Source organism: Acartia tonsa, chromosome 8 (genome assembly GCF_053477335.1).
Source record: "Acartia tonsa isolate MP-2025a chromosome 8, ASM5347733v1, whole genome shotgun sequence".
NCBI lineage: Eukaryota > Metazoa > Arthropoda > Copepoda > Calanoida > Acartiidae > Acartia > Acartia tonsa.
Window position 1 is genome coordinate 12,074,736 of NC_137267.1, and position 288,358 is coordinate 12,363,093.

At 31.2% G+C, this 288,358-nt stretch overlaps 1 protein-coding gene and 1 long non-coding RNA gene across 3 annotated transcripts; both read left to right on the top strand.

Moving 5' to 3' along the window:
• The first annotated feature begins 74,938 nt into the window (after nucleotides 1–74,938).
• Nucleotides 74,939–196,115, top strand: LOC145326009 (uncharacterized). Of its 2 annotated transcripts, none has more exons than XM_080169086.1 (35): nucleotides 74,939–75,017; nucleotides 76,972–77,015; nucleotides 98,102–98,140; nucleotides 105,194–105,265; nucleotides 105,468–105,590; nucleotides 113,690–113,787; nucleotides 114,238–114,356; nucleotides 114,869–114,948; nucleotides 119,005–119,085; nucleotides 122,013–122,119; nucleotides 122,439–122,505; nucleotides 122,791–122,843; nucleotides 124,730–124,780; nucleotides 128,864–129,353; nucleotides 129,930–129,982; nucleotides 139,360–139,431; nucleotides 147,359–147,408; nucleotides 148,167–148,229; nucleotides 149,029–149,140; nucleotides 149,785–149,864; nucleotides 150,871–150,935; nucleotides 152,991–153,067; nucleotides 157,012–157,089; nucleotides 157,561–157,608; nucleotides 161,403–161,486; nucleotides 169,865–169,919; nucleotides 170,189–170,253; nucleotides 175,295–175,384; nucleotides 176,226–176,291; nucleotides 179,476–179,536; nucleotides 179,999–180,069; nucleotides 180,816–180,887; nucleotides 183,924–183,968; nucleotides 193,192–193,238; nucleotides 195,440–196,115. In XM_080169086.1, the coding sequence occupies exons 3-35, from the start codon at nucleotides 98,104–98,106 to the stop codon at nucleotides 195,801–195,803; spliced, it is 3,096 nt and encodes a 1,031-aa protein (XP_080025212.1). In that variant the 5' UTR covers nucleotides 74,939–75,017; nucleotides 76,972–77,015; nucleotides 98,102–98,103; the 3' UTR covers nucleotides 195,804–196,115. The 2 variants fall into 2 exon arrangements, with proteins under 2 accessions (XP_080025212.1, XP_080025213.1); XM_080169087.1 differs by having other exon boundaries at nucleotides 74,960–75,012.
• Nucleotides 196,116–223,318: 27,203 nt separating this feature from the next.
• Nucleotides 223,319–223,900, top strand: LOC145325414 (uncharacterized). The gene is made up of 2 exons (XR_013881474.1): nucleotides 223,319–223,475; nucleotides 223,866–223,900. It is a non-coding gene; the product is annotated as an uncharacterized LOC145325414 (long non-coding RNA).
• Nucleotides 223,901–288,358: the final 64,458 nt, after the last annotated feature.

Genomic DNA, 288,358 nt, shown 5'->3' on the forward strand with positions numbered 1-288,358 from the left:
TACATCAATTTATCGTTTGTTCCGTTTTCTTATCCTTATACATCATGCTATTGAATGTTGAAGGTTGTTTAATATAATTTTGTTATTTTTTAGAGTCATCATAGCCAAAATAATTAAGTCAAAATAACAATAGTCGTGCAAAACTATATTAATTATATTCAATATAATTTTTAGAAACTCTATTACTTCTATGGTTTATATCGATGAGTTTTTTTATGAGCAAATTTGTCCGATATTGACATCAACATTATGACCCAAACATTCTATATTGATATAAAAGCACTGTACGATATAGAAATTTATAATGACAATCTTCTTTTTAAAGCATATATAATCATATGCTTTATAATAATACTAGCGAAAGAGCCCCTAGCATCTCGGGCCTCTGTATTTAAAGGGGTAGAGAAAAAAGGGAGTAAAATAGCATAAAACCATCCTTCGCCTTAAATCTAAAAATTGAAATAGCCTAAAACCATTCAAAGACCTATATGAAGCATCTCTGAAATGGAGAACCCAATCAGTTAAGTAGATTTTGAGATCTTCAGCTTCAGACAAAAAAAAAACCTTACTACTTTATATAATAGGATGAAGGATTTTCAATTGGGAGAAGTATATTTTTTCCTTGGGCTACTTTGTTTTGGGTTGGTCAATGAAATGTAGAGGTTGTCTTTAAGAAGGACGAGAGGGGGATATTGACCTCAATACCAAACCAATTTTTGGTATGTGTCCATCTAGTATGAACTTATAGTAATAAAAAGACTATTCCTTTCCCCAACAAAGAAGCAAAAAATCAAAACATGTCATCAATATATTTCATTTATTAGCAAATACTTCATCAGGGTATGGTTGTTTATATAAATTATTTAATAAAAAATAAAATGATATGGTAAAAGGATAGAAAACATTTAATTTTGAGAGGTTGCAGCTTTGCCAACTTCCATTGCTGCGGTTCAATACAAGACTGAGAAAATCACAGTGACCGTTACGGGTTGACTGAAATTTATTTTTATTGAATAGCTGCACTACAAAAAATCTTTATTCGAAATAAAGACAAAACATCTAAGATATATATGAGAGACAGTATATAGTTACTTTTTTTGTCCAATTGAAAGACAAGTAATTTCATAGATGACTAAACAGAGAGCAAGCATCAATAAGTCCCAGATTTAACAGGAATAAAGAGCTGGTCATGTAATATAACTAATGGATAAAATAAATATTTATAAATCTTAATATTTTGTATAAAAGTAACATGATGTGTGTATGGTTCTTCTGAGAGGGGTCTCGCTAACAAGTGAACTGATTTGGTTTTCCTTTACAGTGGTTTTCGTAAGTCCATAGTAGGTTGTTAGCTATTTTTGTTAAGTGTACGTCAACCTTCCCAAGAAAAATTGGCACTCGAAAAATCCCCTACTTTAAAAATTACTTTCAAACAAAATAACAATGAATTAAGTGTCGAATTTCTCCCTACTCTCAAAAGCCTCTAGGAGCGTAGCCTCCTGTAGTTACGAAACTTTATTTTTTAAATTCTGGTTTTTTTTCGTTAAGAGAAAGATTAAAGTTAACCATCTTGAGGTCAAATGGAAGTTAACAATTCATCTATAAGCTACACGATTGATAATTCTTTTATATTTTCTACTTATATATTCCTTTATCCCAGTCACTTATCCATAAATAAACAAAAAAGCTTTACTATTTTATCTTTGATAGCCTGTCTCGAACCCATTGACTGCGGGCCAAATTAATATGAGCGTTGATCCTTTCTCAGGGTGCCAAAATAATCTTGAAAAATAAACAGTAATAGTGCTAAAAAATGTATAAGTATAGATGTATGATCCAGATAACTATCTGGCCCAAGTGACGGATACCTTTTTCATCTGCTAGCAAATTGCTTTTTGTTCTTTTGTAAGGACTTGGCTGTGTTTATATATCCTATATTATACTTATTAAAAAGACTTTTAAAAAATCAGGAAAAGGTTTCCATCCTGAATGTAGTTATGTGAAGCTCGTACCCCCTCTATTGTTTTACTTTAGTACAGTGCATACTTATGCTTATGTAACAAAGATTTTATCCTCCAATTTAAATGTAAAAATATTCTAAATCTTGTTTTATTAATATTGTAACCAAAACTAGATTCCAACCACAACTTTCATCCAAAAGGAAACCCTTGAGGATTTTCAAAATCTTGAGGTAACCCAACCACTGCGTGGGGCTAACCTAACCAAAATTAAATAACTTGCCAATTTTATTTTTAACATAGGTGCAATTCATATGGCGAATAAGTTGGTTAAAAATAGACTAAAAAACGAACATGTTTCAAACGAATTTTCTAGAAGAGTTAATATTGAACTGTAAATTACACTGGTACCCAAAGTTTTGTAACTCCTACTTGTTGGATCCAAAATTTTGATTGTTCCAAACTAGCAGTCTCCAAACTTTTAAACCATCAAATTTAGTCTCAGAATTTGTAATTTTGTTTATCGTCATTGGGGATGATAACAATTTATCCTCAAATGTCTAACAAACTTTCCATGTGGTTCATAAATATAGAAAAATCTCGTAAATTGAAATTGTAAAAATGTTCTAAAATGTATATTCTGCCTTTTTAAGTAATATTACCATTTCCGATTTCACATTTCACAAGGGTTTCACGTACTCAGGTTTTATTTGCTTAGGTGTGTGTATTAGTGTGCCAGGGTCGTGTATGTGTGTGTGTGTGTGTGTATCAGGGGCGTTCGAAGGTGGATGATACATCATACAATAGTAAAGCATAGAATAAACTAATTAAAAATTAAATTCCAGCTATGTTAAAAGCTTAGCAAGCCTTTTTGATGAGATACTTTTCTTTCTCATTTTAAATTGGCTGTTGCTTTATGTTGATACTAGAGGCCTCTAGTGGCACTTTAAATGTTTTTTATTAATTTCGAATTTTTTTGTAATTTTTCTTGGGAGGGTGGTGGTACCCTCTCCGAAAATAATTATAAACCTTACCGGGACCTATGAGAAGCTACCCTGTTAAGGAGAACCCGATCGGTTCAGCGGTTAGCGAGATCCTTCGGTACAGACACACAGACAAACATCCTGTTACTTCATTATAAGGATTATAATAGCATAAGGTTTTCAGTGATAAAATTTACATGTATGGAGCAATTTTTGTATAGGAAGGTTTCGCCTTTTTCCTTAAAAGTGCCTTGACTGCATTTAACTGCCTCCAATATTTCGAAACAAAATTGAAAATATGGTAGAAGTAGGTTTTTCATTTGTTTGTACATTACTTTAGGTTAGGTTAGGATATATTGAGTACAGGGTAGCCTCGCAGGGTTAGAGCCCCCCTCAGGTATAATAAACATAAAGGACACAAACTACAACTCAAGTTTTCAGTTTATTTCAAAAATAAAGAGGGAGGCACTCGATTAGCACTTTGTGGGAAATCGCTAGTTTATTTTTTTGTGGGTTAGAAAAAAAATCTTCAATAACTACCCTTGTTTACTTGCCTGTGCGTGTGTGTGTGTGAGTGTGTAGGTGTATATGTGTGAGGTGTTTGCAAATGGTTGAAGAGTAAATACAAATACCATTTCTTTTATTGGTTACAGTTTATACCTAAAAGGAAATTACATTTTATATTTTTTTCGGAATGATAACTTATACAGCCAGCGGATTACCATCATCCATTTGTTTGTTTTTATAAATAAAACAAAAATGACAACATCCATAAAAGCGAAGCACTGAAACAGTATGACAAACGGACACTAACACTTGTATTGTGTCAGAACTGAATAATCAGAATATAAATGTATAAATGTCGAAGCAAAATTTAAGTAAAATTGTTGAAAAACTGCTTGATACAGAATAATGTTTATGGACATACTTACATTTTTAGGACTTGATTATAGAGTTGCTTCGCTTATAATATTGTACTTTGTTGTCCCAGGAATCAGTATACCAAAAATCAGATCATTCGGATTATTAGATCACATAAAAATTTGTTGTTAAAAAAGTAAAAAAAATCAACATGTTTAAAATGGACGTACGGACATTCAGGTAATGATTATAGAGTTGCTACGCTTTCTAAATCGTACCTAACTACGACAGGAATCAATGCAAAGTTTGAGACCAACAGGACAATTCTAACATGCCTAAATTAGCGAAAAAAGCTATCCGTTACGGACGGACGGACGTACGGACGGACCGACCCTAATTATAGAAAAGCTTCGCTTTTAAAAAAAAACATTTTAGCTATTGACACAAAATTCAAATATTTTATCGAATTGTCATCAAGAAAGACCCAATTTTCGTAATATTTTTGGACTAGATTTAGGTCAATAATATAATTATGTCTCTCCAAATATGCTTGTCATTGACTGTCTTTTATGACCAAATCACAAATAATTGACCCCCCCTCCCAGAAAAAAATTAATAAGAGGGGTGGGGAAGTTCTGTGTGGTATAGTTGGTTTACTGGCAAAGACAGCGACTTTTTTCAACTTTTCTTCGGGTTTTATACTTACAATACAATACATCAATAAATATATCAGTTCAAAAGTAAAAAATAGGCTTTTTATTATTTAAAGTAATGGATGTTGGTTTGTCTGTCTGTCTGCTATTTGAGAAAGAGAGATAAATAAACAAAATGGATACATATGCAAGCTTTAGGATACTAATTTTGAAATTGATAACTGGAACATTGATATTATAGTAATTAATCTTTAATATATACATAATTAAGATATTCGTAGGGCTTAGGGTTAGGGCTTTGGGGTTCAGTATAATGGCTTAAAACCACCCCAAAACCTTTATGGACATCCTTTAAAAGTACAGACAATTAGGATGAATATTTCCCGAGATATTTAGCTTGAGACAAACAAACCTTCTTTACTTTGTTAGATTTTGTACCTTTACCTACACAATACACATATTGACAGAGCAAAATCTATAAACATTTACAAATATTAGATATATTTTTATATAATAATTGGATCTATTGTGTCAACAAGAAAAAAACAAACATAAAAGCGCAACTCAAATGATTAAATTAATTAAAAATTAAACTTTTACTGTACACAATGAAGGAAAGTCGCTTTGAATAATGGTCTTAACATATTATTCTTTTTTTAATAAAAACACATCATTATTCAGATTGACTTTCCGCCATTACTTTTTAAAATACAGGTATAAGTATCAGATGAATTAACCTAATAATAGAAAAGTTTTGCTTTTAAAATCAGAGATATTTATTTGACATTGTTTACCTATACTATGCCAGACATTCATATTAGTTGGAGATATGAGTTATACAGGGAATAGTATGGGAAAGAGTATTCACAAACTCCACCCCCCAGAAATTCTGAGTTTTGAAACTAAACTAACAAGGAATGAATCAGCATGAAGCACTGGAAAGTGTCATGTGTGGCGTCATAAGAATACATCTAAAAAGAAGAGATGAGAGAAGAAGTGGGAAAGGAAACCTATAAAATAGGAATGGATATTTTTATGATCTCACACATGACACTTTCCAGCAATTCATCAAAAATGACAAATAATATAAAATCCTTGATTTCTTTCTCTTACGCTTATTATAGTTTTTAATTTAATAAGCCAGATATATACAAATGGAGAATAAGCTAAGGTCAAAATAGTCCTGCACTTAATTCTTTAACCTTTATTTTTCTTTGTCAAGTGATAATAATCTAACAGTAATCTTTAATAAGCATTTTTGCATTGAATTATCTTTAGATTAAATGGATCCATTGGATTTAGCTTTTTAGGGAAATGATTGTATTTCTTTGACTAGCTTTAGATAAAAATATAACACCCCATGGCAACCCATAATAATTAAATGATGCTAAAGTTTTGTAAATAGAAAAATTAGAAATGTAGAAACTAGAAACAGAAGCATTAGAAGTTTTAATAAACCTAAAGTTATGAATCACATTTTTTCCCCAAACATTATAAACAAATACTTATGACGTATTTCTATGTTTACATATTTATTTATTTATTGTATAAATACAAGAATAACAACATAAGCATAATATCCATATAGGAAAATATGTAATCTGGTTTCCTAGTGTTTGTTTTGTCTGTTTGTCTTTCTTTTCCAAGAATATCTTTGAATATTTTTTCTTTTCAATATTTTACACAATTCAACTTGATTTTAATAAGTGTTTACTACTGCACATCCTAAAATAGAAAAGTCATCTGTTAGTATTTCTTATTTACATGATGCTTTACTACTACTGGACATAATTGTCCTTAATTTAGTTCTTAGTTTTAAGAGGCAGAGTATTTTCCAATAATCTTAAATTTCTGTTCCTTACTTTTTGTCCAAGTTTTACCTGCTAATAGGTTTGAAACTTAATTAATTTAGATTCCTTACATACATAGTCCACATTGTTTCACACTGATCCAATATATTGATGATATCAGAAAGAAATGAAACTTAATTTTAAAGATATTCATAGTAAAAATTACACTTTACTTTTAAAACATTTAATAATGTAAGATGAATAAAACAGTTTTGGTTTAGAAAAGAAATAGAAAATCATATAACCATGAGTTTTGATAAAGAATAAAGAATTAGTTTGATTAGATAATTGTTGGACCAAAAAGTTAGGTTTCTGTTGCCAAAAAGTAAAATTTATCCAGCACAAACCTTTTTACATCAAGCCTTTGTTTCTTTCTTCTAATTTACTAACTTTTACAGACATCAAATAAAAGCAGAATGCTCTAGGTGTTAAAGACTTTGTCTGAACTTTTTGTTTGTTTGTTTAACAATGGTAAAACTGTTACTATTTTTAGTTATATCAGTTGGGAGGATAAATAGCTAATAGCTAAAAATCAATAACCGCTCAAAGATTGACAAAAATGGTATAAAAGTATTTTGCTTCATTGTGGCATATTTGTAAAAATTATATTATATTAAAATAATTTTTGACTAACTATTATTTAGGTTTATTTATAAATGAAATAATATATATATCCTGCAAATATTAATTCAGATTCTACCCCAAAACTGTTTTGGCTTATTTTCCTTATAAATGCTGAAATTCTAGGTTTCTAGAGAATTCAATTAAGATTTTAATCTAAGGCATAAAGAATAAATTATTATACCTACAAGTTCATTGAGATAGGGACATTCAGATTCAACAGTAAATGCCATTTGAATCCATTAAAGGGTGCATTAATGGCGACCTCAGTTCAAGGTTTAAGATCAGGTGCAGCTTTAGGATTATTATTAATTATCTATGGAGAAGAATACAATATTGGATGTACTTTGTGATATGATTTGAATCTATTTGATATATTCTGTAGTAATGGTGTATATGTTTGTGGACAATGAGCTTTATGGTATAATAACTTGTTTAAATGAAAGTTAATATCAGCTTTAGGTAAGCGATAAGTATTATCAAGTAATAAAACTTATGGCTGTGGGTGGCTTAGGTTGAGTGAGACTTTGGGTGGTTTAGACTGAAGGTGACTAGGGCTTTCTGTGTTGTCTATGAAACTGCTGGTCAGGCTTATTGGGTGCATTAGGTGAAGGTCTGTAATAATTTAATTGATTAATATAAAATCAAATAAATCATAATAATTATATCTTATAATACTTTAAAGCTAATGTTTGTGTGTAACCTTGTATTATTGCATCCAAAGTGTAATTCCACCTGGTTTCCCCCATTCTATAGAAATAAATTATGTGTTTACTACTAGAGTATATAAAACAAGGACAATAACATGTAACAACTTCAATATCTTAAAAATAATAATAACAATACATATATTTCCTACAAGCCGCGAAACTTTAAAACTAAAATTAAAATAATAAAGACTACCCCCTCCCCAAAAAAATATTTCCCCCCCCCCCAAGAAAATTTTTTTCTTCAATTTTTTTTTTAAAATCTTAAATACAAAAATTTGTTGGATCAAACCTCTTGGGGCAAAGCCCCTAGAGGCTAGGGGCGAAGCTGCTAGTACATTATAAAATCAAAGGCATTCAAACTAAGGTAGGGCTGCAGCCATTCAAGGATACACACCAAAACCAAGAGACAAAGCCAATACATCAAAAATTTAAGCCAAACAAGAGACATATACATCAATTTAGAAAGAGAATTACACTATTTTAAAATGATCATCTGCACATATTTCTTTAATTAAGGTAAAATAGAAGTTAATTAGAGATATGAGAAATTGATTCAGAATTGTGAAATCAAAAATCTAAATCTTAAAAGAAAACTTACTTATAACAGACAGGTTGACTTTTACATTTGCTTTGCTTCTATGAAATATATTATCCTCCACAACCTTTACACCAGATATACCAAATTCTTTTAATCTAATCCTGTTTAAATGTATTGTGTGAGTGTGTGTGTATGGTACACAACTGCACTTTTTTTGCAGTTAATAAAAGAAACTTTTTTTGCCTGAAATTTCTTTTTTACTAAATTTTTAGAAAAAATACAATAAAAAAATAGAACATTTATTAAACTGATTTTTGTACTTTGTTCAATCGCATGTCTTTTGTTATAAAGGAGGAAATGTAATCTTGTTAGCTCCTTTGTGTTTGGAATTATTTGTACCCTGTTCAATATACATCAATTATATAACTGACTTAGATAACTATAAGAATATATTATAGTGATCAGAAAAAGTTAAATGGTTGATATACAGTAATGCCCCCTTCAGATATTAAAGTGATTGCGAATTAATTTTTTCAAAATGCATTTTCGTGTATCTTTTTTTTTTTTTTTAGTAACTTTCATAGAGTAATGCCTTAAAAGTTCAACTAAGTTAGAAAAAAATCAGTTTAAAATGCCGATATCAATTCCGCATGAAATCAATGTTAAAATTTGAGCAACAATTAAACTATAAGAAATTAAGCTATTTCTTCGCTTACAGATAAAAACAAAAAAATCAATACTTAGGAAATATTTTAATAATAAACCTCTAATAATATTTGTCTTCAAACTTTCTTTAAAACTTAATGCCAAAATTCCTTACATTTTATAAAATGATTAACTAAATTCCGATACGTAAGCGTTGTGATGAAGACAAAAGAAAAGTTGTTTAAATCTGTAGAAAGAATGATATTTAAGAATTGAAATGTTTAAATAGAATAAACAATTATTATTTGCTGCACATATTCAGCATAAAATATAAGAGTCTTTCAATAGTATTTACATAAAAAAAAGCATTTTATCATCGTAAAATAACCATTGTAATGTGTTGAATTTAATTAAATACCTGTCATTATACGCACACACACGCCTGCAGCCTAACTCACACCCACACACACACACACACACTCACTCACTTACATTGGCCATTCATGTTTCCCTCTTCCATTCTCCGTCCCCCCTCCTTATCTTTCGTTGGTACAAATTGTACCAACGGATTTTGTTAAGTTGAAGTATAGAAACCAAACATTACTGAATATTGTAAAAGTCGCAGTCCCTTCAGTGTATTTAAAGTTGTAAGTTTGGACCAGTACGGGAAAATTTCAATAGCTATAAAAAGTAAATAATTTTATTCCCATAACTGAAAAAACATGTTATTTTATTTCAATTTTTGTATAGGTTTATTGCTAACTGACTTGATTTATTACCTCAGGAACCATCTTTACATTGTGTTTAGGATTAAGATAAAAGCCTTGCTTTAATTAATGTACATCCATAAATAACAGATTAATATTAAAAGAATATAATTTGTGTGCTCTTTATCTCATTCCATGTTTTGAAGTATTAAACAATCAAGTTCTGTGGAGTCCATATGTATGTTTGTGTGTGTGTGTATTTGATTCAACCTGGCTGTACTCAGAAAACGCTTATAGCAAAAACCTTTAATTAATTCATGTTTTAAAGATTGTTTCTTTTAAATATCTTTTATAGATTTTAGTTAATTAATCAAATATAATCTAAGCAAGAATTTTGCCCCAAAATAAAAAAAACCATAATATCTAAAAACTTTCTCAATCTATAGTAAAAACTTTAAAATCCCCCAATTATGTGGGGGCCTAATCGTATTTTTAGCTCTGCAGTATGATGAAGCTTTTTTAGCAAGTAGTAAATATTGAGATAGGATGAGGGTGCTATGTTCACAATCGACAACTATAATGAAGCTTTTTTAGCAAGTAGTAAATATTGAGATAGGATGAGGGTGCTATGTTCACAATCGAAAACTATAAATCAGCTGACCTTATACCCATATTTGGTAATATCTTTTCGATTATCGGTAGAAATTGTTTAATCTCCCCGTAAAAAGAAATTATAAACTTTTTTGGTTAGTTTAATATGTATGTAACAAAAGAATTTATTCTACTCTAAATTTGCAAGTAAACTTCAACAAAAAGATTGTTATTTGTCAATTTTGATAGGTTTTAAGATATGTATAATAAAACACAAAATACAACGATGTTTTCAAGGGAATAAATTCGTTTTTTTAAAGTTTGATTTATTTTTAAATGGGAAGTATTTAAGACTTAATTCTCAAAAAAGGACTCTTAAAAAACATTAATCAGTGACATATATCAACTTTTTCCCAGCTTCATGAACACTTTAAGATGATACTGTTTAATTATAAAAACATGTTAATAAAAGATGAATACATTTAAGATTGCTTTTTTTATGTTTGAATATTTCCTAAATATAGGGATGTAAATTCCCTGCCCACTTTTTACTTATTTAACACAAGTCTACAACTTTAAATTCCAAATATTGTGATTTTGAAATCTGTCTGTTTGTTTCTGTTGGAAGTTGATCTATGATTGTTTATTGCGTGGCGTAATACCTTCGTCATAAGGAGGCTCAACACCGCGTCACAACTATAGATGTTAAAGTTGTGTCTTGCAGCTGCTGTGTCAGATGTACTACATTAATAGTTGGCCCATAACAGGCAAAACTCATTGCCAGGCACAGTTAGGACTTCAAGACAAAGGTCATGCAATCAAAGCATTGGTTGTTTATCGGGTGCTACTTCACCTAATAGAACTCCTTTGTTATCCTTCTTTATTGGACCTGACGTCAAGGACAGTAGCTTTTGTTAGAGCTGCTGACCCTGATATGTTTTCTATTATTTTTGTTGATACGAAAGCTTTGTGACTATTTCATTTGTTATTGCTGATCCATGTATTTGTTTATATGTCAGAAAATGAAATGATGTTTGTTTCAATCTCTATATTAAATAAAGAGTTTATACAAAGCATCCAATAATTTTAACCATTTTTGTTATTCTTTTGCTACTATTAAGGATAATCATTTCAAAATGAGTAAAATAAAAAAAATATGTTATATTTGGTTTAATATTTCATTTTCTAATTACAAAACCTTAATTTTTAGCTAACTAAAATAATTGCTAATCCAATTGTTTTGCTGCTGAGTTTAAACATAAACTAGAATGCATTTACAACAAACTATATACATAGATGGATATATTAATATCTAATATATATTTATCTATACAATTTCTAATATAGAAGAATATATGAACATCTACAGGGTGTAGACGATATTCTTGCCTATACTCATGGACATCCTATGAGTTTTTCAATTAAGCAGTTACAACCTGATATGACTTAATATTTTGCCTTATATACAATTCTGTGCTGGAGGACTGTTTGGACGGATGTCAACACATACCTCATGGAAGATATTAGGTTAGGTTGGACTGCGTCTCCATTCCTTCTTTACATCCACAAAAGATAAACCTCCCCTAATAAATCGCTGTGCACGCCACTGCTTATATGTATAATAAAAGTCTTCACTAACCACCCCCTATAGAGGAGAACTCTTATAGTAGAGCAGTTATAGATGTCTTTCTAAGGAGATATAAGATTGACATCCTATTGAATAAGAATTTACTATTAATGTGTTCAAATCAAACATCATAAAAAAATGTAGGGTGTCGGAAAATCTTCTAAAAAGCTAGCACCCTGTGTATACAATTAAATTATTCGTATTGTGCAATATTTAGACTTGTAGAGTAACGTAGCTTATATAAATCTAGTTGTTTCTTTATACAGATAATTCTAAATTACAGCATGCTCTTTATCCTATTATTTAAAAAATGTTTTTTGCTTGTTTGAGGCTAAAGATTTCAATAACTAATAGACTGATCGAGTTCCTCTTTGTAGAAAAGCTTTACATAGATCCCGGGATTGTTTTATGCAATTTAATTTTTAGATTAAAGTTTTGGGACGGTTGGTTTTAGGCTTTTTTTCAATCTTTGGATACAGGCCCTCTAGTATTAAATAAAGCATTAATCTAAATAATATGATAACTTTATCATTAATGAATAAAGTCTTAAGTTAATAACAGGACAACAAAGCAATGATTCTTGGCCACTACCCTACTTTGTAAGTGTAACATCCTTGTTTAATAGTTTGTTACATAATATTTGCATCTTACTGCCACATTTTCCATGTAATTCACAGGGTTTGGGTGATAGGGCAATGGATTATAAACTAATCATCCCCCTAATTAATAAAACCCGCGATCGTGGCTCAACACGTAGCGCATTCGCTCGTCGTCGGGAAAGTGATAGGTTCGAATCTTGATCCGACACCGCGTCAATCTTTAGTAGCAAAAATACTAGAAGGGAAATCTTTTTTATATCCATTACCAACTTCCTCCCTGGTGTAATTTAATGAAAATTGAGTCATTGTGATTTTTATGATTCTGGCTTAACCCATTTTATTGTTTGGGAAAAATTTAGAAAATTCCAATATCAAATTAGTTTTGTCTGTATCTCAAAATCTTGTGTCTTTCCTAAAATTAGGTTAGACTTGTACGTTCGTTCATAACTGGTTTTAGCGTTTAGACGTATTATTAATCATGATGTAATACAAACTATGCATGGTGATTCCTAAAACGTTTAGATAACACATAAATTCTATAATCTTTCGTATGTTCATTTAGACAAATAAATTATGTAACATCAATGTTCGTTTGTCTATCTGATTTGTGGAGCTTGTCATTTCTGGACAATGTCATTCTTGTGTCACAAGTGAATTGTCTTATTACTAGACTATCTTCATATTTAAGTGCATTTGGTTTATGGTTCAGCTTAACCCATTTTGCTTATTTGATTTATTGGAAAAAGAAGGATGACAACATCCATAAAAGCGAATCACTGAAACGGTAGGATAAACGGACATTAACACTTGGATAGTGTCATAACTGAATAATCAGAATATAAATTGTAAGTAAATTTGTTGAAAAACTGCTTGATACATGATAATGTTTATGGACATACTTTTAAGGACTTGATTATAGAGTTGCTTTGCTTATAATATTGTACTTTGTTGTCCCAGAAATCAAAATACCAAAAATCAGATCAATCGGATTATAATATAATGTAAAAATTGTTGTTAAAAAAGTAAAAAAAATGAACATGTTTAAAATGAACGTACGTTTATTCTGGTAATATATTGATATTGATACAACGTCTTGATTTTTAGTTTCGCATCAACACAATATTGTATTAAATATGACTAAATATGAATGTACTAGAATTCAATTTGTAAAATTTGTTTTTAAAAGCGAAGCTTTTCTATAATTAGGGTCGGTGCGTCCGTACGTCCGTAACGGATAGCTTTTTTCGTTAATTTAGGCATGTTAGAATTGTCCTATCGATTTCAAATTTTGCATGGTGATTCCTTTAGTAGTTAGGTACGATTTATAAAGCGTAGCAACTATATAATCATCACTAAAATGTCCTCACGTCCATTTTAAACATGTTGATTTTCTTTACTTTTTTAACAACAAATTTTTATGTGATCTAATCATCCGATTGATCTGATTTTTGGTATATTGATTCCTGGGAAAACAAAGTATAATGTAATAAGCGAAGCAACTCTATAATCAAGTCCTAAAAATGTAAGTATGTCCATAAACATTGTCCTGTTTTTCAACAAATTCACTTACAATTTTGCTTTGACTTTTATACATTAATATTATAATTATTCAGTTCTAACACTATACAAGTGTTAATGTCCGTTTGTCCTAACGTTTCAGTGCTTCGCTTTTATGGATGTTGTCATCCTTGTTTTTTACAGCAAAGCTTTTCTACAATTAGGGTCGGTACGCCCGTCTGTATCGGTTACATCTTACGTTGATTTTACGTTATTAAAATTGTCACATAGTTTTCATAATTTACATTAAATTTACATTTAAAAATTAGTTACAAAAGCTTAATCGTTCCCAGAAAGTCCGTACGTCATTTTAACCCATTAGTGCCGAGCGCCACTTTTATGGGCCGATCGAGCTGAAAGTTTCAGGGAAGCTTTATAATGGTCAAAACGGAATTCCAATTTTTTTGTTTTGCTCTAGTGGCGTGCACAGGAAAGTTGCAATAAAACCCGGTTCGGCGTGAGTAAAAAAACCTTGCGGCATTAATAACCGTTTTTGGCCCTTTTTGGTGCTTTCCCCCGGCATTAAAGCCCGTTTGCGACCTAAATACCCGGTTTTTTGGCCCAAAAAGTTAAAAATGTAATTTTTGAACGCCCAAAGTGAGATGAACACTTTTTAGAACTTTGATACGATCCGTAATTGAAAACTACATAACCTCATGTAATTGATAGAGCTACAACTAACATACAAAACAATTTATATCACATTTAAGATTTTGGCTATAGGTGCCGCCGTTTTCGGTTAAAAAAGCCCATTTCGAAGAAGTTTTAAAACTTTTGCTAATATTTGTATTGATAATAATGGGAGGGATATTGATAATGTAATTTTTGAACGTCCAAAGTGAATTATAGAGTAGCAACTATTCTAGTAGTATCAGTAATTGACAAATATATAAAAAAATATAATTTTTATTGATAAAGGAAAGACTAGAAAAGACTTATCACATATCTTTGGCCTAAAGTATTTAAAAAATATCACAAACAAAAGAATAGAATAATACAGTAATATCAAGATAACAAAAATGGCCTAAAACCATCAAATTTGCATAGAATACTGGTTAGTTACGCCCCCATCCTGTGGGGAAATGTCAAGATAAGCAAAATGGTCTGAAACCATCAAATTTACATAGAATACTGGTTAGTTACGCCCCCATCCTGAAGGCGATGACAAGATAATGAAAATGGCCTAAAACCATAATATTTACAAGTAATAATAATTGAATTTTCGTGTGTTATGCACCCATCCTGTAGGGCTATGACAAGATAATCAAAATTTAAAATAGTATTGTTTTTTTTTGAGAGAAAAAAACATATCCCCCCCCCCCCCACCCCTTAAAAATATTTATGTAATAAAGTCTAAACCAAGATATATCTATCTATCTGTCCATCCATCTTTTTATTTATCTATCTAACAATTGTTGATTATCATTGGGAATCTACATAAATTTATTGGCCATTGTCTTATCCCTATATATCAGTCTATCTATCTATCCATCCATCCTTTTATTTATCTATCTAACAATTGTTGATTATCATTGGGAATCTACATAAATTTATTGGCCATTGTCTTATTCCTATATATCAGTCTATCTATCTATCCATCCATCCTTTTATTTATCTATCTAACAATTGTTGATTATCATTGGGAATCTACATAAATTTATCGGCCATTGTCTTATCCCTATATATCAGTCTATCTATCTATCCATCCATCCTTTTATTTATCTATCTAACAATTGTTGATTATCATTGGGAATCTACATAAATTTATCGGCCATTGTCTTATCCCTATATATCAGTCTATCTATCTATCCATCCATCCTTTTATTTATCTATCTAACAATTGTTGATTATCATTGGGAATCTACATAAATTTATCGGCCATTGTCTTATCCCTATATATCAGTCTATCTATCTATCTATTGATCCTTTTATTTATCTATCTATCAATTATATTTATCATTGGGAAATAAAGAAATTTTTACATTTGAAGAGAATAATAAATGATAAAAAATATCTAATATATCTAATGGTTGAAAAGTTAACCCATTAGTGCCGAACCGGGCAATAAAACTTTCGGGTATTTTTACTCACGCCGAACCGGGCCTATATAGAACGTAAAAAAACGATAAAAAAATCATATAAAAAATAATAATTTGAATAAAACGATTTCACAAATGAATGTAGTTGCCAATAAACTTTAAATTTCACGAAAAAAATCACTAACTTTACTTCATAAACAAAAAAGTTAGGAGGGGTATTTTAAATCACCTTGTTTTTTTTGGTTCACCCATTTTCGATGAAAGATTGTGGCCGACCTAATAGATAGAAACGCTTCTCTCTGGGGGGAATTGAAAAACAGCGCAGTAAAGGGTAGGCTCATGCGAGCATGATTCAATCCTGAAACTGAAAACCAGTTTTTTTTGGCATTTTCTGGAACCGGGCGTTAAAAGCCGGTTCGTCACTAATGGGTTAAACATACTATTTTTTTTACTTTTTTGACAATAACTTTTTTATTATATGATTATGCTAATAAAGTTCTAACACTCTGCCAGAGTTATTGTTTTTTTGTTCTGATTTGTAAGCTTTGCTTTTATGATGTTGTTTTGTTTAAAAAAAGGTGCGGCATCTCCAAAATTAGAGTACTTAAGTAAGTATGTTTCTTTGACGGTAACAAGTGGTAGAATCATTTCATTTGCGCCTTTTTATTGCAAAATTACACAATAATTTAATAAAATTGCTGTTATATATAAATTACGTATTTGATTTTTAATTGTAGTAGGCTAAAGGCCAATTAATAAGCATTCGATTGATAGAATGTGGATAAAAATTTTGTTTTTATCACATGCTTTGTTGAGTTCACGATAACACTAATATTAGATAGATATCAACATAAGCATAAAAAATGATAATATTATTATTACACACATTCACATGATCTTATGCATAGTTTGGTACTTTCTTAGCCTGGGTTGGCCGTTGCAAAAGCTAGAAGTACCAATTTAAGACAAACATATTCAAATCAATCTTAAAAGGTTTCTAGCTACATCGAATTTTAATTAGATAATTATATTGGATATATATACATATAACATATAAATAGTTTTAAACAGAATAAATAAATAAAATCAAAGTACTCAACATTAAGTATTTTGTATTAAAGTGTAAAAACTCAGCATATGTTAAGGCTCTTTAAAAATACACCATATTTTGACAAACTTTTCATGGCCAATGATAAAAGCATTTGTCCATTGTTTATAGATCCGTTGTTGAGGTATATAAAGCCAATAATAGGTGGGTACAGGAGCCAGGCATTGAAATATAAACTTTGAACTAAGTATGGATGGGGATGAAAGGCGCCCTAATTGGTATCATCATACAGATAACACACACAATGGTGTGCAGGCAATTCCGCATATTTTTGTTAACCTCTGCAGATCAATTCATAAATTCAAATTAATAAGAAAAGGTAATTTTTGCTGCTGTGATAATATGCGGTTCTGATGATTTGATTTTGTGATTCATATTCAGAAGGGAATGAACGCCAGCTTCCAGTACAATTAAACCTGCAAAGAGATATAGATAGAGAGTGAGAGAGAGAGAGAGAGAGAGAGAGAGAGAGAGAGAGAGAGAGAGAGAGAGAGAGAGAGAGAGAGAGAGAGATAGAGAGAGAGAGAGAGAGAGAGAGAGAGAGAGAAAGAGAGAGGAAGGGGGAGAGGTAGAGAGTAAGAGAATAGTTAAAAGAGCCTTTCAAATCAAAATACAATGCCAATTAGGGTTAGTGCGATTTTTTATGTATTCAATTGTTTGTGTTTGAGGTTTATGTCAATACTAGCGGCTACGCCCCTAGAAGCCTCTGTGGGCACTAGAGGCAAGGAGGGAAGGGGTAAGTCCACCACCCATTTTCAAATTTAGTTTTATAAATCCTCTTCAAAATAGTAATAAACCTTCTCAGAACCTATAAGAGGCTACACTATAAACGAGAATAATATTATTCAAGCGGCTAGCGAGATCTTCACGCTACACACACACAAACAGACTTCTTGCTTCTTTTTATGTCAATATTTAATTCCCTTTTATGATACACAAGCCACTCACATTTTTTTGTAAAACAATTTTGTTTGGTAATACTAAAAGTTATAGAAATCTAAACGATACAGTTAGAACTTCCAGAAAAAGGTCTTTCAAGAAAATATTTGATTGTCTAGTAATTATTACTAAATTTAATACCATTGGTATTTAAATTTAGGTTAACCCTAATTTCAAATTGTTGTAAACATTCTTGTTCCTTATAAATCTATGAACATATATTTTTAATAGATTTATTGCGATAGACCAATCAAAACTATTATCTGCTTCTTTTTTGTTGTTGTTGTAAAATTGACGCTTTAAATCTTATAGAAATTCTATATTGTTACTAACAACACAAATCTATCATGCATAAATTTACCATTAGAGCTATCCGTTAAGTACAGAAGAAAATTATGAAATTAAAAAAATCTCTAAAAATAGCTCTATTACATTGATCAGGAATTAAGGGATAGGACAATTGACAGTAAATTAATCTGTTATTAAACCTACATAAGGGTACTGGTATCCAGTGATTTTGTTGAGAAAGAAGGGGTTGTAAATTAATGCAACCAGCATTATCATCTCCCTCCTCCCTGGACAAACTTGAATATTTGGCTAAAGATCTTTGAAACGCAAAGTCAAATAGGAACTCATTACAATTGTGTTCTGATAGCTTTTAACTTTGATTTTGACCAAAGGTCAAGGCACCGATCATCACAGAGGAAGGGAGTGAGATTTGACTGTGAATTTTCCTAGTACCCAGATATTTTTGTGCTTTTTCTTTTAAAATTTAAGAAGAATATTTTTCATCAGGTTCCATTTTTATTTTTTTCTGGGTTTTTGCTTGATTTTTTTTATATATTAACTACAAAAAAATCTCCCAACCTTTCATTGATTTTTTAAAATTAAAAAAGTAAAAAAACAAACATAGGAGTAAAGTAAAAATGTAATTAAAAGTATACAAAACTTGTATAGTTCAACAAAGTTTCATATTTCTTTATAGGAAAATTTAGTTTTCTTTGAAATTGTTTGTCTACTTGGTGGTTTCCCTAAAAGTGCTTATCAAAGCACAGAACCCCTCCTTTACTTTGGAAATAATAAGAGGGGCCGGGGGGGAGGGGATAGTTTTTCGTTTATTTCTTATTACTTTAGATCAGGTAAGTTTATGTTATAACAGACACAGAATAACCATACAGGGTTAGGGCACTACAGGTTTTATCTCCTGCAGGGGTTAGGCAAGGGAATAAAATCCTTTACCCCTAAGTACTTTTTTTTTCAAATATAAGGGCGAGGAAGGTATCAGTGTTAATAGGCACTCTGATGTAAAGAAAAGAATACTTTGCTTGTGTAGAATAAACATAGAAGATGAGAGAAAATAGATGTAAAATTTGGGAATTAATAAATTCATCTACATTGATTATAGGCTTCCAAAGGCAAAAGTAACAATAATATAATTGTTGGTAATATTGATGTATTCGTGAGCACGAAAACGATTATTAAAACAAGGATGACAACATCTATGAAAGCGAAATGAAATCTATTAAATCAATAAGACAATTCTAGCATGCCTAAATCAAAGAGAAAAGCTATACGTTCCAGACGGACGTACTATACAGACAGCCGGACGGAGGTACTAAACGAACCTAATTATAGCAAAGCTTCGCTATAAAAAGTTCAAAATCAACTTGTTTTACAAGGACTAAAGGATATTCTGTTAACCATTATAGGATTGCTATGCTTTCAATCACCATGCATAGTTTAAACTCTGTATAACGATAAAAGCTATCGTACAGACGGGCGGACAAATACAGGGACCAACCCTAACTATGTAAAAGCTTTGCTTTGAAAAAATATAAAATAAAGTTGGACCTGCATAACCTAATACACGTCCGCTAAATGACAAAGATATTTTTGGGTTTGAATACATTTCGTAAAGCTGTATATCACTTTCGATCAGCCAAAGTTTTTGTATAGCTATAAAATAAGATAGCTACTCTACTTTTTATCTAAAGTTAAATATAAGCTAAGCATATTTGTAATGTCTGAAAATGCGACAAAATTATGCTTATTTCTTTCTAAACTCCTTAAGGGTTGCCATACATATTAACAAAATTATGCTTAGTTCTTTCTAAACTCCATAATTGTTGCCATATGTATTAACAAAATTATGCTTATTTCTTTCTAAACTCCATAGGTGTTGCCATACGTATTAACAAAATTATGCTTAGTTCTTTCTAAACTCCATAATTGTTGCCATATGTATTAACAAAATTATGCTTATTTCTTTCTAAACTCCATAAGTGTTGCCATATGTATTTACAAAATTATGCTTATTTCTTTCTAAACTCCATAGGTGTTGCCATACGTTTGCTTCTATAATAATACATTCGAATTTTATCTTGCTGTGTTGGTTACTTAGAAACAATCTAGATATTATTGAGTGTAAAAGACTAAAACGTTTTCTATAATCAAGTCCTAAAAATATGTAGATCCTTAAACTGTATCCTGTATTTAAGCAACTATTCAACAAAATTACTTACAAATTAGTTTAGACTTAAACATTTATATTCTGCCTTTTCAGTTCTAAGACTCTACAAGTGTTAAGGTTCGTTTGTCCTATTGTTTTAGAGCTTCACTTTCACTTTTAGCCCCAAGATGCCTAAGGCACGGGCAAAAAAAAACTGGTTTTAATCTTATGATTGTACATTTTTATATTCGTAGAAAACTGGATTATTTTTTTTGTATGAATGAGAACCTGTTCTAATCCACCGGATATTAATCGGTTTCGAATGAAGAGGAGAAGTAAAACTATGTACAAATAACATTTGCTGTAATACAATCACACTGCAGCCTATATGTTACATAATTTGAATATCTTATTAATGTCAAGTTATAACAGAAAACACCGGTGGTTAGATAAATCTACGTCCTTTTCTTCCTCAGAAAATGTACATAATTTTACAAATAAGAATGAAGAATTATAAACTTTTCTATTAGCCGATGAGGAGAGTGGAAGAAAAGAAACAAAACAATCAAGATCTTTTAAAATTATTATTAGCTTTAGAACAAGGAAATAAACTTGGAACAAAGGGAGAAGAAGCTTGTGCAATATTGAGTAAAATTGTGAGTAAGCTTCCAATCAAAAGCGATTATTAAGTCCTAACTCTTATTAAATATGAGTTTAATTATACTACGAGTTTTGTCAATATTAAGCACTGTTAGACTTAAAAATCGCTTTTGATTGGAAGCCTACTTATAATTTTACGCAATATTGTACAAGATACTTCTCTCTTTTTGATATTGCTTGGCTATTAGATGCTTTGTTAAAGTTAAAAATTATATTTGCTCCTTTTCTTAATAACCTTGCCAGGTTTGCTGAAAGAGGGGAAGTTTACCACACCCCCCCCCCCCCCCCCCCTACGAATAGGATTAAATGACAACCAACTACTTTTTCTTTACTATATACTATACATACAAGTATGTATGTTAAGTATATTTTGGTAAGACTGGTTCATTAAGTTCACACCTCTATTCTAGATTAGCACCATTACAAACAGACAAAAAAATAGTAAATAGATTCTTTACTACCGTACAAATAAAAAAATCTTTCGCTGCGCATCCTGCCTCTAGTGTCATATTCTATTAAAAACTGGTCTTTTAAGATCTTATATTTGAAAATGAAAAGTAAAATTTGAGTTGTAGAATTTAAAAAAAAAAGTAATGGGAATCTATCTATCCGTGTGTAGATTTTAACTCACTATTCGCTGGACGTTATGATTGTTCTTTACAGTGAAGCTTCTAATTGATTTAGGGAAGGGTTATAACTATTTTGAAGGAGGGTACCTCCTCTTGCAAGATAAATCGCCCATGTAAAAAATACATCTTCACAAAGAACTTTCTTGTTCTTTTTAAAAAATAAATGGAGGGGTTAATTTCACCCCTTCTCTTAAGGGCCCCAGAAGCCTCTAGTGCCGCAGCCGCTAGAAATATAAAAAAGAAGTATATACTGGTAAGTAACCAATGGATCATGGCATAATCCAATTATAGATGAGCTTATTGTGTAAAATAGAACCACAAAATAATCACAAATATAAAGGATAGTAGTTATCCGTAAAAATATCAAAACATTCCACCCCAGGAGGGTAAAATGGCAAAATCATTTTTAATCCCCCTCCCCCCTCCTAAAAAAGTACAATCTGGGGGTTGATTATCCCCACTTATTTAAATCCCATATTCTGGTTGTAAAATGTTTTTAAAATTAAGGGCATGTAAGGGTGGAAGGGGGGGGGGTGTAATACCAGTTAAATTCTTATCAAAACATATGTACATATGGATATTCTGTTATTATTAAATACTATATAGTGTTGCTATTTGATTGGTGATTTTTTTTCCAAAAACAGCATATCCCTATAATACCTGACGGTGGCTAATTACATTATTGTAAATCAATCTACACATGGTTTTCTTGGCCAGTGTGCATTCACATCCACATATTATCAAATCCCCTGTTTTTCACATTTACAAAATGAGCTGATAGCAAAAAGTAACATGATGTCTGTTTGTCTGAAGCTTAATATATTGTTGTCCTGACATAGTAATTCTTTGCAGTGAAGCTTTTTAAAGTCAAGGAAAGCTACAAAACTATTTCAGGGGAGGGTACTTCCACCTTCCCATATCATTACTGGAATAATCAAAATAAGAATCCCACCCACAATACCTGAGAGCTCCTAGAGGCCTATAGGAGGTAGCGGCTGAAAAATAAAAAAGCTAATGATTTATAATAATAGTAAAGGGTATAGGGCATTTTTTGTTGTTGTATTAACTTGCTAATATTATAATATGTTATGTTTTTACGTGGGGAATTAAAGGCACACCATTTATCTTATATCTTATAGGCAAGGGGAAATATTATTAAAACAATAAATATGCATTGTTGCACAGGTCAAATCAGTTTGAACATAAAGCTCTGTGACGCAGAAAGGGAGGAACATTGGTCTCCAAAGTTTTTCTTATTCGTTAAATCAAACACTTTATTAAACCTTTATTGGGTTGTTCAAACTAGTAGTTTAATAACTTTCCACCAATATCTACAGAAGGGGTAATATTGTTTCAACAAGGATGACAACATCCATAAAAGCGAAGCTCTGAAACTGTAGGACAAACGGACATCAACACTTGTTTAGTGTCAGAACTGAATAATCAGAATATAAATGTACATATAAGAGTCGAAGCCAAATTGTAAGTAAATTTGTTGAAAAATTGCTTGATTCAGGATAATCATTAAGGACATACTTACAATTTTAGGACGTTAAAAAAGTGAAAAAATCAATATGTTGAAAATGGACGTACGGACATTCTTGTAACGATTATAGAGTTGCTACGCTTTCTAAATTATACCTAATTACTACAGGGATCACCATGCAAAATTTGAAATCTATAGGACAATTCTAACGTGCCTAAATTAACGAAAAAAGCTATCCGTCACAGACGGACGGACGGACGTACGGACCGACCCTAATTATAGAAAAGATTCGCCTTTCAAAAATAGTTTACCACTTTGCACAAAAACAGTTATCAAATGTAATATAAACAATATTGTACCTGTTTGTCGATACAAAGCTTCGATGTCTTACGACATATTTGTTTTCATTACGGTTTTCATCCAAGGTGTAATTTCAATAATTGAAAATTCTTTGCTAAATCAAAATGGTTGGATTAAACATTTAATAATATATAAAAAGCTTTTGTTCTGTTGTTTTATGATTTTCTTATTTGTCATCGTAAAATATCTCAAATAGACATATAACAGCCCAAATTGACACATATAATATTTCCCTTTTATTCAATAAGAGAATAGTTATATATCGCACCGTATTATAGACATTTTCTGCGGATAATAAAATGAGAAGTAATAAGAATAATTCCAGTATAGCTGGTCTCGAGGTTCCAAAGGCCCTTGTGAACATAACTTGTATTCATTTATTTTCATTTTTATTTTATTATTCGTGGAACATTGTCTAAATTCCGATTCGTGACTTTTCAGTATGGCTCAGAACCTGTTCTAATCCAGCGGATAATAATCGGTTTGAAAGCCATACAGGAAATACATTTCCTTATTTGATTTGGGTATATAGTTGACCTTGTGGGTATAAGGAACAGAGCAAAAAATCCAAAGATGCGGAGCTAGCACAAATATTGATAAAAACAAATGTAATAAAACAAAAAAAAATATTTTTCTTATTTCCTTATTTGGTGCCAAAGAACGTTGACTATATTCGAAAGGGGTCAATCATGTAGAATTGCTGCAAATATTTAAAATACTGTCTATTGTTTAAGGACATCTATACATACATTTTAGGACTTGATCAGAGAGACGCTTATTACATGTACATAGTTGTCCTAGGAATCATTATCTCGAAAATTAGAAGAATACAATCAATATATAATAAAACAAATTTTTGCCAATAAGGTTTTTCAAATTCAATATTTCTACTGACTTTCTGTTACAGGAATCATCATAATAAGTTTAAAATCAGTTGGACAATTCTTACATTCCTAAAGCAACTGTAAGAGCTATCCGTTATGGACGTAAGGACCAAGTAAGAGGAAATCTCTTCTAATAAGGTTAAACTTTCAGTGGGGAATATTGACACATAAAGAGGTGCTACGCATGTATAAATGGAAGTGAACCCAAATTGGTAGAGATTTATGTCATTTTTATTACTGATGCACCACAGCATGGGGTCTCTCTCATATTATGTTTATATTGTTTTTTTTTTGTAGCAAGTCTACTATATAATATATAATCCGTCAGTCTGTCCGTAAAGCTATGGGGGAAATGTGCCTGCTATCTATAATACAAAGTAGAACGATGTCTGTCTGTGTGTTTGTCTGTCTGTGTGTCTGTTTGTTTGTAGCGAAGGATCTCGATAACTGCTGAATCGATCGGGTTCTCCTGTACAAGGTAGCTTCTCATAGGTCCCGGGAAGGTTTATAACTATTTTCTCGGGGGTGTGGGACACCCCCAACCCCCCCCAAAAAATTAAAAATACCCCCCCCAAATTTTTTTTTTCTTTTTCAAACTAAAATTAAAATAGTGGGGTCGACTGCACCCCCCCCCCAAAAAAAAAAATTCTCTCCCCCCCCAAATTTTTCCTTTAAATCTAAAATACGAAAAATTGGTTTGATCAAACCTCTTGTCCAAATAAAAGGCAATCTACAGCCGCAACCATCATTACTTAAATGACCACTTGATTCCCACACAATTGCTAATAGTCAATTTTTACTTTGCTAACAAGTTGATTGAGCACAAGACTGGTTAGTCCTACTTAATATAATGTTAATATGATATTTTGACCAATATTTAGCTTTAAGGAAAATGAGAGCTAAAGAATATATCACTTATTATTTGTTTTTATACATTATTTATTCTAATACAATATAGACACAGAGAAATATACAATTCTTTCAAATACTAAATTCGTATAGAAACAAAAGTAGGATGTCTCTATATGTGTCCTTTAAGATCTTACAAACTGCCCAAACAAAAGTGTCACTTTGATTATAGAAACGCCAAGAGTAACCTATATAGTTAAACAGAGCCACCTGTCTACCCATCTCTTATCAAAGAATATATAATATAACTAAACTATTATAACTATACAAAACTAGCTACCTGTCTATCAATCTATATTTATCTATGAATATAGAATATATAAAATTTATTATAGCTATACAGAACCAACTACCTGTCTATCAATCTAAATTTATCTATGAATATAAAATATAAATAACCTATTAAAGCTAAAAAAAAACTAACTATCTGTCTATCAATCTATATTTATCTATAAATATAGAATATAACTAAACAATTATAGCTATACAGAACCAACTACCTGTCTATCCATCTATATTTATCTATGGATATAGAGTATAAATAAACTTTTATAACTATACAGAACCAACAACCTGTCTATCCATATATATTTATCTGTGAATATAGAAAATATATAAACTATTAAAGCTAAAGAGAACAAACTACCTGTCTATACATCTATATTTATTTATGAATATAGAAAATATATAAACTATTAAAGCTAAAGAGAACCAACTACCTGTCTATCAATCTATATTTATCTATGAATATAGAATATAACTAAACAATTTTAGCTATACAGAACCAACTACCTGTCTATCAATCTATATTTATCTATGAATATTGAATATAACTAAACAATTATAGCTATACAGAACCAACTACCTGTCTTTTAATCTATGTATATCTATGCATATAGAATATAAATAAAGTTTTATAACCAACTATCTGTCTATACATCTATATTTATCTATGAATATAAATAAACTATCATAGCTAAAGCAGCCGATATACGATTTTTTACTCTTTTCCGACAATAATGGTAGAAATTATTTATTGTTTTTCTTCTACAAGCCAATGTATATTCCATGACCTTTGGATTGGGTCATATTTAAATACAAAAACCGTACCATTAATAGAGAAAGCAAAAATATGACCCGTTCAAATCTAATCTGTAACCAATAAGCACAAAGTGGAGGAATAATCCAGCCAAAACAATGGTTAGGACTTGTACAACTTGGTACGAAAGGGTAGTTTTTTTTTGTTTTATTTTAATTACGGGACTTTTAAAAATAGATATAATATTGTATAGCCATGTTTTTTTACTTGACATAAGCCAATCCTAAGGTCCTCTTGCATTGTATATACTTAGAAAAAACTCATTATACTTTCACCAATGGAGTTAACAGTTCTACTAATAGAGTTAACAGTTCTACCAATAGAGTTAACAGTCCTACCAAAAGAGGTAACAGTCATAAAACAATGAGGAAAATTTTGTCCTTGGGTAGCAAAGTATAAGCTATCTATAAAAGTACAGTATACTCTTATACAGTAAAGCAAGTAAATTATAAAATGAAAGGCTTAATATTATAGCTGTGATCAGCCAATATATTTGGATGTCTTAAATGGTTGGTTTGTTGACAGCTGCCCATTCATATGCAGTTGGCGGATGGCTGTAGTTGCGGCTTTTTAATCAACCAGCAGTTGCCAATAACTCTTTTTTTCTCCACTTAACCACTTTCTTTTTCTTTTTGTTGTTGTTGAAAGATTTATCTTTGGAACTACTAGAGCTAAGGAAAATAAATCAGTTAAAATAATTAGTCTCACAAAAAAATGATCTTTTGTCTGTCAGCAGAGTAACTACTCTACAATTAATCAGAGTGAGAGAGAGAGAGAGAGAGAGAGAGAGAGAGAGAGAGAGAGAGAGAGAGAGAGAGAGGGGGGTCAGTGGTCTGTTTATTACACAGGTATCCAAAGTTTTACAACAACGTTATCTTATTCGTTGGCTTAACAACTTTGGGGACTTTTTCTGAATTTTGATTGGTTTGTTTATTAAGTTGAGTGTTCAAACGAGAGAGAGAGAGAGAGAAAGAGAGAGAAAGAGCGAGAGAGAGAGAGAGATATGGAACAAATGAATGTAAATGATACTGTGATTGGATTTTACAAAGTAAGAGTGTTTAAACTCTTCCACCAATTGTTCCCCCAAATTTAGACGTGTAAAATTCTGCCTTTTCTAGCTGTATACAGATTAAAGAGAATTGAGAAAATAAAACGCTAGTACATACGCATAAGTTTATAAGTTGTAGAGATCTATAAATTATAATAATTATTTTTCAGACCATTGATTCAAGAACTAATATAATTATCATATATCAGGCAGGGAGAGGTCATTGGGCTGTTGATACCCAATGTTTTTAACCACGGTATCTTATTTCGCAGACTCAAAAACTTTGGTTACCTTTACTTAATTAAAAATTATTAGAGTCCAAACGTTACAACTAATAATTTTATCTCCAGAAGAGGTAATCGGGATTACCCTCATTGAAGATAAATATCAATTTATCGTCGATTGTAATATCAAGGGGCGTCCAAGCTTTTTTATTTGAGGGGGGGGGGATACAATTTTGAAAATCCAAAATTTTGGAGGTGCCTACGGCACCCCCAAATTCATTTGGGGGGTGGGTAATCACCCCTTTCCCCCCCCCTTGGACGTCTATGGTAATATCCCTTTATATCCCTGATCATTACATACAGCTATATATTTTTTAGTAGCGAAGCTACTCTATAATTCGAAATATCCGTCCGTCCGTCTGTCCGTCCGTCTGACCGTCTGAGATAGAAAGGGGGAAACGTGATTTTCTCGGCTCCTATATAAGATATTTTCAGGGATTAATTATGTTAACAGTCTTCATATTTTCACCAAGTTTCATTAAGATTAGTCAGTTGGTTGGGGTGCTAGCTCGATTCCTACATTTTTAAGTTTTCATGATTTTCTCAACTCCTATTCAACATAGACGGCTGAAATTTGCAGGGATTGAATACTTTCATATTCTGCATACTTTTAAGTTCACAATTTACTTATCCCCACAAAGTTTCATTAAGATTTGCTAATTTGTTAAGGTGCTAGATCAATACCTAGATTTTCACGTTATAAATCGTACAAGGTTTCTTGATTTTTTAGTTTAATGTTTTTTTTATGAAACTGCGATACAGTTCATTTTTTCCGGATATCCATCCATAATTTTTTAGCTTCTCTACTTATGGATGATGTCATCCTTGTTTTGTCTATAAATCAATATAAAACAAGAACAATTATGTCCATAAGTAGCGCAGATTTTTAGTGAAGAAATTAGAACGGTAAACTATACAACAGTTTAAATTAATAAACAAAACAACTGTAAAAACACAATATAGTCTGGTTGAGTTTAAAAACATAAATCGACCAAAATCCATAAATAAATAATTGAGAAATCTTTCTAACATCCATTATTTTGATATTGATCATCATTTGAAAATTGAAATTGATAACGCAGCTAAAAAGACTGTATTTTTATTAAACTAGCCGCTACATCTTTAGAGGCCTCTAGGGACACTTAAAAGGGGGGGGGGGAGAAGTCGACATCCTTCCACTTTCAATTTAATTTTTAAAAAGGAAAAGAAAAACAAATTTGGGGGGGTTTAATTTTTTTGCAGGGGTGATTACTCTTGGAAAGGTGCTGGTATGAGAAGCTATATTGTAAATTTGTAAATGAAAACCATATAGGTTCAGCGGCTAACAAAATCCTTAGGTATAAACAGACAGACACATAGACATTCTGTTACTTTAGTAAATACAGATATCCCTAAATCCTGTGACGCTAGTGTATATTTGCTTTTCTGTTTATGTATTCCATATTGATGTAACTTTTACACTTACAAACAGCTTACACACAACTAGATGCTGAATATATTTATTTTAAACATTTTAAATTTAGTGTTTTTTTTTCATTTTTAAAATTAATTTTTTCACCATCGGGATTAACAGTGCAAACAGGCATTTTTGTGAAATCAGAGAGTGTTTGTTAGACAAACGAACATCAACACTTGTAGAGTGTTAGAATACTAAATTATATTTTTTGAAAAATTACCTAATTGCAGGCCTCTGTCGAAGGAAGTACCTATATCTTAGGGCTTAAATATAGAGATGCTTTGCTTATATTATTGTACTATGAGTCCATGTTGTTCTATGAATTATTACTCCTGAAATAAGAATGTTTTAGATAGAAGTAAGGGCTTTCTGGTAACGATAATAAAGTTGCTCTACTTTCAAAATTGTTCCTAACTATTACATGAATCATTATTCAAAGTTTGAAATCAATATGATAATTCTAAGATGTCTTGACTAACGATAAGAGCTATCCATTACGGACGGCTACGCTTTTGTTTTTAGTCGTTTTTTGCTTTCTACGTCTTCACATAGCTGTAGTTTTTAAGAGATTTTTAAGAAGTATTTTATTTGCAATTTTTGTATTTACGATTATTTTTATGTAATAAATACAAGTTTCAAGTTCAATTTGTATCCTTCAAATATATAAAGTAAAGTCATACAGTTCGACAAATGTTTAGTAGCACAGAAACCTTATGATTAGGAGACGTCCCTACGGTGATTATACATACCTTGCCTTAACCAGGAAGGCTACCTCATATAGCCTAAACTAACCTAACCTAAAATAAAAACAAACAAACGAAAAGCCAACCACACCTTCTTATTTATTATCTTTAAAAACAAGGATGACAACATCCATAAAAGCGAAGCTCTGAAATGGAAGGAAAAACGAACATTAACACTTGTAGATTGTCAGAACTGAAAGAGCAGAATATTAAATGCATCAGGACATACTTACATTTTTGGGATTTGTTTATAGAGATGCTTCGCTTATAACATTGTACGGACGGACCGACCCTAATTATAGAAAAGCTTCGCTTTTAAAAACAGTGGGTTGAAGGATAATTAGTTCTCAACCGGTAACTTTGTGTAAAAAGGTCATAAAAATAGGGAGTAGGGGGAGGGGGTGCAAATTGAAAAGAATAAAGTTGGAGCTTTTTGTGCTATGTTGTAATAATATGGGGAAGTAAATACACACCGCGAAATAGAGTGAAAAGAAAATATTTTGACGTGAGAGTCAATTTTGTTTATTTATGTTAAATAACATTGTTTTAAAAGCGTAACAGATTTTGACATGCCAGAAAAGTGGATATACACGCGCGTAGTGACAAGTTTTCTGCTATTTTATTCATCAAATGATTGTGTAAGCTCTCCAAAAATTTATATCCTATTATTTAAAGTAGTAAGCGTTTTTTGTGTATCTGTCCCGAAGGACATCGCTAACCGCTGAACCGATCGGGTTCTCCTTTTCTCATAGGTCCCAGGAAGGTTTATAACTATTTTCTTGGTGGGTGGGACACCCCTAACCCCCCCCACAAAAAAAAAATCCCCCCTGAAAATTTCTTTTAAATCTAAAATACGAAAAATTGGGTTGATCAAACCTTTTGGGGCATAGCCCTTAGAGGCTAGGGGCGAAGCCGCTAGTATATTTATATAGGATTATATTATGTTACTTTTAAATAAGGATGTTTTATATCACAAACAAATAACCAAATTCTAAAAATAACTGAAAATTGTCTGTGTGGCTTTGAGTGGATAATATTTTTAAAAGGCGTATTTTTAAGGCAGAAAAGTGGATTGACGGAAACTATTTATTAAAATAATAATAGAAGCACTATATATTTGTAGAAAAAAAACAAATAAAATATTTAAAACTTCTTTCTGATAGATTACAAAAAAGGTTAAAATAAGTTAACAAAAAATAAATTTGACGGAAGGTTTAAACTGTTTTTGATAATAAAATTTACTTTGCTTTATTTTATCCTTATTAGCAGCCAAGCTACTCTATAATTTGCTTTGTCTCTTCCGTTCAACAGTCAACCAGCTATCGGGAAAATGTGGATTTCTTGCTGCAATTTAGGATAGGCAGCTGAAATTTTCAGTGAAGATTCCCATGAACTGTGGGCATCTAGTCTATACATCGTTTTTTCTTCTGTCTGTTATTCGTGATTCAAAAAGAAAAAAGTTTAAAGGTTTTGTGAATTGTTACATAATTCGGTAACATTACAAAGTGTCACAAAAATCATTTATGTGAAGTCATAAAAATGAGGTATTATTAAAATACATCTCTATTTTTGGGGTTTTCTTTCTCACTTCTCCTAACATCTCCCTCATTCTAATGACGTCACATGGTTGATTTTTTTCTTTTTCAAGACAACTCGCAAACTGGTAAATAACTCACTTTGTCCGTTATTGAAGTTGTCATCCTTGTTTTTTTCTTTTAAGAATATTATCATTTGTACTGGGAATTTTGAATGTATAAGCAATATTTACAAATAAGATATTCCGAGAAAATAATATTAAATATTCATTCCAGCTAACGCTCGATCATTTAATACCTTGGGATATAAATATCCATTTATGCTAAATTTTGTTTGCTTAAATAACTCACTGAAGCAAGGCTTTTATAGGATTGGAAAATGTTCGTCAAAATTTGTATTTATATTTTTATTCACTAATACCACCTTTTTAATGCAAATAAAAACGTTGAAAAACAATTATTTGGATTTTCATCAGTATAGTATTATGTGTTTAAACCATAATAGGAACAGTAGGAAGATTCACTGAAAAGTAAAACCTAATTGGCACAGGAATGGCTGAATCATTTTCCACAACCAGACTATATTATATCTAAATTGTACTTAAACGTAGTCAAGAAAAGTGAAATTGTTTTGAAAAAGAAATAAATAAAGTTTGTATTTAACATGGAAACTTTAACCTCATATTTGTCAACAAAAGATTTACATTTATTGTCCTTTTACTAGTGGCTGCGCCCTAGCCTCTAAGATCTTCCCTAATGGACTGAAGATATACCAATTTATAAGGTATATGGTATTTTTATTGGGTTTAATTAACTGATAATCCTTTCAGAATAGATTAAATACGTCCCTTAGTAAAACAGAGGTCCAAGAAGCCTCTGATTGTAAGTTTTCAAGGAGAATACGAAGATTCACTTTAAAAGGCAACATACTACTGCAAAACCTCATTTAAACAATAAAATCCCTTAAAATGTGACAATTATCATAAAATTAAGGATTAGCCGTTGAAAGGGCTGGCAACGTACCTTTAATTTATTATGAAGCATCCCTGAAGCCCAACCTACTTGTATAAAAAATATTTAAAAGGGTTAGGTAAGGTTTAAGACTACATCGTGTCTAAACATATTAGGATTAGAACATTTCAGTGAGTAAAATCAAGTCTTTGGGGCTTCCCACACCCCTTATTTGCTTTCATTCTCCATAAGAGAAAATAATATTTTTGGGGGGTATTTTTATTGTTTGGGGTGTCCCATCCTCCAAAAAATAGCTTAAAACTACCGAAGGGTCTATAGCTACATTCTCAAAGTCAATGGGTTCAGAGGTTACCGAGATCTTAAGCTTCAGACGGACAGACATTGTTCTACTTATTGTATTATAGATATTCCAAATGAATAGATGAAAAGAGGGGTGTGGGGTTATGTGTTATAAACTCGGCCATTAATGGGATCTTTCCTAAAGACCTGAATGACTTAAAGTATTGGCACTTGAAACATGCTAAAATATTCACCCTAGAGATTTCTTACATGTCGGAGGAAAAATTAGATAGCGTTTTCCTTTTTCATTTTCTTTTTGTTTCTTTAACAATTAGAAATAATTTGTAAAAATGTTATCCTTTTTTCGCTATTTTTTATGTATTTGTTAACATCAAAAAAATAGACAACATAACATATATTAAGAATTTAAGAATGTGCAAAAAAACTAATTCTTATTTTTCAAATTGTATTAAAATATGGGTCAATAATATTGCATTTTTTGTTGTATCAGTAATCTTAGTGAGGATGCCCTGGCCAAAATACAGGCACAAATCATATGAAACCTTATTACATACAATGAAAGGTTTAGTTGTTTTTAGGACGATTGACTGCCCACAATAAGAATTACCAGCTAATCAAGAAACATATTTGCTACAAATTTAGGTCTAAACAGTTATAGCCATTACATTTATAGAGTAGTTTCACACATAAAAAAAGTTTTTTTTTGTTAATTTATAAAAACACTTTAAACTCTTAACACTTAACCCTGTATTGAAGTGATTGAAATTGAAAAGACTAAAGTGTCTCTTAGACTTAGTAATCCCCTCAATTTCCTACATTTTATACAGAATAGCAGGGATCTACAGGGATAAGACAATGGTTAATAGATTGATTTACATCCCTTATGGTAATACACAAAATTTACCCTTCTGTAGATTACAGATAGTGGTTGAACCGTGTGGACACTTAACTATATGGACCAACCAAATAAATCCTTTAAGAGTCCCTAAAGTTGTTTAGCTAACGAATAAAAAAACATTATTATAAATCTTTGGGGACTAGTGTTATTAACAGCCCGATGTCCCCTCCCTGAGCAAATAGCCATTTTCTTTTATTTCGTAAGGGGACAACAGCGTAAAGTGCACAAAAAATAATACGTCATGCAATAAAATTTACCAATGAGAGGCCAGTGTTCACTGTAATTAAACAATAGTAAAATTTATACTGGCCTCTCATTGGTTATTTTTATCGTATGACGTCATTTTTTGAAAGCACTCTACGCTGCACTTCAATATACAAAGCTTTGTTCATTCTCTGCAGTGATCAACATTTTGCCTAATATCATAAAAATAGTATAACTATATCATGATGAGAATAATTGTAGTTAAAATAGCTAATACATTATTATGTTCATTATGATATACATTCAAAATTTAATAAACAGGTTTTTAACCCTTTTTCATAGAAAAAAAACACATTTCATTTTATACTATAATGGAAAATAATAAAGACAGGTAATTTTAGAAAATCCAAAGAATACTAATGTCTTTGTATATATAATTGTGAACACAGGGGCTTGGAATTTAAATGACCTGTTACTAAACATCCCATGTAATAAAGGAATCAGGAATTAAGGGAATGGCATTTCAGTGTAATAATACCTGCACATTAAAGTTAGGGGTAACGCCTCGGTTTGCAGTCCGTGAGGTGTCCACTTTGAGTCTTGACTTCACTGAGTCATACTAGAGACGCTAAAACGAAGACATTGTAATGGTTATGCCATGGTAAAAATATCTGCTGCACTGACATGTCTATATTTTTAAAAGACCTGAAATCTTGGCCATCGTGCTCTTTTATTCTATACGTTCTAACAATTCTTTTAAACAGCCGAGCATTTAATATTCCAATTTCATGATATTTAAAAAGTATTTTTTTAAAAAGTTAATTTATTGCTAATCCCTCTATATTTGAAGATGAACAAGGTAACATGAATTTAGAGAACATATTCAAATTCCTATTATTGAATGCGAAGCTTTACTATAGTAAGAGTATGTTGTCTGTTTTATTGATATTGTTTATATAGGTTTTACTAGATGTTCTAGACCAAGCAATGAGCGCTTTATAACTTACTAACTGCTACGCGCCTAGAGGACTCTAGATGCACTAATGTAAGAGAAGAGGGGGGGGAGGTGGAAGTTTACACCAGCCCCGCAAAAGAAAAAGGAAAAAATGTGGCGAGTCATATTTTATGAGTCAATTCTCTTTGGAGGATGTAGATACCCTCCCGAAAAATAATTAAAAGTTTAAAACCTTCCCTGGACATTAAGCGGCTTTACTGTAAAGGAGGTCCATATCTGTTGAGCAGTTAGCGAGATCCTTCACTACAGACAAAAAATCGTACTACTTTATATAATAGGATAATCTCCTCCCTTTTAGTAGGGGGGGGGGGGGAGGAGGGTCACTTTAGCCAACATCTCATTTGATAAATATGACTAATAATACAGTGTGTTTTTTTTTATGAGAACTTTTTTGAAAGAAATTTTACCCCACTTATAGTTATCAGAATTTAATGATTAATGGCTTATTTTCTTCGTTTTTTAAAGGAAATTATGAAACAACCAAAAAAAATTACAGTTTTTGTTGAAAAAGTACAGTAAAGTTGAAAATTAAAAACTTAGGTGACAACATCTAAAAATTGGATTTTCAGTAGTCGACTTTGGGGGGCCAGTACTTTCTCCCTGATTGAGATATGGCCTTCAAACTTTGACCTATTCTAGTACATGTCCCCAATAGTATCTGTATAAATTTATAGCTCTATATCTCAACTTTGAAGCGTTTTGCAGCCATTCTTGCAAAAGGTAGAATATTTGAACATAATAAAAATCCGCTAAAACCATTTTTAGATGTTGACATCCAAGTTTTTAATTTTCAACTTTACTGTACTTTTTCAACAAAAACTGTAATTTTTTTGGTTGTTTCATAATTTCCCTTAAAAAACGAAGAAAATAAGCCATTAATCATTAAATTCTCATAACTATAAGTGGGGTAAAATTGCTTTCAAAAAAGTTCTCATAAAAAAACACACTGTATTTTCATTGTACCTGCTTCTTATATATGTAAATCATCGCTCTTGTCTGAATGTATTTGAAATATCTATAGAATTATCTTTGGGCTAATATGCAAGTAATCAAATTCCTGTACAAATTATAATATTTCTTCAAGAATAAACATAAACTTGTATATCCATAATCAACGCAACATAACTAATGTATATATTTTTAAAAAAATACAAAGCAGTAAGACTTGTTTTTTTTTGTAAAGATATCACTTTCCATTGTTCAAATTAAATTTAGGAAGTCTCACATAGTTCCTGGATGGGTGTAGGCTATTTTTCGAACAGGGAGCCTCTAAATGCTAAAGGCTCAGCTGCTAGTAACAATCCAATCATATAAATTATTATTTTTTTCCGTTCAGGTGTCGCTTATCACTGAGTTTTACAATTCAGAGAAGCTTCACAATGGTCCCGGGATTACCATTCTATTACAAAATTTAAATCTAAGGGTAGTTTTAAACTATTTTTCCAACTACCTCTACAAAAAAGCCTCTAGTTGCAATAGTTTCATATTAAAATGAAAGTGCATAATGTTATAAAATCTTTACATAACTTAACCATATTACGCATATTATTATACAATATACATATATGTTACATGTATATTTTCCTATTTGCAGTATAATGCATAATAAATCAAACGCTATGCTGATATCAAACTAACATTAATTATTCTGCAGTCTTATTCATATTACATCGACACATACTGACAGGGTCACAGTTCTGTCTGTTTTTACATGTTTGTCTATTCAATATAATCCTATAATATAAAGTAATAAGGGTTTTTGGTTTGAAGCTTAAGATCTTAATAACTACTAAACCAATTGAGTTCTCCTTTTAACGCTAGCTTCATATATGTCCCAGGATGGTTTTATGCTTTTTTTCTGCCCATATCTTTCCCACAAAAACGAAGCTTCTAGACGCCAAGTGGCAGGGTAGCCTAACAAATTTCTTAGAATAGTTTTAGGTATTTTTTCTCCCTACCCTCCCCCTAGAATCTAGGGATGAGGCAAATAGTAGTATAAAAGCAGTAGGGTGTCTTTTTTTCTGGCCTTCTGAAGCTAGAGATCTCAATAACCGCTGAACCGACAATTTTGTTCCTCTTGGAGATTATAGATACTTACCTTTTGAGCCATTTTCTTAAACTCAAAATCAACCCCCCTCAAAGAAGGAAAAATGAAAAAAGAAATTTTCTCCAGAGGGAAAGGTGGGAGGGGGGTTGCATATTAAACCATGTGCTCGCCATTGTATAATATACTACTCATTGATTTTAAGTTCTATACATGTTTTTGCGAATATTTTGTTTTCATATCTATCAACTTGAAAAAAAATATAAAAGAGTTTAAAAATTAACTGAAGTCAATCATTTTAACTGGAAAGTACCGCCTCCTTTCACAGCTACGGGGACAATTATTAAGTTTTTTTGTTGGTAGCTTTAAAGAATATAAACTTAAATATGATTTAAATAATTTTTGAAATAAAGCATGTCAATAATATGTGTAGTTTTTCAACAAGAAAAAGATTTTACAACAAGAAGACGAAGAAAGTCGTTCAAAGAAAAATTCTGACGTCATAAAAATGAGGGATGAGGAGAGGAGAAAAAGGAAAAAAAACCGTAAAAAAAGATGGTTAATCTCTCATTTTTATGACGTCTCATGCTGATTTTTTGAGTGACTTTCTTCGTCTTCCTACAATAATATTTCAGTTTATATATCAAAATGTTTATTTACAATTGTCCGGATTTGATTTCCACTTTAGGGATGCTTCACATATCTCCTGCCATAGTTTTAGGCTATATTATTTATATTTCTGACCCCTCCTTCGAACAATATTAGAGGCGAAGCCACAATTTATATATAACGTACCTAAATTAAACAAACGCTTTGAAATTTTGTAGATTTCTTTTTTTGTTTCTCATAATATTTCTCTTTTACTGGTGGCTAAATATTTCGGTCTATTGAAAATTGACTTCCTAGATAATCTGTGTTATGGATGACCATTACAATGGCCCACATAATTTGTACATTTTAAAAGCATAGATTTTCTATAACTAGGGCCTGTCCGCCCGTCAGTACGCACCGTACTGTTTATTTAGACATGTTAGAGTTGTACTTTCGATTTAAAACTTTGCATGATGATTTCTATAATAGTTTGGATGTCATTTAATAATTAAGCAATTTTGCAACAATTTTGTTTAGTCTTTTAAATGAATATGTGCTTATAATTTTTTAAGATTTCTGTTGATGTTGTCATTTTTCAGCATAACAGCCAGATTTGTAAAACTGAAAATTGGATACAATATGTATATAACTTTAAACTTAATATTGATCCTAAAAAGTTATGTTGTGTTTAACGAGACGTTTTTGTGTAATTATCTGTTGATAAGCAAATTTATTATTTACATTTTTCTTTTTAAAATATAATAACATTATGAAATATAAACATTATGAACATTATCAAGAATAGCAACTTTACTAAATTAAATATTATGGATGGCAATATCCATAAGTTGCGAAGCGAAACATGGTTTCCATAAACAGAAAATGTAAGTTATAGCAGCTGACTGAAGCCGTTACAGACTGTCTGAAGAACGGACCAGTTAACTAATAAAAATTATAAACAATTAGAAAAACAAACTGTTTTAAATGTACAAGTGACAAGTAAAGAAGGGTAATTAAATTACGTACGGAAGGACAGACCCAAAGAGAAGAAAGTATGGATTTAAAATATATAATTATTGCACAATTGTTCAACTGTTCAATTTTTCAAAGCATTTATTATTGTTCCTTGTCAGGTTTCAGTCTATTTTTCAAGGGGTTTTTAATCATCCACAAAATAGATGGCTCTATGAAAACACACTATTCACCCCTAAAACCTTTTGTTTGTAAAACAAAGGTATTGAAGGTCTAAAGCTATAGAGTAGCTTCTCATCTAAAGTTACAATACAATATATCTTACTTAAAAGTTGAAATAAGTTGATATCTCTAAGTTCTAAACCATTATTTGATAAAAATGGAAAAGACAAACAAAATTTTCGTAGTAAAAGGTTTAAAATTTGTTCAACAACTATTGTTTACTAAGTTTACTGACAAGTGGTTCTAAAACGATTTATTTCATAACTGACAGTACAATTTTAGACTTGTTTTATACTGGAACTCTACTGTGACCAATTAAAAATAAATTTAATGGAAATTAAATAAAGTTTATTGGTCAAGACTCAAGAATAAGATAGAAATACAGGGAGGGAGGGGACAATGAAAGGTAAATTTAATGTTGATTTTATAAACAAAATCTCTTATTAGGTGGCCTCATATAATGTATTAAATCTTAATTGTTTTGTATAAAGCAATGGATCATTTTACATAAGGAATAATTTATCATAATTGGGGTGTACAACAATTAATAATTTATTGTCTTATCCATTAAGATTCGTGGAGAAATGGAACAAAATTGATTTAAAAACATAGTAAACATCAGAAAGAGAATCAGGTAGTTACTCTGTCTTTTATTTGGCTAAAATATTTCTCGGAAAATTTGTAAGAGGTCTGTTAGCTTGTCGATTTGTTGATATCATACATGTAATTTTTTTTATATAGATTCCTGTAAAAATTAGGTATAGGTAAGAAAATGTTTCAATTAAAAAGTCGTTAACCGTTAGTCTGATTTAAATATATTTCTATATTATTTGGGATGCCATATCTTTGTGTGACATTTCTTTAAAAAACGTTAAAAAAATTAGGTATTCTTTTTGTAGTTTAAGTTATAGGTTGTAAAGTTTGAACATTGCTAGTTTGAAACCAAACAATCAAATTTAAGAAAACTAACCAGAAAATTACTGTCCAACGTCCCGTCCCTTTCTATGTAACTTGCTAAATGAAAGACTTGTAAAGCAGCCACGCTGCTAACTGTTGAAATTTTGTAAATAAATGAAGCCATTAAAACTGGCACAAATTTCCAGTGGACCAAAATCACTCAACTTCAAATAAATTAGACAAACTTTTCAAATTTTAAATAATATATCCATCTATGTATATTATAAATACTTTATATGTATTATCATTTAACCGGAGATGGAGATGACATTGGTCTGAATATTACACTGGTACCCACAGTTTTATACCCACGTTATCATTATTCGTAGGCTTTTGTTGAATTTTGTGATTGTTGTTTAAAACTAAAGGAAAGTACGGATCATTGAACTGTAAATTACACTGGTACCCAAAGTTTTATACCCCCGTTGTCATTATTCATAGGCTCAAAACTTTTTTTGAATTTTGATGGGTTGTTTTAAAACTAACAGTGTTTTTTTAAATTTATGACTTTTTTATAAATATTTTTAGACCATTTTTTCCATTTAAAAACATTTAAATTTTAGTAAGTATACTGGATGCTCTTTGGTAATGGCTATCTTCACAAAAAAGCAACATTGGACTATCTCAGATAGCAGCCGATAAAATCACATTCTTCCCATAACATAAAAAAAGTGATTTTTGGACAAGAAGACAAAATAAAATATAGAGAAGATTTGCTACTACAAAGAAGTTACTATTGTAAAATTCCCCTTGTTTAAATGGTATGTACTCTAGACAAGACTTACATTAGAATTAAGTTGTGCTATCAATTCTACATATTATCAAACACAAAAAATGTTTAGGCTAGATCGAACTTGAATAACCACGATTTCACCAATATCCACACTTTTTTTCTCAATCGTAGGTCAATATCAACAATAGTCTATTGTTAATTTTAGAGCAATTTTTTTCTTGCAAGTGCAACTACTATTCAAATAGACCTTGTCCGTTCGTCTAAGTTACTTGTAAATTCACTTTGTTTAACGCTTAAAAAAAACAAAAACAATTAAAACACTTAATAATTTAAAATTTACTGATTTATTAAAAATGTAGAATATAGTAATTTATTTACATTACCTGCCAACTTTTACATAAGCACACAACAGTAAATAAATTATACAGAAATAAATAATGTACTGTAATGATAATTGTCGTATCTAAAGAAAAGATTTAATAATATGAAACTTAGTGGAAGAGATAGGACACCTAGAATTAAGGTTGTAAATAAGGCTTAACTTTTACACACTCTATACTATGGGTACAATTTACAATTTTTACATTCAGACCAAACCAGAAAATATTTAAAATAAGGATTATAACATCCGTAAGTAGCGAAAAATGAAAAAATAAAAAAATGAATAATAAGAGCAGTTTCATAAAAAAAACATTAAATTAAAAAACCACGAAACCTTGTAAAATTTACAACATGAAAATCTAGGAATGGATCTAGCACCTTAACCAATAAGCAAATCTTAATCAAACTTGATAAAAGTATGCAGAATATTAAAGTATTCAATCCCTAAAAATCTCAGCTGTCTATCTTAAATAGGAGTTGAGAAAATCATGAAAACTTAAAGCTGCAGGAATCGATCTAGCACCCCAATTAATTCACGAATCTTAATGAAACTTGGTGAAAATATGAAGAATGTTAACATATTTAATCTCTGAAAATTTCAGGTGTCTATCTTAAAAAAACAGCCGAGAAAATCACATTTCCCAAACAACATCGATAAGTAGTAAAGCCCAGACAAAAATCATAGAACGGGAAAAGTGAGTTAAAGAGCAGGTGTTCAGTTGTTATACAAAAAGAGATAATTTTAAAAAAATCTCAGAAAATCACGAAAACTTTAAATAATATGTGGTTATTTCTTTTGAATCATGATCGAAAGACAGAACTTCAGAATAAAATAATGTGTAGACTAGATGCGCATATGTCATAGGAATCTTTAATGAATATATATGCAAATATAAATTTAATGAAGAGTAAATTTGGATCTTGGACAAAGTAGCTTCGGACAAAGTAGCTTCAGACAAAGTAGCTTCGGACAAAGTAGCTTCAGGACAAAGTAGCTTCCGGACAAAGTAGCCTCCTAAGGAAAGTAGCCTCCACTATTAATAAAGGTCATGGCCGCAGCGCTCGTCCCCCTGGCCGGCCTACCCGCGGGCGCTTGGCCCCCTAGCCTGTAACCTAACCTAACCTAACCAAAAAAATTGTAAAAAAAATATTAAAAATTGCAAAAATCTATCAACCACTTTTTGCAAAATCCACGAAATTCTAAACCATCTATGTACTATCAGTTGATGATATTTTTCTTAAATAAATGTTCTGAGGCTAACACAGGTTAGGTTAGGTTATAGGCTAGGAGCCGAGCGCCCGCGGCTAGGCAGGCAAGGGGGCCGAGCGCTGCGTCCATGACCTTTATTACTACTTTTCTTAAGTAAATGTTCTGAAGCTACTTTGTCCTGAAGCTACTTTGTCCGAAGCTACTTGTCCAAGATCCGTAAATTTTATAGCCTGAATTGTCTCTAAAGCTATCGGTTTACGGGGGTCAAAAAACGAAAATTACCATTGTTTAAAAATAAACATTCTACAGGGTGATTATTATTACTTTTTATTGCTTTATTCAACCCATTTACCCTTGACATACATATTATTTAATACCTTCATATTTTGTTTAATTTTCAGATAATTTTTTACAACATGCAGTTAGCTGACAAACGGCTGGCTGTTCAGTTCAGAACCGGAATCAAAAGTTCTAAAAAACGCGGCAAATTTATATTAATAATGATAATTATGAATAATAAATAATACATAAAGATAATACATCAGTTGATCGATCTAAGTATAGAAAAACTATGATTAATAATTTGTATTAAAAAACTAATATTCTTTGACAGAACATCGTACGACACAGATACAGTTGTCATGTTCGGGCATATACGAGAAATATTTCATCACCTTACAAATACATAGATACATATATGACGTACTTACAAACTTATAGAAGGGATGAAGTACGGAGGGGGGGGGGCCGGGGGAGCTAAGTGATCTTGAAAAAGATAAAGAAAGGAGGAAGAGAAAGTGAGAGAAACGGGCGGAGAAAATGAGTTTTGAACCGATGCTGATAAATACATTTTTCAGGCAGCTACTTTCTCTCCCTCTCTCTATATCTCTCTCTCTCAATAATGTTAAAGGGGCCGGGAAAGAAAAAAATCCGATAGGATAACTAATAGAGGAGATAAAAGAGAGAGAGAGAGAAAGGGAGAGAGAGAAAGAGATATTCTGTGCGTCCGACAGAGAGTGTGAGAGAAAGAGATTCAGATATCTGCCTTTTCAGTTTCACATTGCATCTCTTGCAAGCCGTTTCCCAATATATCCACAAATTTACTTTTTTTTATTTTAATTACATGTTTTGTATTAAAGCAGAATTGTTTACTATAAGGAATAGCATTTGTGGATTATTTTTCCATTAGATTATCTACAAATTGAAGTATTTTTGATTGACAGTGATTTATTTAGTTTTTATCGACGTTTTTTGTAATATTTGTGAGGCATGGTAAGTAAAGTTTGGGTTATACCCTGGTTAGCAACACACTATATACAATTCTGTAGTGTGGGTAACACAAGATGTTAAGGTATAGCAAGTATAGTTTGGGTTATACCCTGGTTAGCAACAAACTATATACAATTCTGTAGTATGGGTAACACAAGATGTTAAGGTATAGCAAGTAAAGTTTGGGTTATACCCTGTAGTGTGGGTAACACAGGATATGGAGGTAAAGTTTGGGTTATACCCAGGTTAGCAACACACTATAGTGTGGGTAGTGTGGGTAACACAAGATATTAAGGTATAGCAAGTAAAATTTTGTTTATACCCTGAAGTGTGGGTAACACAGGATATGGAGGTAAATTTTGGGTTATTTCCTGGTTGGCAACAAACTATATACAATTCTGTAGTATGGTTAACACAAAATATTAAGGTATAGCAAGTAAATTTTTGTTTATACCCTGTAGTATGGGTAACACAAGATATGGAGGTAAAGTTAGGGTTATACCCTGGTTAGCAACAAACTATATACAATTCTGTAGTATGGGTAACACAAGATATGTAGGTATAGCAAGTAAATTTTTGTATATACCCTGTAGTATGGGTAACACAAGATGTCAAGGTATAGCAAGTATAGTTTGGGCTATACCCTAGTTAGCAACACACTATATACAATTCTGTAGTATGGGTAACACAAGATATTAAGGTATAGCAAGTAAATTTTTGTTTATACCCTGTAGTGTGGGTAAAACAGGATATGGAGGTAAATTTTGGGTTATACCCTGGTTAGCAACAAACTATATACAATTCTGTAGTATGGGTAACACAAGATGTTAAGGTATAGCAAGTAAATTTTTGTTTATACCCTGTAGTATGGGTAACACAGGATATGGAGGTAAAGTTAGGGTTATACCCTGGTTAGCAACAAACAATATACAATTCTGTAGTATGGGTAACACAAGATATGTAGGTATAGCAAGTAAATTTTTGTATATACCCTGTAGTATAGGTAACACAAGATGTCAAGGTATAGCAAGTATAGTTTGGGTTATACCCTAGTTAGCAACACACTATATACAATTCTGTAGTATGGGTAACACAAGATGTTAAGGTATAGCAAGTATAGTTTGGGTTATACCCTAGTTAGCAACACACTATATACAGTTCCTGTAGTATGGGTAACACCAGATATTAAGGTATAGCAAGTAAAGTTTGGGCTATACCCTAGTTAGCAATAAACTATTTACAGTTATTTTATTGTGGGTAACACCAGATATTGAGTTATAATGAGTAAAAAATATTGAAGATTTAAGTTATAAGTAAAATATGAAAGATTCAAGAAATAAGTTAATATTTTCTCTCATCTAAAAGTTTGACCATGTAAAATATGGCAGTATAAGAATAATCTAGGTTTGGTTGAAACTTAAATTATCTGCATTTATGTTTCTTTGAAAAAAAGACAACCATTGTTACTAGTTAGAATTAGGAGAAAAAAGAAGTATTGTATACATATTGAAATTATTTTTATTTGCTTTAAATTTGGCATAATGCTTGTTGCCCTTATTATAAGATGTTAAAGATACATCAGGTTACAATGTATTTAAAATCTTCCAAAGCATTTTGTAATAACTTAAATCAATATTTTAGAGAAATGGAATAGTATTAAACGTCAAAACATGATTTTAATCTTTTCAATTCTGATACATATGACAGATGTTAAAGAGAATCAATTGGCATTAAACTAGTTTTGCCTCTCTTTACTTATGTTGCCCTCACTGAGTTAGCTGTTAAAAAGATTGGTTTTAATACAGGACTAGGTTTAGAATTCATTTGCTTTGTATTTCTTAAATATCCTTTGTATCCGTAAATATGCTTAATATTAGAGAGAAAAATGTTTTAATAGTTTTAAATATTAAAGCTTGATTTTTCTCTCTTCACTACTGATTACTGATGTGTCTTGTGTTACCCCAACTAAGTAAGATGTCAAAAAGAAAAACTACTGAAATTAGAATAATAAATTTTCATCTTATTCTACTGATGTATCTTCTGTTACCCTAACTAAAATAATTTAATGATATGTGGGTAAAAATATCACTTTGTAATACCTAAACATCTTGTATTACCCTCACTAAGTTGATGTTAGAGAGATGTTAACTTATTCAAATGCATGCCTTCCTTTACTCTTTCTCTCTCTCTCTCTCATACTCACAATCTTTCTCAATATCTCTCTCTCTCTATTATAACTGCATATGAATATGAAAACTGTCGAGAACGTTTAGTAATTTTTACCCCTAGTTTCCTTTAAAACTTAAAAATTGTTTTTTGCTATCTGAAACTGTGCTATTCCGGAGGGCTCGGCAGGTGCAAGTTAAAAACCGATAAGCCACAGGAAAAAACCTTTTCCTAACATGACAATCCGTCTGATTTGTAATTTTCTAACACATCTAAAAAGGTTAAAATTATCATCCTATGCGCGCCTGCCGAGCCCTAGCACTCCATAAAGCGTTAAGTTTCATAAATTAACATAATGTCTGGTAGTTTTAAGCAAGTTTGCTGGATTAATTGGTGTATTTCTCTTTTCTTATTGGTATGGAAATGCACACCTTGATTTCTTTTCATAGAAATAGCTAGGTGTCATTAAAGATAAAAAAAGACATTTTTCAATGGTTTCAAATTTTTAATCTGTCTATGTAAAGTATCTAAGCTATATGTTATGGATGGAAAGAAATACATTTACTATAAAAATGTTTGCTTTTATTACATTTGTAGGTAGACATGAACTTTATGCTCTCAATAATTGAAAAGTAAAAACAAATAATTTCTTTGAGTTTTCTAGAGTGCCAACGGTTTAAAGTTTGGTTTCAATACTTTGTTAGTTGTAGTACTATTGAGACGTAATATCATTTTCACACAGACATAATTATTAATAGCGACATTAAAAAAAACACTACATATGATTACATTGTCAAATTGATATTTCATAGAAAAATACTATTCTAATATTATATTCCAGTATAGCCCCTAACAAATTAATATCTGCTTTGGCTTACAAAACTAGAATTAATCATATGATTTTTTATTTTGCTATCTGTGGAACGCTGTCGATAATATGATGCGATAAATAACAAATAACTAACACAAGCAACTTATTTAAAATATTAAATTTTTATAAATTCATTAAAAATTAACCAAATAAAAATTGCACATCATCTATGACGAAAAATAAATTTTCCATTTCTATTGATTATCAATATTAAATGAATATTTTGGACTATTTATCTACTAAATCATCTAAAAATAAAAAGTTAGCGAATGAGATAACGCGTTTGTAATCTTTAACATTTTGATGTCTGGCTATTATAATTTTGTTGTTTGTATCGCACTCTACATATAACATTGTAGTATGTGAAATGAAAGGGAAGGAATTGGTTTACAAAAAGGATAAAAAGAAATAAAAATTGGCTGGAAATTATTCATGTTTATGGTATTATTTGATTTACTTTCTTGATAAGTATACCTAGTTTGATATGTTTCTAATCAAATGTATTTAATGTTTCTCAAATAATGAAAGCTTTTAATACAACTTTTTGGTACCTATCATTTAAAATACTGCCTTTTCCTGTGTAAACTACAGGATGACAGACACCTAGCAGCTCGGAAATGTACACACGTTTTAAAGTACAAGTTTAAATAATTAAAATACAACTTCTAAACGTAATGTTAGTATCTTTTTGTTTCATACTTTTTAGTAAATGAATAGATATCTTTAAAAGTAATTTACAAAACTCCAGAAAATCCCTAAGATTATACAGTACAAAATTGGACACTCATTATCACTCCATCGCCCCTTTCATTTTTTCATTTACCTGTCTCTTGGTGTAATATTGCAGTTGCAACCATTTCATAAACTCATCACATAACAAACTTTTATACACTAAAATCTACACAGTACTTACATATAATCACAGATAAATATAGATAGATAGTCAGGAAGATTTCTGACATAACATAGACCATAGAAAGGTGGCAAGGTAGATAATTATGCAACCATTTGATATATTCTTCAAATAACTAACTTTTATACACTAAAACCTACACAGTACTTACATATAATTATAGATAAATATAGATAGATAGTCAGGAAGATTTCTGACATAACATAGACTTTGGAAAGGTGGCATGGTAGATGATTATGCAACCATTTGATATATTCTTTAAATAACAAACTTCTATACACTAAATTCATATCATAAATAACTATAGATAGATAGTCAGGTAGCTTTATTAATTTTTTATTTTATCCTTTAAAAAAAAACTTTTTTTGACATCGTGGCACTTCTTATAAACAATATCAACCTTGTTATAAAATGAAAGAAAAATTCTTGTAAATATGTATTTTGTACTGCCTTAGTTATTATCATATTAAACTCCTTCAAACATACTTTTAGATAGTAAGTTCAAAGGCTCAAGTTTTCTCAAAAATATTTTCGTCCTCTTTGTTTCACAGTTAAATTGCTGGGTCCTAAGTATTTTTTTGCTTTGTATTACACTTCGTTTAGTAAATATATTAGATTAGAATAGTACTGTTTATTAATACAGATATTAGGTTGTTAAGTACATATTGTTTTAAGATGTTAGTTTACTTTATTCGAGTTAAAAAAATTTCTTTTGATTATATGTTTAATGAAATAGTCTTAAGTATTAAAACATTGTTAATTTGATTTGCCTATTGCCTTCTTAGGAAAGATATATGTGGTTTCAGGCTATTTTCAACCCTCTCCTCTTCTAAAGAATAGCTACTCTTGTAATATAGCTGTAATTTAAAATAGTCAAATCAAAATACTTTTGTATTTGATTAGCCTCATAATTTTAAAATAGTCAAACGATTTTATTACACATTATACGTTTATTTATTTAGAAATTTTATAAAATCATCAATTGTAAAAGATTAAAAGAAATTAAGTTTAGCTTTTAGAAACAATTATTTAACTTGACATTTGGGTATTTGTGGCATTTTATTATTTCTTTCAGCTAATTAGCGCTTTATTAGCTAGAACATTTTTTACAAATTTCTACAAGAACGATAAAACTACTAAACCCTAATTATAAATTCATGAAATTTTGACATTTTAAGGTTCAATTATATTTGCTGTAAGAGTTATCAACAAAGAAAATAATGGTTATATTTTGATTAAAGTTTATTTCGTCAGAATATCTCTCACTATTTAAAAACTAGTAAATAATAAATATAATCGTCCCAGACGAACATATTTCCAGTAAAATGTGTAAAAGCTTTGCTTTTAAATGAATTCTAATACTCTTCTCCAAATAGTTTAGTGTAAATTTAAAATCTATAGAGTTTTTCAAATTTATGGTTGGCTCGTCCGTCTGTATGCCATAATAATTCTATTTTTGACGGCGATTCCTGGATCTATTAATTACAATGTAAGATAAAGAATCATCTATAGAATAAATATTTTTTATGATGTAACCATATCCAAATCAATTAAGCATCCTGTGTTTAAGCAATTAAATAATATTCCATTCTAAAATATTAAAAGCAGTGTCTCTCTACTTTTTAAATTTTATTTGCCCAAATGATTGGTATGAATGGATGTTGCCATCCTTGTTTTGAATTTATGAAAATGTACACGCGGCAAATTTACGGCAATTTTTTTCAACACCTAACTTTTCAAACAAATAATACATCATTCCAAACTTTGCTTAGTTTTTAGAATTTTAAAAGTAAAAAAATGCAAGCTAGGTATGATATTTTTTAAAATTAAAGTATCATAAAACGTTTCTCTTTTAAAACACATCGAAATACTTTTTTGAATAAAACTTGTATACAGCATTGAAAAAAAGCCTCTTCCCATAAAATGGCTTTAGGTAGCTCATTACTAGACTAAGATGTAACTTACAGAAAAAGGTCATGTAAGCAAAGAAAGACTACTGACAACCTGTTACTATTATAAAAGAACTAAATATAATTCCTGGAGATACTACGCTTAATAAGCACTATAAGAAAATCAGAATGACCACCTTACTATATACTCTAATATACTTTTGTATTAAAGGTATTTGCATTTTCATCCGTGATTTTCTCGGCTCCTATAAAAGATAGAGAGCTGAAATTTTTTGACAACATTCCTATCATTAAGGAGCGCAATTAACTATAAAACATTAATGGCGGTCGGACCGCTTTTTAGCAGGTTTTAGGCTATTTTTATATTTTTTCTAATTTTCCTCATAACTTGGGTGTTTGTGGTCCGATTTTCAAAATTTTTTCAGTTAAAGATATCAAAATTAAATTTCCCGTCATTTGAAGAAAACAACAATGACGGTCAGACTTCCTTTTTGCAGGTTTTTGGCTATTTTTACATTTTTTACATTTTCCCCCATATCTTTGGTGTTTATGGTCTAATTTTCGAAATTTTTGTACTTATAGATATCAAAATTAAATTTCCTGTCATTTGAAGAAAACAACAATGACAGTCAGACTTCCTTTTTGCAGGTTTTTGGCTATGTTTATATTTTTCACATTTTTCCCCATATCTTTGGTGTTTATGGTCTAATTTTCAAAAAAATTTCAGTTAAGTATTTTTTCCCATTGTTATGTGCATCTAGTATGTAATTTACCTTAACCGTTTTCATCATGCAAAATAAAACAAGGTTTTGTGTTTATTTTCTCCAATAAATCTATTCTTGATTTTAATAAATATACTTTAAATCTACTCCTACGTATTCCCATCCACAATTTTTTGTGCTTCGCTACTTATGGATGTTGTCATCCTTGTTCTTTACACAAATTTAAGGATTGGCTTTACAAAGAAAACTACCAAAGCCTTTGTGTTATACAAAAATATAGTAGATTTTTGTCAATTTACTGATAATTAATCTAAACTAAAAAATTTAGTATGTTTTTAAAAGTTTTATTTTGATTTATTTCGTGTGAATCGATATTTTCCTATCATAGAACTTTTGGTATTATTTCAGACAAATCTGTTGTGTTATTATTAACTTACAAAAGGTAAAGTTAAATGCTGGTCATAATGTTTTGCATAAATATCAGACAATGTAGCTTTAAACAGCTTTTTTTAGGCGAATCCAGAATTGAAAATTACTCTGGGCGTAAATTTTGGACAAGAAAAAATGTCCCATACTTTGATTCCTGTAGTTTTTCCTGTTGGGACTTTTTATCCAACTGATGTCATTCATTTTGGCAATGCCGAAGTCTTCCTTCATCAGTACTAAAAGTACATTTAAAAGTAGAAATACATTTAAAGTGACTAAAAAGCAGTCATCATATTATATGACTGAAAAACTAAAAGCCATATAAAAATTAGAAGTCTATCTTACATAGCAGAAGACTAAATCCATATTTGGTAATGTATAAGACAGATTTGCGGATTTTTAAAGTAGCTGCATTCTAAAAAGCTTCAAACACAGATAATAAAATCTTACTATTTTTGTGTTTTGAATATTGCCTAATGTAAAGAAAGCTTATTATTGCCCTCAAAAATGTTTTGCCATAACTATAAAAAAGCGTATCATTTATGCATGTATAATATTGTATTGTTATTTACCAACATACAATAGAGATACATTTGAGTGATATACTGGTACCCAAAGTTTTAAGATCACGTAAACAAAAAGTTTGGGTACTTTTAATGAATTTTGATTGGGTAGTTCAAGCGGTCCAACCAATAATTTTAATATGCAGAAGATATCATCTTTATTATCATAATTGTGATTAAATATCATTTTTTTTTTCTTCCTCTTTAAATAAATCATTACTATTTGACTTTTTACTATGTTTAATGTTTATAAACTAACAGTAACAGCAGACTAGCTTTTTTTAATAACTGGCTTATTGTTTTTGTAAAGTTGTTACTCAAAAAAAGTTTTGAAATCGACATACTGATATTTGGATAAGACCTAAACTATTACAAAGACCTAAATTGACCTAACTATTACAGGAATCATCCGGCATTTATTTCACATTCATGATATAATTGTGACATGCTTTAATTATAGAAAAGTTATTCCTTCTGTAATTATTCCATGATTTATTGAAGCTTATAACTTATTTGTCTGTTATATTATCCAAACTGTTGCATTGTGTATTCTATGTAAAACTATGAGATTTATATAACTATAGAGGGATAGACGGGTAGATTATTCGGCATTTTAATTGAGTCTTGTCTATGATATATATGGTAGCATTTCTAACACTATATTTTCTATGGGCTTAATTATCGACTGCCATTTGAGAATTACTAATAAAATGTTTTTATAATACTCTTTTGTCCAATGATTGTGTACTTTATAGCTAGCTATCAATGTTTTGATTTTTGTGCTTTGCTTCTTAAGGATGTTGCCATCCTTGTTAAATATTTCTAGAATTAATCCTTTCTTTTTGCAGGCAGGTAATGTCAAAACTGCTAAAAGTAACTTTTTGTTAATCTTTTTAATCGACTGGTTATCATTACCATGGCGATGACTTATAATTTTTGGGATTAATTTAGCAAAAAAGGATGTGCTTTAATCCGTTTAGTCGCTAGCCTTACTACATCTAATTTTTTGTATGGTAAGAACTAAGATTGTATGTATACAATATAATACAATGCAGGATTCTTAAGGGATAAGACAAATTAATAGACATGAAAAGTTACCCCTTTTGTTGATTAAAATTATTGGTTAAAAAGTTTCGAAACCACAATCTAAAATTGAATAAAATTACCCAAAATATTTTAGCAAAAAATAAGATTATGTCCATAAAACTTTGGGTACCAATGTAATTAATGAGTCCAATGTCCCCTTCCCTCCCTGAATATAATGTGTGCGTGTGAGTAACTTCATCAAACATTTTGTTGATGTCAAGCTGACATTAATTATGCTGCAGTCATATGCATATATAATATCATATTATACAGATTTTTTCATGGTCAACAAAGCATCATATTCCATCACAAAACGGCCGACAAAATAAAATTTCTAAAGTGATACAGGCTTTAACAACTAAATGAATGGCTGCAAATTTAATATTTACAAAATCGCCTTCAAAATATCATAATTATATCTCTTTTTTATGCAGAAATCATATAAAAAATTCTGAAATTTAAAATTTTAAATACCCCCCCCCCTTAAAAAAAACTTATTGCCGCGCCACTTATGGACAACATTATTCTAGCTAAATAGAGAAAGATGAAATAATAAAACTGCACGCATTATGATACACCAACCAAGTGACTATTTCACATCATTTCATATCTGCATTTAAACATGAATAATACGTAGGAGAATATTTCATCATGTCAGCATTTATTACAAATACTGGTTTTGCCCCAAAAGGAGACTTGGAGAGAATACCCCCCCCCCCCCACACAAAGAAGAAGATTTGTTGGATTTAATCATAATAATAATTATTTTATAACAAGGATGACAACATCCATAAGTAGCGAAGCACAAAATCTATAATAAAATAGACAAACAGACAAAGTAATTTATAGAGCTGATTAACTGTTATCATAGCAAAGAAAAGAAAGCAGTCCGACCGCTATTGATGTTTCATACTTAATTATGCTCCATATTGATAGAAATGTTGACAATAAGTTTCAGCCTTAAATATTTTACAGGAGCCGAGCAAATCAGTTTTGACAAATAAAAGCGGCCAAAAAGCTGCTCAAAAGCAGTCCAACTGATATTGATGTTTATACATAATTATGCTTCATATTGAAGGAAATGTTGACAAGAAGTTTCAGCCTTCTCTTGCTTACAGGAGCCGAGCAAATCAGTTTTGAAAAATAAAAGCGGCTAAAAAGCAACTTAAAAGCAGTCTGACCGCTAACGATGTTTTATACTTAATTATGCTTCATATTGATGGGAATGTTGAAAAAAAATTTCAGCCTTCTATCCTTTGTACGAGCTGAGAAAATCACGTTTCCTCCAAAATGTTTCAGACATACATACAGACTGACATTTCAAATTATAGAGTAGCGGCGCTACTAAAAATATGGGTTAGTTAGCAAACCCTTTTAAGCCTCACCCAGGTAGCCTTAAACATGCCCGTCCATGTCCAATAGAATTATGAAACTATTTGTCAAGCCTTTTTCAGGATCTTTCTGTACTAAATACTTCAAAAAATAAGTGTTGACAAACGTAGTTAACATGATTTTATAATAACGAAGTTTAACACTAAAACATATGCCTACTATACACAACAGAATCATAGGGTAGCCTTGCCACTAAAAATGCTAAATCCCCAAATGGTAAATGTATTTGGGAATGTAGTACTTCTAATCCTGCAAATTACCCTTAATCCGTGTTTTGGCTGCTGTCAATTAATTATTTCCCAGCGCAACTTTTATGCTTTCCGATTTCTATTAATTTTTCATTTCTATTACAAAAATACCTACAAAAACTTTTACATTAATAAAGTTTTCAATTTATGCTTGTCTTAGTAGCGGCATCGTCCTAAGATTCTGAATGCTTTGTTTCTTAAAAATAGCCTCAAACTGCCCAATGACAAATATAAAGCTTTTCTTTTTAAAACACAGCAGGCCGCAACTTCTGATATCTTTTTAAAAAGTTATACTTATCAAATTTAAATGATTTTATATGTATAAAAACTTCCTTCTAAGAAAATTTGAAAAAAAAGTTTAATAATAAACTAGTATACACCTATGTGTCTTTATCTCATATTTTTCTCCGTCTTTCTTACTAACAGAGACAGGGGACCAGGATTCTGGTAAACATATAATTTGGGCTGATTTCAATCAATCAATCACACCCCTATCTTCTTTTTTCCCGCCAATTATACCCACTTTCCCCTAGTTGCATCCTGAAACCAAGTTTAACTCGACTTTACACTGTTAAATATTCAAAATTTGGGGCAATATCAACTTGAATAAGATAGTTGAATGTCAGCCCCCGCTTACTTGTGGCGAGATGCAAAAATTTCCGCGACATTACACTTTATTGTAAAGCATTTGTTTTTATTTTGTCACACACACACACACACGAACGCTCACACACACACATACACCATGCTTACTAATATGTAATGAACCAACGCTATTTTGAAACCAGCCACTGTTTAATATACATGTTTCTATTTAGAGAGAAAAATACAATTTTTTTGCAATCTGGTTTTAATATGCAAACATTTATAGGTGGCTAAATACTTATTTATCGCATCGTATTACAGACAGCTTTCCGCGGATATTCAAATGAAAAATTATAAGATTAAAACCAGCTTTAATATACGTAAAAAATTGTCTGTAATACTATGCACCACAAGTTTTCTTCAGTATAGCTGATAACCGTTTCTAATTCAGCGGATATTAATCGTAATCTATACTTTAAACATATTTATTGATAACAAAAAATTAAAGAAATAGTGGGTGAATTCACACAAAGTGCTGGTTATATTTTTTCATATATATATATTTTTATAGGGGTGATATGTTTAAAACTCTCCCAGAATGAGTCTTTCCATGACAAGAGAACTCTGACGACATCGTTCTTTACATAAAATATTTATAAATCAAATCTTAAGCATGATCAAAGACGCTTAAATAATTAGGTATTATTATGAAAATTTTAAAAAATTCCTTTTTAATTACTAACAAGTTTCCTTTCTTAGTGACCAGGAAAAAAAAAATATTTCAAAGAAGCTTCGCATTTAGTAGGTAAATAAAAAGTCAATTAGCTCAAAATGCACAAAAGTCCCTTTCAACCTTTTTTTTTGTGTCCAAATATATTTTCTTTCTTTCTTGCGGTTCTTCTTCTATCCTTGTATAAAGTTTTGAAACCACTTGAAATCTTTTACAAAGAACATTTGATCTTAAAGTTGAGTTGACAAAGTGCAACTCTTCTATCACACACCCCTCTTGAATGTAGTTTAGTTTAAGTAATGGTATAGACAATTATGTTCAATCTATTGTATGGTCTTTTTTTGGTAGCCATATTCATAAATTGAAGCAATGGACGTAATTTCAAAGTACTGTTCTAAGGTAAGGGAAAATACCTGTTTTGACACTATTTTATTCTCCCCAAAAATGTGTAGTCTGCATTAGAAGGAAGAGGTGTGTAGATTTAAACGCTATTGTCCTATTCTCCAAAAAAAAAGAAAAAACCTAATAAGCCAAAAAGTACAACGCTGCATATAAAATTATTGAAAAAGTATGATATCTTATTTTGATTAGAGAGGGGTGTGTTTGGCCTACAGGTTTAGCATTAAATAGTGAAAAGTATAGTGATATTAGGAACATGGAAACATATTTGTCAAAATTTAATATTTTTCATAAAAAAGTAGAATTAAGAAATTTTCAGAGGGAATGAAAAATAAAAATAAAATTATTAGGAAAAGTTTTAAAATTAAACATGTTCTAAATCTGTTTTCGTAATATCAATAGATTTTAATATCATATATTACAAATTAAATGATTTAGAGACAATACCTGCAATTGTATCTATTATAAACCTTAAAGAGAGAGAAAAAATAGTTCGTACGCACAACTAAACTCATCTGCATGTACAGACTAGTACACAAACTATCTGTGTTTAGATAATGTAAAATTTTACACTCTTTGATATTCTTTAATATTATTTCCACTGAATACATTTCCCTGGCTGTGAATAATAGCTGGTGCACAAATGCTTTTTATTTCTCAGCCAAAGACAAAGATTTCAACGTTTTAAAGCAGGGATAGGGAGGGACAATTGATTCTGTGACAATGGACGATAAATTATTTATCATCCAACGAATTAAGTGTAAATTAAAGTTTTTGTTAGAAAGAGGGTTTGTATATTTAATCAATGCATTAGTATTGGAGTATAATCCACCACAAAGCTACCTGGTCCAAGTGGTGGAGACCCTTTTTCTCTGCTAGCAAATTGCTTTTTTTCTTTTGTAAAGGATGTATTTATATTTCTTACGCTATTTGCCGATTTGAAAGACGAAATACAAAATCTGGACAAGGTCCCCGCCTTGTGGGCAGAGTTACATAAAGTTGATGTCCCCTTTATAATTTTTTACCTTAGTGTACTCTAAATACTGCCATTGTCCTCTCACCTCTCATTGTCCTCATCTTGGTATTTTATATTTTCTTCATATTTTTGAAAAATTTAAACATGCATAAGATATATGTTACATAAATTAGTTAAAAATCATAGACGTGTGGAATAAAAAAATTCTTACATAAAGGTTCCATTCTTGATAAACCAGATAATTTATCATTAATAGTTTAAATTCATTTTATTTAAATGAGTGTTACATAAAACCTAGTAGAATCTGGTAAAAGAGTTGAAAGCCAGAATTGAATTAATTCCATTTTCCCCTCATTTTTTTTGTAAAAACAAAGTTTACCAATCAGCAGGGAGATACAACCTTAAAACATTGTATTAAACTAAAGCATATTTAAATTATTTTATTTTATGTGTAGATAAATTATCAAGCTTGTGGTTTCGTGCATATCTGTATATGCTTCAAGGTGTAATTTTAAGATTCTTCCCCCTCCCCACACATTTTGTTCTAAAAATGTTTTTATGGGCGATTTCTTTTGGGTGTGTGGAGGTAAAATAGTTCAAACCTTCCTAGACCTATACGAGACTTTACTGTGAAGAATATCCGTATAAGTTGGGAGGTTAGCCAGATCTTAATCTAGATATACACAGAATTCATAATACTTTAGTATAAGGATAACTGAAAAACTTGACAATTTCTGTAATAATCTGTAACTGTATTTTTCTAGTGTAAATTCTTCAATATTAGTTTCCTGGTCCCTGAAATTTGAGAGACATGTTCTGTAATTGCACTACAGACATTTAAACAAACACACACACACACTTACAATGTCCTAAAATTACTTGTCTTATTTTACACTATGTAGCCTGAGAAAATCATAAATTGATATTGTTATTTTAAATTATTCATGTCTTATCATTTAAAAGGCCCGTGTATCAATCAAAATGATACTTCCCTTCGTGAAATAAATGTTGAATATGGTCCACAAAACAATTGTATAAAAATATATTTTTTATGCTTATCCTTACTCAGTTAAGGTTGAATAAAGGCTAGAAAGGCCCCCAAAGGGTTAGTAAACCTAAAGAATAGGATCTCCGCAGGGACTATAAATAAGTTTTTTTTTCTCCAAAATTTGAAAAGGGGACGGGGTGGGTTCAATATATAGGTTTTAATGAAAGCATTAATTTTTGCCTAATTTACCATTTCGGAAATATTCGATCAGGGGATAGTTCTATTTTAAACCACTGTATGTCGTGCAATGTGAGAAATATTTGAGATTTAAGCTAACAATTTTCATATCCCGCCAAATTCACATTAATCCCCTCAACTCATTTTGAAATTTTTAAATGCGCACATGTCGCGTTACTTTATCCTTTAATCTTTTTTTGTTGTTGTCCTGTATATTAAAATTTTTCAACAAATAATAAGGATTTATCACAAGAATTTGTCATTGTAATTGATAATAAATTGCAAGCTATTCAATTGGTTATTTGACATTAAATTAAAATTTAAAATAAAATCAGGGAAAAGGGAATGTGATTCTGATTTTTGATTCTAAAGGAAAATTTCTCCACAATCCCCTTCTTCTTTTCTCCCCTCCTTACCCACCCCTATTCAGTTACATTAAAAACAAGTTATACTCGTACTTTACTCCAACAAAATATTTAATTTCGCGGCAATTTCAATTGTAATTAATTGGCTTAATAGCAGCCCCTGAATAAAATTAATGAATTAATGTAAGCTAGACTACAACAAAACATTTGATATATAATAGTTACAATTCTATATTATTTTGGAGAATTTAGTATAATATCTTAGAAAAAGACTTACTTCCTATTATGCAAAAAGTATATCCTACCATCTTTGCTTAATTTTTAGCTCCTTCATTGATCTTCATATTGATCATGTTCAGACTGTACATTTTTTGCAAAGAATTTGTACTTTAAAATATTAAAAAACTTGCATTTTGATAATGGTGCAAGCAATTGTACTCAATGTGGGAGAATTTAAAGATTATTTTGCAATCTTACTTTAAAATTTATCTCCCTTAGGCAGAATTTGGGGAATTTTTTATCAGTTAGGACAGGTATGAAATTAATTATTGCAGTGGTATATGTTTGTCTAGACTTTTATTTTATATAATATTAGAAAATAACCTCTTAACATTTTTTTTACAGTTATCATTGTACTAACTAATAAAAGCTAGGAATACAACATACATTAGCAGTGAAACACATTGTCATAAAATATCAAGAAAAACTATAAAGACAAATAGACAATTTAAATTATTAGATGCTCAAAAGTAAATCTATATGATGATATTTACATATACCTTGAAATTCACATTTTTCTTGTGATGTAAAGAAGACAAAATGTCGGACAGACTGACGGATATTGTGAATTATAAAGGATCTACGGAACAAAATATTTTGGTGCATTTTAAGAAAAAGACCCAAGTTCATATGATACATTAAGCTTTATGCCCTGCAGTCATGACTACAGGGACACAGGGATTTGACAATGAAATAACATTAATGATAAATAAAATAATTCCGGAAAATTAAGCTTTAAGCAATTGTAAGATGTGTGGGCTGACAAATGCAAAACGAGTTTATCAAGTTTGGGGGTAAGAATCATTTTCAGACCATTCTTCTTTCTTTTTGTTTATGGTTCCGATGCGTCCCTGGCTGCAGTAACATCAGGGATTCAGGCATAAGCGTACAGAAGGAAGTATCAATGCTCCCTTGAAATTGGGAAGGACTAATTTTTAATTTTGCATCCCTCAAGAAATACAACACCTTGTTGAAAACCTGTGCATGTCGCGGATTTAAGGACAAACGAATTAACATTAATGATCTTTCCCCAGAGTGTAAAATTGATTATTTGGTTGCTGATTACTTGGGGATGAAAGGGTTGTAAATTAATTTAATCAGTATTTTTCCCTTCTTCCCTGGGTATAAAAGAATGGGACAGATAGTTTGATGGTGATAAAGCCAAGTGAAGCATAGTTCCTCAATATAAAAAGGACTAATGGCAAGGTCATAAGGAAGCTTTATATTTTTTACGCCATTTTTATTCGTGTGTTGATCATTCTGTTAAAAGATTTTTAAACCTAAAAGTCTTTTGGGGAATTACAAAAAGTAACAGAAATGTTAGAATATTTACTTTTGTATCAAGCCTTTACTAATAAATACATCCCATTCTAGAATTCAAAGATACAGTTTCAACAAAAGGAAAAGTTAAAGATCTAAAGATTAAATAAAACTATAACTGTTGTTATCCTTTAACGACCAAAACAAATCATTCCTTTTATGAAAAGAATGAGAAAATCAAACTAAAAAAGAGGATTAAATCATAAATTGTTTAGTTACATAAAATAATACTTAAATATTGAGGAATTACAACACACAAATTGATGTAAATAAACTTTTTATCACTACTACTTACAACCACTTATGATGAAGACATCTTAGCTATAAAAATATTCTTAATAATAAAATATACCGTTTAGTAAACCATAAACAAACAAATCTCAATAATTTATTGGCAGTGGAATCAGCTCCTATAAGAGCTAGAGTTCTAAAGGATTTGTTTAGTTTCTTATAAGAATTTTTATTTTAAAGTGTATTGAGTTTTGTTTTATATGAAACTTATGAATGCTTCCTACGACTGCATTTTAGGCAAATATATTTTAAGGATGAGACCTACAATCATTGATTGTTCAGAAAAAGCACAGTTATCAAAGTATTAATCAATTGATACCTTTGTAACTTTGTTTTTCATAAAGTTAATCCTGTGTGCCCACTTACCGCTCTGGATTCCTGTGTTTACATTAAATTACACAAGAAAAACACTCCAAGATTCCATTTTCAAGGAAGAGAAGAGTTAAGGTCAATTGTTATTTCTGTATTATAATTTTTAGTAGTGAATCTACCCTATTGATGTTATACATTGCTTATGTAGTATTTCATTAATGTCCGTTATATTTAACACAAAAGACAAATGTTCAATTAAAACTTCATCTTAAACTGACAAACCCCAAACTGTCCCAGTTTGAGCAAGACAATTCCAGTGACGTCACATACGTTTCGGTAAAGAAAAAGCGAAGGGGGGAAGAAAATCTCTTCAAAAGAGATGGGAGAAAAGGAAAGAGATTTTCTTTCCCCCTTTCCTTTTTATATGACGTCACAGGAATCGTCTTGCTCAAACTGGGTCAGTTTGGGGTATGTCCTTAAATTGTATCAATAACTTTTAACTATAAAAGAAGACATTATGAGCATGACGGGGATGAAAACTAATTTATCTACTCTATGTTTCCTCTCTTATAACTAGCTAATCATTTATTTCATTTAATTTTTTAATCAAAACGTTTACTTTTATCATTTTATCATAAATGTTTATAAAAATCATTTATGGTTAGTTTTTATTTGTTGACACATATAGATTTGGATAGATTTGGTGGTGGTGGCAAATTGACATTTTTTCTCAGAGAGATTCAAGTTACACAGTAGGAACAGACAGATATTCTTAAGTTTTAATCATGTATAATTGGTGTATTTGTTTTGTGTTTAACTATGCTCAAATTATATTAATTTCAACTGTTCTTTTAAAACGGTAAATTGATATGCCTTCATATTCATGATTAAAAAGAATACCCTTCATTAGATTGAAGTTATTGGTTGAAACGTTTGGACACTAATAGTTTTTTTATTAACCAATCAAAATTTAATGATTATACCCAAGGTTTTTGAGCCAGCGAATAAGATAAAAAAGATTTTTAACTTAGGGTACTAGTGTAATTAACAGCTCAATGTCCCCTCCCTCCTTTCAATGAACAGAATAAATGCCTGTCCCTCAAAAAAATAATGCCAAGATTGTTTTTGTTTATATAGTTTCATATTTTCTTCAATCATAACTCTTTCCATTCCTTTTTGTAAGTTACTTTTCTCCTTTTTGTGACTATCCATTTATTTTAAAAAAGAAACGCTTGACTTGTTAAATTTGTGGAGTTCTTGTTTTGGGGACTATTTAGTATCTATAGAATATAAATCTATTATAATTTTTCTTCTTCTATTACTGCGGTGCTTGTGTTTTCTAATCACAAATTAGTTACACCAAATAACAGACAGACAGACCACCAATAAAAAATGTAGAGAAGCTGTATTTCCGGCCAAAAAAGAAACAAATTTGTTGGCCCTGCTACATTGATATGTACATTAATGTAAAACAAGATGATATCTTTATAATATAATAAACAATATCTAATCTCTTATTCTCTAAGATATACCCATCTTACATTGTTCTGACTTTCATAAAATTTTTTCTGATATAATATTATTTTCATGCCTTTAATTATTAAAAAATTGCTATTTATTAAACAAAACTTTTCATTACATGTAAAGCTGTAGCCTGTTAAAATATTGTGTATTGTTTTTGCTTACTATTTTAACATAGGGTATGTAATAATATCATTGGAATATCATTCATTTAAACGTATAAGAATAGCTGAAAAAGGGGAGTTAATGCTAGAGAAAAGATGTCTTTGCTCATTTTCCAAACCATTGATAGAGCACAATCTAAAAGAATAAAAAGCTTATCTGTTTGAGTATATATATATATGTGTGTGTGGGAGTAAAAAGGAAAATATTACCCATAACAGCAATGCTGCAGGATTCTTTTTATTGCCATTTTTAATATGATTTGATAATCAGTGCAACAACAAATATTTCAAAACGAAATAAAGTTTCTATTAATAAATCATTGAAGGGGTACAAATAGTTAAAAGTTATATCACAATCTTCATATAGTCCACTTCAAAATACATGTCACTTGTGGAGAAGATGCACTTTTTTAGTTATTTAGCCAACAACAAAATTGTATTTTATTTACTAAGTATATTTGCGATTACTTTTATTTAATGAAATCTTTCAATTTTTAACATGTACAAAACGGCCTGCTTAATTGCTTCAAGATCCATGTCAGATCTATATAGGAAATAAATGTCTATAAACGAGCTCAAGTTTTCCAAGGAATATATGATTAAAACTCATAGTGCTCCAATAATCCATAATAAACTCTCATTGCCCAGAATGATAAGACCCATTATTTTACTTTATTAAAAATAAATTCATTTTTTTCATTTCATGTTGCTATTTACCTTATATTGATGTATTTAATTTCTAATCATAAAAAAGAAAATTTAAATTTATAATATGATAAATTTAAGAAAACTATGTTTTAAAAGAATTCGATTGTGGCGACATTTTGTGTGTTCAAATATTAAACTAAAATTGTAATCATCATCATTAACCCTTTGGTGATGGTAATGTAAAGAAAAAAATATAATTTAAAAAAATCTTTTAAAAATCATTTAAATTATTAAATATTTACTTTCTTTTAGATAGTAATGCCGGGTGAGGAAAATAGATTTATTGAGAAATTATTATTGCATATAGAAAACTAGCCAATAGGGAGATAATTATATCGAGCCAACTCTAGTATAAATAAATGAGTCATACAAATTTCTTATGACAAATCAGCTTCAAGCAGCAACATTTTCAAATAAAGTTTCATTCAGGTTTACTTGTGCTAAAAGAATACAGAAAACATAGAACTTTATTGTGGAAAACTTTGCTGTAAGAAAGAAAAAAAAGAATGAGGGTAAAAGATGTTTAGTTGACCAATTTCTTGCCTCATCTTGTACGGACAATCAAAAATCCCATTTTTTGTCAAGTAAACGGGCAGATTAAGTACAAGGAAACAGAGGTGGGGGAGGGGGGGAGAGGGTGTACTTACTTCTCTGCAGTTCTAAACCACCAAATTCTCTTTTACTAAATCCTTCCCCCCCCCCCTTCAAAAACAGACAACTTATATTCCAGACAGCATCTAACCCCCATGGCAAAATCTTATATTTTACAAAATAACTCATCCCCTATCCCCCAACTATGTATGCATATAATTTTTTAGAAAAAAAGTTCTAAAAGTATAATTGATATGCCTGTTTGGTTTCGATTAAGTTAGATTAAGTTAGTGAAGGATTCCCACATGTGTATAATAGGATATGATTATAGTGATTTATATGGGAGAGTTAAGATGGTCCATTTACACAATATGAGAATCTGTCCCCCTTCTTATTTTCCTTTGACTGTGGAATCTGAAGTAGTTTTGGTTCATTAGCTTTTGCCATCACTAGACTAAATTCTTACAAAAATACAAGGATACAGCATTTTCATTTTTTGTGTCATATCTTTTAGTATTTTAAACTTTACTGGAAAATGGCCTAGAACCACCAGAAGATATTTCCAAAGCTTCCATGAATAGTACAGCATATTAGGTCCAGCAAATTTTCCAAAAAAAATAGCTTTAGCCAAAAAAACTTACTTGATAATTTAAAATGATTAAATTTAGATTTTAAAAAGTTTAAATATTATTCTTCAATATAATCAACATTATAAAAAGTAATTTTTAGAAAATATGTCTATTTTTAAAATTTTGCCCAAGGATATGCAAAAACAATCATAAAGATCGTAGAGAATATCCATGAATCATGTTAAAACTTTTTTAATTGTAAACTGAAAACAATCTTTTTGTGCTAGAATTACTGGTTTACATACTGTTTCTGTCAATCTAAAATGCATATGAACAAAAAGTTGTACAAATTACATAAATGTGTATGCAAAACACACCCATGTAAACACACACCCACCAACATACCCATACACTCAACACAAGCATTTTGTGCTAAGATTTGGTTTGGCAGTCACCAAGATGAACACACAAATTGCTCTATTTGTTTTCCATTACATGAAATAAATCCAATTTTTGTGCAAAATGAAAAAGGGGGTGCAGCAATTTGGGAAGCAGGGTTAAAGTGTTCTGGGGGGGGGGGGTAAGGGGGTGGCTGTGTGAGATGGAAAAGGTAATTTATTAAATAAAAATAAAATGGCATTGATCATGTGAACATGAGAGAGAAAATAGAAAAGTAATCAGTTGTGAGCGAAAAGAATTTATTTCAAATTGGTTCATAATTCAACTTGTTAAACATTTAGCTAAACATTACAATTTAGTTTAAATCTTATATTGTTGATGTGTTGGTTATAATGTTCTCATGAAGAAATGTTTTTAGCATAAACTCTCTGTCCTTTTATGATAATTCAACGTAAGTTTTAAGACCTTCATTCCCAATCATTCCTTTATTACCTAAATCTGAGCTGAATAAGGCAGGTGTCTAACTTTGACAACTTAAAGGAATGTATCAGCTAGGCATAGGGAGAATAAATGTATAAATGTTGTCACAATTTGATCATGTCCCCATATAAAAGTGAGAAGATGTTTATAGCATGTCTGTCTACGTGTACCAAAGGCTATCAATAACCAACGATTCTCCTTTAAGTTATAGCTTCTTAAAGGTCCTGGAAAGGTTCATAACCATTTTGTGTGAGGGTACCATCACCCTGCCATGAGAAACAGCCCCTAGAAATAATTACTTATTCTTTTAAAAACTAAATTGAAAATGGGTAGGGGATCGTCTTTATCTCCCCCTCTCCCACTCAGTGTGCCCCTAGAAGCCTCTAGAGCGTAGCCTAATGTATTTCATAAAGTAGATAATTGAAGAGAATAATTTTGTTCTTGATTGCCTGAAGCAGAATTGCACTAACTGCAAGAAAAACTGAATGAAGATAATGAAAGGTCTCTTCCTTAATAAATGATGGTCTATCAAAACTTGGATTACGTCACGGAATGTAAATTGTTTCTTCCCATTTTACTTAAATTTCAGCAGTAAAACTTTTTCTAACGCTTAAAGTTTACTTAAAAGAAAGAAAATGCATATTATTACTGAGCAGATAGCTGACAAACGATGCATGGAAAAAAATTCATGTAATGAGTAAAAGGCCTCCAGGAATTGACAAAGAATTTTGCAAAATTAGTTGCAGTGTATATGTGTATTAGGCGAGCCACACATTTTTGCCATGTTAGAGTGCAGAAACCAAACCTTATTAAATAAAAGGATATTGTTCAGCTACAAAATATTATAAAATTACATGAAAAGGGAACTGTTTTGAAACGTGTTAGGGACCGAACTCTTGAAAATTTGTTTATATTCAAAGCAAGTTAGGTTGCCATTTTTGGTAAAATTCTTCGGATGAAAGTCGATTAGGGAGGCCTGTTTCATAATACTTTTATAAATTGTGTATGGATAAAATTTTAAATTTCATTGCTGTTGTGGTTTTTGGAAATGATAATTTACAGCCTAATGTCTCCTCCCACCCTTGTTTTTTTTTATTTCCTTGTAGCAATTTTTGTGGTCCTTCCATCCCCATCTCATTGTGTAAGTGAGTGTATAAATTTAGGGAGGGAGGTGATATCAGGCTGTTTATTACACTAGTCCCCAAAGTTTTATAATAACGTTTTCATTCATATACGTTGGCTTTACAACTTTGTGAACTTTTATTGATTAAGTGTCCAAATGTTTTAACATTAATTGTAATCTACAGAAGGGGTAATTTTGTCTTTCATCGTTGGGGGTGTAGATCAATTTATCGCTATTTGTCTGTCTTATCCCTTTAGATCCATGGTATAAATGTAATTCATATGTATGTTACTCAGCGAGCTAAATTGGTGAGTGAGTGTGTTCACTGTTCAAAAGGTGCAATTGCAATGTTTCGAGGTTAAGTCTTTCTAAAGAGTGTGTGTGGTTCCATGTGAAGGAAGGTCAGAATGAAATATATATTTCCTTGGGATGAATTTGTACCCCTCTTTTTACCACTCTATGCAATGTACAGTGGGGCAAAGACTGGACTTAAATAGTTTCCAACGGAAATTCCAAGCTCTAAACTTAATTTCTTTCCTTTTTTTATTCGTCATTAATTTTTTTGAGGGAGAAATTTTTTTGGGGGTTGGGGTGGGGGTTGGATGAGTCTATAACTTACCTTTTTTAAATTTAAATTTTTGAAAAAAAAATACAATTTTATTAGGGAGGGGGGACTTAAAACCATCACAGGACGAGTAGGTATCTTTCCTAAAGAGTAGAGAACAATCGGTCGGTTCATTGGTTACTGAGATCTTAATCTTCAGACAGATAGACAAACAGATAGATAGACAGAAAGACAGACATCTTTTTACTTTGCATTTTAGAAAATCTAATATAATTGATACATATGGATATAACTGCCTTATTCGCAAAGACCTCTTTTTTCAATGTAGATTAAAAAATCCATCAAAAAAACTAAACATGCCAAATTGAACAATAAAATAGGTACGTAAAAGTAAAACAATATATTTTTTGCCCCACTATGCATTGGTAAATCTTATGTAATTTGGTAATTAGAGACTTCATCTTATGCATTCTTACTTCTTTGCAAGAAGGGAGACGATAATTTCATCTTAATATAAGGAAAAAGAGATTTTTACTTGTTTTCTAAGTTTTATCTTTTATAAGTAGGAATTATAGTTTAAAATTTAGAGTTTATGGTTTTGTAAGTCTTTATATCTATGTAAGGCTAGAAACACCCTAAGGAGATAAGACAATGGACAATTTATTGATCTCTGTCAATAATGATAATCATTAATACCCTATCATAATATTAAAACTGTTGGTTGAAAAGTTTGAATAACCAATCAATCAAGATTAGAAAAAGTACCCAAAGTTTAATAATGTCTATTAAAAACCTTTAATATTTGGCAATAGTAAAATGCAAGAGAAGAAAAAAATAAGATGGATAAAAGCTAAAAACACTTATACAAAAGCTTCGCTACTAGAAAGTCCAAGAATTTTGTAACACTCTACTATGAATACTATTCAGGGATATTAAGGGATAAGACTCAGATGATTATTGATATTCATCCCCATTGTTGATAAACAAAATAAGCCCTACTGTATATTAAAATTGCTGGTCGAAAAGTTTGGATATTACTAGTTTGGAATCAATTAATCTAAATTTAATAGGAGTACCCAAAGATAAGGTGATTGCAAAACTTTGGGTACCAGTGTATTTTACAGTGCAATGTCCCTACTCTTCCTGAGTACTACTCGTCAGATACAGACCATGATGATCAGAGAATTTGTGGCCTTCACATTGCTGGCATTGCTGGCCCACGTCCAATATGGACTGTATCTATAATTATACCTGCATGCACGCACAAACACATACACATACACATACCCCCCCCCCCCCCCCCCACACACACACAAGTATTACAATATTGAATTAAGCAAAGGAGAAATATCGAAAACAATTATGACAATGAAATCTAAAGATTTGGAGTCATCCTTTATTACACTAGTCCCAAAGTTTTATAATACCGTAATCTTATTCGTTGTCATAACAACTTTGGAAACTTTTATTTAATTTTGATTGGGTGGTTTACAAAGTTGACTGTCCAAACGTATTTTTTTTATCATCAATGAGAATGTACATCATTTTTTTCGGCAATTGTCTTATCCCTTTAGATCTTCTATATAATATTCCTATGAAATGAACATTTATACATATTTAGAGATTTATAAGAAAACACCATCTAAGCAGTCTGCGGTCTATCCAGATTATCTCTAAATTATCAGAAATATTATTTAGAATAGTATCGCATCGTATTGTAGACAGATATTAATCGGTTTCCAAGTTACAAAAATTAAAATACTAGTTATGTTGTCAACAATTATCAATTAAAGCAGACAGTACTTAAAAACAAATCAAAATGTCATTATCAACCACCCGTAACTTCAATTATATGTATACATTGCTAAATAAGTACGGGATTTAATAACCTGCTTGTATTTGACAGTTTCTCTTATTGAATGTTTTACCCGGCTAATAAACATGTTTATACAATTACTTTGTTATTACGTAATATTAAAGCAATTGGATGTTTGTCTGTCTGTTTTTATCTTTTTAAAAAGTCAATTTTTGCTTAATAGATTTCAATCTTATAAATTAAAATATCTAGTTGTAAGTTTGTACGTATCTTTGTAAGTACGGTAAGATCTTTAAAACAGGCTTTATGCTACTTTTACTATTTGTATAGGATGAAGGGAGGGATGGGAGGTAAACCCTGAAAGATTATGACCCCAGAAATACATACACATGACTTCTTTAGAGAATAAAATAACAGAAGATTTTTTAAAGTGTTCAATATCTTATAGATTATGGGAAAATATATACTTGTCTAATCTGGCATGGATTTGAATTAAGTCAGGGAGGGAGGGGAAAATGGACGAGCCAACCAGCCCATAGTTTATACACTCATTCTGTTATTCGTTAATTTGAAAATTTTGTTGTGTTGTACATAGTTACAGTTTTCAAACTTTTCAACCAATATATTTTTATGCAATAGGGGTGTTATTGTAATGAAAAAGGGGTAGTATTTCAAATATTTTTCATTGTTCTATCCCAGTATCACTGGTTATGGATGTGATTTAAATGCATATGATATTGTAAAAAAGGTCCCTGACAGGCCAGGCCTGGGTAGAACCTGGCAACGACACACTGATGTATCGACTATGCAGTAGTAGTGGAAGATATTTTACTATTAGGTGCGCAGCTACTCTACAATGGTTTAAATTAGTATTTTAGTATGTTTGCAGAACTGAGCAATTGGGTTGATTATTAGAGAGTCACTCTTCTATGCATTCTCACTCATTAACAAGGCACAAATATTAGTCCCAATCAATTATAAGTACAGAGTACAAAGGGAATAGTAGCTTTCGCAATATTCCGTAAAATTGCTACGAGTCAAATGCGCTTATTAAGTCTAACTGTTCTTAATGTTGACCAAACCCTAGCATAATTAAATTTATATCTAAAACAGTTTGATCAATAAGTGCATTTGACTAGCATCTTACTCACAACTTCACATAATTTTGCGAAAGCTACTATTCCCTTTTAGATACTCTATATATTGGGTTATGTTCTTTAATGAGAATTCAACTATAAGGAAATTACATTTACTCAATGTATGCCAAGATATTTTTCTGCTTTTACTGTATTACACTTGATGCATGATTTTCTAGGAATATGATTCATTTTTGTCCTTGTATCAGTATGTATTTCATACAAACAAGGATGAACTCATCAATTAACTGCAAATGAAAGGTGCAATTATAAAAAATACCAATTAAAGATGTATCTTTTTGTCCTTTCTTACTACATTTGCATTTGTAGCTGAATCATTTTTCAAAATAAGAATGTAAATATCAGATAAGTCATCAAAGAAATCACATTTAAAAAATCAAATCAAGAGAATAAGTTAAATTAAAACAGTAGGACCGTTACATGAACGTGGGAACTCGCCCTAAATCTTAAAAGCCTTGCTTAAAAAATCAAAGATTGTTAAAAGCTAATCTTTAAGTCCTTTATTTTATTACTTGTTGAACATTTAATTATTTTACATTGCAACATCAAAAGAAAATATTTATAATTACTTTTGATAGAAATTTCAAAGTTTAAGATTGACTTTGTCATTTTCAATATCTCTTCTTACTTACATAATTTATCTATCCATTTTTAATCTATTTATGTTTCTTTCTCTATCTATCTTTGTCTTTCTTTTCACTATCAGCCCGTAATTCTAAATGATTTACTTCTACTTATTTTAATAATAAAAATTATATTTTTTATTATGATCGCATGCAGTTTTGGTTAATTCTAAAAAAACAAGGATGACAACATCCATAAAAGCGAAGCACTGAAACGGTAGGACAAACGGACATTAACACTTGTATAGTGTCTGAACTGAATAATCAGAATATAAAAGTATCAAAAGAGTCGAATCAAAATTGTAAGTAAATTTGTTGAAAAACTGCTTGATACAGGATTATGTTTTGGACATACTTACATTTTTAGGACTTGATTATAGAGTTGCTTTGCTTATACTATTGTTCTTTGTTGTCCCAGGAATTAATATACCAAAAATCAGATCAAACGGATAATTAGATCACATAAAAATTTGTTGTTAAAAAAGTAGATAAATCAACATGTTTAAAATGGACATACGGACATTCTGGTAATGATTATAGAGTTGTTACGCTTTCTAAATCGTACCTAACTACTACAGGAATCATCATGCAAAGTTTGAAATCGATAGGACAATTCTAACATGCCTAAATTAACGAATAAAAGCTATCTATCTCGGACGGACGGACGTACGGACCGACACTAATTATAGAAAAGCTTCGCTTTTAAAAACAAACCTCCTTTATCCCAGTAACTGTTGTAAATCTTTATATTATCATCACACTGCGTTTTTCTGCTTATCTGTAAAACTGTTATCAAATCTTAATTGAGCAAATTGCAACATTTTTGCAGGATTTACACCCAGCCAAAATAAGCTGGGATTTACACAACAATTTTAACAGAAAAAAATATTTTTATTTAGCAAGTAATGGATAATAATACACTATGAAATACAAAATAGGGCTTGACAGCCACCTCGGTCTGCGGCTATGATGCAGCTGCAAATAAGTGTGAAAATAAAAAAAATATATCGTCTTGTATACATGTAGACAGCTGGTGTTTGATTGGTTGGGCTATTGCTCTGAATAGTCTCCTATTTTCGGTGGCAGCTGCATAGTTAAAAACGGCTGCTGTTGTTTTCAGGGTTTGTTGTTATTATAATTTTTTTTGTCTTATTTTAATTCTGTAATATCTAAAGAGAAAATCTCTTGAACACTATTGCCCCTGTTTAAGTTGAAAAATTACAGTGATTAAAAAATTAGTTTGAACTAATATAAATGTTGTTCTTACCACTTAGCAAAGTAAAGAAATACATAAAGATTTCCAAAAAAGTTTTATAAATGTTTACCAACACTTTACAACCTTTTATAGATTGAATCCTTAAAAAACGACATTACAACAACCATTACTTTTTTAATTTTGATGATCTGCAGCTCATTTGTAGTAAAATTGTTTTAATATACTTTTTGACAACTCAGCACTTTAAAATAAGACTTTGTGACAAATTGTAACAGGAATCACAATTTCATAGATTAAATCAATATAATAATGCTAACATTCAAAATCTAAATTAAGTGTCAAAATAGAAAAAGTGAACAAATTCCAAATGAACATGATTTTTTAGGCTTTCTAGACCACTAAAAGAATTTTTAAACAAGGGGTGAAACAATTATGAAATACCAAGGCAGTGGACATTGGACAGTATATTACACTGGTACCCAAAGTCTTATAAAACTTTTTGGTTAACTTTATTGAATTTTCATTGGGTCGTTCCAAACTAATATTGTCCATTCTTATCAACCAATAATCTTAAACCACAGACAGGGTAATTTTGTTTATCATCATTTACACCAATACATCCATTGTCTTTTTCCTTATGATCCCTGAAAATACCCAGATTGAGTAACACAGCTATTTTTAATGACCATATGAGTATATTTGTTTCAAAATAAATATTTTTTTTTGTAAAAATTGATAAAAACTTGTTGTTTTGTGTGGATGTCAAGGAAAATGAGTGAATATAAAAACTTTGTCCTGTAATCTCTGTCATCCTGTAAATTTGTCAAATAAAAATATGTTGTCACAAAACTGAAAATGAAAATGTCCTGGAAACAGCAAGATTTTGGCTTTCTATTATGCTACACAAAAGTGGGGGATGGATATTGACTCTGAATTTAATTTCTGTTTTAATAAGAAAACAAAATTGTGAGTGTAAATTTTTCTTTGGGTCATACTATAATTTTTAAGAAACCTACACCTTCTCTCAAAATGGTAATAAATATTAAAAAAAAATAAGTTGTAAGGAGAGCCAAATCGATTCAGAGGATACTGAAATCTTAAAATTAATTACTAGCAAACCCTAAACTCGACTGCCACAACGTTGAGCATTTTATTAATTCTGTGTGTTTTAAGATTATAAAAAATCAAAAAGATACATAGGTATTGTTGTTTTTATTTTCTTTATTATTTTGTTATTTTATATTCTTGCCAATAAAAGAATTTATACCTTGAAGTTTTTAGTAGCAAAGCAACAAAATGCAAAGCATTTAAATATTTTCAAACAAAATAAAAAAAGTTTTCGCTAATTTGCTAAATAGCTTAAGCTAGCGGATTAAGAAAAGTACGTATGGAATTTTACAAAGATTATATTGTCAATATTTAGATACACTTTGAAATAAACAAAACATTTGATATAAATAAAATGTTTTTGTTATTGGCAACTATTATAGACATAGAATTATGACTATTCTTATATAAAAGTAACAGGGTGACGGGAGTTTGTCTGTACCTAAGGATCTTGTTAAGCGCTGAACTTATTTGATTCTCCACTTCAGTGTAGCTTATCTTAGGTCCAGAGAAGGTATATTATAATTTGAGGGTAAGGGTAACCCCGCCCTTCCAATAGAAATCGCCCCTAGAAAAAATGCCCTTTTTTACTTAATTGGAAATGGGAGGGTCGTCTTTCCACCTCCCTTTCAAGTGCCTCTAGATGCCTGTTGGGGGCTTAGGCGATATGATATATATGTAACTGAAGATTGCCTTAATGCATGAAATATGATGTTATACAGATAATCTTTTTGTATTCATTATATGTGGACTATATCAACCTAAGCAATACCTAAACAATTTTTACAGTTTAGGAGTTAAGAAATGTACCTTTTTTTATCTTAGTTTTAATTTACCCCTAAAATTTAAAACTGGGAAAATTAAATTTCATTTCATAGTGGCCTTCCTGTTTTTTCTTGGCGTGAAAAGATTTTTTATCAGTTTGATAACATTTTAATTTAAGTGCTCCGCGTCTGTGAAAACAATTTAAATACCTAAAATCCGGAGAAAAGCGCTAAAGCGAATAACAATAAAATTTTATATCTTTCTTTCTATCGCAAAGTAAGTACCTCGAATTAAATTTTTTTTGACAGTGTTGAGCGGGGCTCGGCACCCGCACATACGTCACGTTTAAGCTGAAAAATTATACCTTTTTTTGATTAACTAAATATCTAAACCTTATATATAATAGCAACCTGCATTTTTCTTTAATTTGCTGTTTAATCGCAGCTTACACGCGGCTATTGGACCCTGCTTTTAAGATGTCAAAATATTTGAAGGAATTGCATAATTTGAAAATTTATTTACTAAATATTTTACACCAAGTAAAAAAAAATCTGCAGTTAGATACTTTCAATTACAATGGATTGTATTGGCCGCGGATACATAGGTACACACAGCTTTTATTAAATTGTAGATACATAGGGTCCGAAAGCCTTGGTGAATTAAAACGGATTACGCCTATGAATTTTAGAAATAATTAGAACAATTTCTATAAAACAATAATGTATAAACATATTAGCGGTTACATACCAAGCATTTAGCGGTTCTTTATTTGAAATTTAAAGAAAAATTGAAAAATAGCCTAATTTCAAAAACTTAAATAGCCGAAAAAATCCCACCATATAAAACTTTGCTTAAATGGAGAAATAAATCGGTTCAGTAGAAATCGAAAACCCTAAGCTACAGACAAAAAAAACTTGCTACTTTATATAATAGGATGAAAGGGTTCAAAACTGATTTAATTCCGCTAAATAATAAAAGATTCTAGAACGTGAAAAAAGCGTATATATGCTTGTTTAATGTAAATAGTGAATGTGCATGGATTCAGTGGTAGTTCAATCTAAAAATTTCCTATTATACACAGTATCAAGGTTTTTTACTTGTTCATTAAAATAGGAGGATTTCCATCAAATACAAAAAAAATTCATTCCTAATTGATCGAAAGCCTGGTATAGTAATTTATTTTAAGAAGTTGGCTGTGGAAATATAATTTATTTGTTAACCTATTCCTGTATTACTGCTTTACAAATGAATATATAAAAAGTGAAATGTTTTTAGATTGAAATGATAGACAGATGAAAATAAACATTCTGTTTCATTTCAGATCATTTTGGATTTGTGACAAGTTCGTCTGTTTGTCTGACTGACAGATTCGTCTGACGAATAAAATGCCTGTTTTGCTGACGATTTGTTGATTTAATGTGTCAATTCCGAGCTATAGAGAGTTGCTAGAGACATTTCTCTATCTCAATTCTTATCAATCAGGAATATATTAAATATGGATAGATTTAATTCTAAATTTAAAGCAAAACATGTTAATAATCTTACATGAAATTACTAGGATACCTGTGTGTGTGTGTTAAGGTTAAGATCTCGCTAACCGCGGAACAAAGTGGTTCTCCTTTAAAATGAGCATTTTATTAAATCCAGTGAAGTTTAAATCTATTTTAAGGGAGCGCACCTCCACCCTCCCAAGATAAATTGCCCCTAAACAATTTTTCCTATACTTTTAAAAAAAAGATTTAAAGGATGCTGTGAGTATTGGTGCAAAAAATATGACGTAACAAAAAAAATTAGCCAATGAGAGGCCACTATAAATTTTACCATTGATCAATAACGGCCTCTCATTGGCTAATTTTTTTTGTTACGTCATATTTTTTGCACCAATACTCACAGCATCATTTAAAGGAAAAGAGGAGGGTCCCTCAAGTTCCTAAAATGCGTTACTATCAGACAGACAGAAGCAAAGAGAAATTTATAGAGGAGCTTCGCTATCGTTTAATAACAATGGTTGTTTTATTTATACCAGTATCTTTGTTTAAAAATTGTTTTATCCATATTTAATATATTTATATCAGGCCATCAATTTGAAACTCTAGATAAATCTAAAACAAGCTTCATAAAATACTAAAGAAGGTTAGGTAAGAATTTATATTTTTCGTAGCGTAACTACTCTACAACTTTTAGCTTTTTTTTGTCCGTTTATACATACAAAGAAGTAACAATCATAATTTTTTTAGGGTCCTAAATTAAACACGGTTGGACCCTCAGATGTCAAAACTTTATTTTAGTGTTTGGCCAAAATGACTTTGCAATTGTATCTGTAAGTACGTCTAATAACACCCTTTGCTATTTTTAAAATCCTAGAAAATTTTTTTTGCAAGAAAATTGCATAAATTCGCAACCTTTTTTAGAACCACTACATAACTCGAGTTTTAAAACTTTTTATATAAAATCCTTTTTACAAAAAATATCAATAATTACTTAAAATTAAACCTGAAAGAAAAAAAATCTCATTACACGTGTTAATTTGCATGTTTTAGGTCTTTTTTTGAGGAAAGTATAACTTCCACATTTTTGACAATAATTATATTTTTTTAACATTTCAAAGTAAAATATAATAAAACTTAAACGATTTTTCTTGAATTATCAGTTGAAAATTTCATCAAACATGCAATTTAAGTGATGAAAATTTAATAAAATCATTTTTTGAATGTTTAGAATTACCAATTTTCTACATTTAAAACAAAATGTTAACAAAATTTAAAAACATTTTAACATATAACTTCAAAAATCAATAACATTTTATAAAAAGATGTTTCAAAAAATAAATCATTAAAAGGTATTAAAATGCATTTGAAATTACTTAAAATTAAAACGAGAACATCTTTTTACACTGTATTCTGTGTGATAGAGTTTAAATGACATGATTATTGAATGAAATATTTCCTAAACTCATTAAGCCTTTTTGTGACTATATTAAAAATAATTTATTTTGTTTTGTATTGTTTTTTTATTCAAATATTTGACAAAATTTTCCCTACGTCAATAAAATAAAGTCAGTTTTTTACTGTTTCCAGGTTTTTCTTTATAATTATAACAATTAAATATAATATAAATCTTCATTATCTTTTATTTGAATTATCATACACATTAAAATGTAAAGTATAAGCTAGAATAGCACTTTTTTCAACGAATATTTTAATGACATTATATCAAAATAATTCCTCTTAAATATCACACAACATATGATTGGGAAGTATAGCCATTTCTTGGAGGTATAATATTTACAAAAATACCATTAATTCTGTTTTTATCAGAAGTTAAAAAAATTGAACAATTCTAAAACAATGGTTGGCTGTCTAGATATTGAGTACACTAAGACTACGGCTCTGTTCTATTGAAATAACGTTGCAAAAAGAGGGGTTCTGAAAGTAATCTACCTAATTATTTTTAAAGAACCAACAAGTACTGTCAGTATCTTTTTTCTTGTAATCTAGCAGACAATCAAATCATAACACAATTTTCATGATAAAATATTCAGGTTTCTACTTCACATTTTAAAAAATATACTGATCAATAAAATGTTCAAAATTTTACTTTGTACTAATTGAAAAAATATGTTGTAATTCTTATTTTAAAGTTACATTTTTATCCCTGACAAAATCATAGACGACTTTTAAAGGCATCTTATCTAAACTTTTTGAAGAAAAACTTAAAAACGTTAATTAAGTATTAAAACTATTTTCTTCGATTTTTCTGAAGTTATTATCGCATTCTATGGGTTTTTTATTATCATTTACTTATATCGAAAGTGCCAAACATTGTACCCTAACTTATTCATTTAATAAAAAACCAAGCGTGTAAAGTTAGACTGAAATACAAGTTTATTTTGAGTAGCGGTTAAAAAAGGTAAAAATCTAAATGTTTGGACACAACTTTAGTTCGCTAAAACTATACTCCTATTATATTAAAATTTCGCTATAGGGCATGATACAAAGCTTACCTGTAAATTAAAGAATAGTTGTATTTTTATACAAATAAACAGATATTAAGTAATTGAATATATGAATAATACATGTTTTCAAATTTCAGATCCTTGTTCTACCCTTGACACTATTGAGTATATGATGAGACAGGTAAATAAACTATTTTCCAGTATGGCTTCGAATCCGATTAATATCCGCTGGATTAGAACCGGTTCTCAGCCTTACAGAAATGTCGTGTGTTAGCATCGTATTAAAGACATTTTCCACCAATATCAAAATCTCAACTTTTTGAAAGATTTTAGAAGGATTTAATCAATATAAATTTTGAAAAATCCAGCATGAAAAAATGCTCAAAAAAGTCATATAAGTTTTTTGTTTTGCTGTTTTCTTTTAATATTTAATTATACATAATCTTAGTCTCATAACGTATGATAGGCGTTCTACCTAAATCATACAGCGCAGTTGAATCAATTTATGCTAGATACTGTATAGGTTATTGGTATATCATTATTTAAAAAAATTGATTTATGTTAGTTTGATATTAGTAAAGCGTTTGATGTATAAAAGAAAAGAAAAAAATGGTAATATTGAAACTCTTTTTATTCACGACAGAAAGATAGATTGATAAAGAGTAAACACAGAAAAGTTAGAAATAGAATTGATAGCCCTTAAAATATGAATATTGTTCAACTTGTACAATAAATGCGAATGTAATCATAATCAAATTTCCCTATAACGGAAGCTTAAAGACTAAATAAAAACTCTTAAAACTAATTTAATCAAATGCAATTCGTGACTTTAGTAAAATCTCGTCTCGTAATTGGCTTTAATTAAGTAAAGAAACTATGGTAATCAAAATTTAAAAAGTTCAAATATATTATAATAATTATTGAAATCTTTGAAATATTTCCCTTCAACCAGACATATCATTATAGTCTTTAAAGGTCTGGATTATATAAACAAAAACATCTACCTAAATATTTATCTATAACTCATAGTCTTTGCCGAGAAAGCTAAGAAAAAGAAAGATTTAAGTAGAGAATGGTCTATTCTTTGTAAAGTGTTTTCCATTGATGTGTGTATTTTATATTTTATAAATAGCGACAGCTAAAAAGAAAAATAGTATAAGTCTCGCATGGTTTTGGTAGGGGCTCGGCAGTCGCGCTTAACTACTAAAAATGGATTGCCAGGAAAGAAGAAGGAAAGAATAAGAGCTTAGGTTTAAAGTTGTCAAAGGTCATTTTTTTAGCGGCTAATTGGCAGCAAAGAGGCGGCTGCCGAGCCCTGATATATTGGGTAAAGATTTGTGAGTTTTTCTGAGTATATAATATATTTATATCAATACTTCGGGATAAAATATAAGATTAGTCTATATGCTAAAATAGATTATTTTAAGTTTTTGTTTTGTAAGATCTCATAAACTATTGTAAAATGATTACAACATGCCTTAAAGAGGAGCTTAATAAATTAGACAGTCAAATAAACGAACGTTAGCAATTAAAAAATCGTCTAAATAAGATAAAAATCTTAACCCTTTATGACAATGATTATATATTATACCTAATTGCTACAAGAATCGTCGTGTGAGGCTTGAAATCGAGTCTACGGGAAAGATAATTGTGACTTATGAACGTACATACACACCCTTAGTGAAAAAAGCTTCGATTGTAAAAGTATTCTTTTTTTTTTAATTTTAAGAAAATTTAATTTCTGTATAAAACTTGTTGTTTACCCCCTGAAGAACATCCTAGTGCATAACAAAACGAATTCAATTCAAAGTTTTCAAAATAAATTTGTTCTTTATTTATGCATATAAAAGGACAGTAACCTAGTTAAAATTATCTTTACAATTGAAGTATTTTTTAAAATTATCATATAGAGTCTACTTTTGGTCAGTGATAAGACAATGGGGTATTAATTAAAATTTTGAGTTCTATCCAAAGAGTCATAAAAATAGAATTTTTGAGAAAAAAAATTACAACAATTTTAAATAAATACTTTTAAGAAAAATAGATATAAGAGTTTCCCTTTAAGTTTAATGTATGTATGTGTACTGTATTCGTTTTAGCAACAAATTGTATTTTGAAAAACATAGAGCAATGCACTGACAAATCATGGATAGAGGCAAAGTAGTAGGAAAAACAGAATATTTAATTGATTTGAGAGTTAGATAGATAAAGGGAGAGAAAGAGTGATAAAGAGAGAGAACGAGGAAGAAAAAGAAAGAAAAAGAAAGAAAGAAGAATAGAGAAAACTTTGATTATTCTTGTTCATATAAATATCCATTTATTCCCAAAGTATGAATTTTATTCTTTACTATTATAATTTCACAAATAATATTAAAGGAAAGAATAATTTATTATACATTTCCCCATCCTTAAATCTCTGACATTGTATACTACAATCAGTCCTTGAAATAAAAACTAAACTTTTAGTAGAAATGCAATTATTTCTCTTAAAATTGTTTAAGAAATGTTGCTGGAACTAGCATTTTTTATGGATTTGAAAAATTTATAAATTGAGAATGAAAAAGATAATGGTTCCGAGCCAAGCAAAATATAAAGATACTTGATGCAAAATTTGAAATTGGCAATTTTTAATGCTTTAAAAATCTTTGAATTTTGCTTGATATAAATGACTTTACTTTTAATCAACTTATATTTTCTTCCAAAAATAGCATTTTTCTAGGCAAATCGTGTTCTATTCATCTTTGTTTTCTTAACTATTTCTGTAACGATGTAACCTGGGTTGGGCCGGATACTTTTTTTGGCCAGATACCGGATACCCGGTAACCGGCCGGATATCCGGCTATCGCCGGATATCCGGCAAATATACGGTTATCCGGCTTCAATAATAAGAAAATTATAGCCATTTAAAATTTTAAAAAGCAGAGATTTTTGGTGTAAAGTATAAAAAATTATAGAGCCGGATATCCGGCCGGATAGTTTCAATATCCGGTATCCGGCCGGATATTGAAAATGGCCGGATATCCGGCCTAACCCTAGATGTAACATGGTTTTAGTTGTGAATGTAAGCTTTTGCTTTCGTAGATTTTTAACTAGAAGTTTCAGAAGCACCATTTCAAACTATGTAAGATGTATATCTGTTAACACGGCAATAAAAGTAATAAAATGCAGTTTACAACAATTTGTTGAAAAACCAAGAATGTTAACATTATGAGAGCGAAGCTTAACAAATCAAACATTAGAAGAAAAATATGATAACAATACCAGAGGATATTAAAATTGAGACATCTTAAAGAGGCATCAAAAAAATGACGTCATATAATAAAGTTGACCAATGAGAGGCCAATATACTGTAATTGACCAATGGTAAAATTCATACTTTTCTCTCATTGGTCATTTTATCGTATTACGTCATTTTTTTGGTGCCACTTTACGCTGTCTCATTAAAATTGAAGTAAAAGGATAGGATTTAGAAATCTATATATTTTTGCCAATAATTCAAGAACCTTAAAAAATATGTGACATTTTTGTTCTAAAATATTGATTCTATAAATCCTAATTAAGTAAGAGCTGCTGTTAAGCTTTCTTAATTATACCTGATTGTTACAGGAATAAGCATACTTGGCTAAAATAAATAGGACAATTCCAAATTGTATATGTGCGGATGGACAGCCACAAAATAAATGTAGAAAAGCTTCCCGTTTAAAAATTTGTAAATAAAAAGTAGGTTAACAATTTAAGCTATCTTAATCTTATATTTGTTAACTACCTTTTGTTTTTTGTGTGTGTGCAGCTACTCATTGACTTTACGGCACTTTTGTAAACTAAACAAGAATATATCAGTTAATAATCATATTTCCCTACAACTTTAGAAAGGACAGACCGTAGACAGATGGATACAAAATACATTTTTATGTTTAAGAGAAACACGTAGCGCATATGTTCGTTTTTGGGAAGTTGATAAGTTAGTATCTCGGTCCGACACTGCGTCTTTACTAAAGGCGTTCAAAATAGTTCCTACTGCTGCTAAGTCAGTTGCGCGGTATCAAGAGTTAGAGTAGGGAGAAAGCTTTTGCCAAAAAAAGCACAGTAAGGACTTCCAGGCAATGGTCGTGCAATCAATGGGTTGGTTGTCTAAAGGGCTTTTGACCATATAGCCATACATATTGTTAATGAAGCTTTGGTACACTAAAATATGATCTCACGGTGTAACCATCTTTAAAGGCTATCCGAGGCTAAACTTATACCTAACCTTATTATTGGAGTGTTTTTGACATGAATACCTTCATAATCCAAAAATCCTTTTTTCTTTTATTTCTTGTTTGCTTGTATTTTCTCATTAAGTGTTGTATGTGAATCACAGATTAATGTTTATACATTTATAGACAGGTATTATCTGTCTACTTTTCATTACATATAAAAATATGAGGGATTGTTTTAAAATTATGATTTTATGAATTATTATACTCTGTTATCCTTGTTTTTATATTGACTATATTATATTTTTACATGCAATTGAAAGAAACATTTTTACTGCTGTTTACAATATTAGGATTTAAAAATCAACCATCAATATTAAGATTTAAATCAACCATCTAACGTCATTCTTATAATGAAATTATGGATATAGTCTTTTGTTAATAGAATAAAAGGGCAAAAGTTTTAAGCTTATTAAGTGTTTTTTTAAGATCTTACTAGACACACATCCAGCTACTTGAGTTTATGAGATAGGGTATAATATTAATCTATGAATGTATGATCTCAGTTGGCCAGGGTTACAGGGATAGTACAATGGTTGATACATTAATCACACTATCCCCACCTCCTTAATTCTTACTGAAATTTAATAGCTGTTAAATATCGGTGGAGAACAAGGGCTGTACTTTAAGATGTTCGCCATTGTCCCCTCCCTCCCTGAAGAAGGCGGATTGCATAATCATGTTTAACCTGGGAAGACGGGATAATTATTCAAAAGAATAAATGTTAGAACAGCACAGACATATAACTGTAAATAGAGTAGCTCCCCTTCTTGCTTTAGGGTGTTTTGATCCAACTAAAAGGATAATATCTCCAATAGAATTCTTAATTTATATTTTTAAAAAATTATAAAATTGCCTTAATTTTGATTATTGGAGGTTTCTTTTAGAGCCTATTTCTCTAAAATATTTAATATACCACTCCTAAATATAGCTTAAAACCTGATATGGACAAATATTATGCTTCTTACAATTATAATCGCAACAGACCAGTCTTTAAATATCAAATATTTTAATAAAATCATTCTTAAACCTTTTCATTAATCATTAGATTTTCCTTATACTTCTCCCATACCCAAAAAACCCACACATACACACACACATACACACAGAATCGTTGAGACACAAAAAAATGTTTTGGTTTCTATGGTGGAATAAGCAAACAATAAGAATACAGGATGGCTTTAAAACTTGGCCCAAATTATTAAAAAAATTAAAACTATAATGTAAAAAAAGTGTTTTATGTTTTTATTTTAAACCAATCATCTTACATTCTTATCCCTAAATCAATTTCAAGATAACGCAGGCTAATTTTTCTTTTTAAAAAAATCTTCTAGATGCTTATTATCTCAAAATATGGTCCTAATTGTTTGTACTTTTCAGAGAAGCTTTTTAAAAGGCACGATTTTAGGCCATTTTTCTGACCTCTTTCGCCTTGAGTCTAGGAGCGAAGCATACCAATAAGAATTTTAAAAAATAATTCTGTCCTCCAAATTTAGAAAATTGGAATTTTACATTTTATAGCTTTTAAAAATTTGAATAAAAGGAATATATTATTTGATCAAGTTTCACCCTGTAAGTGTGTATGTAAATACTTATTATATACTTATGCAAATATACCTAAGCATCCCCGAGGGGCCGGGAAAACACACACACACACCCCCAAACACACACACACACAGTTAATGGGATTAACAAGCCTTTGAAAAAATATGTCAAGTGGGGTAAAAGGCGTCAAGAGGGAAAAAGTACTTCCGGCATCTTACAGAAATGATGAATTATTTTTGTAACAAAAAATATGAGTTCTATTTCAGGGATATAAATGGATAAGACAATGGCCGATAAATTAAGTAAGATCCCGTAATTTTGAAACCTATAATTATAACAAAAGTTATATATCAATTATATACAAAGAAGGAAGACAGTGGGCTGATTATTACAAGAGTCCCCAAAGTTGTATAATAAAGTTTTCTCATTCGTTGGCTTAACAATTTTGGGACTCTTTAGATGCCTAATTTATATCATATTTTTATTTATCACATTATTCAACCATTTTCAAAGTTACGTTTCCATATAGTAAATATACGTACAGTACAGACTAACTGACAAAAAGCCAGACATGCAATAACGTTACAGACAAATAATCTTACAGACGTATAGTCGAGCATTCTTAGACGGACAGACGGAAAGGCAAAGTGACAAACATACATACAAACAGACTTACACGTATAAACAGATAGACAAACATACAGACATACAGAAATGCAATCACACACTTCTAGACGGACAGACGGCCCACAGGCATACTATCACATGCTACAGACGGATAGTTAGACAGAACATATAATTGAGTTTACACTTGTACTAATATGCTTTATGTTAGCATATAATATAAAGAAACAAATATAATAAATCCATTTATGCTATAATACTACTTAATTTGTTTATTACACATTTACAATAACAAGAACATATTTTATCAAATAAACTGAGACTTTGAATAACTGGTTTTCTCGTATTCATTCGAATCCGGTGGATAGGAACCGGTTCTCATCCATACGAAAAAACTATGTCTAGCATCGTATTATATCCAACTTTCTACGAAAATAAAAATGTACAATTATAAGATTAAAACAAGTTTTTTTAGCCGGTGCCTTCGGCACCTCAGGGCTAAAAAACTGGTTTTAATCTTAAAATTGTACATTCTATATCCGCGGAAAGCTGTTTATAGTACGATGCGAGAAATAACTATTACTCCATCATAGTGTATTGCATATTTCATAAAACTGTAGTAAAACAAGTAGCATAACCACTCGATGTTGGGTAGGGGATAGGTTCGAATCTCGGCCCAACACTGCGTCATAACTGGCTTATAATGCTGCTTTGTTAAGTGAAAGACCGTAAGAGTAAGGGAAATGCCTTTTCTAAATACAGGCGCAACTCAACTACATGCACAGTTAGCACTTCAATACAAAGACCGTGTGATTTCCCATAAATAATGCATGTTTATTCGAAATATTTGGTTTTAAGATACACCAAAATAAGTCTTACTGGTCAATCAGGTTCTTTAGAGTACAGTCTATCTATACATATTTGATATAATAACAGTAAAAATTGTATTATTTTATACTCCTGCTCTTATTAACTTTTCCCTTTTTAAAATCTGTAATCACGTTACAGGCGCATTACTAGGAAAGTTGCAGAGTAGTATTGCTGCGGAAAAAAATAGTGTTTTCTCTAGATAAATTAGTAACACCTAATTACTTACTTTTTATTAGTGTAAGGTTAATGGACTCACTTTTTTATATTTGGGAGGGGGGGGGGATATTGGATTGTCAATAACACTGGTACCCAAAGTATTATAACCACGTTTATTATTCGTTGGCTCAAAAACTTTGGGTTCTTTTATTGAATTTTGATTAATTGGTTTTCCAAATAGCTAGATCAAATTTTTTAACTAATAATTTAAAATTAGAGAAGCATAGTTTTGTTTATTTTCATTGGGGATGTGTAATATTTTTCAATTTATCGTCCATTTTCCTATCCATTAAGATCCCCTTTGATACAAGATTTAAGTAGCGTAGCTACCTTATCAGTCATATATTGTATATAAAATCGAATAGAGTTAGATGACACATCGTAAGTCACTTTGCGTGACGTACAGACGTACGGAAATACTTAGGCAATAACCATTCTTAACCCTTCATTTGTATATTATGCTATTTTTTATATTAGTGTAACAATAGGCCAACAATATAATGGTTTTGGTTAATGCTAAAAAACTTCTTACAAACACATTTACATTACTATAAAATGTGTGCATTCAAGTCCGAATATTACAAAGATTAAGAATTTTGCAAATGATTTAAACAGCACTCATTGTTTTTTTAAAGTATAGTTTGTCTATAAGTAGTCCGTTAATAAGTAAGTAACAGGTATCTCTTATCGTTAGTTTAAGAATGTTAAATTGTCCCAACAATCTCAAACCATGCATGATGATTCCTTTAACAGGTAGGTTCGATTTACAAAGCGTGTCAACTCTTTAACTGTGACTTGTAAATCTATTTAAAACATTCTGATTTTAAACTTTTTTGACATTTTTTTCCCTTTTGTGGATGTTGTCATCCTTGTTTTCACTCTTTTGCTATTTATTCATTTGCAATTGTGTCTTTAATTTAATATTTATTGCATTTTCGTAATGTTAATCATACTAATATTCTATTAATGTTTAATCATATAGCAAAACTTTAAATCTATCTTTTTCCTTTCGGAACGAAGATCGTAAAAATAAAATTTTTGCCATGTGATCAATTTATTGAAAAAAGCGAAAATGCAATACTTAATTTTGTTGTATGTTAAGTGAAAATGTTTTTTTTTCATACGCTGTAATGTATACATTATGGTTTACAATAAGATAAGACATAATATTGAAGATGATAATATGTGTAAGTCAGTGCACACTGAAATTATACATATTTCTCAACACAGATTGATATTCTAAAATAATAGTAAAAAATTTGTAATTTTTAATCACTAAGATCTTTAATGCAGGGGTAAATTGATGTAAATACCCAATATGATGATAAACTAAATTACCCCTTCTGTAGATTAAAATCATTGTTAGGATCATTTGAACACTATATGTTTAGAACATGAGATAACGAATAGGATAACGTGGTTATTAATTTGGATTACCAATGTAATTTACAGTTCAATGTCAACCCCCATCCCACACCTTCCTTTATGCCTTTACTGACATCGTGGCAAAAATACATACGTTATTCAATGCATATTGAAAAGAAATAGCAAAGTACCTGTCCTATTCTGTTTGTATATGTGCAATCATATGCATTTTGAGTATATTGGAAAAATGGCAAAAAACCTGTCCTACTATACATATTAAGATTCTCTATATCTGACCTTGTAAATATAATATTGTATGCATTTTGAGTATACAAGCAATACATGTGTATATACTATTCAGGAAGGCGTAGATAGGAGTATTTTGTGGGCCATATACCCCCTTCCCTCCCACCCCCCCCCCCAAAAAAAACCCCCCAAAAAACATGGAATTAAATTTTAATATTTTATAAAGAGTATTCTGGCATTATAACATTTGAAGGATAGATGGAATCAGATATTATCCAATAACCATCACTTAAATTTAAAAATAAATTGTCTTATCTATTCCGGGACCTATTCGAAGCTTTCCTAAAATTGAGAACTCAGTCGGTACAGTAGTTATTGAAATCTTAAGCTTCACACAAAAAAAATACTTACTGCTGAGCCCTAAAATCTAGTATATGTGTATTCGAAGGGATAGGGAATGCAGAAAAAATAGGCTAAAACAATCCAATAACTTAGGTGAAGATTCTCTAAAATTGAGTATCAAACTATTACCAAATAGAATAAAAACCTTACTAATTAATACAATAGGATAACACTTGTTGATTTTTTGGCTTTACTATATTGCCAACAATTATATTTCATGCCTTCTTTTATAAAAATTGTTATTACGCCCTTATTACAATTATATTCTACTATGAATACATAAATTTTGCATAATAGTAACAATAAAGTAATAGTAAACAAAAAATAACATTCACTTTTTACCCAAATAAAACACAATTATAAAATGTTTTTTTAGGCTATTTTATGGTGAAAATGGTTTTAATAGTATCTTTCATTTGGAAGCAAATGTTTTATAACATCTAAAATCTAGAAAGGTTGTTGTAAATTGTCCAATATATATGTAAGCAATAAGCATATTTAAGATTTTACCATAAGTTCTTCAGCATATAGCTCTCAATTTAAAACATTTATAAATAGAGGCATCTAGGGGCACTTTTTGGAAAAAGGGAGATATTTATAGGGTAGATTTTTTTGGGAGGTTGGAGGTATCCTGCACAAAATAAACCATTACTGGAACCATAAGAAGCTTCATTGTAAAGGAGATCAATATAAGCTAAGGAACATACACACAGATAGACACACAAACACACACCCTGTTACTTTTATATTAGGATTACAAAAAAAATCAGTTCGTCCAATCCTATTTTTTTTGTAATTTTCCAAAATAATCTTTGATTATGATAACTGCGTATTGGCCTTGTAAGTTATATTTTTCAGCCTATATATTCATAACTAATCTGATATCTTCCAGTTCTAATTAATAAACAAGGATGACAACAAACATATGTAACCAAACTCATAAATATAGCCAAGGATATTCTATAATAAACCACAGGCAAAGGTGTGTTAAATCAGGGAACTAAATGATAGAAGACAATAGTCGTTTTACTATACATCCCAATGATGATAAACAAAAGTATATTGTCTGTAAATTAAAATTGTATCTTAAAAGTTTGAACACTGATAGTTTGGTAACAAACAATAATAATTCATAAAAAAAGTACCCAAATTTTTTATCCAATGTGGTAAAACTTTGGGCACTAGTCTTATTATATAGCTGCTTGTTGATCATAAGAATCACAAACCGAAAATCAATTCTACTTGAAACGTCTCTTGCAAATATATAACGAAGCTCCGCTTCTTAAAAGAAGATATAGATATGAATAATTTTATTATCAATACTGCTAAGATTAAGTAAAGCATCTTAATTTACAACAAGTTCGATCGAATCCATTATGATATGTATTGGGTGTGAAATTTGTATAATAAGATAAATTAATAAGGCATGTCTTCCTTTTAAAGCTTGGGACAATAGGTGCCCATCGAGTAATGAACCCCCATCCCCCCTTATTTAAAAAAAAATAAATTCAATATAAGGTTGTGGGGGTGTTAATGTTTGTTTATCCAACCTGACCTACAGTAACAAACCAGAAATCCCCAAACCCAAATTTCAATGTACTATAAAATAAGGTGGGGGGGGGGGTTCTGTGCTCGACTAAGCACTTTGAAGGAAATGACAAGACAAGCTAGAAAAGAATAACACAGTTAGGTTTTTAATGAATATGAAGATACTAATTAAGTTATGATATTGGCTATTTCATCTAATAACTTTCTTCTATTTGAGGTAACTTTACAAATTGTCTCAAAAATCAGCCATGTAACGTCATAAAAATGAGGGAGATGAGAGGAGAACTCTTTTTATGACGTCACATGGCTGATTTTTTAGATACTTTATAAAGTTACCTATTTCAGCAGAGTATTGTAGAGTAGATTTGCTAATATAAAAAATGACCAATTCGAGTAGGTTGTAAAGAAAAGTAAGTGCATAAATATATATTTCATATATCCATATAGAAAGGATAAGTATGTACATAAGTAGCGCACCAAAACATTTCGAAAATCATTATTTAAGATATAGTTATTAAAGTAAAATATCTCACTAACAAATGAAGCAATTGAATTTTCCATTGGAAGCATCATATTGGTTCAAAGATGACTTTAGACTATTATTTCCCAATTTTAAGTGTTAGGACGCTATAAGGATATTTTAATACAGAGCCTTTTAATCATTAGGGTATCAGCTACTATTTACAAAAAGCAACAGAAAAAAGGTTTAAGGACGGTTTAACTACCATTGTGAAGGGATGGCAAAAGGGGAATGTTTATTGATACTGGCTATGTGCAGTATAATTACATCTGCTTACGTATAGTCGTACAGACGGACTTACAGACATGCCCTAATTGTTGAGTAGCTGCGCTACTGATATATGTGGGTATATATAATACAGAATATATGGAAATCAAGTCGGTCTATAATGATTCACAGACATAGAAGCAATAAATTATAAGAATATAGTCAATAAAAATAAGTACTTAAGGACGGTTAGGGTCATTCTTCCTAGTAGTTTCATCTTTAATTTTGGACACTTTGACTTATACAAAGCGTTTGATAGCGTTTTTTATAGAAATTTGAAAGAAATTAATTAATCATTTTATATGAAATGTCACAGAAAACTTAACACGAATATTGGAGACATGTAAACTATCGCCTAACAGACAAATAGTGGTTTTGTTTATTAGTTGATAAAGGTAGAAATCCAAAATAATCTTCCAAAAAATCTTAGTGATGTCAACCCCATTGGCTTGGTAACTCATATGCCAAGTACAAACCTATAAGGATATCATATAAACCAAAGATTCTTTAATAGACTTATTTTCCTGACTTAAAACGTTTTTGGTTCTATTCAGTTTTTGTGATCTTACTGGACAAACACTAATGAATTCAAGTATTCTAAAAAGATGGCTGGAATTGTATATATAATATATTTTAGGATTTTAAATTTATTTGAACTAAGCTATACGTTAACTTAATAGCGGCTACGCCTCTAGAAGCCTCTACGGCACTTGAGGTGGGGAGTAGACCTCCCCCATTTTTTGGGAGTGGGTTATTTTCCTTGTGGGAGGGAGGTGGTAATGTACCTCCCCCAAAATAGTTTTGCACATTCCAAGATTCTAGATAATATATTGATATATACATGTATCTATATGAATAAATCTATTGTTCTTCCTATTTTCTCATATTTAGAGTGTATTTTTCTTAATAGCTGTCATATTAAGCCATCCACCAGACTTATTCAGCTTTGCCCTTGAACTACAAAGTATTCTTTTATAGAGCTTATATTAATTATATAATTTTATATCAGAAGATAATTTACCCAAATAAAACATGCTGACACAATTGATTAATTAAAGTTCGACAAAACATTAATCTTTGTGTCAAAGGTCCTTTAGAGGCCTCTAGGGGCGTAGACGCTTTTACCAATAAAGCAACAACGCTTTATATTGGATAATATTAAGTAACAGAATGGAACTACTTTTTTCAAATCGTTGTTAATGAAATGTCAAGTTTAATATCACAGGAATCCCCAATTTGAGAGGCAAATACATTTATATATTCATATAAAAACTCAAATTACTTTCCCTTTTTCAAGAAGACATACCGACCTACGTTACCATTATAGAGTTGCTACGTTTCTAGATTAAATTAATCGTAATAATAAAACTTACTGAGATTTTAAAAATGGAAAAAATAAAATGCGTTCAGATTAGCATTCTTTTTAAATTCTGACTAGAATTATATCTTATACATATTGTGATATAATATTTTTCAATAAAACAAAAAAAAAACTGAAAAATATAAAAATCTGTATTGCACATTTTGTACAAGATGAACTCAACTGAACAATTGACAATTCATGGAGTGGGGATATAGCATCTGAACAAAAAATTGTATACCTGCAAATTGTATAGTTTTAGTATTTCAGGAAAATCTTAAGACAAAATGCTTTGAATATATCCTTCGTCTTTGCATTTTAAACAATTTTAATCATGGATTGCTTTCATTTAAATATGAAATTATAAATGCATAAAAAATCACCCTTGCCCTCAAAAACGGGTAAAAGGATTAAGAGGATGTAGGTTGTACTACAAACACACAAGCATCACTGAAAATGAATTAAATTCTGGCTGTTTTATATTTATCTATACACCTGTAGTTGACCGAACTGGCTGTACAATCACTTCTGTCATATATCACATAATCATTCAAATCTGCGACCATGGCTCAACACGTAGCGCACCCGCTCGTAGTCGGGGAGGTGATAGGTTTGAATCTCCGTCTGACACAGCGTCATAATCAAAAATTATAAAAATGGTTCCTACTGCTGCTATGTCATGTACATGACATAAATAGTTAGAGTATGGGGGGAATGACTTGGTTCAAATGCATTACTATGCACAGTTAGGACTTCTCAGACAAAGGTAGTGCAATGAAAGGATTAGTTGTCTGTTGGATGTTACTTAACCTATATTCTTGGGTGTCAGAGTATTCTTTAATAGATCACTTGAAAATCGAATGAGAATCCCGCCCTTTAACAGTAGACCACATATTACTACAGCAGCACTTTGATTCCAATACCCTTTGCTTAATAAACAAACTATTTGCTATTTACCATTACCTCGTAAGGGTGGGCATCATCCACGTGTATTGGGATGCGATACTCTAACACCCAAGGATATTAGGTTAAGTAACATCCATCAGACAACCAACCCTTTGATTGCAGGACTTTTGTCTGACCATGCATAGTAATGAGTATAGTTGCACCTGTTTATGGGCCAAGGCATTCCCCCTACTCTTACTATTTATGTCGCGCACCTGATATATCAGCAGTAGGAACTATTTTAGTAATGACGCAATGTTGGCCTGAGATTCGAACCTATTACCTCCCCGGCGACGAGCAGATGCGCTACGTTTTGAGCCATGCGATCAATGGTTTAATTATTTGCTATAGTGTCATTTCGCAAATATGCAAAATACGGAGGTTAATGCCCACCCTTAACTGAACAGTGAAGGAATAATAAAATTTTCTGCACAGTAAAGTGCATATGACATATCAGAGGTTTGGTAATCAGAAATTTTAACAAAAACTGGATTCTCTTAATGAACGCGGTTTCATTTGAAGTTCCTAGTCGAGCAGACAAGACTCTTCCCCTTAAGGAATAGGCTGTGGTTGTTTTTCGTTTGTCTTTTTTATTTAGGCCAGGTTGGGTTAGCTTAGGTACGGGGGATCCCCGCATGGCTAGGGTAACAGAGGTATAATTCCGGCATTGCAGTGGTTGCGCATAACACTTTAGAGGGTTTCCATAATTTGAGAATGTAAAAAAGAACATTTTCCATAAGATAATCTAGTATTTTTAAGCCATACAATGGGCTATCTAAAACTATTTCCATATTTAAATCAGAAAGAGCAGAAAAGTCTAATATTTTTATCTTTTTATTTCTGAGAATATATTGAATATGATAGGACTAAATTTTTGACATACTTTATTCTTCAACAATATTCATAACAGTAGAAAGTGAATGCAATAAATTCTATATGCTAAAGTAGTTACAAGTGTGTCTGTGTGTTTTGGAAAATAATAAAATTTTTAGGAAAAATATCACACTTTATACATCTTTCCAAAAAAATTTTTTTGTGGTGTATTTTCTTACAGAGCACAGAGTCCTACCCTCCCATCCACTTAAAACTTAAAAATGTGTTTTTGTTTTTCTTTCCAGGTTATGTTAGGTCATTTTGGGTCCTGATTGACCCGGAAGGCAAGGATCCAACGAGGTTAGGCATACAAATTTTTTTCTCTCCATTTTTAAATTTTTATCAATAGTAATAGTATAGGCACTTTTATATTCATATATTAAGACATTTTATAGTCGATAAGAAAATCATTAGGTTTTATCTCCATAGTGCTATAATTCAATAAATATTTGCAGAAGTGTAAGAACGCCCGGAACCGGAAAAAGCCGGCTTAATAATGCCTTTGGTAGTAATTCATTATGTTATGTGTAATCGGAGGTACCCTTTTTTTTACACAAAAGTTGACAAATTTTTTGTTTGTTGTCAACAATGTAAAATTTTTTTATTAATATGAATTATCAATTTTCATATAAAAAATCACAATTAAATTTAAAATAGAAAAACATCTTTTTAAAAAGCTGTTCAAAAGTTTACTCTTTAAAGTTTTATGATCCAAAATATCCAACAAATATTTTTTTTTATAAAATAACATGTAGCTAAGTATGCAGTAATAATGGCAGTAGATCATATTTATTATTTCAATATGTCAATAATTGCCTCTAATATTAAATTCTAAATGATCAAAATAGTTTAAATTGCATATGGATAATGATTTTTTAAAAGCATAATTTCATATAGTCAAAATAAACCATATGTCAACAGAAGGCCTATAATTTACAGGGCACTATACATATGTATTATGTTAGCTATTTCCCGTCCTTAAAGTACAGAATCAAATAAACATAGAGCCGGATGTAATTAACAACGGGAAGGATTAAAGAGGCAAGAATTGTGTAGCAAGGTGGTGGTAGGTATTAATTGAGTATGGCATTAACAGTTACAGGTTCTACAGATGTTTTGAATCAAAGAATCACACTATATTCTAGGTTATAAATTAGCTGCAAATATGGAGTGACATCTATGGTTTTATTTGGCCCTTGGGAATGTTAAAGTCAATCCGTCACCTCCCCTTGTCAGCAATATGGTATTATAGCAATGTTGTTGGTTTTTGTAGTAATAGCAAATCCATTAAAGTACATTACCTGTAGTTTATTGTATTTGTTGTTAGGAGGTTTAAATGGCCTAAAACCATCTTAAGATTTCGTTAAAAGTTATATTTATTTAGTCCAACAATTTCTACGATGTTTAACAGCATATGATATGTATGCTTACTATTTTGTATTTTTGATATTTATAAAAAAAATCTTATTTAATTATAAAAATTACGAATTAAGGTGGGATTGTTAAAAATCATTATACTAACAAAATTATTTCATGATGATTACTTAGCTGCAGACTAAACCTTCCCAGTTGTTTTGAAAGTCTACCTTTTGTTACTAATCCCTTGGAATTCTGAGATTTGGCATCGTCATCCTTATTTCAGCGTTGACAACTTTATTCTATAGGACTAGGATTAGCTTAAAAGGTAGAAAAAGAGTGCTCTCATACAAAAAAATCGGGGATAAAATCAATGAATCTTAAATATTTTTGTTTGAAAAAATCTTCCAGTTGTAATAAAAAAATCCTTGAAATTGCATTCTATATTTAGTAAATTTTTGTATTTATATATTTCTTCAACAAAAAGAGAACAACGGGTTAAAGAAATATAGCTAATACTTTAATAACAATCAAACTGAATCAGACAGTAAAGATGTAAAGTATTGTACATAACTTTTAGATTGTCAACCTTGTCGTCTATGATGTAATGTGTTAGGAAACGTTGAGTATGGTACAACACAGAAATATTTGGCATTATACATCAAAACGAAAATAATATTAAATGTAGGAAGTAATAAAAGAAAGACTGGTAGAGAAATTCGGAAGAAAACATAAGAGAAGATAGACAAAAAGAAAAGAAAGAGAGATATTTATTTTTTGTATCAGTGATTTTCTGCAGTAGAAATAATGTATCAAAAATATTTGCTTGGCTATTTTTGGATGACATTAACCATGTTACCACTGAAATGAAAATTAAGAACAGCATATTCTATAAAAGCTTGCCTCCCTCATAATAAATGAAGTATGTTGTTAGCTTTTCTTGTATACATTTTTAAAATAATTTAAGTGGATTCATCTCATTTTCAGGGATCTTAGGGGATAAGACAATTGCAACTAAGTTGATGAAATTTTCATTAATAAAAAATAAAATATCCTCTCTTCTAGATTAAAAATATCAGTTGAAAAGTTAAAATACAATTAGTTAATAAAGTAACAAAAGTTTTGTGGATTATATTTATTGTTTGAAAAATTAAACACAGCTAGTTTGAACCAATCAATCAAGATTTTAATACCCAATGAATGGGAATCAATGTTTATAGAAAAAAATTGAACCAGTTTAATTTACAGTTTAATGTCCCCTCCTTCATTTTGATCTATTTTTTTTATTCTAACAACCTTGCTTCTTGACATACCTAGGAAAAGTAGTTGGCCATGCCAGAAGCGCAATTAGATGTATTATACTTGTCTACATATATTCATAATGAGAGACAACAGAAAGAAAAAGACAATGACTATTTATACTTTATACTTTACTCTGTCATACCACTCAAAGCCAAGTCTTACTTATCCAGCTAGAAACAAATCTGGAGCCTTGCAAGTACATTCTATATTAGTTCTTAAAGGCTTTTTTCTTCATATTTATGAAACCTTTTTCAAAAGTCATAAAAAAAGAATGAGATAATTCGCAATAGGATTAAAGAATCCCTAATTAGATTATCATTCCTGTCATTTGTATCCAAAATGAGAAACAGAAAAGAATAATTATTTATTATTTTAGAATACATACAATAATGTGTTATGCTATCAAACGCGTTTCTTATATCTAAAAATATAAAATGTATTAACCAATAACAAAATAAGTATAGTACTTATATCAATGCTACTACAAAAGATATGTAAAAGTTCACAATAATTTGAATATGTTTCATGCTTGCTAAAGTTAGTAGTTTTGGAACCATACTCCTTTATGTAACCTTTTCCAAGACTAATTATGCCCAGAGGATCACTCAATAATTGTCCTAACAACATTTTTGTTCAACATAAAGCTAAAATTTTGGCACTCTCTGATTTTTAACATTATGGCATTATTTCTTAAGTACGGATTCTACCACACATAAAGGATTTTATATATAACACAAATGTACCTCTAAAATTTCTATGCAGTTTATATTTGACAATTTTTATTAGGTTTTATTATAATATTACCAAATTATAATATGATTAATCTTAGATATTTTGTCAATTTACTATTGCTTCACTCTACATGAACAAACTTATTTAAAATTCAGTTAATGGGGTGGGGTTTAGAAGTTTTGAAGAATGTTTTGCTACAAAAAATTCTTTGGTTAATAAAAATAAAGAAAAATAAAAATGTGTGGAAAAGATGCTCTTTTCTACATGTAGATTTCCATTAAAAAGCACAATAAAGAATTAATGAAGATGTAATAAATATATTTAATGTTGTAATTGATTTATTAATTGATTGGCACACATACAGTTATATTACGTGGAAAAACCATTTGGACCCAATAATATATCCCCCAAAATAGTTAATATTGGTTATTAGCAAATTTTAAAACACAAAAATTTTGCCATATTTTGTTGGCTTACATTAATCTAAAGCTTGGCAATAGCCTTAATAAAGTAGTAAAATGCTGTTTTTGAGACAGGTATGTATGGGTTTAATTTTGATAACTCATGTAAAGGTTGAATTGTTATCCCTTCATTGTACAAAATGACCAGAACCAAATTTTAAAAAATGTTCATTTGTTTCTCAATATCTTATTGTGCACTCAAACAGTTACTTTATGTTACAGAACCATGATATGTATGTTATTTTATGCTATAGTTAAATTCCCCAAATTCTTAACGAAAGTTCGATAAAACACTCAATAGAATCATTTTTTGCTTCTCCTTTGTACTATATAGATTTATTAGTTGAACAGTTTTGGAGGGACACAGCCTTTAGCTAGGCCGCCTTTTTCCTTATCTTAGCTTGATTAATGGCATTTAGCACAACCAACCACCATTCACATGGTTCTCAAAAATAAAGTGAAAAAACACCGAGAGAAAGAAGATTAAAAATAAGAAAGAAAAGAAAACAAAATGTAAAAAATTATTTAGTTAGTAAAAGGCTTTCTCAACTTCTTTTTCTTTTCTCGTTAACCCAAGGCACCCTCTTACAGCTGAGGTTGGTTCTTTAAAAAATTGCCCCACTAATCGCTTAGTGGCGCAAAACGAAAATTTTTTTTCCCCACTAAGTGATTAGTGGAACAATTTTTTTTTAAAGAATCCACCTCTGGCATGACCCAACCTAGATGGAGTATTACTACTATATGTATGATTTGAGGGGGAGAGAGAGGGGGTTGTTCTTGGTTCTCTGATTGAAATCTAGAGGATATTGCAAGAAAAGAAAATTAGATATTTAGCTGACATGAAAATTAAGTTAGATGAAAGTCAATTTATTAAAATGCATCTTGGCCAAACTTGCATTTTAAAACATGCTTTTTAGTAGAAATGTGTATTTCATGATATTCTTGTTTTTGGTGGGACAGCTACTCTATACTTCGAAATGTCCGTCTAAACGCTTTATGAGAAACATGATTTTCTCTGCTCCTATTCAAGATAAAATGCTAAAATTCCATATCAACATAATTGAGCATATTTAAGTATTAAACATCCATTGCATTAATCGGACTGCTTTTTAGTAGCTTTAATCTTTCACAACTGAGTTCCACATATCTTTAGATGTTGTTTAATTCGTATTAGAAATATTAATAAGATATGTATGTAATAAATAAGGGTTTGTTTAGACTTCTCTTTGAATATAATAATCCTCTTGTTCTCACTTTTCATTTATTTTTCACAAAGAAGGTGTATCAACTTTTTTTATAGCTAGCCGGTTATTTTAGTAAGTAGTAGATGTAAAATTTTTCATAAAATTCAGATATGCAATCGGTTTTTTTGTAGACCTCTTATTTTTTAAGTAATTTAAGTTTTAAAAAAAAAAAATTAAGTCGATTTTAAGGTACTAAAATGCAACAAAAAAAAGAAAGAAAATGGCCATTATGAACAAAAATAGTAAGATCTTTAATTTGACACCTTACTTTCCAATTCTGTCAGGTAATTATTGAAAAAATCGATTTTTTTAAACCCACGAGAATAAAAACTTTGAACTTAATTTTATCATTTCACAGGTAAAAAAATATGGGTTCATATATACCTTTAGAATCAGAAAAATATTACGAATCCATTGTAAGCAAAATTGAAAAAAAAAGTTTAAAATATAGTATATAAACTACAATAAAAGAAATTATATGAAAATATCATATTATATTATACAGGCAACGTCTTAATTCTTGAATTGAGTATAAAAATGGGAAGGGGGTAAAGAGGGGGTAAAAAAGGGAAAACGAAAGTGTTGCCTGAACAAAAAATATAATTGGCCATTTGTTTATTTTTGATTTTTTTACTTTTTTTCAATTTTGCTTACAATGGATTCGTAATATTTTTCTGATTCTAAAGGTATATATGAACCCATATTTTTTTTACCTGTGAAATGATAAAATTAAGTTCAAAGTTTTTATTCTCGTGGGTTTAAAAAATCCATTTTTTCAATAATTACCTGACAAAATTCAAAAAGTAAGGTGTCAAATTAAAGATCTTACTATTTTTGTACATAATGGACATTTTCTTCCTTTTTTTGTTGCGTTTTAGTACCTTAAAATCGACTTAATCTTTTTTTAAAAAAACTTAAATTACTTAAAAAATAAGAGGTCTACAAAAAAAAACGATTGCATATCTGAATTCTATGAAAAATTTTACATCTACTACTTACTAAAGAACCGGCTAGCTATAAAAAAAAAGTTGATACACCTTCTTTGTAAAGAAAATATTTTATGTGGTATTCATATTTATAGTGCAGATTTTATTGTAAAATAATATTATCGAATTAATTTGATTTTCTTTTTTAGATATGAGTTCAGATTTGCCTAAAGTCTTGACCAATCAAGGTAACAATTTTTAGAGCAACGCTTTCTATTATCAGGGATGGGACGAACGTCCGTTCGTCCGTAATGGAAATGTCTGTCCGTTAACTTAGACATGTTAGAGTTGTCCTATTGATTTCAAAGTTGGCATGATGATTATGGTATCTGTTAGATACTATGTACAAAGCGTAGCAACTCTACAATTAGTACTAGAAAGTTGGTATGTTGTTTGTTAAAACACAATATTCTATTTAACAAATTGTTCTTTACTCTTGACTATTAGGTGTAGTGGTAAAAACGAAGCATCTCTATAATCAAGTTCATAAACATATATTTCATAAACCGAAAAAATTCAAAAGCCTTTCAACGCCGGAGGATGGTAATTTTTTGGGTAGAAAGGGTTGTAGATCAATCAAACAGTCAATATTCATGAATTTTATTAAGTTTCATTGCCCCCTTTCCTTCCACATGATAAATTACCAAGTTTGGAATTATAATTTTTTTAATACATGTAGACACGAGAAATCAACTGGAAAAAGTAAAAGAGAATCTCAAGTTCTCAACTTTCCATAGGAATAGAATTTTGCTGATTGGATGTCAATCAGGCGAGAAACTTGAAAATTGATTCATCTATCTCACTTCCCCTTTATTCTATTTCCATTTTCCACTTTTCTCACTTATTATCACCTTTACCCCACATTAAAATTAAATAGGAAATGTGTGTGTTAGTGTGTGTGAGGGTGTTTGTGGGTGTTTAAATGTGTCTCCTCTCCCACAAGACATGATAAGTGATTTCAAATGATTTTACATTTAGCTTTCAATTTCAATAAATTTACATTATTTATTAAATTAGATTAAAATCATATAAAATCATTTCCTACAACATTAAATCCGATTTCTGCAAAATAAAATCATTGCAAATGATTTGTCATTTGTCATTCTATTTTTTTTAAAAAATCGTAAATAACTCATACTTTAGAAGTCGTCCATCCACCTTTAATTATAGATTTGAAAGAAATAAAGTAAAGGTGGTGAAGGGCAATTTCTTTGAAAGGAAGATAGCAACCTCCTCCCAAAATAATCATAGACATTTCCTACACTTATGAGAAGATCAATGTAAAGGAGAACCATGATGGTTCAGCGATTAATGAGATATTTTGCTACACTGACACATATAGACTTTCTGTTATTTTGAACAATAAATGTTTTTGTTAATTTAAATTACTTAATTTGTTGGATCAAATGATTGGATAATATTTGCTGGTTGTTAATCCTAGAACAATTGTAGCCAGTGCATATTCTGACACTCAAGATTATCAAATTTGATTCATCTTATTTCTCATCTTGCTTAATCTCTTCAGCTTATATATTTAATTCTTCATTTATAATTTCTAACAGAGATCTCAAGTGACAAGACAATGGACGATAATTTGATGTAAATCCCAAATAATGATAAAAATAATCACTTTTGTTTAACAAAATAATTGGTTCAACGTTTGACAATGCTAGTTACTAAACCAACCAATCGAAAGAACCCAAAGCTTTTAAGGCAACATAAAATAATCAAAAACTTTGGGTACTAGTGTGAATAACAGTCGAATGTCCCCTCCCTCCCAAACGTCGGAGTAGAAAAACGCAGGAGTGTTAAAATATTAATTTGATTAAGTATTTCTATTAAGATTAGGTTAGGATAAATGAATGTACAAATAAGCCCCCCGTTGGTATTAGGCATTTGAAAATCCCAAAAGAAGGTCTAAAATAGGTCATGTTTGGTTAAGTGTCCACTCCAACGTTTGGGACTCCTGCGTTTGTTCTAGGACCCTATGAAGGGGGTTTTTAAATTTAAAATTGTTAATTCTAAATTTCACTACAGACAAACACACCAAAGCATGATCAGGGGGGGGGAGAGGGGTGACTAACCCCCCTTCTCCCTAATGAATTTTGGGGTTTCATACCCCCCCCCCCCAAATAAAAAAAACCTTGGTTGTCCTTGCTCTATGATATAAAGATTACCCCCCCAAAATTTAAATTTTTTGCCTCACGCAAATATAAAGGCTTGGACGTCCTTGGATAGGATCGAAATCCTACAATTAAAATATTACAACCTTACATTTAAAATATGTCCAAAATTTGAATAAGAATAACTTTCCATTTTGCCTGTTGAAGGTACTTACACTGCAAATTAGGTATAAGATTATAAACATGATTTTAATACAAAATTAATGAACCGGGTAATAAGGTCATTATTTCTTAATATTGAAATTCCCTTTTTGCAAAATTATTTTTTACAATATGTATTAATATTACATATAGAACACTTAAAAGGAAACCGTAGGAATCATCATGTTAGTAAAAATTTGATAATTATTAATCCTTAAAGATAGTCATCTTGTTATATAAAGTAGTAAGATTTTGATAACTTCTGAACTGATCGAGTTCTTCATTTTATTGCAGCTTCACATACGTCCTGGGACGGTTTTTCGCTATTTTCTGATAAAATGCCCCAAGATTTTAGGGTGTTTGGTAACTACATGGGTGAAATGCTTGTTTCATACATTGTCCACGTAAATACTTTTGAATTATTACTAACCCATTTCAATCAAACTCGAATTATAAAATTTATATTATACACGGTGTTTCAGAAAAAACTGCGTTTTCCGTTTTTCTGACACAACCAGAAGGAATACAGAAAAAACGATTATATGTACTTATTCTCTGTAAAAAAGTACATCAAATTTATAACAAGTGTTTTTCATTATCTCTAAAAATACGGCCTCTATGATAGGTACATAGTTTCCAAAAATGCTTTATGTGAAAAATGTTGTGCCAGAAAAATTAAAATAACTCTTTTATTATGTATAAAAAAATCGTAGAATTTCAATATTAATTTAGAAAAAGGTATAAGAAAAGTACCTTAATGAGTTTTAAAGGTGAAATGCTTTTTAGCTCCTCACAAAAGCATTTTTAAGAAACTGCAATTTGTCATTTTTTCACATTTATTGATTGTGATGCATTTGAAGTAAAAGAATCTTCTTTAATAACGTAGGTTATAGTAAAAAGAAAAAAAACTGCTTTTTATTTGATAAAAAAATCTCTAAAGACAAAAAAGTTCTTGAAGTTTGAATTTTTTTATCAAAGCATTTAATTACAAATTATGGATAAATTATGAGTTCATATCTTAACCTGTCAATCAAATTAAAGGATTATAGGAATAAATGAGGGTGAGGATTTATGAACATGAGCAATGTTTAAGGTCATGTTTCTTAAGTATACAAAAAGAAAAACTGAATATTTGTTTTCAGTGAGGGAATTTTAAATGAAATTTTTAGTGTAATTGGTAGAAAATTGTATTGGCCGTATAAAGATGTTGTTTTCAAGTGAATAAATTTTTGAAAACCAACCTTAAGGCACAAAATTCTACCAGAAAAAAGCATCATACGCATCTTTTGAAATATTTATGCTTTAAAAGGCGCCGTTATTTTCAGAGATATTAAAAAACACCTGTAACAATTTCGATGCATATTTTTATAGAGAATATTGACATATAATTATTTTTTTGTACTCATAATGGTTGTTTCCCAACTTTGGAAAACGCAATTTTTTTGGAAACGCCCTGTATATTTATAGAAGAAAGGGGTATAGTCCCACAACCGTCGATTGTAACAAAACCGCCTCCCCTCATTTATCCTTTATATTTTATATCTAATTTTAAGAGTGTAATATACAAATAACCCTTACTTGACCAAACCTAACTTTGTAAAAGCATCAAGCTACCCATTCTTTACAAAAAGTTTATTAGTGGTGGCCCATATCTAGTACTAGGGAAACTGCCGAAAAATGAGCGAAACTGCATTTACTCCTAATTTTGTAACATGTTTGACAGTTGAAGGCCGCCCTGATTAAAAACTTGCAGTTTTCCAGGGTTTCTCCTTTAAATAGAATCAGAGATACAGATCTTAATTCAAACAAATTAAGATACAGAGATAGGACAAATATGATAAACAAATCATTCCTTAAAAGTTATAGTAGCTACTATGGCCAACCAAACCATGATGGCACATTTCCCCCTTAAGAATTTAATCTAAGGCAGAGCCAACTAATGAAGTAGAGAGTTAGACTATTTACTGTCAATTTTCTCCTTTTTCTCTTCCTTTTATTCTGTTGCTACTGAAGTATGAATTATTATAGCCAAGGCATTTTCCTTATTTTTTAGATTCATATCACGAGAGATGTATAAGAATAAATTTAAACATCTTTAGATAAGAAACTGGCCCATAAAATCCATAAAATCCAAAAGACAATAAAAAGCAAAATTACCCCCCCCCCAAAAAAAAAAAGTAACAGGATGTTAGTCTGTCTGTTTGTCTGTATCTCGAAGAATCTCGATAACCGCTGAACCGATCGGGTTCTCCTTAAAGGGGTAGCTCCTAATAGGTACCGGGACAGTTTGGGGGAAAAAAATACCACCCCCCCTCTTAAAGAAAAAGTTATTTAAAAAAACTAAAATAAAAAAGTTGTGTTTTTTGATTCAACTCTCACCTCATCAAGTGCCCCTAGAGGTGTCTAGGGTAGTAGCCGTTAGTTTATGAATAATTTAAAATTTCTGAATTTTTATCTGTGTCCCAAAATAAAATATGATGAATAAGGGAATTAAGAAATAGTCTTGGATATAGGGAATATAAGATATGAATATTAAAATTTGATATTACAAGATTTTTAATTTTAGTTTTAATGCCAAAGAATAAATTACAAAATATAAAAAAATATGAAAGAGAAATAATACTAATTAGGAAATTAAATTAAACCTTTTTCCTTTCTAAGAATACAAAACAAACTTGATATATTTTGAAAAATATTTTTCAATGTCAAAAATCTTATCTATTTTTCTTAAACTGAATGTCATAAGTTGTGTTTCATAATTTTGAACCAAAATCTATATAGAAATATTTTCTTATATAAGAATAACAGGATGTCTATTATTCTGTGTTTCTTTTTAAAAGCGAAGCTTTTTTATAATTAGGGTCGGTGTACGTCACAGTTAGCTCTTTTCGTTAATTTAAACAGGTTAGAATTTTCCTATCGATTTCAAACTTTGCATGATGATTACTGTAGTAGTTAGGTACAATTTAGAAAGCGTAGCAACTCTATAACCAATTTTATAAGCGAAGCACCTCTAATTCTATAAACAAGTCCCAAAAATTAAGTATGTCCTTAACCCTTACAGATCGGGGGGGGGGGGGGTCATATTGACCCCCCCTCTATTTTTTCAATGTCATTTTTTTTTAGGTAAGATAGAGAGTTGTGACTTCATGACTTTTTAAGTTTAGTAATTATACGTCGGCAAGAGTTGATTTTATTAGTATATCTGGTCTGTGTCGGTCGTGGTGTCCGGTCAAAGTCGGTTGGGTAGCACCAAAATTTAAAAAAAATTCTAAATAAATCTTAATTTTTATATTATGACTTTGTATATAAGGTAGAAACCTAAAATTTTTTGGTGAATACTGAGATATCAATGACCTTATGAGGAAAGTGGTGTTATGACCGTTTGACCGCACCCTGACCGACTTTATGACCGATTTTTGTCCGGCTTTTACTACAGACATATATCATGAATATCGTGGCTTCTATAACAGCTAGAGACCTATAAATTTTTTTGGTAAATCCTTGAGCAATAATAAACAGATAAAAATATTAATTTGCGCCGCCAACCGCCGTTTTACCGCCGTAACCGCCGAAAATGGCGGTTTCCGTTATTTGCCGTTTTTTGGCGATGATCAGAAAAAGTAATTTTTTTGTTATGAAAAATAAAAGTTCGTCCTAAAATTTGGTCATCCTAGCTGCAAAATTGGCCGCTCTACAGCTGTTTTAAAATTTAGCGGCTGGCCGCTAAAAAGCGGCTAAGGAGCGGCCTAACCGCTAAGACTAGAAAAAGTAATTTTCTCTAAAAATACACATGAACCACCAGAAAAAAATTTTACGTCTTTATCTGTAACAGAAGCCGAGATAGAGGGGGGGATCAATATGACCCCCCCCCCCCGATCTATTAAGGTGGGAATAGGGGCCCGATCTGTAAGGGTTAAACAGTATCATCTATTTATGCAGTTTTGCAACAAATTTTCTTACAGTATTATTTGTACTTATGCATTAATATTCTGTTAATTCAGTTCTGACAATCTACAAGTATTAATGTTCGTTTGTCCTTTCATTTCAGAGCTTCGCTTTTATGGATGTTGTCATCCTTGTTTTGTACCAATCTACTTTCATTGTAGCTCCTTATAGGTCCTGGGAAGGTCTATACCTATTTTAGGGGAGGGTACTATCACCTTCCCAAGAAAAATCGTTTGCTGGCCTAGTTTTAAATTCTAGATCCAAAGATATTTTTTTAAACAGGGGGGGGGGGTAGAGGGCATATTTTTAGGATATTTATCTTGGGAGGGTGGCGGTAACTTGCCCCATGCCAATTTTATATCGGTACAGCGGTTAGCGCGAACAACCTTCGAACAGAAAGACAGACATATAGACTAACAGACATCATGTTAGGATTGTGAAACTAAAAAATACAGGCAATTTGAATATACAAGTAATTTTAAGAACATTATTATTGCTTAAAGTTCACAAGCATAATTATCAGAATTTCTAATAGAAAGGAGGTAAACTTGTATATTTTGAAAAATGCATATCGAATTAGGAATCTTTTCATTTGTCATATTTTTATCTATGATTTTGCAAATGAGATATTTGATACTTTAAATCTTTTGATATTTTAATATGGTTTTTAAGTTGCGTAGCTAGTACATAACTAGGGTCTTTCCACGCTTATGTCAGACAATACTTTAAATTACATAATACACTTTTTTTTTTAAAACATTGTATTTAAATTAGTTGTGTTATTTTAAAATAAGTAACTTTTTTTTACTGAGCTACTAATAAAATTTATTGTCCTTTTAATATTAGTTTCAAGCATTAACAGCTATAAGTAGTTTTTGTTTGCACTGTATATCCTCAACAAAAATCGAAAATTTAACCTCTTGTTCTATAGGTAACCACCTCCCAAACTCACAGCATGTTTAATTTCAGAGCACAAGTTACGTAATCTGAGCCCACCCGAGTCCCCCCTGGACCCCCCGCCCTACTTCCTACCCACGACCACCAGGAACATTGAACCCTCTTTCATTAGAGTTTAACAAGGATGATTATATTCATCGTTTAAAAAAGTGTACTGCAAATGATTCATGAATATATGTAAAAATATATTATATTTTTCTCTAAGTGATTTTGCGCTGATAAACGCAGCCGTTTGATAGATCTTATTGTCCACACTAAGATTACAGAAATAAGGGTTCTGTGTCCGCCAGGTATGGTCACTTTAACCCCCACGGCCATCCGCACTTGCCGCAGCACCCGCACTTGCCGCCGCCAGCCCTGCTACCAGAGTTCAGGTGCATCAGCAACCATATCTCCGACAGTTTTCAAGGTAAAACAGTGTTTACTGTTTAGCAACGGGCATTGAATCTTTTACTTTCTTTCTTACTAATGGCAGCTCTAATAGCATCTAGGGGCTTTGTATTCGAAGTTGAAAGATGAACAGAAAAATTGCAAAACATACATATACTTTAATCTGAAAAAGAAATAGCCTAAACCATTCTAGAACTTATGTGAAGCTTCCACTAAATAGAGAACTGAATTATTTCAGTAGTTCTTGATATCTTAAGCTACAGACTAAAAAATCTTACTACTTAATATAATAGGATTTCAAACATCATTCATATATTGTTGTTCGTATTTTATGTCTAACAAGCAACGTATATGAAAGAATGGCTTAGCCCAAGGACGTCCAAGCTTTTTTTTATTCAGGGGGGAGGGATAAAATTGAAAATTGATTTTTTTGGAGGGGGGGTAATAATCACCTCTTTACCCCCCCCCCCCTCGCCCGCTTGGACGTTCCTGGCTTAGCCTCACCTTACCGTTTAATTTTGAAATTAAAAAGATAAAACGTATTTTTTGAAAAATGTTGACCTACAATCCATCAAAGTATTCTAAATCAAAATCGATTTGAAATCAAAGAATATCTTTTAAGTAATTTGCAAGATCTTTGAACATAAAGACATTAGTTTTAGTGTTTACCCCTTATTTTGTGACTTAGTATTTTTGGTCTAAAATATTCCTCTTTATACAGGTTCTAAATACGCCTCTAATTTAAGCTTATTATAGACTTGTACCTGTCTAGTTGATCTTTTAAAAGATAATTTAGAAATAGAGGGATAATTCCACCAAAGTAAATCCTTATATAATGGAACATGAAGTCTTATAGGTCCAGTCATATAACTACTTTGTAGTTAGAGTACCTTATTCCATCCCAGAAAAATATTAAATAACTACTGAAGAAAAATCCCCTTTCCCCTCAAAAAAATGTGTTTTGTACACGTTTCCTTAAAAAACAAGGATGACAACATCCATAAAAGCGAAGCACTGAAACGGTAGGACAAACGGACATTAACACTTGTCTAGTGTGTGAACTGAATAATCAGAATATAAAAGTATCGAAAGAGTCGAATCAAAATTGTAAGTAAATTTGTTGAAAAACTGCTTGATACAGGATAATGTATTGGACATACTTACATTTTTAGGACTTAATTATAGAGTTGCTTCGCTTATACTATTGTTCTTTGTTGTCCCAGGAATCAATATACCAAAAATCAGATCAAACGGATAATTAGATCACATAAAAATTTGTTGTTAAAAAAGTAGAAAAATCAACATGTTTAAAATGGACATACGGACATTCTGGTAATGATTATAGAGTTGCTACGCTTTCTAAATCGTACCTAACTACTACAGGAATCATCATGCAAAGTTTGAAATCGATAGGACAATTCTAACATGCCTAAATTAACGAATAAAAGCTATCTATCTTGGACGGACGGACGTACGGACCGACCCTAATTATAGAAAAGCTTCGCTTTTAAAAATAGAGGGTCGACTTACCCCGCCCTCTTCCCTCCGATAAGTGCCCCTCTAGAAATCTTTTGCCTTTTTTGTTAATCAATTCCCTTATTTTTTCAAGGGGATGCATCTCTATAAATAATAATTCTTAACATGCCGTGAACTAGGCAACAGTTATCATCTATTTAGACACTGATAGACAGACAGATAAACAGACAGACAAACAGACTATAGACAGACGGAAAGCAAAAGAATGTAAAAACGCGTAGTTTTATTATTTAGCGTAACAGATAATGACATTTGAACGATTTATTTAATCGCTTGACTGGTATGGTTCTCCTTTACAGTGAAGATTCTCATAGGTCCTAGAAAGGTTTATAACTATGTATTAGCTTATACAACATCTTAATGTAACATGATATCTGTATGTTTGTATGTATGTTAGCTAAGATCATATAAATAACTGGTTCGATTTTTCACAATTTTCGGGAAGTTTTCTATTAGTTCGGGAATATTTTAGGCTATTCTAAGTTGGATACAACAATTAACCTTGGAGTTTTAGGACAGAAAAAAATGCCCCCCCCCCCCTAAGCCACTTTTTAAGCATTAAATGTTAAATATACATAGGTTAAATAAAAATTTTAAAAAACCCTAATATCAGCAAATTGAATCTAAAACTTTTCTAAACTTAATTTGAATGCAGGGATAATGGATCCAATGTCAGTTTTATTTACAATAATTTTACCCGCCTCAAAAAAATTTATAGAGTATCATCATTTAACTTAATAAATTTGAGGGAGGCAATTAACTTTCGGTCATTGTCATGTCCCTGAATCCCTGATTTGAATGACAGAAAAGTTTTGTGGAAAGATAAATATTTAAGGAAAACGATTGACTTCAAAAAATGCATGTTCAGTTCGTGTGTGCATTCCGCTCCGCATATCATCAATTCTACAATAGTGTTTTTTCATAATCGCAATAACACACAGTAGAAAATATTATAATAGGGTGTGTTTGCAAGGAGAAAGGGGACATTGGCCGATTTTAAAATAACGTTTTTTATTCGTTGGCTTGGTTATACTTTGGAGAATTTTATCGAATTTTGATTAGTTGGTTCATTGAGTTGAGTGTCCGAAAGTTTCAACCAGTAATTTTAATCTACAGACGGGGTTATTGTGTGTATCGTCATTGGAGTTGTACATCAATTTATCGGCCATTGTCTTATCCCTTTAGATCCCTGGTGTGTTTGAGAAATTTGTGCTTTTTTAATAATATGCGGTGCTCAAGGTTTTGAATTGTGCGCAAATGAATGCGCACCACTTGTTCTCTGGACTTTGAAATTATATTAATATTAATTATTCAAGAAATTTTTCTCTGTTTTCTTACTTTCAAAATTAATTTTAGTAGTGAAACTGTTCTATAAGTTTTAAACATGGCTAAATGTCATAACTTTGCAGGAAAACGAGTTGTGCCTTTAAAGGGGCTAATGTATCTCCCCTTTCTCTGTAAATGTATAACAACTCAGCAGACTTTAGAATTCATTGACTATGTAAGAGTCGAGGTTCGAATTCAATTGATTAAAAGATGAATAAAAACATAAATAAAGGTTCCCCCCACAAAAAAAATCGATACAAATTTTTTTAAATTTGATTTTATTCCAACAGTTTTTACGTTGTACAATCAATTAGGTTTTAATTGTTTTCTTTTATCTTTTTTTCCCAAACAAACCTCTAAACAAACTGACAGACAGACAGGCAGACAGACACACATCCCCTTGCTTTTGACTGTTACAGTGATGTGTGACAAGGAAAGGTCACAAGTACAACTACAACTAATTAGATGCACATGCACACACAGACACACACACACACATACATATTTGTAATTACAGGGTGTTTTAAAAGATAAAAGTACATAAAATGATGTCTTATTAAAACAAGAAGTACTACCACAAATTAGATATTTACAGTATACACTCAAAAAAAAACAGACAAATTTGTAATTACAGAGTGTTTCAGGAAAGTACATTAAGGGCTGTTCTTTAAAACGTTGAAGTACAATCGAATCACATGTACATGCATACACAAATAACTTCACAGATACCTAAAAAATGTCAACATTCAGTATGTCATAAAAGTAGTAAATGTACATTAAAGGCTGTCCATAAAACATAAAAACATAAAAAACATTTATTCAGTGATAGATTACGCCCCGTCTTACGAAGCAGTACATACAATAGTACACCAAGCTACTGCTTAGTACCAGGTGTACTTTACAATTTTTCATAATATTTATAAATTTAAATTGCATGACTAACACTAGATGTTATGTGTGACACTGATTAGGCTTCCCTAAAAGTAGGAATATGCGTATCCGAGATGTTTGCATTGCCTTTTTTAGGTTGGCATTAGGTTAATAAGAAAAATAAGAAATAATAATGTCAAAATAAATGTAGGTAAAATTAAATGGACAGGGGAAAAAGAGAAGGAAAGAAGGGTTACAACAAATTTTAAGGCTAGTTTTTCTTAAATTTTAAAACCATTTCTGTAATTAATGATGCAAGGTTTTTAATAAATCCAGGCAAATCAATATATTTTAAGTACATTCATTACATTCTTCAATATTACATATAGATTTAAAAAGTTCATCTTTAAGATTTAATGCAAATGTTTTTTTAGGAATATTCTCATTTAAAAGATCTTTTTCATGACAAAAATTATTCCATAGTCTTTGGAATGAAAATAATGGAAACCTTTCAATTTTTTTAAATTTGGCTATTGGAATATAAAACTCACTAGAATTTCTTAGTTGTCTCTGATTTCTTAGATTATTTCTAATCCATACACCATCAAAAGAATTTGGTAGCCTCCAGCGAATAAAATCATAAAAAAATAGTAGTTTTGTATAAATAGATAGCTCCTTAATAGGCAAAACATTAATTTTTTTAAACAAAGGTGGCGTATGGCTGTTATAAGCGGATTTGTGTATAATTCTAATAGCTTTTTTTTGTAGAACTACTAAAGGCTTAATAGATGATTCTAAGCCACAGCTCCATGCTGGCAAGCAATACAATAAATGGCTATTTATAAAAGAGTGGAATAGTGTTACTAAGGATTTTTCACATAATATATGCTTAACTCTATTGATTAAAAACAGACTTCTAGATATTTTTTTCCTTAAATATTCAATATGGTATTTAAAGTTAAGTTGAGAATCAATAAACACACCCAAAAATTTAATTGCAGGAATTTCACTCTGTTGGTTGATATAACCCAAATATCTAATTTTATCTGTATCATTCTCATTTTCATTATTAAAATCTAATTTAATTTTAATTTGTTCCCAAGTTATGGAATCCTCCCTTTTATTAAAGATCATAAATTTAGTTTTAGTTGGATTAAGAGACATTTCATTGCAACGAAACCAATCACAGATATTTTTAAGTTCAATGTTGAGTATTTCAATTATCTCATTCAAATCTTTTCCTGATATCAAAAAATTACTGTCATCTGCAAAGAGTAGTGTCATTAAGCTAGTACAATTTTTAATATCATTGATATAAACTAGAAACAAAATTGGACCCAAAATACTTCCCTGTGGGACACCCTTGCTGATTCCTAATAAATCACTTTTTTCGCCATTTGTATAAACAAACTGATTTCTATTACTTAAATAGTTTTTAAACCATTCTAATTCTAATCCATGTATACCAATTTTTTTAAGTTTTTTTAATAAAATTGTATGCGAAATTGTATCAAAACATTTAGCAAGATCACAGAATACCCCTATAGTAATTAAATTTTCATTTTTTGCTTGTCCTAGATAATTCAAAAGGTGAATCATAGGATGTAGTGTAGATTTTTTTGCTTGAAATCCATATTGATGTTCATAGATAATTTGATTAAATTCAAGATATCTTGTGAGTTGTTCAGATACAATTTTTTCTAACAATTTTGAAAAAATAGGTAGCAAACTTATTGGACGATAATTGCCAGGGTTACATTTATCCATTTTAGAGCTGTTACTATATTTAAAAATTGGCAAAACTTTAGCAATTTTTAATTGTGAAGGAATTTGACCTGTTTTAATAGATTGGTTAATAATGTGAACAAGAGGTACGGCAATACTATTTATAATTTGTTTTAATAAACAATTTGATAATCCAAACATGTCAGAGCTCTTTTTATTTTCCATTTTTTTCACTAAATTAAAAAGAACATGAATATTTATTTCTCTTAGCTTAAATACACTGTCTGTATCAGGAATAAAGTCGCACGGATTAAGTGGGGAAGGGTTAATTTGGCTGGCAATTTCATCAGCAATCGAAGTAAAATAAGTATTAAATTTGTTAGAAATATCATGATTATTACTGTAAGATGTATCATTGACAATTATTTCATCTATACACGATGTCTTGTCATTTGATTTTGAGATTACTTGTCTTAAAGTTTGCCAGGTTTTTCTTAGATTTTCTTTATTTTGATTAAGTTGTTCCCTGTAAAAAATTTTCTTTGCATCTTTTATTGCCTTATTGTAAATGTCCCTATATGTTGTATATGCAATGTTATTTTCTGGTGTTTTATTTTTTGAATAAATTGTCCCCAGCTTGTCCTAGAAATGTTAAAAGTAAAACAGCTATCAAACAAAATCAAAACTACAATAACAATTAGATTGTACATATACAGGGTGTCCCAATTGATAACAAAGTATAATTAGAAGACATATAACTGTAGACCAAATTTTGTTTGGGCAACCAATATGTATGACACATAGTTTATATGTCATTTAAAAGGTAAATGGGTATAGTTTCGGAATTTTGAAATACTTTTAAAATGTTAATAAATGACATTATGTCATATTTTGAAGATTATTAATTGATTAGAATATAAAGACGAGTATGTCTTAGATAGAGGCTAACAAAATAAAATTCAAGATAAAACCTTAAATTTAGGTTATGTTAAATTATATTCTACACTGGATAGCCCCATAAGGGTGAAGTATAGGTAAAAACTCCTCCTTTTAGGGACCTTCAAGCTTAAAATTTTCATAGGGGTGAGTTTTGAAGGGGGTAATTAATCTTTTATTTTTTTGGCTTGGACGTCTATGCATCCTTTATTTTCAAGTTCTAAAAAATTAGAGGTAGGGGTTCAGTGCTCGATAGACACTTTGAGAGCAAGCACCTACTTTTCTACTAAAGTTATCGTAATTCGGCACAACCTTGGTTCCGATGCAATTTCATTACTTGAAGTTAAATTAAATAGTTGCAAATTAAGTATCAATCTTAATCAATTATATAAAATTTATCTTTAATACAAAGTAGCTTGTCCGTCCCTTAAGATCTCGGTAACCACTGAACCGATCGGATTCTACTCTTCAGGGTATATACCTATTGGTCCTGTGGTGGTTTTAAGCTATTTTCTTGGGGGGTGGGACACCCCCAACCCCCCCCCCCCAAAAAAAAACTAAAAAAAAACAACCTCCCCAAAATTTGTTTTTACATTTTTTGTAAAATCTCAGTAACTGCTGAACAAATTGGGCTCTACCCTTCTGGGAATATACCTACTGGTCCTCTGGTGGTTTTAAGCTATTTTTTTGGGAGGTGGGACACCCCATCCCCCCAAAAATAAAAAAATCCCAACTTCCAAAATTTTTATTTGGTTTTACTTTTGTAAACAAAAACCAGTAATTGGGGTGGGGGAACCCCACTGCACCATGGGGCGAAGCCCCCATGAACGCCCCCCCTTCAAAAAAAAAAAAAAATTTTTAATATTTTTTTTTACAAATTTTAATTTTTGTGTATGCGAACAACCTAGGTTTAATTTTTACGAATTGAAATTTTTGTGTATACAGCAAACAACCTGGGTTTAATTTGTACGAATCGAAATTTTTGTGCATAAAGTGCACAACCTGGGTTTAATTTTACCACAGAGTAATTTAACAAAGAATAATTTTTTTGAATATTTCTATATAGGAGGGTTGACTTCCCATTACTTCATAGGGCGAAGCCCTTAGAGGCTAGGGGCGAAGCCGCTAGTTTACAAAAAAGAAAGAAATTCGATATTTAAAGTGGGGAATTCTACATTTATTAGGCATAATGTTGTAATGTTCGCTTTTATTGATGTTGTAACCCTTGTTTAACAGCTCCTTTTCAACAAAAATGAGACATCAAATTTTTTGGCTCTAATCCTAAATTTTTATGATGATTGATTCTAAATTTTACAATAACATAAAAGCACCGTTTTATCATTAAAATGCTGATTGTTTACAAAAAATAACTACACCCAAGCAACGAATGCAAAATAAAAAAGTTGCTTTATTGGCAAAAAATCTTTGAAACTAATATTCCCTGTTTAATATCATTTTACGCGATTATTTTGATCAGAAATGCTAAAAAGTGCATATTCCAGTTTATGACGGTTATTAAAGATCCATAAAATGTCCCCCTAATTTTAATATTTCAATAAAGTTTAAAAGATATAAGTTTTAAGTGAAGCAAGACTATGAGTTAATTTCTTCTGGCTTGTTTATATAATATTTTTAAAAAATCATGTATCTATCTATCTATATAGTTATGTCAAAGAAAAGTCACCAAAATATTCTATTATTTGAAATATTCTTTTTTTTGTCCAGATTCAAGTGAAGGAGGGGTTTTCACCCACCCCGAGCATTTGTTCCTGGATCCTGGGAGTGGCAGGTTCACTCACATAAACCCAAGCTTTCCAATCCAGGTACTGATTGATAGATAGAGAGGAAGGAAGGTGGATAGATAGTAGATTTTATGGTAGATAGGTAGGTAAATAGATAAGTGGATAGATAGATTGATAGATAGGTAGGTAGATAGATAGTTTTTTTTAAACTGATTGATAGACAGATGCAATTAAGCAGATATATAGATACAAAAAAAGGTATGCACCTAAATAAACAGATAAATAGATATGTTGTTAAGCTGATAGATAGAAAGATGAATAAACAATAAATAGATAAGGTAAGGTAAATAGGTAAATTTGGGGATACACTTTTGGGTAAATTTTCTTGCGAGGTTGGTGGTACCCTCCCCTAAAAAAGATATAAACCTTCCAAGAACCTATGAGATGTTACTCATTGGTGGGCGAGATCCTTCTGTACACACAGACAGAGATCCTTATAAAATCATAAGAATAAAGTAATCAATTATTTAGGAGTCTAGATTATATTCTGGGCTAGTGTACCCTCACCCTGGAGAATTGAAAGAGCAGGAGTCAGAGGACAGGGTTGAGGACGGAGATAGTCAGGAAGAAGAGAGACAACTTCTATCTAGGTAGGCTTATTCTTTTATTTACAGCAGTAGCAGGATGTCTATCTATCAGTATAAAGCGAATAATTTCACCAACTATCGGACTGTTATGGATCCTCTTTTCATTGAAGCTTTCAATGCAAGGAATGGATTTACAATATACGTTGATTTTTGACAGGGGAAAAATTGTTGTCAATTTATGTTGCTAGCATGGACAGTTTGTTCATCCATAAGGAGGGGAAGAGATGGGATAAAGAGAGTGGGTGGGGAGTATTGTAATTTTAGCCAGCTTCACTTTATTAGAGTACATGATAATAATCTGGTGAAAGATTTAAGTAATATCAAACCCATTATTTAAGGTTGTTAACTATTTTGGGGAGAATTTTTTCAAGGACAGTGCACTGCACCCATAAAAGATATACCCCCCAAAAAAAATTCAAATAAGAAAAGTCCGATATTACTAAATAAAATTAAGCCTTACAGTACATTAAAAATGAGAAATACTTTTGTCATAATCGTTCTTGTTATACTTTTAGATTTGCAGAAGAAGAGGATTTGAGCGAATACTCTGAAGATGATGAAAACCCAACAGAACCACCAACCCCTGACATATTAGGTACCTTCTGAATATCTATTTAAATCTATATTTTTCAATAACAAAAATGTACAGAATGTCAGAAACGAATAATCAGAATGTAAATGTATAAGTCTTTTAAAAATTGTAAGTAAATTTGTTGCAAAACTACTATATAACAGGATACTGTTTAAGGACATACTTACATTTGCCTATAACATTGTACCTTGTTGTGACAGGAATCAATATTCCAATATCGGATGAATAGGATTAAATCCCATAAAAATTAGTTGATAAAGAGGTTTTACAAATTTGCTTTTTACCAACTGCTATGACTTTTTATTCAACTTTATATTCCTAATTATCATTCTATCTAAATCAATGAAAATCTATACTTTAAATAAAAAATAGAAAACAATCAAACACCATTTTAAAGGCAAGCTGCTTGTAATTGTAATTATATAGATATATTTAGTTACTATATATACAAGATTTCGGGTAAAGTCCCTTTCGTGGCAACGCCTCTTAAAGGACGTTTCTTCGTATTTTCACAGTAGCTTTTCTCCTATTTATAGCCCATTTGGGGGGATCTAACCCTGCGGGGCCAATAACCAAACCCTGCGGGGCAATCACCTAACCTAACATAACCTAACCTAAATTAATTTATTAAAAGCCATTGTGAAAATACGACGAAACGCCCCTTAAGAGGAGCTGTCACGAAAGGAACAATACCTAAGATTTCTTTTAATATTAAATTATAGCACACTCTATTATTCTTTAAATTTTTTCCTAATGAGTGATTAAGGCAAAGTGATATTTAGGCACTTTGAAGTACGTACATAAACTAATTATAGTTTAGATTTGCTCATAGTATGTAAGGGATACTAGACTAGACGTAAAATTCAAATACATACCTAATTATGAAATTATCAGAAGATTACAATTATTGGTTGACAAGTTTGGACACTGCTTGTTTTCATTCAAGAACCAAAAGTTTTTGAGCCAACGTAGTTATAAACTGTGGGTATCAGTGTTATTTAGAGTCCAATGTCCTTACCTCCCTGCTTTGTGCTACTAATTACTCTATCTATATTATTGCACACCTTATAAATTGTTCTATTAATGATTTACTCAAAGATTCCCTTTTTATCCGGTATATTCCCTCAAACCTATTCTAGACCACAAAACACCCACCCTATATTTTGTTTATAAAAATTTATATATTTCTAGCCCCTGTGGGGGGGGGGGGGTCTTAATTCCTGTAATATTGCATTCCTACAGATATCTTCTATCCTTTACCTAAACTTAAATAAAATGATATTAAAAAACACGGGGTTTTTTAAAATTTTGTTGGTGGTCCAAATGTAATGTTAGGGAAGCTGCCTTTTAATACACTGCAATGTGATATTATAATTTTTTTTTATTTATTCATGTGATAGTGTGATTTATGAAGGGTTAAAAATGAGAGAAATAAAAGAAGTTTTCGCGTGTTTTTTTGAAGATTTTTTGTGTTGGTTCATTAAGTTTTCCAACATCACATGCTATGGAAAAACATATTCTTGAGGAATTATATGGCGAAAACTGCTAAACATTTTTTTCTCATATAAAACTCCCCAAGCCAATGAAGAAAGTAAGATATTGAATACTGATTATAAATTTCAGTTAAGAGTTAGTTTGATAGATTTAGCAATACTTCTGCACCATTAGAAAACACACTATATATATTCCCCATTATTATTAGCAAAGATCCACCCCTCCCTCCATTGGGGTTATTGACTTAATAAATCTTGTCAGATGACAGCCATAGGTTAATATGATAATTATTACATCACAGTATAGGGTTAATATTCACAGCAAGTTATCTTAGAATTACATTTTAAGGTTTATTTACAATTTTCCTCTAAATTTTTCCTATAAAATATCAGAGAGGGGGAGGGGTAGAACAATAAACTGAAAATGATACTGGTCCCCAAAGTTTTGTAAATGTTCTCATTGGTTAGCTTACAAACTTTGGGTACTCTCATTAAGTCTTGATTGGTTGGTTCAAACTTTTAACAAGTAATTTAAGTCCAATGAAGGGATACTTTTGTTAATCTTTCTTGAGGACGTAAATTTATCGTTCATTGTCTTATCCCTTAAGATCCCTGATATTTAATACTTCCATATCTCCTGACCAGAAATCATATCTTACCAGAGATGTTAAAGGATAAGACAATGACAATAAATTGATGTACATTCCCAATGACAACAAATAAAGTTATATAGACACTGCTGCTGGTTTTTCCAACCATTTAAATTAACAATGTGAAAGTGTAGTCTTTTAAAAGCTACAAGCAATACAAGCAATTCTGTAAATTTTATGATGGGTCATTTATATCGGCAGAATCAAACAAGGTTAAGTAAATCACTGTGAAGAAAGATAATTATAGAAAAGACTAATCCTCTAAAGGATGTTCATGATAGGATGTAGGTGTTTATATTTTCCAGTTAAGATAATGATGAAGTATCTGTCTATAGTGCCATAGCAAAATAGGGTTAGCTGTCAATGCTGTTGGCCTACCTATTCTATAGACGCCAGGAGATACCCTATAACATCTTTTCCACTGTGACGTCAATAGAATAGGTAGACAAAAAGCAGTGACACTTATCCCCAATTTCCTAGAGCAATAAACACATCTATATTGATGAAAACATCTGTACTACACATTGAAAATAAAATATGTTGTTTCAATTAGATGTTGTCGATGAAAAAAAAATAGACAAAACATTAAGTATATGCATGTACAAAAAAATTGTAATTGCCATTTTTGGAGGAAGTCTTCTTGTTGCTTTTGATGATAATATTAGAAAATTTATTATTAGCTTTGCATATATGTTATTAAAAGTATGTATCTAATGTTAGAAAATTACCAGGTTTATTGATAACGACTACAGGCAAATAAACAGTATATACATAACTTTTTAATAATGACTTAATGATCTTGCCGGCAATAAGTCCTAAATTGTACTGTATTGAATAAAGTAGTAAGGGTTTTGAGGTTTAGATCTCAATAACTACTAAACCGTTTGGGTTCTGTATTTAGTCCTGTGAAGATTTTAGGCTTTTTGAATTTTAGACTTAAGTCTTGGAATTTTATAAAACTATTTTTGGCCCCTCTCAGACCTTTCAAATGCAGAGCCTCGGGATATTTTAAGTGATGATTCAAGCATTAGATACATATTCTGATTTGTATTATAATATTTTAACAACTATATGGCGCGTAGATTACTAGATATTAATATTAAGAACGTATCAAGTCGGATATACAAAGAAATGTATTTTAAGGTAGTTAACGGCCAAACAGTAAGACACATTATATTACTACCTACCCCCCAGACCTCTTTAATTTCAATTAATTTCAAAATAAGAGGCGGGGGTGCTGTGCCCCTCTAGGCACTTTGAGGGGGAACAGCTAAATTCTTCATAATTATGACTTGATCCTTAAGTTGATATGATTATTATTGATATAATTTGGCACTAGTCACCATTATACCACATTTATCATTTTATCACATAAACAAGCACGATTGCGTCCAGATATTAAAACTTTAATAATAACTATATATTCATCTATCTAAATAAATATTTATCTATCTAACTAACTTTTTATCTATCCAACTATTTATCTATCTGTATAACTATCTATTTATCTATCTAACTATATATTTATTTATCTAACTATCTAGTCATCTATCTAACTATCTAGTCATCTATCTAACTATATATTTATCTATCTATCTATTTATCTATTTAACTAGCTATTTATCTATCTAAATATCTATTTATTTATCTATCTAACTATCTATTTAACTATCTATTTATTTATCTAACTATCTAGTCATCTATCTAACTATCTATTTATCTATCTATCTATTTATCTATTTATCTATCTATCTATTTATCTATTTATCTATCTATCTATTTATCTATTTATCTATTTAACTATTTATTTATCTATCTAAATATCTATTTGTATATCTAACTATATATTCACCTATCTAACTATCTATTTATCTATCTAAAAATCTATGTATCTATCTAACTATTTATCTATTTAGGTCAGGGGCATGGTTATAGTTCTGGAGACTGGGACTCTCCCTCCCCAATTCTGAACACAACCCCACCTGCTGCACCGCCAGGCATTGACAATTTTGTTTAGAAACAAATGCATGACATACCAAAAAATATGCTGACAGACCATATTTGTAGACTGTGTTTTTACACTGTTTCTTGATTAGTTATTTCGCTAAGGAAGGTGTATCAACTTTTTTTTTATAGCTAGCCGGTTCTTTTAGTGAGTAGTAGATGTAAAATTTTTCTTAGAATTCAGATATGCAATCGGTTTTTTTTGTAGACCTCTTATTTTTTAAGTAATTTAAGTTTTTAAAAAAAAATTAAGTCGATTTTAAGTAACTAAAATGCAACAAAAAAAAGAAAGAAAATGGCCATTATGAACAAAAATAGTAAGATCTTTAATTTGACACCTTACTTTTTCAATTCTGTCAGGTAATTATTGAAAAAATCGATTTTTTTAAACCCACGAGAATAAAAACTTTGAACTTAATTTTATCATTTCACAGGTAAAAAAATATGGGTTCATATATACCTTTAGAATCAGAAAAATATTACGAATCCATTGTAAGCAAAATTAAAAAAAAGGTTACAATATAGTATATAAACTACAATAAAAGGAATTATATGAAAATATCATATAATATTATACAGGCAACATCTTTATTCTTGAATTGAGTATAAAAATGGGAAGGGGGTAAAGAGGGGGTAAAAAAGGGAAGACGAAAGTGTTGCCTGAACAAAAAATATAATTGGCCATTTGTTTATTTTTTATTTTTTTACTTTTTTTCAATTTTGCTTACAATGGATTCGTAATATTTTTCTGATTCTAAAGGTATATATGAACCCATATTTTTTTACCTGTGAAATGATAAAATTAAGTTCAAAGTTTTTATTCTCGTGGGTTTAAAAAAATCTATTTTTTCAATAATTACCTGACAAAATTCAAAAAGTAAGGTGTCAAATTAAAGATCTTACTATTTTTGTACATAATGGACATTTTCTTCCTTTTTTTTGTTGCGTTTTAGTACCTTAAAATCGACTTAATCTTTTTTAAAAAACTTAAATTACTTAAAAAGTAAGAGGTCTACAAAAAAAACGATTGCATATCTGAATTCTATGAAAAATTTTACATCTACTACTTACTAAAAGAACCGGCTAGCTATAAAAAAAAGTTGATACACCTTCTTTCTAAATAAGTAAAAACTTATAAAAAACATTGCACTAGACAGAATGGCAATTTTCATTACAAATAAGATGATTATAGAAATTGTAATTGAAAAATATCAAGCATCTATTTTAAATAAAAGCAGAGAAAATAACATTTTCGCCATATCCAACGTCGGAATCAAAGAAACGGATAAAGTAAATTGCAAAAGATATTACATGTCTAAAGAAAGATTATCCTTGATTATGGGAATCTTCACGATAAAAGCTTAACTTGTTTAACCCAAAATAATAATAAAAACAACATTATGATGCAAAAATCTTAAACCATTCCTAAATTTATTGCATATTTTATGTATTATACAATTTTCTTTCAAATCTCAGTAGATGTAGATTGAAAATTTCTACGTCAAAATTGAATTTTTAAATTTGAAGGAGGGGCCCTTTCCAGGGTTATAAAAGGATAAGGCAATGGCCAATAAATTGATATTTATCCCCATTGATGACACAAAATACACCTTCTGTAGATTACAATTAGTGGTTGAAACGTTCAGACACTTAACTTAATGAACCAACCAATCAAAATTAAATAAAAGTCCCCAAAGTTGTTAAGCAAAAGAATAATAAAACGTTATTTTAAAACATTGGGGACTATTGTAACAAACAGGCCAATATCCCCCTCCTCCCTATACCCTTTCATACTTGTATGAGGTTTATTCAATATAACCATAAATAAAAGTTGTTTTTTAGCACATTTTGAATTTATTCGGTTGTCTTTTTTGGTTGGACCTTTCGTTGTCTTTATATTTTTCAAACTTTCGAAACTTTACTAAAACTTCGCCCGTTTACAATAAACCATACTTACCCTCTTAATGTTTTAAAAAGTGTGTGATTAGCTTTACTTTCACAACTTATCCTGAGGTGAATTCTTAAATAACTTTTTTTGGCTCACTGCCCCACTAAAATAGTGAGGCAAAATTATCCCCTTATTATTTTTTAGCGAGTCTCACTGATTTTAGTGAGGCAAAAGTTTTTTAAGAATCCACCTCTGTTTCTTTTTAATATAAGGAATATTTTACTTAATAAACCTTATGTCTTAATGTTTTACATATTATCACCACTTTTTCCAGCAGTTTTGAATGACATCTGTTTTTATTCATCTAAAATAACCGCAAATTCCACTTTCTCTCACCTCATCTCTAATAGAAGGAGGTCCCTCAAAGCAACAAAAGTTTGGTCATTATTTCAATATTAACGACAGCTTAATAGAAGTCATGAAAATGCATAATTATTAAGCATAAAAAAAATTGAGTGATTGATTTACTCATCTAAAAAGTTAAAGTAACTAAACATATTTGCATTTGCTAATATAATATAGTTAGTTTATAATATGGAAAGAAATAGCTATTAATTTTAAAAAGTTTTGTTACATTGTAGAATAATCTCGCACTTTCTTACTTCAAATAGGTAGTTATGTAAGTCAGTCTATGACCAAATTCATCCATTTTATTTTTACATCAAAATAAAGATCAAAATTTTCTATATATTCATCAAGAAGTAATATATAAAAGCATTCTCATGAATTCACTCATAAATAAAAGATAGTTGTTTCGCCTTGTAGCTTTCTATCTATGGAATATAAATAGTAACTAATTCAAAAGAAATAGGAAAAGTTAAAATTTGCCTTTGCTCTTAATCATTACTTATAAGTACTTCCAGATAAAAATAAATTTAGTCGAGTTTGTAAACTGAACTTATATGTAACCTGTGGTCCTTAGACACATATTAAGAAAACTATATGAGATGAATAAAATTGTAATATTAATAGCAATACAACCCCCTCCCTACTCCCTTCCCTCCAGCCCATACAACCTACCCCTGTCAAAGAAACATTATTGGAAGAGTTATCATCAACAAGAAAAAATGAAAAATAAGGTAAATTATTCATTATTTTTTACTGCAAATGAATTTTTATCAGTTGTAATTTACCTTGCCTGGATATAATTCTATAATGTTTGTTTTATATTTTTTTTATGTAAGTCTAAAAGGGAGAGTAGGGAATATAAAGTTTTTAAATATCTTAAAGGCAACTAGAAATTTATTTACAGCAATACCGTAACCAATTGTAATCAAATGCTTATCAAAGATAAAATAGTATCAGCTATGTTTGTAGAAGGAAATTGTTTCAAACATGATTAATGTTATGCTTATTGTCAAATGATGTTTTATTAATTGTTAATTTATGTTTATTTAGATATTACCCCTGCCTACAGAAGACCCAGTCCTGTGCCCTGTTAAGAAAACTGATAGAGAAATAATCCAGGAAATTAAACACTTTTTGAATAAAGAAACTCAATTAATCTAAATTTAACAAAATTATATCTAAATTGTGGATCAATACCTAAGAAGGGTGAATAAGTTGAGAAAAAATATTTTTTAAACCAACAAAAAAGTTTGAAAGTAAACTTTTCATATTTTTTTACTCTAAAGTTATAATTGCAAAAATTTTGTAATAATATTAAGTAATATCTTTGGTTTTTACAAAAACATATTATTAAGTTAAAAAAATTGCTCAAAATAAAAATTAAGAAGTGTGAAATGTCCTTAGGACTGGTTTACCAATATTCTCAAATCCTGGGAGAAGACAAATGATCTCCAGGTGAAGTTTTCTTACTACCAATGCAAATAATTGTTACCAAAAGAATTTGTCAAAATTTGCTCCATCAAATTCCATATATATTTAGTTATTTTTCCCTATTCATTAATTTCAAGGTATCTTTATACTTAATTTACTTATTACTTAAATGCACTGAGGATCATTTGGGAAGTATGCTAATGCTAATGTCGTATGAGTGAGTTGCACCTGGACTGAACAGTCAACTTGTCAACTCAAGGCCAGACTCTTGGTCCTTCACCTCATACCCGTGGTACAGTACATTACAGACAACCAACTCTCTGTGATGCACGACCTTTGTCGGAGAAGTCCTAACTGTGCATGGTAACGAGTTGCGCCTGTTTTGGGCCAAGGCATTCCCCCCTCTCTAACTATTTACGTCGCGCATCTGACATAGTAGCAGTGGGAACCATTTTTAACGTCTTTAGTTATGACGCGGTGTCGGACCGAGATTCGAACCTAACACCTTCCCGACGACGAGCGGATGCGCTACGTGTTGAGCCACGGTCGCGGGTTTGGGAAGTAACAAATGGTAGAATTCTTTATCTATTCTTATTAAAAGGGAGGTTTTGTTGTTAAACACTATAAGAGTTTAGTGGTTGCAACAAATCCAAATTATGATTGGAGCTTTATAGATCTTCAATCCTGTTTACTACTTAAATATTAGACAACAGCTGAAATCATTAAAAACATTTTTAAAATAATGGATCAAATTACAATGTTAGATTATTAAAGAAAACTTTAGAAGCAAACATGTATGAAATATTATTTCAATCTTTTGTTGCATTTGACAAAGCCAAGCTCAAAATAGTAAAAACACAATAAATTTATGCAGTCAAACATTTGCAAAATTGTAAAAAAAATCAGTAAAAAATATTCTTGCAAGTCAACTCAAACTTTTCTTGTAGAAATCAATTGAATTAAAACTTTTCTTTGTGAAAAATTTTCTTCAGTTAAAATTTTACTTTCATTTGGAGCAAATATGAAATATGTATTTCTTTCACAAAATTTCAATACTATTTTTGAAGTTTTTTTCTTTGTGCTTTTTTCCAATCATTTCTTCTCTATAGAAATTTTGAATTAAAGTTTAATAAAAAAAATGGTAATTGAATTTGTTGTAATTTGATTTTCAAAAGAGATAATCAATATTTGATCAACTTAAGAAAAAATTACAATTTTGTCAAAAGATAATTTACTTTAGCTACTATTGAAAAAAATGTTTAATAAGAAAATTCTGTACTTGGAAAGCTGATAGTTTATGTATTCTCATCATAGGTTTACAATTTTTTCTATATAAATTTTCTGAAGTAGACACTTTTGTTTATTATTTGTAACACATTTAATAGACAAATTCAAAATATATACAGCCATGAACTGAATTCAAGTCAAATAAAGTGCTTGAATGTATAATAGAGTATCTGAATTGTATTTAAACAATATAAAGTGAATTTAACCTTGTATGTACTTAATACTTAGAGCACCCTATACTACAAAGGAGAAAATATTCAAGGATTTGGGGAGATATTTTCACTAAGTTTATTTTGTACCAGGATATATATTGGTTAAGTGCCATACCTTAAAAAAAGTACCTATCTGCTTTTTCAGCACAGAAAATAAAAGACAAATAATTAGCACCAACAACAGAAATGTAGTGTCTAGCATTGAGGTGTTTTTTTTCTGAAAGCAACTATCTAAAACAATATAAGCACTTAATATAATGATTTTATTATACTTTAAGAATTTTGTTGGAAAAAAGAGGCTATTGTGGTGTTAGAAATCATAATTATCATGTACCAAATAATTTTTTAGAATGAAAAATTCCCGAGCACTGAATATCTTAAAATTTTACTAATCCTGACACTTTACCGCAGGTTACACACTTCAAATTCACTCCAATGAAACGGCAAGATGAGAATATTATAAGGAATCTATATGCATTCAAAATTTACATACCTTTACCATTTTCAAAGAGTATTGACATAAAATATGGGATGGTATAACATAAAGTTAGTAATACATATTACATAATCTTGATGCAGGGCAACCTCTATGGTAGATAAATATACATATGTAGATAAAGGTAAGCATGTTATTTTTATTTTCAAATTACAGTTTGGTTGATGTGATATATCAAATACAATAAGGTGTTACATATTGCTGAATTGGTTTTAAGCAACTAAAATTATAAGTAAAAATAGAAAATCTAAATCACCTAGGCTTGTAAAAGTTAACTTTTTTTATGCACCCTAAGAAACTCCCAAAAACTACAATTTAAATTGAAAATATTAATATGGAACAACTGCCATAAATGGATTTAACACTTTTAAAGTTTACAGAACAAGCGTATATTTTGTATGCCTATGTTAAAGTTTTTAAAATCTGAAAATCTTTGAAAAGTTACTCTTTGTTACTCCGCATAAATAACTGTAAGGGATGGACCATAGAACTAAAAAATATATACTGGTACTCAAAGTTGTAGAAGTATGTCCTCTTAAAAACTTTGGGCACTTTTATTAAATCTTAATTGGTTTGTTTAAACTAGCAGTGTCCAAACTTTTGGAAACCAATAAATTTTATCTAAAAAAGGAGTAATTTTATCGTCATTTTGAATGTACATCAATTTATCGTTTATTGTCTTATCCCCTAAACTCCCTGGTGTAGCCACACCAACACACAGAAATGGTGTATGTATATTTTCTCTCTCTTTGCCTTGAGAGAAATTCTTCTATCAATATTTGGCACATATGCAAAATTTGCTTCCAGAATATGGTGAGTCTTCAATTACGCAAGAAGACTATAAAAATATTGCAATGTTTTTAACAAATTATGCATAAATCACTTGTATTAGTTTTATAGTTTATTTTTGAAATGCAAGCCAGCTGCCAAACTGCTGCTAGCATAGACTCTGTTTATAACTGAAAAGACGCAAAAATATTCATATATTTCGCGCAATTTTGTTAAATATAATTTGTTGAAACCTTAAACTAGTTCTGAAGTAAAACTACCTAAACCACTGAAGAAAATAGGAAAATAATAATTAATATTTGTCAGGAGTAAGTGGGTTAAATTAAGCAATACTAATAAAACACATTGTATAAACATTTTTTCTTCGACATTATAATTATGAGCAAGAAGTGTAAAGAGTAATTGTAATGAGTTTTGTCGGTCGTAAATAGATTACTAGATTTTGTGTTATTTGTGTGGAATTATAGGTTCACCGTAAGAATATATCTACTTTTCAAATACTTAAGCCCTGCCCCCCCCCCCTCACACTCTCCCCTCACTCTTTCAATTCCTATTGCAGTATGTGCATGCACCTAGGGCATAGCTTGGATCTTTTTTCAAGGGTACTTTTAAAAATTAGTGTCATTGCTTTATTAATATGTGGTTTAGGCTTTTTAGTATTGGGTATTGGTCATTTTTAACTTCTGAAATTATTTTTTTTTTTTTTAAATGTTTTTATTTCTACATCGATTATTACCCGTCCTTGTTTAAAATGCAAACATGTCAATCATCCCTTTAAGCCCCTGAAAGGAACACCCCCCCCCCCCTTCCCTTCGCAGAAGATAAAATTTTAAATAACTTGCCAGTTTTTAGTTTTTCTTCCTTAGCCTTTTTAAATTCAATAATGCATTAATTTTCATTATATCGAATTTTGAAATTATCTTCAAATTCAAGAACCATGGAAAGAAAAATTGTTTATAAAAGGAGCAGCTACAAGAAGCTTTCAATATATCAGATAGCAAATAACAGTACACAATAGCACAGTAAAAGAAGGTAAAAAGTCGGTAATTAGTTGTGGGAAGCTGGGTAGAGTCTATGCTCTGTATTTGGCGCACCGAAAATATTCTAATTAGAGAGTAACGGACGGACGCACAGACAAACCTTAATTATAGTGAAGCAATTGCATGAATGTTTATAGGAATAAATTGAATAAAGGAAGTTCCCTTTAATCTTCTTTTCATAGAAATGTGTTAAAATGTTTTTAAAGTTATTGAGGCTTGGACTTACATATATACGAATAACTACAGATATGTAAAGTTGGGTGGATAGAATGTTTCTCTTCTCATAAAAGTTTTGGAACATTTCAATAAGATACTTTTGATGTATTTAGTAATGATATGTTGTTTAAAGCAATATTAACATACAAAATTATTGGTTACAACGTCATTATGATAATTATTGGCTTCACCTGTAGCATCAAGGTTTTTTCTCTAACAATAGAGCAGTTAAGAATACATTTTTGTCTTCGCCTCTAGCTTCAAGGGGTTTTGACACAAGAGTAGAATTAATAATTTCCATTTACATTTTTTATTAAGATTTCTTTTTTGGGGAATGGAGGGCGGGATAGATTTTTTTCTTGGTGTCGTATCGCCAACCTCCTCCAAATAGCCTTAAACCTTCACTGGACCAATGTTTTTTTTTTTAATTATGGAACACCTGATCCATCTATTTACCTGATCTTACTGGACATAAATTATACTAAAAGACAAACATTCTGCTACTTTAATACATTATATATTTAGGTTTAAAAAGGCAAAAATTGATATATTATCAGAACCAGTAATGCAGAATTATAATTTTAAGAAATTTTAAAATTTTCATCTGTCCGACTAATATATATGGATGGAAAGGTATTCAAAATTTTCTATGAAAGCTTTTGCAAAATTTTATGGCCAGTAAAGATGAAATTCAACATTTCTTTATAAGGTTTATTTTTCTGTTTGTTTGTCTGTTTGCTTGTTTGCCTATATGTGCGTTTGTCTGTTTGCCTATATGTGCGTTTGTCTGTTTGCCTATATGTGCGTTTGTCTATTTGGATAGTAGTAACTTCGAAAAATAGGATTTTATTCAAATGTTGGTATAGCAAATAAAACTAAAATTTTTTATAAGTTTATCTCATCTAGCAGCCAATTTCCTGTTATGAATGCCAGAGGTGCTTTGGATAGAAGTTCGGCTTAACATGGATGATTATTTGCCAAGAAAGTAAAATGATTCAGCCGTCTATCCTAGCACATGTGAATGTTTATAACGAAGCTTCCCTTAAAAAAATAATACCTTCCTCCCTTGTGTATGTGTTTGTGTGTGTGTATGTGTATGTTAGAATTGAGTGTTTGAAAGGTATAAGATTTGTAAAAGTTGAATTTAACATACAACAATATATGCAAATATAGATATAGAAGTGAAATCCAATATTTTGCAAAAAAAAGATCAGATTTATCCCCCCCCCCCCCCCCCACACACACACAAAGTTTCATCATTTGGCAGTTAACTAATATCCATTTGATCATTGAATTCATTAAATTGACATAATATTTAACTGCTTTCTGTTTACTGTACTTGAATATAAAATGGTTATAATTTCAAAATGCTGATATTTTAAATAATGAGCATTACTACTAGAAACCTAAAAAATAAAGTTCGAATGGTGACAATTGACTACAGTCTCTTTAGATTTATTTAGATTTAATTTTAGGGGGGAGAGGGCATAATTGTATACATACCCTTCATACATACAAATTACTATTACTAAAAGGGGGGGGGGGGGGATATATCCGTCAATTTCTAATTTATCGGATAGTGCTGAAATAGTGCATAATAAGCGCATTCGCTTACGCTTATTATAACAGCAGCGTAGTTTAAAATAAATCCAATAAAAATCAAAGAAGAAAGGGTGTTTAATGATGAATGTCAATGTAATTTGTGAAGATTCGATCTATAGCTCATCTCTTTTAGGGTCTTTGGGATAGGAATTTAAGTGTAACGTGGGAGTTTAACCTCTAATTTTGGTATTTTAATGATTGGCGATTTCAATAATGTGTTAAATGCGCGGAAAGTAATGCACAACTTTAGAATCCAGTGCATACAAAGTTAAACATTGCAAATCAATGCAAAAAGATTAGCAAATATTTCATACTAGAAAATTCAGGAAACATGGATATTGCACCCAAAGAAAAACTTAGTACTTAAAACTGCTATAAAATTTGAATGCATATAAATACAACAGAAATGGCGGCATTGGAATGATCAGCCAACGAAACCGTTCCTACAACGGTCGGGCCATGTACAACAGCAGCTCGAGCGTTAACGGTAACGGAACACCTGCCCAGAACGGCACCAACGGTACAACAAATAACGAGCGCAGCAACGGTAAACCCGCCACAGCGACAAGCAACGGAAAGCACCGCAGCAGCAACGGCGGTAAAAACGGAAAAATGCCGCAGCCTTTAAACGGTGGATGTAACGGTATAAACGACGGTAGTGGTCCGAGCACCAGTGATGAAACAAACGGTGGCAATAACGGCAGAGAAACCGCCCTGGCGGCAAGGCCCCGTAACGGATTTGGCCTTCTTAACGGCACATCTAACTCATCCGATGATATGTCGTCGTCGACTTTACAACAGTGTCACGCTAATGGCAGAAAGGGCGGGAAGAGCTGTATTGGAAATACTATTAAAGAACATGTTAACGGCAAAGAATGCAATATTGAAAAAAGTAAGTGTATATTTAATTTCATTATGGCATCAAAACTGATTAACATCAGCTGGATTAGAACCGGTTTTGAGTCATACTTAAAAATCAAGTATCGTATTACAATATTCATATTTAACAAGAACAATTATGGCTATGATTAGCGCAGTAACGAAAGCTAGCACCATTAATGTAAGTTTATTCTATTAGAGATAAATTCCACTATTTGACATTGATGTTTAAAGATTTTTTTATCATCGACGGATGTACAGACATGTTAATATGTCTAAAAGTCACTTTGTTATGGCGCGAACCAATCACTTTGTAATAAAACTAGCGGCTACGCCCCCTAGAAGCCTCTAGGGGCACTTCAGGTCTGGGAGAGGGAAAATAGTTTTTAAAATTTTAATCTATGTGTGATTTCTCTTGGAAGGGTGGAGATACCCTCCCCAAAAATAGATAAAAACCTTCCCCGGACCGTTAAGAAGCTTCACTGTAAAGAAGAACCAAATCTGTTTAATGTTTGCGAAATCATTCGCTACAGACAAAAAAACTTTATATAATAGGATATGCCCTGTTACAACCTAATTTACTATTCAGCCGACTGTTCCAGCTCGGAGACGGAGAGCGGCTCTGGGGAATGGGAGAGATTGGTAAGTTTATCGTTTTCTTTATTGTGAGCGAAGCTACTCTAGAGTTTGTATCGTCTTACGTCTTTACGTTAGTGAAAAGCTGTTAGGGATGGAAGGTGCCGTGTCCATGTTTGTACAGAACCTAAGTGTTAGGTCATAATGATGTACAGAAACCTGACATTTTTATTCGAAATTTATATCTGTTGATAAAGCAATCAATTAACCTAACCATCCAAAAACGAATTTAAGTGAACATATAACAAGATATAAACCAAATAAAATTATTGATTATTGATTCTTTTATTTTTGTAAAAATTGTTAGAATGGTGTTAATTAATTATACCAATAAAATAGACAGTTGCAGTTTTCTGCAATAAATGGCGTCTTCAAGAAAATTATCTAGATTTGTACTTTTTGTATTCGCGCTAAATCAATTACTACATACAAAAATCAAATTTTCATTTGTCTGCATTTATGTCTAATTATTACTTCTAATTATTTGTCTGTATGTTTGTCTGTAATGCTCTAATTTGTTGTCTGTAAACGTGTCTCTAAGTTTTAATTTGTTTTAATTTTTATCTGTATGTTTAACTGCATTGCTCAATGTTTTGTCTAGATATCTAGGGTTTTCTATAAAGCTCTATTTTGTTGTCTGTATGTTTGTCAGTAGTGCTCTAATTTGTTGTCTGTATGTGTGTCTGTAGTGCTCTAATTTGTTGTCTGTATGTTTGTCTGTAGTGCTCTAATTTGTTATCTGTATGTTTGTCTGTAGTGCTCTAATTTGTTGTCTGTATGTTTGTCAGCAGTGCTCTAATTTGTTGTCTGTATGTTTGTCAGTAGTGCTCTAATTTGTTGTCTGTATGTTTGTCAGTAGTGCTCTAATTTGTTATCTGTATGTTTGTATGTAGTGCTCTAATTTGTTGTCTGTATGTTTGTCTGTAGTGCTCTAATTTGTTGTCTGTATGTTTGTCTGTAGTGCTCTAATTTGTTGTCTGTATGTGTGTCTGTAATGCTCTAATTTGTTGTCTGTAAACGTGTCTCTAAGTTTTAATTTGTTTTAATTTTTATCTGTATGTTTAACTGCATTGCTCAATGTTTTGTCTAGATATCTAGGGTTTTCTATAAAGCTCTATTTTGTTGTCTGTATGTTTGTCAGTAGTGCTCTAATTTGTTGTCTGTATGTGTGTCTGTAGTGCTCTAATTTGTTGTCTGTATGTTTGTCTGTAGTGCTCTAATTTGTTATCTGTATGTTTGTCTGTAGTGCTCTAATTTGTTGTCTGTATGTTTGTCAGCAGTGCTCTAATTTGTTGTCTGTATGTTTGTCAGTAGTGCTCTAATTTGTTGTCTGTATGTTTGTCAGTAGTGCTCTAATTTGTTATCTGTATGTTTGTATGTAGTGCTCTAATTTGTTGTCTGTATGTTTGTCTGTAGTGCTCTAATTTGTTGTCTGTATGTTTGTCTGTAGTGCTCTAATTTGTTGTCTGTATATTTGTCTGTAGTGCTCTAATTTGTTGTCTGTATGTTTGTCTGTAGTGCTCTAATTTGTTGTCTGTATGTTTGTCTGCAGTGCTCTATTTTGTTGTCTGTATGTTTTTCTGTAGTGCTCTAATTTGTTGTCTGTATGTTTGTCTGTAGTGCTCTAATTTGTTGTCTGTATGTTTGTCTGCAGTGCTCTAATTTGTTGTCTGTATGTTTGTCTGTAGTGCTCTAATTTGTTGTCTGTAGTGCTCTAATTTGTTGTCTGTATGTGTGTCTGTAGTGCTCTAATTTGTTGTATGTATGTTTGTCTGTAGTGCTCTAATTTGTTGTCTGTATGTGTGTCTGTATTGATATAATTTGTTTTCTTATGTGTGTCTGTATTTTGTTGCTTATATATCTATCTTCAATTCTTATTTTTTTGTCTGTATGTGTGTCTGTATTATTGCTATAACTTGGTGTCTGTATGTTTGTCTGTAATGCTCTAATTTGCATGTAAGGCTTACTTGATTATTCTCACGAGGATAATTAGTCTTGCAACTGTCATAAACTTTAAAGGGACATTTAGTAGCTTAATTTTTTTCATGGAGAAATATCAGAAAATTCACCTTTTACTATTTTAAGTCTAATTATATTATATATATAGTCTATATCTGACACTGTACGTCTGAAATATAAATTCAAGCATTGTTAAATCATCATATTAATTTAAACCTTGTATAATTATAGTTTTAGAAAACAAATTGTGACAACTCTAACATTTATACCAAAAAGTCTGTTCATGAAAAAAAAAATAAAGTTTAGGAGCCTCTTCTGAAAGTGAGACTTGAGCCAAGATTATTTATTCAATTTAATTCCTTAACACCATTTTTAAACTTTTTCAAACTAAGTCAAACAAGTAAACCTGCTTCTGATTGTAGCGAAGCTTTTAGAAAGCAATGCAATAACTGGAGGGTGGCTCTATATGGTCAAACGCTCCTTAGATAACCAACCCTTTGTTTACACAATCTTCGTCAATGAGTTCTAACGGGGTAAAGTAATGAAATGCTCCTGTTTTGGGTCAAGGCATTCTTCTGCTCTAAATATTTATGTAGTTCACACATAGCAGCAATGAAAACCATTTTTAACGTCTTTAGTTATGATGCAATTATTGGCCCGAAAATTCGAAATTAATTAGGGGTTATATTGTTAATCATGAATTAAGAAGCTACAAGCTATCCAAACAAATGTTAAAACTATAGAGTAGTTTTGCTAGCAAAACAAGTGAAGAAGTATGAGAAATTTATGAATGCCTGTCACATTGTTTTAATTGAAAAAGTTGAAGTTTTAAACTAAAAAAAAAGAAATTTGTTTGCGTGTAATTACATTTTTCTTCTTCTTATATTTTGTTTAAACTTAAGTTTAGATATTTTTATAAAATAAGAGAAATTTCGGGTCATGGAAAGAAAACGAAGTTGCGGGTTTCATCGTATTTTCACGGTAGCTTTTGAAAGGTTATTTAAGGTTAGGTTAGGTTAAGTAAATGTTAATGATTGCCCTGCAGGATTAGAAAATATTCCCCGCATGGCTAGACCCCCCGCGCAGGGGCTAAAAATAGGAGAAAAGCTACTGTGAAAATACAACGAAACCCACAATTTCGTTATCTTTTCATGATCCCAAATTTTGGAGGGGTTAACTCCTCCTATTGAAAATAGGTTATAACTGCTGGTTAATTAAAGGTTCCCTGAAATAACTTTTTATTATAATCAAATGTGGAGAATATTAAACCAAAAAGAATAAGCTTTATAGAAAAATAAATCTCATTTATTATGTTACTTACGGACAAATAGACATGACGAGTCATCTAATGAAATCGATTTTAAGAAATCAATTGCGCAAAAGAGTCTCAAATTATAAAATTTCAGCCTCAAAAAATCATCAAATCATCTTTTAAAATTATAGCAAAATTTTGTGTAGAAAATTTGTGCAAGGTTGAACCAGATATTATATATCAGGATTATGTTCTCTTTAATTACCCTTTAAATGTAGAAGAAATGTGGCTGTGGGATGAACTTACACACCCCTCCTTAACCGAACTTTAGATTAAAAAAATTTTCCAAACATTTGGACAATTGGACGTTCAAATAGGTCCTAGTGGTAGTTAGAATCAGTTGAGAACAAAATCCTAGCCGTTCCTTCTTGCCAGATATCGCCATTTTAAGATTTTAAGTAAAATTACACTAAATATCCAAATAAAAACTTAAATCTTCTTTCAATTTTAGTATAATTTTAGTGAGACAGCCCCAAAACAGAGTATCTTTGCTCCTGAGGCCAAACTGACTGCCTGGAGTCCCTAACAGAGAATGCCTTTATGTGTTAACACAAGTAGGGATTCGAACCCATTCCCAAAACTAACCAAGGTGGAATAGCTGTGTATTACAGCATGAGGTCAGAATTTTCACCACTGACAGATGGAAGGCAAGGCCTATCCTAATAAGAAACAGGATCATTCACCCACAGGCACCAGTGGAGCACCTTGGAGGTCTGCACCACATGTTTTCTAGGGTGTTGTTCACCTGCATCCATGGATTAGGCAGGTTGAGACCTAATGGTGCCCTCAGACTCCCATTAACCCTGCCATTTATGCCAAGCTTAGAATAATGTCACACACCTGGCCCCTGAAATGGGCTGTTAGATTCCCCTTGCCAATCACAGATCAGCACAGCTGCCATGGAAGGATAGCTGTAGGTGGTGGGCCGCATACCTTCACTCAAGATGCAAGTTAGCCCTTTTCTGATCTTGATCCTCCAGGAGATCATGGTAGTGTGCATCTTGAACTATGCCCTAAGCCTGGGAGGGTTCTTTCTGAGGGAGTTGGGGACACCATAACTGTTTGACAAACTCGAGCTGATGGTATGGATCAATAGGGAGAGTAGCCATGGTCGGCCCCACTCACATTAAGCAAGTGGTCCCAGCAATGCCAAGCCTGGGGAAGGCCCATGGCCCCTCCCACAACCAGCTGCTGAAGACAAGAAGCCCTCTAGCTGTAAAATCAACTGTCTTGCCAGGGCAGCTTTCATGGGGCCACAGCCCTTGTCCCCATCAACTTTCATGAGGTCAAGGAGCACCTGTTCAGAGCTCACCGTTGACCAGGATATGGGTAGAGTGAAGTTCTTGGCTATTCCCATTCCCAGAAGGTGAAACTGGACAGGGGCTATTCTTAGTTGTACACCCCCACGGTGTTCAATGTGCCTCAAGGAGGTGCGACTGCATCAAACGGCCCCCAGTAGAGATATGGTAGTCAAGACCAGGCCTAACTTCCAGTGCAGGGGCCTGACTATGGGGACCCCAGGTAGAACTTTAACAAGGAGTAGAACCTGCTGATCATGCATTGCCTGAGTCCAATAATGTAATATACAGCTATTCCACCGTGGATAGTTTTAAACAGTAACTGTGTCCCCAACTCCCTTAGAAAGAACCCTCCCAGGTTCAGGGCATAGTTCAAAATGCACACCACCATGTCTCCTGGAGGATCAAGATCAGGGTAGTGCTAACTTGCATCTTGATCGAAGGTATGCGGCCTACCACCTGCAGCTATCCTTACATGGCGGCTGTGTTGATCTGTAATTGGCAGGGGAGCATCTTGGTCAGCTCTAAAATAACCTCATGAAATTTGATGGGGACAAGGGCTGTGGCTTCATGAAAGCTGCCCTGGCCAGACAGTTGATTGTACGACTAGAGTGCTTCTTGTCTTCAGCCGCTGGTTGTGGGAGGGGCTCTGGGCCTTCCCCAGGGTTGGCAGGGCTAGGACCACTTGCTTAATGTGAGTGGGGGCGACCATGGCTACTCTCCCTATTGAACCATACCATCAGCTCGGGTTTGTCAAACAGTTATGGTGTCCCCAACTTCCTCAGAAAGAACCCTCCCAGGCTCAGGGCATAGTTTAAGATGCACACTACCATGATCTCCTGGAGGATCAAGATCAGAATAGGGCTAACTTGCATCTTGAGTGAAGGTATGCGGCCCACAACCTGCAGCTATCCTTCCATGCTGGCTGTGCTGATCTGTGATTGGCAGGGGAGCATCTCATGGACAGGGCACACGCCAAGTGTGTGACATCACTCTGAGATTGACCCAAATGGCAGGGTTAATGGGAGCCTGAGGGCACCATTAGGTCTCAACCTGCCCAATCCTTGGGTGCAGGTGAACAACACCCCAGAAAACATGTGGTGCAGACCTCCAAGGTGCTCCACTGGTGCCTGTGGGTGAATGATCTGGTTTCTGGTTAGGATTGGCCTTGCCTTCCATCTGTCAGTGGTGAAAATACTGACCTCGTGCTGTAATACACAGCTATTCTACCTTGGTTAGTTTTGGGAATGGGTTCGAATCCCTACTTGTGTTAACACATAAAGGCACTTTCTGTTAGGGACTCCTGGCAGTCAGTTTCAGCAAAGATACTCACTCTATTTTGGGGCTGTCTCACTAAATTTATACTAAAATTGAAAAAAGATTTAAGTTTTTACTTGGATATTTAGTGTAATTTTACTTAAAATCTTAAAATGGCGATATCTGGCAAGAAGGAACGGCTAGGATTTTGTTCTCAACTGATTCTAACTACCACTAGGTCCTATTTGAACGCCCAATTGTCCAAATGTTTGGAAAATTTTTTTAATCTAAAGTTCGGTTAAGGAGGGGTGTGCTTAGTTTTGCGGATTTTTGTACAAAACTTAATACAGATTTTTTTTTATTTTGACTCTAAATGTTAAACTCATAGACTATTAGTTTGTCATCTTTCTAAGCTATAAAATGATTAAATTATTATTATTTAATGCTGAGATTTGTTTATTGATTGGGGTGCTCGATCGATTCCTCAATTTTAATTTTTTTATAATTTTCTCGACTCCTATCCAAGTTAGACGGCTGAAATTTTCAGGTATTGAATAATTTCACATTCTACATATTTCAACCAAGTTTTATTAAGTTGCTTATTGGTTGAAGTGCAAGATCGATTCCTAGATTTTCACGTTTTAATAGGTTTTTTAATCTATTTTATTAAGTTTAATGTTTTGTTTATGCTCTACAGTTTATTTTTTCACGATGTCCAACCATAATTTTAGAGTTCCCTACTTATAGATGTTGTGATCCTTGTTATGCAGTATTTCTAAGATTGGCGTACAAAAAGTACAAAGCTGGAGTATAATTGAAGAACATCTTAATGGGCATATATAGTGGGATAACCTAATGTCATCTTAAGATATAAACCAAGAAATTAATGGTCTCCCTCATTCTTTCTCATTTCTTCAAACATTTCTTTTAGACATTTAGATTCTATTTTTATCTACCTATCTTTAAATCTATCTATCTATCTATCTATCTATCTATCTATCTATCTATCTATCTTATCTATCTATCTATCTATCTATCTATCTCACGCTTGGTTTTTTATTAAATGAATAAGTTAGGGTACAATGTTTGGCACTTTCGATATAAGTAAATGATAATAACAAAGCCACAGAATACGATAATACCTTCAGAAAAATCGATGAAAATAGTTTTCATACTAAATTTTGGTTTTTTATATTTTTTCTAAAATGTCATGACAGAAGATGCAAAATGTCGTCTTAGTTTTTTGAAAGGATTAATCTTCTCTGAAATCTAAATTATCAAAATATTTTTTTTGGTAAATGATTATACGATATATGTCAAACATTTTATCAGAAAGAAATATTTAAAAATTGTGAAGTAGAAACCTGAATAATTTTTCTTGTGGAAATAGTTTTCTGCAAATGTTGATAAACATATGTCTGCTAGCATTAAGATGTTTGTACTGTCAATACACGTTGGGTTTTATTTAAAGAATTTCTTTAAAATGTTTTTTTTTACATTGTATACCAATAACGCAATATTTGCTATCAGAAAACCCCCGACTAAGACTCGCCTACGACCCGATCTTTTAGGATTGCTTTGTAATTTACATTTTTGAAAGTCTTTCAACAGTATACACAGCAAATTCTCTCTTTTTTAACTAACTTTCCGAATAATATACCTAAAGCATTTGAATTGACAAAGGCTATGCTAATATTTTTACCATTCAAGTTTATTTAATATTCTAATAAATAGCGCAACCCTCCAAGTTTATGACTACTTTTCATGAACATATGATCTAAAGAATAAGCTCTGACGCAATGTCATATAAGGATATTATAATATTCATTAAAAAAATTGTTATTTTTGCATATATGTTACATTTTACATTGTTTTGTTGCTCAAAAGAAAGACATTAAAAATTATTTCATATTATATAGTTTAAATTACATAAGATAACCTAGAAATAGTAAAAAAATCCCTTTCTTTTTTTGTCGCAAAAGAGAATTTAACAAAGATTTTCATTAAAAAACACCTTAGTGTAAAAATTAAAAAGTTTAAACATGGTCACAAAAAGATTCAATTAGTTTATTAAATGTTTCATTTTCAGCAAATGACGATTAATCTCTATTACAAAGAATAAAGTGTAAAAAGATATTCTCGTTTTAATTTTAAGCAACTTAAAATGCATTTTAATACCTTTTAATGATTTATTTTTTAAAACATCATTTTATAAAATGTTATTGATTTTTAAAGTTATATATTAGAATGTTTTTAAATTTTGTTAACATTTTGTTTTAAATGTAGAAAATTGGTAAATCTAAACATTCAAAAAATGATTTTATTAAATTTTCATCACTTAAATTGCATGTTTGATGAAATTTTCAACTGATAATTCAAGAAAAATCGTTTAAGTTTTATTATATTTTACTTTGAAATGTTAAAAAAATATATTATTGTCAAAAATGTGGAAGTTATACTTTCCTCAAAAAAAGACCTAAAACATGCAAATTAACACGTGTAATGAGATTTTTTTTCTTTCAGGTTTAATTTTAAGTAATTATTGATATTTTTTGTAAAAAGGATTTTATATAAAAAGTTTTAAAACTCGAGTTATGTAGTGGCTCTAAAAAAGGTTGCGAATTTATGCAATTTTCTTGCAAAAAAAATTTTCTAGGATTTTAAAAATAGCAAAGGGTGTTATTAGACGTACTTACAGATACAATTGCTAAGTCATTTTGGCCAAACACTAAAATAAAGTTTTGACATCTGAGGGTCCAAGCGTGATCTATCTATCTATCTATCTATCTATCTATCTATCTATCTATCTATCTATCTATCTATCTATCTATCTATCTATCTATCTATATATTTATCTATCTATCTATCTATATATCTAACTATCTATATATCTATCTATCTATCTATCTATCTAACTATCTATCTATCTATCTAACTATATATCTATTTATCTATCTATATATCTATATATCTATCTATCTATCTATATATCTATATATCTATCTATCTATCTATCTATCTATCTATCTATCTATCTATCTATCTATCTATCTATCTATCTATCTATCTATCTATCTATCTATCTATCTATCTATCTATCTATCTATCTATCTATCTATCTATCTATCTATCTATCTATCTATCTATCTATCTATCTATCTATCTATCTATCTATCTATCTATCTATCTATCTATCTATCTATCTATCTATCTATCTATCTATCTATCTATCTATCTATCTATCTATCTATCTATCTATCTATCTATCTATCTATCTATCTATCTATCTATCTATCTATCTATCTATCTATCTATCTATCTATCTATCTATCTATCTATCTATCTATCTATCTATCTATCTATCTATCTATCTATCTATCTATCTATCTATCTATCTATCTATCTATCTATCTATCTATCTATCTATCTATCTATCTATCTATCTATCTATCTATCTATCTATCTATCTATCTATCTATCTATCTATCTATCTATCTATCTATCTATCTATCTATCTATCTATCTATCTATCTATCTATCTATCTATCTATGTTTAGGCCATATTGAAAGCAGCAGATATTGAAGCTACAGTGAAAGGCAAACCAAAGATGTATTCTGTTATAATTAAGGTAAATATAATCTTCTTTTAAATAAGATCTCATTAACGGCGATTATTTTTCTAATTGTTGATTAATCCCCCAAAAGAATACCTGTAAATATAGGTAAAATTATAGAGGAGCCTTTGTCTGTTACTTATTTTCATTAAATTATTTTTATTTAGTTCGCTTTTTAAGTTTTTAGTTTTAAAAGGTGAAAATGAATATAAAGAATTGAAATGATACAATGTTATGTTAGAAAGACTCCCTACCTCTATGTAAATATACAGGGATTCTAGGGGATAAAATTTTAAGGAGATGTTAATGTCAATTATAAAAAAGTTACCCCTGATTTAAATTATTGGTGGAAAAGTTTATGACAATTACTTTGTACAACCCAATCAATATTCAATAATAACTCCTAAAGTTTTTAAGGAAGCAAGTTTATAAATCTTGGAGAAAAATATAATTTACAGCATATTGTCCCCTCCCTTCCTTCCTGCATATTCTTACATTTACATTTTTATAAACATAAATATTTTCTTTTTTTTTCAATTTCTTAAAATTTCTATTTTCTTTTTTTTCTCATGAAAATGAAAATTTTCTATTGAATCGGACATGCTGTTATTAAAATAAACTTTTAGAAGCAAAACTTCTCTAATATTGGCATTGTACGTATTACTATAAAAGTATTTATATGAAGAAAAAAAACGTAAAGTTTAGGTGTTTATGGTTTCAAAACAAGAAAAAAAAGTATCAATGCTAATTTGCCAATAGAATTAAACTTTCCTAAAAATTATACAAGCCAAAATAGTAGTGTTACCTTTTTAATCCACGAATCTGTCAAAAAAAAAAAAAAAAATTTCAGAATGGATATATTTATTTGAGATTCAATGTACAAATTAAAAAATCGTAAAAGAAAATTAAAATAAAAACTGCTAAGCAAAAATATGAGTTAGTATCGCAAAAAAAACACTTTCACTTTAGAGAGTAGAAATTCCAAGGAGGGAGGGGACATTGGGCTGTTTATTACACTAGTACCCAAAGTTTTATGTTGTTAACGTTTGCTTATTCGTTTGTCTAACAACGTTTGGGACTTTTATTGAATTTTAATTGGTTGGTTCTTAAGTTGAGTGTCTAAACTTATCAACCACTAATTGTAATCTACTGAAGGGTTAATTTTATCGGTCATTGTCTTATCCCTGCTCTCTGAAAAAATCGGGGCCAAGCAAGCAATAAGACTGCGATATACTTTTAATGAACAATCATTGGAGGGGGGGTCTAACCTATACCAAAAATGAAATAAGAGGTTTCAGTGTTATCTGTGCTTCTTTGATGGGAATCCGCTAGTTAATCTATAAATAAGGTTTCTTGCAAAAATAGTTTTGCTGAGAAAAACACAACTTCACTCCTTGTGGTTAAATTGTCGAATTTTGATGTTTACAAGGGAAATTTTAATTTTGGAAATGGGATACTTTATACGTGTGGTGTTACATAGTTTACACGGTAAAACTGAAAATTTTGAGTTTGGAAGTTTTTACATTTTTACAATGTCAAAGACAGAAAGATAAGATTTTTGGGCAGGAGGTGTAGGTAGATATGAATATAGATAGATATAAATATATATATTTCGAATCTACATTTAATAAGATTACAATTTTATAAAAAAAAATTTGATTTATATGACATGCAGACCAGGTTCAACACCCTCCTAGATTTGATTCAATCAGTGGAGTCTTACAGTTGACCAGGTTTAAATTTTCAAGGCTACAGTTTAAAGTGCTTTAGGTTAGTGGGGGTGATTGAAAATATCCCCGAGTAAAAAATACCCTAATCAAAAAGAATTATTTCTTTTTTCTAAAACACTGAAAAAATCAAAGGGGGAAGTTATCAGGCACCACTCATACTTTTTTTTAATAGTTCAATCAATAGTAATTTTAGTGGTGGAGGCCATTAGAACATCGTGGAAAAGTACAGTGATTGTGTTTTTGCCAGTACATTAGTGTGGATGTATTTATTGTAAAATCAATGACTGCAAAAAATCCATTCAGCATTATGTTTACAAAGTAAGATATTTTTAAGAGTGTAGTATGAGGATAAGAAAAGTACAATGACATATCATTATGATTAAATGGCTTACTTTCAAAACTTTCTTTTCCTCTTAAACTTGTAAGCTTTTCCCTGTCTTCTTATAGAACATTATTTTTAAGCAAAAACAATATTTTAATCAATTTTAAATAACAATATTTTGGCTTAACGTTAAAAGAACCAAACATTGCATATGTTAACTATTAGCTACGACTTTTATCTTTTACTTACTTACATTTAATAAACTAAATTCTTGAATTTATACCTAGTAATATTTGTATCTGTGTGTTTTTATACCCTTCTTTTTATCATTTTTTCTAAATAAACAAGGATGCCAAAATTTCCGAAAATGAAACTGAATATCAAATGATGACTTAGTACCTAATATTTATATAAACTAAAACAATTCTTTTTTTGAGAGAAAATTGAAAGTTTAACGTTTACAAGAAGTGTCCATCAATATATAAAAAAGATAAATGAGGAACAGACGTACAAACAAGACAGAATGATAGCAAAGCTTCGCTTCTACTAATAAATATGTTGTGTGTATGTTACTCTTGACTGCGGTAAAGCCACAGATTTAGGGATAGGTCAAACAATAAAAATAATTCTCCCCAATTTTGTGAATTTTGTGTATCTATTATATCATCATGACCACTGGTATTCAATGCCTTATAATCGATATAAATAATGTCAATGTCATGTAGAATATTTATAAAATGTCAGACTTTACCACTTTTATGAAGTATAAAATGACTGAAGATTGGGGAAAATGAATATTTCTTCTATTTACATATTCATTTGTGCGAGGGTAAAGCTAACACTTTCTGGTTGATTACAATTCTAAACATTCCCCCCTCACCTGTGCAACATACTCTCAAGGTTGTGTACAAGGTTTAGATCAGGTCCGGGGTATAGAAGGAATATTGACTCAACCCAACAAAAAAAAGATTTTGCATGTCGCCCAAACCCAGATCTTTTTTAATGGTTATCTAGAAGATTTATCTTTTATTACCCCGTGCTTCTCATTTAATTTTTAATCAATGACATGTGATATTAATGCCAACTATATAATATTAGGTTAAATAACACCCAACAGACAACCAACCCTTTGATTGTACAATCTTTTGTCTATAAGTCCCAACTGTCCATTGTATGTCATACTATTTCTTATGCTTTTAGTATTAGACAGTATGGACCAGACTCAATCACGTCACCGTCCCTACAATAAGCAAGCATGCTACCAATTACACTAAAGCTATGGTGTATTCATCTATAAATATATATTTGTTGCTGACTCAATAAAATTAGTAATGAAATATTGAAGCCATCTCTTCTGGTTCATTGTCACAACTTTTTGAACAAATATGCAAATTATATTTGGATTTAGGAAATATAGTACTACCGAAAACTATTTACCAATTTTAGGATCTACTGGCTCTAGTTTAATTTATGGGTTATTTAAAATAAAATAATGTATCATCTAACATCTTTAGTTTTATTTAAAATGACACAGTTTGCATCAAAAATATTGTTATTAAGGACTTATCTTCACTGATAACCTTGCAAGGCCCCAGATGCTCGGTCATTTCTTACCATTCTTGTTCACTTTCAACTCTTGAATACCAATTCTGAGTGTCACCATAAAACTTTGTACATCGCTTCTTACATTTGCTTTTCTTGTACTAAATAAAGTTAGATAATTCCTCTTGCTTTCTTAAAGTTTTGTTTCTGAATAAATCAAATCTTTTTTATACATAATACATGATTTAACTTGCCTCATTCTGATTTACATAAATTTGTTTTAATAATTATTTAATATTTAATTACCATAAAAATATTAATATTGTAAATTAAATTAATTAAAAAATTGAATATTGCATGTTGATTTTATGTTATTCTTTAGTCAAAACTTTACATTATTAACACAGAAAATGCAAAAAGTTGTAGATATGTTGAAATTAGCTGACAGTATATTTATTTGAAAAATGTAAACCAACTACCAAAGTTTGGTAGTTCAGTCTGAGCAAACTAATCACCACTTCTGGCATGTGAACAAGGATGACCCAATTTACAAACTTTCAAATTTCTGAATCATAAATGTTCAAGAACTTACATTTGCTTTCAACTTAATGTTGATAAGCATTGTTAAGATATAATTACATATTTGACTGACTTTCAATGATTTAAGACAGAGTGAAACATTTAAATTAAAATTAATAAATATGGTTGTAATCTTTAAGTGAATAATTAGCAACAACATGTGTTAATTACAGAGTAGCTACAAGTTTCTCATCTCATATAATAAATAAATAACTCGGTGTATTGTGTAATCAAAGTTAATAATTAAACAAAGTCTACACCAAACCTGGAAAGTTGAGCGCCTTGGGCAGACTAAACTTTCTCAAGCTAATACAGAAAAAGAGCTTTTCATATTTTTTTCTCCCCAGGGACTCAACTAATCTTTCTTGTAATAGAGCTTAATTTGTTGGTTTAGGAACCCAAAACAGTGTAGTTTTCTATAAGGAAAATTGCAAATTTACATTGTATTTAGAAAAATATATTATAAACTATGAAATATTTTTTGTTGTTAAATAAAAATAAAAAAAATAGATTGTTGGTTTTATCTTGTTCTCTCTAATACAAAGCAAAAAAGTAGCATGAAGTTAAAATTTTGAAATTGAGTTTGTAAACTTGGGGCTTGTAAAAAGCTACCCAGCGCTGTATATTTAGCATTGGTGTTTGAGCATTATTGTGCAAAGTTTTTATCTATAAAAATAACCTATAAAAAATGTGTACCTTAAATTCTAAAATAAAGTTATGTAAGGATTATTACTGAAAATATTACATTTTAAAACTATTAAGTTTTTTTACACATTCTTAAATTTCTTTTATTTCTCATAAGTTTACTATCTACAAAAAGCATAACAAATCTTATTATATAAAGTAGTAAGTTTTTTTTTGTCTATAGCAGAGGATCTTGCTAATCACTGACCCGATATGGTTATCCTTTACATTAAAGCTTCCTATAGGTCCTAAGGTGGTTTTAGGCTATTTTATTTTATAGATAAAGTCTGGGTTTGGTATTAAGCTATTTTTCTGCCCTTATTTATCCTTTAGAATAGAGCCTCTAGATGCTAGGGGCGCAACCGCTTGTGATAAGAATAAAAAAGTATAAAAGACTTAAAGACCTTATGATTTGTACAGATGAGTGCAGTGGTCACACAAATTTTTACATTACAATTCAGGATAATATTTTTTTCTAACAGCTGAGAAATCTTATCTTTACAAAAAAAAATCAGTTGTCTATCACGAATGGCAACTGAAAATCATTTTCCCTTTAACAGATGGACAGACTAGCTTCAATACTAAAAAGATTAAGCTGAACTGAAAAAACAGCCTATTAAGTAGTGGCTGTATAGTTGAAGGTATACACACCCCACCAACAAAACTAACTGCAAACTTTCTGCTATATTACAGCTGGAAAAGATATTCACCCTGATTAGCCAATCTTGTGCAAAAAGACTTTATAATATTCTTTTTTGGAAAGTAGAGTCTGCCTTTTAACTTATTTTATCTAAACTACAGAAACTGCTATCATTGTTTTATAGCAATATGTAATTTTTATTTTAAATCATGGCTCCAATCCAATTTATCATAAATCATACCCGATGGTGACAATAAAACTAAGATTCTTGAAAGTTTTAATTTATTAAATGCCCTCATAATTTTTGATTGAATTTTAAATAAATATTTTTTTACTCATTTTTTATTTCATGAACTGTATTAGAAATGTATGTATGCTGGAAAATGTTCAATGTACACAACATATATATTTCATTCCTTTGAAGTTTGAAAGATAAAAAGTTATTCACACACCCATTTATTATTGCTTTTTCAACTTTTCAGCTTTTCCAAGAAGCGTAATAAACTTATTTGCTCGCATACAAATTCAAATATATCTTGCTTACATAGATTTTTATCAAGCCAGGTTTGTATTTACTGTATATTTACAGAAATTTTTTGTTTTCTTTATAGAATATTTATATTCTATTTCAAAGCAACGAATCTTTAAGAAAATATCTTTCTTTAAAGCATAAAGAAAAAATATTTATATATATAATATTTGAAATCAAAGGTTTCTCATTACTGTAAAAAGAAACAGAAACAAATAGAACTATATGTCAAGCCATCATAGAGATCTTACAAGATATATAAACAGACAGAAACCCTTCCATATAGTATACTAAACAGAACAATTAAAACCCATAAATTTAAATCTATTTTTCACTCAGTTTTCAAAGCGCTTTAACTAGTAGTAACAAGTTTAATTTAGAGTCAAGCAAGGGACAGAAAAACTAATTGTAATGATAAAAACATCATTTGCCAGATTAGACTAAAGCTTCGTAGTAGGAGCATGAGTAAAATTCATCTATTCTTGTCTTGCATAGTTACGCTTAGTGAAACAAGGGCCACAACATCCGAAAAACCGGTGCCTTAAAGAACAGAAAATCATTTTCAGATGGGCCTTTTTTGAAAATCTAGTATATCTTTCAATTTACTATATAACATTCGTGTATGTATTTACAAAAATGGTTGTTTGTATAAGAAGAAACTGCTTGGCCATTGTATTTTTAGAAATACTTATTCATAACGAACTTATTAAGTGAGTATGATTACAACTAATAGGGATGCCAACACAACTACAAAATAATTAAAAATTTGCTTTAGAACTAATATTTTAAAAACATTGTAGAGGAGATCGTTTGTGGTTTGTTTGTTTGGAATTATTTAGTTGTTTACGTATTTTTAAAACTGGTGTTAAGTAAAATTTAAGGATAAGGATTTCCAAACATAATTTTTGTCCACTTAAACATAAAGAATATTACCGGTTCTCATCCATACGAAAAAACTATGTCTAGCATCGTATTATATCCAGCTTTCTACGAATATAAAAATGTACAATCATAAGATTAAAACCAATTTTTTTAGCCAATTTTAGGGTATCATAATTCCATTTTGATTTTTGATTATTTCTAAAATTAAATCAAAAGTACAATTTGTAATTTCTCTTAAATTTTGATTTTCAAATAGATGAAAGAAAATTCTTACACACACACCTACACACACACACACACACATACACACTTAAACATACCTTTTATCAAATACAGAAAACTAACTTTAATTACTGATCTTCGTATACTCAGTTTCATCAGTATGGTTTGAAAATTCAAAAGAACTGATGAAACTAAATCTATCGTTTTTTTCGTTTAAAATAGTACTTAATTGCGCTTTTTGGGGAAATAATTGTCATAGTCTATAGAATTATAAAAGCTATAAGTATCATACAGGTTTTAAAGAAGTTGAATCGTCAGTTAAAAAAAGAATTTTTTACTTTAAAAATGTTTGAATTAAGTCACTTTGAACCTAACAAAGCATTTGATGAAAACTCTAAGATATATTACAAGTATTTTATGCTATTGCTTTAAAATAAGTAATAGCATTATAAATAAACTAGCGGATATGCCAGTACAATATTCTAGGGGTACTTAAGGGGAGGAGGCGAAGTCTATCCCTCTCCCCTTCTTTTAATTTTATTTCCTGAATTAAAAAGTAAAACTAAAATTCTTTTTAAAGGCTAATTTTGTTTCTTGAGAGGATGGTGTGGTTATACTCCTCAAAATGGTTATAAACCTGTCTATTAATTATCTGAAAAAAGCTACTCTGTAAAGGAAACCCATATCGGTTCAGTGGTTAGCGAAATCTTTCCTCATAGACAAACATCCTACTATTTTTATATAATATAATAGCTGTGCAATAAGTAACAAACGCATGTATTTTTCTGGATTTAAATTTGTTTTTGTTTTAGGTGCTACCCTCTGATGATTCTGATAGATATCAAGTTAAACATAAATTCAGGTAAAAAAATTGTTCTTTTAGCTTAAAAACCACGTCAAGAAAAAAAAAATAAAGCTTTCCAGAATGGTACATTCTGTTCGACAATTTTCTGGAAGCTACAGACAAAATATCCTAATAATATATTTACATTTAGGATTATTAGATTATAATATATTTTCGCATTTTTAACCATTAAAAAGTTTATCTCTCAAATTATTACCATGGCTCAACAAGAAATATAATGTTTAACGGTGGCCCCTTTTTATTATTTAAACTTTATAGGATAATTTTATGAGTTTTTAATTGTCTGCTTTAAAGAAGATTGACTGATTATTGTTTTACCTATTTTGAGTAAATCTAAAGAAAATACCGTTATCGTTATCTTTGGTGTGTAAAAGCTTTGTCTAAAAACAGTATAAGTAAATTAAGTAAGCTTTTCAAACTACGGACAGACCAACGAACAAAACTTTTTGAGTTGCTTCCCTACTTTTAAGATATTCTATATGATATAGCGTATGCTTGGCACAATCGCTAAAAACAAAGAATAGTTTACAGACCTCCCCCATCCCCCCCCCCCCGCTATATTTTTAACTTTTAATAAACTGTTTCTAGCCCTTGGTTAATCTCTAACACTGCATAGCTTTCTAACGCTCTACTTAACCTAATTCAACCAGAAGTAAGATTCAACAACTGTTTTGTTCCAATTTCCGTTGGAGGAAAATTACCAAAAGAAAATTAAGTAAAACTTTGTTAAAATGTAATAAAATATTTGTGTGTAGGCAACTGCTGAAGTTTAGCAAAGAAGTTCAAGTTTATATGAAGATAATAAAGTGCATGTTCATGTAAGTTTCTTTTTACTTTTTTTGTAAGCGTAGCTACCCTATAGCTGGGAGTTTATTATTTTTCTGTGCATCTGTTGATCTATCTGTAAGACAGTCTGCTAAAAATCTTCTAAAATATCTATCCAATGTATCTTTGTTTAAAACATAACTTTTTATTTTATTTAACTCATCATAATATCATTGCCTTTTAATAATAGATTTAAAGTAATAGTTTTTGCTGTGCTAATTTTGTATATAATGTATCTAGTTTAAAGACTTAGTGAAATATTATAGAAGTATTTTAGTTGTTTTAAAACCTACCAAAATTATAATTGTAAATAAAATATAACCGGCAGTAATTTAAATCAATAGAAAATAATAAGTTTCGTCTTTTACTTTTTCTTTATTTAATTTGCATTAATTATGAAAAGATTATCTTGTTATAGGTGCGCTACTTATGAGCATAATTGTCTTTTTACCTTTTTATAAAAACACTTACTTTACCTAAAACTAATTATGTACAGAATAATCAAACTGTGCTTACTTAAAACTTTATGTTCATATATTTCTTAAATTAGCAAAACAAATTTGTTTTAAAGATTTTTAATAACTAAAATTAAAATATAATCTATAGATAAAGTAATTTGCCTCCTAAATTATCCTATTCCTATGCAATAGAACTGATATTTTACTGCACTATACTATTTAGATTTGGTAGGAGATACAATAATACCTGATCTGCTGTCGGTTAATTATATTTAGAGGTCTTTGAATAAAAGGACAGTTAACTTTTTTCATTAAAACTATTCTTAATATTTAGATTTGACGAGAAAAGATATACCAGCGCGTGTATAGAACCCCCGGTGCCAAAACTGTTCTTCGCGGAGCTTGACGCCCTCAATGACTGCCTTGTCATTGAGAACTTAGAACAGGTAACTTACCCCAACGTTTTGTTTGGTTGATAACAACGTTTGGCCAGATCTTTAGAGTAGGTCCCCAAGGCACAAACATCCCCACTATTGATGAAAATCAAACCTCTAATTGCACGACCTTTCTCTGAAAGTTCTAACTGTTATGAGTTGTGAGTTATGAATGTTTTGAGCTAAAATATTCCCCCTACTCTTACTTTTAATGTTGTCCATTTGGCACAGCAGCAGTAGGTACAGACACAGTACAACATTAATTATCTTCTGTAGTTATGACGCGGTTTGTACCTAGATTAGAAAACCATCACCTCCCCTTTGTGCGCTACGTGTTACGCATGGCCATAGCATGTTTTCGACCCCCCCCCCAAAAAAAAAAGACCAAACAAAAAAAAACTATTGTATAACACTTCTAACTCATCACTTTAACATTTTACAGAGAGAATAATCCTTTTGATTCCAAGACATTTAACATAGAGTCATTGCTGTTAAATTTAATAAATTTACTATTGATGTAATAAAGTTTTTAATGTCTTTAGTTCTGGTGTGGTGGGGTTCAGAGTCAGACAATAACCAAACAAATACTAAAAAAAACTAAACTAAGTAAACTAAAAAAAATCTAAAAATGCGATTACATTTTTCTTAATTTTTAGGATGGGTTTGTGAAATATGAAAAGAAGTTTCCTGGAGTAAAGATGCTCAGTGACTTAGATCATTGTCGTGTAGTTTTAAGGTATATAATGCTTTAATTAGAAAGTCCGTAAGTCCAATTAAAGCATGCTAATTTTTAACCTTTTTCACAACAAATTTTGGGTATAGTCCCTTTCGTGGCAACGGCTCTTAAGGGGCGTTTCGTCGTTTTTTCAAAGCTGCATTTCCTTTAATTCTAGAACCTGCGTGGGGCTCTAACCCTGCGGGGCAATCACTTAACCCAACTTAACCGAACCTAACCTAAAATAACCTATCAAAAGCTACTGTGGAAATACGACGAAACGCCCCTTAAGAGGAGTTGCCACAAAAGGGATTATACCTAAAATTTTTGTATTTATATTATTATCCTATTCATCTGATTTTTACAGTATCCGTAATTTCGCAACAAATGGATGTCAAATTTTGTTTAAACTGACAAATTAATGTCCTGCTTAAAAAGTTATAAGTTCTGATATTCTACAAGAGTTATTGTTCGTTTTTCTTTCTTTTGATTTTAGAGCCTCGATTTTTATATGTTGTCATCCTTGTTAAATTTAACTTGTGATATAAAGAATCACAATTTTAATTTTATATTTTTTCAGAAGCCTTGCCCCCTTACATGCATATTCTACTATTATTCAACTATTTTCAGGAGCTTTGCCCACCTACATGCATATTCTACTATTATTTAACTATTTTCAGGAGCCTTGCCCACCTACATGCATATTCTACTATTATTCAACTATTTTCAGGAGCCTTGCCCACCTACATGCATATTCTATTATTATTCAACTATTTACAGGAGCCTTGCCCACCTACATGCATATTCTACTATTATTCAACTATTTTCAGGAGCCTTGCCCACCTACATGCATATTCTACTGTTATTCAACTATTTACAGGAGCCTTGCCCACCTACATGCATATTCTACTATTATTCAACTATTTTCAGGAGCCTTGCCCACCTACATGCATATTCTACTATTATTCAACTATTTACAGCCTTGCCCACCTACATGCATATTCTACTATTATTCAACTATTTTCAGGAGCCTTGCCCACCTACATGCATATTCTACTATTATTCAACGGGATTCTGAAGAACCTTTAATAGGTAGATTTATTTTATTTAATAATTATATTTGCGGGATCTTTTGTTTAATGAAATCTTCCAATTTTTAACATTTACAAAACTGCCTGCTTTATTGCATCAAGATCCATGACAGATCTACAGGGTGCGCCACATAAAACCGGACTTTTTCTAAATTGTAAACAAATTAACATAAAATCGTCAATTTTAAAGATTTTATTAAATTTTAAAAACTGGGAAGCAAACTAGGTATATGACTATTAGATCATTGAATAAAATCGCCGCCAGCATCAATCACCGCCTCTACCCGCCTCCTCAACCGCCGGCAGTCCCAGGTCAAAATGTACCTGTCCAAGCTGGCGAAGTTCTCCTTGATAGTGGCAATGAGGGAGGTCATTGTGGCATGAGCACGTCTATTGGTGCATGCTTCAAAGTAGCTCCAGGCCAATAAGTCCATTGAATTAAGATCGGGCTGCTGGGAGGCCACATTTCCTTAGAATTGTGAGTAACCGCAGGATCCAAATTCACCCAACTTTCAAGCTACCCTTTGACACGGAGGCCTTTATTTGGACCACAGTTGAGCTAGAACGACGTTCTATACCTTTTTGGAATTTTAGCTAGGGCTGTCAGCGCAATCCATAGTCTAAAATGAGTTTTTAAGTTTCATATGGGTCTTTAACGTCAAGCACTGAGAAATTTTCACGATTTTACACGATTTTTGACGTTTTTAACATCTCTAAATCTGCCATGTTTCACTTTGCCGGAGTACTACAGCCAAGCCTTTTTAGATAGAGAGCTCTAGTCTTTTCTAGTGTCTTGCTTATGTATCTAACAGTATCCCCAGCAAGTTGCATAACTCTACTTCACCTACAGATGGGCTGAGGTCCGATTCAGTAGGCCCTAGTCGAGAATCCAGATTATATCACCAGCACATTTCGAATCTGCCTTGTTGAACATAAGCGCGGCCAGCTCGGAGTACGAGCCCATCTTTGTTCAAAGATATTTTTGTGCTAAAAGGTCATTACCTAAGCTTTTTATAGTGGGGTCAAACGTCCTGATTGGTCAAGTAGTTTTGACGCTATGACCGTTTATAAAAAGTCCGGTTTTATGTGGCGCACCCTGTATATAGGAAATAAATGTCAATAAATATGAGCTCAAGTTTTCTAAGCAATAAAAGTTTAAAACTCACAGTGCTCCAATAATCTGTAATAAACTCTCATTGACCAGAACGATAAGACCCATTATTTTACTGTATGAAGAATAAATAAATTTTTTATTTCATGTTGCTATTTGAATTATATTAAAGTATTAAATTTCTATCCATAAAACGGAAAATTTAAATTTATAATATAGTAAATAACAGAAAACTAGCGATATGTGCGTAATATGGTCATATATTGAACTAAAATTTAACAGTTAACTAAACATTTTAACCCTTTCAGGACGATAATTTGAAATAAAAAATATTAAGATCCTAAAATAGTTTAAAGAAAGAAATCGTCAGGGATAAGATAATGGAAGAATATGGTTAATAGTCAGAATTCAGATAACCAAAAGAAAGTAAATAAAACATTGAATAAACTTAGCCAGATAGCAAGATAATTATATCGAGCCCAACTCTAGTAATATATAGCTTGCGGCTACTCTATAAATGTATCTATTGTAAGTACGCCACATCACAAATCAGCATGCTTTTCTTCTTTATTTCAATGCAACGTGAATATTCTTAAATAAGTACATATAGCATTAAAATACTATTAAATATAAAATAACAATACTGTTATATAAATAGATGTATTATTATTTGGATCTTACACTAGATTATCATGTACTCTAATAAAGTGAAACTTTAAGCTGACCTAAATAATAAACACTTTATCCAACCCCTTTACCAGATAAAATCCACGTAAATTCTATGATTCTTTCAAAATAGTCTTATGGATTCAAAATTTTGTATGTCAAATTCATTTTAAAATTTGAAACAAAAATATTGGTTTTCTTTTCACAAAATTTTGAGATTTCATAGTGTGTCTTATTAAATTAAATGAATTAAAAACTTCAACCTGTACATTTTTTCAGAACTGTGGCCGTTTGCCGTGGAGGCCTCTAGCTTCCAAGAGCTCTTCAGAGACAAGATGATTACAGTCAAAGAACAGGTTAGTTAAGAAACAACTAATTAACCAAAATTTAGGACGGTTTCATGGCAATGGCCAAGGCATTCCATTTTTACTCTTACCGATTAATGAGTATTATTTTAACATCTTCTGTAATGTCATAAATATGGTATGAATTTGGGGTCATCTCAAAAAACGCCTATCTCAGAAAACGCCTATCTCAAAAAACGCCCATCTCAGAAAACGCCTATCTCAAAAAACGCCCATCTCAGAAAACGCCTATCTCAAAAAACGCCTTTTTCATAAAATGCCCACTACATTTTTAAAAAATAAAGCCTAATCCATAAATAGTATTCAATAGAATAATACAATACTTGTCATACATGATCTCTTATCTAAAACACAAATAAACAGTTACCAAATCGTCCAGTTAATAAACTATGTACAAAGATGGATAAAATGAACCTAACAACAAATTGCTAATATATTATACGTTTAGATTTAGATCATTATTTTAATATGAAATTACAATAGTTTATGTCGACTCTTTATTTAATAAAATTGATCATAAATGACATATCATCATTTAAGCTTTTTAATCTTTATGTCGACTTTGATACATCATTAGATCAAAGTGTCTACGGCTAAAAATTTCGACACAGCATTATGACTACAAATTTTATTTGATATACTAAATAATTTTTTTTACCTAACAGTAAACAACTTGTTATATTATAAATAGCTACTTTACGCTTCTATAAATAGTTTTTTTGTGTTTTCAAGAATATAATTAAAGCAATCAAACATTTCGCTAACTTTATTCAAGGAAAGAAATAGAAATTCAGTAGTTTAAATTGATTTTAAAAAATATTTTTTGCTGTTTTACTAACTATTCTTTTTTCTGATATATTTATTCTCTTAATGTAATATAATGTAACTTCATCCAAATACTACATAAATAGAATTACTTAAAATTTTTCCCTGGCCCTTACTATACCCACATAATTTGCAAAACAAAATAGGGATGATATCCCTTATTTTGATGTTGGACATCAAATAACCTTTCTTAAATTTTGATTTCATAAATATATTTAATGCCTTCGGTAGCCGAGTGGTTAGTTGGTTTATGTTATCATAAAATCAATATATCTGCCTGTCTCAAGAGAGGGATTATGCTAACAACTGAACCGATAAGGTTCTCTTTTAGCCCCATAGATTCATTAGGGGAGGATACATTCACCCATCCAAGTTTTAGTGATTGCTTTCATTTATGTTCACTGGTGCCCAAAGTTTTATAACCATTTTTTCATATTCGTTGGCTCAAACTTTGTGTACTTCAACTAAATTTAATGGGTTAGTACAAAACTCTTAAGTGTACAAACGTTTCAACCAATGAATTTAATTTACTGAAGGGTAATATTGTTTATCATCATGAGGAACGTATTTCAATTTTTCATTCTTTGAGATAAAAAAATCTTGAAAATGAAAAGGATGGTAGAAAATCCACAAGTAAAATAAGGAAATCTTCCAAAACAGTTGTGTTATTACTTATTAAACCTTTACATAAACAAAACTCAACAACTACATCACTATTTAGAGATGTACTTACACTTCCGAATATTAATTCATCCAGTAATTGAATGTTCATGTTCCATAGTAGTGGAATGCATGTGTGTCTGTATAATAAAATTTTAGTCATTTTACTCAGCTCTTTTATTATATTTATTTAAATGAAAATTAATTTCTAAATGTTGTATATGAGTTGTACGTCTGTACTCGAAAGGACGGTAATCTTTTTTTAATTCAAAAAGACAAACATTTGATCATGTTATATATCATGATACCCTGGCGGTAGTGAATGCATACCACCTATTTACAGATCTGTTTAATTAACTTTACAAAACTATGACTTTCAGTATTAAACAGGGAGGGAGGGAACACTGGCTTTTAATTATTTTGGTATCCAGAGATTTATGACTTATTTTATCTTTTCGTTGTCTCACAAACTTTGGATATATTTTCAGCATTGCCATTGGGCATAATTTTAATCTAAAGAATTTTGTAATCTTATTTCTTTATCATTGGGGATGTATGTATATTGTATATCTATATATCTTCCATTTTCTTATCCATTTAGATCACTGGTATTCAAAATTATACATGTTAGACCTGATAGTATTGTGTTGACAATCAATTTCGATGATTTAATCCTGTGAAATCAGTAAACATGGCCATCTTTTTTTCGCCATATTTTTTCTGTATTGGCATAACGAATTGTGTTTCTTTTATTAAATTTGATAAAAATGAACTTTACTGAAATATTATACATACGAAGAAATTCTAAAAACAATATTAATTTCGACTCTAAAACATTCATAATGATCATGGCTGAGATACTAACAATTGCAACTTATTGGATAAGACAATGGACGAAAAATCGATGCACATTCTCAATAATAAGAAATAAAACTAACTCCTCTGTAGATCAAAGTTGTTCATCGTATAACTTTGGTGGTCTATCGGTCAGTTAGATTTTAGGTTTCTAAATTTAATAAATTATTACTACTAAGAGATTAAAGAAAGTTTAATCACATAGAAATATTAATTAACCAAATCAACTTTTTTATGCAGTTTTTGTTTTCCTATGCAATATGGAAATTTATAATCAAGGAGATACATTTTTTTGGCGGGAAATTAAAATATTTTCCTCGACAAATCTATTTTAGTGTCATATCGAAATTTTGTCAGCTATGGTCACTTTAATTGAATTCCAGAGTCGACACAAACCATTGAAATAACATATTTCGACAGAAGTTGGCTAGGTTGACTCTTTTAAAAGTTGCATTAAAAATAAATGAGGTATACATCTGTTATTTTATGCTGTACGATTATTATTATTAAACATAAAACAATTATGATGGCATTATCAAAATAGCGTTACATGGTTACAGAATAATAATAACAAATTTACAAGCAAATACTAATAATACAAGCCAATAAATAATAAAGTTGCATAAAAAAAAGACAAAGTTAAGTATAGAGTTGCTCCGTTGCTAATACAAACGCTTTTAGAAATACAGTTTTTTCTGATGAAAATTTGTGAGAATTTGGTCTTATTTGCATACAAATTTTATCATTTTTATACAATAAATTTAAGAATCCCGTAGACTTTAAGTGGGCCATCTTTAAAGTAATATTTTACTTCCCTACCCATTGGGGGAAAAGCTGAAATTCAAACAACCTACACTTAGGGCCTCAAGACAAAGACTGTGAAATCAAAGGGTCTGTCCCCCCTTTTCAACCCACCAGAAAAAGTCTTGAATTAAGAAAGGGGGACTGAAAGGTGGGTGGTTCAAATTCCAAAGATTAGATTTTTTTTTGTAATAAATTGATTCTTGGAATAGATTGGTAAATTTGTAGAATTTCTATTTCTCTCTTATCTCAACTGTAAAAAATATGCAAGGATACAAGGAGTGGACAATGGACGAAAATAAATCTTCATCAAAAACTACTTTTCGATAAAATTGTTGAAGGGAAAGATAAAACAAAATTATTTTCTCCCAATTAATTCTTCAGTAACTGTAACTACTATACAATTTTGAATTTGAATATTACAATAGGGGTGGGAAAATGCATTTACCGTCTAAATACCTATCCCCGGATCCCTGCTAAAATGCTTTTAGCAAAATTAACACTTTCTTATGCAAGATATTAGCTTTTAGAAGCGAAGCTTCTCTGCAAACCTTTTTATCTAACTAACTTAACTGTAAGCATTTACCCATGGGTTGCTTCACCCATAGCATTTGTGACTATTTTACTAGCAGACCAAATTCTGTGGTACCCCAACTTACATATGCATGACAAAACTATGATAAATAAATCTATCTTACAATTATAGGTTTGTGACTAGTTTACAAGCAGACCCAATTCTATGGTACCCCAACGAACATCTGCCAAAATGATAATAACGAATATTATATTTATAGGTTTTTGACTATCTTGCTAGCAGACCCAACTCTGTGGTACCCCAACAAACCCAGGACAAAATTGAACATATCATACAGGTTAGTATTTGATATTGGGCGATATTGTTCATAAGCACAGCAGCAATAACAAGGTAATAACGAAAAGTAATACAGTAAAACAGTAAAGTAACTCACAATGTTGTATCATTTTTATCTTTGTTCGTTTGATCTAATTTTTACCAAAATATTGTCAAGTATTCTTGCTCACTTCAAAATAGTGCTTTTAGTGCTTTTGAATTTTGAATCTGTATTTCTACTTATATAAAGTAATTTGAACATTACATTTATTAATACATTATTTTATCTTATGAAAATTGTATTATAAACAAAAAAAGCTACAACTGGATGTTTATAGATTGATTTTCACATTTTCGAGTATGTAAATTTCTGAAATTAATTTCTGTGGCTTTGTGATTCGGTACACTAAAAGACATTGATTTTTTTTTATCATTTCTAAAAGATATCAGTTTTCATGAAAACTAGTCTTGTTAACATTCATTTTATCTTTAGGAATTATTCTGGAAACTTGTTGAGTTGAGGTTACCTCCAGAAAACGAAAGGAAATTATCAATAATCTTATTTTAATCTTAAAAATTACTTGCGCATTAACCTTAGCCGTTCCACTATTTTGTTTATTAAATTAGACAAATTAAAGCTATGAGGAGTGCAAGATTTTTTTTGGAAGGAGAGTGTTTTCTCAGGTGGCCGAAATGGAGATCTTATTGTACCAACAATGAATTGGCGACAGAAAAGCACCTTAGCACTGTCCGACGGAGTGAATGACTCGGTGTTTACAAATTCTTTTATTCAAAGAATGAACACTTTTTTCCTAAAACAAAAAATAACATGAGATAATATAATACATATAAATGCAATAAGTCAAATTCGTTTAAGCGTAATAAATCATAAATTGCTTCGACGAGACAAAGAGTTGTTGAGCATAATACAAATAATTAAACATATTACCTAAGTACGTGTCCTTGTTAAACAAAATAGAAGAAAATAATTTGCTTTTTCTTTACTGGAATTAAAATATTCTGCAATTGAAGCCCTATATTCATCACACATGAATTAATCATTGCCTGGTCAATTATCTGTGCAAGCAGAAATGGTATAAAACTAGCAAAGACCTTTATAAAGCTTCCAAAAAAATATAAGATCGCTTAATAAAGTTACAAATAATCACGTATACTCAAGTGTTGTGGATCTGCATTGATTGTATGCGGAACCGGATCCTCCAAATTTGGTCAGTGTGGATTGATATCCAGATCCGGATCCGGATCCGACCGGATCCAGATGCAGATCCTTGACAATAAAAATAAAATCACCAAATTTTTCCAAAAATATTTATTCTTTAATCTTGAAGTCAATGTGAGAGAGAAGAGTGTGGGAGTGAATCAGCTGATCTTAACAAGGTTACCAGATATTTCAAAATTTGTAAGTGACTATTTTATATAAATTTAGGTAGATTTTTCCTAAATTTATACCCCAGGATCCGGATCCGCCTTTTTTGCGGATCCGGATCCTTGGACTCAAAAAAATGCGGATTCTTGCGGATCCGGATCCACAACACTGCATATACCTAAGTAGATAATTATAAAAACGGGTTAGAAATATTTTATCCCAAGATTTATTATGTATAAAAAAGAAATTTTTTAATGATTAGAAAAGCCTTTTTATATTATACCTCATTGTTACTTGAATCTTCATGTAATTTTTTTTGTTACCAATATAACGTTTCTAATAGACCTAACGACTAGAGCTGTGCGTTTATGCAGAAAAGCTTTGCATTTAATAATACTAAATATTTTATGACAAATTGTTGTTCAAAATGATGAGTTAAAAACTAGAAAACAGAGCTTATGGCTAATGTCAGGGAAAATTTTGAAAGCATAAAATATACGCTTAACTAGAAGGACAAAATCCATTTAAGTGCTCACTCTTAATTATTTAAATTTCCTAACGAATATTTAAAAGTGATGATGGTTGACATATCATCGATAAACTGATTTACGAATAACATTATAACTTCAATTATAGTGCTACTTTATTAAAAGGCTATCTTGTAACTTAAATATACTTCTAATTTTCAGTCAAGTTATCAAAGCAGCACACATATTACTTTATACAAAAGATTACGAACTTACAGGCTGACTTAATTATATATCAGTTTCGCTTAACGAAGCTAATGTTTGTCATGTCATAAATACAGAGAAAAATAATTTATATAAAGTTAACTCAGAAACTTTAGGAAATAATAATGTGACAACTTAAGATTTTTAGATTTAGGATTTTATTTACTGAATAGATCAATTTATAAGTTCTCAAAAAGGTTTATTTTGCTTTCTAATTACTAATGACCAACGGAAAAATATCAATTTAAATATATCAAAAATTGTTTGGGGTAAGTTAGTTTTTTCTCTTCTATTTATTACTTTGGTCAAGTTAGGTTAGGTTCAATTAAGTACTTGGTAGCCCCGCAGGCTTTTCAAAATTAATCAATTTTAATTTTAAGGAGATTCTGCGAATATATTTCATTTAAATAATGCAATTTATTTATCAAATAGAAATCTAAGAGTTTATGTTTTAGTTTATGCTAGGCTAGAGACTAGGAATGAAAACTATAAAATTTCAGATTATTTGTCCCTTGTTCCTGGTTATTACACTCAATAAAATGAGAAATGTCCTAATAAAATTGAAATTTCGTCTGTAAATATTCTTTTGAAAAGAAAAAGATTATTTCAGCTCCCGCATTTACAAGCACATTTTTATTCTTTACTTTTCGGAAAGGGAGGAAAAAGTAAACAGGAAAATTGTTGGGTATAGTCCCTTTCGTGGCAACGCCTCTTAAGGAGCAAATCGTTGTATTTTAAAAATGGCTTTTAAAAGGTTATTTTAGGTTAGGTTATATATGGTTAGGTGATTGCCCCGCAGGGTTTGGCTATTGGCCCCGCATGGTAAGAGCCCCTTGCAGATGCTAGAAATAGGAAAAAAGCTACTGTGAAAAATACGAAGAATCGCCCTTTAAGCGTTGCCACGAAATTTACTAAACCCAATTTTTTTATTTATAAAGCGTTTCACATTCTAACAAAGAAAAATTCAAATCCCCATATAAAAAGTAACAGTATGTCTTTATATAGGTCTGTCTGTCTGTCAGCCCTATAAAATGCAATCCCCCCTCCCCACCTCCCACAATTTTATCATTATAACTTTACCAAAGATCGGTTCCAAATAGGCCTGTATGCCTATCTGTTAGTAATACCTATATAGAAGTAACTGGATATGTGTGTGTCTATCTATACCAAATGATCTCGCTAACCACTGAACCGATCTCGTTCTACTTCACAATTTAGCTTCTCATAGGCCCTGGGAAGGTTTATAACTATTTTGAAGAGGGTACCCTTCCAATTAAAATCACTCCTAGAAAAATGATCCCACCTACCCCAACAATAAAATTGTTTACTTTCCTCGTTAATTGCTTGTAGGGGCCTTTAGGGTCAAAGCCGCTATTATACATAATATACAAACATAAACTTGTTATTGCAGCGCTTTTAATGCAAATAAGTATTCTTGTTTTTTTTATACAATTTGTGTTTCTTCTTTTCTTAAATTATTTCTCGTTGTAGAACATAAGAAAAGATCTAATCCTAGGCCAAATATATCCTAGTTAAACTCTAGTTATACCCGCGTAATGTCGACTCAAATGACATTTTAATGCAACATAGAAACAGTTTTCTAAAGAAAAAAGTCTTTTTACTTTAGCCATTAAAAAAAGTTAGTTTTGTTTAGTAGTACAGAAATAAATAAATGATATTTTAATGAAAAAAATCCCTAAAAAGTAGGTGGTAATTGTTATCAAATGTGATGATTAGTTCAAACCTACATTAATCTAAGAATGGATGCCAAAACTGAAAAAAAAAGCTGCCCTTAAAAGGTTTGTATGTCTGTCTGTCTGTTACATTTAAAACAATTTGGTGTAATATAGCCCTTTTTAATATGATGTCATCAACTTTACGTTATTTATTGAGTGCTTATAAATTAATTTCTATAATACAAAGAAGAACGATGTCTGTCTGTTCGAAGCTTAAGATCTCGGTAACCGCTGAACTTTTCAGGAAATATACCTACTAGTCCTTTGGTGGTTTCAGGCTATATTCTTAGAGGGTGGGACAACTCTAACCCCCCAAAAAAAGAAAAAAAAATTACAAATTTCCAACAAACGATTTCATAAAGGATTGGGACTTCCCAATACCTCTTGGGGATTCGCTTCTAGAGGCTAGGGGTTAAGTCGCTAGTACAAAGTAAAGTAATAAAGTGTAGTTTTATAAGATTATTGATGAAAATTCTTAAACAGAATGACAGTGCTAGTTCATGGCTGTGCGGACTTATCAAATATTCACTTCTCATATGATCAATACTCGGGCAGGCCAAATCAGGTAAGAGATATTCTACTATGTCAGGCGCATGATGTTAATAAGAATTATTCACCTTATCATACTTTACATATTAAAAAGCGTTCTACATGCTGTCATTGAAATAGAAAGATCGGAAAAATGGTATATAACATGCAACTTAAAGTTAAGTATTTCAGACAAAAGTTATGCAATCAAAAGCGTGATGTGCCTTGTTGATATTGAAACTTATATAGATAAAATTTCATATTTTGAACCTATTCAAAATAGTTTAGAAAAACACACAATTTAAAAAGCTAAAAATGCATTGTCGTTCGTGTTGATTGAAAAATGTTCTTGTCACCTTAGCTTTTGACATATTATCATTTTAAACAAACAAAAACAACAGGAAAACAAAAAGTGTATATTGAGAGGGGCATTTTATTTTTAAAGATAACAAAGTAACTCAACTATTTTTTTATTTTGTATAAAACCTTTTTTTGTTTATGTTAACACTTAAGCCTGATTTTTTTCACTCTTGGTTTTTAAACATATTATTATTGGTTTTACGATAATCCTTTTTTAAAATTACGTAGGCAGATAACAAAAAAAGAAAAATATTTCAAAACCGTCTTATTACCAGAATAAATTTTTTTAAAGCAAAATCAAACAGGACAAATTCAGCTTTATACTGGTAGATAGACTGACGGACAGACAACTTTGGACTGATGAAGAATCACCTATTTGTCAATTACTATTAAAGAAGGTAATATAATTGAATTTGATAAGTATAGATATATGTAACAATAACGTTTGATATGTTTCTATTCACACATACTAAAGATTCGCCACATGACAACTTTTCATCCTTATTTCTAGGGGAATTATATTTTTGTATTATTTAAACATTGTTCCCTCTCCCCTCTTAATCAAACATAAGGGATAGAGTATTTGAAAATAATTTTCTTTTCTGCCCTAAAAATAAACTTTTTAAGGTTATGTTTTTAATCGTTTTGATATGAACCATTGGCAACGCCTGTCTATGGGCTCTGTATTCGAAAGGGTATATAAAAGCAGATAGATAGCATAGAACCAAGATGTAAAGTAGGCCTTTATGAAGCTCCTCTTAATCAGTTTAGTACACCGACAAATAAATTCTTACTACTTTATATAAAAGGATATTGTGATATGAAAAGCGGACAAAAATAATCAATATTGGCAGAAATAACAAGATTTTAACATTTTTAAATAACAGTAACGTCTTATACAGTTAGATATCAAGTATTTTCCATTGATATTCCAGTATTATATTTTACTTTATAATCAGTAAATATTTGGGGGAAAAAATAAATTTCAACTGTTGTGATATTACTGTTATCCCTAGTCCCCATATGTTGACATAAATCTTGTTTTCTTTTGGCTGTCTGTAAATAAATTGAGTAGAACCTTTGTAATGTGCGACCTTTTTACAATTACAATATTGTTACAAGAAATCTTTAGACTAACTGCCTACTATTGTTAAGAGCGTAGCTCTTTTATAATTATGACTAGCGTCTATACATCTAGAGGCCACTAGGGGCTTTTGAGATTAGAATCGGGGGATAAGTTGGGATATCATTTTTTCCAGGGGCAATTGGGAATGTGGAGGTACCCTTAAAATAGTTACTTACAAAGCTTTTCTGTAAAGGAGAACCACGCCAGTTCAGTTGTTAGAGAGATTTCAAGCTACATATATACAGATAAACATATACACAATATTATGTTACTCTTATTAGAGATTTGTCCATTCGTCATAATACATGAAATTACATTAATTTAAATTATTTGAATTTTTTCACTGTATAATACGTAACTGTTATTTTTCATCAAAATTTTTGATTTTCTTTTTAATTGCTGTGCTACATATGGATAAAAGTATCATTCTAAATAGAAAATTATCTTAAAATACTAAAATGAATATGTTTTTATTTAACTAAACTAAAATCTTGAAATATTCATAAATCTTTTCTTGTAAATTTAAAATAAATTCTCAAGTTTTGGAAGATTTATTTCGGTTTAGGATAAATAATTTCATACAATTTTCCCCCAAAAAGATTGAAAAGCTTTGAAAAATTGAAATATTTCAAATAGTTTAGCGGAAATAAAAGTTTCAAAAAATGAAATATGACGGGGAAGAAACATTTTTGCGCAATGTCACAGTTTTTTCTGCAAAAAGGTATCATGTCGAAGTTAGGAAGAATATCTCGTAGAAACGAAGCTACTCTACAGCTTTAAATGTTTTTTAGTCCTCCCTGCTGTTTATATGGAAACGTGATTTTCTGGGGTGCTATTCAATTGAGACGTTGATATTTTTTGTGATGATTCCCTATTTTAAGTGACAATAATTTACTTAGTCCGTCAGTCTGTCTGTAATAATCTGACGATCAATTGATTTGTATAGAAAAAAAGACATTATAGATAGAAGGCTGATTTCGTTCTGAAGATTATTCTGGCCAGTTAGCATATACTCCAATTCTTACAGTTCAGGACAATTGTATTTAGGATTCTTTAGATGAACATAAAAGGATCTTCCGTCGTATTTTCCACATGATCCTAAAAAAGTTTAGTTTTTATGAGGCAGGAAAAATTATACTTTGCTTCAGAAAATATTTCAATTTATACAAAGGACACTTTTTAATTTGGATTGTTTTAATGTGAAAAATGTAAGATTTTATATTTAATTAAATTTCTTGTCATATTTTATTACGTGTGATGAGCTACATATGTTTTTAAACATTTAACTACAATCTTGTTCAATAGTTTATTGTTGTTTTTATCAAAAGTTATTTTTTCTTATTTGATTTTAATTTCATTATAAAATATAAAAGACAAACATTCAAATTACAAAAAAAAATCTTATGGCATTCAATTTGTTTTAATACTTTTTTTATCAAATTTCCAGTGCATATGAGATTTATTTAAAACAAGAAAATATTGGTAATTGAGGCTACGCCTCAACGCACAGGGTATTATCCCCATTATAGCCAAATACCGAATAGATGACTTTTCAAATTATTGTTAAAATTAAGTTTCAACTTTTCAAACATTTTAACTTAATTTTACACATGGATAAGGACGTACTTCTTATATAAAGTAACAGTATGTCTTTCTGTCTGTGTGTAACGTAGAACTTCGCAAACCGCTAAACTAAGTTTTTCCACTACAGTATAGCTTCTCATAGGTCCTAGGAGGGCTTATAACTAAGGAGGGTAATCTACCTCCAAAAAGAAATCCCCCCTAGAAAAAAATGCCTCCTCTGAAAAAGACAATTTTTGAAATTAGAGAGGAAGAACGATTTGTAGATCAAATTTTTCGCGAATATCCTTTCCATTTTTCAAATTATTATCATTTTGTCTAAAACATATTTCTCTCTCTGATTTTCTTAGTTTGTTTGTTTAATAAACTTAAAGATTAAGTTTATAATATGTTAGACAAATATGTTAGTAAAGTTTAGAGATTAGACAATGGTAAACAAATAACCCTTCCCCCCAAAGTCTTGTATGAATTTTAATCCTTCTGTAAATTAAATGGTTGGATGAAAAGTTTGGACACTTCAAGTTAAAACCTACCAATTAAGATTTAGAAATAGCACCAAAAATTTTTATGCCAACAAATAATATCTTTAAAAGTAAGAAATAGAGGGGAGGAGAATTTTGATGGTTGCCTTGAAGTAAAAGATATTTTCTCCAATGAATAAATTGCAAATAATATTTTACTTTTATATTTATGGTAAAAAGTGTATGATGATATGAATTCATTTCCGCACAGGTTCTAAATTAACAAGGATGACAACATCCATGAAGCGAAGCTCTAAAATCCAATTGTAGGACAAACGAATATTGCACTAACACTCGACTTGTAGAGTGTCATAACTTCATAAGCAGTATAGTGATTTAAAAGTCTAAATAAATTTTATATGTTGCAAAATTTCTTAATTACAGGATGCTGTTTTTAGAAATACTTGCATTCCTATGACTTAACAATAAAGAGGCTTCGTTTTTAATATTATATCCTTAATTTCAAGGAATCATTACTCTAAAACAAATATTAATAGACTATTTATATCATGCAAAAAATGCATGTAAAAATAAAAATTCTTAATGTTAACGGTTATAGAGTTGTCACGCTTTCATAATTGTAGCTACCTGTTACGTGACTGACCCAGGACCCTAATTACAGAGAAGTTTCGCATTAAAAACAGCACAAACTGCGCCTTCCCCCTTTGCTCTACACTTTCTTGTTTATTTGCTATTGTGTCTTTTGCGGAACGGAAGGCACACCATGTATGATATGCAAAAAATGCATGTAAAAATAAAAATTCATAATGTTTTAAATGGACGAACGGAGTTTCTGTTAACGGTTATAGAGTTGTCACGCTTTCATAATTGTAGCTACTTGTTATGGGACTGACCCAGGAACCTAATTACAGAAAAGTTTCGCGTTTAAAACAGCCCAAACTGCGTCTTTCCCCTTTGCTCTACACTCTCTTTTTTTTAGCTATTGTGTCTTTTGTGATTATTAATTACTTACTGATATGATAATTTGCGGAACTGAAGGCACACCATGTATGATATAAGTCTACTATGTGTAGTATAGTAAGCTATTACTTCCCCTACAAATTACCACGAATGTAGGTATACATGAAAAATATAATCTAATACAATAAATCATAAATTAACTATTTTGTATTTAACTGTCTGTATAAAATGCTAGATTTCTTTAAACATCATTGTCGTTTTAACTTTTAGGCAAATTTTTTTCTCTATATCTCTCTTTCTATTACTACCTTCCTATTTTTTATTTTCTCTCCTTTACTTTTTTCCATGTCTTTTCCCCTTTTTTTCCCTTTTTTTCCATTTATCTTCTTCTCTTTCCTTTATCCTTTATTTTGTACCTTTTTCTTTTCACTTTTTTCACTTAATCTTTCTATTTCTAATCTCCCCTTTTTATCTTTTTTTCCTATCCTCCCCTTTCTTTCCTCTCCCCTTATCTATCTGATTTAAAGCTATAAATATTTTTACTTTTTCAAAAAGCTTCCTTTTACATTGAATGTAATTACAATATAACAATTATTTAAAAATTACAAATTCTTGAAGTGTAATATTTTAAGTTTACCGATACCTAAATTCCTGAAGTAATATAGAGACAGTTATTCAAATACATGTTCAGTAATACAATTTATTATATCACTGCGAAATACACAATATAAAAATATTTTATGCCTTTATTTTGCTTCATGCACGGATTAGGGATAAACATTTAGTAATTTTAATAAAATTTAGTTATGTAATGCTTGCTTTAATGTAATATATTTAACTCAATAACCTTATTTCATTTTTCCTTTTGAATCAAAGCCGCACTTTAGATCTTTTCTCGCCAATTTATTTTTCAAAATGCTTTCTTGCCATTAGTATAGTCCTAAAAACCCCTTAAACTGTAACATATTCTTTGCTTGTGAGATATTTTTATTAATATAAGTATTCAAATAGATTTTTATAATTCATATTCCTCTGTAGCCAAAATAATCCGAGATTTTTTTTATTTATTTTATTCATACACCCGGTCTGTTTCGTTATGTGTGCAATAATTTCCGCATTAATGTCAACAAACGAATTTGCGAAAATTATGAGAGAAGCATATGATCCCTAAAGTATTATAAGCTTTATATTCTCATAATAAAAGTATTATGCCAGTCTTTCCAAATATAAAATATCAAAATGTTTGTTATTAAAATTATTTTGATATACAAATTTTTAGCAATTATGATTTTATTTCTTCCTATCGGATAATGAAATGTAACTATTTATTATTAAAATCAACCAATCTCTGTATTAACAGGTTAGATATTGGGCAGAGAAATAGCCTAAATTAACCCGTTGACCTTATTGAGGCTTTTCTATACTTGTAGAGCTTAATATGTTTAATGGTTATTGAGATCTTACTGGACAAAAAAAAACATAACTACTTTAATAAGAGAAGTATTGTTTGGCTATTGCGATTTTAGCATTCCATTTAACCAGTTTTTTTGTGAAATTGTTATCACACTCTCTCTCTGTTTCTCACTTCTGGCACAATTGTGTTTTATTTTATTTTTCACTATGAAAAAAACCCCTTTATATATGAAATTACATCAAAGTTTACTCTGAAGAGAAGGGTTGAGGTGGCACCCTACATCATAAGAAGATTCAATATTTTTGATATAAGTCAAATCTCTCTTACCCCTTGTTTGAATGGAAGGGAAGTACAATTTTAGAAAGATTTCCAATTTACTTTTGTGCTTTGAAATATGCAATAGGTGAAACATTATACCCTAAAAAGAATTGGGAATTAAATGGAAAATCCTAAAAGATATAAATAAAAACTGTATAGGCGTTATAATCTTTTTAATCAAGTCTAGAATGGAGAAAATAAATTTTTCCATGTTTCAAAAAAATGATTTTGATGCTTACTATTGTTGTGAACACCCGAGAATAGCAACAGACTATCTAGTCTGAATATATAATCTATTCCATCTTTCACTTTGATGGGATACCATCATACTTTACTTCCTAAACAGGATTTCAAGGGTTTTATTCCATTTTTGTACATCTTGTACATTATATTTTACTTCCAAAGCAGTGTTTAAGTTATTTACTAGACTTTAAAATGTATTCCAAAGATTTGTACATCTAGTAATTTGTAAAATTGTTTATTAAATTTGAAAAGAACAATGAAATTAATTGATTACGAAGATAAGCCTAACAACAGTGAAACAAAGCTAAAAATAAGAAGTATTTTTAGGATATCATAAAGCAGTTTATAATATCCTATTAATGCCATTTATTGACGGACAGACACACGGATAAATTAAAGTGTGTTTTTTTATGAGAACTTTTTTGAAAGCAATTTTACCCCACTTATAGTTATCAGAATTTAATAATTAATGGCTTATTTTCTTCGTTTTTTAATGCAATTAATAGAACAGCAAAAAAATATTTCAGTTTTTATTTAAAAAGTACAGTAAAATCTAAAATTCAAAACTTAGGTGTCAACATCTAAAAATGGTTTTAGCGCATTTTTCTTTTGCTCAAATATTCAACCTTTTGCAAGAATGGCTGCTAAACTCTTAAAGTTGAGATATAGAGCTTAAAATGTATACAGATACTATTAGGGACATGTACTAGAACATATCAAAGTTTGAAGGTCATATCTCAACCAGGGAGGGAGCACTGGCCCCCCAAAGTCGACTACAGAAAATCCAATTTTTTTCTTGCAAATGGTAGAAGATTTATGCATAAGAAAAATGCGCTAAAACCATTTTTAGATGTTGACACCTAAGTTTTGAATTTTAGATTTTACTGTACTTTTTAAATAAAAACTGAAATATTTTTTTTTTGTGTTCTATTAATTGCATTAAAAACCGAAGAAAATAAGCCATTAATCATTAAATTCTGATAACTATAAGTGGGATAAAATTGCTTTCAAAAAAGTTCTCATAAAAAAAAACACTGTAGTTACAAAATATAGTGATAAGAATTATTAACCATTTACTTAAAATAGCATCTGAGTAAATAATATTTTCCCACATAGAACATTTAAGAACAGACTTTATACATAATAGAATAAAATATCTCTAATAACTAATTTTCAAAAAGGGGCAAAAAAAGTCTTCAAATTTAATAAGTAAATCTACAAGTTTCGGAATGAAGTCAGTTCGACCACAAAATTATTCCATGTTAAAATTTCAAGGCACATAAACAAAAATGACAAAATAAAACCATTTTAAAATGGTTCAATAAAGAAAAAAGAAAAAAAAGAATTTGGTTTTTGAAATAATAAGTAAAGAAATAAAGTATTTACCAAACTTAATTCTAGTGTCTGACATTAAATTAAACTTTAACAAATACAACGTCTTTTTTTTGAAAATTAGTTCCTAAAATTTCTTACTCTAGAAGCTACTTTATGGTATAACTACATGAAGTATGTCTTTCATAGTTAATATTTCATGGTATTGTTGTTTTCAATCTTTACTATATTATTTCTATGATACTTATGAACTAATTACATATCCTTATATTAAAGTAACAGGATATCTATCTGTGCCAAAGGATCCCGCTAACCGCTGAACCGATATGGATTCTTTAACAACGGAGCTTCCCATAGATCCTGGGAAGGTTTGTAACTATTTCGGGGGAGATTACCATTACTACCCTCTGACGAGAACTCGCCCCTAGAAAAATGACCCCCACCCCCCAAAAAAAGTCAATTTCTACCTATTCATTTTAAAACTATAATTGAAAATGGGTTTCCCCACCCCCTCCACCTAAAGTGACCCTTAGAAGCCTCTAGGGGCACAGCCGCTGTTTTTCATATAGTTTTTAAATGATTTTATTTACTTTTTTCAGGCCAAATTGACAGATTTGAGCTCCGTGTGTGTAAGCAGTCCTGTTGTTGATCTCGGTAAGATTCATTCGGTAGCGAAACTACTCTACTACTTTGCAAGGTCTGTTCCTCGGTTGATAAGAGTTTTAGTACAGTAACAAAAAAAAACAATTAATTAGCAAGAGAAATAAATGGGTAAATGAATAATCTTGATAATGTAAAGGTAGTTCCAAACAATTAAAAACAAATAAAGATATGATAAATTTCATGCATTAAAGAGTGCTCTTAAAAAAGAGTTAATTAATATCCAATTGAATGAAAAATCTATTACTATAAATTAATTTTAGGATATTTTCTGTACAGTAGTGTTGATCCGACACTTATCTCCACTCACTACGTAGCTTTGCTCCAGGTTAGACTTACATGCATCCTTATCATAAAGTTACAGGATGCTGTGTGTGTGTATCTATATGTGTATGAGTCTGTATGTCTGTACCGAAGGATCGCGCTAATCGTTATGGTTCATCTTTACAGCTTCACATAGGTCCTGTGAAGGTTTATAGCTATTTGGGAGTGGATACGACACCATGGAAACTGTCCCAATTTTGTATAACTTTTGCGGAACATGTTCCAGTTACGTCATATTTTTCTTTCCCGAAAAAGAGAAGGGGGAAAGAAAAAAAGGGAAGGGGGGAAGAAAAAAGAGATGGGAGAAAAGGGGGTTTTCCCCATCTCTTTTGAAGAGATTTTCTTCCCCACTTCCCTTTTTCGGGAAAGAAAAAAATGATGTAACTGGAACATGTTCCGCAAAAGTTATACAAAATTGGGACAGTTTCCATGGTGTCGTGGATACCACCAAACCCCCAAGAAAAATCAACCATAGAAAAAATTACCCCAGCCCCCACAAAATTATTTTTTTCTTTTTGAAACAATAATTGAAAATGGGGGAGGAGTTTGTCGATCCCCCTCCCCCACCTCTCTCAAAAAAATATAATGGGCGTAGCCGCTAGTGATGTATATAGTAGCGATTATACTCTATAATATAATTTATGTAGTATGTATGTAATTAATTGTGGTTCGTCAGTTCCTTGTCTTTAAGGGTGTAAATAAAGGAAATGGATTGACCTAAAACAGTTGCAACCCATTTCAAAGTTCAGTAAGGCCTTCAATTTAAGGGCTAAGCAATCAAAGGATTGGGTTACTTCAACAGATGTATTTCTGTCTATAAGTCCCAAATTATTTTTCATGGTCAAAAAATCTTCTGTTTATTTAATGCTGTTTAAATGTTGAAAAAATAAATTGTTACACAATCTCTTAGTACACAGCAGAGTATATAAGTGTTTTTGTCTGCCTGAAAAGAGGGAAATAAATGGCAAGGGGATAATTTGTCCGGCGATAATTTGTACAGGGATAATTTGTCACAAAATTAGAGAAAAATAAGGTAAAAGAACGTAAATAATATTTATTAGTACATACTTATTTATGATCTATACTTATAGTAAAGATATCAAAAACAAAATTTCATTATTTTCATTTTGACTGAGATTCAAAATATATAAATCTTTTTTTTATATGATATAACTTTGAATATTGCGCTAAAATACTTTTATTGAACGTGTAAACATAAAATTTCCATTTGTTGAATAATTTTAAATTGTTATAAAACAAGTATTTGCTTTATCTGAGAATAGGAAAATCTATGAAAAACAAAGGAATCACATTTTTTAAAATGCTACCTTTTTTTTTAAAATTTGCGAATGTTAGACTTTATCAAAATGTTTGATTAAAATTTATTATTGAGTGTTTGTCATTGATATTAACCCTTTACAGTCGGGCCCCTTGCCGCACCTTAATCGGTTGGGGGGGGGGGCGTTCAACGCCCCCCCTTATTATCTCAGTTCCTATTAGAGCTAAAGGGCTAAATTTTTTTGTGCAAGTCCCCTGTTTGATAATGAATTTCCGACCTTTTATAAGTCTAAGTCAATTTTCGCTTCCTTCACCCTTTTATTTAACAACCTTTGTTTTTAGGTCTTTTTTTATTTAAAAATTTCAAACGGCTGTAATTTTCTTATTTTTGAAGCTAGAAGAAAATTTTTTTCCCAGAAAATGTTTATTTTTATGTAAATTTTACATTAGAAATATCAAAATATAAATTTCAGCGGCCGCAGCTTTACTTGGCAGCTGCCAGCCGCCGCAGTCGGCGGTCGGCGGGAAAACGGCGGCGGAACTTCATGAAATTTTAATACGTTATGTAGACATGTAAGAAAAGCTTAAGTTTATAATTTTAAGTCTCTAAGTCAAAAATTGCGGCCACAGGAGCCTTTTAAAGATTTCTGGAGACCTGGAGGATCAGGACCTGCAGGATCATACCTGGAACCTGAAAGTGACTTGAACACCTGTATTTCATATAAAGATGTACTACTAGAGGATTTTTTTGTATTTTGGTATGATAAAATGCTTTGTTTTAGTCTCAGTTATGTGTCATACCCATACTTAAAAAGTCAAGCAGTTTGGGCTCTTTATCTTTCACACACAGAAAATGAGATAGAAAAAGCCGGATGGGGGGGCGTTAAGGGTTAAGGTATAAGACAATTGACGATAAATTGATTTACATTACCTTTGAGGAAAATAATTACCTTATCACAGTAGATCAAATGGATAGGTGGAAAAGTTTGGATACAATTAGTAAATACAAGATTTGATAAAAGTACCCAAAACTTACAATAATGAATAAAGTTACCGCAAAAACACCTTTTCCTAATAAAAGATTTTGTGTTACATATTTTGTAAAAACTAAAAATAGAAATTACAAGTCAATATATTAAACTATTAAGTAAGAGTATTGAAGAGAAGTGCGTGTTGTAGTAAGAAATGGACTATACCTATTTTCCAGATTAGATCATGAAAACCCCTCCCCCCTTGAGTGCTTAATGCAACTTTGTTATGACAAGAAAGGTTTAGTTTAGTAAAATAAGAAGGGTCCTCTGACAAACGCAGGAGTCACAAACGTCGGAGTGGACAAACGCAGGAGTGAACACTTAACCTAACCTAACCTATTTTAAACCATATTTTAGGTTTTTGAAATGCCTAACCCCTGCGGGGGGCTTATTTGTATATTCATATCTTAACCTAACCTAACCTATTTAGAAATACTAACTTAAATTAATATTTTTACACTCATGCGTTCGTCCACTCCGACGTTTGGGACTCCTGCGTTTGTCCTGGAACCATAAGAAGAAATCCCTAAATGGGTTAGTTAGTTGGGTTAGGTGTTTAAAAAAGAAAATATTGTTTTCCATTAATAGTTTTGTAACTATTTATAATTAACTTTTTATTTAAGGGTTCGAATCGAATGGGGTTAAGTTAAGAGGATAAATTAACCTACCAATAAATAATGGGATCATAACTGGAAAAATGTTGGGAAAAGTCAATTTAGCGTAAAATTTAGCACATAATGGGCAGAGGATAAAGGTTAATATTGCCGGCTTTGTTACATATTGTTGGCTCAAGATTAAACAGATTATTAATTCTTCATGGTATAGACTGGCTTCTTTATTAACATAAAAAGTTGAGTGCAAAGCTACTCCAATTTTTACCAACGTTCTTGATTCAATAAAGGCCATTCTTTAATTCAACCGTCATAGTTTGAAAGACTTGTAATAAGTTATAAACACGTATCTTAGTATTCAAAACAAAAATTTGATGTATTTATTATAAAATTAAGTTTTATAACGATACAATTTACATGTACATCTTAAATTAATGATATCGAGAGAATAAGCTTTATAAGGCTACTCTACTTATCAGAACTTATTTTATTAAACAATGTTGTTAATAAAATGTTTCTGTATTGAAAAATGTTTACAATGTGTTTTTTAAGGTCTTAAGTTATGCCAATGAACGAGATTCAAACCCGTTCATGAGAATATTTATTTATTCTTAATTAACTTCTTTTATACAAAGATTTCCCGAAAAAAGTTGTTCACTGCCTAAAATAGAAAAGTTAATAAGGTTATGAACTTAACATGAAATACAGGGTGTATTTTATGTTGGATTACACTTTAAAGAAAAAATAGCAATAATTATATCTTTAAGTTTTCCAATTTAAGATGAAAAGTAGTTTAATCAATTCGGAAAAAAATGCCCAAAAATGTAATAACATTTTACATTAAATTTGGGCACTCTCTTAAAATCATAAATTTTGCAAATATATATATATTAAAAACTCAAAACTAAAGGGCTCACAGAAAAAAAATCCACTAAAGTTTTTGAAAGAAAAAATCTAGCAAATTTGAGAACCCTGTATTTAGCATAAGTTAAACATGGCAGCTGAGACAAATCAATCAAATTTTAGTTTCCAAGAACATTAGTTTTAAATGTACACTTAACAAAACAACACACGCAGGACAAAACTAAAACTGATAAGTATTCAAAAAAATGATTTAAATTCAAGACATAGAGAAGAGTAAAAAAGTCAAATATCCCCCCTCACATATTCATTTTTAAGATAAATTAATGAATTAAAAGGGGGGAGGGGGTGGTTTTTTTTCATTACTGTAGGTCATGTTGGGTTAGGCTTTATTGGGTACAGGGTTAGAGTACCGCAGTTGAAAGATCCGCCGATTTAGGACCACCCGCAGGAATCACTCTCAACTTATGTTAATTTGATTAAAGGTAAGAAGAAAGGAAAAATAGGGCAAGTTATACTAAAGATACTTTTTTAAAAATCGCTCCATATCCACTGAGCGTAGCATAGGTTTTTCCTTGTTGCGTAAAATTGTCTGATGTCGTTTACACAAGGTTATTGCATCTTTCTCACGATGTATTTCTTAATATTTAATAAGCAATAGTAAAGTTTTTTTTTATAGGTCAATTATGAAGTCTGACCGTTTTTCAGTCCCTATCATGTTTCCTACATAAGTTGATACACAAAGCTGAAAAAAGCACTATAAAACTAAACATTTATATCAATTTTTTTAAAGACTATACCTGCAAAAAAATAATTTTACACACTCCCTACATTTTTTCTATCATTAGTTTTTATTGCTTTGCTACTTATGCATATTTTTATTTTGCAGTCTATGACTTTAAAAATTATATATTTTTGGAAGGTTTTATAATAGTTCTTTTTTTATTGAATCGATAACATTTTTTGGGTATAGTCCCTTTCGTAAAATCGCACCATATGGGGCGATTCTTTGTATTTTTCACAGTAGCTTTTCTCCTATTTCTAGCCCCTGCGGGGCCAATTACCTAACCCTGTGGGGCAATCACCTAACCCAATATAAACTAACCTAACCTAAAATAACCTATAAAAAGCCATTTTTATGGGGCGATGTTACGAAAGGGACTATTCCTCATTTTTTTGATTGACTGGCCTGCAAAGGAATTCTGTATTCTGTCAGTTAAAAGAATGATTTTTTCTGTAAAATTATATTTTTTATTAATTTCAGGCGTATCACCACGCTCACCTGGAGGCTATCAAGGGATTCGGTATGCATGGATATGAAATAGAATTTGAAACTTTGGTTCAAGAATATCAGGTGATTTTAATTATGATCTTTGAAACGGCTTCCAACTTAAGAGGGAGTGGACGCTAGATGGCAAATTACAATTTTAAACAGGACTCGGCAGCCGCGTTTATCAGCAAATAAGCCTCAAATAAAATCCGTTTGGGTGCTTTGCTAAAAAACTTTTAAAAGATTGATTTGACTTCCATCAGATTTTTAAATTTTTAAAAGTTGATTTCTGAGAGGCTTTTTTGCGTGGCTACCAGGCTTTGCTTTTATACATGCACTCTCAATCGTTAGCTCAAAAACCTTAGGTATCCGGCAAATTACCGAATATCCAGCCGGAAAACCGGATATCCGGCATCATAAATCAGCCGGATATCCAGAATCGGGATAGATTCAATACCTGGTATCCAACCCTAATCATAAGTATATAAGTATAAAACATGATTAAACACATTGAAAGATATTTTAAAATTGTATCATGTTAGAAATGGGAAAACAGTTTTCTGTAACTATGCATCATTAAACTCTTATCCTCCTATTGTATAAAGTAGCAAGTTTTTTTTTTGTCTGTAGCGAAGGATCTCGCTAACCGCTGAACCGATATGGTTCTCCTTTAGACTGGAGCTTCTTATAGGTTCATGGAAGGTTTATAAATATTTTGAATGAGGGTATCTCCATCCTCCCATAAAAAATGACCTCCCAAAAAATATATCTTTTTAAAATTCAAATTGAAAGTCTTCTTTTCCTACTCCTACTTTAAGTGCCCCTAGAGGCTTCTAGCAGCGTAGCCGCTAGTTTAATACACAGCAATGTTTTGAGAATTTTAGACTACACGTTTTATTTAATAATATTAGTATGATTTTTTTAGAAACGTATCCATTACGGTGCTATGTGGGCCTGTCTCGTTAGACCTGCACTTTATATCATTCAAAGGGTAATTATTATATGTCTGAATAGTATAGCTACTCTATAAGTAGGTGTATATGGTTAGACCTGCACTTTATATCATTCAAAGGGTAATTATTATATGTCTGAATAGTATAGCTACTCTATAAGTAGGTATATATGGTTAGACCTGCACTTTATATCATTCAAAGGGTAATTATTATATGTCTGATTAGTATAGCTACTCTACAAGTAGGTGTATATGGTTAGACCTGCCCTTTATATCATTCAAAGGGTAATTATTATATGTCTGATTAGTATAGCTACTCTAAGAGTAGGTATAATATGGTTAGACCTGCACTTTATATCATTCAAAGGGTAATTATTATATGTCTGAATAGTATAGCTACTCTATAAGTAGGTATATATGGTTAGACGTGCACCTTTATATCATTCAAAGGGTAATTATTATATGTCTGAATAGTATAGCTACTCTACAAGTAGGTATTAGCCTGTCCCGGATTTGAAAAATTTTGTTAAAATTTTTGCCCCCAGCCATAATATAGTTGATTTATGCAAAATATTGACCTATGCAAAATATTTTTTCTGTAATGCAAAAATTGCGATGGTACAAGCACTGGAAAGATTTTGAAATTTGCAAAAAAGACCTGTTTTTAAAGCTCTTGTACCATCTCAACTTTAAAGATTTTTACAAAATTTCAATTCTAGTGTGTCTATATAAACCTGAAATTTACCAAAAAAAATGGGGGCAGTCTCAATTCTAACATATAATGGAAGAAGGTGTAGCAAGTAATTTTCCAAAGTAAAAATTGCCAGATTTCATACATAAATAATGGGGTTGGGCTAGAATCGATAGATACAGATATCCGGCTGATTCATAATTCTGGATATCAAGTATTTAGGGTTATATTGACACACTAGAATTGAAATTTCGTAAAAATCTTTAAAATTGAGATGGTACAAACTTTTTAAAATCTGCAAAAAGACCGTTTTTAAAGCTTTTGTTTCATCTCAATTTTAAAGATTTTTATGAAATTTCAATTCTAGTGTGTCAATATAAACCTAAATACTTGATATCCAGAATTATAGATCAGCCGGATATCTGTATCCATCCAATCCGGCCTAACCCTATTATTTGTGTATGAAATCTGGCAATTTTTACTTTGAAAGATTACTTGCTACACCTTTGTCCTTCATATGTTAGAATTGAGACTGCCCCCATTTTTTTTGGTAAATTTCAGGTTTATTTTGACACACTAGAATTGAAATTTTTTAAAAATCTTTAAAATTGAGATGGTACAAGAGCTTTAAAAACAGGTCTTTTTGCAAATTTTAAAAATTTTGCAGTGCTTGTACCATCGCAATTTTTGCATTACAGAAAAAATATTTTGCATTGGTCATTATTTTGCATAAATAAACCATATTATGGCTGGGGGCAAAAATTTTAACAAAATTTTTCTAAAACGGGACAGGGTAGTAGGTATATATGGTTAGACATGCACTTTATATCATTCAAAGGGTAATTATTATATGTCTGAATAGTATAGCTACTCTACAAGTAGGTATATATGGTTAGACCTGCACTTTATATCATTCAAAGGGTAATTATTATATGTCTGAATAGTATAGCTACTCTATAAGTAGGTATATATGGTTAGACGTGCACTTTATATCATTCAAAGGGCAAGTCTTGATTTCATAGTCATATTTAGAAAAAACACCTTGTTTTTCCGAAAACTAAAATTTACATTTAAATAAACCTTTTCTAAAAATAATTTTTAAGAAAACATCAAATTTTAATAAAATAGAAATTAAGGAAGAAAAAAAGAGAAAAGGAAAGAAGGGGGGAGGGATAGTGAGTAGGTCCCAATTGAGAATTAAATGTTGTAAGAAAATTTATTACACTCTGGGGGCTTTGATTAAAACTCAGTCCTCTCCCCAATCCACTCAAAGATGAAAAGGGGATAGTGAGGAAAATATAATTGAAACTTGACACAGTTTAAAACTAGTTGTTGGTTTTTTTTAAATGGATGAGACAAAGGAATTATAATGAAAACAGCCAGAAGTTTGTAATACTGTTCTCCAAATAAATTTAATAAATCTTTAAACTTAACGCATAGCATGCTCGGTTCCTTTAAGATTTATAAAATTCTAAATTCTCTCATTTGTATTTAGAAGTATAATCAATTGGATCATATTTGACGAAATTATTTTTTTATATATAAATGTATATATTTTCAAATGTATTGTAAAACAATTGTTTCAAAGAACGTGTCCTAACTTTTGTGATTTTGTTTTAACTCATTCGTGACGAGCAAACAAAGTTCAAAGTTTTAATTCACCGGGCTTCAACAAAATAGATTTTTTAAATTTTTACTCAACAGAATTAAAAAAGTAAGGTGTCAAATTAAAGATCTTATATACTGTTTTTGTTCATAATGGCAATTTTCTTCTTTTTAAAAGCGAAGCTTTTCTATAATTAGGGTCGGTCCGTCCGTCCGTCCGTACGTCCGTCCGTACGTCCGTCCGTCCGTCACGGATAGCTCTTTTCGTTAACTTAGACATGTTAGAATTGTCCTATCGAGTTAGAAAGCGTAGCAACTCTATAATCATTACCAAAATGTCCGTACGTCCATTTTAAACATGTTGATTTTTTTACATTTTAACAACAAATTTGTATGTGACCTAATTATCCGATTGGTCTGATTTTTGGTATACTGATTCCTGGGACAACAAAGTACAATATTATAAGCAAAGCAACTCTATAATCAAGTCCTAAAAATGTAAGTATGTCCATAATCATTATCCTGTATCAAGCAGTTTTTCAACAAATTTACTTACAATTTTGCTTTGACTCTTATACATTCGCATTCTGATTATTCAGTTCTGACATTATACAAGTGTTTATGTCCGTTTGTCCTACCGTTTCAGAGCTTCGCTTTTATGGATGTTGTCATCCTTGTTTTGTTGCATTGTAGTACATTTAAACTAACTTGATTTTTTAAAAACTTAAATTACATAAAAGAAATAAGAGGTCTACAAAAAAAACCGATTGCATATATAAATTCTATGGATCATTTTACATCTACTACTTACTAAAAACACCGATTAGCTATCTTTATGAATTTGTATAGTCCTTTCCGATCAAATATCTCTTGTAACATTGAAATTTTTGTTATAAAAAGGTAAATTTAAAGTTATGTTTTTGTCAGGTTTGTCCTAAAACAAAGCTTTCCAATCCTGCTGATATAGACAAACAAGACTCAACATCAGGTGTGCAATTAGATAGATAGATAGATAGATAGATACATAGATAGATACATAGATAGATAGATACATAGATAGATAGATAGACAGACAGACATACAGACAGACATACAGACAGACATACAGACATACAGACAGACATACAGACAGACAGACAGACAGACAGACAGACAGACAGACAGACAGACAGACAGACAGACAACAGACAACAGACAGACAGACAGACAGAGACAGACGGACATACAGACGGACATACAGACGGACATACATACAGACAGACAGACAGACAGAAAGACAAACAGACGTACAGACGTACAGAAATACAGACAGACAGACAGGCAGATAGACAGATAGGCCTGTAGAAGTAAAATCAAATTGGTAATTAAAGTTTGTGATCAGACAGACAAACGGCCAAATAAGCAGACATCATATTCAACAAGACAGAAAAAGTAAATTTAATTGTTTTAGATTTGCGTATTGATAAGTCAAGTATTCCAATGGATATCAAACTCAGTGCTTACTTGGCCAAAATTAGTCAGGTAAACTTAACTTGTTATAACTTAACAAGGATGATTACTGAGACGATCACGCAATGCTTGTATAGAATTTTTTATTTGGTAGTTGGAGGGAAAAGAGGGATTTTGTCCATAAGATATTTATTTATCATAACTCACATACCAAATATATAATATCACTTACATATATACAATAATTTATTAAAAATGTTATAAATGATAAGAACCTACTGTATAAGCGATAATTTCAAATTGATTCTACGTCATACTCTTAGATTACATTCATAAATGTGGATTACAGAAGGACACCTGCCTTACTCAGCTTAACTTATTAAGCTTTAGTTAAGAATGATAACCTTCATTTATTGAATTAAACATTTAGAACACTTTAGTTATAATAATAACAAAAGACAAATAAAATTAAGTAGCTTTTCCTAAATTAGTAAGCTGAGGTGGATTCTTAAAAAACGTTTTGGCTCACTGCCTTACTAAAATTTTGAAAAATCCTCCAATATCGCATAAAAAATCTACAAAAAATAAATGAAATCATAAAAGGGGTATTAACATAATATTTGTTTAATTTTTGTAGATTTTTAATGCGATTTTTGAGAATTTTTCACAAAATTTTTTAGCGAGCCTCATTAATTTTAGTGAGGCAGTATACTAAAAAGTTTTTTTAAGAATCCCCCGCTGATCCTTTTAAATGTAATGTTTTTTTTATAAATCTTACTAAACACACAAACAAACATTCTACTGCTACTTGTTGGTAGGTATGCCCGTGTCCCTGTGCGTATACAGCAGCTCATAGTGTCACCAGGGATATTGCCACGGATATTTTACAGGTAAACATTTATTTCCAGATGCGTAGCCACTACTTAAGCCGTTGTATTATTGGTCTTTTGTTATATTATATACTAACGGCTGAGCCCCTATCATCTAAAGACTCTATATTCGAAGGGATATATAACAGCAGAAAAAATAGCCTAAAAACATCTCATGAACAATAAGAAGGTTCACTGTAAAGGAGAAACATAACAATTCAGCGGTTAGTAGATCCTTCGCTTCAGACAAAAAAGCTTACTACTTTATATATTAGGAAATAAATACTATCGGCTGCGCCCCTAGCATTTAGGGGCTTTGAATTAAAAAAGCTATAAAGGGGTAAGGAAAATAGTTTTAAACTATCTCAAGGCCTAAATTTAAAATTAAAAGAGCTTAAAACCATACCAGGTCCAAGTGAAGTTTTTCTAAAAAATAGATTTCTTAATGGGTTAAGAAAGTGTAAGGCATCCCTTCACTATGTCAATCTTAGGGGGGATGTTGATTCGTTTTCCCCTCATTCCTTCCAAGTTCTAAAAATTTTTCATTGTATAGGTTTTTTATTACTTTAAGCTGTCTATTACTACTATTTAAACTATCTTTGCTATTTATTAATATTTAAGTTAAAATATCAAAACAAAACAAAATTGTTTATTTATAAACATTTAGACTAAAGCAAAGCATTTGATATGGTTCTTACTCTTTATCTATATAAGAAAAAGTATAAATAATATAATAAGAAGAGTAGTGCAGTTACGTAAAAAGAATTAATCATAACTTTTTCTGGGTTATGATTGAATGCACAATAATACCTTACTTTTTGGGATAAGGACTTTGACTAAGATAAATTCTCCTATTATAAAAAGTGGTATTTTTTTGTTTTTCATATAAGATCTCACAAACCACTAAATATATTGAGTTTCCCATATTGAGGAAAGCTTCATGAGGGTTTCGGAATGGTGTTGATTCTTGGGATGGTTTTAGGCTATTTTTCTAGCCTAATTCCCCTAGATGGCATTGGCTCAGCCGCATATATAAAAATTACTAGGGTTTTCAGACTTTTTTTAATAGCTGATGATATACAGACGAACGGTAAAGTAAATTCGGTGATATTTTTATCTTTTGTTATAATTTATCTTCTATTTTTTTATGATAAATATGCGGTAATATCAATAAAGCTTGTTTACGTCTCTTTATTTACACCTTTTTAATTATTTGATGTCTGATTAAAACTAGAAGTAAAACAGTTTCGACAATAATTAAAGGTTTGATAAAGATTTTATCTAGCAATAATACTTTATGAAAAAGCAATACATGTGCATTTTTAAAGCAATCATTTCACATTAAAGGTATGTCTGTTTGTCCGTCCAATAGGACAGCTTTAATTATTAATTTTAGGTATTTAGGGTTTTGGAATTATTTTCTCATTAAAATTTGATTTAAATACTTAGCAACTTTAAAGTATGTAAATAACGCCACTTAAAATATTTTGAATTTTTCTGATATCCTATTATGTAAAGTAGTAAGCTTTTTTGTCTGTAGCTTAAGATTTCGATAACTACTGTACCTATTGAGTTCTCTGTTTTATGGCAGCTTCTTATAGGTTCCTGGATAGTTTAAGGCTATTTAATATTTATATCTAAGTTAGGTTTTAGGCTATTTTACTAATTTCCTTACTCCTTTGAATACAGAGCTCCAAATGCTTGGAGCGCAGCTGCTAGTAGTATTATATAGTAATCATATTAATTTTGAATTTAAAACGGTAATTCTCATGAAGATTAGGCTAGATTTAAACGGACTAAAAAGGTTTAGCCACATGTCTGTTAAAATGAGTATTTTAAAATCTATGATTTTTTTATTCAGCATAGGTCTAAAACAAAGTAATAGGATACTGGTAAATATTTATTCCAATACCTTGTATTGTTTTCTATAAATACATGCATATCATCTTTGTGTGCAATAACTTCTTAACTTAAAATAATCAGAACTACATATGATAATCCTAATATCCTATAGTATATCTGTTTATTAGTGTCTCTGTCTGTAGCTTATGACCTCGCTAACCGTAGGACCTACTCTAACTGGACGAAGTGTCTTAAAAAAATAAACCTTGTGACGTCATAAAAATGAGGGATTCCCTATCTCTATTTTAGGGTTTTTCTCTCCAACTTTTCATCTCAACTCCCTTTTTTATGACGTCACATGACTGCTTTTTGAGACACTTTGTCCAGCTACGAACTACTAGTTACTCTTTAACTGTGAATCTTCTTCCCCACTCCCCACCAAATATCACCAAAATACTACCTTTCTAATATATTTGCTATTGTATTTTTTTGCTAATATAAATCACAACTTGGCGGAAATTTATACACACTGAATATTATAATCATAATGCACTCAATAACTTTATTTTCCTTCTTCTTCTTCTACATTTTTGTTAAGTCTCATTATTTCAGAAAAAGGAAATATTAAGAGTAAGTGTTTATGTATTTATGTTAGTATGTCTGTTTGTCATCTGTCGTCTGTCTGTTTGTCTATATGCCTGTATATGTATCTTTTTCCATTAAGGTCTTGAAATCTTTGCACTAATTAAGTAATTATTATTCCAAAAATCTCCAAAATAATAAAGATATGCATATAAAAAGACATATAGAACATTCTTAATTTATTTCTATTGCTATATGGTATATTTGTCTGACAAGGAAAAAGGGAAATTGCTCATAAAGTAAACTCTTTTGCTCCCTAAAAAATATTCACAGTACAGTAATAATGAAAAATATAATCTAAATAAAGAAGAACTATATTAATATTATATTATATTAGTAATAAAAATATTATAGATCAACTCCTTATATTTATAAACATTATGCTTAATATTAAATTTTTTATGGTTGGATTTCGAGGTAGGTTAAGTCAGGTTTAGGAAAGCTTTTTAAAGTTAGTGAAGCATTTTTATAAAAATTTTATATTCAGTTGTATAATCACTTAAAAGGTTCAGCTTATAATTAAATGATAAATAATCTTTTATGATAATTGGTAATATAAATATATATTTTTAGGATTTGAAGAATAATGCTTTAGAGTTGGCCAATGGAAAAACTAAGGTAAAGTATCTAATTATTGTATAGCATAGAAACCGATCAATATCCGCTGTATGAGAACCAGTTCTCAGTCAAACTGAAAAGGAATGTATAACATAGTATTACAGAATAGCCAAATAAAAATCATAAAACTAATACCAGTTTTGTTAGCCACGAAAAGCTTTTTTATAATACGATGCGATAAATAACCATTGTTAATGTTAATTTATAGTATAGCTACTCTATAACAAAAGTAAAAAGATAAACCTTAACCTTAAGATGTAAAATGTATTAATTGTGTGTCATTAAGACTAGACAATTAACCCTTAGTTTGCTTAACCTTTCTTTTTATATTTATGCATAGTTTTGGGTATCAGCCAATACATTCCCTTTGATCTTACAATGCGCTTCAATTCCTAACCAAAACTATAACCTTCTGAAGGTTTTTTAATCGTACTTTATTTTAATAAAATTGTTCTTGTTTAATAACTTGGCTTAAATTCATAAAGTTAAAAAGGCAAAAAATTTCTTTCTTTTCTCTCTCACCGAAAGTGTTTGATAAAAACAACACCAAAGTTATAAAAGCTTTTTTGAAACATTTATTTAGATATGTCAGTTGGAGAGTGGTCTTTGTAAACATGATATAACACGAAGGGTTTTAAAGTCTAAATGAAAAAAAAAGATTTTAAAAGTAAATAGCATAATAATATTTAGGTAGGGTTATACATACTGCAAGATGTTATTAATTTTGCCCTTTTGTCAATAAAGTTTAATTAATTTTTGTTTTAAAACCTAAATTCATGAAATACATTTTGGATTTGATAATCTTTATGGACACTTTTCTCTCAATCAATTAAAAATCTATTAATAATTCAAACACTAATTTTAAAAAGAGGTGAAAAAAATGTTGTTTGAATGTACGGACACTCTTTTATATGCATTTGTTTGAACTGCATGTAACTCAATCAATTATGCAATAGAAAATTCAACAATATTAGAAAAGGAGGGAAGTGGAAAAAGATATAAAGAAAGAAAGAGGAAGAAAGAGTAATGAGGGAAGGGTAAAAGGAAAGAAAAAGTACAAGAAAGAGCAAATGCAAAAAAAATAATTATTATCAAAAAAGTACTGACACTATTGTTCTTGAATGTAAAGCTATTCTAAAATATAGGAATTTGAGTCAGTATGTGACAACGTAAATGATTAATTTATGGGCTAGGATCTTATTTTTTTGTATTTTTTTCAAATCATAAGTGAATATTTTAGGATATAATGAGTTTTATGCTTCAGTTTGAAAAAAATGTTTGCTATTTTGAGTTTTTTAGCAACACTATGAAAACACAATGTGCAAGAAAGTGCAGAATAAGTTCAAAAACTTGTCATTTAGAAAAATGGTGGTGTGCGTTTATTTCCGCTTTTAATTGTATTAGGGTATTGTTTCATATTCCAAAGTGAGAGAGGGAACAATGAGCTGTTTGTTACACTAGTCCCCAAAGTTTTATAATAACGTTTTCTTATTAGTTTGCTTAACATCCTAGGGTACTTAGTGAATTGACTAATTGGATCATGGAAAGAAAACAAAGTCATTCCTAAATTAGGACAGAAGTCACCTTCCTAGGAAGGACATAAGTAGCCTTCCTTAAGTGAGAATTTGTTAGATGAAGGGCATAACATGCCTCCCTTAACAAAGATTTTGCAAGATTGAGGACATAAGTAGCCTCCCTTCACCTCACAAAACCTAGCTTTTTGATTCTTCACATAGCAAAATCTTGCATAAAATTAGTTTTTGGTCCATCACATAGCAAAATATTGGAAAACTTAGCTTTTCTGTCCTTCACATAGCTAATTCTTGCAAAACATAGCAAATTTTTACAAAACATAGCAAATTCTTGCAAAACATAGCAAATCCTTGCAAAAAATAGCAAATTCTTGGAAAACTTAGCTTTTCTGTCCTTCACATAGCAAATTCTTGCAAAACATAGCAAATTCTTACAAAACATAGCAAATTCTTGCAAAACATAGCAAATTCTTACAAAACATAGCAAATTCTTGCAAAACATAGCAAATTCTTACAAAACATAGCAAATTCTTGCAAAACATAGCAAATTCTTACAAAACATAGCAAATTCTTAGAAAACTTAGCTTTTCTGTCCTTCACATAGCAAATTCTTGCAAAACATAGCAAATTCTTACAAAACATAGCTAATTCTTGCAAAACATAGCAAATTCTTGGAAAACTTAGCTTTTCTGTCCTTCACATAGCAAATTCTTGCAAAACATAGCAAATTCTTACAAAACATAGCAAATTCTTGCAAAACATAGCAAATTCTTACAAACCATAGCAAATTCTTGCAAAACATAGCAAATTCTTACAAAACATAGCAAATTCTTGCAAAACATAGCAAATTCTTGGAAAACTTAGCTTTTCTGTCCTTCACATTGCTAATTCTTGCAAAACATAGCAAATTCTTACAAAACATAGCAAATTCTTAGAAAACTTAGCTTTTCTGTCCTTCACATAGCAAATTCTTGCAAAACATAGCAAATTCTTGCAAAACATAGAAAATTCTTACAAAACATAGCAAATTCTTGCAAAACATAGCAAATTCTTACAAAACATAGCAAATTCTTAGAAAACTTAGCTTTTCTGTCCTTCACATAGCAAATTCTTGCAAAACATAGCAAATTCTTACAAAACATAGCTAATTCTTGCAAAACATAGCAAATTCTTGGAAAACATAGCTTTTCTGTCCTTCACATAGCAAATTATTGCAAAACATAGCAAATTCTTACAAAACATAGCAAATTCTTGCAAAACATAGCAAATTCTTACAAAACATAGCAAATTCTTGCAAAACATAGCAAATTCTTACAAAACATAGCAAATTCTTGCAAAACATAGCAAATTCTTGCAAAACATAGCAAATTCTTGGAAAACTTAGCTTTTCTGTCCTTCACATAGCTAATTCTTGCAAAACATAGCAAATTCTTACAAAACATAGCAAATTCTTGCAAAACATAGCAAATTCTTACAAAACATAGCAAATTCTTGCAAAACATAGCAAATTCTTACAAAACATAGCAAATTCTTGCAAAACATAGCAAATTCTTGCAAAACATAGCAAATTCTTGCAAAACATAGCAAATTCTTGCAAAACATAGCAAATTCTTGCAAAACATAGCAAATTCTTGCAAAACATAGCAAATTCTTGCAAAACATAGCAAATTCTTGCAAAACATAGCAAATTCTTGCAAAACATAGCAAATTCTTGCAAAACATAGCAAATTCTTGGAAAACATAGCAAATTCTTGGAAAACTTAGCTTTTCTGTCCTTCACATAGCTAATTCTTGCAAAACATAGCAAATTCTTGGAAAACTTAGCTTTTCTGTCCTTCACATAGCTAATTCTTGCAAAACATAGCAAATTCTTACAAAACATTGCAAATTCTTACAAAACATAGCATATTCCTGCAAAACATAGCAAATTCTTGCAAAACATAGCAAATTCTTGCAAAACATAGCAAATTCTTGCAAAACATAGCAAATTCTTGCAAAACATAGCAAATTCTTGGAAAACTTAGCTTTTCTCTCCTTCACATAGCTAATTCTTGCAAAACATAGCAAATTCTTGGAAAACTTAGCTTTTCTGTCCTTCACATAGCAAATTCTTGCAAAACATAGCATATTCTTACAAAACATAGCAAATTCTTGCAAAACATAGCAAATTCTTGGAAAACTTAGCTTTTCTGTCCTTCACATAGCAAATTCTTGCAAAACATAGCAAATTCTTACAAAACATAGCAAATTCTTGCAAAACATAGCAAATTCTTGCAAAACATAGCAAATTCTTAGAAAACTTAGCTTTTCTGTCCTTCACATAGCTAATTCTTGCAAAACATAGCAAATTCTTACAAAACATAGCAAATTCTTGCAAAACATAGCAAATTCTTGCAAAACATAGCAAATTCTTGCAAAACATAGCAAATTCTTGCAAAACATAGCAAATTCTTGCAAAACATAGCAAATTCTTGCAAAACATAGCAAATTCTTGCAAAACATAGCAAATTCTTGCAAAACATAGCAAATTCTTAGAAAACTTAGCTTTTCTGTCCTTCACATAGCAAATTCTTGCAAAACATAGCAAATTCTTACAAAAAATAGCAAATTCTTGCAAAACATAGCAAATTCTTGCAAAACATAGCAAATTCTTGCAAAACATAGCAAATTCTTGCAACACATAGCAAATTCTTGCAAAACATAGCAAATTTTTGGAAAACTTAGCTTTTCTGTCCTTCACATAGCAAATTCTTACAAAACATAGCAAATTCTTGCAAAACATAGCAAATTCTTACAAAACATAGCAATTTCTTGCAAAACATAGCAAATTCTTACAAAACATAGCAAATTCTTGCAAAACATAGCAAATTCTTGCAAAACATAGCAAATTCTTGCAAAACATAGCAAATTCTTGCAAAACATAGCAAATTCTTGCAAAACATAGCAAATTCTTGCAAAACATAGCAAATTCTTGCAAAACTTAGCTTTTCTGTCCTTCACATAGCAAATTCTTGCAAAACATAGCAAATTCTTGCAAAACATAGCAAATTCTTACAAAACATAGCAAATTCTTGCAAAACATAGCAAATTCTTACAAAACATAGCAAATTCTTGCAATAGGGGTCCCAAACTCAAAAACAAATTTTCAGCGCGATCCGACCACCGGTTCTTGAGATACGGTGACCTGGTGTCCTTGTTACTGACGGTAAGATTTGGGAAATGGTTCGAATCCTTAGTAAATTTGGCTAAGTCCAAAATTTTTTGACACTTAGAATATTTTCGACCTGGTGTCCTCTCAGTAGGTATGCTTGGTGTCACCTTGGTATTTTTTCTTTAAAAATTTGACTAAGTGTCAAAATATTTTTGGACTTAGCCAAATTTACTAAGGATTCGAACCATTTCCCAAATCTTACCATCGGTACCAAGGACATTAGGTCACCGTATCTCAAAAACCGGTGGTCGGATCGCGCTGAAAATTCGTTTTTGAGTTTGGAACCCTTATTGCAAGAATTTGCTATGTTTTGTAAGAATTTGCTATGTTTTGCAAGAATTTGCTATGTTTTGTAAGAATTTGCTATGTTTTGCAAGAATTAGCTATGTGAAGGACAGAAAAGCTAAGTTTTCCAAGAATTTGCTATGTTTTGCAAGAATTAGCTATGTGAAGGACAGAAAAGCTAAGTTTTCCAAGAATTTGCTATGTTTTGTAAGAATATGCTATGTTTTGCAAGAATTTGCTATGTGAAGGACAGAAAAGCTAAGTTTTCCAAGAATTTGCTATGTTTTGCAAGAATTAGCTATGTGAAGGACAGAAAAGCTAAGTTTTCCAAGAATTTGCTATGTTTTGCAAGAATTTGCTATGTTTTGCAAGAATTAGCTATGTGAAGGACAGAAAAGCTAAGTTTTCTAAGAATTTGCTATGTTTTGCAAGAATTTGCTATGTTTTGCAAGAATTTGCTATGTTTTGCAAGAATTTGCTATGTTTTGTAAGAATTTGCAATGTTTTGCAAGAATTAGCTATGTGAAGGACAGAAAAGCTAAGTTTTCCAAGAATTTGCTATGTTTTGCAAGAATTTGCTATGTTTTGCAAGAATTTGCTATGTTTTGCAAGAATTTGCTATGTTTTGTAAGAATTTGCTATGTTTTGCAAGAATTTGCTATGTGAAGGACAGAAAAGCTAAGTTTTCCAAGAATTTGCTATGTTTTGCAAGAATTTGCTATGTTTTGTAAGAATTAGCTATGTGAAGGACAGAAAAGCTAAGTTTTCTAAGAATTTGCTATGTTTTGCAAGAATTTGCTATGTTTTGCAAGAATTTGCTATGTTTTGCAAGAATTTGCTATGTTTTGCAAGAATTTGCTATGTTTTGTAAGAATTTGCAATGTTTTGCAAGAATTAGCTATGTGAAGGACAGAAAAGCAAAGTTTTCCAAGAATTTGCTATGTTTTGCAAGAATTTGCTATGTTTTGTAAGAATATGCTATGTTTTGCAAGAATTTGCTATGTGAAGGACAGAAAAGCTAAGTTTTCCAAGAATTTGCTATGTTTTGCAAGAATTTGCTATGTTTTGTAAGAATTTGCAATGTTTTGCAAGAATTAGCTATGTGAAGGACAGAAAAGCTAAGTTTTCCAAGAATTTGCTATGTTTTGCAAGAATTTGCTATGTTTTGTAAGAATATGCTATGTTTTGCAAGAATTTGCTATGTGAAGGACAGAAAAGCTAAATTTTCCAAGAATTTGCTATGTTTTGCAAGAATTAGCTATGTGAAGGACAGAAAAGCTAAGTTTTCCAAGAATTTGCTATGTTTTGCAAGAATTAGCTATGTGAAGGAGAGAAAAGCTAAGTTTTCCAAGAATTCGCTATGTTTTGCAAGAATTTGCAATGTTTTGCAAGAATTTGCTATGTTTTGTAAGAATTTGCTATGTTTTGCCAGAATTTGCTATGTTTTGCAAGAATTAGCTATGTGAAGGACAGAAAAGCTAAGTTTTCTAAGAATTTGCTATGTTTTGCAAGAATTTGCTATGTTTTGCAAGAATTTGCTATGTTTTGCAAGAATTTGCTATGTTTTGTAAGAATTTGCTATGTTTTGCAAGAATTTGCTATGTGAAGGACAGAAAAGCTAAGTTTTCCAAGAATTTGCTATGTTTTGCAAGAATTTGCTATGTTTTGTAAGAATTAGCTATGTGAAGGACAGAAAAGCTAAGTTTTCCAAGAATTTGCTATGTTTTGCAAGAATTTGCTATGTTTTGTAAGAATTAGCTATGTGAAGGACAGAAAAGCTAAGTTTTCTAAGAATTTGCTATGTTTTGCAAGAATTTGCTATGTTTTGTAAGAATTTGCTATGTGAAGGACAGAAAAGCTAAGTTTTCCAAAAATTTGCTATGTTTTGCAAGAATTTGCTATGTGTTGCTAGAATTTGCTATGTTTTGCAAGAATTTGCTATGTTTTGCAAGAATTTGCTATGTTTTGCAAGAATTTGCTATGTTTTGCAAGAATTTGCTATGTTTTGCAAGAATTTGCTATTTTTTGTAAGAATTTGCTATGTTTTGCAAGAATTATCTATGTGAAGGACAGAAAAGCTAAGTTTTCTAAGAATTTGCTATGTTTTGCAAGAATTTGCTATGTTTTGCAAGAATTTGCTATGGTTTGCAAGAATTTGCTATGTTTTGCAAGAATTTGCTATGTTTTGCAAGAATTTGCTATGTTTTGCAAGAATTTGCTATGTTTTGTAAGAATTTGCTATGTTTTGCAAGAATTTGCTATGTGAAGGACAGAAAAGCTAAGTTTTCCAAGAATTTGCTATGTTTTGCAAGAATTTGCTATGTTTTGCAAGAATTTGCTATGTTTTGCAAGAATTTGCTATGTTTTGTAAGAATTTGCTATGTTTTGCCAGAATTTGCTATGTTTTGCAAGAATTTGCTATGTTTTGTAAGAATTTGCTATGTTTTGCAAGAATTTGCTATGTGAAGGACAGAAAAGCTAAGTTTTCTAAGAATTTGCTATGTTTTGCAAGAATTTGCTATGTTTTGCAATAATTTGCTATGTTTTGCAAGAATTTGCTATGTTTTGCAAGAATTTGCTATGTTTTGTAAGAATTTGCTATGTTTTGCAAGAATTTGCTATGTTTTGCAAGAATTTGCTATGTTTTGTAAGAATTTGCTATGTTTTGCAAGAATTTGCTATGTGAAGGACAGAAAAGCTAAGTTTTCCAAGAATTTGCTATGTTTTGCAAGAATTTGCTATGTTTTGCAAGCATTTGCTATGTTTTGCAAGAATTTGCTATGTTTTGCAAGAATTTGCTATGTGTTGCTAGAATTTGCTATGTTTTGCAAGAATTTGCTATGATTTGCAAGAATTTGCTATGTGAAGGACAGAAAAGCTATGTTTTGTGAGGTTTTGCAATGTGAAGGACAGAAAAGCTAAGTTTTGCAAGATGAAGGACATAAGCAGCCTTCCTAATGTAAGAATTTGTCAGACAAAGGACATAAATCACCTCCCTTAAGTTAGAGTTTGTTGGATGAAGGACATAAGTAGCCTTCCTTAGATCAATTTCCAGTGACTTCTGTCCTAATTAGGAATGACTTTGTTTTCTTTCCATGATCCGACTAATTTATTAGGTTGAGTGTTCAAACTTTAAACCAAAAATTTTTATATAAAAAAGGGTTAATTTTGTAAATTATCATTTGGGAGTATATCAATTTATAGGCCATTGTACTATCCCTTTAGATCCCTGACCATAGTCGCAAGGGCTCCAGGACAAACGCAAGTCCCAAACGTTGGAGTGGACAAACGCAGAAGTGTTAAAATATTAATTTGATTAAGTATTTTTATACAGATTAAGATATTAGGTTAAGATATGAATGTACAAATAATCCCCCTGTTTTAACAATCTTTTATTCTTATGATAGATAAACATTTGCGGAAATGAATGCACAATTTGAATTTGAATGTGATCTTTAATTTACAACTTTCAATAGAATAGAATAAAAAAGTATTATTAAAACATAAAATATATCAAGAAAAAAAGTATTTTGCTAAGGCAAAAAATCTGTTTTAGCACGACACAGAAAACAGTAAAAAATTAACAATTAACCAATGAGAGGCCGCTATATATTTTACCATTGTGAATACTGGCTTCTCATTGGTTAATTGTTAATTTTTTTGACGTCATAGTCAGACACTTTTACTGTTTTAGCACTTGTCAAAATTAATCAATGGAATACTGTCAGGACTTGTCAGCCGCGCGTCAGTCACATGTAAGCCTCAGGGAAATTAACCTTTTACAATTGTAATTATCAGCTGGAAATCTAACCCTGATCCTAAATGGCAATCCCACATTTCCAAAAAGTTTGCAAAACATCAAACCGGTTTAAATTTGAGACTTAGTCGCAGCTGACGTTCTGCTGCCGAGACCTGAATACTGTACTTGTTGTTATTAAATTGTTTGATAAATCAAATTACATATCTATAAAAAATAGTTTTCAAAAGGCAATTTCTTAGAAATTATATTCTTTAAATTTTGTCATTTCTTAAAAAATTAGTTTTTTGATAATTAAATTTTTAGATTTGCAAAAAAAAGGTTTCGTGATAAAATATTAAATAAAACTATGATGTTTAAAGAAAAGTTGATTTGTGCATAAGTATCTTTTTGCCGAGTTAAATTATAAAAATTCAAATGTTTTTTTTTTTATTTCAGTTCAAAGGATTGGATTGTAACCGAGGTACTAAGACAGCTATGAAAAGGTAAATAAAAATATTGTTTTCAGTATAAAGGTTATTCTACAAGTCTTTGGTGTCTATCGATTGCTTTAAAGTCAAAAAAGTTCACTTTTGGTAGTTAGGTTAGGTAGTTGTAAACAAAAAATACTTTCTTTACTAAAAAGCAATGTGCAAATAGACATCTAACTTTCTCATTTGAAGAAGCATACGTTATTTTTTTTATAAATAATTTAGGGTTGAAAGTTTGTATTTAAAAAAGTGTATCAGTTTGTGAGAAAAATAAGCTTTTTTTAAGAATTATAATTTTGTAAATTTTACATTGATTTATTAGTACCTGGATCTCTCACTAGATTAGCATGTACTCTAATAAAGTGAAACTTGTGGCTGGTTAAATTAACGATCCCATCCACTCCTAATGAATTAACAAAAAGCCCAATACATGATATCCATGTTAGCAACCTGTATTGACGCAGTTTTTTCATTGTCATGTTATCCATGTATATTTTATATCCATTGGTTAGACATTGTGCCCCCTTTTACTATGTAGTCAAAGTAAAATGCTGTGTTGTTTTCCTTGTTTAATTAATTAACTATATCCAGCTATAAAAATAAACAATTAATATATCTTCATGGCGGATTAATGACGTCACAGATTAGATTAGAAAAAGTGTCCAACCATGTCCGCTAATAGAATCGCAAATTTAAAAAAAAGAAACTGCCAATAGATGAAGAAAGTTTAGATGAAAAGTCTCACCAATAATTTGACCAGTAGAAACAATATTTTGAGAAATCAATCTGACCGCATTGGGCAGTTCTTTTCCCTATTAGCCAAAAATTAAGTCAAATTTAAATATCGTAGTATAAAGCCTTTTGAGTTTGAAGGATTATTGTGTTTGATGGGTCATCTATAATTCGATTGAGCAAACCATAGCCTAGTTCCAAATTTTAACAGTCTATTTAAAAACTTTTAAAAATCGACAAATAACTAAATATATCCAAAGTAATGAGCTTTTGAAATTGGATTTTTTTTTGTTTTGAATTATAAGATAAAGAACAATGCTTTATGTGTTTTTGTAGGTTGAATGCATGATACTTTTGTTAAAATACATAAACACCATTAGAAAAGGATTATTAGGCCTTTCCCATCATTAGAAAAAGACACTCATTGTTTAGATTTTTTGTTCAGTTGAAAATTGTATTTCTTTAAGTGTATCCACATTTTAATGTTATTGTTTAATACGTTTGAGGCTATTACATACCTTCTAGAGGCTATGCTTTTTAATGTATAGCCAAAATGAAACCCTAAGACATTTTCATAATAATCCAATCTAATGACCATTTTTGTATGTAACGCTTTTAAAAGAACAGACAAAAAAATTAAAAGAATCATAACCAATTGCGTTTTTAGATGCGTAGCTTTTCTTTTATTGTCCGTTTCTCTCACTGTCTGACTGACAGACTCTTTCACTAAGAAGTTAGTGTATTTGATTTTGATGTTGGTTTGTTTTAAAGAATTGTTAACATAAAATTTACTCTGAGACTCTTCCCTCTTGTCTTCCCTATTATTCAGTTTTTGATTTTTTCACTGTATTTTTGTTCTTTTGAGTGTCGCTATTAATAATGTAGTTCTATCTCTATTTATATTTCAAACTTTTTTAGTTTCTCTTGATGGATAAAGGTGCAATGTTGCCTATTGCCTATTTTCTCAATGCAGGATTACCATATTCTTTCACTAATACCCTATCATTAGATCTATATATACATACTTTTATAGTAGGATAAACAATAACATTTTTGTAGTTATTTTTTGTATGCTAACTTAACTACTTAATAATTAAATATCTATCTACACTATTATGTACATCTATTAGATAAACAGAAAAATAAAAAAAAGTAAGTAGATTTTCATTGAAAGGAGAAATTTTTATACCATAAGACACTCAGAGAAGGAAGTAGACATTTGATTGTAAATTACACTGGTACCCAAAGTTTTAAAAGCAGTTCTCTGATTACATCTCTCTCCTTATCAATGGATAAAAATTATGTGGATATTATGACAGGGAAATTGTTCAATACGTTCCTCCATGGTCACTGCATGGGGTGGGATAAAGTTATAGGGAGGGGAAGAGGGGATCGTGATATTTTCCAGATAGGAGAAATATCTTATCAGGATATGCGAGAATCTCTTACAAAATCCACGTATTCTATATTCATTTATTTTTCAGGGTTTTGCTACAAATTGCCGAATCCATCAACGAGGAGGGTGAAACAGAGGAAAGTGAAACGCCAGAGGACATCAAGACAAAAGCCAAGGAGAAGGAGAAATCAAAGGGCCAAAGTAAAAAAGACAAAAGCAAAGAAAAGGAAAAGGACAAGGATAAAGATAAGGACAAAGAAAAGGCGGGAAGCAAAGACTCTAAAGAAAAAGACAAAGAAAAATCTGGGAAAGAAAAGGATAATAAGACAGAAAAAGAAACTTCCCCGAAGAAAAAATCCTTCTCTGACAAGGACAAAGGTGACAAAGGAAGCAAGCTGGATAAATTTAGATACAAGCATAAAACTCCCAGCGCTCCCCCATTGAAACAATAAGATTTTTTCAGAATAAAAATAAAATTGTTAATAAAAATCATTGTTTGGTAAGTTTAAAGTATTTAAGTCATATTTATAAGTAAAGTAAAGTAACAAAAAGAATTAAGTCTAGTCTTAGAAAATCTTTAAAACATAAGAATTACAAAAAAAAATATAATTTCAGAATGAAAGATATATTTGCCAGCAGAGGTAAAATGAAAATTTTAATATCATTTGTTTCAAAACCCAGCAAAATAATTGTAATGAAAAGTAATTTATAGCATAGCTGTTCTTCAAGTATCTGTTATTACTTAATAATGAAAGAAAGAAAAAGGAGTTTAGAAATGGATAAGTAAAGAAATTTAAATTGTCTTCAAAGCTTACTAACATATCCTTATTTGAAAGGTATGAGTCATTTTTACAGAGATTTTCATAGATCCATGGAAGGACTATTTTGGGGGAGAACTCCACACTTCCAAGTGAAATTACCCCTGGGAAAAAATGCCAACCCCATCACCCCTTTCCTTCAATTACACCTAGCGGCCTCTAGGAGAGTAGCCGCTAGAATGTTATATTTACAGAAAGCTTAATTGCTATTGGATATAATCGTTATTGTTTATTTTAAGTCAATTTTAGCCGTGTAATTGTAAAAATTCGTCAGAACCTAATATGATAATTTAAATGTAAAAAACATGCTTTTATTTTGGCATTTTATAAAACTATATAAAGTTGCTTGTAATTTTACTTGTGTCTTATTTCAAATTCTGTTCAAACAGCTTTCAATTCAAATAGAGAAAAATATAGATAAAATTTCTTGTAACATTAAACATAAGTTTAAAGGCCAGATTTGATTTTTTTTTTTTGACTTTTTTGTTGCATTTATTAATGTAGATTCTAGATGCCTAATATTTAGGTTTTAATTTATCAAATAATATTCATTTCTCAAAATAGTTACTTAACATGACTAATTAAATTTTAGATTTTATACAAATATAAATTTTCCCTTTTAATCAAAATTAATAAAATAACTTCAAATTTCAACCCCAGTTAAAAATTGAGCAATACATTTGATAAAAATAAACTTTCTGAAAAACTTCTACCCTCTAATAAACCCGAAAAGAAGGTGTATCAACTATTTTTTTTATAGCTAGCCGGTTCTTTTAGTAAGTAGTAGATGTAAAATTTTTCATAGAATTCAGATATGCAATCGGTTTTTTTGTAGACCTCTTATTTTTTAAGTAATTTAAGTTTAAAAAAAAAAAAATTAAGTCGATTTTAAGGTACTAAAATGCAACAAAAAAAAGAAAGAAAATGGTCATTATAAACAAAAATAGTAAGATCTTTAATTTGACACCTTACTTTTTCAATTCTGTCAGGTAATTATTGAAAAAATCGATTTTTTTTAAACCCACGAGAATAAAAACTTTGAACTTAATTTTATTATTTCACAAATAAAAAAATATGGGTTCATATATACCATTAGAATCAGAAAAATATTACGAATCCATTGTAAGCAAAATTGAAAAAAAAAGTTTACAATATAGTATATAAACTACAATAAAAGGAATTATATGAAAATATCATATTATGTTGTACAGGCAACGTCTTAATTCTTCAATTGAGTATAAAAATGGGAAGGGGGTAAAGAGGGGGTAAAGAGGGGGTAAAAAAGCGAAGACAATAGTGTTGTCTGAACAAAAAAAATAATTGGCCATTTCTGTAATTTTTTAATTTTTTAATTTTTTTCAATTTTGCTTACAATGGATTCGTAATATTTTTCTGATTCTAATGGTATATATGAACCCATGTTTTTTATGTCTGTTTGAGAAAATATTTAGGTCTAAAGTTTTTATTATACCGAGGTTAAAAAAATAGATTTTTTCAATAATTACTCAACAGAATTTTAAAAGTAAGGTGTCAAATTAAAGATCTTACTATTTTTGTTCTTACTGACCATTTTCTTCTTTTATTTTGTTGCGTTTTAGTACCTTAAAACCGACTTAATTATTTTTTTAAAAAACTTAAATTACTTAAAAAATAAGAGGTCTACAAAAAAACCGATTGCATATTTGAATTCTATGAAAAATTTTACATCTACTACTTACTAAAAGAACCGGCTAGCTATAAAAAAAAAAGTTGATACAACTTCTTTTGAAATTTAAAGAAAGAGTAAAAGACTATATTTATAAAATAAAAAAAAACCTTAAAAAGCACAAGTTTTTATTCTCATATAAAATTGATATAAAAAGCACTTAAATATTAGGATTTTCATTATTTTTGTTTAATTAAAAAATTTTATTTGATATTTCTGTAGAGTCAGGATAATTATTTTAAAATTGTGCCTAATTTTAACGTAGAAATGTTGATATTAAAAGAAATTATTAAAAGTTGAATGATTCATTATAATTATATATTATAAGAATTTATATTTAAACCCTGTGTAAAAACAATTGTTAAAAATGCACATATATAATTATACAAAAACATATATATTTATGATGACTATTTAAATTATTGTCAAAAAGAACTGTTCTCATAATTTTGGTAATCAAAGACTATTGTTTTTTTTTCTTCCAATAGATTAGTTATCTCTTGTGTTAATAACTCAATTTTTCATTTGTTCATTTTGGAAAGAAACCAATAAAACATTAAGATTACTAATCTTTAAGTTAAAAAAAGCAAGAATAGTTTAAGGGTTGTTTTGTTTACTTAAGAATTATTCTTTTTGTTAAAGTTAGTTATTTGGAAAATTTGTATGTTGTATTGCCGTTTTTAAAAATCTATCCCAGTGAATTCAATATTTTACAAGAAAAACTTTGACTACCAAAAATATGCGGCAGATTGTCAGGGAATATCAAGGATATAGCACACGAAAAAAGTGCTAACATGCAGCTTTAAAAAATCATCTTTTATTATCTTTTTATAAAAATCATTCTTTTCTTCAAACGTTAAAGCAATTGAAGCATTATGAGCTCTTATTTTAATTAATTAGTATGAAGTAAAAGCTTTTGAAAAAATATTATTTTTCAAGTGGAAAAAGTTTAATAAGGTACATAAAGTTTTTTTGTGCCATATCCTGGAAATGCCTGTAATTTTGAATATTTAAAATTGGTGAGCATTATTCTCCGCATATTTTCACATCTGTAAAGTAAAAAGTAAATAAATAAGGGGTTGTATTTAATTGATGAATGAGTAAAGCAAATGGAAAGGATAAATTTAAGCTTTTGTATTATCATACGGTTTTGTTCATTACGTTGATGTGATAAATTTGCGGGGGTAATTGCACACCAAAGAAAACTCATGACTTTGTATTTTTGGTGCTAAAACCCTGCATAATGAGTTTAGCACTTCTCTCTTCTGTGATAATAATATCAAAAAAAAAGAAATAATGCTTAATTATTAAGTAAATATATACAAAACAAAATATATATAGAAATAAACAAAATATATGATGAAATATTATTACAATTGTTTTTTCAGTAGCGCATCGGCTTCATTAATACGTTAGATAGATTGATCTGTATCCGAAAAGTATATTACAATGACTGTTGTTCGTTTCTTTCCTTTTTAAGGAAATAGGGTAGGGTGTATTTGGCATTTGTCCAACCCTTGTCCAACCAGGAATTATGTAATTTAATAGACAATCATCCATTTAATTACACAACTTTTATCTTTCTGAATGTACTTGGTAATGAGTTGTGCCTGTTTAAGGGAAACGGCATTCTTCTAAACTAAACATTTATGTAACATGCCATAAAGCAGTATGTACAAATTTTAAAGTCTTTAGTATCACGAGGTGCGTATAACAAAATTCGACAAGACTTGTAAAGTAGCTGCACTTTTCTTATCTAAATATCTGTGACTAAAAAGTTGTATAAGATTTTGGAGTAAAACACAGGGATGGAGGGAAAAATGGTGGCTAAAATTTGTTTAAAACCATTTTTTTCATCAGATATATAAGCAAAGTTTTAAACTTAAGAATTATGTAGATTGGGGGGAGGGGGGGGGGATATTTTATCTTCCATCACGATATCCCTGTATCTGTGAGAATGACTGCAGATATCATTTAGATTGCAGGATAAGTCTAATAGCATACATAGAAACCAACAATATTAAGCCGGTGGTATTAGCGTGAATGTTACTGTGCCTGGTGGTGATACGTTTAAATCAAACCATAGTAAATAATATTAAAATTGTACTTATTGTTGCTAATTCCTGATTGAATTGTGATTTTTTTCTAATAAACTGAAAAATCAAACTTAACATTACACATAAAGTCTTGGAGTAACAACAAACTGGTCGACGAATAGACTAAAAATATAACTTACAGAGTAGTTTCACTTTATTGCACAGTGTGTTTTTATTTAAAAATCAGAAAAAAAGATAAGCAGTTTTCACAAATTATACATCAACAAGTTTTTGGATAAATTATAGGACCAACACCAGATTTAAAAGTTATCGTTTTGAATAAATAACTTTACATGCAGCTATCTCCCAACAGGCTGGCAGCATAGTCTGTGAACACATATCATTAAAACTGGAATTAAAAAGTCTAAAAGAAATATCTAATTACCAATTACTCACAATGTACATGATACAAAATGTCTCAAGCCAAAGAAAAAAAAAATAAGATATAGATTATTAATTTCTGTCAATGGTAGGTGGGTTAAATTAAGCAATACTTTTATTCCTTTAAACACAAACACACTGTATAAAGACACATACATGCATACTGCTACACCAATGGACCAATTTGTTGAGATTTTCCTACATTGTATGAAGGCCTTCACATACACAACAAATAAATATTAAGTCTTGCACATTAAGTACACAAATCTACCAATCTTCTACTTTTTTTCTCGCTTTCTTACTAGATACAAAGAGTCAAAATTATTGCATAAGAAGTTAATTTGTAAACAGATATCAAAAGATATGATAAATTTGTTAAAATTAATATAATTTTTTTTTTAAAGTAAATGTTGGTTTTAAATTTTTTTTAACAATTCTAAAAAAAATAATACTTATATGCATATTTTTTTTGTTTAGCTCTAATATAAGTAGATATTTTTTTGCATAATCCCTTATTGCCTTAGTGGATATAATTGGACTCAACGATTGGTTAATGTTCAAATAACTCTCTCTTTGACTAAAACTAAAAAATTGTACGTGCAAAATTAAGCCTAAATATTATACTCCAGGGCTACCTAATGTAATATGATATCTTTGTTTAACCTAACTTTAATGGTTCTCATGCAACATTTTGGAAAATAAATTTAAATTTGTATTGGTGGTACGTTGGCAAAATACAGACTTGAACTACTCTGCTACTAATTACTTACTTACTGCCTGATATAACTGCATGGTTAAGCAATAATTGCTTAATTAAGATTACACTAATTACCTCTTCTACCTTTTATATAAAGAAAACTTTTATATAAATAAAATTATCTTATTTTTTTTGTTTATTTCTAAATGTATTATTTTGTTTGTTTTAAATTAAAATCTGCAGTATTTACCTGTAAATTAGCGGGACGGTTAATACTTTTTAGATTTAATCCTTTACCCGAATATGACATTTTTATTATTAATGATTTCCTGTAGAGTAAGATGATAAATACACACAGGTAAAGACACTTTTTGTCCCATGTAATGTTCTTAACCCGTCAACCATCAAATATAACTCGATTTTTATAACCGTGATGTCATTTTGAAAAAAAACAAGACAAAAGAGAGGTGAAAAAAAAACATAGGAAGGTCTTTTTTTCACCCAAGAAGAGTGAAAAAAAATTTAAAAGAACTAATTCAAAATATGTGTTAACATTAACAGAGATATTGATAATCCAAACTGAAAAACGAAAAAAAAATTAAACTACTCTTGGTAAAAGGTTTTATCTTTTAGTGACAATTAAAGTATGAAAGTTACTTCAAAATATAACCAGAATGCATAAAGCGAAAAGAGCAATCCTGCCAACTACGAAATATAAAAGGCTGTACTTGTAAACCATATGAAATATGACATATGAAGGCTTCGCTTCAATAAAAAGAGAATGATATAAACTTGCGAGACAAAGTGGTGACTGCATACTAATATTTTTATAACATGAGACTCAATTCCCGAAACATCTATATTTTTTTCAATAACATTAGTCAGATTCATTAAGCTGTTCCAGGACAAACGTAGGAGTCCCAAACTTCGGAGTGGACAAACGCAGAAGTGTTAAAATATTAATTTAAGTAAGTATTTCTATACAGGTTAGGTTAGGTTAAGATATGAATATACAAATAAGCCCCCCGTAGAGGTTGGGCATTTAAAAAATCTAAAATATGGTTTAAAATAGGTTAGGTTAGGTTAAGTGTCCACTCTGGTGTTTGTCTACTCCGACGTTTGGGACTCCTGTGTTTGTCCTAGGACTCATAAAGCATGTAAAAGATCTGGTTTAAATAAACATTATATCGAATTCCTGAGACATCTACGTTTTTTGATTGACAATAGTCAAATTTAAAGAGCATAAAAGTATAATATAAACTTGTAATACAAAGTGGTGACCGTATACTAGTATTTAAATAATATTATATCCAATTCCAGAAACATAAAAAAAAATTCATCAAAAATAGTAAATTAAAAAAAAACATGTCCTATCTTTATTTTTCATTGCATGACGATGGTCAAATTCATATATACAGTATTAGACAACATTATATTTTTATAACATTAGACCCTATTCCCGAAACATCTATAATTTTTTCAATAACCTTTACATGATCTTCAATAAGTTAAAACTAACTTCTTGTTAGGCATTTAAAGAACATAGCCTTTGTGTATTAAAATACAAATCACTTTACATTTAACTTTTAATTGATCTGGTCTTATTCAATATTGACTTATTGTGGTTTTTTATAATGAATATAATCCTTAATACATTTTCAAGAATTTGTGCCTATACATGATAAATGTTATGGGGTAAACCTTCAGTTTATTTACATTTGTATATCAATCATATAAATAAATGGATAAACCTAACACTAGCTCTGCGGTATATTTTTTCTTAGATTGAGATGATAAACCAAAAATATATGAAGGTGTTATATGTTTTCTCTTCATATTATCAACTTGCTAATTTTCTCGATATTCTGTGGTATCCGCCGAGGATAAATGGCAGACACCGGAGTTCAATTAGATTACGGCAGTGTGACAGACGTGGACACCTTACTATAGAGAAGCTACGCTTCTCTAGCATTCACTAGATAATAATCAACATCTATTTCAGTTGTCACTTTATTGAAGGTTTAAAGGATACTAAAGCTATATACAACAAACAATAACTACATGGATAGGAATAAATCATCATAACATAAAAGCATTATAATACATATACAATAGTCAGTTTGGGCAATAATGATCCCCCATCCCTGGAAAGGGTGGGGGGAATTAAGAATACAGTTAACCATAATAAAACATGACAGATTCAATCATTAATTCTAGGCATAGGGAGGGGGTCGTCAGACCCCTTCCCCAGGACTCGGGGGAGGGCCATTGACCCTCCACCGAACCCCGGTCAGGGGTGCCATATGCATGGCTCACGGTTGCCGAATACCACAACTCTCCCCTCGGAAGGCTGGGAGAGGATTCCCTACCAGACTTCCGACAGTGGTTGAGGCCTTCGGCCCGCTTCCTTAGGGCTAATAGATATATACAAGCGATAATGATTCAATGGAATCCTAGTGGTGAGTGTTTCTCAGGGTTGGTGGGCTCCCAACGTGGGGTAGAAGGCAGAGGCTGGCTTTGGTTGGACACGTTGTTCAACGCCGGCAGGTGTCAGGGTGGCAGGTGGCACAGTGGCTGCTGGGACAGTCAGCAGTGGGGCATGCTGGTTGTTGTTGGCCGCGGCTGGGGCACTGGCTGCCAAGTTGACCGTCTGGGCGGCGGCCTGCCCTCCCGTGGGACCGCGGGGTCGGCCAGAGGGCGGTCCTGGCCTACCTGGGCGGTCATGCCCGCTATCGGTGGATTGCATGGACACCATTTCCTCGGCTGCTTCCCGGCCGATGGGTATGGCATCCCAGTCTACTGAAAAGTCCCGGGACTTGGCATGGGTGAGCCTGGCTCTGGCCAGGGCCTTCCTATACAAAGTTGGATGGTATAGGAACACTTGTGATATCGCATTCAAGGTCGCTCGGACGCCTCCCTGTGCTGCTGCCAGGGAAATGATGGTTAAGTCCCCCAGCAGTTTGAGGATCAACAACAGCAGACACAATATGGCTGCGCCATCTCCCCACTCGTGAATAGCTTGTCTGAACCCAGCCCAGACATCCAGGGCGGCCTCTCCTTCCTCCGCCAGTCGGTCGATGTTGTAGGACACTATCCCATGGTCGCCTGTGGCCGAACAGCTGCCTTGCTGAACGCATGACCCATAGGACAGGCCGGTCAGCATGGCGCTCTTATATGCTGGGAACGCCAGCAGCTGCTGCCAGTCGTTCAACTCGGCCTGCGAATACAAACCCCCTGAACTGAAGTCATCCAAGGGTTCTGTCAACAGCTGCCTAGGCGTATCCAGCGGGGGTGGCCTCTTCTTAGGAGCGGGGGTTAACTCTATCCAGCCTTCCTCCGCGTGCACAGTCAGGGGGTAGGTGGAGGAGCAGGGAATCTTGGTGGCGTGGCTGCTGTACACTCGTGTCACGGCGTCTACAAACCCTGTGGGCTCTACTGGCACTTTGTCCCCACACTCCTTGTGTTCACGGACAACATATTTATTGCGTTGGCAGGTAAGCTGGAGCAGGACATCTCCCCTCAGCACCGAGAACGTGCTCCCCTGGACGCGCACCGGGTGGGCCGGGTCTAGTTGCTGGAGCTTCCAGCAGTTGGCCGCCACTTCTTCTGCTGCTGTGCTTTTCATGCGGGTCTCCAGAGTAAATCCAATATAACCTGCATGTATCTGGGCCTGCAGGGGAACATCCACATCCCTGGCCGATACTCTGGGTAGCGCTGCCGCGGCTGGGTCAGCTGCCACGAACAATGCTGGGTGGTTGGTGGCATGGGCCTCAAAGTCGCAGTTCACTATTGAGGTGGGGTTGGTCATGTTGATGAAAAACTGGGCCTGATGGTCAACCAGGAACGCATCCATCACTAGGCTGGGCTGGAGGCTGCGAATCAGCCTCAAGGGGCAATCTCTCCCCAGGTGATCCCACACGTAGGTGGCTTCCCCAGTGATGCAGGACAGCTCTGAATGGGGACACTCCAAGGTCAGGTGGTCAGATTGAGACTCCACCCGTCCATCCTCCACTACGTAGGTCTCTTCCTTAACCAGCAGCCGTCGCTCCTGGAGCACTAATTCATTGCGGTACAGCTGGCCCTCGAAGTGGACGTCCTCTCCCTCACAACCCACCCCCTCGGGGCTGTTGACGAGGGCGCCCACCATGTCGAGGGTGAAGAACAGGGGATGGTTCAGTTGGAACGTCAGTGGCTGGGTCTTGCCTGGCAGCGTGTAGACACGGTTCCTGGCCAGGTCTCGGCACGTTTCTGGATCTATCTTGGTTGGCCTCATGAGGGTGGGGACCGAGGTCACCTTGAGGTGACCCCATACCCCACACCTGAATGTCCACTGGGACACAGTGAGCTGGCAACTGTATCCTGTTGTTTCCCTCACCTTGACCATCCACCAGTGAGAGAAGCTTCCAGGCAGCCATCTACCTCGCACACGCGGCTGGGGATCTTCGGCTCGGGTCACGGCTGCTTCTTGGGGCTGGACACGGCTGGGCTGCTCCTGGCTAGATACAAGTTTCCATTGAGCGTTATCTTTGTGCGGCCGGGGCACCCCGATACCCTCCCCAATGACAGACTGGCAGGCGACTGGCACTTGCCTGGGTGTCAGCTCCCCTAGCCCCAAGTGGTCCCTACCCTGGTCCAAGGCATGCCCAGTGGCATGGGGCTGAAGTGCGTGTGGCACAGGCTCGCCCTTACTCACGTCCCTCCCCTGCCCTAGGAACTCAGGTGCATGTGGCACAGGCAAGTCCTTATTTTCCCAAATTTCAATCTCCCCAGCCTCTGGTGCAGGGGGCACAGGCAAGGCTGGGGTTTTACAATGGCTTGGATACAACACATTTATCAAATTTAACTTATCCTGGCTCGACTGGGGTTGCTGGGTAGTTGGATTCCTTCGGCTGGCAGGGGGCTCTGGATGGCACGTAGTTGGGCTCTCCCTGCAGGCTGGTGGCGCTGGCTGGCTGGGGGTGACGGGTGTCACCCCTTCCTCTGGGACTGCTGGCTCGTTCCAGGATCCAGGTCTCTCGGTGGCGGCGACGGTTGTCGCCCCAGGCACCAGGTTGGAGGCTGGCTCGTTCCAGGATCCAGGTATCTCGGTGGCGGCGACGGGTGTCGCCCCAGGCACCAGGTGGGAGGCGCTGGATAGCACCCCCCAGTCATCACAGGTGGCGGCGCCGGGTGGCGCCCCATACATCGATGTTGATGCGCTGGCTAGCGCCTCCTGCCTCTCTCGTTCAGCGGCCGCCAGGGCCTCCCCGTACATCGTCTCAGTGACGCTGGGTAGCGCCCCTCCACTCTTGCTGGGTAGGCTCGGCCGAGCAGGCTCCATCATGTTGAGGCTAAAAGGCTGGGGCCTCAGGACTTCTGGCTCGGCGATGTTGTAGGGTTGCACCAGCTCCGGCCCCAGGTGGTTGAGACTGAAGCCCAGGCCAACCCGGTTGGGTTCAGCCGCGCCTCCCAGTACGTTGATCCTAGCTGGAACAGTCCCAAACTGCGGCATCCCGTCGGCTCGGTCCGCGGCTCTGGGGGCGGCTGCTTGCTGCGGTGGTGCTGGGGGCGCGCTCCCTTCCATGTGGGCCACTCTGCTGGGCTTCCCTGGAGGGGCACCCTTGTCGGCGGTGCGCCTGCAGCTGGCTACCTGGGCCCAGTCAGCTCTGCACTCGGCCGCCGTGTGGCCGTCGTAGTGGCAACGCTCGCACTTGGCAGAACGGTCACGGCGTGGCTGGGTGCGTCTCTCCTCTAGACTAACTTCCATCGGCGTCGGGCAGTCTCGAGCTCTGTGGCCTCTCCCCTGGCAGCGGAAGCAGCGACCTGGAACCTTGTCATCTGGAGCGACCCTCCCCATCTGGTGGAGACCCGGAGCCAAGGCGCCAATCTCCATTGGCTCCGACTCGTCATATTGGGGCAACTGGATGCAGGCAGATCCAGTCAGCCCGTCGGTCGAGTCCACTAAGCACACACCTTCCTTCAGTTGCTTGGTAATCATGGTGACGGTAAACATGGCCTTATGAGTGTACTCAGGTACACTCGTAATTTCATGGCCCATCATGATGCGTTTTACATTGGCGTTACGAATTCCACGATTTAATTCGTCCACCAACAACTCGAGATCCTCATGGTTGTAGGCGTCCCTATACAAGGCACACTTAGTTGATATGTACGCTTGTATAGGTTCTGTCGAGTGTTGCTTGTAATCCCTAAACGCTTGTTTAAGCGTTTGGGATTCAAAAGCAGGACGAAATAGCAATTCACACTCGGCCTTGACCTGTTCGTAGGTCAAGGCTTGGCCTGCCTCGCCAAACAGATGGGACGCCATTTCCGCCGCTTGCCCTACCAGTGACAGTAGAAGGGCGTTGCGGCGGTTGAGGGAGTCATGGGGTGGCACGCGGTAAGCCGCCCATGACATCTCGAGTCTGCGGATATGTGAACTCCAGGATTGCTTGGGCGGTCCTCTAAACTCTGGCAGGTTACTCAGCATCAGCTTGCGGTACTCGGCTGGAGCCGGCTGAGGGTCATCCTGGAGCCATCCTGGGGCTTGGTCACCTCCTGGCGCTTGCGGCTGTTCCATCGGGGCAACGGTTCAACGGCGGGACGCGAAGTTATAACGTAAATAGAATAAATGGTTTGTCACTAGAGGCTTTCTAGCCTAACAGCCAACACTGTTTTTTTTATCACTAGGTTGGTAGTTTAGTTACAAAAATATAGCTTAGCTGTGTTTATCACTAGTTGGATTCTGAGGTGGTAGAGTAGGCTGGTAGGGGTAGATAGATGTTGAGGGTCTGAACTGCTGTCAAGAACTGATTTGGTTTTCCTCTATCACACTATAGCTAGGGGGAGGGAGCTTGGAATTCTTTATTTTTTCTAAAAATATCCCTGTTATATGCTATGGAGTAGCTCCGCTCCGGTGTGTGTGTGTGTGTGTGAAATCTCCCGTCCTTGCAACGCGCTTACGCACCGTCAAATCCGCGCACACGGGTAAAACGCGCACTTATCCCTCAACTCGCTCTCTCATTGGTCCGCGTGTCCGTTGAATTTTATGATATTTCCGCACTCCGTTGCGTGGTCCGTAAATGGCGCTCTGTGTTCCCGGTCACTAGCTCCACACCGTCGACGGACTTAGGTTAGTGTGGGTAGGAGGGGGGAAGCGCGTGAGGGGACGGGGGTAAATCCGTCCGTTCCCCCTGTGAGGAAGGGGGGAGTGCTGTGGGTTTGAAATAACTGTGTGATGAGGTAATGGTGCCTTTTCTCCTTAATCCTAGGCTTATCTATTATATCACCTTGATTGTATTTCCTTCAGTGGAGAGTGGGCTCCTCCCTTTCCTCTGGAATAAGGGGTGTATTGTTGTTGTGCTGTAGGCTTGAGGTGATTAGATTGTGTATCAGGGGCTTTGTTATATTACATTTAGCTTCTATTTGTGTCCTTATCACAATTACATAACAGATTTGTTTACCAACCCTGTTCTATTTTTAGTTGTTATCACAATACACAATAAATCCAAGCCTGTTCTATTTTTAGTTTTATCACAACACAACAATTTGTTTGCCAATCTTTGCTCATAAATCTATTGTTTAGCCATCACACCAGGGTGGTAATCCCTGCAAATGTGATATAATATCTGTTTTTCTAGATGGGCGGCTGCATTGTAGCTTCTCAGGATACTTGGAGTTGACGTAGTTTTCTCTGTTTTGGTGCACTACACTCGTATGTTGGCTCGCAGCTCGCAGCTATGTGGCGTGTTTCAGCCTATCGGCGGCAGGGAATGTCCCGTCCTGCTGGCGCCGCTGATCCAAATCCGGCTGATGGCGGCAGGGAATGTCCCGTCCTGCTAGCGCCACTGGTTCGGATCCTGCTATCTCTTGCAGTAAAGTTGGCCTATTTTCAGCCGTTTACACTTATTTGGCTTGTTTCAGCCGGTCCGCAGGCCTGTTTCAGCCCTTTGAGCGCTCAATTCTCCGTTAGATGTCGGCGCTTCTCGCGGTTCTTCGTCAGGTTTCGCTGTCTCGCTTCCACAACTGCCGGATGCAGAGTTAGACTTTGCTGTCCAGGGTGGGTAATTCAGGTTGCTTGTGTCAGTTTTGCCAGTTTCACTGCTGGGAGTACCTTAGCCTCAGATGCGCGTCTGCTCTACACTTGTGGTTTGCCGTAATCTCACACAGCTGTCACCAAAAGTTGTGGTATCCGCCGAGGATAAATGGCAGACACCGGAGTTCAATTAGATTACGGCAGTGTGACAGACGTGGACACCTTACTATAGAGAAGCTACGCTTCTCTAGCATTCACTAGATAATAATCAACATCTATTTCAGTTGTCACTTTATTGAAGGTTTAAAGGATACTAAAGCTATATACAACAAACAATAACTACATGGATAGGAATAAATCATCATAACATAAAAGCATTATAATACATATACAATAGTCAGTTTGGGCAATAATGATCCCCCATCCCTGGAAAGGGTGGGGGGAATTAAGAATACAGTTAACCATAATAAAACATGACAGATTCAATCATTAATTCTAGGCATAGGGAGGGGGTCGTCAGACCCCTTCCCCAGGACTCGGGGGAGGGCCATTGACCCTCCACCGAACCCCGGTCAGGGGTGCCATATGCATGGCTCACGGTTGCCGAATACCACAATTCTTTAACTTTTTATTAATCATATTTATAGCTGTTTACAACAAAAAGATCTAAATATTCCCATTTAATTCGTGTACAAGTGATGTTTCATAAAGAAAAATAAAGAAAATAGCTTTAAAAACTTATGATATATAAATATGTACATTGTTATTTTGAAAACTGTCCTAAATGTGCACAAAACTATTATGAAGCTTCCAAATAGAGAAGGACTGAATTCATCAAACTGATTGTAAGGAACAAAGACAAACAATATTATGAAATATTGAATCAAACATAAGTTATAATTTTCCTTTAAAAGTTTTAAAAACTTATTTCTTATCTTTCTGTCAGTGGCAAATTTTTGACAAATAAATCACATTTTCTTATTTTTTTAAAGGTAGCTTTCTATAATTAGGGTCGGTCCGTACGTTCGTAACAGTTAGCTATTTTTGTTAATTTAAACAGGTTAGGATTTCAAACTTTGTATGATGACTCCTATAACAGTTAGGTACGATTTAGGAAGCGCAGGAACTCTATAATCGTTACCAAAAAGTACGTACGCCCATTTAAATATGCTGATTTTTTAACTTTTTTGACAACAAATTGTGTATGTTGAAGTTATCCGATTCATCTGATACATATGATACACAGTATCATCTACTTATGCAGTGGTGCAACAAATCTACTTACAATATTGTTTGTATTAATATTCTGCTAATTCAGTTATGATACACTACGAGTGTTAATGTTCGTCTGTCCTTCCATTTCAGAGCTTTGCTTTTATGTATGTTGTCATCCTTGTTTATCCTTACATTGATTAAAAGAGAAAAAACTTCTCTACAATTCACACTTTTATGTTATTAATATACTTTATGTCCCTTTTCTGCTACGCTCTTATTTTGTCTGTTTGTTTGTCCGTCCTGTTGTCTGTCTGCCAGCCGTTCTAACCGCGATGGAAAAAGTGATTATTGGATGCCTAAGTTTTTTTTATTAAGATTCCCTGTACATCATGAGCATCCAGCATGTAATTTTTATAGTTGCCTTAGCCTTACATGGATTAAAATGAATTTGGAAAGACTTTGGAAACACTAATTCATAACTTTCCCTTAAACTCCCTCTTTGAGACAAATTAAAAATTGAGCGGAGTTACTTTATTATTTATGCTAAACCCCTAAATGATGATTTGACCTTAAAGGACCCACACCTGTGGTGTAATAACCCTATAGGGCTACCCTGTACCCAAATAACCTAACCAAAGCTAACCTAGGGTAAAACACTAACACATGAAAAACAATCCCCATACCATCACATTTTTTTTTATTTTAACATAAGGTGAGAAAGCGTACCTTTATCTTTGAGGGAAACCCCCTTCCTTCTTCACTCCTTCTTCTTTTCATTCCAAACTAACTTCACCTAATTTGTTGCAAGTAATGGCTTTCAATTGTCCCATATTACTTTTAATTCAATAAGTCTTCTGCCAAATCATTCTTTTTTGTTTACAATGTAATTGTGTCATAGATAACACTTAACAATCATGTTTACATATGCTGATAAGAAAAGAGAAAAAAAGTGTAATTTTGCAGTCAATATAAACTTGTTTTACACACACCATCATGAAGAAAAAAGTGCTAGTTTCAACCATGTTTATGTTAGTCATAATCAGTTTCTCATCAACATTTATCTTTATGGTTAATAAAAATAATATTGTCTCTTATGAAAACAATGATATTAATTTGCTAAGCCTCAGAAATAAACGTTATGTTGATGATAATCTTCAAAAAACTGAAAGTTTTCAGAATGAAAATAATTCTGTAGATAAATTGTTGGAAAGATTGTTGATATCTAATCCAAACTTTGCGATAGCATACGATAATTCATTTTTAAAACCCAATTTAGACTCTAAAGATTCATCAGAGCCAACATCAGAATCTACTACCACTACTACTACAACAACCACAACTACAACTTCTTCAACAACAACAACCACAACTACTACAACTTCTTCTACTACAACTACAACTTCTACTACAACTACAACTTCTACTACAACTACAACTTCTTCAACAACTACATCAACCACAACAACTACTTCTACTACAACCACAACTTTTTCAACAATTACATCAACCACAACTACAAGTACTACATCAACCACTACAACTACTTCTACTACAACCACAACTTTTTCAACAACTACATCAACCACAACTTTTTCAACAACTACATCAACCACAACTGCAAGCACTACTACAACCACCACCACTTTAACTTCCACCACAACTACAAGTACTACTACAACCACAACTACAACAACTTCTACTACAACATCAACAACCTCTACTACAACATCAACTACTTCTACTACAACTTCAACTTCAACCACAACTTCTTCAACAACTACATCAACAACTACTTTGACTCCCACTACTACATCAACCACAACTACTACTTCTACTACAACTTCAACCACAACTTCTTCAACAACTACAACAACTACTACTTCTACTACAACTTCAACCACAACTTCTTCAACAACTACAACAACTACTACTTCTATTACAAGCACATCAACTACTTCTACTACAACTACTACTTCTACTATATTAACTACTACTTCTACCACAACTTCTTCAACCACAACATCTTCAACAACTACATCAACAACAACTTCTACGTCAACTACCACAACATTTTACCTACCAACCTCATCTTACCTGCCACCAGAGACCTCAGAAGTAACTGCTGGTGAGAAGGCCGGTATGGTTATAGGGTCAATGGGCGGAGTTTGTATTCTCTATGGTGCAATTATGAAGTTTTTCGTACTATAATATATCATTTTAAAATCATGAGTATAGAAACATTTTAAATTATTTGTTATAAATTGTTAGTTTAATTTATTGCCATTTAATCTCTAATAAAAGATTTATTTTTTTTATCTTTAGACTTTAAAATTACTTTGAAGGTTATAAGTATTTTATCCTACAATACAAAGTAGTAAGAGTTTTTGTCAGAAGCAGAAGATCTCGGGAATCGCTTGTCAAAATTAATATTTATTTTCAGGGAAAGTAAGTAAATGTCTTGGGGTGGTTTTAAGCTACTTTTCTTATTAACTTCACTATTCCCTTGGGGTTAGGGGAGAAGTATCTAATCTTTAAAGATATTTGTTATATTCAACTTTTCATATAGCGAGTAAAATTGGTCTACAGTTTCTTAAGATGCTTTTTGTTGGTCTAGAGCAGAAAAAATAAAGTATTAAATAATTATAAATTATTTGATTTTATTATGTTTCATCGTCACAAACTTATTATTTATATATATATACTTTTTGAATGCTAGTAGTAGGGAGGGCGGATACCTTACCCTACCCACCCCCCAAGAATAGGGTCAATATTATCTAATTTAACTTGTTGTCTTTTGTGTGTATGTGTGTGTGTGTTTGTGTGTGTATGTATGTGTATATTAGGATATATAAGTTGGAAGGAATTTTAATGTTTGGGGGAGATTTGAAATCTGCATCAAATTTTAAGGATTTTTTTTATAAAATTCGTTTTTTTGTATGATTCTTTATCTAAAAGCGGAAATACAATTTAAGTTAATTAATTTTGACCAATAGGATAGGTGGATTGGAAACTACCTGCGCTCTTATTTGGTACGACACTTTAGCTTCTCCAATCAGAGCGCAGATTTTTTAAATCCACAAATTACGTATGTCAAAATTAATTAACTTAAATTGTATTTCCGCTTTTTGATATAGAATTATACAAAAAATAAATTTTATAAAAAATCCTTAGAATTTGATGCAGATTTTAAATCTCCCCCTAACATTAAAATTCCTTCCAACTTATATATCCTAGTGTATATGTAATAATGTGTTTGTGTGTATATGAGTAGAATGATAATAAACCAAAAAGTTTTATTACAAGTCACAAGAACATTTAGACACATCTACTCTAGTATTATACAACAAGTAAGATTAATTACAAATATTTCAAAGCTTAAAAAAGAACACAGTAATAGTGTCTGACTGATTATGACGTAACAAAAAAAATTAGCCAATGAGAGGCCACTATAAATTTTACCATTAGTCAATAACGGCCTCTCATTGGCTAATTTTTTTTGTTACGTCATAATCAGTCAGACACTATTACTGTGTTCCTTAAAAAAATAAGACATGCCTAGAGAGAAATAAGGATGACAACATACATAAATGTATAGCTATAAAATCAGTTTGCAAGACAGTCGAAAAAAAACACTTGTAAAATGTCAGAACTTAATTAGCAGAAGTCCATATTTTGTACGCAATTTAGTTGCAAAATTGATTAAATACATGATTCTGCTTAAGGACATTCATAACATTTCATGACTTGATAAAAGAGATGCATACGTTATAAAAATTTTCCTTGTCGTTCTACGAATTATTATTCCAGAAATCAAATGAACAGGATAACTATATCATTTAATAATGTCTTTTAAAAAGTATCAAAAATAAGTTTTAAATGGACCTATGAACAATTATAGAGTGCTACGTTTTCTAAATCTTAGCTAACTGTTACAAAAATCATGATACCATGTTCAAAATCGATAGAAAATTTTTAACAAACCCAAATCAAAGATGAGAGGACGAATTGACAGACGTTCATTACAGAAAAGCTTTTAAAAAGAATGTTTTTCATAGAGTAGTTTCGCTACTAAGCAAAATCTTAACGCGAACAGGGAGGTAAAATTATGAAAACAATCACCTAAACACTTTTTATTGACTTTCTTTAAATATTTTTTGCCAATCAACTTAACTTAAACCTATTATATTCTCCTTTGATAATAACAAGTAATTTCTAAATTCTGGCTATTTTCAAGAAAACTTATATTTCTTGCTCAATATAAGAAAAGTATTAATTCGGTGTTTGAATCATTTTACTTCTCTTAAAGATATTCAAGAACACTACTTTTGGTGCTTGCTTACATGTGAAGACCGGAGCACCGAAACCCCCCCCCCCCCCCCCCGCTTAGTTTTGACAAAAATCAAAAATAAGGGGGGGGGGTAGTTTTTTAATGTCTGGAAAACGGCAAGGAGGAAAAAAACACAGCAAGGCAAAGACTTAACCCCCCCCCCCCTTAATTTTGAAGAAAATCAAAAATAAGGGGGGGGTAGTTTTTTCACTGTACGACACGCCAGAAAGTTGAGTGAGATAAATCAAGTGAATCCAGTATACCAGAGGGAAACCTTATAACAGGGATATTCATGTTTTGGAGCATAATTTCCTTATTTATTGACTGATTTTAGTAATTGATGTATCCCTGAACAGGTAGTCTTAAGGAGAATATATCAGAAGTGTTTTCATGGGGACTGGGGAGGAAATTATGCCCCAAAACATGAATATCCCTGTAATAAGGTTTCCCCTCTGGCATACTGGATTTACTTGATTTACCTCACTCAACTTTCTGGCGTGTTGTACAGTGAAAAAACTACCCCCCCCTTATTTTTGATTTTCTTTAAAATTAAGGGGGGGGGGTTAAGTCTTTGCCTTGCTGTGCTTTTTTCCTCCTTGCCGTTTTCCAGACATTAAAAAACTACCCCCCCCTTATTTTTTTATTTTTGTCAAAACTAAGTGGGGGGGGGGGGGGAGGTTTTCGGTGCTCCAGTCTACCACATGTAAGCAATTCCCCTACTTTTATATGTTATTTCTGCGGTTTCATATTTTTTTTTTAAATGCTTTACCTTAAAGTACCTTGTGAGCGAGCAGAACCCCCATTACATCCTGATTTTTAAAGTAAACAATGGATTGAGAGGGTAGTGTTTTTATTTATGCCTAACCAACGCAGGGGAATCTAACCCTACGGAACATATGATAGTACTTATATAACCTAGCCTTTCCTATGGTAAAAAAAACATACAATACTACAAGAGCAAACAAGTTTTAATTGTCTTTTTCAAATATTCTTTTTTTAATGAGAAGAAATTATTTCCATCCTTCTAGCTGTGTTTAGAGGTTATCCTATCTATTTAGTAATCCAAAAATGATCGTTATCCCAGGTTCCTGCCTGAATAACAATTAGTTTCATACGTTCTAAACGACAACGTGCACATGATTTTGCCAAGGGGATGCTTAAAGCTCATTTTGATACATACGTCTCAATTGATATTAATATTGATTGTTCATCAATACGTTCTAGCATATATTAGTTAGCTCATAAACTTTTTTTTTTTTTAATGAATCTCAATTGGTTGGTAAAATCCTTTAGTGTCCTAATATTTTTACCAATGATTTGAATCTACTAAATGGTTAATTTTGTTCCTCTTCCCTTAAGGTGTACATCAATTACCATTTATTGTCGTATCCTTAAGATCCATAGTTAAAATATTTAAGAGGGTTTCGACCCCAATAGAAATTATTGTATTAGTAAGTTTGGGGGGGGGGGGGGGGGGGCGAGATCCAAATTAAACTTCCATTTTTTAATTTGCTTTTACGCGGAAACTAATTTAAAATTTAAAAACATCCTCCCCCTTCCTCCCCATAGTTATTATGATTGTGGTAAGACTATCCAATCCCCCTTCTTTTCTTCCGAGGGACATCTTCTGCACGCCCCTTGTGCTAAATGAATATAAAGAATCGTTGATAGTATATAAAGTGGTCATATAGAAAACAATTAATGCCTTTCTCTCAACACTTTATTGTATTTATTAAGACGTGTTGAACGTGAAATAACCCTGTTGAATTCAGTGTGTATTATTGTCGACTATATAGTGGTCATGCAAGTCTTAAAATGTTAGATAAAAGTTATTTCTCGCATCTTATTATAAACAGCTTTCCGCGGATATAGAATGTACAATTATAAGATTAAAACCAGTTTTTTAGAACCTCTTATGATTGTATATTTTTATATTCGTAGAAAGCTGGATATAATACGATGCTAGACATAGTTTTTTCGTATGGATAAAAAAACGGTTCCTATCCACCGGATTCGAATGAATACGAGAAAATCATATAAGTTTTTTTTTATACTTTCAAAGCTTAAACATATTCCTTAATATCCATGCGACGCGAGGCTAAGTAGTAAGCAATCTAGGCTGGCCTAAGAACATTTATAGGATTTAGCCTATTGTTTCAAACAATTTTGCTAGATATGGACGAGATTTTATCTAATTAAACTTTATAAGTTCATCCCAGTTTATAAAAAAAATCAATCTTCATATATAACAGTCGCCCATAAAATGTATCTTTCAAGGACATTAATTTATATGATTATAGAAAGCTATATTAAAATGAACAAGGATGACAACATCCATAAAAGCGAAGCTCTGAAACGGTATGACATACGAACATGTACTCTTGTCGACCCTAATTATAGAAAAGCTTCGCTTTTAAAAATTAAAATCAGTTTTAGTAGACCCGAGGGGCCGAAAACACAACTAGCACGTATTGGTTCTATGATTTTTATTTTCTTATTAAACTGTTATTAATGATTTTTCAGTATGGCTGAGAACAGGTTCTTATCCAGCGGTTTCGATGTCATACTTTTTTCTTAAGCATAAAACATTTTTTAGCATGTAAACAAAATATACAATTAAATGTCAAATGTAATATACTAGAGTAAATGTTTATTTGTATAATTTTCCATCAAGAATTTGAAACGGTTTCATGAGATGCAAACCTCGGAGGAAAACCGCTCGAATTCCCTTTAATAAAGACTCAATTAATTTTCTTTTTGAACAAAAATCTAATATAGTATCTTTACTCTTTTGGGGTGAAGACCATAGGCAATAATAGGGAAGCCACAAGAATAAATATATTTTTAAAGAACTTTTTAAGGTTATGCTATAAAATCAAAGCTATTCGGCAAAAAAGGTTTTGTGATTTTTTATATTTGTTTTTATAGCAATGAATATCTGCTTTATAATTCCTTGTTTATTTGTGTTTCCCTAGTATCTCTACTGTGAGACTCTGATCCAAAAAGCATTCTTTAGTATTTATATTTCCATAATGGAAATACTAAGTTCAAGGGCAGTCTTGTATATGAAGGCAGATAAACATATCTTCAAACAAAGATGATTACGTCCAATTGTAGCAAAACCTTTTAGAAACATACATTGAAAGAAAGGTAGATAGATAAATGAAATAGGGAGATTAACATTTGAATAATAAAGTCATTTGCGAACAAAGGTTTTGACTTTTGACATGGAGGGGGGTGGGGCTGGATGGTAAAACACAATCGAAAAGTGTTATACCCTCCTTTAGAAGGATGTAATTCATCCAATAAATCAGGTTACTTTTTTCAGGGGTGTGGATACAACCCCCTATGTGCCCAGCCATTACATTATCGCCTCTGAATAAAATATAGAAAAAGAGAGGGAAAGAGAAGTAAAAAACAAGGATGACAACATCCATAAGTAGCGAAGCACAAAAAACCGTAGATGGGAATACATATAAGTAGATTTAAAGTGCATTTATTGAAATCAAGAATAGATTTATTGGATAAAACGATATAACGATGAGAAAAATTATATTGATACTGATATCTCCAAAAAAGTTTGAAAATTGGACTAAAAACACTAAAGATATGGCGAAATGTGTAAAATATATAAAAATAGCCAAAAATCTGATAAAAGGCAGTCTGGCCGTCATAGTTGTTTTTTTTTAAACGACGGGAAATTAAAATTTAACATCTATAACTGAAATTATTTTGAAAATCTGACCATAAACACTGAAGATATGGAGAAAAATATAAAAATAGCCTAAAACCTGCTAAAAAGCCGTCCGACCACAATTGATGTTTTCTAGTCAATTGTGCTCCTTAATGATGGGAATGTTGTCAAAAAATTTCAGCATTCTATCTTTTATAGGAGCTGAGTAAATCCCATTTCCCCCATAGCGTTACGGAGGGACTGACGGACAAAGTGAATTGGAGAGCAGCTTCGCTACTAATAAAAAGATAAGGGACAAAGTAAGAGAGAGTAAAAAAAATTAAAGGGGTAGTTGCACGAGATACATTTAAACTTAAATTTAGTGAACTGCATATTGTTTCCTGTTTAATGGTTTTAACTACATTTCTAGGGCAAATATTTGAAAGAATTTCAATTTTCTACCATGTACTTAAAAAAAATGAAGACTTGAAGAAAATCGGTTTTTTATATATGTAAATTAGATAGCTTGCTTATTTTCACAAAAAAGCATGACGACCAATTTAGTGATGTCTAATTGTTTCTTATTTATTAATTCAAAATTATATATGTTAGATGATGGTATACTTTTAACTTATGCTAGAAATCATTTTTCTGAAATGCATTCATGCAGCCATCCCTTTTATAACTTTTTTATCTGCCTGACTGTTGCATATTGTTATATTAATGTTTGTATAAATATAGTATAATATAATACAACTATAAGTATAATATGACCATATCTTTGATAGTATTCTAGCAATTACGCGAGAATACTAGTTTAATAGAATTGCGAAAACAAAAATCGTCAAATTATAAATAGCAAATAATTATATATTCGATTCTTTCTATAATTAAAAAGTTTTGTTTTGTATGTTTGTTAAAATCTCAATAACTACTGAACCATTAAGTCCATCATTTTAGAGAAGCTTCTTTATTTATATGCAGTTATCATTAGCGCAACCTTTATTATATTAAAATAATTTGCTTTGCTTGACTTTTTTTGACTAAAATATTTGACAAAATAATCATAATCATGTTTTAATTTAATTTTGTGTTATGTGAATTTTCAGGAGTAAGAGTTATACGGAAATTATTGCACATTATCTCTTTAATATTATTTTTTTTGGCTTTTATCCCATGACCCTACATGCCTAAAAATATCATCATTAAGTATTTCAGAATCAGACAGAAGAACGTTTAGCGATTGTATTCCTGCCTTATACTCTGTAGATATTTTCCCCATAAAATGATTTAAACACGTTGATTCTTTATGATAAAAAGATTCAGCCAACTAACATAAGAAGAAGCAGTGTGTATGCATATTGGTCAGAGGAGTCTTCAAAATCAAAACATGAACAGACAAACATTTGGAAATAAACAATACTTATTAGTTGATTTAAAGAGTTTTATCTAAAAATCGAAATTGTACATAATGGCAAGGAGGGAGGTAACATTAGACTGTAAATTACACAGGTACCCAAAGTTTTATAACTATCATATTGGTTGGCTCAAAAACATTGGATACTTTTACTGAATTGTGTATTATAACATAAAGTCCAAAAGGAAGGAAATGTTTATAGCAAACAATCTTATTGATATATTTGATGTATTTTTTATTCCAAGATTAAAAGGACACCAGTAAGCTTGAAGAGTTATGAGCATTCATTATGATTAATTTCATGAAAGCCCAAATAAAGGCTGTGCATATGTCAAACACAGGATTATATTTTTGTAAATTTGCTTTGCCCTCCTAAATTTGTTTAACCTATAATGTCAGCCAGGACCACTTTTAAATAATCTATAATACAAAGTAGCTTGATGTCTGTCTGTTCGTCTGTCCGTCCGTCTGAAGATTAAGATATCGGTAACCACTGAACCGATCGGATTCTACTCTTCAGGATATATACCTATTGGTCCTGTGGTGGTTTTGAGCTATTTTCTTTGGGGGTGGGACACCCCCAACACCCCTAAAAATGAAAATTTCCCCCTCATTTTTTTTCTTTTTATTTTTTTTCTCTTTTTTTTAGCTCGATGATAGTATAGACCAGGGGATAGTGTTTAGTAGATTTTTTTTGATAATGCATATGATGAAGATGAAGATCCACCACATGTACTACATTTTTTTAATTACCTCTTGGGGCAAAGCCCCTAACGGCTAGGGGCGAAGCCGCTAGTATCATATATTTCTACATCTATTTAAGTACTTTTGCTTTTAAAAATGAAATGACAAGAGTGTTCTGTGTAATATTATGAGACACTCATGCACACACCACTAGGAGTGTCCTCTGTAATATTATGAGACACTCATGCACACACCACTAGGAGTGTCCTCTGTAATATTATGAGACACTCATGCACACATCACTAGGAGTGTCCTCTGTAATATTATGAGACACTCATGCACACACCACTAGGAGTGTCCTCTGTAATATTATGAGACACTCATGCACACACCACTAGGAGTGTCCTCTGTAATATTATGAGACACTCATGCACACACCACTAGGAGTGTCCTCTGTAATATTATGAGACAATCATGCACACACCACTAGGAGTGTCCTTTGTAATATTATGAGACACTCATGCACACACCACTAGGAGTGTCCTCTGTAATATTATGAGACACTCATGCACACACCACTAGGAGTGTCCTCTGTAATATTATGAGACACTCATGCACACACCACTGATCACATCTCAACATTTATTCCCTTGATCTGGCCCACATAAATAGATTTGTTGTTATTAATCTGTTAATCCACAGAATATATCTATATTAATCATAATGTACAAATCCTCAATGAATAGAACATGCCCAATAACAGTTGCGGCATTGGATAGCACTGTTATTGTATACCTATATGAACAACAACTTTTTCTATTATTTACCTTATGAAATATTTTCAACTGATTTTTTATAAAACAGCTTGATTTATTGCATCAAGATCCATGACAGATCTATGTAGGAAATAAACGTCTATAAATGAGCACGAGTCTTCCAATGGTAGAGTGTTTAATAATCATAATGCTCTAATAATCCTAATTTAACTATCATTGACCATAAGACTTTTATTTTATTTGTTTATGGAATGAATTAAGTTATTCACTGCATGTTGATATTTGAATTACATTGAAGTAATTAATCTTTATTTTATAAACAAAAAAATATGCGTTCATAATAAAGTAAATTTAAGAAAACTCTGTTTTAAAAGAATTTGATTGTGGCGACACTTCCTTTGTGTGTTCAAATATTAAAACTAAAATTTCAATAATATTAACATTTGGTGATCGTAATTTGAAAGATAAAAAATATAATTGAAAAAATCTTTTTTAAGTCATTTAAATCTTTTTTTTAGATAGTAATGGCGTGGGAGGAAAATTGATTTTTTGAGAAATAGATATGTACTTATAGAAAACTAGCAAATAGCAAGATAGTTATATCAACCCAACTCTAGTATAAAATAACAGCCTAGCCCCTGGCGAAGAGCGAAGAACTAAATTTGAAATAAACTATTCTAAAACCACAAGAAGCTTTCAAAAATGTAAAATAATTAATATTTTACTTTTATACTTACATTTATTTACTCCTAAAAACATACTTTTTAGTATGGCTTTAAAACAAATTAATATATGATAGATTAGAAGTGGATCAGAGCCATACTGAAAAATAAGGCAATTTCAGCCATCTGCGATTATTTATTAGAGTACGTGAAAATCTGGTGCACCTTCCATGTAATAATATATCGCTTCAAGTTTCCTAACTGTTATATGCGCAGATAAAAAATATATTGAGATGGGTATTTTTTATTTCAATAGAGTAATCACAAACCAAATAATAATCATAGACAAAATAAGTCTGTCATAGATAATCACTAATTTAAACATGCTTGCAGTATAGATACAATGTAAAGCTATATTGTATGTCTTGAAAGATTTGCTATTAATGTTCATGATTATTTATAACAGCATAAGGTTTTTGACTGTTTAAGAGTTTATTCTTCTACTAGCGGTTACGACCCAAATGTCCTGTAGGAACCCTTTAAATTTTAATTTCATGAGAAGGGGGGGGGGGTGTTTGTTTCAATGGGCAATTTATCTAAGGAGGGTCGTGATAACTTTCTTGAAAATAGTTATAAACTTTCACAGGACCTACGAGAAGCTACAATGTAAAGAAGAACCATATCGGTTCAGCGGTTATTGAGATCTTTCGTTATACACGCGTATGATAATCTAAAATATCGTTAGTTTATTGTTGTTGCGCTACTTGTGAACAAAATGTCCTTGTTGCATTTCTTTGAATGTAGGTCTTTTTTTTCATCTGTGGTAATCATTAATAATTTATCATTACTTTTTATACTTCTACACTTAATCACATACATAAAATAAGCATAGAAAACATTCATAAAAGCGAAGCTTAACAAATCATACACTTTAATGAAAAAATATTAAGTATTTTCACAATTGAAGAACCAGAATGTTATTTAGAAATATAAAAGGCCAAGTTAAAGTCAGGAATAATGTATAACCATCAAGCGAAATAAATCAAAAATTATATTTGGGGGGCAGATGTAGAGGTCGTCAATTCTACGATATTTTGACCCATAACGGCAGCTGATATTACGTATTTCGTGATTTTTTTCCGAATTAATTTCTTTGTTGGTATAAGCTACGTAACAATATGTTAAAATTGCAGGCTTCTTCAACAACGTAATACAAGCAGAGGTGGATTCTTAAAAAAAACCTTTTTGGCTCATTTTTTACAATTTTGAAAATCAGCCGCAAGTCTAAGTCTAACCCAAGGCAATCTCTCTTCTACATGTTTTTCAAAGTATCCAAGATGGTTTCAATTTGAGGCTGTATTGGAAGTATAATAGTGTGATGCGTTTGTGAACTCGAACCTTTATCCTTTTGTTTTCCTTATCATTAATGGCAGTTTAGAAAGCGCCCAAGTTTAAATTAAAGTTCATAATTGGACGCGGCAATCAAAACAACGCTTGCGCTTAAACCAAAACAAAGCTAGCGTGGCCATCTTTAATCTTTCTTTCAAAATGTGCGGAATATCTGTGTGATAAAAAACCATGTATAGTCAGAATTGTGGTGTTATCCGTACTGAAAAATACCTTTGAGTGCTTCCCGGCTTGACAAGATCAAAAACTTCGGTAAGAATTCTTTCTTTAAGCATTTATAATGGAGTGGAGTGATTTTTTTAAGACGGCAAATTAATCTTTTCATTTTCACTGAAATTAGACCAAGTAATTAATTTATTTTTGAATCAGAATATTTTAATAGTAGTCTATTATGATTTTGTTTATGAATTTCAAACTCGCATTCAATTTTGATTAATTTTAAGCAGAAAATAACCCTAGCCTTCTTTATACATTTTGAAATATAATTTCGAAGTCACACAACCTCTTATAAGGAATATTTATTTTATTGAATAGACGATTGTTCCAAATAAGAAAAAGATTTATTCTCTTTTACAAGATTTACTTTATCATGTATTTAACATTTTAATATTTGATTATTAATTTTGTTATTTTCTATTTCAGCATGACCGTTTTCATACAATAAATTGTATTAGTAACTATGCTGGTTTTGATTCTTGTGGGAAGTAGCAGGTTTCGTACGTCTGTACGTAAAGATCTGGTAAACGGCCAGCCAAATGCCGTTGTACCGAAACAGAGGCTTAGTCGCGTCTGATGCGGGGCTGCCGAGCCCCAGTTACAAGTCACCGTGGGAAGCTTAACCCAGAGGGGTCTTATGCCTACGACCACAGTAAACATTTTTTTCGTGGTTCTATCATTTTTGAAACCGTTTCTGAGCAATACAAACCATGAATCGTAATATATAATATCCAGTTTTCGTAAATTTTTAAAGGCTAGTGTTATTGATATATATCCCAAATGTTGATAAACAAGCTTACCCCTTCTCTAGATAAAAGTTATTGAAATTAATTAATCAAATTTCAATAAAGTACCTTAAGTTTTTGAGACAACAAATATATACGATAATGTGATTATAAAACTCGAGTTCCTCTCCATCCCTCTTATTATATGATTTTATGTTTGTATTTTACTCTAAAAATGATCTGCTTTTTCCTTGAGTAAAGTTTTCTACTGTAGCACGTCACTTTCATCAATCAAGTCAACTCTCAACCCCAAACATTAGTCATACAAACCAACATATTTATTTGTAGAACAGCTACTCTACAACTAAAAAAGAGTTTGGTTGATGTAAGAAAAGCCAGATAAGAAAAAGTCTTCCCTAAAGTATCTTGTTGAGCGCAACCCCCCTAACCCCTATTTAATAAACTGAATTAAAAGGCCTTTGAGAGTTTTTAAATGTTTTTTTTTATTACTTTATGCCATGTTAGGTTAGGTTAGCCTTGTAGGGTTCGGGCAAAGCAAGTATAGATCACGCAGGGTTAGGAGTTCGGCATAGAAAAAACTACCTATTTTTAATTTACTTATAACATAATGGGGAAAGGAGTTAGTGCTCGATAGACACTTTGGGGGAAAGCATTAAATATAGACTAAGCAACGGTTTTTTTGTAATATCTTAAGTTAACCAAACCCGAATCTATCCTTCCCTATTTTTCAAGCATACTTATGTAAAGTCACCAAAATCAGAAAATAGACATAATATGATAAAGCCAATTTGTCTGGTTTGTCTCTGTTCTTCCATAACTCTACCTATATTATTTGTATGCCTATTGTCTGTTCGACATAAAAGTTAAATTTTGCGATTTGTATGTCTTTTTTAAAACTATAACTTCATTATCTTAAGTAAGAAGAAAAATATGAATTGATTGGCCTAACCCTCTTCTCACTATAATGTAACTCTATTTTTTACATGTGCGATAAAATAGGATGTATGGGTTATTCGTAGTCTTATAAGACTGGAACTCTATCATTAATAGGTCTATTGTTTCTGTGAGAAAAAAGGATATATTGTTGTCTTTATCTTCTTTCATCACTAAAATTCGATTATTTAAATTTCCATTTTCTCCGTAAGAAAAAGATGAGTTGTTTAGTTTATCTCTAATTTCCCAGTACTATAACTCTAACATTAATAGTCTATTGTGCTAGAAATTAAAAAGATGAGTAAAAAGTAATTGTTTGCATATTCCAAAAACTGTCTATTGTCAGTTTCAAAAAAGAAGACAGATCGTTTGGTCTTTCGTCTCCCAAGATTACAGCTCTATTTTAATATGTATATTTTCTGTGTTGGAAAGAATTTAAGTTGTTTAGTTCATATCTCATTTCCCAGGACTGTAACTCTATTTTTCACTTGTCTATTGTCCGTGCTCGAAAGAAGATGGATTGTTTGGTTTATCTCTCGTCTCTCAAGACTGGACAACAGTTAGGTAGATGAAAACACCTTCTCTTTGTAACTTAAGTACAAAGTAAAGTTGTTAAATGTTTACATGTAAGTTCAAATTCTAGTTACAGGAGCCGTTAAAAGTTTGGTGGAGACCTGGAGGAACCTAATACATAAAACTTGGAACCTGGTCTCGACTTGGATACCTATTTATTTTATATTTTTGTAAACTAATCTTTTATCATTTTGGCCACTTTTAATGCTTTAAAACAAAGTATCTTCATAAAATTATCCATATTACATATTTTTATATAAATACATGTTCAAAATAAAAAAAAAGGAAACAAACAAACAAAAGTAAAAAGGTGCTTGAAAATAAATGTGAAGAAGTTTAATGTTTCATAATAATATTATTATCAATTGTATGTTTAGAATTAAGTAATTTAACTAATACCTATTTTGGAAGGGATCGAGGGTCGAAAGAATCAAAGTAATATGTTCTTTTATTACTTGTGTCTTCTTACCAAATGTTTTGTTTAGATCGAAAATGTATTTTAACTCTTTACCAGGATGACCCTGCCAGGTATGCTGTTTTTCATTTACATGAGATTTTTACATTTGAAAACCAGGCCATTAGTTGTTCCGGCATATTGATTATCAAAGTAGTAAAGGTTTCTTGACAAAAGATCGAGTGAAAAAAAAATTCTTTTATCTGCCCTACTTGACAAGGTAAGGATTAATTAATACCATAATATAATCAACTACAGATAATATTTCAGAATTTTAAAACTATAGATATGCAACCTTAAACTGGTTTTGAAGTCTGGAATAGCGTTTAAAAACCTTAGAAATGATTGAGTTGTTATGTTTAAGAAAAACCACGAGAAGAAAAACAAGAATAGAGTTTTAAATTGCAAGCGAATCTTATTGCTTCAAATAAACAAAAAACTAAAAACTCTCTCTATATAAAAGTAACAGGATGTCTATGTGTGTGTGTACTTGAAGTAAATTTTCTCGCCGAATCGTTATGGTACGCTAGGTACAATTTAGAATGCAATTTATAATCGTTACCAGAAAGTCCTTTGATTTCATCAATTTTCAACAACAAGTTTTGTGTGTGATTTAATTATCCTATTAATATTATCTTTGGAACACAAGATAGGTTATTATACATATAAGTTATAAGTCCTAAAACTGTAAGTATGTTCTTAAAAAGTATCCTTTTTTACGCATTTTTTCAACACATCTATCTACAATTTTGTTTAAAGTAATAAATAAATATTTTGCTTAGTTCAGACACTCATTTTATTAAGTGCTTCGCTTTTATGGATGTTGTCACCCTTGTTCTATAATACCTAAATCAATAGAGAAAAAATTTTCATAAAAAATTAAAGGCGTTTGAAGGATTTGAAGGTTGACTTCCTTGCATTTAATGGATGCTGTTATCCTTGTTCTAAAATACCTAATCCAATAGGGAAAAAATGTTCATAAAAAAGTATAGGACCTCCTTGGTTACGCCCCCGGAAGATTTTATTTCTTTGCATTCGTCAAACATAAAATTTCTGTGTGATTCTTCATTTCGGAGCAACTGCATCTAATTTCGCTAAAAAGAAGATTGGTCAGGGAGGGAGGGTATATTGGCCTGAAATTTATGAGAGTGCCCAACGTTTGATACATGTGATCTCGTATTCGCTGGCTTAAACAAATGGATACTTTTTAAAATATGGTTGGTTTAAGCTGACACTGTCCAAATTTTTAAAACATGATTTTTAAAATGTTTAATTTATTTTTATCTACGGGGTTGCATACAATTCTTTATCCATTGTCTTATCCCTTAAAAACCCTGGGATTGGCTCAAAAGTTGGTTCGTGTGTAGGTCTATTCTTCATCTGCATGGCAGGGTTAAAGCAATAAAAGAATATAGAGAAAAAAATATTTTGTGATTTCATCAATGTATAAATACAAATCAGAGAGAATCATCAAATCAGCATTGTTTTATAATCGCAAAGTAAAATTTTTTTTTATTAATATGATAAATACTTAAGAGCTTACCGAAGATTCACAAAACTTTGGGTACCAGTAAAATTACCATTCAAATATCCCCTCACTCCATGACAAAAAGGGAAAAAGAGAATCTGTTTCTATTTCAGCAATGTCCAACTGCAATGTTTAAATAACATATAAAAAAAGTGTCCTTGGCTCATCTTATGTCAATTTCAAGATATCTGCAATAGAATTTTAAAAAGTTGAATGTTGTCAATTTTGTTTATTATGGTTTACTGTGCAATTCACTCAAAGAAAAGTTGAAGTGGTTTTGTGCAAATAAAACAATTATGTTACCCATTTAATCAGAGAGGGAGGGGACATTGGAAATTTTATTGAATTTTTAATAGTTGGTTTATTTAATTGAGTGTCCAAACGTTTCAACCGCTATCTGTAATCTACAGAATTGGTAATTTTTTGTATCATCAATTGGTAAGCACATCAATTTATCGACAAAGTCTTATCCCTTTTGATCCCTGTTATGTTACCCATTTAATACATGAAAAAATAGAAAATAGGATGCTAATTTTAAGCAAAGCTTCATTGCAAAATGTTTTGTAAGTTGGTTAATGCCTCAACTTTAGAACAGAGATTGCGCGTTTTTATGGACTTTTAAAGAACACAAAAGGAAATCTACTGTTTTGTTTTTGAGTATTTTTAAAGGTTTTAGGCTTGCGCAATAAGATTCCATTTTTCGTCGTTTTAGAGGTTTTTTTTTAAAAAAAGAAGAAGGGATAAGGTACTAGGATTCTAATTAATTATGCTTTGATTTTTTCGAAAACATCTTTATATAAACATTGTGATTACTACACTACTTATGGACACAAGATTCCTTGTTCGTGTATCCTCTTCTAATAATTACTCTATGAAATCTTAAATAACCATTTTAAAGATTTATCTCTTAAATATTTGCTCCATGGAATCTTAACATATATTTGATGTGTTTTATATCTATTTCTTGATTAAATAAATGCACATTTTACAACATATACATTATACATACACATATATTTTTAGTAGAAAAGCAATTAAATAATTAGGGTTTGTCAGTATGTCTATCTGATTATTTGTTGCATATAGATTTGCCAATGATAATAAAGGAACTAAACATTACATTAAAACAGATCATAAGACTTTTCATGTCATTTTCATTACATTTTAAACTTTTTACTTGAGCAATTGGTGTATTTAATAATGTTGTTAGCTTCTTATGGAAAAATATGATATTGTTAACTAACATTAATTTATTAAATAAAAAATTCTTGAATCAAATAAACATAGAAAAGTAAAGTCTTGTATGGTTTGTATGTACTTAATATGTAGATGCATAGATTGACATTCAATTTTAATTTTTTCTTATTTTTGTGTGTGTGTCTTTCCTTGCTATATTTTGTATTCGAGGTTGACGAGTTTTTATCTATTCTTAAAGCAAACATTGTGCTCTATAAAACTCATATCTCACTCTGTCTGTATGTCTGTCTCTCTTTATGTATATTTTAAGCTGTAAACATATATGATGTTTATAGACGGAATAGTACGATTTCTATTGTTTAGGTAACTTAATCTTAAGTTTAAAGCCTTTAGTTTTTTACAGCTTTTATGTGACTGTTTTTGAAATTTGATATACTACTAGCGGCTACGCCATTAAAGGCTTCTAGTGATTATTCAAATATTTTCTATGCCAGTAAAGGCCTCAAGTGGCGTTTTAAAAAAGTTTTTGGTGTAAAATGTTTTCTTTCCTTGGGGCGATTTATTTTATGGGAACTGTGATACCCTCTCCCCCAAATAGTTAAACATTCCCTGGACTTATAAGAAACTTCACTGTAAAGGAAGATCATTCCGGTCTAGTGGTGAGGGATATCCTTCGGTACAAACAGAAAAACACACAAACATCCTGTTACTTTTATAAAAGGATATATAATTAAGGTTTTCACCCAACCTCAAAATTTACCAAATGAAAAGCTTAAATGTCCTTGGACCATTTTCTATGTTTTTTTGAAGGCTAAAAAAATCAAATTTGCACTTGCGAAGTATCGACTATTTTCTAGAAAATTAAAGTTATAATAATTTATCCATTTTTCTCTGTTTTCTAGTAGGTTGACCTTTACATGGTTATGGTAAAAACAAATCTTATGTGTGCACAAAATTAGATTTATTACCCAACATTCTCACGATGGGTTGCTAGTTATTAAAAGTTAAAAACTAGGGTTGGGCCGGATATCCGGTGTGGCCGGATATCCGGCCGGGTAGTTTCAATATCCGGTATCCGGATATCCGGTGTGGCCGGATATCCGACCGGATAGTTTTTAATATCCGGTATCCGGATATCCGGTGTGGCCGGATATCCGGCCGGATAGTTTCAATATCCGGTATCCGGCCCAAACTGTATGACTTTTATAAGTATGGGTATGACACATAACTGAGAGTTAAAACTTTTCGAATATCTCCATCCTGGCGGGAACAGGATGCCAGCAAACCTGGAAATTTCATCCAGGTAAAAAGCAAATATATTTTTGTGACTTAAACAAAGCATTTTATCTTACCAAAATACTGAAATATCCTCTAGTAATACATCCTCAGATGAAATACAGGTGTTCAAGTCCATTTCAGGTTCCAGGTATAATCCTTCAGGTCCTGATCCTCCAGGTCTCCAGAAATCTTTAAAAGACTCCTGTGACCGCAATTTTTGACTTAGAGACTTCAAATTGCTTTTCTTACATGTCTACATAATGTATTAAAATTTCATAAATATCCGCCAACATTTTCCGCCGACTGCGGCGGCTTGCAGCTACCAAGTACAGCTGCGACCGCTAGAATTTATGTTTTGATATTTCTAATATAAAATTTACTTAAAGATAAACATTTTCTGCAACAAAATTGTTCTTCTTGCTACAAAAATAAAAAAATTACAGCTGTTTGAAATTTTTAAGTAGAAAAGGACTTAAAAACAAAGGTTGGTTAATAAAAGGGTGAAGGAAGCGAAAATTGACTTTGATTCACTTGAGGTCAGAAATTCATTATCAAACAGGGGACCTGCAGAATTTTTTTTTAGCCCTCTAGCTCTAATAGGAAATGAGATAATAGAGGGTAGCGTTGAACGCAACCCCACCCCACCCCAACCCCAATCATAAAATCATAAAAATGTTGTCAAAAATAAAAAATTTGCATTTTATAATGAACGTCTGGAATTTCTGGTTGACTTTTTATATCGTACAGGCACCCTACTACTACGTTGGAAATCAATAAGACAACTCTAAAATTCCTAATGACAATAAAAGCTATCCGTTATTAACAGATCAACCAACGGACCATTTATAAGCTTTTTTTATTTACACAAGTATCATAAAAAATGTTATTAAAAAGTGTACATGGACGCAAGGATTTTTTATTAACAAGAAGCGATAATTGTTACCAACAGAAAGGCGGACCAACCTCAACTATACAAAAGCTAAACTTTTAGTGATTATAGAAATGCTTTCTTTAAAAAAAAGTTGATTAATTTAATTCATTAAAAATGTCGCACATTACTGAGTTTGCGTTTTTTGAGATAGACCAAATTACATTCAGGACCCTTTTAGACTCCACCAGAAAAGCCCCTAGAAGGAAGGGGCGAAACCGCTAGTTTAATATGATTTAGTATCACCCTGTATATATTTGATATATTATATTTGGATATATTACATAGTGGATACGCTATGCTCCCCGACATATAAAGTAGAAGGTTCCTTTGAAGGGCGAATATAGGTTCGATATGATATGAGCTTATATCAAAGGTGCCATTACATACTTTTAGAATATCTATGCCAAATTTAAAAATTCAAAAAAATCCTTAAGTAGATTTTGCAATTTTCTGTTTCAATTGAACATATAATAAATCAGATTGCCGACAAAATCGTTTATTTTAGCCCTTTACAAGACTTTTTTTTTGAATATTTTGCTTAAGTTTGATTGACTATTATATTGGCACGCACCTTAAATGATAATTTAAATGTTTATTAGTTTAGATTATATACTAGTTTATTTAATTTTTAAAAAGCGTAAAAATAATTTGCGCAGAAGGGCGTCAGGAGTATTGACAGGGTAAATAATATGTCTTAAGTTTATTTTCTGTACAGAGAACATTGATTTATTCATGATGATATAAACACCCTTGAGTACGCATTTTCAACACACACACACACGGCCACAAAAAAACAGGGATTTGAAATCATTCTTCCTCCAAGAAAATTTTATCGATTATTTTTTTTTTACTTTTTATATTATTTGATGTTTTTTTTTAACTTTACAATAATTTACTTTATGAAGGTAGAAGGAGGGTATATTTACCCCTGATTAATTGGTTTCCACGTTATTACGACCATCATTTAATGAAAGCTTTTTAATTCAACCTTGCCACGAAGCCTTGTGTGATGCTAGGGTGTTTGAGTTCTTAGGGAACCACACTAATTACATAATATTGTCTTCAGATTGACGGGTTTTAAGCTATAAACAGACTTATACAATTGAATATGTCAATATTTTTAAGTTATTTATAATCTATGGAATTGCACGGTTTTTTGAGCCCATATCATATTCAACCTATATTTGCCCTTTAAACAGTAAGAGAAAACTATTGTCCTATTCCATTTAGAGTAAAGCAGGATTAGCTGTTCCAACAATCAATTCTACAAAAAATCACGAAACCTTTAGAAGTAAAGTGGGGGTATATCTTGTTTTATGTATCTGAAGAGGGGTGGGTAAGAAAGGGGAGGAAAAGGGGAAGGGGGTTGTGGGGAAATTTTCCTTCAGAATTGTTTGTCAGAATCACATTCCCTTTTCCCTGAAGTAAAGATTAACATTTGATTATCAAACTTTAAATACTTTTAATACCCTTTTTCATTTAAATTGACATTAAATTTTTCATTCCAATTTTAATAAATTGCCTCCTACATCTTCATAAATTGCTTTATTAAAAAAAATATTATCTTGAAATTAGAAAAAAAGATTTCAAGAAGTTGATATTTTAATATTACTAATTAATTAATAACCATTAAAAAATTTTTAAAAATGTGGCCGGATATCCGACCGGATAGTTTTTAATATCCGGTATCCGGATATCCGGTGTGGCCGGATATCCGGCCGGATAGTTTCAATATCCGGTATCCGGCCGGATATCCGGCCACACCGGATATCCGGCCCAACCCTATTAAAAACCCACTTCACAAAGACTTTTAGAGGTCGACTCAGTTTTTCTTTAGGACAACCTAAACAGTCGTCCTAAAACTTCCATAGGACAACCTAAAATTTTTAATGGTTATTAATTAATTAGTAATATTAAAATATCAACTTCTTGAAATCTTTTTTTCTAATTTCAAGATAATATTTTTTTTAATAAAGCAATTTATGAAGATGTAGGAGGCAATTTATTAAAATTGGAATGAAAAAATTAATGTCAATTTAAATGAAAAAGGGTATTAAAAGTATTTAAAGTTTGATAATCAAATGTTAATCTTTACTTCAGGGAAAAGGGAATGTGATTCTGACAAACAATTCTGAAGGAAAATTTCCCCACAACCCCCTTCCCCTTTTCCTCCCCTTTCTTACCCACCCCTCTTCAGATACATAAAACAAGATATACCCCCACTTTACTTCTAAAGGTTTCGTGATTTTTTGTAGAATTGATTGTTGGAACAGCTAATCCTGCTTTACTCTAAATGGAATAGGACAATAGTTTTCTCTTACTGTTTAAAGGGCAAATATAGGTTGAATATGATATGGGCTCAAAAAACCGTGCAATTCCATAGATTATAAATAACTTAAAAATATTGACATATTCAATTGTATAAGTCTGTTTATAGCTTAAAACCCGTCAATCTGAAGACAATATTATGTAATTAATGTGGTTCCCTAAGAACTCAAACACCCTAGCATCACACAAGGCTTCGTGGCAAGGTTGAATTGAAAAGCTTTCATTAAATGATGGTCGTAATAACGTGGAAACCAATTAATCAGGGGTAAATATACCCTCCTTCTACCTTCATAAAGTAAATTATTGTAAAGTTAAAAAAAAACATCAAATAATATAAAAAGTAAAAAAAAAATAATCGATAAAATTTTCTTGGAGGAAGAATGATTTCAAATCCCTGTTTTTTTGTGGCCGTGTGTGTGTGTGTTGAAAATGCGTACTCAAGGGTGTTTATATCATCATGAATAAATCAATGTTCTCTGTACAGAAAATAAACTTAAGACATATTATTTACCCTGTCAATACTCCTGACGCCCTTCTGCGCAAATTATTTTTACGCTTTTTAAAAATTAAATAAACTAGTATATAATCTAAACTAATAAACATTTAAATTATCATTTAAGGTGCGTGCCAATATAATAGTCAATCAAACTTAAGCAAAATATTCAAAAAAAAAGTCTTGTAAAGGGCTAAAATAAACGATTTTGTCGGCAATCTGATTTATTATATGTTCAATTGAAACAGAAAATTGCAAAATCTACTTAAGGATTTTTTTGAATTTTTAAATTTGGCATAGATATTCTAAAAGTATGTAATGGCACCTTTGATATAAGCTCATATCATATCGAACCTATATTCGCCCTTCAAAGGAACCTTCTACTTTATATGTCGGGGAGCATAGCGTATCCACTATGTAATATATCCAAATATAATATATCAAATATATACAGGGTGATACTAAATCATATTAAACTAGCGGTTTCGCCCCTTCCTTCTAGGGGCTTTTCTGGTGGAGTCTAAAAGGGTCCTGAATGTAATTTGGTCTATCTCAAAAAACGCAAACTCAGTAATGTGCGACATTTTTAATGAATTAAATTAATCAACTTTTTTTTAAAGAAAGCATTTCTATAATCACTAAAAGTTTAGCTTTTGTATAGTTGAGGTTGGTCCGCCTTTCTGTTGGTAACAATTATCGCTTCTTGTTAATAAAAAATCCTTGCGTCCATGTACACTTTTTAATAACATTTTTTATGATACTTGTGTAAATAAAAAAAGCTTATAAATGGTCCGTTGGTTGATCTGTTAATAACGGATAGCTTTTATTGTCATTAGGAATTTTAGAGTTGTCTTATTGATTTCCAACGTAGTAGTAGGGTGCCTGTACGATATAAAAAGTCAACCAGAAATTCCAGACGTTCATTATAAAATGCAAATTTTTTATTTTTGACAACATTTTTATGATTTTATGATTGGGGTTGGGGTAGGGTGGGGTTGCGTTCAACGCTACCCTCTATTATCTCATTTCCTATTAGAGCTAGAGGGCTAAAAAAAAATTCTGCAGGTCCCCTGTTTGATAATGAATTTCTGACCTCAAGTGAATCAAAGTCAATTTTCGCTTCCTTCACCCTTTTATTAACCAACCTTTGTTTTTAAGTCCTTTTCTACTTAAAAATTTCAAACAGCTGTAATTTTTTTATTTTTGTAGCAAGAAGAACAATTTTGTTGCAGAAAATGTTTATCTTTAAGTAAATTTTATATTAGAAATATCAAAACATAAATTCTAGCGGTCGCAGCTGTACTTGGTAGCTGCAAGCCGCCGCAGTCGGCGGAAAATGTTGGCGGATATTTATGAAATTTTAATACATTATGTAGACATGTAAGAAAAGCAATTTGAAGTCTCTAAGTCAAAAATTGCGGTCACAGGAGTCTTTTAAAGATTTCTGGAGACCTGGAGGATCAGGACCTGAAGGATTATACCTGGAACCTGAAATGGACTTGAACACCTGTATTTCATCTGAGGATGTATTACTAGAGGATATTTCAGTATTTTGGTAAGATAAAATGCTTTGTTTAAGTCACAAAAATATATTTGCTTTTTACCTGGATGAAATTTCCAGGTTTGCTGGCATCCTGTTCCCGCCAGGATGGAGATATTCGAAAAGTTTTAACTCTCAGTTATGTGTCATACCCATACTTATAAAAGTCATACAGTTTGGGCTCTTTATCTTTCTCACACAGAAAAGAGGATAGATAAACCGGATGGGGGGGGGGGGGCATTCAATTATGCAAGGCCACTGTTTAATAATGAATTTAGAATTTAGTCAGTCAAAGTTTTTTTTTTATTTTTAAGGTAGAAAAGCAAATATTTATGAAAATGTTTATCTTAATTATACTTATAATTCATATAGGGATTTACTAAAAGAGGATATTTAGTATCTTTGTAAGGTAAATTCTTTGTTTAAGTCTCTGGTATATGTTATATCCATATGTAATAAGTCACTTATTTATGGTTTTCAATTTTTTACACATGAAAAACTGAAGGGGGGGGGGGGCATTTAATAACATAATAAAATTTCATTATGATCTGCCGTAGTTTACCTGATGACTGCGGCAGCTGGCAGCTGCCAAGTACAGCTGTGTCCGCCAAAATTTATGTTTTGAGATTTGTAATACAAAATTTACATAAAGATAACATTTTCTGAAGAAAAAAAAATAGTTTTCTAGCTTCAAAATTTAGAAAATGGCAGCCTTTTAAAATTGTTTAATAAAAAAGGACCTAAAAACAAAGATTGTTAAATAAAAGGGTGAAGGAAGCTGAAATTGACTTTGACTCACTTTTAGTTGGAAATTTATTATTAAACAGGGAACATGCACAAATTTTCTTAGCTTTCTAGCTCTAATAGGAGCTGAGATAATAAGAGGGGGGGTGGGCGTTGCACCCCCCCCCCCCCCCGACTAATAGGCGCAGCAAGGGGCCTTACTTTTAAGGGTTAAGGATGATAAGAACAAAGGGTTATCATTATCAAGAAATGAAGAAATATGTGAAATAAGAAAAAGTTACTTGCCCTGTCATCTACAGATACCTTACAATGATGGAAAATTCAATTTTAATACCCTTATTTACTGAAGTTTTTAAAATCAGACCACAAAAGATACAATCGGGAAATGTGAAAAATATAAAAATAGCCAAAAAAACCTATTAAAGATTTAATCTAAAAATACTAAAATCGCTTAGATATTGAAAAAATAAAATTAATAGGAAATTTTAACATGTCTAGATTAACAATAAGAGCTGCTTGTAACGTACAAAAGTACAAATGTACAAACTGACATACAGACGTAAGGAGGGACTGATCCCAATTATAGAATGGCTTCGCTTTCAAAATTATCTATTTTACCTTTTCTTATCATAAAATTGTAAGTAATGTATCTATTAAATAACAAATTAGATGGTGTGGGTTCATTTCCCCCTTTTTGTTTGACTATAAGTAGAGCCCCCAGTCTTGTCTTTGTTTCCATGAAAAGGTAATAAAGTACATATTAATATTTTTAATAAAAAATGTTATTGCATAATAATAGTTAACCGAAATTCCGTATCATAATAAACAAATAATTTTGTCACTTATAATGTTTTTTATCATATACTTCCTTTTTTTCATCTCTTTATTTATGAAAAATTTACGTTATTTCTTGTTGGGAAAATTATAAAAAAAATTGTTTTAATTTAAGCTTTTCTAAATTAAGATTTTATTTCATCAAAATTACCTACAGTTTAATTGAAAAAGAATAGGTAATAAATTAATAATTAAAAATGTTTTGATTGATTTTTTCATTTCAATTAAAACACCTTTTCTCCTTTTCCCACTGTTCTACATGCATAGTTTGAAATAGATAGAACAATAATGGACAGACGGAACAATCTTAATTGTAGAAAAGCTTCGATTATAACAAGGATTTCATATTTAAACATGTGAAGCTTATTAAATTAGACTGCCTGATAAGCGAACTCTTTAAAACTAGGAATATTGTTGAGAAAAATAGATATATTTTGACTTAAGTCCATGCTCCTAGCTAGTACCTCTTTAAAATACCTATTATAATATGACTAAATCTAACCTAACCTAAATTAATTGTTGTCCAATTAGGTTTTAGGATTTTATCTTATATTATAAAGCTTGATAATAGAAATTCTTTGTATTATAACATAATGCCTGACCTACAGTAAAACAATTATGACAACATCCATAAAAGAGAAGCTCCATAACAGTAGGACAAACGAACATAAACCCTTGAGTGTCAGAACTAAATAAGCAGAAGAATATAAATGTATATTTGTCAACAAAATTGTAGGCAAAACTGCTAAAATACAGACACTGTTTAAGGACATACTTACATTTTTAGGACTTTTAGAGTTGCTTCGCTTATTACATTATACTTTGTTGTCCCAGGAATCAATATACCAAAAATCAGATCAATCGGATGATTAGATCACATAAAAATTAGTTGTTAAAAAAGTAAAAAAATCTTTATGTTTAAAATGGACGTACGGACATTTTTGTGATAATAATAGAGTTGCTACGCTTTCTAAATCGTACCTAACTATTAAAGGAATCACCATGCAAAATTTAAAATCGATAGGTCAATTCTAACATGCCTAAATTAACGAAAAAAAACATCCGTTACGGACGGACGGACCGACCCTAATTATAGAAAAGCTTCGCTTTTAAAAAGTAAAATTTGTTGTTAAAAAAGTAGAAAAATCATTATGTTTAAAATGGACCTACGGAAATTTTGGTAATGATTATAGAGTTGCTACGCTTTCTAAATCGTACCTAACTACTAAAGGAATCACCATGCAAAATTTGAAATCAATAGGACAATTCTAACTTGCATAAATTAACGAAAAAAGCTATCCGTTATGGACGGACGTACGGACAGACTGACCCTAATTATAGAAAAGCTTCGCTTTTAAAAATCAGATATAAAGATTGATTATAAGATATAAAAAAAACATTAAAAAGGTTGGACGTGCGGACTTTCTAGTAAGGATTATAGAGTTGCTACGCTTCATAAATCTTTACTTAACTGTTATAAGAATTATCATGCAAAGTTTGAAATCGCTAGGACAATTCTAACATGTCTAAATTAACAAAAAGAGCTAACCGTTACGGACGGACTGACGGACAGACTGGCTTTAATTATAGAAAAGCTTCGCTTTTAAAAACAAACAATAAACTACCCCGCCTTTTTGTCAAATAAGAGAGAGTTTTGTAAAACTAGGTTCGGTCCGTCCGTAATGGTTTGCTCTTTTCGTTAATTTCGGCATGTTAGAATTGTCCCATCGATATCAAACTTTGCATGATGATTCCCATGACAGTTAGGTACAATTTATAAAGCTTAGCATTTTGACAACATGTTGTTGTATAATATGCTTCTCCTATTCATCTGATTTTTGGAATATTGATTCTTAGGACAACAAGGTAAAGTATTTTCAGCAAGGCAACTCTACAATAAAATCCTAAAAATGAAAGTATGCCCTTTTATTTGATCCTATATATGTGCAATTTTGCAACACATTTATGTATAATTTTGTTTAGACTTAAAAATTAATGTTCTGCTTCTGAAACTCTATAAGAGTTATTGTTTTAAATAGTTAAAATAGTTAAAACCTTCCCTGGACTAATAAGAAGCTACAGACAAAAAAGCTTACTACTTTATACAATAGGATACATCTGTGCTTCGCTAATAACGGATGTTGTCATCTTTGTTAATTGTGAATTAACATTTTTAGTAGCGAAGCTACTCTATAATTTGAAATGTCCGTCTGTCCATCTGTCCGTATGTCTTAGTTTGGGGGAAACATGATTTTCTCGGCTCCTATAAAAGATAAAAGGCTGAAACTTCTTGTCAACATTCTTATACTTGATTATTAGTAGCGAAGCTACTCTATAATTTAAAATGTCCGTCTGTCCTTATGTCCGTCTGTCTGTATGTATTAGTTTAAGGAAAACGTGATTTTCTCGGCTCCTATAAAAAATAAAAGGCTGAAACCTTTTTTCAACATTTGTATACTTGATTATCAATTTGCATTAATTATTACATTGTTCCTAAACGTCCTAAAAATCAACGTTTTAAAAATCATGTTTGAAAGTGACATACAGACATTTGTTAAAGATTATATAGAGTTTTTTAGAGTTGCTACGACCTATAAATAATGCATTAAGATTAAGAATGATAATACAAATTTTGAAATTCATAGGGTAATTCTAGCATGCCTAAATTAATTATCGGCGTTTTTTTCTAGCTAGGCAGGCAAGGGGGCCGAGCGCTTAGGCTAGGCAGGCAAGGGGGCAGAGTGCTGCGGCTAGGCAGGCAAGAGGGCCGAGCGCTGCGGCTAGGCAGACTAGGGAGCCGAGCGCTGCGGGCTTAGGGCGGACAAAGTAACCATAATTTTAGAAAAGCTTCGCTTCAAAAGATTCATAATGATATTAATTTTTCTATTCATTGTCCTCTTTCAATATTAATGCGATATTCTTAAATATCTTATTCCCATTATTATTAAATTTTCTTTAAAAAAATAGCTCATAACTTTTTAATAGAAAGTTTGCCCATTTCGTCCATAAAGTGTTAACACACTATTATATTCGTGTTCCCCACCCAACTATAACACCTCTCATAGTACAAAACTGTATAAAAAGTCGTCAAAAAAGGAACACGTAAAAATTTAAGATATCTGACAGTACAAGCAGGACATTCAGGACCCTTTTAGACTCCACCGCTTTTCTTCCTTAAAGTTCAGTGGAGATTTTTTTAGATTTTGAGATGTTTTTGAAAATTGCTCTGCTTTAAGCCTCTTTGGGCTCAACCCTCACTGGAGTACTAAGTTTTTAAATAATAAAAAAGTTGCAATGAAGAAAAAAATTTCTTAAAAGAATTATAATTATAAAATTAATCTACGCCCCTAGCTCCAAATGCATCTGGATTCTTTAAATAGGAAAAAAATGTTCCAATTCTGAAAAAGACCCAGTATTGTATAGGAATGGGTGAACATTGTGTACAAACTTGATCATTTGTACTTTTTATGCAAGGTTCAACAGCCGCGTAATAGCCACGACTGAGCCTCAAATTTAAACCTGTTTAGATGATATTTTTAAAAAGAGGGATTGCCATATTTGGGATATGTTTAGACTTCCAGCTGATTTATAAAATTGTAAAAGATATTCCTGAGGCTGCAGGCGGTTGGCGTGTTCTGATAAGGGCTTACAGGCGGTTGGCGTGCTTCTGATAGAGGCTTACAGGCGGTTGGCGGGCTGCTGACGAGCCCTGATTTTATGTATTACAAGCATTATACATTTATACCTGTATCTATATTTGTTCCAATAGATAATTAATATACATTTATTGTATGGGATCATATCTAAAAAATACCTAATCGTTATAGGAAACAAAATGTAACGGGAAAATTCTTTTTAAAGGTACACACTTTTTAAAGAAGTGTTTAAACATACTTTATTTTCTTCTACACTTAAAACATCGTTTTTGTAATCACTAATTTGCAAATAAAGAGAGCAAATTATTTATTATTAGAACATTTTTTCTAAAAGGCTTGACATTAATTCAAACATGATTTGCAATCTGTGCTATCCGTTACAGACTAAAATGCAGACGGACACGGCTAAACATGGAATGCTTTTTAAAATGTGAAAAAAATTACGTGCCTATAGAGAATTTAGAATAAAAGATACACAAACTGAAGAATGGATGGATATTTTTAGCGGATGATTTATTTTAGGCTTTCAGTCAAAGTAAGGTTGGAGGGAGGTGTTGTTTTGGGTTATACCCCTCCCCCTGGAAAATCACATTTACAATTTTAATAAAAGATCATACATTATTAAAGGTTTTGGGTTCGAGCCTGGCATGATATGTGTCAAAATATTGAAGTTTAAAACAATACCTAATGTCATCAAAAGGGCCACATTAAGAGAGTGGAGAGATTGCCTAAAAATATAAAAAGGGTTGATTGTCTGCTGTTAATATCAACAATATAAAAAGCCATAAAAATTTTAAAAGCCTCCCCCACTAAAAATAAAACTTATTACGCCCTTATTTTGAGTATTCTTTCCTCCTTGGCTTACCATTAACTTTATTAGACAAAAACACAAACTTTTCCTCACTAAAATATCTCTTTACTCTATACCTCTCTATTCAATAATTTTTCAGTGCATTCCTTCAATGTGCCTACCATGCATAGAAGCCCTTTCTCTTAATTTTCAAAATAAATTGAAAATAAGAGGGGGGTATATTTTTTCTTAATGCATAAAACTTGTTGTATCTAACCCTGTGGGGCTACCCTGTATCTAATATAATCTAAGTTAGCCTAGGGTTTAAATTAACACAATAAAAAAACTACCATTTTAACTATTACAGCTGCATTACTACTTTATTTATAAACTAAACAGATAAGCGTTACCAATTTGATGTTTATACATTATACAATGACGTTGGCAATTTCATTTTAGAAGAAGCGGAATTAAAAATGAATAAAATAATATTTGTCTTGCAAAAGAAAGCTGAAATTTAATTTGTCATTTTTGCCTCGCATATATAACACTCTATCAGCTAAAGAGATAATTACTCGGCGATTATATCTGTAAAAAGGTCAATTTTCTGTCAATTACCTTGTACATGAGAGGCTCCTGTACATTATTTGACTAAGAGGAGCCAGTTTCTACTTTCTTGTCCAAACACACAAGTAGCATCCAACAGGCAACCAGATCTTTGTCTGGAGGTCCTAACTGTGCATGGTACAGAGTTGCTCCTGTTTTGAGACAAGGCATTCTCCTACTCTTACAATTAATGTTTTGCATCTGACATAGAAGCAGTGGGAACCATTTTTAACGTCAGGTGATGCTTTGGTATGTCATTTCCGAAAAAAATCAAGTTCAAAATAAAGTAGATGGAATACAACAATGTGCTAAATTTTTTACATGATTCAAATAAATTAAAATGATTGCATATTTGTGAATGTTTGTGGAAACAAGGCACATAAATAATATATTTGTATATCTGCGTATATTATGGTTCTAATAATTATGGATAATGGTTCTATAAAAAACAGGATATCAGTTACACTTTAAAAGGATCAAATTCTTGTATAATTATAGAAAAAAACATGAAATATTTAAAAAAAAAAAAAATATGCTTTTGATTTGAAACCTTTTTCGAAACCTTTTTTTTTAATTTTGACAATTAGTCCATAAATTTATCAAATCCATTAACTACTTGATATAAAATGAATGCTGTGCCGTTATTTCTGCCAAAACACCATGACAGGGAAAATAAATAAGCAATTAAAAAACAATAACAATGTAAAAATTATTTGATTCACTTAAATTGTCAAATATATAGATTGGAAAAAGATGAAATTGGCCACTATCTGAAGATTGACATTTCTAGTAGTATTTGAAATATTGATTTTGGCTAATTTGTATTTGTTGTTTTTGTGTGGATATGATTGAACACCAAAATGAATGGGTGCATAGCACTTTTTATCTTTACAATTCTAGATTTTTTGACAGTTTCACGGCACTGCATAATTTGGAGTGTGTATACATTTCCAAAATTATCATGACATTCCACATTAACAAACTTGGGAACTTTTATTGAATTGTGATTGGTTGGGTCATAAGGTGGGTTTCCAAACATTTTAACCAATTATTGTAGTCTACAAAATTTTTGTATCATCATTTGGGATATACATCAATTCATAGGCCATTGTCATATCCCTTTAGATCCTTTGGGACGGTTTTCATACTTAAAATTTAGCTGTTTGAGTCATTAAGTTGAGTGTCCAAACATTTTAACCACTTATTGTAATCTACAGAAGGGGCAATTTTGTGTATCTATCACTGCGGTAGTCAATGCATACCTAATTCGGCAGCATGAATAAATGCGCATATGCAATGAAAATTCTGCACATTGGAAGTTCTTAAAAGCATAGTTATCCTATATTGATCCATCCAGTGGGTATATCAAACACAAGTAAAAATATCAAATAATTATATACAATAAATGCAAACAAAACAATACGATTTATTATCATACAAGCGGTTGCACCCATAGCATCTTCAAAGGGTTAAAGAGATAGTAAAATAGCCTAAACCATCCCAAGGCTTATATGTATATAAAAAAAAGCCTAAGACCAGCCTGCAAAAAAAGGGAAAGTTTCCTTAAAAAGGAGAACTTAATCGTTTACTTTATATAATAGGATTACATGAATAAAAAATCTCACAAAAAAGCGACAAAAATCTACAAAAAGAGATCTAAGGACCAACTATAAATTCTTTATGAAATGCTTATACAAATTTTTAATAACTTTTTATTTTCTCAAATTAGCAATTTTTCTCTTATAGTTACTCTTTAGGAAATTCAAATCCTTGATTTTTTCAAGCTTAGTTGAATATGAAAAAGTAGAGATGGTTTAAATGTGCAAGGTACGTTTCTAAACTTAATAAATTCTTCATAACATATATCGGGTATAGTCCTTTTCGTGACAACGCCTCTTAAGAGGCGTTTCGTCGTATTTTCACAATATATTTTCTCCTATTTCTAGCCTCTGCGGGGCAATAACCTAACCTAACCCAAAATAACCTATCAAAAGCTAGTGTGAAAAAACGAAGAAACGCCCCTTAAGAGGTGTTGTCACTAAAGGGACTATACCCGAAATATCTAATAGGTAGGTGGCTACTTTTCAGGTCAATTGCGACGGTCAGTTTGTCTTGAGAAATACATTTGGAATTTGGAGTAAAGGATGGCAAATAAAGATCATGGTTTTTTTAAGTGGAGTTTATTGTAATTTCTATGTTGTTAAGAAAGGATTAGAAATAAGAGGACAATTATTTCACTTTAATTTGGTAGCATAATTTTTTTGATATAAATTTAGAAATAAACAAATGAGAAGCCATCTGAGCACTAATACCTATATAAAAAAGAAAAGAAAATAAGATTTTGAAATTAAAACTTGTAGGGTGTCTTTTTTATTGTTAATTCCAGCCCACTTAGCTCTAGTAGCTTCGCTCCAGTTTTTTTCGCTTTAAAGCAAGAAATATATCCTTGTCTGAGGCCATATATTCTGCAGGGGTTGAACTTTCTCCCTTAACAAAAAACTTAAAAATGTATAGGACATGAAAATAATAGACTAATCTTAAATAATTAACATATAAAAGCAGACTTCCAGTTTATCTTTATTTATTTTAAAAATTATTTTTTTAGGATTTTCTGTCTTCTATTGTTATATTATTTATTTATGGAAAAAGGGGACAATAGACAGTAGATTAAATATTGATTAGATCTTGATTGGTTGGTTCAAACTTGCAGGGTTCAATCTTTTAAATCTACAGAAAAATCATTTTTGGAGGATACATTAATTTATGGTTTAAACTTTATTGTCTTATCCCTTAAGATCCCTGTGTTTATTTGGGCATGAATAGAAAAAGGAAATTGAGGAAATAGAGAAATTGGGAACCTCTTATTTACTCTCTTTGTCTACTCATTTTTTCACTTTATCTACTTTTTTAGTAGCGAGGCTATTCTAAAGGCTATTTATAAGTGATACGGTATGTACGTATTTTCCTTCTTTTGTTGGCAAAACCAATTTAAGGACGAAGCCCAATCTGTACCAATTTTAATTCTTGTGACGTAATAAAAATGAGGGTTTCTCCATCACTTTTTTAGGGGTTTTCTTTCCCACTTCTCCTCTTATCTCCCTCATTTTATGACGTCACAGGAATCAAAATTAGTTCCCAAGTGGTACAGATTGGGCTTCGTCCCATTTAAGCCATTTTATATACTAAACATTAGGTAATATAAAAAATAAGAACATAGACGATGATTCATTATACCTATTTAAATCACAATCATTGGTTGAAAAGTTTGGACATTGCTAGCTTGAACCTACCAATCAAGATTTCATAAAGTTGATTAACTCGACTGTAACATATAAAGTTGTTATGCATGCCACTACATTTTTCGGGAATAGTTCCTTTCGTAACATCGCCCCATAAGGGGCGATTCGTCGTATTTTTAAAATGGCTTTTTATAGGTTATTTTAGGTTAGGTTAGGTTATATTGGGTTAGGTAATTGCCCCACAGGGTTAGAGCCCCCCGCAGGGGTTAGAAATAGGAGAAAAGCTACTGTGAAAAATACGAAGAATCGCCCCATAAGGTGCGATGTTATGAAAGGGGCTATACCCCATTTTTCTATTATGTCAATTATTCATGTCGACTTTCATTTCTCCCCCCCCCCCTCTCTCTCTCTCTCTCTTTTTTTTTCTCTCTCTCTCTCTACTTTTATCGTCTTTTTCCTCACCCTACCTTTCTTTCTCCTCTTTCTTTCTCTTTTTCTCTTTATTTCTCTCTCTCTCGCTTTATCTCTCTGTATCTTTCCTTTTTTCAGGCTCTCTATTTTTCTTTTATATTGATATTGCCTGGATGAATCTCGTATTGACAGATTTCTAAATGATACAAACACATAACTCTTCTTGCGATCGTAGCTACTATAAAACTAGAGCCTTTGGCACATCAGATTGGACGCCATAGACTCCGATTTGTGATCGAATTAATGCAGATAAAAAATACTCAAAGTTATTGCAATGGACAAGAATTGATGCACATCAATAATAATGATTTACAAAATTACCACTTCTAAGACTGCAAATTTTAAAAAACAGCCAATCTAAGCTAACAAGCAAAAATGCATATTTCCTAAGTATTAAAAATAATTTTAAATAAATGCAAAGAAGAAAAAATATTGTTATCCAAATTATTAATTAAACTGTTTTGTTTAAAATGGAAATCAAAGTATCCATTTATATTAATGCATAATCATATCATAATAGCCGCTCTACTTCTGAATACTATTATCCTTGTTTTACGTTGATGTAAAGAATCCACTCACTATACACATAAAGACTTTCAGTATATCAAGAACAAAAATGTTCATCACCATTTAAATTACATTTGAAATCACTGAAATAAAGCCCTTTTATTCCAAAATCTTTGACTGTATAGAATTTTTTCTTGTTGTTTGCATTCAATCTTTACCAGGATGGTAATGGTTTGCCCAAACCACGTCATAACTAAAGACATCAAAGCTGTACTTCTAATATTAGTATGCCTGTTGGCGATTGATTTGGCTCATAAACAGGTGCAAATCATGAAAAGTTAGAACTGTAATTATATGGATGGTTGACAAGAATAAACAAAGGGTCAAAAGAGATCAGACAATTGCTGATGATTTGATTTACTGTTGACTTTAGTTTTTTAAGTAAATCAGATAAAGAAGTCATATCTTTTTCAGTTTTTAGAGTTAAAGCTTTAAAGCCGTCATCGGCAAAAAATATGGCTGGCAAATTGTGTTTTTTGATCTTTAACATTAAGTGTGACATTAACTTACTGTTTAAGCAAGAATAAAATAAGTGATTATAAATAACAAATTTATTTGCACTACTAGGGGCACCCTGTGGAAATCCCAACTTAATTTCATATTGTTTTGATATATGATTATTTACAACCACCCTAAATTTGCCTCCATTAGAAATAGATGCCCAAACTTTGGCAAATTGTGGTGAAAAAATGTGGCTTAGTATCTTATCAGATACTTCGTATAACGTTTGATCATATGCTTTTTTTAAATCAAAGAAAACTAATTGGGAATCTATTTCTTTAGACTTTATATAGTTCATTATAGCAGTGATAGATATTGTAGCAGTAGCCATGTGCCGTTTCTTAATAAAGCCAAATTGATCAGAATGTACAATTTTACTCATGAAAGGAGCAATTTTATTGTTTAATGCTTTGTCCAAAATTTTTTGGCTGTTTTCAGATAAATAAATTGGCCTTAAATTATCCGGATTTGATGAATCTAAATCTTTTTTTGGAAGAAAACAAACATTTTTGATCTTAATAAATGAAAAATCTGAATTATCTAAATCCATGTCATACATTTGATTAAATGCATTAGTTGCAAACTTAGGGACATTTTGAAAAAGAAACATAAATAAACTTTTTGGCTGTGATGTTGGTCCAGGGCTACTACGATCTTTAAGAGATTTTATGACTTTTAGAAACTCCTTTGTACTACTATATGGAGAAATAGTATTTTGTATTTTAGGAAAAATATCATCCAGCTTTAAATTAAAAATTTCTAAAAGTCCGTTTAAATCAGCTTTAGGAATATCATCAGGACAGACAGATGCAGCATGAATTTTGCCTAGTTTATTTACAATTTTTTCAGGACAATCAGTCATTTCATTGTCTATTAGTAAATTGTAACTGTTCTTTTTCTTTGGTTTCATATTTTGATATGTAAGATAATTTGGTTTACCATCTAGCAGAAGATATCTCATATAATATATTTCTGCCCTTGAACTAACCAAATTTTTAAAATATTCTTGCTGCGTCTGAATAATGTCCTGAATGCTTTGCAAAGAATCTTTATCAGGAGAAGTTTCAATCTTATTATATAACATATTAGTTCCCAAAGTTATCAACCCAATTTTCAAGAAGATTATTACGGAAAGTAAACATTTTGGTAGTTTCCCTTAAAGTGCCTAGTACAGCAAAGAACCCCTCCCCACTTTTTTCAAAATAAATTATAAAAAAAGAGACTATGTTTGTGTTTTACACTAGGTTAGGTTATTTTGGGTTAGGGCACCGAATTTATAATAATCCCCGCTGGTTTAGACATAAAATAACTACTTCCCCCTATTTCCCCTATAATATTATTATTATTGTATGATAAACAAGTATTCTTCTGTGTATCCATGCATTTTATACAATATTTTGGTGTTTCTCTCATCATCAAAAAAAAGCACTAATAAGCAAATGGACATTTTTACATAAAATGCCCGTTGAGCTTTAATTAATATAAAAAAATAGGGTGGATATTTTATCCCCATACCTATCACCAGAGAAGACCCTGCGGTGCTCTAATCCTGCGGGACTACCCAGTACCCAATATAACCGAACAGAAAGTAATAAACAAACAAAATTGAGTACCTCTTTCTCCCTTTTTTAAAATTCATTTAAAAAAGAGCTGAACAAGGTACTTTTTGTGAAGCGCAAATATGGCAGATCTATTTAGTCTATTTAGTATTTTTAGTAGCGAAGCTACTAATTTGAAATGTCCGTCTGTTCGTAAGAAACGTGATTTTCTCAGCTCATATTAAAGATAGATGGCTGAAATTTTTAGGAAAGATTAAATTATATATGTCCATCTAATATATACATTGTTTTGTCCATCTGTCTATTATTTGGGGGGCTAGATCGATTGCTAGATTTTTACGTTTTTACAATTTTCTCAACTCCTATTCAAGATTGACAGCTGAAATTATCAAAGATTCAATTTGCTCATATTTTACATTTTTCCACCAAGTTTCATTAAGATTTGTCTATTAAATGCGGTGCTAGATTGATTTCTAGATTTTTAAGGTTTAAAGGTTTCTTGATTTCCCTATATTATCAAGTTTCATGTTTATTGTATGTTACTGCTCTATATTCTTTTTTTCCTGATATCCCTTCATCATTTTTGAGCTTCGCTACTTTTGGATGTTGTCATCCGTGTTTAAATAAGTCTTGGGTTGGTTTGAGCTAGTTACTACTGTAGATGCTAGTCTATACTAAAGTACTTAGGATTGTTGGTAAAAGAAAAATATATAAAAAGTGTATGTTAGCGCCCTAAATGAACTAGTACAATTGTAAAAGTTTGCTGCTCTGTCTGCCAACCTTATGCTTGCTCGCCCATTACACACACCCACCACGTAGTTGTAGTTATGTTGGTAGAACTGGAATTCACCGGTAACATTGATAACAAAACTAGGTCTGATCCTTAAACAATGTAGAATAAATCATATACTTCGTTTACAAAAATGTGCCTTAAAACTTAAAAAATGAGCTGGCACGTTTTACTTTTAAGATTTAATTTTAAACTTTTATTAAGTGTCATTTTTTACAGTACGGATTATGCATGAATAATGTTTAAGTATCAGTCTTTAGGAATAAATGTTTAAGTATCCGTCTTGAGAAAGAAAAGGGATGATATTGTACTTATTCTACGACAAACAAACAATACAAAGGACCGAGGAGTACTACCTTTTGCCTCTTTACATTAGCCTGTACTTTGGTTACCTAAGTAAATTCTTTCATGAACATTTTAATATGCTTAAATTTTTCTCTATTATATTTACCGAAGGATTTTGCTAACTGCTGAACCATTATGGACCTCCTTTTTAATGCAGCTTTTTATATGTCTTGGGAATATTTGTAACTATTTGGGGGAGGGTACCATTATCTCCCCCCCCCCCCACCACCTCAAGAGAAATAAATCCTAGAAAAATATTACTATTCCCCCATTTTTTTGTTTTTAAAACTAGCTATATGTAACTCTACCCAAATGTGACTCTTTGCAGACTTCCAATTAAGTCTTTGATTTTTATAAATCAAACAAAATCAAATGCTATTTTTAAGTCTAACTGTCTTAAATTAGATTTTAAAAAGAATGATCGAAATATTCCTTTAATTCTGCTAACTGCTGAACCAATATGGACCTCCTTTTTAATGCAGCTTTTTATATGTCTTGGGAATATTTGTAACTATTTCACTATGTTCCTGACAGTGACAAAAAATCAATTTTTACATTTTGGAAAATAAACAATAACAATTGTTTAATAATATACACAAGTTTTTGGAAATAAAGCCGAAAGAATTAGCTCTTTACTATGAAAAATAAGAATTTGATGTGTAATTACACCAGAGGTTTGGATTTAAGTTCCTTTTCATCAAAGTAAACAACTATTTTTTCGGTCAACTAAACTACATTTCAAATCAGTGTGAACCCTTTATTTTTAAAGCTATTTTTGAGTATTATATATTTTTGGAATCAGTATATAATAATTTATACGTTTAGCCTTTAAAAGAAGTCAAATCTCCATTTTTTGTTGTAATTCTAGGTACTTTTCTAGACATACCCGTTTCTTGTAAGATAAACAATTTTCTTGAAATGAAAATTTTACGTTTGGGTCCAGAACTAAAAATGGCAAAGGATGGCAATAAAATCCTCTCATATGAGTAAATTAGAACTATGTATAATATCATAGAACCTTAGCCTAATCTCCCGAAATCTCGCGAAGTTTTTTTTTTTAAGCTCTTAAGTAACTAGGGTTAACCAAAAAATAACAATTTTTAAGTCATAAAAGTAATATATATTTCTTATTACTTAAAACACCTATTCAATTAAACTTAAAGTAAAGAAAAGTTTTAAAATCAAATAAATTATTATCCAATAATGTTTAAGCTCTTATCTGAACTATACCTTTTTATTAGGGGGGGAGGGGGGGGGGTTGCTCGATATATATTAATCTTGGATCCCATTAAAGCTAGAAGTCTAAAAATTTTGTATGTGTTTTGCTTGATTAAGAAAAAATATTCTGATTTTATATTTTTAACATTATATACTCCCTTTACCCTTTTATTGAGCAACCTTTCACAAAAGGTTCTTTCATACTTATTAACAAAGAAGAGTAGAATTTATGTTGATTAAAGGGACTGTGAACGTAAATTTTTCTCATCTTAATATCAAATCTTAACATTATCTCATTCATAATATCTCACAGATAGAGCAAAACGCGCTTTTGTTTGCTTAAAAAACGGCTTTTTCCGACGATTTTTATAAGGTACGGGGAAAGGAAGAAATTTTCCGTATTATATAAAATGTGCATTAAATTGCTTTTTTCTCCCATTTTAGCTAAAATTAAACTTTTTCACATAGTTCTAGAGTTTTCCTAACAGTTAAGATGACTTTTAACATAATCCTTGCTTTAATCCAATGTGTAGTTACTTAGAAATTGATAAAATAAGCAATATTTTTTTATTGAAAACCAAATACAATAACAAAGCCAGAAACAGGTTTTTTATTAGTATCCAATTAACTTTAAATGGCCCATCTCTCGCCCACCTTTAATTACAAATTTGTAAATTATAAAGACGCAATATTTCTTTATAAACAGTCTGATAAAAGTGTAAACTAATATTCCAAAGTGGGTTATTTATTGTTCAACACAATAAAAAAGGATATTATTATTCTATATAACCTATGAGATTCAACCCTTTGTAGACAGTGAGGTATTTTTTTGTCAATAATACGAATTTAAAATATGTCTTTATTACCTAATTACTACGTTATAAAAAAACGAATATTCAATTTTATACCATAAAATAAATCCTTAACAGTAAGTAAATTGTTTCAACTATATGTGACAAGTTAAATATCCCTACAAACATTATAAGAAACAAAAACGTTCAGATTTTCCCTGTTTTTTCCATTTTCCCTCTCAAAGTACCATAAAATCAAGGCATTATTTCTGGATATTTTTGTGAATAGGACATTTTTGGTTGATCAGTGTAGTGAAATGTGCTTAGTAAATGTTAAGATTTGATAATCAGATGAGAAATTATTACGTTCACACTCCCTTTAAGATAGAAACTGTTTCCTTTAAAGTAAAATGAAAATAAAAATTAAAGTCTTACATATCTATGATCTAAAGGGATAAGACAATTGCCGATAAATTAATGTATATCCCCAATGCTAATACACAAAATTGCCCCTTCTATAAATTACAATTAGTTGTTGAAATGTTTGGACACTCAACTAATAAACCAACCAATCAAATTAATAAAGTCTAAAAGTTGTTATGCCTACAAATGAGAAAACACTATTATAAAACATTGTGGACTAGAAAAATAAACAGCCCATTGTTCCATCCCTCCCTGCTAAAAAAAAACACACAGAAAATGAGTAAGAAATTGACTGATCTGTATGTAAACTTTGTATTAGAAATCTCAAAATATAAATTTCAGGGGCAGCAGTCTGCGTTAAAACGGCTGCAGATTTTCATTAAATTTTAGTTGGTCGTGTAATGTTGTTAGATTATCTTAAGTTTAAAATTTGAAGTCTCTAAGTCAAAAATTGAGGTAACAGGATCTAATTAAAGATTTCTTGAGACCTGCAGGACCTCCAGGATAATACCTGGAACCGGAAATTTACTTGAACAACTAGATTTCATATTGGGATGTAGTATTATAGGATATTTTAGTATTTGGTAAGATGAAATGCTAATTTTAAGTCATGAAAAAATATTTTTGCTCTTTACCTGTATGATCCTGCCAGGTATCCTGGCATCCTGTGCCCGCCAGGATGGAGATATTCAACTTTCAGGTATGTGTCGTGCCCATTTTAAACAAGTCACTCGGTTAAAGCTCTATATCTTTCACACACAGAAAATGAGATAGAAAATACCTGTATTATTCTGTTAAAAAGAAAATTTTTTTAACATCGACTTAGACCTGAATTAAAACTTTTAGAGAGTTTTTAAGGTGTACATATATGATTAATATACATATTATATGCTTCTAAGTTTTCAATAAATAGTATACAGGGCTCGGCAGCTGCGCATCAGCTGTGACTAAGCTGTAAATTTTAACCCATTTTGATGCTCTTTGATAAGATACTTGGATCAGGTTCAACCTTTTATTTGATATTTAAAATTGTAAAAGGTTTGCCTGAGGTATACAGGCTGCCGAGCCCTATTACAATGTCCTTAAAAATTATCCTGTAATTATTCAGTTTTTCAACAAATTTACTTACAATTCTGTTAAACTTTTATACATTTATGTTCTGATTATTTAGTTATGACAATTTATAAGTGTTAACGTTCATTTGTCCCACCGTTTCAGAGCTTCGCTTTAATGGATGTTGTCATCCTTGTTATTTTCAAATTTTAGTAGTTGGATGGAGAGTTTAAGTAATACCTACAGTAAATGAATGTGGATTCATGGACTACTATTAAATTTAGAAACTAAGGCCATTGAAAGGAAAGAACAATATAAATCAAGTATTTTAAACAAAGTTAAAGGACTGACATAAAAAAAATAGTGGCTTATAAATCAAATTTAATTCAAATGTTTCAGAAATACAGAAAGGAAGACATACACACATTTATAAAAATTGAGCAGCTTTGTTCCTAAAACTATTCATAATAATCATTGTATATATGTTTTCAGTATATCCTATAATATAAAGTTTTTTTAGTGTGTAGTGAAGGATCTTACTCACCACTGAACCGATATGGTTCTTCTTTAGAGGGAAGCTTCTTACAGGATGGTTTTAGGCTATTTCATTTTTATAAATAAGCCTGGGTATTGTTTTAAGCTATTTTTCTGCCCTTCTATATCCCTTCGAATACCCTAGATGCTAGGGGCGCCGACGTTAGTTTTATATAGAGTAGTTTACCATCAATGAGGTAAATCTTTACCCCCCCCCCTAAAAAAACAAAAGCTGTCTATCTAAAATTACAGCGAAGCTTTTCTATAATTAGGATCAGTCCGTACGTCCCTGCGTCCGTAACGTTAGCTTTTTCGTTAACTTAGGCATGTTAGAATTGTTCTATTGATTGCTGTATTAGTTCTGTACGATTTGGAAAGCGTATCAACCCTATAATCATTACCAGAATGTCCATACGTTTATGTTGATTTTTAACTTAAATTATAAGTACAATATTATAAGCGAAGCATCTCTATAATCAATTCCTAACAATGTCCGTATACCCTTAAACAGTATTTTATATTTAAGAACTTTTGCAACAAATTTAGGCAAAATTTTGACAAGACTTATTTATATATATTTTACATATTCACGCTCTACAAGAGTTAATGTTTGTCTGTCACCCCGTTTCAGAGCTTTGCTTTTATGAATTTTGTCATCCTTGTTCAAATATAAATCAACTGGTTGTCAGACCATTACCGATAGACTGAAGGACTTAGTAAATTATAATCTGGATGCTTCTTAGTATGGTAATGAATTCTTTTAAATAGCAGCCGAGAAATTCACGTTTTCCCTAATAATGTTTCTAACGGACAGATGTACCGACAGACAGACGTATCATTTACAGAATAGCTTCGCTATTAAAAACGGAAAGGTAACCTTTAAAGATTAAATGCGTGTGTTATCAAATTATTTCAATTTTTAGTAGTTTGACTTCATTATGGTATTTAATTTATATTAATACAACTTCACAGTATCTGTTTTCTAAGCTGGATTTCTAATTTGGGGCTACAAGGTGCCAAGAGTTATGAACTAATCTTGAATTATGAATACTTGAATTTAATCAGGGCCTAAATAACTTTTGGCACCTCGTAGCCCCAAGTTAGGAAAACCTTTAAACGTAAAAAATACATGTTATTTTAAGATGCAATATTAGGTGTTCTTGGATTTTAAATTACAGATTTATGACAACTTTTCTTATTTTTCTTTGCATTTTAAAGTAGAAACATCTGTCTATATCAATGAAATATTGTTACATATCATTTAATCAGATTTTTACACCAATTTATTCTAGGAAAAAGTAGGAAAAGCAATGTATGATGATTTTAATGAAAAAATTCACTTTTCAAAAATATTCCTTTGACCACGTTCAGCAAAACGGCTGTATTTTGCCTAATTTTGTTTTATATAAAAAAATCTGATGCATGGCAACTTTTGAATGGTAATACTAGCCCCTGGGACATTTAACTAAAAATTGAGAAAATTTAAAAAATGACCAAAAATCCCACTGTGCCCCCCGACTGTTAAGGGTTACCTAACATTGATTATTGGGTTGTGCAATATCTTTTGATATAATTCCCGTCAATGTAGCTCAAAAACAAAGGAAGTTACAGCTTCTGCAATGTGCTTATTAGACTATCTTTATACCCCCCTTGACGCCCTTTGTGTAAAACCCCAATTATAAGTATTTTTCACAATTATTTTAAAAGATATATGTATACTTATTGCTTTTTAAATAAAATTTCATTAAAATGTTCAAATATACACTCTCTATGATTTTTTGTCATTTTTCGGGATTTCTGGAACACAGTGTATTTGGGGGAGGGTACCATTATCTCCCCCCCCCATCCCCCACCACCTTAAGAGAAATAAATCCTAGAAAAATATTACTATTCCCCCATTTTTTGTTTTTAAAACTAGCTATATGTAACTCTACCCAAATGTGACTCTTTGCAGACTTTCAATTTGGTCTTGGATTTTTATACATCAAACAAAATCAAATGCTATTTTTAAGTCTAACTGTCTTAAATTAGATTTTAAAAAGTGTGATCAAAATATTTCTTTAATTCTACCTTGATTATATCTTTCAATAAAACGGAGAAAATTTCAATTTAGTTATTACAAAAAGTCTTATGCTTTTTAAAAGCGAAGCTTTTTTATAAGTAGGGTGTGTCCGTCCATCCGTCTGGAATGGATAGATTTTTCGTTAATTTAGGCATGTTATAATTGTTCTATCAATTTCAAATTTTGTATGGTTATTCCTGTAAAAGATAGGTACGATTTAGAAAGTGTTGCAACTCTATAATTGTTACCAGATTGTCCGTACGTCCATTTTAAACATGTTGATTTTTATCATTCCTAACAAAAAATTTATATGTAATGTAATAATCCGATAAAATTGATTTTTTAAATACTGATTTCTATGAGAACAAAGTTCTAAGCTAATCATTCCTATAATCAAGTCTAGAAATGTAAATATGTCCTTAAACATTTTCCTTATTTAAGCAGTTTTTCAAGAAATTCACTTACAATTTTATACATTTATATTCTGATTATTCAGTCTTGACACTCTACAATTGTACTACCATTTCAGAGCTTCGCTTTTACAGATGTTGTCAACTTTGTTTCTATATTTATGCATAATTAAAATACAGTTTTTTTGTTATATAATAAAGTTTATCTGCATTGTGATATAAGCAAATTTCTCCAATTCCCCATCAAGATATTGGAACAAAGTAAAAAGTAAATAAGTAATTGTTTGATGAAGTAACAGAGATCTAATTGGAAAGAAAACTTTGGTAGTTAATATAAATGAAGATAAATATAATTACGCCTTCAAGAAATTTAAATTATTCGTTTAAAAGTTTGTACACCGCTAGTTTGAACCAAAATGATTAAATATGAAACTAGTAAAAGTGTCTGACTCAGATTATGACGTCAAAAAAAATTAACCAATGAGAGGCCACTATACATTTTTACACTGGTCAATTACAGTGTATACTGGACTCTCATTGCCTTATTTTTTTACGTCATAATCAGAGTCAGACACTTTTACTGGGTTCATTAAATATATTTATAATTATTTTGGTTTTAACCATATAATTAATTTTGAATAAATGGTTTTTAAGCCAGCTTATTTAATTTTTCCCCCTGCTTTTTTGGGCAGATAAGACAATTCGAAATTGAAAAAAAACACCAATAGTATTAAAATTATAGAAAATAAAAATAAATTATCAGATTAAAATAATATTTTTTTACAAATGTACTTTAACGTCTCCAATGACATATCCTTTATGAAAATAATGAAAGTCTGTTTTCAACAAATATGCATCATTCCACTTACCCCTGAAAACTTACTAGCATCTCTAAAATTGAATTAAAACTGTCTAATGATTCTACTTTTAAGTTTGGCGGAATTTATTATTCTTTTAGATTTAGAAACAATTCTTCTTCTTATGTTTAAATGCTTTTGTTTAAAGCAAAACTTTTTGGTCTGTCCGTATAGCTGACTATTTTTTGCTCAGAAAAGTAATGCATGTTCAAATCATTCTATCGTAATCAAGCTCTGCATGGAAACTTTAAGAAGTATGGACAAAATTGTAATGCTAACATGACAAATATTGCTTAAACGTAAGGAGTTTAATACGAATGTTCTCTCATAATAAAAAGAGGCAATATAAAAACTATATATTTTAAAAGTTTTTAAAATAAAAAAATTTGAATAAAGGTTGACAGAATAATCATTAAATATTAGATACCAAATTAGCTATTGAATGCTCTTTAAATGTAGAAAACTTCTTCTTTAAAAAATTCACAACAATTATAGTTTTAAAAAATATAAATGTTTATTTCGATAAATGTACCAATATATCACTACGTTCCTATTGAATTCCAACCTACCCAGCTAAAACTATAAATATCCCCACTCCTGTGTAAAGCCTTGATATCCTCACATTTAAGAAAAGACAGGCTCATTAGTATAATACTCTCCACCATTCAAAGGATACTCGCAATACTTTAGATATCTTTTCAATGTCATTTGGTCACTTTCAAGGTATTTCCTCAAAAAAGGTAGGTAAGTTAAATTAGAAGCTAAATATTTAATAAAATCAAAATATAATTTGAAGTAGAGATTTAAATAATCAAAAGTACAAAATGTGATATAAACTTACCTATACAATATAAAAAATTAGGTACCTAGAAATTATTGCATTTTGTTTATCAATGTAAATGGTAAATAAAAAGTTATGCTTTCAGACATTTCCTTGTAAAATGTTATTAGGTACATTCATTTAAATGATAGAAACAACCTAATTTATTATTCTGTATCATGAAATGTTCAATTTAGTAAACATTTGTACATTTAAAAAGAAACAATATTTAAACTAAAACTAAAATTATTTATCACAAAATGAATGAATGACAATCTAGGTCTAAAATTTTCAGAGGCATTTTGTTACGAAGGTTCTTTCCATAAAAATGATAAGGTAGAAAATAGGCTAGAACTATGTACTTTAAAACTTTAAAAGTAAAAATAGAATTTAATGCTATATCAATATTATAAATGTGCATAATTTATTCTGAACATAACAGAATGTGAAGTGAAGTGAGGCAGGAGGAATTCTTTTTATTCCACAGAAGATAAAGTTTAATCCCTTGGCTTTGAAATATTGCTCCACTCCACACCATACACACAATTTAATACTCAAGTAGAAAATATAAAAAGTAAACAAGGAGAAGTTTAGCACTTGTCTAATTTATAGTATTTCCTTTTTAATTTTTTGGTTTAATCCTATTATTTTGAGATTTTATCTGCAAATAGGGATAATGAGAAGTAAAACTTCAATTGAAGTCACCATATAATTCTTTTAAATCTCAAAAACTAAAAACTGGTTGCTTTGCAACAAGCTGCCTTGGTGTCTGCAATATATAGAAGTAAGATAACAAGTATTTTAAGATAATACTAGCGGTTGCGCCCCTAGCATCTAGGGGCTTTATATTCCAAGGGATATGGAAGGGCAAAAAATAGCCTAAAACTACCTCAGGACCTTTAAGAAGCTTCACTGTAAAGAAGAACCACATCAGTTCAGTGGTCAGCGAGATCCTTCGCTACAGACAGAAAAAAGCTTACTACTTTATATAATAGGTTAAAAAAATAAATATGGGGAGGGGGGAGGCTTATTGGGTTATATCTTTTTGGGTGAGTAACTTACCTTTTAACTCCTCTACTACCCATTAAATATATTATAACTTGCATAGAACTAATTCAAAGCTTTTCCAAAAAATGTGAAGTCTAGCCATTTAGAAGATGTTACCAAACAATCAAACATAATTCCAGCTATGTTAATTTCTTTAGATACCATATGCTTATTGAAAAAGGATCAAAATATAAGAATAAGGAAACTGTGTAACAAAATGTTAACATAATTTTACATTAGAAATTCTTTTCTGAAGCATCAAGATATTTCATTGATTGCCTATACTATTCTATTACATTTAATATGCTAAGTTATGCATTTTTTTCCACATATATCTTCTATTCAAATATATGGAATGCAAATCTCATGAAGAAACAATCTTACTTCTCTTTCTGCAACAATGTCAAGGATTTTGAGTGAGAAAAAGCAATATTTGCAAGAATGAGACAGTTGCATCTTTTTAAACAATTGGCTGACTGCTTATATTTATGTATTGCATTTTAATTAGTACCTAGTTTTGTGATAACAATAACAATTATACATTTTAAGTGAACAATGTAAAGTTTTAGAAAAAAATATAAATAGGACAATTATTGAATTAAAAGTTATATGTACGCCCTTGATGAAGGCCTAATTCTTGCACTCTATTGCACACTGCAGGCTAAAACTCTCTCTAAACAAAAACAAACTTTGCATTATTTCCATCAGAAGGACCTGGGTAGGTAGGTAATACAATTTAGAGTTTTCAGATGCAACATATGTGAAACAATTTGATGGACCAATTATTCAGAGCAAACACATTTTTTTATCCATAGCCCACTTTATCCTAATTTTCTTGAAATACCAAGTTTGATAGCTTAATAACAAAAGTATAAGAAATAGAACTTTCAAACAAAAGTACATTTCTAATAAACCAAATATTTGAAAATGATAGTACTCAATGACTAAATTTTTAATTGATAATTAGATATCCAATTAAGTTTTAGTTTTTATGTCCACTAAATGTAAAATGAGGAGATTCTTCTTATTAATTAAAAAAAGTTATTAATCTCAAAAAAAAAATATTCCAATATCCCAATAAATTGTACTTAAAGTAATACTTTAACATATTCTTAAATGGGTAATGTTTTAATAATTTAGTAGATAACAAAATTTAAATTTACTGAACACTTTAAGATAGATTTAAAGGTATTCAATTTTAGTAAATTGAATAGTTATTAATTAGGAAGCAATTAAGATTAACTAGTAAGGTGATTCTATTCTTCTCAGATATTTATAGGTATAAGAATTGAACGTTAAATTGATGTACGACCCCAAAGAGGATAGACAAAACTACCACTCCTGTACTGGTTAAAACGGTTAGACATTTAACTTAATGAACCAACCAATTTAAATTTTATAAAAGAGCCAAAGTACTAAAGCCAACAAATAATAAATGAAGAGACTATTAAACTTTGGGTAGCCTACAGTCCAAACTTAGTCCCCTCCCTTCCTCATTCTTCTATTAGTTTCTAGTTCTTGTATGTATATAAAAAACAGCTAATTACTTTTTTTAAAATCAATTAATATAAATAAAAAAATTTGTAGCCTTTTGATTATAGTTTTTATTTTACTTATAAAAGCCAATATAGAGTCTACATAAAAAAGCATACGTCTAATTTTGGAGCTTTGAATATAATTTATCTATGAAGAATAATCTTTATATATATCATCTATCTATGAAGGTTATTGGTATAATGAGGGTTGTGAATGTGTTTATTTGTGTCCCCCTCTATAAAAAGTTTTGTGCTTATGTCCACCAATAAAAGGATATACTGCCCACTGTAATGGAGGTGTAGCCGTACGAGGATAGGCTTGTCAAGAAATTTAAAAAGCTAAAAATATGGGAAACATTGGATAGAGTGAGTTATACCAAAAAATTGCAGCATTACAGATACGGACAGACAGACAGAAGAATAAAAGAATAAAATGTTCATTAAATGGAAGTTTAGTCATGGTAAGAGAGGATATAGAGAGAGAAAGGAGTAATTCGTGTTTTTTTTTGTTATCATTATTGTGTTAAAAAGTTTTTTCGGCGTTTTAACTTAAAGCGAACTGTTCAGCAAAATTACTATTTAAAAATTCATGGGTGGAGGTTTGGGGGGGGGGGGGGATTCATGTTTTTTTTTATTTAAAAAGCCTACAAAGTTATTACAATACTTTTGAACCTTTTGGATGTAGTCAATTTTAGAGTCGACTGTTTTAAAAAGTTATAACATTTATAAATTGTGTCTAAACCTTTTCCGGAAGTCCAAATTATTCTGTTATTGTAGTTGGTATAGCTCTTATATTTTTTTTAATCATCAGTTATAGACTCAGTAATTTTTTTATTATCATATGAATTTGAAACCAATAAAACATTGAATTTGATTCAACCCTTGTGGATAAAAACTCTTCAGATAAAACTGTAAAAATGTTTCTTTTTTTCTCTCCTTCTTTCTTTCTCTTTTTTCTCTCTCTTTATCATTCGCAAGCGCTATCTATTTTTAAGAGCGAAGCTACTATGTAATAGTTCTTACATGTTAGTTTGATTTACATCCAACAGACAGCCAAATCTTTGATTTCCCAACTTATGTAGGAAGTTCTAAAGTGTGCACTAAGTTGCACCTCTTTTAATTTTATGTTACGCAGCAAAAATGGTAGACGGTAGACCCAGGTGCCGTTTGTGACAATCCTTAGTGATAATTCTTTTACTAAGTATTCCTGTCAACGACCTTCCTGAGGTCAAAAGGAGGCTTTTGTAAGTTTGTTCTCAATGTTACTTTGTGTTTAAAACAATGTTTTTTGGAACCTTTATAATCAAATCTTTTTTGTTTTGAAGAGCTCATTTGTCTGTCAGAAAGGGTTAATAATAATAGAGAAGCTGTTTAAAGTGCCTTTAGAAAATACAATACCAATGACCAATGATAGGTCAATACACACACACAAAATTATCAGTGGCAGGCAAGTATATATTTAAATTGATCAATGGTAGGCCAGTATGACGTACAGTATTTGTATAGGCACTCTCAAACCAGGGGCGTCCAAGCTTTTTATTTTGGGGGGGGGTAAAATTTTTTTAAGGGGGGGGTAATTCGGTTTTGGGGGGGGGTAAAATGCCGCAAATTTTTTTTACCACCCCCAAAATTTTTACCCCGGGGATAAAATTTGCTTGGGGGGGGGGGTAATTACCCCCCCTGAAATCTGTTGGCAGGGGTAAAATTTGTTTACCCCCCCCAAAATTTACCCCCGGGGTAAAATTTTTGGGGGGGGTAATTTAAATTTTATCAAAAATTTAGTATTAAAAATGCGCGCGAAGCGCGCAAAAATTTTATTTGTTAGAGATTTTCTATTTTGGGGGGGTAAATACCCCCTCCTAAATGGTTGGGGGTGCCTACGGCACCCCCAGGGTAGGGGTAAATTTTAAATGGGGGGGGTAAAATGAAAAAAATTTTGGGGGTGCCTACGGCACCCCCAAATTCGTTTGGGGGGGGTAATCGCCCCATTACCCCCCCCCCCTTGGACGCCTATGTCTCAAACAACTAATTCAAAATCATTTTTAAAATCTGGCCTCAAGAACTGCGTTTTATTTGGAAATCATCGTCCATGTTTGGTGTACGAAATAACACTAAAACATGTAAACTCTTGCAAACATATTTAGATTTTCAAAAATATTTAGGACAAGCCACTATAAAAATTTAGGTAAATCAAAGAAATTTAAAAAAAGATCTCCATTTGATTAGTTTAGTACTATATTTAAGCCATTTGTTAGTTTAGAGGCATTCAAAGTATGGAACCTATAGAACCAAGGACGAGTACATCCAATATAAGTGAGACTGTTGGAAATCATAGGCATAACATTGTTAGTGTTAAAAAAGAAAGAAATGTAAAACAAAAAATAGAAAAGGGAAGATGTATGACATTAGAACACAGATCCTAGGGTGAAGTTGTGTTGTCTAATCTCGAGCCCGCAGATTAATTTCAGCCGGGTACAAATAACAATCGATTTATTATAACGTGGATGTTGCACCATATTTCCATGTACTCTGGTAAAGTGATGCTCGCAGCTGACTAAAATAACGATACCCCCATCCACCCTCTTTATCCAATCCCCTCGACTTCTACTTGATGCACAAAATGCCAAATAATTGAGGTCCATACTAGCAAGCTAAATTGACGACAAATTTCCCCTGTCAATATATCCTATATCCATTCAAATATACAATATTTAGCAAGGATGACAATATCCATAAAAGCGAAGCACTGAAACGGTAGGACAAACGGACATTAACACTTGTATAGTGTCAGAACTGAATAATCATAATATAAATGTATAAGAGTCAAAGCAAATTTGTTGAAAAACAGCTCGATTCAGGATAATGTTTATGGACATATTAAATATTTAGGACTTGATTATACTTCGCTTATTACATTATACTTTGTTGTCCCAGGAATCAATATACCAAAAATCAGATCAATCGGATGATTAGATAACATAAAAATTTGTTGTTAAAAATCAACATGTTTAAAATGGACGTACGGACATTTTGGTGATGATTATAGAGTTGCTACGCTTTTAAATCGTACCTAACTTTTAAAGGAATCACCATGCAAAATTTGAAATCGATAGGACAATTCTAACATGCCTAAATTAACGAAAAAAGCTATCCGTTACGGACGTACGGACGGACCGACCCTAATTATAGAAAAGCTTCGCTTTTAAAAACAGTAATAGAGAATAATAATTACCTGTACTTATGATAAAATCTGAATACCCTATCATTTCAGTGCATACGAATACAGACACACACAATTACAGAGTAGTTTCGCTACTAAAAGAAGCAGATATCCTTATACTAAAATAACAGGATGTTTGTCTGTTTGTTTGTCTGTGTGTCTGTACCGAAGAATCTCGCTAACCGCTGAACCGATCGGGTTCTCCTTAACAGGGTAGATTCTCATATGTCCCGGGAAAGTGCCACTAGAGGCCTCTAGGGGCGTAGCCGCTAGTTTCAACATAAAGCAATAAATGATTCCTTTAATGTTTTTTTTCGGTGAGGGTGGTGGTTGAGATTTGGTTGCATTTTTAGATGATTTTTGTGTTTGCCAAATTTGAAGAGAATATAAAACCTAAACATAGATATTATGATGCAGGGGTGTGCACAGGCTTATGTACAGGGGATGTCAAAAGCAGGCCAAAAAAAGTATAAACCGTTTTCAGAACTTTAAAAGAATCCAAATTAAGTTAGGTGTAAAATATCTAATAATAAATATAAGACCTAAAATTTTAAAACTAAGGTTGATTTTGAAGTTAACATTTATGCCAGGGGGTTTAAAACGATTTTAGATGGGTGTAAGGTTAGTGTTGGCCTTTATACACCCCATTAATTTTTGTAAGGGAGTGTAATCTCGCCCATGCATGCCCCTACTGCAAACCCTTGTTGATGATCTTGAATTAACAAACTGCAACTCTCATAAAGAATGAGTTTTATAGGGACATATTAGTAATACAACAAGACTAACTATTTACATAAAACCTACAAATAAAAAGGGCGTTCTTAAAAATCTTGTATTATAAAGCTTTAATGCTTGTAAAATATCTATATCAAAAAATTATAGCTGATTTAACAATTAGTTAAGGCAAAGGTAAATTAGTGCCTAAATTGTAAAGCTTCTTTGCTTGAAAAAAAAAGTTTTTTTTATTTTGTCTTTAAATAAACATACTTATTGTAGGATAGCTACATCATAAGTTGAATTATTATTTATTAGCTTAGCAAAACTACTTATTAAAAATGTACTGACAAGCCTAAATATATAAAAGTCTCGCATTATAGTATGTATATATTATATTTGATTATTATATGGGGCCAAGACTAAGGCCAGCACAAATTTGACATATGTGCAAGGGAAACAGTTTTTTTTTTCTCTGCGCACAAGGAAGATCTAAGTTTTCCAAAGCAGTTTTCTTGGCAGGCTTCTTAGAAAAATTGCGTAGAATTGCGCTCGAGTTCTATATGAACAAATAAAAATAATGTTTATTTTAACATTATTCATGGATTAAATTAAGGGATATTAATGGTCATCTTATGGATGCTACTACAAAATGCAGGTAATTTTTATGTTTTAAGGCATTTTTTGTCAGTCCCCACAGAATGATATCATAGTTTTACAAAATAGTTTTCTTTTTGGTTGAATTTTCTATAGCATTTAATCTTTAGTCAGTAGGGGGGAAATAACACGCAACCGATGCTCAACATTTAGCGCATCCGCTCATTGTTGGGAAGGTGACAAGTTCCTATCACGGTTTAACACCGCGTCATAACTTAAAACATTTAAAATGGTTCCTACTGCTGCTATTTCAGGTGTTCGACATTAATAGTTAGAGTAGGGGGAACGCCTTGGCTCAAAACAGGCGCAAATCATTACCATTCAAAGTTAGGACTTCCATACAAGGGTCGTCGTGAAATAAAAGAGTTGGTTGTACTTAACCTAATACCCTGGGTGTAAGGATAGAAAATGAGAGATTTGGCTTCCCTTAGTTAACCTAGGTTTTTGGACCTGACATGATGTGTTATGGAGACCGGTCTAGTCCGTATTGACAGGTAGGGGGAAAATGTTTGTTACTACAGATTTGTTGTAATATTCTAAAGCATTTAATACATACTAACATAGGCCTAGTAGGTCACGTGAACTAAATAAGCACAATTTTTCTATATAGTTGTTTATGCAATTCTATAATATTTAATCTATGGGATCAGTAGGGGGGAAATATTTTTTACTAGATTTGCTTGCCTGATAAAATGCAAGCACAGACAAGTTATAAGTTAGATTGGTAATTTGGTTATCATTTTTAGTCAATCAAATTTTTGTATTTCTTATTTCAGGAAAGGCTTTATCTATTGATAATATTTTCATTTAGAGTAACTTGACAAAGTGTCTCAAAAATCAGCCATGTGACGTCATAAAAAAAGAGGGAGATAAGAGGAGAAGGGGGAAAAAAACTTTTTAAAAAGAGATGGATAATCTCTCATTTCTATGACGACACATGGATGATTTTTAAGACACTTTGTCAAATTACCATTTAGAACTTCTAGAATATATTTTTGCATTAGATTACAGACGGGCGTTAATTTGTAGAAAAAAACCATAAATCTCATCATATCTGGAATTAGGTATAACCAACAAGCGAAATAAATCTAAAATAATATAATTGGGAGGTGGCAGATGTAGATGTCGTTAATTCTACGATGTGTTTACCCCCAACGACAGGTGAAATTACGTATAGGTTTCGTGATTTTTTTTCGAATTAATTTCGTTGTTGGTATAAGCTTTCAACATATGAAATTTGTCTTAAAATTCTATAGCGATCAAAATGATTTTAACATTATTTTAAAAATATCTGATCAAAAAAGTAAATAATGAATTAGAAAAAAATGATTATCATATTGAAAAAAACTTTTATCTTACTATATCTACCCAAATGTACTTTATCAAATATTTCCCCTCTAATTTCAGCCCTATCTATGATATTGCAATTTTTGGCATGCAATTTTGTTTGTGAAAGAATGTGTATAATTTTGTAGTATATCTGTCTATCTGTTTCTTGCCAGGGAGATGACATAGCTCCCATCTTGCCTGCAGTTAAATCATTATACCTGTCGAATGGATATTAGTTTTTATTTTTAGTAGAACTATATACAGAAATGAGTAGCCAATAATTGCACTTTATTATATTTGCTTACGTTTCAGTATATTTTTGAAAGATCATAAATTGATTTTGACTTTTCTTTTATTACTTTAATTTTTTTACTAGCTAGTTTCTACGCCCATATAGGGGGCCTCTGTACTTAGAGGAAGGATGTGTAGATAAGGGGAATCACCCCTTTACTTTCCATTTTATTTTTTAAAAATAAAGATAATTTTTTTAAGTACACCAAAATGGCTAAAATTTAAAAGAATATAAGAAAAGTTAGACCAATTATGATACATATTTACATAGACTTAAACTTATTTTAATGAAATATTTATAATTAAACTATAAACATGTTTTTTAGATTATATTTAGAAATCAAAAACGTTTTAAGCTAAATTTAACTCAAGGAAAAATACCAACAATATTAAATTCTTTTGATATATGCTTTAAACTATATTAGAAAACATCCATGAACAGCGAAGCACCGAAATTAATGCATAAATTGTTAAATATTATGAAAAGCCGAAATAAGTAGTTGCTGAGTAGGTAGAAAACTATTAGCCTCTCTATCTCATTTAGAAGCTGAGGAAATCATATTTCACCCATAGTCTGGATACTTATTATAAAGCAAAATCTACCGCCAATCCTAAATATCAGCCAATAAAAGCTAATATCCCTGTCAGAGTTTCGGACCGACGAATGGACAGACAAAGTGAGTTATAAAATAGCTTGGCTTCTAAAATACTCATAAAATATTTTCTTGTGTTTTGATATCCTTGATTTATCTCCCTCCCCCCCTCACCAATTCTTATTTTTAGACAGGCTTAATCTGAAGAATCTCACATTATCCAACAGTGGTCCATATCCTACACCCCCGCCCTGTATATGTAGGAATATTTAGGTAAAAAAAAGACGAAGCCCAATCTGTACCACTTTTGCACCACTTTTGATTCCTGTGACGTAAAAAAATTTAAATGAGAGATTCTCCATCTTTTTTTAGGGGCTTTCTTTCCTACTTCTCCCATCTACCTCATTTTATGACGTCACAGGAATCAAAAGTGGTGCAAAAGTGGTACAGATTGGGCTTCGTCATAAAAAAATATTTTTGTTGCTTTCACGCAAATGGCACGCAAACGGTTCAAGCCATGCGGGGCTACTCTTTACTCAATAAAATCTATCCTAACTTGATTTAAAGTAATATACAGAGTATCAACACTCCTTAATTTTAAATTACGAGTTTTGCTACGATTTAACTTTTTAACTTTACTCATACCTATAAGACTTAGACATGACGTTAATTATAAAAATAAATGTTTAAGGGGGGTGGATAATATTGCTGAGCTTTTGACTTGGGGTAAATATTCGCTTAATCTTTCTAAGAAAAGGTTATGATAACATTTAGAAAAGAAGAAGAAATTAATTAAATTCTCCCCTCTAGTTTTCCCCTCACTTTTTTTTCGAGGGAGAGGGTAAAAAATCTCCTACCCCCCCCCCCCCCCCCTCCAGAGTTTTCCCTCTAGTTTCAACTGGCTGGATAGAAGGGGACTAAAAGAGTTTCATTTCCTGATTATTCAAATAATGTGGAAAATGTCCATGTAACACAGCAAGAAAATATTCAGTTACAATGCAATTGTTAAGCAATATTTTCTTAATAGACATACAAAGAACCCATAGTAAGCTGTTTATTACTTGAGTTTTCAACCGTTTTAACCACTAATTGTAATTTGCAGAAGGGTTTATTGTGTGTAGTATCATTGGAGATTTGCATTAATTTATTAACCATTGTATAAGTCCTTTCGATCTTTAGGTTACACTAGATTTTTAAAGGGATAAGACAATTGACGAAAGTTGATGTACAATCCAAATTATCTTAAACATAAATGATCTTTCTATAGCTTAAAATTATTGATGATAGTTTATTCTAACTAACAATGATATAATTAAAGTCCCCAAAGCTTTTGGGATAATTAATGAGAGAATGTGCTTTTAATCCTGTAATTCATTCATATTAGGATAAAATAGCCAAATTTTTTGTGGGTTGGTTTGAACACTTTTGTGAAATAGTGGGAATTTTTTTGCAGAATGTTTTCACACTTTCAGAGGGTTTTTAATTACCATTTTAATGGTTTGTTACAATATTGTAAAGCGCAGTTTCTTTATAAAACTTGCTTGTGTCTAAGCCCCCTAAAGGCCTCTCGAGGCACACTTTTCTTTTCAATTTGAGGATTACACCAATAAAATAAAGTTGTTGGAAGTTAGGTTCAGCTAATAGTTATTTATCGTATTGTAGACATATTTCTGCGGATAGTAAAATGAAAAATAAAGGTTAATTCCAGTATTGATTGCCCCGAACGAGGGGCCAAAATGCCCAGGCAAGCAAAACTGGTAATAATTTCAATAATATTTTGTTATTCGAGGATAATTGTCCACAAGACGATGTGAAAGATGAAGTTTTAGCTTAGCTCACAAACAAATAATTGGTAGCTGTAATTTGAATTCCCTTTTATGATTTTCTTTTTTGTATCTTTCCAAGCCCCCTAAAAATAATAATGTGACGTAGATAGAGAGAGAAAGGGTGATGGTTGATCTATAATTGCTCCACTGTCAATTTGAGGGTTTACATCAATAAAACAAAGTTGACTTTAAGGTATGCGCTGTATAAGTTGTTGGGGATATGGGTTTACCTTAGATGGAAAATCTGTTTCAGATACTTTGTATCACTTTATTCAGTTGGGCCGTTAAATTGATCTTTGGTAGGGTAAAGTGAATAATCGACAATTATAATATGGGTGTAAGAAAGGTTGTATAATGATTAAACCTGGAAAAATTTTGGGATAATCAATTTTTTCCCTTAGAAACAAGATTATTCATGTCTAAAATAAATAGGTGGGAGGGAGACGGCTTACCCCCTACGCCCAAAAAATACAGTTATTAGATTCCAATACCATGTTGTGGTTAAAAAGACCTACCACTTTTACTTGGACATTGGATGAATAAAATGGATCAATCAAAAATCTTTAAAAAACGTTATTTCTGGAGGGGGGGGGGGGGGAATGGTTGCAGGTGAAGATATCTATGTTAAATATGATGAACTAATAATTATAAAAGTACTTAGTAGAGAACTCGCTCTTCATTATCTGTACGCATTTCAACCACCCTACTGTAATATCTATCAAATTATTGAACAGACAAACAACTTTTACCTTTACAGCACAAAAGTTGCAACATGTTTCAAAAACTTTAAAAATAATATCTATTGAAAGTGAGTTGAATGACGTTACAGAAACATCTTTAATACAAGACTAGAAATAATTTCATTTTGTCTGTCTGTCCGTTCGTTCGTTCGTCAGTCTGTAATGCTTTGGGTCAAATGTGATTTTCTCTTCTTAGGATTTAGTATTTGATTTACTTGGTCCGTCAGTCAAAAAAATAAAAAAACATATTATTTAAAAGAACATATAAAAGTTTCTTGATTTTTTTAAATACATTTATTATTAAGTTATGAAGACTGATTTTCTGCTCGTAATAAAACCGATTTTTTGTGCTTCGCTTCTTCTGAATGCTGTGATCCTTTTTTTGAAGGGCAGGTTTCATCTGACAAAATTTTGAATATCATTATGTCGAAATTATGTCAGCTATGAGCACTTTTATTTAATACAGTATTTTCGACATTAACTATTTAACTATCTTGTCAATAGAATGAAAGCAGCTATCTGGTACGTAAAGCAATAAACATAACCTAAAACTTATGTACAATATGTTTAAGGTTATATTTAATATTTTCAATGTATGTCCTTGAAATTTTCATATTCCTGCACTAAATCTTAAAGCAAAACCTTAACTTATACAACTTTTAAATTCTTTCATATTTTGGGGATGGGGAACACCATTCTACCCCCTGAAAAATTCCACCCTAATTTTTTACTTTTCTTTTTGAATTAAGATTTAAAATGGTGGGTCGAATCCCCCCCTACCCCACCAACTAACCAAGTTCATTGTCAGGATATTTTAGGTAGAGATTACTCTTATTTGAATTAGAGCCTCTGGAGGCTAAGGAGTGAGAGGTCATTGAACAGTAAATGAACTGGTACCCAAAGTTTTTAAACACGTTAAACTTGCTGTGTACAAACTTGTCAACCAACAATTTTATTCTACAAAGATGGGGAAAATCATAATTTAAATATCCATTGTCTTATCCCCTAAGATCCCTGCAGTTTTATGTATAATATATAAATCAGACAGAAGCTTCATATAGAACATAATACGTTTTACATTATACAAATATAACAATATGTCCTTTTTATGCGAGTGTTTTCAAAAAAATTTATTTTATCTCAAATGAAAAAAAGAATATGACTTTTAAAAGCGAAGCTATTCTATATGTGACAGTGTCTGTCTGTGTTCACGCTATCTAACTTTCCATGGCTCTCTATCTATATTACCCACTTTAGATCTTTCTTTTCTCTCTCTCCCTCTTTGTCTCTTTCTCACTTTATCTAAATATTTGCCTTAATACTTATAATACTAAATTTGCTAAAAAATTGTGTCAACAATTAGTTGATATGAAGGAACACCATTTATTTATCCTTTTAAAAATGCTTTACATACATATATACATACTGCATGAATATACAATATATACTCTTCTAGCCTTTGTTGTTCACAATACCTGGATGTATTAACTTACAAGACAGCAGATTAATCATTTTAAAAAAACAGCAACAAATCCCCCCAAAAAAATAATAAAATGCGTCCAACCAATCAAAGAGAAGTAAAGCTGACGATATTAAAAAGACACAAAAAAAATCCTAAGAAGTCTGAAAAATAGAGTTTTTAAATCAATTTATTAAAAGTTAATCAAGGTGCAACTAACTTAACATGGACTGTAAATATTGACATTTAAGTCATAGTTATAGCTTTTCTATCCTATAATATAAAGCATTAAGGTTTTTTGTCTGAAGCTAAAGATGGGTTGTACTCCTGGTTGTACTTTTTAAGGTAACTTTATAATTATCTTGGAGTGGTTTTTGGCAATATTCCTGAAATCTTCCCGTTATCCTCTAGAGGCTAGGGGTTGATTGATTGATTGACTAGCCTCCAGAGCTTCGTCAAGTCAGTTTGTTGAAGTATCTGTTCATGTTATTCTCTTGTCAAGTTGTCTAGAGGCTAAAGGCAAAGTAACTAGTGCTTCTGTAAAAAGCTAAACTCCAATATTAAATACCATATTGCTTGTACAAACGGAAAACACAGCCTGAACTTATAAAAATCTTCGCTATAATGTGTAAACATCTACTTTGGACTGTTTGATGTTTATGTTGATAAATAAAAGAGGCAATTGTCTCTCTATTCATAAAATAACGAGAACAATTACAGCTTAAGTAGCGCAGCAATACCAAACTTTAGATAGTTGGTTGGACCTAGTTCAGTTAACTGTAGAATTTTGCTTTTAACGATTTACAATCTTAAAAGTTATTTTAAAGAAAGCTAATATGTTAATACTAGAGTTGGCTCGATATAACTATCTCCCTATTGGCTAGTTTTCTATATGCATATCTATTTCTCAATAAATCTATTTTCCTCACCTGGCATTCCTATCTAAAAGAAAGTAAATATTTAATAATTTAAATGATTTTAAAAAGATTTTTTAAATTATATTTTTTTCTTTACATTATCATCACCAAAGGGTTAATGATGATGATTAAAATTTAGTTTAATATTTGAACACACAAAGTGTCGCCACAATCGAATTCTTTTAAAACAGAGTTTTCTTAAATTTATTATATTATAAATTTAAATTTTCTTTTTTATGATTAGAAATTAAATACTTCAATATAATGTAAATAGCAACATGAAATGAAAAAAATGAATTTATTTTTAATAAAGTAAAATAATGGGTCATATCGTTCTGGCCAATGAGAGTTTATTATGGATTATTGAAGCACTATGAGTTTTAAACATATATTCCTTGGAAAACTTGAGCTCATTTATAGACATTTATTTCCTATATAGATCTGACATGGATCTTGAAGCAGTTAAGCTGGCCGTTTTGTACATGTTAAAAATTGGAAGATTTCATTAAATAAAAGTTATCGCAAATATACTTAGTAAATGACTGTAACTTAGAGGTAAACGAACAAACTATGTACTTTAAACGCTCTAAGGCCTCATAGAGTTTATCACCTTTGAAAGAAATAATACATTTTTGAAAATAATTGAGCCAATTGGGTATTAAATTAGGCAAGCTAATTTATATCAACCTTAATGAAACACATTATATGAAACATTTTCTGTAATTATATAGGTGTACAGACGACCATATTTATATAGTAGCTTCTTACAATATAAATATAGACACTATTCAAAAAAGAACAATGTGCAGAAAAAAGAAAGAGTTGCTTTATTTAAGGAAAAATATTTTGCCTAACATTTTTTGTTCCAATACAAAATATTTTTTTCATTATCATGTGATTTTCTTCACTAAAATTATAAGAAAAATATTGCAGATTAAAATAATATTAAAAAATATTTGCAAAAAAGTTTCTTTTAATTATAAAGGGATAGGTTACTTTAAGTAAAATATTTTAGCTTTAGACAGACGTCCACACGGACGGACAGACATCGTTCTACTTTGTATTATAGATATTAAGGGGATAATACTGAAAAAAAAAGCTATGTGTATTCACACATTTTTTTATCCAATAAAGTATGTATTAGAAATACACTATTGTTATCAACAAGGAAATATTTGTTTTAAGTAGTAAAGCATTTTAAAATTCAAATCTTTCAAAAAGTGTAGACACTATGCCCCAAAAAATAGAAACTTTAAAGCTCAATATAGTTCACATAAACAATTGAAATTGAAAATCAAAATATTGTTTCAGGTTCAACCATCACTTTTTGGGATATAGATAGTTTGATATAGAGTTGCTATACTTCTAATTCCCATTGTTATATAAGTATAAGGAAAAAAAACATAAATTTTCTTTGTGCAAGGACAGTTTAATATAATACTAGCGGCGGCGTCCCTAGTATCTATGGATATTCGAAGGAATATGAAAGGGTAGAAAAATAACTTAAAACCATACAACGACTTTTTTTTCTAAAAATAAAACAGCCTAAAACCATTCCTGGACATATAAGAAGCATCAATCTAAAAGAGAGCTATATCGGTTCAGCGGTTAGCGAGATCCTTCGCTACCGACAAAAAAAGTTTACTACTTCATAAAATAGGATATATTGGATAAAATAGGCAATGTAACGTAATTTTGATATATGAAGCCATCCTTTTTAAAGTCATTGAAAATTTAATACTATGTCGGATTAAACTTGTGATAAAAAAAGGTTTTTGGATGTTACCAAGTAGAAATGGATGTAAAAGGAATTATATTAATATTTCTGTTTTAAAAACTGGAATAATCAAAGTCTTATAATAAAGTAAAGAAGTGTCCTTACTATCCTTACACACTCTATATTGATAAAATGCCAATGCTTTAGATGAGAAGGTTTATAAAGCTAGATTGATGACTTTAAACTTAAAGGAAAACAAGGATGACAACATCCATAGACACTAGGAATAATAATTTATTTAAAGCTATTACAAACAATCTAAATCACGAAACCTTTTACAGAAATTATATTTTTGTAATAAAAATCCTCAAATATACAATCATTACAAACCCAATTATAGACAATAATCTTTTTGGTAGATTTTTTTCATAAATCACTGAATATGGCAGTTTTATTTAAATTTTTTAGTGGATAATTTTTACTTAATCTTTAGATACGTAGCATCTCTATAAGTATCCACTCAATTACTCACTGACTAAGAAATGTTGTATACCGCTATTAGAGTAAATGCTATTAGAGTTTATTAGTGTAAATGTTAAAAAACATTGTATTAGATTTCTAATCCATTATTTATCCTCAAATTTTGCAGGAGGGAGAGGACAATGAAAGTTAATTAAAAACACTATTTTTCTGTCTATAATTATAACATATGTTTATTTATTTTATGTTGAATCATATAAAGTAGGAATACATCTTCGTATCTACGACCGTTTACGGTCTTATTATGAAGTTTTTACAACTTAAAAGACAAAATATTTTGAAGAGGCAGGGAAATTACAATGGATGTTAAATAATCTCCCCTCCTTAAAGTCTAATTTGTGAAATAAAATTAAAAGTCTGGTAAAAAGAGTGAAAAGAATAGTTTTAAATAAATTCACCCATCCCTTGCTGAAAATTATAGAAATCTCAAATAAATCCTAAATCAATATATATATAATAATAAAATTATAGAAATTATTTGAAAATCATTTATTTTATTATAGCATTTATTGTAAAGTAATATTCTACTGAAGGGTGCTGTAGCACAGATAGGAATGATTTTTCTCGTATTCATTCGAATCCGGTGGATAGGAACCGGTTCTTATCCATACGAAAAAACTATGTCCAGCATCGTATTATATCCAGCTTTCTACGAAAATAAAAATGTATAATCATAAGATTAAAACAAGTTTTTTAGCCCGTGCCTTCAGCACCTTGGGGCTAAAAAAACTGGTTTTAATCTTATAATTGTATATTCTATATCCGCGGAAAGATGTTAATATTACGATGCGAGAAATAACTATTCCAGTATAGCTTCGCAACAAATAGTATTATCTTTGGATATTAAAATATAGATCATAAAAATAATTTAATTTTGTTAGCCCGGCTTTTTGGCACCTTTTATCATCCGCATAAAGCTGTCTATAATACAATGCGATAAATAACTATTATGTTATAAACTTTTATTTTTAGTAAAGAAGCTACTCTGCAATTAATTAGAAGTGACCTTTTATGTGATAAAGGCCTAAAAATGAAGCTTTAAAAAAGATAAAATAAAAAATGTAAAAGTATGACTAAACAAACAGAAGTAAAAAGAAGAAAACTAGGACAAGCAACCAAGAAGAAATTGTTAAGTTACAAAAGGAAGGCATTATGTTTTACAGGTGGTTTCATGTTAGGGCCCCCGCAGGGGTTATTTATAAATATTAACCTACCTTATTTTTTATTTATCAAGAAAAAAAGACTTGGAGGGTCCTGGAAACAGGCGTGGGAATCAACCATTTTATATCAATTATATCATTCTTATTGTTTTAAGTAAATAAAATTATTACAAATCCTCTCTTTGGAACCTACCCAATATAAATTATTTGTATTGTAATTTGGTAAATGTTCTTTGTGGGATTTGAGTAGATTTTTATTTACTAAAGCGAGTATTACACAAATAGCTTGATTTCATATAGTACAGCACTGAGGCATACCGACAATTTTATACTCAATTTACAAATAGTATTTTTGCAACGAATTAAATTTTGAAAACAATGTAATTTTAGTTGTAAAGGGATTATTTTAAAAAGAAATGGCTCTAGAAAATTTTACTTTTGCTTTCAAAAGATTTTGGTGTTACTACCAGGGAGGGAAAGGACATTGGACTGTAAGTTAAATTGGTACCCAAAGTTTTATAATCACGTCATCTTATTTTGATTGGAGTGTCCTAACTTTTCAAAAAATTATCTTAATATACAGATGGGTTATTTTTGTTCATCATCATTAAAAACGTACTTATATTTATCGTCCATTGTCGTATCCCTTCAGATCTCTGTGTTACTCACCTTTTTTTTTATTTCCCTAGAAGCTAGGGGCACAGCTGTAAGAGTGTAGTCCACTAATTGCCCTCATCATTGCAATAAGGAAACCTTAAGGAAATAAGGAAATGGAATTATTTTACAATAAATCACACACATATATATCCTTATTGTGGAATCCTTTTTGTTTGATTTAGAACCTCTTGTATATAGCCTAAAACATTCCGGTCACCAATTTTTTGTACAAACATTTGAATATTTATAAATACTTTATCTTATTCGTTAGCTCAAAAACTTTGTGTATTTTTATTGAATTCTGATTGGTTGGTTCAAAACCTTATAGTGTCCAAACTTTTCGACCAATATTTTCTTTCTGCAGATTGGATTTAATAAATGTATCCCCCATTGTCATATTCCTTAAAGAATTCTTGTTAATTGGTGGGTTATTGTAACAAGTATGTGTGGAAATTATCTTAAATCTTATTTACTTTCATAAATTTCTTATATTCTCTAGAAAAACATAATCATTTTTCAACCTCATCACTTTAAAATAAAAGGGGTACGGTAAGAGTATAAGTTTTCACATTTTCAGCACATTTCATACAAATCTAATGATGATAATTACATCTTTGTAGATTAAGATTATTGGTTGAAACGTTTAAACACTATGTATTTTGTAACAAACCAATGAAAATTCAATAAAGTTTTTCTCCAACGAATTAAATAATGTGGTCATAAAATTTTGGGTTCTCTGTTGTGGTCATTCATATTCCAATAACCTCTCCCTTCTAATTGTTCATTTTTAAGAGAAATATGACTTAATTGAAATCTAAACACCTTTTTTCACGGCTCGGCAGCCGCTCATCCGATGCGACAAAGCATAAAAAGTAACTCGAGAATTTTGTTTGGAGAGAGGAATTGCCATAATTGAATGAGATTTAGACTTCCTTTCTGTAATTAGGGTCAGGCCGTCCGTACGTCACAGTTAGCTCTTTTTGTTAATTTAAACAGGTTAGAATTGTCCTATCGATTCCAAACTTTGCATGATGATTCCTGTAGTAGTTAGGTACAATTTAGAAAGCGCAGCAACTCTATAATCAATACCAGAATGTCCGTACGTCTATTTTAAACATGTCGATTTTTGACATGATGCATTAATATTCTGCTAATTTATTACTGACAATCTACAAGTGTTAATGTTCGTTGTCCTTCCATTTCAGAGCTTCGCTTTTATGGATGTTGTCATCCTTGTTTCTTAATCAATAAACAGAATTTTTTAAATCAAACATAAAAAAAATTATTGCAGAAATGACAAGCAAAGGTAGTTACAAAGTAGATTCTCTACTTAAATAGATTTAATGAATGTTTTTTTTTTATAAATCTTAAATAAAAATTGTCCTTGTATGTAATAGTATGCATAAAAGCTATTATTGAGCTACATCAACATCTGATAAATTACGATGGATCAAATTTTATAGGTGACAGCTATCTAACACTCTATAGAAGTACACAATATTTAAGAGTACAAGGGCTTATAACCTCTAAAATTTAGAAAATACATATTTTAAAAAACACCAGAAAAACTTACTCTGAATTTGAATTGTATAAAATCGGACTTGAAAACCCAATCTCTTATAATATCCAAGGTGTTGGGGAGATCGATACCTCCACCAAGGGCGGCAAAGCTTTTTTATTTGAGGGGGGGGGAGGAATAAAAATTGAAAATTAATTTTTGAGGGGTAGTCTTTATATCATGTAGGCAAGGACATCCAAGCTTTTTTTTTTTTGGGGGGGGGGGTTAAAACTCAAACTTCAAATTTATTTGGGAGGGGCAATTAGCCATTTATCCCCCCCCCCCCACATTGGACGTTCTTGATCTCTACTAAAAGAACTTCCCTACTTTAAACAAGTCCTGTAAATTTTTGGACGTTTCATACCCAAAATGCTGGTTATTTGCTCGGCGTTTATGACGGGAAATTATCAAAACAAAGGTTCTTAAAAAGCCTTTAAAAGTCACCAAAGTCTTTAAGCCAACTTGGGATCCAGAACTGTCATATCATTTAAATATAAACTGCTCCGCCTAGAAAATAGTATTGTGTATTATGGTATTCCATCAAAACTTTGGTATAAAATTACAAAGTTGTATGTTGAATATTTCAATATAAGGAGCATATTGCCTATCATCAATCATTTTCTCCCGGACAACCAACCAACAATTTTTGTTGGATAAGAATATATTGGGCCCTGTTAGCCTCGATGCTGACATTGTTTCATTGAAATATCGTTAAATAGAAAAAATGTAAGTAATTACCACTTTTTTATTTCAATTTCTTATTGTAACCATGATTATTAGAACAATGTGTTTAAGTCAAAACGACAGGAATATATATTAAAACAAGGATGACAACATCCATAAAAGCTAAGCTCTGAAATGGAAGGACAAGCGAACATTATCACTTGTAGAGTGACAGAACTGAATAAACTTGAATGTTAAAATTGAATGTTCTTAAAAAAAAAATTTACTGTCCAACCAGTTAAAACAGTTCTTAACCATGATAACAAAAAATTTAATAGTTTGATCATGTTTTATTTGCTTGGGCCTTTATAAGGGCTAAAACCATCCCGGGGATCTATGATGTAATTGTAAAGCACTGAAGATTCCATAAAATCAGCTCATACCAATAACGAAATTAATTCGGAAGAAAATCACGAAACCTATACATGTTTTTCAGCTGTCGTTGGGGGGCAACACATCGTAAAATTGACGACCTCTCCATTTGCCCCCCAAATATTATTTTAGATTTATTTTGCTTGTTGGTTATACCATATTCCTGATAAAATAGATACCTAACTAAATTAAATATTTCATTAAATAATGAAAAAGAATTTCTATAGGCGATTTCTTTTGGGAGGATGTCAGGGTGTCTCAAAACTAGTTATAAAACTTACCAGGACCTATAAGACGCTTCACTTTAAAGTAAAATCATATTGGTTCATTGGTTAGTGATTTAATTATTGTATTTTTATGTTCTAAAGAATGAGATACTACTATATATTTGAATAGTAGTGGCGCCCTTAGCATCTAAGAACTCGTGTTTTCTAAAGGGTAAAAAGGGAGGAGAAAAATAGCCTAAAACCACTCAAAGGATTGACCTATAATAGTGTGGAACCATCATAGGATCTATGTGAAGCTTTCCTAAAAAGGAGAAATCAGTATTAAAAGTAATGAAATCTGAAGCTATAGTCAAATAAACCTTACTTACTACTTTATGTTATAAGATAGTACTTATTAACTTAATAGATTAGGTAGGTGCTTTTTTTACATAATTAAATTACCCCCCCCAAAAAATTTTACCCCCGGGGTAAATTAGTTTGGGGGGGGTAATTACCCCCCCCCCAACAGATTTGGGGGGAGTATTTACCCCCCCCCCAACAGACTTTAGGGGGGGTAATTACCCCCCCCAATCAAAATTTTACCCCCGGGGTAAAAATTTTGGGGGGGGTAAAAAAAAATTTCGGCGCGCTTCGCGCGCCATTTTACCCCCCCCAAACACGAATTACCCCCCCCCCCTAAAATGTTTTACCCCCCCCCAAAAAAAAGCTTGGACGCCCCTGGGACCGACCATATTTATAGAAAACCCTCGCTTTTAATAAGATCTGTTTATACACATAGCAACCTACCTATCTCCTTATCCAATATAACAATCATATTTTTTAAAGCGAAGCTTGATTATAATAGAGTCTGCACGTCCACCGGTCCGTCCGTGCGTCATGGTTAGCTATTTTTAATAGTTTTTGTATGTTTGTATTATCCAATCTACTTCAAACTTTGGATGCTGATTCCTGTAACAATAAAGTATAATCTATAAAGTGTAGCAACTCTATAATAGTTACCAGAAAGTCCTTACGTCCATTTTAAAAAGGTTAGATCAGGTTTTGATTTTAGAAAGTAATTTATTGACAATGTGTTAACCCTGTTTCCCTGTATTTCTTTATAAAACTATATTATCATTATCATTATTGCCTGTAATATATTTGCCATATAATTTTACAGATAATGTTATTACAACAAGTACAACAATATACAAAAATAAAATTTAATAATTATTTATCAGGCATTCTGTGGCCATCAGATTCCTTAGATTAGTTTATTTGATCCAGTAAAATGTAGATGAGGGTTGTTAATGTTAAAAAATGGCTAATTTTAAAATCTAAACGCATTGAAACATTGCTTAAAAATTAGGCCCTGATAGAAAAGGGAAAATTAATGCAAATAGTAAGATATTCAGCACAACAGACGGACAAGGGTGATTACAAGTTTTAGAACAGCTATGCAATAGAATATAGCAAAGGTGTTTGACCATTGTAAAATTATCGAGTAAAGATTTATGACAATTCCGTGGTAAGAATTCAACTTGGACACGAACATTTCACAACAAGATAACAAGTAACTTCTGGTTCATAAAAAGCGAAGCAAAATTAAATCATACGGAAACACAAGTATTTGGTATAAGAATGATGATTATAAAAGCATAATGATCGATAAGTAGCGCAGCTATGAAAAGCATACATCTTTTTAAATGACACAAGATTGAAAAATAACTTTTCAGTGGCTCGCACAGCAATTTACAAAGTGCGTGATAAAGCTTTAGGGGCGAAATGAGAAAGGCTAATGTTATAATGTTTCATAGAATAGCTAACATAATTATAAAACGAATTAATTTAGTTAGTTCGTGTAGATGTAATGAATGAAATAACCAAGGACGATTAAGACAATAAGTATCGAAAAATAATAAAATAAAACATTTTATGTGAAATAAGAATGGTACTTAAACTAATACTAGTGGCGCTTTATATTTTTTAAAAATAATACGATACCTATCTATGTTGCTTTCAAGTCTTTACGATACCTTGCATTATTGCGTTCAAGTCTCTTTTGGTGAAAAAAAATTTTGATTTTTTTGTGACTTCTCTTGGGAGGTTGGTGGTACCTTAAAACCTTCCCAGGACCTATAAGAAGCTACCCTGTAAAGGAGAATCATATCGGTTCAGCGGTTAGCGAGATCCTGACAAACAGATATCCTGATACTTTAGTATAAGGATAGAAAGGTATTTTTGTCTATAAAGACTACTGAACCGATTGAGTTCTCAATCTTTAAAAGCCTGACATGAGTCCTAGAATTTAAAGTCTCGGGATTGTTTTCGACTATTTTTGGCCCACTTTCGAAAAAGAGCCCCAAAATGCAAGGGACGAAGCTGCTAGATAATCAATTTATATAGTGTAGAAAAGTTTTTGTGTTTGCTATTTATTTATACATAATTACTGGACAGAGATCATATTTTTAATTTTAGAGAAACTTCACAAAGTTCTCAGGATGGTTTTAATACTATTTGAAACACACGTGAAATTTATGTCCATTAAGATTGCAATTTTAATATGTTTTGAATATTTTAGATGACGAAATATTTTTTAAAACTTAATATCGACAAAAAAATCTTCAGTATATTATAGAGTTGCTGTGCTAATAACACTATATATAAAAGTGCAGCTACATAAATATGTAAAAAGAACAATAAAATAAAATAGAATATGATATATAAATCGGAACAATCTGATTTGCTTTAAAAGTATAAACTATTGTGCAGGTTGGCTGAATGATGAATAGTAGATGGACATACTTCAATAAGGACATAGATTTACTTTAAATTCTGAGCATGATCATATTTTATTAACTGATATCAAAGTTTCATTTTTACTTTATCAAAGACTTTATAGTCGCATTTAAGAATTTGATTATATAATATATTGGCATTAGAAAAAATAATTCATAGTCCCTATTTAATTGATATCAATTTTTTGGAATAATTGATTAAAATTGAATATATACATTAAAAATTTTAAGTTGCGGGTTTCGTCGTATTTGCACAGTAGCTTTTGAAAGGTTATTTTAGGTTAGGTTAGGCGATTGCCCCGCAGGGGCTATAGATAAGAGAAAAGCTATGTGAAAATATGACGAAACCCGCAACTTCGTTTTCTGCACATGACCCAAAAATTTATATTTTAGATAAAGAATAAAATGATAAAAATTTTGTTATATTAAGTTGAAAGAACCCAAGTTTTATTTCAGTATTTTTAAAAATCTATACCTATTTTGAATAGAATTGTAATCATACAAATTTAAGTATCAATCTATAAAATATTATTTTATTTTTAATTCGATCTACTGAACAAATTTTTAATCAAATATACATTTATTTATATTTCATAATTTTTTTATGAGAAAATTTTTAATAATAAAATTTTGTTCTCAAGAACTAATTTAATATCGTTCCACAATTTGATTTATTTTACGCAGCGCATATTGGACTGTTTCATCTAATCTTAGCATTCTAGTCAGGGGTAATATTTGTATTCCAAAAGAGATGCTACATTCCATTATGAAGGGAAAAACAGCTTTGTCAGATTTGAGGGCAAATATTCCAAAAACAGCTATACACAAGCAGGCAAAGATTGTCAGGTTCATTTTGATGTTCTCCATCTGACTTGGAACTCCTGAAAATAAAAATAATTTATCTAGTTTTCTGTGTCTACAAAACACAGTTAGTAGGTTTTCAGAACACTTAAAATGAGTTAAAAACTTTTGATAATATCAAATAAAACTGAAGACCTCCATAAAAGTTCCATTTCGATTAATACAGTTTTTATTTTACATTTTGTTTATTTAACACTTATAAAATAAGTGATAATTCATTAAAATGTATTAAGATACAACGTTATCTTTTCTATTAAAAACATGTCTTAAGTTTTAATTTTTAAGAAGTTAATAACTGCTTAGTACTTTTAGAGCAATTTGAATACATAAAAAGTATTTGAAATTTAATAAGTTTACATCACACTTTATGAAATTATACCTGGGTTTTGGACAACTTCACTGGCGGCCAGTTTAAAGTACTCCATCATACCTGATGTAAAGCTGGTTAAGGGAACAGGAACTTCTGGGATATCCAAACATTGATGAGTATTTACAGCTTCTTCAATCTCTCCATCATTGTCAAGATTTTCATTGTTCTCAATTATTTCAATTGAAAGAAATAATTCTTGAGTATTTGCTGATTCATTATCTTTATCACGTTTCTTATTTAAATCCATGTTACTTGGAACCACTTTATTTTTCTCAATCTTATAAAATGTATAATTTAAAGCGTTTGATTTACTTATTGTAAAAATGTTATCATCTTGCAAAATTGGGTCTGCAAGTTGCTTGGGCACAGGCTGGCTCATGCCAGCATTTGGAGAAACCCGATTTGTAAGCTTTTTCCATTTAATGAATTTAAGCAATAATGTGGATATAACAGCAAACAGAACATGAACTAGGAATAGGGGAGGGGCTTGTTTTATCACTTCTTTGGGTAAATCTAATTTTTGTACCTGAAGCAGTCGTTTTATTTTTGTGTCTGTACATAGAGTTTGTGTGAAAATTAGAGCGCTTCCATTTTGAATCACAAAAATTGCTACTACACCAGCCAATATATATTTAAACACCCTCTCATGGTTCATGTTTAAAAAGAAAAAAGTTTTTGATACAATAAATGCTTTGCATAACTGAACCAAAGCAACACTAAAGATAATTACTTCAGAGAATGTTTCTGATCGCAATAAGCTGCAAAATAGGTTGGGATATGCCAATAGTAACTGTCCAGTATAGGCAGGAAATTCCACAGCAATTGCTGACATGTTGAACCATAGAACTGTTACACCACTCACAACAGACATTAGTCTTACAATGTAGGTTAGTAAACTTTTCTTACAGTCAGGTAAAGAACCATAATAACAATACACAATTATATCGGAACAAATAGATATAAAGCATATTAGCAAATGTAGAAAAATATTTAGGTAGGTAGGTAAAATATTGCAATCTTTAGCAAAAGCAATTAGAGTTATAATTAATGTAATAATCTCCTTTTTCATTATTCTTATATTATTATATTCTTAAATTATATTCTTGACTGTATGAATTCTTTCAATTTACTGATCTTATTTTCTTGCAGAGAACACTTGAAAAATATTTTATGGAATTTTTTTATTACACATCTCAAAACATTAATATGGTCAGAGAAGTTTTCTAAGAATTAAATATTAATATATTAAGATATTTTGACTGTTATAATATCATAACTTTCAACCTTCCATAAAGTGGATTTTTAAAATCTAATTTTATCACTTAGGCCCTGGCATATAGGTGTTTTATATTTTTAGGCAGAGAGAGGTAAGCAAAACTTGCTTAAAACCATTCCTAGACTTTAATTTGGATATATAACAGCATATAGCACTTCAGAATCTTAACTAGAATATAAAACTCAATTATTCAGATGTTAACAAGGTCTAAACGGATATAAAAAAAAAACTTTTTACAATAGGATTAACATAAAATTTGAGAGCTTTTAATGCATTTCAAGCCATAAGTGTGGAAAGTAGGAAGTCAACAACCTGTCTTTAAATTAAATTTGAAATGTTTGCTTTATGCTTTTTTCACTCCAACAAGAATTCCATACAGTATAAAAAGTATTGGAGAAAAAATCACAAAATCTTACTAGCGTATTTTAAATTTTTAAATATTTATAATTTGTAGCATGACTGACAGACCGACGGGCAAAGAAAATTACATACTAGATGCTTTTTAGTAAAGGGAATCGTTATATAAATCATATTTTACGCCTAGCCTTACGGACAGACATATTATAGAGTAACTTCGCTATTATTAAGTAAATCCTTATAATACAGTAACAGGATATCTATCTGTCTGTTAGTACCAAAGGATCTCGCTTACCGCTAAACCGATAGGTAGTTTCTCGTAGGTCCCGAGTAGGTTTATAACTATTTCGGTATAACCATCTTCCTAGGAGAAATCACATAATATTGCATTAGGGCGTTTGTCGGTGTACCTAAAATATTTGTTAATAGGTTTAACTATTGGAAAATAACAAATCGAAATCCTATGTTTATGAGCTACATGTTCTTACAATACTTTTGGTACCAAAGTAATTTAGAGTCCAATTTCCCCTCCCTCCCTGCTTTTCCAGGGTTTAGATGAAAATGATTTATGTGTGTGTGCCTCTAAATTGTGTGTGCTATTGTTGTTAAAAAGGAAAATACTAGGAAAATAAGGAAAAGCTAATCATTCAATTTTTAAGAATTCAAATATTCTCCATTATTAATATAATTCTAGAATTTTAAGATTTAACATTAAATTGAAAATTATTATAAAAAATATCAACCCACGGTTAGATTTTTAAACTCAAACCAAGAAAAGTAATTGGAAAGTTATTTTTTAAGTACTATTACGATTGCCAAAACATTATCAGTGGATAATTTGCAGAACAATTCGAAATAATGTATGCCCAAACTTTTTCATTTTTTGTTATGGGGGGGGGGGGGTTGAAGAGAACCTTGCAGCGCCCAAGATATATAATTTTTATTTCAAAATTCAATAACAAAAAATATATTACAATCATAAAGTATTTTAGATTAAGTGCCAAAAAACGATTAATCAAAACATTATGTTTTTTTGTAGGCCATAATACCATGCAGACATTACTTACATTATTATACCAATACGACCATTCCCTGCATCCCTGACAAGTTTTGAACAAAGTTTAATCAGGAATGATTTATGCAGGCCGACGACGACAACCAAGGATAATATAAAAAATATCTGCAAATTAGAACTCTTTTCTACGATTTGGATATGTACTCGGGGAGCTGGGAGGGTACATTGGGCTGTTTATTACACTAGTCCCATAAGTTTTATTATATTGATTTCTTATTCGTTGGCCTACTTTGGGGACTTTTGTTGAATTTTGATTGGTTGGTTCCTTAAGTTGGGTATCATGACGTTTTAACCACTAATTGTTATCTAAAGGAGGGGTAATTTTGTGTTTAATCATTGGGGTACACATTAATTTATTGCACATTGTTTTATCCCTTTGGAATGGATCACTAAAATGCACTAAATACTTTCTAAACTATTTTTCATCTCTCCTATTATATCAATTAGCAAGTTTTTTTTTCTGTAGCATAAAATTTTCTCAATTTAAGGGGAAGCTTTCCATAGGTTTTAGACTATTTCATTTTTAAATTTAAGTCTTTTTAATATGGAGCCCCTAGACGCTAGGGGCGTATTCGCTAGTTTAATATGAATTATTAAGGTTTTATGAATGAAGCAGAAGACTTCTTAAAGTTTAGTTTAAATTGATATGTTAATACGTTTCTATTTACAATTTCACTAAAACAGTGATGTCAAAATCCTCTAGAACTGACCTGTTTAAAAAAGCGGATTAAAGCAGTAAAGAAAATGTCCTTTACAATTTATAATATTTTTATATAATTTATCTGTAAATCTATTGTCACCAAAATTCAATAAAATTATATACTTATAAGTACTTTACATACTTATTAGTATGAAAAGATAGTACGTATTTCACCTGTTTAAACTTGTTTATCAGACGCATAGCTAGTCTTAGTCAGCTAAAGTCCATGTGTTTAACTGCTAATGGGTGAAACAATTACAATTTCGTTATCCCTTTAAAACCTACAAGTATTATGTAGCTTCGCTTTAAAAATAGTTATGGATGTCGATATTCTAGTTCCATAACTTTCTGTAAATAATTATTTTCTACAACATTTATCTCAATCATCTTACAAACTGAAAACAACAAGGTTAAAAAGAGAAAGGGAGAGAGAGAGAGAGAGAGAGAGGGAGAGAGAGAGAGAGAGAGAGAGAGAGAAAGAGACAGAGAGAGACAGAGTGAGACAGAGAGAGAGAGAGAGAGAGAGAGAGAGAGAGAGAAAGAGAGAGAGAGAGACAGAGGGAGACAGAGAGAGAGAGAGAGAGAGAGAGAGAGAAAGAGAGAGAGAGAGAGAGAGAGAGAGAGAGAGAGGGAGAGAGAGAGAGAGAGAGAGAGAGAGAGAGAGGGAGAGAGAGAGAGAGAGAGAGAGAGAAAGAAAGAGAGAGAGAGAGAAAGAGAGAGAGAGAGAAAGAGAGAGAGAGAGAGAGAGAGAGAGAGAGAGGGGGGTACAGAGAGAGCGTGAGAAACAGCTAGAAAGGGAGAAGGAGAGAGAAAGAGAGAGAGACACGCACAGATAGATAGAGATGGAGTTAGAGATAGAGAAAGAGAGAGTGAAAGAGAATGAAAGATAAAGACAGAAATAAGAAATGTATAAGAAAAAGAATAAGAAAGAAAAGAAAACAAGGATGACAACATCCATAAAATATTAATGACATTAAAAATTACTGCAGTGCTGGGCGGCAGCCGAACCTTGATCCAGCCGGCTGAGGTAGAATTTAAACATTTCAGCTAAGAATGTTTCATACTAAGGATAGCGGATAATGGTGGATTTGGTTGGGTGAGGCTGAGAGTAGAAGCAGCTGAGGCTGAGTGTAGCATTGGTATCATGTAAGCCGCAGAGCTGACTATGGGGCCATTTAAAGCCACGCGGCTGAATTTAGCTTTGTCTGCAGTAATGGTATCCAAGCCTTGAAGCCTACAAAATCATTCATACAAATACTTTCATTCATGAAGATTTTCTTATAGCTTATACCTCATCAAACTTATTATAAAAATCACAATTAGGAAAATGTGTTTAATTAGCTTCATAAAATAAGTGCTTAAAAATAATTATCCTATTCTTATAAAATTAAATAAAAAGCGTACTAGACAGATAGGGAAATGGGGCGAGGGATTTGTACATATACGGAGTGATCATGTCAGTAAGGAGAGAGAAAATAGAAGGTCTACATATATTGTATAAACAAGGATGTCAATCTTCATAAAAGCAAATATTGTAGCTTGCTGTCCTTGGAATCATTGATCCAAAATTATATGAATAATACTGATAAATCAAAAATAAATTATATTTTTTTTTTCTTTAAATCATTATGTTTTTAATGGAATTGCGAACTTTTTGGGATGATTATAGAGTTAATGCGCTTTCTAAATAGGACTTAAATGTTATAGGAATCATCAAGTTTGAAATCGAGAGGACAATTCTAACATGTCTAAATTAGCGATTCAAAGAGCTATCAGTTACGGATGGAAGTATGGACGTACTAACCCTAATTTAGGAAACTAGGCGGTTTCCATCATATTGCAAAAGGACCACAAACAAACATTTTCGAAAAGGGTCATTTTCATACCCCTGTAGTAGAAATAGTAGGCAAGTTAGGTAAATAATGACGAGAAGAATCCCGAAAGGTTAGT

Excerpts from the sequence above, each read along its gene's own strand:
- LOC145326009 (XM_080169086.1), top strand. The coding sequence starts at position 98,104 with ATGAGTTCAGATTTGCCTAAAGTCTTGACCAATCAAG. Across the intron at positions 157,609-161,402 it reads GGTTACCTCCAGAAAACGAA|AGAATGACAGTGCTAGTTCA; the intron begins AGGAAATTATCA and ends AAATTCTTAAAC. Across the intron at positions 169,920-170,188 it reads CAGTCCTGTTGTTGATCTCG|GATATTTTCTGTACAGTAGT; the intron begins GTAAGATTCATT and ends AATTAATTTTAG.